Raw genomic sequence first — 243,464 nt, 5'->3', positions numbered from 1 at the left:
TAACGGCATCAAAGCCAATGTTTAGCTTACTCTTAAAAGCAGCAAGAACCAATAATTGCCTTTATTTCAGAGTCCCTATCAGCTGCTTAATCATTGGCTGGGGCCATCTAGCTGCTGTCCCTACTGCTATCATCTTCCTTGCAGCTTCTTCCTCACCCTGGAGCGTTCTGCGAGATAAGTCTTTAAGCTGTGAACTGCTCATTTTGCTGAGGTACACAGGATGTAGATAAAAGCGTAAATAAGTAAGAGGAAGCAGTAAAACCACATGGGAAGGAAAAGTCAATCAAGTAACATGTAGATATTAGCAGCTCTTCGGCTTTTTATAGTCAAATATCCTGAAAAATCTAACACCTAGAGGCAAGCAGTCAACCAAGTGCCTATGAAGGAAACCACTATGACCTAATCTCAAAAGAAGAAAGCCTCAATTAAGGCAGGTGATGGTGAAGACCAGGAGATGAATCAGGTATGCTTTGGAAAAAGAACGGACAGTTAGGTGACTAGTTAGAAGCTGGGGGGAGTTGGGGGTGGGAGGGGAGGAAAGAAGAGGAGCTTGGGCAGACTGGGTGGGAAGTGATGGTATCACCAACATCAGAAATTAAAGAGGAGCAGAAACAGCATAAAGTGGAAAGCTTCGGCTTAGGTTGCCAAAAGTCCTGTGTGCAGCCAGGAATATACTGTGAAGACCAGGTTAGACAAAGAGATTCGGAAATGACAGACAACAACAGTTCTGAATTACTGTGTACTTTCTATGTGCACATACTGTGGTAAGCACTTCATTTATTCATCAAAACCCCATGAACAGAAAATTATCCTCATGTTATAGATTGTTACTCAAGTAACTGAACTAAACGGAATTTGCCCTAGGTTAAAAGCTAGTAAGTGGCAAAGCCAAGGCTCAAAGATGGGTTTGACATCCAAGTCTATATTCTCAAACAGTGACAGTTTCCTTGTACCTAAAATGTACATGATGAAAAGGAGGCCAATACGAATCCTGGGGGAACACCAACATGTCTGCATAGTTAAATCTTAGAATAACTTCTAAGCACAACTCCAAAAGACCACACCATAAGATGACAACTGATGAAAACTGCTCTCTCCTCCCTTTGAGAGAAAGACCTGGTAGTTTTTCTTACCTTTGATGGTGACACCCTGTCTCAACTCACTCAATCCTGAAAAGTACCACTAAAAATTCATCAGGATATATGACTGTGGTTAAACAGATGATGCTTTGATAATTATTATTTTACTATAAATAATCTATCATCCAGGGTAAGCAGCTATTATTAGCTAAAAAGCCTATTTTAGTAGTTAACCTAATAAGGATTTGACTTCAACTAAAGTTTCTCCAAACACACACACAAATGCCAAAGACCATTTGGTAATGGTACAGCAGGTACTCACCCGCACGCAGGGCTAGGCCTTGGTGTAGAGACTTCAAATACATGCTGTGATTTTTTTTCTTGGGTACTGATATTTTTCCTAGGGTCCACTGTCCCTAAAGGATGGATATGAATTATGGATATGAATTATGAATCTGGAAAGATGGAAAGGAAACAGTTGGAGAGAAGTGATACCATGGTACCATGGGGCAGAGGCAGCCCCATATGTAGCAGGAGTCATGGGTCTAGCTGCCCCTTCACCACGGCTCACTGAATGACTAGGATAATCTACTCGTCTATAAAAATGGGGCCCATAATAGAAATTACATCATAGGTTTGGTGTGAGGATTAAGTGATATATTAAAGCAGTTAGTACACTCTCTGGTATAAAGTCCTCAATAAGTTACTAGAAGAAAATTAAGAGAATGTTCTGTCTGCCCAGACTGTCATTTAATCTTGAGTTAATGCTAAAAACTTGTGAAGAATAACATAACTTGTTGTTAAAACCAATCTAATTTTACCGAGAGAGGGTCACTGGATTGGCTACCTGAGGCCACCATTTCTTTTTCCATCCTAATCATCTTTAACTTAGTGCTTTCAGGAAGAGGAAGATTTCTCTGTGGATGCAGTATACGTGGTCAATCCTATTTAGCAAAACCAAAAAGATAAATAGGTTAGTGTTGACTTAGCCCATCATCTATGGGACACCAGAATCTAACAAAACAAACCTGATTATTTGTCAAGACCTACTGGTAGCAAAGACTTTAGAAAAGGAACATGCAATGTTGGCAGAGTGTGGATAGAGAAGACATTTCAGACAATACTGATGGGGCATAAGTTGATAAAATTTTCTGGAACAGTTTGGCAGTGCAAATCAAAGGTCTTTAAAAATATGCTTGTTTTGGGCACCTGGCTGGCACAGTCGGTAGAGCATGTGACTCAATCTTGGAGTTGTAAGTTCAAGCCCCACACTGGGGGTAGAGTTTACTTTAAAAAAAATAACTTAAGTTTTGACCCAGCAATTTGTCCTAAAGAAGTAACAAAAGGCTAGGCCCCCAAACTTAGGAACAATACATTCTCTGATAAATTATTAATACAAAAACATGAAAATCAGAACTTATTGGAGTAACAAGAAATAACAAAACAATTAACAAAATGGCAATAAGTATATAACTATCAATAATTACTTTAAATGTAAATGGACTCAATTCTTCTCAAAAGACATAATAGTGGCTGAATGTTGGATTAAAAAAACAAGACCGAACTTTATGCTGTCTAGAAGAGATTCAGTTCAGATCTAATGGCACACACAGATTGAAAGTGAAGGTATAAAAATATCTCTCATGTAAAAATAACCAAAAGAAAACTGGATTAATAATACTTACATGAGACAGAATAGACTTTAAAATAAAGACAGTAAAAAAAGACAAAGAAGGGCATTACATAATGATAAATGGGTCAATCCAACAAGATGACATAATATTTATAAATATTTATGCACCCAACACACGAGCATCTAAATATATAAAGCAAATATTAACAGATCTAAAGGGAAAGAGAGACAAAACAACACAATGAAATATAATAATAGTAGGACATTATAGTAGGACATTCAATGAATAGATCATCCAGACAGAAAATCATTAGGTAAACACTGGTCTTGAACGATACATTAGACCAGATGGATATTAGACTAGATATATACAGAGCATTCCATCTAAAAGCAGCAGCAAACATTCTTCTCAAGTGCACATGAAACTTTCTCCAGGACATAACATATGTAAGGTTACAAAAACAATTCTTAATAAATTTAAGAGAATAATTCATATCAGGCATCTTTTCCAACCATAATGGTATGAAACTAGAAACCAATTACAAGAATAAAACTGGAAATTTACAAAAATGTGGAGATTAAACATGCAACTGTGAACAACCAATGGGTCAATAAAATCAAAAGAGAAATCAAAGATACATTGAGATAAACAAAAGTGCAAACACAACACACCAAAAAGTATGTGATGCAGCAAAAAGAGTTCTGAGAGAGGCTCATAGTAATACAGGCCTACCTTAAGAAACACAAAAACCTCAAATGATCTAATTTCATACCTCAAAGAACTAGAAAAAGAAGAACAAGCAAAGCCCAAAGTTAGAAGAAGGAAAAAATAACAGAGAAGAAATAAATGAAAAAAAGACTAAAAACAAGAGAAAAGATCAATGGAACTAAGAACTGGTTGTTTCAAAATATAAACATAAATTGACAAACCTTTAGCTAGACTTATCAAGGAAAAAAGAGCACTCAAAAAGAATCAGAAGACTTTAAAAAGATACCTCAGAAATACAAAAGATGTTGAGACTATTAAAAACAATTATATGCAAATAAAATGGATAACCTAGAAAAAATGGATAAATTCCTAGTGACATACAACCCTCCAACACTGAATCATGAAAAAACAGAGTCTGAATAGACTGATTACTAGTAAGGAGAGTGCATCAGTGATCAAAACCTCCAACAAATCAAAGGGTAGGACCAGATGGCTTTATGGGGAATTCTACGTAACATTCAAAGAATTAATACCAATCATTCTCAAACTCTTCAAAAAAAACTGAAAAGGAGAGAATAATTCCAAACTCATTTTATGAGGCCAGCATTACCCTAATGAGTATCAGATAAGGACACCACAAGAAAAGAAAATTACAGGACAAAAACCCTGATAAACGTAAATGCAAAAGTCATCAAAAAATACTAGGAAACCAAATTTAACAATACATTAAAAGAATCATAAACCTTGATCAAGTAAGATTTATTCCAGGGATGCAAGGATGGTTCAACCACCACAAATCAATCTCATACACCACATGAACAAAATGAATGATAAAAATCATATGATCATCTCAATAGATGCAGAAAAATTTTTTTCACAAAATTCAACATTCATTTATGATAAAAACTCTCAACAAAGTGAGTACAGAGGGAATATACCCTCTACAATAAAGGTGATAATATGACGAGGTGTTATATGACAAGCCCACAGCTAACACCATATTCAATAGTGAAAAGCTAGAAGCTTTTCCTCTAAGTTCAGGAATAAGACAAGGATGCCACTCTCACCATTTTTATTCGAAACACTATTGGAAATTTTATCCAATGTAAGAAGGCAAGAAAAAGAAACAAAGATACCCAAACTGGAAAGGAAGAAATAAAACTGTCACTATCTGTGGGTGACATTTTATATACAGAAAACCCTGAAGAGTTCACAGAAAAATGTTAGAATACATGAATTCAGTAAAATTTCAGGATACAAAGTTAACATACAAAAGATCTGTTATGCTTCTATACACTAACGACAATCTGTCACAGAAGAGGTCAAGGAAACAATCCCATTTACAATTGCATCAAAAAGACTAAAATAAGACATTGATGAAAGAAACCAGAGATGACACAAACAAATGGAAAGATATTTTCTGCTCACAGATTAGAAGAATTAATAATGCTAAAATGTCCATAGTAGGGGTGCCTGGGTGGCTCAGTTGGTTAAGTGTCTGCCTTTGGCTCAGGTCATGATCCCAGGGTCCTGGGATCAAGCCCCACATGGGGCCCCCTGCTCAGTGGGGCATCTGCTTTTTCCTCTCCCTCTGCCCTGCCCCCTGTTCATGCTCACTCACTCTCTCTCAAATAAAATCTTTTAAAAAAATAAAATGTCCATACTACTCAAAGCCATCTACAGACTCAGTGCAATCCCTATCAAAATTCAAATAGCATTTTTCAAAGAAATAAATAGGAAAGTCTGTATGGAACCACAAAAGACTCTGAATAACTAAAGAAAACCCAAGAACAAAACTGGAGGCATCACACTCCCTGATTTCAAACTATATTACAAAGCTATAGAAATCAAAACAGTATGATATTAGCCTAAAAGCAGACAGATCAATAGAACACAACAGAAAGCCCGGAAATAAACCCACATATACATGGCCAATTGATCTATGACAAAAGAGGCAAAAATATAAATGGGGAAAGAACAGTCTCTTCAATAAATGGTGTTGGGAAAACTGGACAGCCACATGTGAAAGAATGAAACTGGACCACTATTTTACACCATACACAAAAGTTAATGGATTAGAGAAGTGAATCTAAGACCTGAAACCATAAAACTCCTAGAAGAAAACATTGGTGGTAAGCTCCTTCACATCGACCTTGGCAATGATGTTTTGAATCTGACTCCAAAAGAAAAGGCAATAAAGCAAAAATAAACAAGCGGGACTACATCAAACTAAAAGGCCTGTGCACAGCAAAGGAAATCATCAGCAAAATGAAAAGGCAACCTACTGAATGGGAGAAAATATCTGCAATATGTGCATTTGGAATATTGGAATATTACTCAGCCTCCACCCCCCAAATGGAATCTTACCATTGCAATATCATTTATGGACCTGGAAGACATTATGCTAAGTGAATTAAATCAGAGAAAGACAAATACTCTATGATCTCACTTATATGCAGAATCTAAAAGAAAACCTTTTTTTCAAAACAAAATAAACAATATAACCCAAGCTCATAGATACAGAGAACGGACTGGTGGTTGCCAGAGGAGGGTAGAGAGGGTAAGTGAAATGGTGAAGGGAGTCAAAAGATAGAAACTTCCAGCATTAATATAAGTAAGGCATGGGGATGTCATGTACAGCATGGTGACTGCAGTTAATAACACTGTACTGAATATTTGAAAGTTGCTAAGAGAATAAATCTTAAATATCCTCATCACAAGGAAAAAAGTTTTGTAACTATGTATGGTGATGGATGGTAATTAGACTTAGTGTGGTGATCATTTCACAGTGTACACAAATACTGAATCATTATGTTGTAATGAAACTAATGTTATATGTCAATTTTACCTCAATAAAATTTTCATTAAAAAATAACATGATACATGCATATAAGGGTAGCTATACAGGTATTAAATGTTATAGAAATATATTAAGAATATGAAAAAAGTTCAACATATATTCATATCATAGTTGAAAAAAGATTACAAACCACTTAAATTCTTTTAAAAGTAATAGGAAACCAACTCAAGATAGCTCCGAGAGAAAACAGAGTAAGAGTATTACTGGGACAATGGGATGAAATATGGGTGAGCTGCTGGGCATCATACAGGAAATGGAAAGCCATTAGGATATTTTTTATGTACTTCATCCTCCTTGTGCATTTTTATCATTTAATGAGCAAAGTGTAAGCCTGCTATGGCTAGATGACATCTTGTACCAGGGTGCTCTTAAGGGGCCCAAAGAGATGAGGCTAGTGAGAGTCAGATAAACATCCCCAGAGGACCTAGGACAAGAATGCGGAAGGGAAACTTATTTTTCAATTTGAGGATAAAAGTTGTCTTCCTAGAAAATTAATAGAAACATATAAGCCAAATTTTAATAGCAGTTATTTATTGGTATAAAATTATGAGCAACTTCTTCTTTTGCTTATAAGTATTTTCTAAAATTTATGTTCAAGTGTGTATTAATTTCATAAATTAAATTTTAGAAGCTTACTATCAGGCCATTATGACGTAATGCTAAATGAGAGAAAATAGAGTTTAAAAATCCACATTGTTTATATCCCTTAATTCTATAAAAAAATGTATGAATAGAAAAAGGATGGAAAAATACAATAAAACACCGGCACTGACAGACAAACCTAGATGACAGAATTACATACTATTTTTTTCTCATTCATTATTTTCCAATTATTTTCTAACAGGTATATATGACTTTCAAACTAGAAAAAATTTCAGGAATGTCTATGACCAATGGGCTGAGTTTTCTGTGTAGACTATAATATTGTAGGAACTACTCTGACCAGATAAAAGACAGCGATTTTTGGCCGAAGGAACAGCTGAAGAATACCATAAACTGCCACCAGTAACAACTACTCGCAACTGTGATTTACCTTAAGAGTCACCACCGACCTACAAAATACTAAATGAGTTCTGGAGGAATTCTAGGATTACATGTTAGGGCTCTAACTAACTAAAGAATTAAAAAATAAAATTTGCATGCTATGATTCTATAAATTGTAACTGTATAGAGAAAATAATATTCAGAGTAATCTTATACAAGTTTATGAAACATTACTAGGTTGAAGAGGATTAACTATTTTTTATCCTATTAGAGAAAAGATAAAATGGGCTTCAGTGGCAGGAAGGTTTTAACTATATCATCAGCCATACAAGCCCAGAAAGATATAAGCTGATGGGGCACCTGGCTGGCTCAGTCCGCAGAGCATGCCACTCTTGATGTCCGGCTCCTAAGTTTGAGTCCTACACGGGGTGTAGCCATCACTTAAGTAAATAAAAAAAACCTAAAATTAAAAAAAAAAAAAGATAACCTGAAAAATAAATCAAGAGTTAGATAAACATAAAATTTAACACTCATTGCACTGCTACATGGTAGCTCCCATCTCCCCTGCCATTTGAAAATATAAACAGAGAGAGCTAAAGAAAATTCTACAGGTTGAAGGCTTTGTCTCACCAAAACCACAAAGTTAAATTGTAAATATGAAACTGATAGGAAGGGTAAGAACACTAGGGAAGGGTCTTTCCCTATTTTCCTAGAATCTTTACAGATATTTATCTAGTACAGATCAGTGGCAATGTCTGGCTTAGAAAATTTCTATAGATTTCTTTCTAGCTATCTATGTACTATGACAAAGCTCTAGATAGAGTAAGGTTTTAAAACACCCATCAATACAAAAAGCACGCTGTTTTATAAAATGTACCCTAAAATTCTAGTGGAGATACTTTACTTTCCATAATATTTAACCACTGAGATGTAACTTTTTAGTTTAATAAACAAGTATTTAAAACAACTCTAATGTTTACAATATATTATTCTACTCTTGATAAATTTATACTATGGTACTTGAAAATCTATCAAAGTAAGGCTTCTTTTATTTTTAACCATTATTTTTACATTAACCACTTTTATTTCACTTCTACAGGTCTTAATCACATGGAATCAAAAAAATCCCTCTAAACATTTTCCTTCAAGGAAAAATGGAAGGAAATACAGTGAAATGGTGTCTGACAGCCACGGTAATTCTAACAGGGGGAAATGTGCAAAACTGTAACAAACTCCATATAAACAGTTAGAACATAGATTTTTTACCAGTAAAGACATAAAATTAAATGCTAATGTGTCAGCATTTTCAGGAAAAGATATAGCAATAACTATAAAAGCATTATCCTACTACAAATAAATTACAGGAACAACTAGTAAACTCAATTTCACATAAATTCCCCATAAAATGTAAACCATACACATTAGCTCAACATGATTTATAGATGATATACCCAATGAAAATCCAAACTCACTTTTTAGATAACACCCAGAAAATTTAAAATGCTCTTCCTATTTTAACACATATTTCTCAAGATAAGATTCACCACGAACATTTTAGATTTTTACATCCTCTTTAGATAACCCAAGTGAAAAATCCAACAATACACAAATAGGTACGTTCATCAGTACATAAAGCAACAACAGATAGCTAGGTTAGGAAACAGAACACAAGTTCAAGCTAGTCAATACAATACTAGTACAGAGGCATCCATTTTAACCCACAAGGAGAAACGTGAGCCACAAAACAGGTTTTCCATTTTGAATCTCATTAACTTCTAAATAGTATGTGTATTTTGACCTCAAAGTGATCAAAATATATGAGTGAAGCTCATGTTCCATCCCCTAAAAGGTCTAATCCAACAGAAAAATTCTCATTTTATGTTGCTCAGTTTTTAATGAAGTCTTTTATATTATTTAATTTCTTCAGCACATGATAGAATTATACATAGCTTCTTTAAAAATCAAATGTGAAATTTCTATATACATTAACCCCACAGCATCATCTCTACCTCTGAAACGCTAATATTGTGTTTAAAATTAGACAAACTAACATCCAGTAAACAGCATTTTATTTTATGACACTGTGTTAATACAATAAATATACAAAACTTCCGAACCACTGAAAACATGCAACATTAGAGGGACAGGTGGAGGCATTTATACCATGATGCTCACTGCGACGGCGGCGCACTATTACTCACTGACGAAATATACAAACATCCCTAGATAAATAACCCGAGTCCCAAATTACAAATCACTGAGCAACGATTTTCCAGTGTTCAAATTTTAGTTTGAAATAAAATAGCCACAGTTTATTACTGCAAACTGAAAAAGGACACGAATGCTTACAACAATGAAGACCATTTCATGACTGTGATACTGGGTCAATGTTAGTATAAAATATAAAACATTAACAAATGCCAATCTCTTGCTGGAAAATTGTGACCATTTACTCATTATTGTTAGGAGAATAGAGAATATAAGAATTTAAAATCCCTATACCTTATCAAACTGTTAGTATTGCCATCATTTTAATGCACATTTATGTTTTTAAAAAAACAATTTTCTCTCGTAAGCTTGTATGAACCCAAGGAACTGGATTTTAAAACATTTTCCCCATCCACACACAAAAAGGTACTGTTGGTTTTAATTATTTGCTGTTTAACAATGCTACCTTTGGGGATTTCTACAAGACAGAGAGAAGACTTCCTATTCTTGAAGGAAAGTATGTCAGTATTTTTTAAGTCTCTATATTCATTTGTAGTTGAAAGAAAAAAAGAAATGAACTTGAGATATAAATTAATGATGAACATAAGTACTCCTGTTATAGTTTGTGGTTAATGTTTTGAATGTTTGTAAAATACATACTCAGTAAAGCACACTGTGATAAAACAGATTTTCAGTAAGATTATAGAATCTGATGAACTTGAACTAGCTAATTTGAGAAAGTAGGGAGATTATCACTGATCAGAAATATTCATAAAAACAGTTTTAAATTCATATTCTGAATCCTATTTTAATCAGAACAAAGGAAATATCTTCCAAGTCCATTACTTCAATAAATCCCAAGTAAATCAAATGTAAACACAATCTAGATGGATCCATGTTACCTAGTGTCACACAAAGCTTCCCTCATAAAGAGTAAGAACTCATCATCCCACCCCCAACATGAAATTCATTTATCTCCAGATTTGGGGAAAAGAATGAAAGTGATTTAACCATTTATGCCCATTTGATTCTTTTTAGAAAGGATCTGCAGTCTCAAATAATATAATCCAACAGACTATCCTTACTTGAAGTCAAGGTGAACAAATCACTGATTAGTCTGCAATCTTAAATTAGCTAACGACTTCCAAAACACACTATATAATGACTTTACAAACGTCTCTGAGTCATTTAATCTCTACTAAAAATGATTCAAAGTTTCAAACCAAGTATCCTGTAAGAATTAATTCCTATGCTGCATAGTAACATTTTTAATGTGGTTGTAGTCATAATTAATGCATTTAACTGTATTTGTATTTTCTTGTTTGGTGCACGTTGTTTTTTCTATTGCTGAAAAATTTTAATGTATTCAGTCTGCCTCAAAAATTGAAAGACTGAGGTGCATTAGGGATTCAAGTATATGTGAAACAACAGCGTCTTTTTCTTTTTAACCCCCTACAGATGAGAGGCTAAAAGAAAAATCCCTGAAATACTGTATGTTCTTTTTGGACAAGGAGTTAGTCTAGACTTTAATACCTCTGTTAAAAATTACACACTCCCCAAAAAAGAGCTGCCAAACACAATCTCAATTCAGTTAAAATGAGAGGCCACAAGAATATACCAAAGTTTCCATACAGTAATATTCTATTCTGATACGAATACTGAAAATTAAAAAAAACAGTATTATCATTACTACATTCTATTCCATTGATTATCTACCCTTTTTTGGATAATGCACTGCATACTGTGTTCTCAAATTGCACCCCAATGAATTTTTATTTAAAAGAAACTATTGCAGAAAACCACTTCTTTGATTCTACCAGCAACTCCCTAATCCTACAACCATAAGCAGTGCAGAAGCCAAAATACGAATTCTTTTAAGAAATGTGGTGCCCATGCAAGATCAGAGAATGATATCAAAATATCAACTACTCTAAAAAAGAAAAAAAGGAACAAAAATAAAAGGCTAAAATTTACATGATCCACTACGAAATGCACACAGGCTCGTCACTGGTGACTAAAACTGCTAAAAAGCAAGCCAATTTTAAAGTCCCTAAGTCCCTGATGGCCTATTTCTTTCAATATAAATAGGGAAAACAGAATGAAGTATCGCCTTAATGCTCCAATATGTAATCCTTAAGTCTAAGATTCTTGAAAGAAAGACTGCAGCTAGTACTAAATGCATTTTTAATCATAAGTACCATATTAATTTCAGTGTGTCACCACTGAAATAAGTTGCTGAACATTCATCCCCCAAAAAATATGGAGAATATTTATTTAGCATGTGATATTTTTTTCTGCAGGGGGCACCAAAATATTAAATTGCTAGGTAAATAATAAGACAAGTTTTTCTGGTTTTAGCCCATGCACAAGTGAACAGGAAATATACATGCCGTGTGTACTGTTTTGAACATAAAAATATTTATAGAATACAGTAACTGGAGAAAAAGTACAGTCAGAAGGTACCAGTGTGTTGTTGGAGGGCTCTCTAAATCTGGTTACCCTTGAAAGCATTCTGAGCCGCACTAGTTGCTGCACTTGAAGCTGCATTTGCAGCTGCAGTCTGGACAGTCTTGTTGGACATCACACCTGTTGCAAATTCTTGTTGGGCTTTCTCAAAACTAGCACCTGTCGTGCGGTATAGTCCATGTACCTATGGAGGCACAAAACAGTGGGACAAGGTAAGTGGTAATCTATACATTCATTTTCAGCAACTCTTCAATTAATCTCAACCTTACCCAGAGATAAAAGGACTAGCCTGCAGCCATGATTCCTAAGGTCAAGAACATCAGCCGCCACACTGGCACACAAGATTGTATTTAAGTATTTTCCTAACACAGGCTTTTCCATTTTATCCCCAATGCAGAAGAGGTACTTACGCTTATGGCAAACCAAAAATAATTTTTAAAACTTCTTAACCAAGTGCAAAAGGTTAAGTTTCTTGCTGTACCTACTTACTTAAGATATTACAGAGAATGGTTTAAACACAACAAGAGACATTCAGACTTTATTATTTACTACCTAAGACAATTCAGAGGGAATAATACCTTATCTATTTCTATGCTGAACATATACACCACTAACCCTATTACAATCAAATGATATCATTTTATCATTTAATGTACCAAGCACTCCTTATGTTCTTAAAGATACTTCTGCTATCCTCTCTCACTCTGTATACCATTTTACTTTTTGTGTATAGGGAAGTCCTAAAGGATTTACAAAGAAAAACTTTGGTAACTGTCTGTCCATACTGATTTATCACTTAAATCTTCAGGATTTATTTGTAAGTTCAAGGCTCAAAAATACTCTATTTGCACATGTTTCAAGATGCATAAACTATGAAGCGCAACAATACATAACATCAGCCAATTTAATATAAATTTGAGAAAAAAAAAGAATAAAACAAATTAGAATATTCATTTATTACCTGCCTACAAACTTGGGGGAAGGGAGGAAGAGACAGAAAGGGAAATTATAAGTTATAAACTTATATTATTAATATAATAGTTAAAGTTAAGTTATTAACTTATATTATTATTGATGAGGCCTAAATAAAGCCTGCCTGGAATGCAATCAAAGCAGGTTGGGAACATCGGGGCAGTGCACCCAACTCAGTCTTTTCCCCAATCCTGGGTAAGGACTGATACTTGTGGAGTAAATATGGAATGAGGAAAAGGAGAATGAATCAAAGACTTTCAAGTCAAGCTTAGATACTGCGAAGTTGTTTCAACAAGACAGAGAATAGACAAGACGGGTTGGTTTCGAAGGGAAAGGAGATGCTAAGTTCTAAAAACTCATACATTCCACAAATGGTGACTGGACGCCTACTCTAGACCTGCGACAACACGCAGGTGAAGATCTGGTTTGGAGCTCAAGAGAGAAATGGGCAGGAAATAGGGACCTGAAAAGCAATGGCACATCAGTGGTAGCTGCAACTCTGACATAAATAAAATGGTCCACGGGGGAAGAAAAGAAAAAGAGTCAAGTACCAAAGTCTGTTAAGATGCCAGTATCTTATTAAGAGGTACCCACAATAGCAAGGAATAATTAAAACAGGAATGGGAAAAGCCAGAGACTTTTTCACAGGTGCCAAGGGAAGAAAGCCACATTAAGAAATGAAGGGCTGTCCAGGGTGGAAGACAGCACTAAGTTCTTCTGACATAGTGATGAAGGCAAATACCATATTACAGTGGAACAAAGCGTAAAAGGGTCAGGGAATAAAAGAGAGCGCTGACAAGTACACTTTAGGTAAACCCTAAAATTCTTTTCTTCTCGTACTATAGCACTATCGTAATTTAATTCTTTTCATACTTTGAGAGAATGATGAGAAAATGACTTTTCCACATGTTCGTTACCGGAATGTTATATTGCATCTCTGTTGTATTCCTTTCTCTCTCCAGGGATAATCTTTATGCATTATCCACAGTTACTGTTACGACACACAAAAATGGTTCCAAACAAAACTGCTGATCCTTGCTTATAAACACAAAGGGATCTGAAATATTAATCTTCATAATAGCACGTTTGTCAAACGTCATTCCATTACATGACCACTTCCTGTTCTGTAATTTTGATCAACATCCTCAAAAGCATTTCTTCATGTTGGGAATTTTCAGAATCATAAATAATTATTTTTATTCCTTTTTTTGGTAATTTTTTTTAAAAGATCTATTTATTTGAGAGAGAGAGAGTGCAAGTGAGTGGGGGGCGGGCAGAGGAAGAGAGAGAATCTCAAGCAGACTCCTCACTGAACACAGAGCCCAATACAGGGCTCCATCCCACGACCCTGAGATCATGACCTGAGCCAAAACCAAGAGTCAGACACTCAACCAACTGAGCCACCCAGGTACCTATTCCCTTTTTGAAACCAAGTTTTCTATGGAACATAAAAGATACAGATGAATTACCACTCCTATGTTCAAGAAAATTATCTCAAAACAGAGTTCATATGATTAGGTCCAAGAAAATGAAATGTGTTACAGAAATCTAATAAACCTTTACTTATTAGACCCTGTCACAGTGCAATGCCACCACAGGTTCACTTGTCTGTCTCTCCTCCTTTCCCCCAAGTTTATAGGCATGTAATAAACAAATGTTTGTTCTAACTTGCTTTGTTATTTCCTTTCCCAAATGTATTTTAAATTGAGTGCCTGATGTTACATATTCAATGGGTTTCATATTTCATTACTTAAAAAATGTAATGCATAGCCCCAGAGCAGGAAGACAAAATAAAGGCAGAAGAGCACATATTTCTCAGTAGTCCAAATCTATACAGACTCAGAGAGCCACCTAGAGGGACAAGACTGCATATGTATTCAGTGCATAATGCTCACATGCTGTATGAAATCCATTATATCCATGTGAAAACGGTGATTCTTTGTATCAGTGCTCCAGCAATATGACAGGCTAATTCTAAGTATCACCATCTCAAAAAGCTCGTCATTTCCCTGCTATGTTTCAGAGTGATATCTACTGATAGCTCACATTCCTTATGAAATTAGGGACAAAGCTTTATGATAAAATATTACAATTTTGAAAAACCAAAGAGCTTAAATACTTGCTAACCTTCCAGTTACAAGAATTGCATTAACCTAAACATTTAGTTCTAGGAGCAATACAGAAAGAACACTAGATTTTGGTATCTACTGATTCCACTACTTTCTACCTGGCTGGTCACCACTCAAAACCTCAAGTTTAGGGGTGCCTGGGTGGCTCAGTTGGTTGAGGGTTGAGCATCTGCCTTCAGAGTCCCAGGATCCAGCCCCACTTCAGGCTCCCTGGTCATTGGAGAGTCTGCTGCTCCCTCTGACCCTCCCCCCTCTCATGCTCTCTCTCAAATAAATAAAATCTTTAAAAAAAACAAAAAAAACACCCTCAAGTTTACTTCCCCTGAAACAAGAGTATTTGTTGCCCTGTCTCTCAGAGTCTTCCTAAGGATCAAATGAGAATTATGTAAATATGTAACATGTAAATATGTATAAAAATTAAAATTAATATTTAAATATCTGTAGAAGTGTCACAGCCAAGATACAACTCCAAAATGGAATTTTGCTTCCTTAGTTTATCTTCAAAAACATGCCAGTATATACTGTGGTGGCATATGACACAACAAATTTGTACTATATACTACAGAAAGAACAGAACCATGGTACAGCACTTAAACAAAATGATCCAAACGTACATTTCCATTAAAGCTTACAGCATACGATTTCAAGAAATGATGCTTTTATAAATATGAGATGCCTGTTATGCCAAAATTATTTTCACTTTTTTAAAACCTGGGAAAAAACAAAGAAATTAATTTTTGAAATTTTGATTCTTACTTTGAGTTTTAAAAAGCTTATGAGTCTCATAGTCTAATGCTTTCAATTAAACATGTCCTATAAACCATCTGTGAACTGCCCACAGATCAGGGTCAGACACCTCTTCTGTAACCTCCTGAATGAATACTCTAGTTTCCCACTACTGAAATCCCTCTCATGCTTCGAGGCCTATCTCATATACTGCTGTGACCCAGCTGTGGCTCTCCCTATTGTGAGCACCTCCGATACCTGTATATCTTCTAGGGATGTACAGCATGCTTCTTCTTTTGTAGGGTTTGTAGACATACATGTCTTATATCCCACATGCTTTTGGTTCCTTGAGAGGAAGGGCTAATTTCCACTCATTGTTACATCTGCTATAAGACACAGTAACTTGCTGGGGCACCTGTCTTGGTCAGTCATAGAGCACGCAACTCTTGATCTTGGGGTCATGAGTTCAAGCTCCACGTTGGGTGTAGAGCTTACTTTAAAAAAACAAACAAACAAAAAACACGACATAACGACTTGCAGTAGAAGCTACTATATAATTAATTACTTGTTTATCTATTAGGGATTAAATAAATGGCCCAAAATTACCCTATTTATAGTTACCAAAGAAGTACAATACTGCTCTAGCAGACTGTACCTGTGTTACAAAATAAATTGCTTAGTTTGCAATTACCTCACAGGCTGTTTCAAAAGTGAACATACTAGGGAACTTTAACACCCCACTTACATCAATAGATAGATCGTTCAGGCAGAAAATGAATCAATCAAGGAAGGAGCAGCTTTGAAGGACACATAAGGCTAGACGGACTTAATAGATACACACAGAACACCGCATCAAAAACAGCAGAACACACATTCTCTTCAAGTACACATGGAACATTCTCCAAGATTACATATTAAGCCATAAAACAAATCTCAATAAATTTAAGAAGACTGGAATCATATCGAGTATCTTTTCTGACGACCATGGTATTAAACTAGAAATCAATTACTAAGTCGTGGAAGGAGCTGAGATGCCCTTCAACAGATGACTGGATTAAGAAGCTGTGGTCCATATATACAATGGAATATTACTCAGCCATCAAAAAGAATGATTTCTCAACATTTGTTGCAACATGGGACTGGAGGAGATAATGCTAAGTGAAATAAGTCAAGCAGAGAAAGACAATTATCATATGGTTTCACTCATTTATGGAACATAAGAAGTAGGAAGATCAGCAGGAGAAGAAAGGGAAGAGGAAAGGGGGAAAACAGAAAGGGAATGAACCATGAGAGACTATGGACTCTGGGAAACAAACTGAGGGCTTCAGAGGGGAGGGGGTGGGGGATTGGGATAGGCTGGTGATGGGTAGTAAGGAGGGCACGTATTGCATGGAGCACTGGGTATTATACACAAATAATGAATCATGGAACAGTACATCAAAAACTAAAGATATACTGTATGGTGACTAACATAATAAAAAATTATTATTAAAAAAAAAAGATACACAGAAAATGAAATACAAAAGGTAAATATAAAAAAGAAAAGAGAAATCAATTACAAGAAAAAAACTAGACAAAAACATAAATACATGGAGGTTAAACAGCATGTTACCAAACAACCAATGGGTCAACAAAGAAATCAAAAAGGAAATTAAAAAAATACATTCAGACAAATGAAAATGGAAACCCAGCAGTTCAAAATCTTTGAGACAAGGCAAAAGAAGAACTTAGAAAAAAGTTTAAAGCAATACAAGCCTGCCTCAAGGAAACCAGAAAAATCTCAAACCATCTAACCTTAAACCTAAAGGCACTGAAAACCAACCAACCAAACAATGCCCAAAGTTAGAAGAAGCAAGGAAATAATAAAGATCAGACCGGAAACAGACAAAATAGAGACAAAACAGAAAAGAAAAAAAAAAATCAATGAAACTAAGAACTGACTCTTTGAAAAGGTAAACAAAATTGATAGATAAATATCAGACACCTCAAGCAAAAAAAGAGAGAGGACTCAAAATCAGAAATGAAAGAGGACAGATTACATCCAACACTACAGAAATACAAAGGACTATAAGAGACTACTATGAAAAATTATATGCCAACAAACTGGACAACTTAGACGAGATGGATAAACTCCTAAAAACATACAAATCTTCCAAGACTAAATCAGGAAGAAATAGAAAATCTGAATAGACTGATTACTAGTAATGAAAATGAATCAATAATAAAAAGATCTCCCAACAAACAAAAGTTGAGCACCAGGTGGCTTCACAGATGAGTTCTACCAAACACTTAAAGAAGAGCTAATAGCTATTCTTCTCAAACTTGTGCAAAAAATTGAGAAAGGAATGCTTCCAAATTCATTCTATGAGGCCAGAATTACTCATTTGGTACCCAAAAACCAAAGACACTACAAAAAAGAAAAGAAAAGAAAAGAAAAGAAAAGAAAAGAAAAGAAAAGAAAAGAAAAGAAAAGAAAATTACAGGCCCATATTCCTGATGAACATACATGCAAAAATCCTCAAAAAAAATTAGCAAACCAAATTCAACAATACATTAAAAGGATCATTCATCATGATCAAGTGAGATTTATTCCCAAGATGAAAGATGGTTCAATATCTTCAAATCAACCAACATGACACACCAGATTAACAAAGTGAATTATAAAAATCATATGGTCATCTCAATAGATGCAGAGAAATCACTTCACAAAATTTAACATCATTCATGATAAAAACTCACAACAAAGTGGGTAAAGAGAGAGCTTACTTCAACATAATAAAGGCCATATATGACAAACCTGCAGTTAACATCATACTCGGTGGTGTGAAAGTGAAAGCTTTTCCTCTAAGATGAGGAACAGGACAAGAATGTCCATCCCTGCCTTTTTTATTCAACACAGTACTGGAAGTCCCAGCCGCAAAAATCAGGCAAGAAAAAGAAAAAAAGACATCCACTGTTACTATTCGCAAATAACATGGTAATATATATATATATAAAATCCTAAAGACTCCACCAAAAAACTGGTAGATTAAATGAATTCAGTGAAGTTGCAAGACAGAAAATTAATATACAGAAATCTATATACTAATAATAAACTAGCAGAAAGGGAATTAAGAAAGTAATCCCATTCACTATAACATCAAAAAAGAAAAAAAATACCTAGGAATAAACTTAACCAAAGAGGTAAAAGACCCATATAATGAAAACTATAAGACACTGATGAAATGAATTGATGTTGATACAAATGGAAAGATCTATCACGCTCATGGACTCAATATTGCTAAAATGTCAAAAGGCGCCTGGGTGGCTAAGCCGTTAAGCGTCTGCCTTCGGCTCAGGTCCTGATCCCAGGGTCCTGGGATTGAGCCCCGCATGGGCTCTCTGCTCAGCAGGAAGCCTGCTTCTCCCTCGCACACTCCCCTTGCATGTGTTCCCTCTCTCACTGTCTCTCTCTGTTAAATAAATAAATAAAATCTTAAAAAAAAAATACTGCTAGGAAGATCGGTAGGAGAAGGAAGGGAAGAATGAAGGGGGGGTAAACAGAAGGGGGAATGAACCATGAGAGACTATGGACGCTGAGAAACAAACTGAGGGCTTCAGATGGGAGGGGGGTGGGGACTGGGATAGGCCAGTGATGTGTATTAAGGAGGGCACGTATTGCATGGAGCACTGGGTGTTATACGCAAATAACGAATCATGGAACACTACATCAAAAACTAAGGATGTACTATATGGTGACTAACATAACATAATAAAAAATTATTATAAAAAAATACTGCTAAAATGTCGAAACTATCCAAAGCAATTTACAAATTCAATGCAATCCCTATCAGAATACCAACAGTATTGTTCTCAGAATTAGAATAATCCTAACATTTACACAGAACCACATAAGACCCCAAATAGCCACAGCAATCTTGAGAAAGAAGAGCAAAGCTAGAAGTATCACAATTCCAGATTCGAGCTCTACTACAAAGCTACGGTAACCAAAACAGTCCTGTACTGGTGCAAAGAGACACACATAGCATAATGGAACATCATACAGAGCCCAGAAATAAACCGATTCTTACATGGTTACTTAATCTGTGACAAAGGAGGCAAGAATATACAGTGGGGAAAAGAGAGTCTCTTCAATAAATGGTATTGGGAAAACTGGACAGCTACATGCAAAAAAATGAAACTGGACCACTTTCTTTCACCATATATAAAAATGGATTCAAAATGGATTAAACATATAATGTAAGACCTGAAGCCATAAAACTCCTAAAGGAAAACACAGGTGGTAAACTCTAGGACATTAGTCTTAGCAATATTTTTTTGGATATGTCTCCTTAGGCAAGTGCAACAAAAACAAAAATAAGCAAATGGGACTACATCAAACTAAAAAGCTTTCTACCAGTGAAGGAAACCATCAACGAAATGAAAAGGCAATATCTACTGAATGGGAGAAGATATGTGCAAATAATACAAATAATAAGAGACTAATATCCAAAATATATAAAGAATTAATACAACTCAAAAAACCAAACAATCCAATTAAAAAACGGGCAGAAGAACCTGAATAGACATTTTCCCAAGGACAACATATAAATAGCCAACAGCTATGTGCAAAAATGCTCATTATCACCAACCATCAAATGCAAATCAAAACCACAATGAGATACCACCTCACATCAGCCATAATTGCTATCCTCCAAAAGACAAGAAATAACAAGTGTTGGCCAAAATATGGGGAAAAGGGAGCCTTCCTGCACTGTTGGTGGGCATGTAAACTGGTATAGCAACTATGGAAAACAGTATGTAGATTCTTCAAAACACTGAAAACAGAAGTACCACATGATACAGTCATTCCACTTCTGGTTCTTTACCCAAGGCAAACAAAAGCATTAATTGGAAAAGATTTATGTATGCCTACGGTTGTTATAGTATTATTTACAATAGCCAAGATAAGAAGAAATCTAAGTATCTGCTAATAAATGAATGGATAAAGAAGATGTGGTGTATATATATATATTGCAATATTACTCAGCCAAAAGAAGAATGAGATCTCGTCACTTTCAACAACATGGGTGGATCCATGTATTATTATGCTAAGTAACGTAAGTCAGAGAAGGACAAATACCATATGATTTCACTTACATGCAGAATCTAAAAAACAAAACAAATGAGCAAACAACAGAAAAACCAGAAACAGACACATAAATACAGAGTACAAAATGATGGTTGCTGAGGGGCGCCTGGGTGGCACAGCGGTTAAGCGTCTGCCTTCGGCTCAGGGCGTGATCCCGGCGTTAGGGGATCGAGCCCCACATCAGGCTCCTCTGCTATGAGCCTGCTTCTTCCTCTCCCACTCCTCCTGCTTGTGTTCCCTCTCTCACTGGTTGTCTCTATCTCTGTCGTATAAATAAATAAAATCTTTAAAAAAAAAAAAAAATGATGGTTGCTGAGGGCTGGGGGTGGGGGGACGTTCGGAGGGGTGTTACAGAAGTGAAGGGATGGGAAAAATAGGTGAAGGGGTTTGAGAGGTACAAACTTCCAGTTACAAAATAAATAAATCATAGGGATGTAAAGTACAGCATACGGGAATATAGTCAATAATATTGTGTAAACTCTTATGGTGACAGATGGTTAACTACTTATCATGGAAAGTATTTCATCATGTTTATTTCCTTTTTTTTTTTTTTAAGAGAGAGAACATGCACATGCATGTGAGCAGGGGGAGGGGCAGAAGGAGAGGGAGAGAATCTTTTTTTTTTTTTTTTTTTTTTTTTTTTTTTTTTTTAAAGATTTTATTTATTTATTCGACAGGATAGAGACAGCCAGCGAGAGAGGGAACACATGCAGGGGGAGTGGGAGAGGAAGAAGCAGGCTCATAGCGGAGGAGCCTGATGTGGGGCTCGATCCCATAACGCTGGGATCACGCCCTGAGCCGAAGGCAGACGCTTAACCGCTGTGCCACCCAGGCGCCCCGAGAGGGAGAGAATCTTAAGCAGGCATCACACCCAGCTCAGAGTCCAACACGGGGCTCAATCTCATAACCCTGAGATCATGACCTAAGCCGGAATCAAGAGTCTGACACTTATCCACCTGAGCCACCCAGGAGTCCCCATAATGTTTATAAATGTCGAATCACTATGTTGTACATCTGAAACTAATATAATATTGTATGTCAACTGTAATTCAGTTACTAGAAAAATAAAAAGTATTTTAGGGGGCGCCTGGGTGGTGCAGTCGTTAAGCGTCTGCCTCCGGCTCAGGGCGTGATCCTGGCTTGCCGGGACTGAGCCCCACGTCGGGCTCCTCCACTAGGAGCCTGCTTCTTCCTCTCCCACTCCCCCTGCTTGTGTTCCCTCTCTCGCTGGCTGTCTCTCTCTGTCTAATAAATAAATAAATAAATCTTAAAAAAAAAAGTATTTTAGAACAGAAAAATTTTTAATGTCAACATATTGTTTAAAAATATTATTATGCTTACTTATTATTAACTCCTTATTTATATTTGTTTCATTTCATTGATTGTAAATCTCGATACTGAATGCCCTGTCTTCTTTATGATTTAAGTTTATATTAATATATACATACGATTTTATACAGGTGATATAAAATATGAATACCTACCTCTGGAGTAAGTTTAGAAGAGAGCATAATCTATTTGTGAAAACCCTGAATTTTTATGTAATCATGTGTACCATATTGAAGTGATTTCAGTTTTGGGAAAAAAAATTAAGAAATTAAAAGTGATCATACTATACTTCACACCTACGAGGATGGCTCTTATCAGAAAAAATGAAAAATTACAAACATTGGCAAGGATGTGGAGAAATTGAAAACCTACACAACGCTGGCAGGAATGTAAAACAGTACAGCCACTGCAGACAATGGTTTGGTAGCTGTTCAAAAACTGATTGGTGAATTACCATTTGACCACCAAGCAATTCCTCTTAAGTATATACCCAAAAGAATTCAAAGCAAAGAGATTATTAACACAGGTTCCTGTGCACCAATATTCAGAGTAGCATTATTTACAATAGCCAAAAGGGAGAAACAACCCAAATGCCCGTCCACAGATTAATAAAAGCAATATACTATATGTACACGCTGTGGAATATTATTCAGCTACAAAAAGAATGAAATTCTGATACAGACAACATGGATGAACCCTGAAAACTTTATGGTAAGTGAAATAGTCCATACACAACAGTAAATTATCCTACAATTCCACTTATATAAATATCTAGAATGGTCAAATTCATTGCGGCAGAAAGCAGCTGAGAGCTTACCAAGGGCTGGGTATGGGGAGAAATGGAGAGCTATTGCTCTAGGACTGCAGAGTGCTGCTTGGCATGATGAAAATGTTTTGGAAATAATGGCTATAGTTACCTAACACTGTGAATGTAATTAATGCCACTGAATTGTACACTTAAAAATGATAAAAATAGCAAATTTTATATTATATATTTCGCCACAATTTGAAAAAATATCAAAAACCATGAATTGTACATTTTAAATGGGTAAATTACATAATATATGAATGATCACTCAACATGAGTTGTTAAAAATAAAGATTATTTAGATAAAATATCATGTACAGCATTATAAATATTAGCAGAGCCAACAAATCTGAACATGCCTAAGTAAAGATGATTTTCAATAATTAGGACATATCAGTCTTGATTTGGGATTTATTAAGTACTTACAGAAAAGAATAACAAAAATAGGGGACAATCAGAAAAAAGTGAAAATACTAAGGATACCACTTGAGGAGAGGATATAAACAACTTTCTCAGAGTACCAATTTTTCTAGGGATTCAAAAGTATTACTGTACCTACCCTGTGTCCCCTGGATGAAGATAACAAGCATGTGGACCTGCGTTTTAACAGGCAATGTGAATCATCTGAAATTGATTCATAACAGGAAAAATTATAGTGCTGGATGATTCAGAGAAAGAGACGGAGACAAAAGAAGTATACCTATTTGTGACTATAAAAAAAAGTATATTAAAATTATTAGCATTCTGTCCTAGATCCAAATAAAGCAAAAAAAAAAAAAAAAGAAAGAAAGAAGAAGGAAGGAAGAAAGGAAGAAAGAAAGAAGTGAACAACAGTGCTTTCAAAAAAAGTGAAAGCATCACTTTTAATCTACGACTATTACTTAAATGTAAGGATATGTTTACAAAGCATTTACTATAAAACACCAATTTAATCAATGAGACGTCATTATTCTGGATGATATACCCAAATTCTATAGTCTCACAGAAAAGTATTTTCAGAATGGATATACTGGCATTTAAAAAATTTTAAAGCATTTAGGGAACCTTGTTTTTTTAAAAGTGAAATGAGTTTTTGTTCTTTTAAAAGATTTTACTTATTTATTTGAGAGAGAGAGTGAGAAAGAGAGGACGAGGCAGAGGGAGAAGGAGGCTCCGTGCTGAGCAGGAACCCTGGGATTACAATCCAAGCTGAAGGCAGATTCTTTTTTTTTTTTTTTTTTTTTTTAATTTTTATTTATTTATGTGATAGAGACAGCCAGTGAGAGAGGGAACACAGCAGGGGGAGTGGGAGAGAAAGAAGCAGGCTCCCAGCGGAAGAGCCTGATGTGGGACTCAATCCCGGAACGCCGGGATCACGCCCTGAGACGAAGGCAGACGCTTAATGACTGCGCTACCCAGGCGCCCCTGAAGGCAGATTCTTAACCGACTGAGCCACCCAGGTACCCCTGAAATAAGTTTTTTCTAAAATTCTTTTGAAATGCTTAAAAAAAATCACTATTAGTAATTACTTTATTAGTGTGAACACAAATGTCTATGAACAATTTCTTAAATTTCATGGGAAAAATCATTCAAAACTAAGTCCCAAAAGGAATACAAATTATGTATCATCTATTTATCTCTTCCATACTAAGTTGTTCTGGCTCTTAAACCAATTAAAAGAAGGAAATTTTTGGATTCCCTGGGTACGATCTACTGAAAATACCCCCCTCTTAGTCCAAAACTATTACTTAATTCTATTTGTTTACTATAGAAAGACGACCTTTTAAAAAAATACCTTTTAGAAACAATCTAAGTGAAAGTTTAAGAAACCTGTGAAAGGTAAGAGGTGAACTGTTCGCTTATCTCTGAAGAGACAGATATTCTTGCATTTCAATTTTTTCAAATTTTAATTATAAAATGACACTAGGAGGAAACAAAGATACCATAGCACTCATACTGGGCACTTCATACAGTCATGATTACTTATTCCAATTATGCAAGGCCAAATCAGAATGCCAAAAGAATTCTCAAAATTGTATTCATTATCACTGAAATAAATATATACCACCAAGCATGTTTAGCTGGGGCTGGAGACACAGAATAGCCTAACAAAATGCAACAATTCTAGAGTCAAATAGCGCGCTTTGGGAACTTTTGGAGGGCATTAACTGTTTATGAAGAGCCTGACCCCTAGTGGTTAGCAACTATGGCTACATACACACAGAGGAAACTGCCAGTATGTTTTCAGCTGTTCCGTGCTTTTACTGGATCTCAATTTCTATCAAAAGTAAGAGAAATCAGGGCACCTGGGTGGCTCAGTCAGATAAGTGTCTGCCTTCGGCTCAGGTCATGATCCCAGGGTCCTGGGTTGGAGCCCTGCTTCAGACTCCCTGCTCAGCAGGGAACCTGCTTCTCTCTCCCTCTGCTGCTCCCCCTGCTTGTGCTCCCTCTTTCTCTCTCAAATAAATAAAATCCTTAAAAAAAAAAAGTAAGAGAAATCCTTGCCACTATAGTATGAAATCTGAGCTCAATTATATTTTAGCTTACATCCCATTTATTATACTTCATAAAATCATACAGAAAACCATCTCATCTAAATTCCTATTTCAGAGAAGTTCAGGGACTTGTATTAAATTGACTGACAGTGAACACATGTAAAAGGATTTCACCGGTAACTTCTTCAACTATGAAGTTAAAAAAAAGGTCGACCAAAATAAGAGTATGTGGCACAATTCCCATATTAATACATTTATTTGGGAAGCAGTCATATTTCTTTTGAATGCCTGGCATACAATCAGCACAGCAATAAAACTTTTCCTTTCATGGGTTGGATCTTAAAGAGTTGTGTACCTGGGAGAAAAGCTGCAGGTCAAAGACTTTAGAGTGCGGCACACAGTGGTCAGTTACACAGCAGCTGGAGAATAAACACCATCTCCACACTCTGGCTGGATTCATCATCTGTGCCACACATGCCACCATCACTACTGGTTAAAATTCCCTCCACATTCTTTCCTCACAGATCTGCAGTTCTACCTTCATCTCACTACCAAATCCACTTCCTAGGCTTCATTTACATCAAGAAGTCATTACTTCCCAAGTCTAGAAATTCAGCCTAAAGTTCTTTCCTTTGTTCCCAATTTATACATCCAAAAGCCTACCATGTGTTTATACTTCGGTGCTCCAGCATTATTTTAAACTCCCTTGATTCAAAGTGGAAAACGACTTGATGCCCATATATCTTCTCTCTCTCTCTCTCTATATATATATATATACATATATCTCTCTATACATATATATATATATATGTATAGAGAGTAAGAGTTGCATGCCCAGCAAATGAACCAGCCCGGTACCCTGATGCCCATATATCTTTTCTTCTTCCTGTACTCTCTTCCTGAATGACCCACCAACCTTTGCATAATCCTTGAGTCTTCCCTCAACCTCCAATTCCACGCTCAGGTCCAATCAGTCACTACCTCCTCATTTTCCCTTGACTACAGTAACTTCACACTGCCGTTTCATTAGTTCTGACCACCACCATTACCAGCTTCCTACCTTGTCTCCCAGGCTTCATTTCTCCAAGTACCATATCCCTGCCCTACGAATGCCAAATCTATTTGAGAACAGTCTTTCTAAAGCTCAAATTGATCAATTCCATTACTTTCCTCTTTAAACCTCTTCTATGGCTCACCACCACTCAGTAGAGAAGGTCTAAACTTCTTAATAAGGTTTCCCAGTTTACAAGACCTTGCAGAATGTAACTTATGTGTACAGCCCCCTCTTTCCCTGTCCTCCACAAGCAACACCCCACATCTTCCCCCACCCAACTCATGCACCAAGTTTATTTCCCATCCATTCTGAGCTATTTTTAAATCCCTGAATATGCCACGTTATTTCCTGCACTAAATATGAAAACGGTATTCCTGCTACCCCATACCTACTTATCCTCTCTCTTCTCCCTGTTCCTTTACTTAGATAACTCCTGTTCATCGTGGCATCTCAGCTAAGGTAATACTTTAAAAAAACCTCACTAGTACACAGATCTCCAAAATTAAGTGTCTCTCCTCTATGATCCCTCTACTTGTCCCTATAAATAGCCACTCATCAATGAATTGTGGTACCTAGCCACTTGTTTCTCCTTCATGCCAAAATGCAAGCTCCTTGAGCTTATACATAATGCAGTACTTTGACACATAACACATTGCTCATAAATGGTTAACAAATGAATGGAAACTGCAACATACCACAAAACCCTCCATGGTACTCTAAAACTTATTACATTTCTAGTTTTATAAAGCACCCCCAATGATACACATGGAATAAAGAAATGTCCAAAGAGATGTTGCCATGGTCATGTTTCTTTGGCTAGGCTATAGTCTTAGGTTATCAATCAAACACTAATCTAGGTGTTCCTATGAAGGCATACTGTCCATGTGATTATTAATCAGTTGCTTTTAAGAAAACGAGAGTGTTCTGAGTTATCTGGGTAGGCCTGATCCAATCAGTTGAAAGGCTTTAAGAACAGAACTGAGGTTTCTCTGACGAAGAAGAAATCCCACCTGTGACCAGAACTTCAGCTTTCCCTTGAGATTTTCCAACCCCCGCCCCCGACTGCCTGCCCTATGGATTTTAGACTAACCTAGCAAACCCCCAAAACCACATAAGCCAATTCCTTTCAATAAATCTCTTCATTCTGTTTCTCTGATAAAACACTGATTGATACAGACATCTACTATAAAAGTAGACACTAAACCAGACCCTACATATTAACTGATAAAGGGGTCAAGAAGACCAGAAAAAAAAAGTTAACTTTAATTGAGAAAGCCCTGTGCTGTGCAACTTATGTTCCCTGTTTCACTTAATCCTCACCCTAACACTATGGAAGTAGTTATTATTCCCATTCCTTCCTTCATTCAACAAATACTTTGAGTGCCTCTCCCATGCCAATCACTGTCAGTCACTGTTCCAGATGTAAGAAATATAACCTCAAAGAAAACAGACTAGGTCTCTGCTCTCATGGAGCTTACAGAACAGGTGATGACACTGAATTTGAGTGGTTACAGAAGGCTGCCTCAACTCAGAGCTCTAAGTCAAGGCACCAGAATTTCAATCTTGAGTGTATGGTTCCATAGCTCTTGCTCTTCTAATTCCAATGCTAAAGGACATGTTCACCCAGAGGAACTTTAACAAGCTGGGCACCCAGAATGAAAGGTATATAAAGTGGCTTGTGCCCAGATGCTGCAGTGAGTAATACCGACACTAAGTTCCCCCAAGAAAACAGAGGATGACCTAATACTGAAGACATGGGTAATGAGAAAGATTCTGTGAAAGAGGAATGAAGATTTGAGCTAGATCTTAAAAGAACACTTGTAGGTCTTCAACTGGCATAGAAGATGAAGCAACCGAGGAGTCAAAAGGCCTAGCATGAACAAAAACTGGGACAAAGGAACATATGTGATACATATAAAGAAACTTAGAAATACAGTTTGACTAGAGGAGAAAGTATGGATCCAGGAGCAGTAAAAGGTCACTACTAGCCATACTTCCCACAACCACCAAAATTCCATTCTCAACCCAGTCCACTTCAAAAAAATCTTCAGATTGCTGGGCTTGGGTTTTTTTTAGATTAACATAGTAACTACACATAAAACGGACTGAAGGAAGTTGGCAGTGTGAGTGACTTGCAAAAAAAATTCTGGGCTGAGGCTGGGAATGGAAAGAAAGAAAAAGATGAAAAGGATTCTAAGAAAGTATCTAGGAAAGTGACTTAAAAAGTAACGAAAACACGGATAAAAGCAAAGTGCTGAAATAAATTTAAATGGAATCATGAGAAAATACTTAGCATCACCAAATTTATAGTAGGTACTTAATAAATGTTCCTTTTTAAAGAACAGCTTCCCTGAGATAAAATTTGCATAATAAACAATTTATCCTTTTAAAGTGTAGAATTCAATGGGGCTTAGTATTTTAGTGTTGTGAATATATCATCTATAAATCTAATTTTAGAACTTTTAATTACCACAAAAAGAAATTTCATAACCATCAGCCATCCTTCTCTGCCCTACCCCCAGCCAAAGGCAACCAACAATCTACTTTCTATCTCTAGAGATTCACCTGTTTCGGACACTTCATATAAATGAAATCATATATTATGTGGTCTTAGTAAATATTTTTTGACTATGGATCAGAACTTCTGGAAGAAGAGCTAGTTCTGAGAAGGAACTAATGAGTCGCTGACGCATTACTGTGAGATGGTATCAATCAACTGGAGACCTAAACACTCATCTGATCAAGCAAGTAAATTTTTATGCAAAGCATTATGTCTTCCAACTCCAAGACTCTAGGTCACCCACGATAGAGAAGAGAAGGAACTCAAAAAATGGGAGAGACTGAAATCTCCAGGAAAAAGATTATATAGCATAAAGAGCAGAGAGCTGATTTCATTTAAGAAGACCTGTACTTAGGAGCTGGACAAAGAAATGAAGAAAGAACAGCCTCAAAGGCAGGAGATTCAGAACACAATTACAAACACTGAGGAAGAGGAGCCATCTGTAGGGTAGAAGACTGCAGAATTCAAGGGAAAAGGTAACTGCAAAAAGGCTATAGAACTTAGTAACTTTGGCAAGCTGAGTTTTGATAGTACTTGTGTGTAGTTCAGAAAAGAAAAGTTTTTAAGAGAGAAAATGAGTAGCAAAATACGGGCAGAAAGAACACAGCCCAGTCTTCAGAGTTTTGAGGCAGATAAAAGGCAAATGCACAAGTAGTTATTCTTAAATATAAGGTACAGTATTCCTTGTACATATTCTCAAGTTACCAGACAGTAAAAAATAAAGAAAAAACTGTCCTAAGGAATTATCTTCTTTAAAGTGAAACCCACCAAAAAGTCTTTATCATCTTAAAACACAGGGGTTATTCCCAGGGTTTCTATATCATGTAAAATCTACATATTCGAACACATGTAGAATATCAAAAATACTTATCTGAGACACAGTAAAACTTTATATAAACAAAACCATTGATTTCTCTCTCACCCTATGTAATGATTTTTTTTTAAGGCTATGAAAACAGCCATGGGAATTTTATACAGAGAAGTATAGCTAAGATAATTGGGCAGTCAACTAAAAACAAATTCATGTTGTAACACAGCCCAAAGCTGTCACCAGCTTACTTTATATTCATAATTTCATGTCTTTCAATTTTAAAAACAAACAAAACGCACATTCCACACAAATTTACTTCTCTGTATTAATCAGGCTAATATGCTTTATATTAAAAAAAAAGAAATTAGAAAAATTTTTTTAATTCCAAAATTTTTAAATGAGGTTGACTCTTCGTCTAAGAAACCTTAAGCTAACAGGATTTTAAAATATTTCCTTTTTACAGGAAGTTAAAAATGTGATGAAATTTTCTTTGTGCTTAACTTGTAACTGTAAACGGTAATCCTCAAAGAGAACAGGCGCTCAAGAAGAACGACAAAACTGCTTGAGGTTACACTGAACTAAGAGCAAAATGGGAAGATGGGGACTGAACATAAGATTAAGTATAAAAATTTACAGATGTAAAATTCGCTTACCTTTTTAAACATAACTAGTGAGATGACTGCTGATGCTGTGAAAAGTGCTGCTATGATTATCATCATAATTCCAACAGGAATACTTTGGTTGAGACCAGTAAGGGATGAAATCCAACCACTAAGAAGCAATTAAAAAAAACAAGTGTTAGACAAGTACGTGAATACCTGCTTTTTAAAAAATAACATAGTAACCAATACATATTCAGCACTTATGAGCCAGGCAATATTCAAGTTCTTTATATTAACTCACTTAATTTTCACAATTCCATAAGACTGATGCTGGTTTTTTTTTTAAGATTTTATTTATTTATTTGACAGAGACAGCCAGCGAGAGAGGGAACACAAGCACGGGGAGTGGGAGAGGAAGAAGCAGGCTCCCAGCAGAGATTAGGGAGCCCGATGTGGGGCTCGATCCCAAAACGCTGGGATCACGCCCTGACCGAAGGCAGACGCTTAACGACTGCGCCACCCAGGCGCCCCCTGATGCTGTTTTAAATCCCTATTTTGCAGATGAGCATCTGAGTCAGAGATATTCACTAACTTGCTCGAAGTCACACAGCTAATAAATGGCATAGTCTGAATTCAAATCCAACACTAAGTACCAGAGCCTTAAGTGTGTACCACCAGATTTTACTTTTTTTTAAGCATATGAGCTCATTATTATTTTCAGTTTTCAAAATCTGCTTAATTATGGAAGAAAATATTTGCAAACTGTATATACAAACAACAATTAGCATCCAGAATATATGAAGAACTTTCAAAGCTAAAGGGTTAGAAAAAAAAATTCCATTAGAAAATGGGCAAAAGACATGAAAAGGTGTTTCACCAAGAGGATATAAAGAGGCAAATAATCACATGAAAAGATGTTCAATATCATGAGTCACTGGAGAAACACAAGCTTAAAACCTCAGTGAGACATCACTATACATCTATCAGAATAAAATTTTAAAAAGTGACAACACCAGTTCTGGTCAGGACATGGAGGCTGAGTCACTCAAACATTGTTGGTGGGAATGTAACATGGCAGAGCCGTTCTGGAAAAGTCTGTTAGTTTCTTAAAAATGACTAAATACACAACTTCCATATGAACCAACAATTATACTCTTGGATATTTATCACAGAGAAGTAAAAATGGATGTTCACACAAAATTTGTTCACATTTACAGAGTTAAGCTTTATTTATAATAGCCTAAAACTAGAAACAGTCCAGAGTCCCTCAACTGGTGAATGATTAAACAAACTGTGGTACAGCTACAGTTTTACTCAGGAATAAAAACGAACGAACTACTGATACACACAAAGACCTAGATGAATCTCCGGAGAACTATGCCAAGCACAAAAAGACAAAACTTACATACCCTGTGATTCCATTTATATAACATTCTTGAAATGACAAAATAATAGAAATGATGAACAGATTTGTGGCTGCTGGGGTTAAGAAGGAAATGAGGACAGGAAGGAAGTGAATGTGCTATGAAAGGGCAACATGAGAGTTCCTCTGGTGATGGAAATGTTCTTTATCTTTACTCTGTCGATGTCAAGACCCTGGTTTTGATATTACGCCATGATTTTGCAAGATGCTACTAATGGAAAAAACTGGGTAACCAGTATTATTTCTTATAACTATGTGAATCTGCAATTAACTCAAAATAAACAATATAAATTTTTAATTTTTTAAAAGTCTGCTGAAGCACATGAGGTCTAGATATCTTCGAACACGTCATCCTATATGCTCCCTCACTAGCAGGCTCCCGTGCTATGCAGCCACTACACAATGTTATGCTCGTTTTTAACATTTTTTTCCAAATTTGTGCTAAAGAGCAAAAGAAATTACTTCAATTTCATAAGAACAAAAAAACTTGTGCTGTTAACATAAGCAGTATATTTTTTAATTAAACATTTAAAACATTTCCTTTCCCTCATATGCCAAAGACTAAATACACTATTTGAAATGATAATGTACAGTTTTTCTTTCAGAACTGTTTTAAAGTATCCAAATAAATTCTCTGCATGTATGCATGACCATTAGAGGATCCACAAAGCTACCTATAGTTGTCTGATTGCCAGTCTCCACTCTGATTCAGAACTAGCACACTAAATTTAAGCCCTCAGTACACCCTAGTTACATGCTTAGTTTTTGTAAACACTGCAGCAAAGTTGCCTTGTACATGCTTTTGCTTATAAGAATTCAACTGTATGCAACTCCATTATAATAGAAGAGAGGGAGGGATAATTTTAGAGATGTGTACTCTTCCGCCCACCATTTCATTCAAGGAATGTTTGCTCCAAAGTGTATGAAGAGAGATACTAATCTGCCATTATCTCCTAGCCTGAGTCTAAATAATTTCAGTTTCTGAGGGTCTCCCACAGAGTAAGCACTGCAGTGATCCCATTTTTCAAGGATAAGTGTCCATGTGCATATGTGTGTATTTGTGTGTGTATGGAAATATGGGTCTCTATACCTAAAATAGTGCTTTACACATAATAGATACCCTTTTTTTTAAAGTCCCAGAAGTTCTTTTCTCTCCCTTCCACAATCCTTGGCCCAGCTATTTGACCACTTCTCAGTATCCTTTTTACTCTTCCTCTTAGTGCCCGTTATATACACATTTCATTTAAACTAAATACAATATGCTGTTTTTAAAAATGGCAATGTAATTTTCAGTAGAATAGTTTGCCCAAAGGTTATGCTTTGACATTTCTTAAATTGCATTTTTTTACTATTTTTACATTTGTTTACTTTTGCTAATCTGGCTTTTCTATGTTAACTATTTTTAGGAAGCCAAAATTATGGAGATACTAGATAAACAGATGAAAACTAGAGTAATTAAAGTAAATGACTTACCAGTTGCCCCAATTATGAAATCCTGCAGCTTGGAGTACATGTACAGCAAACTGACAAATATAGACGAAGAAGAATACAAAGAATCTGAATGAACTGTCACTCCTTTAAAAAAAAGGGAGGGGGAAGAAGAGGATAGTGTCATTTTTCTCAATACCTTTATATTCACCTGAAGAAAGACATTCAAACACTGAGACATAAAAATATTTTTAAAAATACCACTGGCAACTACTTGAGGCTATCAAGATAATGTATGTGAACCCTTTCCCCAGATACTCAATGACATTTTAACTCCAACCTCATTTTCTGTCCTCTCACTTTTCAACTGTATCACAAACATCTTGGCAAAAAAAGTTCTTGTTTTCTTTTAAATTATTGAACAGTTTCATTGAGTTTAATTAACATACAATAAACTGCAACTATTTTAAATACACAATCTGATAAGGTTTGACATGTATATACCCATACATCTATTTCAATCAAAATAGTAAGCACTTCCCAAAAGTCTCCTTGTGCACCTCGATAATCCCTCCCTCTTCATCCTACCCACTGCTTTCTGCCACTACAGTTTTCATATTTTAGAATTTTAAATAAATGAGATCATACAGTATTCACTTTCTCGTCTGCTCTCTTTCACTCAGCACAATTATTCTGAGATTCACTCGTTCGGTTGCGTGCATCAAGCGTTCACTCCTTTTCACTGAGTAGTAGTCCACCGTACAGACGCACTACAGTCTGCCAATTCATTCACCTACTGATAGTAAAAAACTAGAAACGACCTAAAAGTCTATTACAAATAAAGGTGCTATTAACATTCCTCTATTAGTCTTCACATGAGAACTTTCCTTTTCTCTTGGGTAACTACCTAAAAGTAGAATGGCTAGATCACATGATAGGTATATGTTTAATTTTTTAAGAAACTGCCAAACTGTTTTCCAAAGGGGTTATTCTATTTCATAGTCACGGTGGCACTGTAGGAGTATGCCAGTTCCTCCACAGCTCACCAACACTTGGTATGGTCAGTCCTTTAAATTTTAGCCATTCTAGTAGGTATATAATAATCTCATTTGGTTTGAATTTGCATTTTCCTCATAGCTAATGTTGAGCACTTTTTCATTGTCTTTTGCCATCCATCTTCCTTTTGTGGTGAATTATTAAAATCTTTTCCCAAGATTTTAACTGTTTTTTCCTCTTACTGTTAGGTTCTGTGTGTTTCCATATACCAGTCCTTTATCAGATATATGTTTGGCAGGATTTTTCTCCCAGTATCTGGCTTGTCTTTTCATTCTTTGCAGAGTGTCTTTTAAATAGCAGAAGTTTTGCCTTTTTATGAACTCCGATTTATCAATTTGTTCTTTTATGGATCTTGATTTATCTGAGAAATCTTTGACAAAGCCAAGAACACAAAGATTTTCTTTTCATGTTTTTTCTAGAAGCTTTATACTTTCAGTTTGGCATTTAAGTCTATCTTCCTTTTTGAGTTAATTTTTTAAAATATTGTATGAGGTATGGATTAAAGGTTTTTTCTTCTTTATACAGCATCATTTCTTTAAAAGATTGCCCTTTCTGTACAACATTACCACTGCATCTTTTTAAAAAATCAGTCATCTGTATATGAGTGGATTTATTTCTGGACACTATTCTCTCCCATTGTTCTACCCGTCTACCTGTTATGTCAGTATCACACTATTGTGATTACTGGGATTTCCTACTAAGTCTTCAAATTAAGTAAGGGTAGCTTTCCAAATTCCTTGTCCTTAATCAAAGTTCTTTTGGTTATTCTAGGTTTTTACATTTCTATATGCCTTTTAGAATTACCCTGTTCGATTCTATAAAACAACCTGCTGGAATTTTTACTGGAACTGCATTGCATTTACAGATCCGTTTTGAGAGAATTCACATCACAGTAACATCACGTCTTCCCAACTACTAACAAGGTCTATTTCTTCATTTATATTTTCTACACAAATGACCAAATGATCTGCAAATAAAGACAGTTTTTACTTCCTTTCTAATCTAGATGCCTTTTCTTTTTTTTTTTTTTTCTTGCCCCTTTATATTGGACAGAACTTCCATTACAATGTTTTATGGAAGTGTTGAGAATGAACATCTGTATCTTGTTCTTGATCTTAGGTAGAAAGATTTAGTCTTTCACCATTAAGTATGGTATAAGCTGTTATAGTTTTTCATAGATGCTCTTTATCAAGTTGAGAAAGTTCTCTCTCTTTTTCTGTTTTAAAGATTTATTTATTTATTTTAGAGAAAGGGAGAGAGAGCACACACGGGTGAGGGGCAGAAGGAGAGGGAAAGAAAGTCTCAAGCAGACTCCACGCTGAGCACAGAGCCCGACACGGGGCTTGATCCCACAACCTGAGATCATGATCTCAGCCAAAACCAACAGTCGGACACAACCAACTGTGCCACCCAGGTGCCCCACTAACGTTCTCTCTTTTCTAAGTTTACTGGGTATTTTCATGAGTGATTGAGTGTTGTATTTTGTCAAATGCTTCTTCTACATAATCATATGGTTTTTCTATTTTAATTTATAATATGGTGAATTATGCTAATTAATTTTTAAATGTTAAACCAGCCTTGAATTCCTGGAAAAGCTCTATGCACTTGATTAGGACATGGTATCCTTTTAACATATTATTGGATTTGATTTATTTGGCAAGATTTTCAACCATCCCAAATTTACTCCATTTTCTTTTCATCACAGTGACCATTCCAACCCCAAAACACATTTTTCAAGGCCCTTAACATTTCAATGTTCTCAGTCTCAACATAAAACTGTTTCTTTCACCAGAGATGAAAACAGAAGCCACAGAAATAAACCTCAACTTTCTTCTCCATATAATGACTTTCCAAGTTTATATATATACCAACCTTCCTTACTGCTTATCTGTGAGGAGGCGGTATCACTCATTTCAAAATTAACACTTGCATAAAAATCTTCAGTCCATCATTCTAGTTCCTCTGGAGCACTCTACTTAAGTAGTTACTTATCTCTTCCCCTAACGTGTCTTCAGGTCTTCTACTAGGATCTTCCCAGTGTATAAACACATAGTTCTCATCTTCGACTAGCCTTCCTTTAGCCCTATCTCCGCTGCTAAACTTCCACCTACTTGATCTCCCTCCTTCCCATCAGTAAGAAGTCTTGATTTCCTCTACTTCCCTCTTCTCATTCACTTCTTAACCCACTGTAACTTGGCCTTTCCTCACCTATTCCTCCAGAGGTACTTCAAAGTCATGGGCAATCTATGAATTTCCAAACCAAATTTTCTTGTCTCTCATTTTGTTGTTGGGTTTTTTTTTAATGGAATCTGACACTCTTTGACCTTGGCTTCTATAATATCACTCACTTCTACTTCTGTTTCTTCTTTAATCTAGATTGCTTCTCAGTCTCTCATTTCAAGATCCACCTTCATGTCATAATGTAAAACTGTCTTTACAGGAGTGCTCCTTAGGTGATGCTTGTACCTTCTAATGTTTGACCCACCAGGAAGAGGATGAAATCCAAATAATGTGACCCAGCATACATACACACACACACACACACACACACACACACACACACACACACACACACATCTTCATAACAGAAACTGGAAACATGTCTTGCTATCTCAATGCTTTTACTTACACTGTGTCTAAAATGGCCAATACAGTCCTCTTTTTTGTCTGGCAAACATGTACTCAGCTTTTAAGATGAGTCACTAAGTCTACCCCACACTAAAACAGAGGACAATTAAGCTCTACCCCTTAGCAAGCATAGAATCCACAATTATTTGGAATTCTGTATGTAAGATTTGTCCTTTCAGGGGCGCCTGGGTGGCATAGCGGTTAAGCATCTGCCTTCGGCTCAGGGCGTGATCCCCGTGTTATGGGATTGAGCCCCACATGAGGCTCCTCTGCTATGAGCTGCTTCTTCCTCTCCCATTCTCCCTGCTGTGTTCCCTTCTCTCGCTGGCTGTCTCTATCTCTGTCGAATAAATAAATAAAATCTTTAAAAAAAAAAAAAAAGATTTGTCCTTTCAGCTCCATCTGTTTATTCATCATTTGTTTCTATCAGTATGGACTCATGGATATTTATTTTATTCTTTAGGTTAAAATTAAACATTATCATTATTTTGTTGCTAAAACTGTTCCAGCTTTAGCCTTTTAGATTCTATTTGCTTAAGCACTTGATCTCTGCTCATTTTGTATTTTCCTTGCTTTAGATTCAGCCATTTCTCCAAAGTACAAAAAAGCAGATTTTAATAGTTCATGAATAATGTTTTCTGTATTAGATTAAAATCGAATGGTCCCACCTTTCACAGTAATTTATCAGTAATATATTATGCCAAAGTTGGTATTACTTACTGACCATAAAACTTAGAAAACTTAACCAACAAAAAAACAAGCAATAAAAAGTTCGCTATATAAAATGCAATTTTTTTAATACCAAATAGAAACCCCATGTATGCTTCATTTCTCCAGGCTAATACTTGGTAAACTATGCCACTTCTAATAAATCATTTTTTTTACTCTTCTCAAATAGGTACTCCTAAAATATATTTGTTTCCCTATCCCTTTAGTAGAAAAAGATCCTAACTTATAATTTTCTTGTTCCTGTTTGAGTTTTTACTTCATTACCTGTGTACCAAGAAACCATATTATCAAAATGGTTAAAATTATATATGGAATATATACTCTGAATAAGAGCTTCCTACATAATGTCTAAAGGCTTCACAACAGCTACTTCAGTTCCCTAAGAAGGATCTTTCTTCGTTCCAAACTCACAGATATATTCTAGAAGCTGCAATTGCCTAATAACAACCTCTAGTTAAGAAATCTATTAGAAAATACATAATATTTTAAGTCCTACTAAAGAAGTCCTACTAAAAAGCAAGTATTTTCAAAATATTGCTTTCAGATAAAAATTGAAGAATGTTAAAAATGGTTCACCTGCCCCTTTTAAATGTACAGTTAGCACATATGAAAGTAAAGTTAGCATACTAAATCGATCAAATAGAAACCCCAAAGTCTTTGAAACCCATTTGGTCTACATCTACTTTTTGAACAGGCTAGATACCTTTCTCAATTTATCTTGTTTGCTTTATGTGATTAACCAATTTTTCTGTTTGTGGACAAAGAGGCAGTAAAATTCATTTCACTGTACACCTACCATGTAAATATAAATGATTATTTTAAAAGACTTCAAATTTCTCTGAGATATAAACTCATTAGATAACTACCTGAACTCTTACCTCCAAGAGTACACAAATCTTTTTCTATACAATCTATCCAAATTATTTCAAACGCAAAATTAGATTCAAATTTTTAAAAGTTTGCCTCATTTTTCAAAAAGATTTGACAGAAGGGAAAGCAAGTGAGAGAAAGTGAGAGTAGGAGGAGAGGCAGAAGGGGAGGGAGAGAAAGAGGAGAGAGAGAAGCCTAAGCGGATTCCCTGCTGAGCACAGAGCCCGATGCAATGCAGGGCTCTCGATCCCACAACCCTGAGACCACAACAGAAGCTTAAATCAAGAGGCAGACGCTCAACCCACTGAACCACCCAGGTGCCCCAGGTTGCCTCATTTTTAACTATACAAGCAGTCACTGAAAATATAGCTCTTTGTATCAAAGTGACACAAAAACATGTGAATCTGACTATCCTGTGAAAACAATTTTACAATGTGGGATTACATTCCCTCCCCAAATCCTAAAAATTATTAAAAATTTATATGCAAAAAATTGAGCTAATCACAGTGTTAAAAAGTATATTAAATATAAATAACCTCCCATATACTGAAAAGAGGTAAACTCTGTAAAGTGTAAATTAACAAATTTGACCAATACAATCATCACATGAATAGCAAGTTCATTTGAGATGCTTGAGGGAAAAGCCAGGTAAGGCTGCCGGAAGACACCCAGATGGAGGGCTGCAAAGGGACAGAGCCAAAATGAGAAGAAGTCCAGGAGAAAAAAACATCATCAGGGGTGTAGAGGACTTCTATTGGCATCCAGAACCAAAAGGGGTAGGTCTTGTATATAGGAAAAGATTAGTAAATAAACTGTTTAAATAAGCCAGCTTGTATATAGCTATTTTAAGCCAAAGAAGAAAAAGTACAAATATACTTGAAAAAAATGCTATCAATTGATTTAAGCTAAGCAGTTTTAAATTGTAATCTGCCTCAGTTTATAATCAAGTATTTATGGTATTGTGAATATGTTTTCATAATAAACCCATGTACATAATCTATTTCCTCATCAGAATCAATAAATAAATAATAAACGCTCTACTACTGGCCAACCTAGCTCTTCCAGATCAAAGTCTACTAGAAACTGAATCTCAGATAAGCCAGTTAGTTTTGGCTGTCTTCAAATAATACACTGCCAAGTTACAACATACCTTTTTGGGTTTTTTTAAGATGTATTTATTTGAGAGCAAGCTAGCGAGCAGGGGAGGGGCAGAGGGAGAGAAGAGAATCCCAAGCAGAATCCCCACTGAATGCAGAGCCCAATCACAAGGCTCAATCCCACAACCCAGGAGATCACAACCTGAGCCGAAACCAAGAGCCAGACACTCAACCAACTGAGCCACTCAGGAGCCCCAGAGAGACAGAATCTTAAGCAGGCTCCACACCCAATGCAGAGCCCCACACAGGGCTCAATTTCACAACCCTGAGATCATGACCTGAGCCAATTTTCACAACCCTGAGATCATGACCTGAGCCAAAATCAAGAGTCAGACGCTTAACCAACTAGACCACCCAGGTGCCCTGTTACAATACCTTAAAACAAAAAAATTCTCCCCTAAATTTTCATAAAAGTTCTCAGAAAATAGATTTATATGATCTTAAAAGTTTATTTCACATTACCTATCAGTATCAGAGATATTAATTACAACTACAGTTTGGGGAAGCAGAGAAGAAAAGGTATTTCAGCATTTCAAAAGAGCTAACAAAAATTTTACATTTGTAAAATGTATAAGGGAGCTCCCATGATAAGGGAGCACAGCACAACTTAACTAAAATACTAAACATATTACATTCAGTAACTTGGCATAGGAGTCAAGAGCATGTAGCTTTAGACAGACTTGGGTTTGACCAAAAGTCTCCCATTAAAAGTTGTGTAACTTCAAGCAAAATCTAAGCCTAAATCTAAGATTTTCTATTTACAAAATGGGAGTAACAGTGGAATCTACTTTTTTATGGATGGAACAGATGTAAAGGGCTTAGCAGGGAATGTACAGGCACACAGTAAGTAACCAATAAATGTTATCTGGTACCTCTACTACACTAGTACAATACTACACTGAAACAGTTTTGTTCACAGAATATTTTGCTTACACAAGTGGTATTTGGCCTCTGACAAGATCCTGAGCATTTCTGGGACATGGCTGGTAACTTCATTACTACTAAGAGAACAAAGTAATACATAAAATTCTTACTGATGTAAACATTACAATAAAAAGGAACCTACAAAGGTACAGCTACTTTCCTTGTCTTAGTCACTTTGGGATGTAACCCCTTTTCCTTCTAACAATTTTGTGCTGAAATCAATTCTTTCTCCAAGAACAGGTGTTCCACAGATAAGCTTTAAAAGGAAACAGCACAAACCCACCCAAATTGTGCATAAAATTTTGCATATGTGTATTTTTTTTAAAAAGAGAACTCAAAAATTTTAGATTCATAATGGAGTCTGTTACATAAAAACCATTAAAAAACCACTCACTAGATTATTCTAAATGAAAAAGCATAGGACTGGGATGAAAGAGACCTTGACCCCTAGACTGTCTTCCTCCCGTCTATGCTATGCCAAAAGCAGAGACGCATAATAAAAGGTTCACATGTAATGAAATTTTAAACCTAGACCTGGGTTCAAGGTCTATATCCTCTACACTTAACACTCTATCCTCTACACTTAACTGACTCTGTAGTTTTTAATAACAGCTAACATTTATTGAACATTATGTGTCAGTGACCATGGCAAACACGTGCATTATCCATTTAATGTTTACAATACCCGCTGTGAGGTAGGCAATAACACGGACTCCATTTTACTGATGAATAAACAGATTTAGAGAGGCTAAGTGATCCAAATGCAGAGCTGGTGACAGAAATGCTGAGACTCGTCTGTGTGTCTACAAAGCTAATGTTTTTAACCATGGGATAAATCTATCCCTAGGCTATTATTTCAATTCCATTTTGCCCAAGAAAGCCAATTATCTATCAATAGAATACCACTCTCTAAATTAACTTCAAATGCTCAATGTAGTGTTTTCTATATAAAGGGCGATTATAAATTTTCTTTCCATTTGTAATAATTTAAGTTCTTTAAAATACTCCTTTTTAAGAAGAATCAGGGAGGTTATGACTGACAAAATACTATTTTGTAGCTAATCAGAAAATAAGGAGTGGAACTTACTAAAACTTTTACTTGATTAAGCAAAAATTTTCCAAACAACTAAAATCTCACAACTGAATTGCCATTCAGTTTAGAAAGCATAAACAGCTAAAATCATCCAGGAGTCAACCACTTAAATAACTTAATGCCTATAGTCCTATTATTTCCACACTACAAGTTCCCTAACTACTTAATCTACTTTGAAATACCCTTTTATCCACTCAACTATTTCCTTAAATGTTCACATATACTTAAATTCTAAATCAACTATCTTATTTCATTTTTCAAGTTAGTAAGTATGTACTGCTTATTACTTATAGTAAAATGCCATAGAGAAAAATAATATATCTCATGGAGTATTACCAAAAACAAATAACTTTTATTAAATAAACTAAAAACTTTATCACCAATATCAGTTCATCTTGAATTTCTTATTAAAGGGGTTTTACTTACTTTAACATATATTATGTATGTTACAGATACATTACATATGTATTTATATACACATAAGTAAATATATGCACATGTATCATTCTGCTCTGTTCTATATCTAAACTACTCTTAACTATACCATATATAAGTGTCCCTTACTTACCTGTTTTTGCCATTCAAGGAATAATGCTACTCACCTTATTTGTGTTTTCTTTTATTATCACGTGTGTGCAAAATAACCAGCTAAGAGAACAAAGAATCTAGAACTAACTGATCAAAAGATATTTTAAAAACATTTGTCTCATCAACCTTAAATTATTTCCATATGTACTGAAAACCTCTACCATTGTAAAGTGCTAGGGATTTTAAAACTCTACAGCTAACACTGCCTTCTGCATCTCAGCTGGTATATAAGAGGCACATTTGAAAGTACACTTGACCCTTGCACAACACAGGTTTGAACTGTGTAGACCCACTTAAACATGGATTTTTTTCAATAAATGTTTTGGAATTTTTTTTTGGAGATTTGGAACAATGTGAAAACATTCACAAACCACATTGCCTAGAAATATGAAAAAAAGAAAAAGGTCATGAACACAACTATATGTAGATACTAAACTATTTTGCATATTTTATGGTAGTAAATGATAAATCTATTATAAAAAGTTATCACAACTTATGCATACAACACCAAGACTGTACATGACACCACTTATAGTCAAGAGACACATAAACAAATGTAAAGATGTGGTACTAAATGATAAATGCATATAATTAACTGTAGTACATACACTGTACTACCGTGATAGTTTCATACCCACCTCCTGTTGCTACTGTGGTGAGCTCAAGTATTGCCAGTACCCACTTAAAATACCATGTGACATTAGTATCTCTGAGTAAGCAGTCCATCTCTCTAGTAAGTTGCACGCTGCAGTAGTAAGTGATGCCTCACATTTCTTGCATATTTTTCATTGTGTTTAGTACAACATAGCAAACCTTGAGTAACACCATGGGACCCATACAAACTGCCTCTATTATGCTGGAAGTGCTTCCAAGAACACAGAAAAGTCATGACATTACAAGAAAAAGTTAAATTGCTTGATATGTACCATAGGTTGAGAGGTCTGCAGCTGAGGTTGCCCATCATTTCAAGATACATGAATCCAGCGTAAGGAATTCATGAAGCCATCACTGCATCTACACGAGCGGATGCAAAGACCTTACATTTTTTGTCTAATACCGTTTTATCTTATACTGAAAATGCAGCTTTTATGTGGGTGTAGGAATGCTATAATAAAGGCATATCTATCTAATATGATCAAGAAGAAGTGAGGTCATCACATGACAACTTAAAGCAAAAGGAAGGTAAAGGATCTAAAGCTGGAAAATTTAATGCTAGCAAAGGATGGTTTGATAACTTTAGAAAAAGGTTTGGCTTAAAAAATGTCAAGGTTGGGGTGCCTGGGTGGCACAGCGGTTAAGTGTCTGCCTTCGGCTCAGGGCGTGATCCCGGCGTTGTGGGATCGAGCCCCACATCGGGCTCCTCTGCTAGGAGCCTGCTTCTTCCTCTCCCACTCCCCCTGCTTGTGCTCCCTCTCTCGCTGGCTGTCTCTCTCTCTGTCATATAAATAAATAAAATCTTTAAAAAAAAAAATGTCAAGGTAACAGGAGAAGCAACTTCTGCCAACCAAGAGACAGCAAAAGAGATCCCAGATGCCATTAAGAAAGTCATTGAGAAGAAAGTATTTGCCAGAACAGGTGTTTAAGGCAGATGAAAGTGCCTTATTCAAGAAAAAAAAATGCCACAAAGGGCATTTATTAGTAAGGAAGAGAAGCGAGCACAAGGATTTAAGGGAAGAAGGGATACGCTAACTCTACTGTTTTGTGCAAATGCAGTCAGGTTTATAACCAAGACTGTGCTTATCTATAAAGCTTTTAACCTCCAAGCTTTCAAGGGAAAAGATAAACAAACACCAGTTGCCAATCCTTTGGCTGTACAACAAGAAGGCCCGGACAATGGGAACCCTTCTTCTGAACTGGTTTTACGGATGCTTTGTCCCTGAAATTAGTAAATATAGTATTTCTAATACAGTATTATGAATAGGACTATAATACTGTATGCCAATAAAAATTTCATGATTCATTCATTAGTGCATAGGCTAGGCTACTATAAAGCAACCATACGCTGCTTCCTCAGTATCAATGCATGAATTATTATACCTATAAATAAACATGGATTTCATTTTCATTACCTTTTCATTTTTGATAGCTAGTGTTAGTAATACATAAAACATCTAGAGTGTTTTCTATCATGGAAGACAATATTGATGTATATACTGACAGATGATTCATACCTTGTCTAAGGTCATGTTTCACGCCTAAGAAGGAACTTTCCTATATCTCTCAAATTAAAACCAAAATGTAGTGGGGAAAGGATTCTGCTTAGGATATAGAAAAATGGAAAGAACACTGCTCTCACCATAAGAATAAAACAAAAGCTGGATGATGTGCAAAATCACAGTTGCACTACAACTTACCAAAAGGCAACAAACCAACTAGAATGTAACTCAAGGAGAGACAAGAAACTAGCAGTTATTTACACAGAGCAGACCGTGAATGACAAAATCAGCAAAGAATTCACCAAAAGCTTGTAATGTATTACTGAAGGCTGAAAATTGGCTTGAGGAATGAACCCCTAGGAGCCAAACCACAGAGGAATTCACATCCACCTATAGGCTCTTTTCCATACACTCCCTATGTGCTCAGAAGAAAGCCTGGAGGCAGGCCTCACTCCAGGTACAAGTTTGAGAGAAAGGATCAACAGTACCCGTAAATTCCTCCACCTTTCCTCAAAACAAAACACTGAAGTGGAGGAAGGAGGAGAGCAAACATCATCTTCCTCAGGGCAGGGAAAGAGAGCAGGTAAGGAAAGAGCACAGAAAAAAATATCCTCTAACACTGGAGGAAGGACAGGGGTATGTCGGAGTCCAGACTATTACAGATAACCTACAGAGTGGAGAGGGGGAGGATCACTGGTAAAACTGAACCATCCCATCTTACGCCACCCCAGAGACAAAACCTGCCTAGGACGGAGGATGAATCAGAACAACAAAGAATATCCTCCAGTCTTCAACTAGACCCCTTCCCTCCTACCACTAGGCTAGCAAGCAGAAGCAACAGTTTACTCCATGGAAGAGGAAAAAGAGTGCAGAAAATCCTTCTCTGAAGGACACATATAAAGAGGAGATGTGAAGGAGCAGATGCTAAAAAAATGACTCTGGAAAACCAGGCTTCACTCGAGACATGAGTTAACAAAAGAATTTGAAGTCTGTGAGACACCTAAGGGCAACCATAAAGCATACTAACAAAAAAATCTCCAAACTTTCACTGAATTGCCTGAACTGTCCCCTCCACACAAATACACTAAAAGCCTAGCAACAGAAAAGACATGCCTGTTTCCATACATAAACCTTATTTATCTCAGACTCTATTGTCTTTGAAACATACTCAGTTTTTAATTTTCTTTTCTCTCTCTATTTTTAGGAATTGCTATAGCCAACATGGGGCTCAACTTCATGACCCGAAGATAAAGAGATAACAAGCTTTGTCCAACTGAGCCAGCCAGGTGCCCCGAAACATATCCAGGTTTGGATAAGAAATTGTAAGGTATAAAAAGAAACAAGAAAAAACTGAACATACTGACAAGAGACAAAGCAATCAAAAGAAACTCAGATATAGCTTAGATGTTAGAATTTACAATAACTATGATTAATACATTCAAGACTGAAGTCACAGCGGTGGACAACATGAATGAACAAAAGAAGAATCTCAGCATATATATAAGTTATAAGAAATAACCAAACAGACATGGCAGAAAGAAAAACGTGAAAGCAGACAGAAGAACACCTTTAACAAGCGCATCAACACACTGAAAACAGTTGAGGGTGAACTTGTAGAAATTATACAAAATGAAATGCAGAGATAAAAAAGAGTGAAGAAAAAAGTAACAGGGCACCCAAAAGATGTAGGGCAGTATCAAAGAGTCCAAATTATGTATAGTAAGAATTCTGGAAAAAGAAGAAAAAAAGCAAAACAATTACCTGAAAAATGATGACTGAGAATTTTCCAAAGTTAACAAGAGACTCCAAACCACAGATCCAAGAACATTACGGAACAGTAAGGATACAAACCAAAACACATACGATCACATACACATATGCATACCACACACAATCACATTCAAAATGCCCAGAGCACACCAGGCATAAGACACATTCCAAAAATAATAAGAATAATTACGGAAGACTTATCCGAACATTTACAAGCCAGAACACAAAATGGTGTGTTTCAAGTACTGAATAAACAGAACTGTGAAACAAGAATTATATAACCAGTGAAGGTATCTTTAATAAAATGAATGGAAAATAAAGATTTTTTTCAGACAAAAACTAGATAACTGATTACCAGCAGAACTGTACTGAAAGAAATATAAAAGAGAATTCTTCTAGCAAAATAATTATGATGAGACAGAAAAAGGGAAGGAAATTTTTTTTTAAAAAATGAAAAGCAGAGTGCCTGGGTGGCTCAGGTCATGATCCTGAAGTCCCAGGATTGAGTCCTCCATCAGGCTCTCTGCTCAGCAGGGAGTCTGTTTCACCCTCTGACTCTCCCCCTCTCGTGCTCTTTCTCTCTTTCTCTCTCAAATAAAGAAAATCTTTAAAAAAAAAAAAAAATGAAAAGCAAAAATTAGCATTAATGAAGGCAAATACAAAATTTATTTTTCTTCATTTTTAATTCTTCTAATAGAGAAATGATCGTCTGCAGCAAAAATAATAGCAATGTACTATGTGTCCCTAGTATATATAAAAATAAACTATATAACAAAAAGAGCACCAAGGATGAAGTAAGAAAATGAGAGTATACTGTTGGGAGGTGCTTATGTTTTATTTTAACATTATTTTAACACATTATTTTTAACACATCATTATTTTAACACAGATTCAGATTAATTAAAGATGTATATTATAAAAACGCAGTCATCACTAAAAAGAGATGTTGGTAAGAGGTAGAAACAATGAAAAAACATGAAAACATAAAATCTTTTAAAAATAATAAGAATAATAAGAAGGCAAAAATGAATAAGAAACAAAGAACAGACGGAACAAATAGAAAACAGCTCATAAAAAGAGAGATTTTAATCCAACCAGATCAAGTAATGTAAATGACATAAGCACACTAATTAATAAAGAGAGAGATTGTCAACTTGGTTGCAAAACCAAAGCCAACTATATGTTATTTACCAAAAAGAGCTACTTTAAATGTAAACACACTGAAAGGTCAAAAATAACAAAAAAATATATAATATGCAAACATGAATCAAAAGATGGGGTGGTTTTAATAACATCAGATAAAACATTACAGAGGGACATTACATAATGAATGATAAAGAAGTCAAAGCACAAAGAAAACATACCATAAATATGTATCTACCTAACAAGATAGTATCGAACTACATGAAACAAAAACCAATAGAACTAAAAGAAGAAATGGGAAAATCCACAAATAAACTGGAAAATTTCAACCGATCACTCTCAGGAACTAACAAAACGAGTAGACAAAAAATTATTATGGTTACACAAGACTGGAACAACACTGTCCACCAATATGACCACACTTACATTTACACATTCTTCCCATCCATAGCAGAATATACATTCTTTCAAGTGCGCACAAAAAGAGGTGTTCGTTACCCAGTTCTAAAATCCTTAGCACTGCTACTTACTATATGAGTTTTCAAAATAGCTTCTGCACTCAATCTGTCACATATGTTATTTAGGTTGAAAATTAACTCCACACATAGAGTTAGAAAGGGATAACCTTAAGCTCCCTGAAAAAGACCCAAGTGTCTTAACATTACACTTAGAAAAACTATTATGAAATAAGCTGCATAAAAAGTAACAGGTCACTTACTTCTCTATACACTCAACACTCAGCTGGCACAGACCTTTATAATGAAGAGTAAGTTCTTACCTACCTTGGGTAAAAAACTATTTGAGAAATAAGCATTGCTAGTCAATATTCTAAAATAAATTAACCCACTGAGTGGAGACCACTGAAATACCTGGATTCACCACAAATTAAATGATAATGTAAATGTAACAAATTAGGAACAAACACATGAGCCCTATTTAGTCTGAAGACCTAGGTGGGAAATTTCAGCAACTAACAACCCATTCAAAAGCTTGTAAATATTAAACATGACTTGTAGACTTTAAAGTACCATATGTTCACATATGGTAAGAAAATATGATAAACAGTAGGTTCTCCTTGCAGGTACAGAAAGAATATTATCTTTCCATCAGATTAGTTTAATGTCATACTTCACACTCCAGTGTCAAAAAAGAAAAATTCTCAAATAAGACCTAGAATAGCCAAAGCAACCTTTAAAAAGAAAAGGAAAGCTGGAGGCATCAAAAGTCCAGACTTCAAGTTATATTACAAAGCTGCAGTAATCAATACAGTATGGTACTGGCAGAAAAATAGACACACAAATCAACAGAAGAGAAAACCCATAACTATATGGTCAATTAAACTTCCACAGAGCAGGAAAGAATATCCAATGGGAAAAACACAGTCTGTTTAACAAAGAGTGTTGGAAAAACTGGAGAGCAACATGCAAAAGAATGAAACGGGGCCACTTGCTTACACCATACACAAAAATTAATTCAAAATGAATTTAAGACCTAAATTTGAGACCTAAAACCATAAAAATCCTAGAGGAGAACGCAGTAAGTAACCTCTTTGACACTGGGCGTAGCAACTTCCTTCCAGATAGGTCTCCTGAGGCAAGGGAAACAAAAGCAAAAATAAACTACTGGGACTACATCAAGATAAAAAGCTTCTGCATAACTCCTTCTGCTCTACATGTTGTTATGGCTTGAAAGTTGGCCCAAAGAGTCACTCAGCTATTTCTCACTGTTTCTATGGGCACAGGATAAATCTCTGGGGTTCTTCTTACTTGAGCTTTCCATCTTATCGTTGTACTGTTGCTCCTGCCCTGTATTCATCATGGTTTACTGCTCTCTGGAGCCCATCTTTGTTCACTGCCACCTTCTGTGACCCCACCACTATCTTTATGTATTTACACTACTGGTCCTGTCAGCACTGGTACTGTCGGGGGACAAATAGTTCGCTTTCTACTTCTATTAGAAGACTAGCATAACCTCCTGAATTTGGAGGGTGGCCCTATCACTTCCCAAAGCTTGACCTCACCACTAGCCATCATCGTCTGCACGTCTACATCCACAGATTCCTGCCTTCTCCCTCTACAAGGGCAGCTTACTTTCAGCAAAAGAACTCCTCTGAGGGTCTCTAAACATAGGATTCCAGTCCAACTGGTCTTACAGAGAGAAAGGCTTTTATTCCCATAGTCCAGGCTTCAGCAAACTATGACTCAGGGGCCAAACCCACTGTCCTTCCATTTTTGTAAATAAAGCTTTACTGGAACACACACACACACCAAAAAAAAAAAAAAAAAAAAAAAGCTTCCTCACAGTGAAGTAAACAATCAACAAAATAAAAGGCAACCTATAGAATGGGAGAAGATATTCGCAAATGACATATCCGATAAAGGGTTAGTATCCAAAATACATAAAGAACTTATAAAACTCAACACCCCAAAAATTAATCCAATTAAAAAACGGCCAGAAGTGGGGTGCCTGGGTGGCTCAGTTGTTAAGCGTCTACCCAGTGTCCTAGGATCGAGCCCCACCTTGGGCTCTCTACTCAACGGGGAGCCTGCTTCTCCCTCTGCCGCTCCCCCTACTTGTGCTCTAACAAAAAAATAAAATCTTAAAAAAAAAAATGGGCAGAAGACATGAACAGACATTCCCCCAAAGAAGATATACAGATGGCCAAAAGACACATAAAAAGATGATCAACATTCCCTGATAAGTATCAGGGAAATGCAAGTCATAACTACAAGGAGGTATCACCTCACACCTGTCAGAATGGTTAAATCAACACCACAAGAAACAACAGGCGCTGGCAAGGATGTGGAGAAAGGGGAATGCTCTTGCACTCTTGGTGGGAATGCAAACTGGCACAACCACTCTAGAAAACGGTATGGAGGTTCCTCAAAAAGTTAAAAATAGAACTACCCTATGATCAAGCAATTACACTACTAGGTATTTACCCAAAGAATACAAAAATACTAATTCAAAGGGACACATGCACCCCAATGTTTATAGAAACATTATCTTCAATAGCTAAATTATGGGAACAGCTCAAGTGTCCTTTAACTGATGAATGGGTAAGGAAGATGTGGTATGTACCCATTCATCAGTTAGTGTAATATTAGTTAGCCATAAAAAAGAATGAAATCTTGCCATTTGCAAAGACAATGGATAGAATTAGAGGGTATAATGCTAAGTGAAATAAGTCAGCCAGAGAAAGACAAATGCCATATGATTTCACTAATATGTGGAATTTAAGAAACAAAAGAGCAAAGGGTAAAAAAAAAAAAAGAGAGAGGGAAACCAAGAAAAACTCTTAACAATAGAGAATAAACTAATGGTTACCAGAGGGGAGGAGGGTGGCTAGGGGATGGGTGAAAGAGGTGATGAGGACTGAGGAGTACACTTGTGATGAGCACTAAGTGTTGTACAGACGTGCTGAATCCCTATACTGTACAGCTGAAACTAATATTACACTGTATGTTAACTGAAACTTAAATAAAAACTTTAAAAAATAAATGCTTTTTAAATAGAAAAAAAGAAAAATTCTCTTTTTCTGGTTATATAAACAGAGAGGATGAAAAAAATTACAAAAGGCAGCATTTCAACTTACTAAAAGACTTTAATTTAAACAGCATATAAACAAACTGAAAGACTAATTTAAACAGCATACAAATAATATCAATTCCTGATCTTTGAATATGTTTTTGTGCTTAAAATCAACTATAAAATTATCTTTTTAGAGGAAAAGCTAAATTAAACTTTCTGGTTCATTCTCTATTAAAATATGTTTTTTAAGATGTTTAAAATCGTATTATAGTTCAATTATATTTAATTTCTAATTCCAGTGAGCAAAATAATCCAACGTAAAAGGTGTAATATCCCCATGGATATTAAGCATGTTAGAAAGAAACAAGACAAACGAAACCAAACCAAACAAAAACCCTGTCTGATGCCCAGAGACAGCTTACTGTTAAAAAGTACACCTGAAAGCAGGTTAGAAATAGTCAATCCATCCTAACAACAAGTAAAAAGCTAAACAAACTGAGAAATCAGCAATTCTTCTTAAATCCCAAAGAAAGTGAGGTCACAGAGCAAACTGCTACCCCAAAACTGGAGAGACAGGTGAATACAGAAGATCAAACCTTATTGGAGCAGAAACCTCTGCAGGAACCAGTGCCAGGGTAGAAAAATCTCAACTGTAATTGAATTTCCGGAGGCTCAGACAAACAACTTTTGGAGTTAAAATCTCCAGGGACACCTAGTCATGGAGGAGCCCCACATGTTTGTTTTACCACCAAGAGCTCAACCTGGTTCTCACAGTGAAAACTGGGGAAAATCCCCTCATGCTTCTGGCAGGAGGAAGAGAAAAGGAACAATTTGGAAATACTCCAAAGCACACACGTTCTTAACAAGGTCTGCCCTCAGGAGAAACTAACCAGAGCCTAATTTGCAGAAAGCTTTACTACAGCCTAACCCACATTAGGAAAGGGAAATACCCAACTCCAACCAATTCTAGCCATACTGTCCCATCTAAGGGGGTAGGGAGCTTGAGAAGCACTGGTGAAGTTCACAGTCCAGAGGCACAGGTTCCCTAAAAGACACCTAATCTTAGGACTAAAGAATACTTCCCCTCCCCCACAACCATAAGTCATATTACTAAAGGCAAAATTTACAGCAGTTCTTTTTACCTATTACATCAAGTCTAGCTAGCAAGTAAAAAATTACGAAGTATACGAAAATGCAAAAAATACAGTTTGAGGAGACAGCAAGCATCAGACCAGAGTCAGATATGGCTGGGATGTTGGAATTATCACAACAGAAATTTCACAACTATGATTAATATGCTAAGGGCTCCAATGTATAAAGGAGACAACACGCAAGACAAAATTAGCAATATAAGTAAGCACACAGATGGAGAAACTAAGCAAGAGCAAGCAGAAATGACTGATGTCTAAACTGCTATAGCAGAAATAAAGATTGCCTTTGATGGGCTTATTAGTAGACTGGACATGGTTGAGGAAAGAATGTGAGCTTGAGGACATCTTAACAACAACCTCCAAAAATAAAAAGCAAAGAGAGTAAGACTTAAAAAAAAAAAATTAAATGATATCCAAGGACTATGGGACAACTACAAAAGTTGTACATATGTAAAACAGGAATGCTGGAAGAAAAGAGAAAGGAAAAGATTATTACAATTATAACTGAGAATTCCCCCAAAATTAATGTCAATTACCAAATAACAGATCCAGGAAGCTCAGAGAACACTAAACAGAAGCACATCAAGGCAAATTATATTCCCACCAAAAAACTCAAAGATAAAGAAAAAATCCTGAAAAAAGCCAGAGGAAAAAAACACATTAGCTATAGAGAAACAAATATAATAATTACATACAACATCTCCTCAGAAATCATGCAAAGAAGTAGACAGTTCAGTAAAATATTTAGTGTTGAGAGAAAAAAAAAAAAGCCACCAACCTAGAATTCTAAACCCTGTAAAATCATTCCTCAAAAGTAAAGAAGAAAAATGACAAAAACCAACAAAAATTGAAGGTATTTGTTGCTAGTAGACTGCCCTTGCAAGAACTGTTAAAAGAAGTTTTTCAGAGAGAAGGAAAATAATATGTCAGAAAAAGAGATCCACATAAAGGAAGAGCATCAAATGGGGCGCCTGGGTGGCACAGCGGTTAAAGCGTCTGCCTTCGGCTCAGGGCGTGATCCTGGCGTTATGGGATCGAGCCCCACATCAGGCTCCTCCGCTATGAGCCTGTTTCTTCCTCTCCCACTCCCCCTGCTTGTGTTCCCTCTCTCGCTGGCTGTCTCTATCTCTGTCGAATAAATAAATAAAATCTTAAAAAAAAAAAAAAAAGGAAGAGCATCAAAGAAGGAGTAAATGAAGGAAAAAGGCTCATCTATGTGTAGATAAATGCTTACATATAAGTGACAAGAATGACAGCAATGATAAAAAGGAAAGGAGGGAGATATTAGGATTATTTTGATATTAAAAAGTACTCCCGAGAAGTGGTATGTTACTTAAAAGTGTTGTGAATGTGTATTGTAGATTCTAGGAATCAATAGACTGAGAAAAAGCATTTGACAAAATCCAACATTTCCTGATAAAAACTCTCAGTAAATTATCTACAAAAACCTACAGCTAACGTGCTTCATGGTGAGAAACTGGGAAGCCCTCCCTCTAAGATGAGGAACAAGGCAAGAACACACACCCTCACCACAGCTTGTCAAAATCAAACTGAAAGTCCAAGTTAATGCATTAGGACAAGGGGAAAAAAAAGGTATAAAGACGGAGAAAGAAGGAATTAAACTATCTTTGTTTGCAGATAACATGATCATCTACATAGGAAATATGAAAGAATTAACAAAACCTCTTGGAACTAATAAGCAATTAATGTGAAGTGGCGGGATACAATGCAAATATACAAAAATCAATTGCTCCACTACATAGCGGCAATGAACAAGTGGAATTTGAAATTAAAAACACAATACCATTTACGATACTACCCAACAAATGGAATACGCAGGTATAAATCTAACAAAACATGTACAAGATCTATATGAGGATAATTACAAACTCTGATAAAAGAAATCAAGGAAATAAATAAATGATGATATATTTCATGTTCACGGAATAAGAGTCAATACTGTCCAGATGTCAGTTCTTCCCCACTTTTCCATAGATTTCCTTACTTGAAGGAGCTGAAAACTTGTATCAACACAAAAACCTGCACACAAATGCTGACAGCAGTTTTATTCATAATTGCCAAAAACTTAGAAGCAACAAAGATGTCCTTCAGTAACTGAATGAATAAACTGTGGTGCATCCAAAGGAATCTTATTCAACACTAAAAAGAAATCTGTTATCAAGCCATGAGAAGACACAGATGACATTTCTAATAAAGAGACCAATATGAAAAGCTACCTACTGCATGAGTCCAAAAACAGGACCTTCTGGAGAAGACAAAACTATGGAGATAATAAAAAGATCAGTAGTTGTCAGGGGTTGGTGGAGAGGGAAGGATGAAAAGGCAAAAAGGATTTTAATGGCAGAGAAATTACTCTGTGTGAAACTATATATATAGTGTATATATATATATGTTATTATATTTATTCAAACCTCTAAAAGGTACAACATCAAGAGTGAATCCTAATATAAAATATAGTCTTCGAGTGATAATGTGTCATTGTCGGTCTATCAATTTTAACAAATGTACCACTCCAGTGGTGATACAGGTAACAGAGAGAACTATGCATATGTCCAAGCAAGAGTTATATGGGAAATCTCTGCACCTTATTCCCAATTTGGTTGTGAACTTAAAATTGCTCTAAAAAGTAAAATCTATTAACAAAAAATTAAAAATAAAGTATACCTGGATCTCCAGTTAAACATACAAGTTTACCTCTACTCTCTCCCCAAGTGCCACTAAAATGACAGTAAATAATTTTGTTCCTTTTTTTTAATGTATAAAACCACAGAAACAAAAACAAAGAGAAGATGATGGTAACAAAATTTTGTAAGCTGGAAAGGAGACAGGCAAGTAGTAACTGATCAACAGACAAAACTGAAATTCAAGTCAACAATAAAGTTAAGAAAAAAACTGTCTAAGAAAGTGTTAACCTAAGAAAACCTCAAAAATTAGAAACACAAACTATCTTTGCAAAGTAACATGCAAGTGAGGTAAAGACACGAAGACTGGCTGAAAGTCTATATTAAAAAGCAATTTGACCTCAGATCCTTGTTTCCCATTCCCACGGGGCAAATGCCATTCAATAACCAAGGCAGAAGACTGGACACTTACTTCCTAGAGTAACTGAACCAAAGGGAATCCGAAACCAAGACACCAGAACCAGAGGACCACAGTCATACTGAAAACAAAAATTAAGTGAACATTCATAGTCTGAATGGCAAGAGGATACCCAGTCTCCTTTTCACACAACTCTGATAACAGTAGCCAGATTAATCTCATGTTAGAGAGTAAAAAACATCACTCTGAAACATTTGTTTCTGAGGAAAAGAAGAGAAAAAAAAAACCCCACCTACCAACATAGGCAGCACATGAATGGAATGGTCCAGCTATATCATCCTGCTTTACAGAGGCTACTCAAAGGTCCTACTCACACTCAAACAACTTCCACTTCACTTCATAGTGCATATTTTTTAAGTTTTTTTTTTTTTATAATTTGAGGTTATATGTGTAATAGTTTAAAGAGTCTAATAGTCTACATGGTTGTTTCAAAAAACGAGTAATCTTCCAACACCCCCACAATTCTTCCACAATCCACTGCCATTCTTCAGATGTAACCATTTTTAATTCTTAACTAATTATTTGGATACTTATGTCCATAACCTTGAGCAGTATACTCATATTACTACTACTTGATTTTTCTCTTGAACATTAAATAGCAACTTACTATTCCAGAAATAAGGATTTTGCTTTCCTTTAAATCCTTCTTCCCTACCTCTAGCTCGACCCTGCACATAGACACTTTGTTTCCATCTTCCAAATACAGCTATAATTTTGGTCAGATGAGTAGTACTGCTCACTTATTAGTACTATGCAAATGTTATTCACAGCTGAGACAAGAAATAAAAATTTCTACTCTGCACAACCATTCTAGATTACTAGCTCTAGCTACACACACACACACACACACACACACACACACACAATTGATCAATTGCCCCTTAATTTGTGAAAATCTGCTCTTAACACATTTAAATTTATTAAAAATTCTATCAATCTTATCTTCTTAAAAATGTTTCTCTTAAAATCTTCTGATCAGCTCAAAGCTGAGTTGATAAAGCCCTGGGACAGCCGCCAACTTCTATCCTGAGACCTCTCTTCAGCAATATCTTGGGAATAAACTAGACCTCTCTCTTGTATTAGAAGTCCTGATTTCTGGACCCCATGTCTTCCTTTTTCATGGTTTTACTCTCTCATTTTGGCAGGGATCATCTATTCTAGTAGAGTCCTGAGAAATGATACAGGAAAGGTATACTTTGTGAAGTTCTGTTGTCCATCTTATCTGACACTTAATTTGATAGTTTGAGTATAATATTCCAGCTTAGAAATTATATTTCCTTCAAACTGACAGCACTACTCAACTGTCTTCTAGTTTTCAGTGTTGGTATTCAGAAGATTAATGTCATCCTGACTCTTAAGAAAAATTCTAGAAAACAGAATGAAAGGATGGAAAATACAAGAAAAAAGAACATTAGATTCCCAATATCTGATTAACAAGATATTTTATTAAAAAGAACACAAAGAAAACAGAAAGGAAAAAAAATCAATGAAACAATACAATAAATTTTCCCAGAATTTAAGGATCTTAGTCTCCAGAGTAAAGGGGTTCAGAGAGTGACTAGTGTAATAAATGAAAAAGATACCTTCACCAACACCCATTTTCATTAAGTTTCAGCATACCACGGATAAAGAGAAAATCTTAGACACTTCCAAGAAAAGGAAAAAAGAAAATGAGCCACATGAAAAGATTAAGAATCAGAATGCTATCAGATTTCTCGACGGAAATAATGATACTAAAAGCCAAGGGAATGATGCTTTCGAAATTCTGAGGACTATAATTTCCAACTTATATCCAATCAAACTATAAGCTGAATGTGTGGTAATAAATAAGCACTTCCAGACGTGCTAAGACTCAAAAAAGAACAATCTTTCTTATACCCTTTTAGCTGATGAAGATGTACTAGGCCAAAAAAAAATAATAATGACAGAGTAAATCAAGAGAGACAGAGACAGAGAGAGAGAGAGAAAGGGAGAGGGGGACAGAGAGAAAGAGACAGAGAGATAGGAGATGGAACCCTGGTATAGGAACATAACACTGAAGACAAAGAAAAGAAAATACAAGTTAACACAGAAACTAACCAGTTCAAATGAAGGAGGATGAACAAGAACTCTAAAAGGGACGTCTTTGTGGTGGGGGTGGGGTGGGGGCAGATGATGAAACAGATCACCTAACGTATTTAAGCATCGTTTTTCAATTATGCCAGGACATATGCAAGGACTCAGAAAAAGGATGTGCATGTGCAAGTGCGTGTGTGTGTGTGTGTAAAAAGAAGAGACCAAAACAAGGCAAATATTTCCTGCAGTAATGGTAGTCGTACAAAAAAAAGTCCAGTTGTAAATATTATTTACATAGCAGTAAACAAGGAACTTCAAATATTAACCTAAACTCAAATTATCTTACATGTAATGGAAGGACTGTGGGGAGACAGAGTGAATAAAGGGAGGTGAAAGGGGGACTATACAAGCTATGGAAAAGTTGAAATATCATTATGCATAGCAGGAAGTGAGTGCAGGACACCTGAAAGTTAAAAATCAAGAAACAGAAATTCACTTCCAGCACAACAGAGTGACAAAGTCAACAAATCTCCTCAAAAAGTAAAAACTAAAAAAAGCTGGATTAAAAAAACAAAAAAACCCCAACCATTTCAATAGATTGGCATATAACTGAGAAACAGTTTTATTCAGAAAAACTGAAACTTTGGTTAAGAACAGCATAAGTCTGTAGCATTCTCACATGGAACTGTTCCCTTCCCTATACTGTCCTGGCATGACATTTCAACCACAATAAGGCATGAAAATCAGCACCTTCACTGCAGCTGTCAGAAGGGAGTCATAGGACCAAAGAGGACTTATCCCTATGCAAGGTAGGTTTAATATCTAATAATCAATGCAATGCACCATATTAATAAAAGAACAAAACCACATGATTATCTCAACACAGAAAAAGCATCTGGAAAAATACACTATCATTCATGATTAAAAATTCTCAACAAAGTAGAAATAAAGGAGAGGTTCCTCAAACCAATAAAAGGCAACTATAAAACTCTAGAACTAACATCATACTTAATGATGCATGCCTCACGCTAAAAAGGGGAACAAAGCATAGATGTCACTCTTTCTACTTCTACTCCCATTTTACTAGAAGTATAATCAACAAAAGGAAGGAAAGAAAGGTACATTGATCACAGATATCCAGTTTGTAAATGAAAACACAAAACCTTTTATTTGCATATGACATAATCCTGCATACACAGAACATCTCAAGACTAAACTTGATGAAGAAGTTCAGCAAGACAGAAGGATACAAAATCAATACACAAAATCCCATTGTATTTCCAACTACTTACAACAAACAATCCAAAGAAAAAATTAAGAATGTCAAAATGACATAAAAAAGATAAAGGCCTTAGGAATAAATTCAACAAAGTAAGTTCAAAATTTGTATAATTAAAACTTGAGAACAATGCTGAAAGAAATTAAAAGTATCTAAATAGATGGAGAAATACCATGGATTACAAAACTCAATATAGTTAAGACATCAATTCTCCCCAAAGAAGGCTACAAATTTAACTTAACCCCTATCAAAATCCCAAGAGGCATATTTATTTTTTAGCAAAATAGAGAAACTGATTATAAAATTTAAATGAAGTGAAAGAATTGTAAATAGCCAAAATAACTCTGAAAAAACAATGAAGTTGGAGGAACTTACATTATAAAGCAGTTAATCAAGAATTGGACATTGTGTAAAGACAGACTCATAGTTCACTGGATCAGAACTGAGTCCAAAGATAAATCCTTACTTTTATGGCCAATGGTTTTTTAATAAAGGCACCAAACAATACAATGAGGCAAGTCCAGAAAGAGACCCATATATAAACAAGTGATTTTTGTTTTCAACAAAAGTACAAAGGCAATTTAGTATAGACAGTTGCTTTAACAATAGCGCTATTTGGATATCCATGTGCAAAAAGATGATTTTAAGCCCTTAGTCCACACAAAAAAATTAACTCAAGATAGATGATGCAACAGCTGAAACTATAAACCTCTTGAAGAAAATACAAGAGAAAATCTTTATAATCTTGGATTCTATAGTTAGATAAGACACTAACAGAACAAGACAGAAAAGAAAAAAGTGATAAACTACATTAAAATGGAAAGTTTTTGTGCTCCTGAAGTACCACTGAGAAGCCACAGACTAGGACAAGATATCTGCAAATCATATCAAAAATTTGTATCCATAGTATATAGTTTAAAAAAATAGAAAATCTCTAAACTTAATAGTAAGGGCAATAAACCTGAACAGACATTTCAACAAAGACAACACACATATGGTTAATGAGTGAATAAAAAGGTGGTAAACAACATTAGTAACCAGGAAAACACAAATTAAAACCACAATAAAATACTCCTATACACCCACTAGAATAGCTGTAATAAAAAAAGACAATAAGAATTGTTGGAGCTAAGGAGTGGGAATGGGGATTAATTGCAAATGAGATCCAGGAAAATGTTTAGGGTGATGAAAAAAGTTCTAAACTGATTATGATGAAGGCTGCACACCACTCTAAATTTACTTTAACTACAAACAGACCCACAGAGTGATCTAGATAGAAAGTGTGCACACAAACACATCAACAGAATTTCACTAGGGAATATTTTTTAACATGTTCAAGTACACATGATAAAATTAAGAATAACTGATAAGGGGCGCCTGGGTGGCACAGCGGTTAAGCGTCTGCCTTCGGCTCAGGGCGTGATCCCGGCGTTGTGGGATCGAGCCCCACATCAGGCTCCTCTGCTATGAGCCTGCTTCTTCCTCTCCCATCCCCCTGCTTGTGTTCCCTCTCTCGCTGGCTGTCTCTATCTCTGTCGAATAAATAAATAAAATCTTTAAAAAAAAAAAAAAAAAAAAAAAGAATAACTGATAAAATTAAGAATTCAATACACGAGTTTATACTCCAACAAGTTAGATAACACAGAAGAAATAAGTTCCTAGAAACATACCAACTACCAAATCTGAATCACGAATACACAGAACATCTGAACAGACCCATTACTCATAAGGAGATTGAATCAGTAATCAAAAATCTCCCAACAAACATAAGTCTAGGACCACATGGCTCTACTACTGAATTACAGCAAACATTTAAAGAAGAATTAATATCAATCCTTCCAAAAAATACCAAACTCTTCTAAAAAAAGAGAAGAGGAGGAAACACTTTCAAACTCATTTTATGAGGCCAACATTTCCCTGATAACAAAATCAGACAAGTACACTATAAGAAAATTATATACCAATATCCCTGATGAACACAGGGGCAAAAATCCTTAACAAAAAATAGCAAACCAGGGCATGTGGGTAGCTCAGTCGGTTAAGTGTCTGCCTTCAGCTCTGGTCATGATCCCAGGGTCCTGGGATCAAGCCCCACACTGGACTCCCTGCTCATCAGGAAGTCTGCATCTCCCTCTGCCCCTCCCCCTGCTCGGGCTCTCTTCTCTCTCTCCCTCTTGCAAAAATAAATAAGTAGAATCTTTTTTAAAAAAATAGCAAACCATACATGAAAAGGATTATACACCATGATCAAGTGGGATTTATTCCAAGGTAGCAGGGATGGTCTGACATCCACATATCGAAGTGATAAACCACATTAACAAAATGAAAGACGAAAATCATACGATCATCTCAAAAGATACAGAAAAAGTATTTCACAAAATTCAACATACACTTATGATTAAAAATCTGAACAAAGGGGCGCCTGGGTGGTGGTGCAATTGGTTAAGCATCTGACTCTTGGTTTCGGCTCAGGTCGTGATCTCCGGGTCTTGAGATCAAGCCCCACATTGTGCTCTGTGCAGAGTCTGCTTGGGACTCTCTGTCCGTCTCCCTCTGCCCCTCCCCCACTCTAAAATAAATAAATCTTTAAGGAAAAAAACTCTCAACAAAGTGGGTGTAGAGGGAATATACCTGAACATAAAAAAGGTCATATACGACAAGCCCATAGCGGACATAATATCCGGTGGTGAAAAGCTCAAAGCTTTTCCTCGAAGATGAAGAACAAGACAAGGATGCCCATTCTTTTTTTTTTTTTTACTTTTTTTTATAATAAGTTTTTATTATATTATGTTAGTCACCATACAGTACAGCCCTAGTTTTTGATGTAAAGTTCCATGATTCATTACTTGCATATAACACCCAGTGCACCATGCAATACAGGTCCTCCTTAATACCCACCACCAGCCTATCCCAGTCCCCTACCCCCCTCCCCTCTGAAGCCTTCAGTTTGTTTCCCAGAGTCCATAGTCTCTCATGGTTCATTCCCCCTTCTGTTTACCCCCCTTCCTTCTTCCCTTTCTTCTCCGATCTTCCTACTTCTTATGTTCCATAAATCAGTGAAATCATATGATAATTGTCTTTCTCTGCTTGACTATTTCGCTTAGCATTATCTCCTCCAGTCCCATCCATGTTGCTTCAAATGTTGAGAAATCATTCTTTTTGATGGCTGAGTAATATTCCATTTATATATGGACCACATCTGTGTGGTCCATTTATATATGGACCAATCCACTCATCTGTTGAAGGGCATCTCGGCTCCTTCCACGATTTAGCTACTATGGATAATGCTGCTATGCACATTGGGGTGCATACGGCCCTTCTCTTCACTACATCTGTATCTTTGGGGTAAATGCCCAGTAGTGCAATTGCTGGATCAGAGGGTAGCTCAATTTTTAGCTTTTTTAAGGGACCTCCACACTGTTTTCCAGAGTGGCTGTACCAACTTGCATTCCCACCAACAATGTAGGAGGGATCCCCTTTCTCCACATCCTCTCCAGCAATTGTTGTTTCCTGCCTTGTCAATTTTTGCCATTCTAACTGGCGTAAGGTGGTATCTTAGTGTGGTTTTGATTTGAATTTCCCTGATGGCTAATGATTTTGAACATTTTTTCATGTGTCTGTTAGCCATTTGTATGTCTTCATTGGAAAAGTGTCTGTTCATATCTTCTGCCCATTTTTTTATTTGATTATTTGTTTCTTGTGTATTGAGTTTGAGAAGTTCTTTGTAGATCTTGGATACTAGTCTTTTATCTGTAGTGTCATTTGCAAATATATTCTCCCATTCCGTGGGCTGCCTCTTAGTGTTTTTGACTGTTTCCTTGGCTGTGCAGAAGCTTTTTATCTTGATGAAGTCCCACCAGTTCATTTTTTCTTTTGTTTCTCTTGCTTTTGGAGGTGTGTCATGAAAAAAGTTGCTGTGGCTGATGTCATAGAGGTTGCTGCCTATGTTCTCCTCTAGGATTTTGATGGATTCCTGTCTCACATCGAGGTCTTTCATCCATTTGGAGTTTATCCTTGTGTATGGTGTGAGAGAGTGGTCAAGTTTCATTCTTTTGCATGTAGCTGTCCAATTTTCCCAGCACCATTTATTGAAGAGACTGTCTTTTTTCCACTGGATGTTTTTTCCTGCTTTATCAAAGATTAGTTGCCCAAAGAGCCGAAGGTTCATTTCTGGGTTCTCTATTCTGTTCCATTGGTCTATGTGTCTGTTTTTGTGCCAGTACCATGCTGTCTTTGAGATCACAGCTTTGTAGTATAGCTTGAAATCTGGCAACGTGATGCCCCCAGCTTTGTTTTTCCTTTTCAACAATTCCTTGGCAACTTGGGGCCTTTTCTGGTTCCACACAAATTTAAGGGCTGTTTGTTCCAGTTCCTTGAAAAATGTCATTGGTATTTTGATCGGGATGGCATTGAAAGTGTAGATTGCTCTGGGTAGCATAGACATTTTAACTATGTTAATTCTTCTGATCCATGAGCATGGAATACTTTTCCATCTTTTTGTGTCTTCTTCAATGTCTTTCAAGAGTGATTTGTAGTTTCTAGAATATAGATCCTTTACATCTCTGGTTAAGTTAATTCCGAGGTAACGTATGATTTTTGGTGCTATTGTAAATGGAATGGATTCCCTAATTTCTCTTTCTTCAGTCTCATTGTTCATGTATAGAAATGCAACTGATTTCTGAGCATTGATTTTGTATCCCGCCACATTACTGAATTGCTCTATAACTTCTAGTAGTTTGGGGGTGGAGTCTTTTGGGTTTTCCATATAGAGTATCATGTCATCTGCGAAGAGAGACAGTTTGACTTCTTCTTTGCCAATCTGGATACCTTTTATCCCTTTTTGTTGTCTGATTGCTGTTCCAAGGACTTCTAATACCATGTTGAATAATAATGGCGAGAGTGGAAGGATGCCCATTCTCACCACTTTTACTCAACACAGTATTGGAAGTCCTAGTCAGAGGTATCCACAATGGAAGGAAGAAATAAAACTATCATTATTTGCAGATGACATAATTTTATATATAAAAAAAACCCTACAGACTCCACTGAGAAACTATTAGAACTAAAAAATTCAGTAAAGTTACAGGATACAAAGTCAATATACAAAAATCTTTTGTGTTTCTCTACATTTACAACAAACTATCAGAGAGAGAAATTAAGAAAATAATCTTATTTACAACTGCTTAAAAAAGAATAAAATAGCTAGGAATAAATTTAACTTAGGAAGTGAAAGACCCTTACACTGAAAACTGTAAGACACTGATTAAAGAAACTGAAGACATATAAAACTGAAAACACAAATAAATGGAAAGACACATCATGCTTACAGATTGGAAAAATATTGTCAGAATGTCCACACTCTTCAAAGCAATCTGCAGATTCAAAAAAATCCCTATCAAAATTCAAATGGCATTTTTCACAAAAATAGAACAATCCTAAAATTTGTATGGAACTATAAAAGACCTTTAATAGCCACAGCAATCTTGAGAAAGAAGGACCAGGCTGGAGGCATCACAATCCCTGATTTCAAACTATTATTACAAAGCTGTAATAATCAAAACAGTATGGTAATGGCATACAAATGCATAGATTAACTGAACAGAATACAGAGCCCAAAAACAAACCCATATATGTACACATATATGGTCAATTAATGTACCACACAAAGGAGCCAAATATATACAATGGAGTAAAAGAGTCTCTTCAATAAGTGGTGTTGGGAAAACTGGACAGCCACATGCAAAAGAATGAAATCAGACCACTATCTTATACCATACACAAAAATTAACTCAAGATGGATTTAGACTTGAAAGAAACACCTGAAACCATAAAACTCATAAAAGAAAACAGACATGGTAAGCCCCCTGACATCACTCTTGGCACTGATTATTTGGATTTGAAACTAGAAGCAAAAGTGACAAAAGCAAAAATTAACAAGTGGGACTACACAAATAAAAAGTTTTGGCATAGCAAAGAAAACCATCAAACCAATGAAAAGACAACCTACTGGATGGGAGAAATATTTGCAAATAATTTATCTTGTAAAAGATTAATATCCAATATATACAAAGAACTGATACAACTCAACAACAATAACAAAAATCCAACTAAAAAATAATGGGCATAAGATCTGAAGAGACAGGGGCGCCTGGGTGTCTAGTGAGTTAAGCGTCTGCCTTTGGCACAGGTCATGATCCCGGGGTCCTGGTGTTGGGCTTCCTGCTCAGCAGGGAGCCTGCTTCTCCCTCTCCCTCTGCTGCTCCCCCTGCTTGTGCTCTCACATGCCCTCTCTCTCTCTCCCTGTCAAACAAATAGATAAAATCTTAAAAAAAAAAAAAAATCTAAATAGACTTTTTCCAAAGACACACAGACGACCAACAGGTAGATGAAAAGGTGCTCAACATCACTAATCATCAGGGAAATGCAAATCAAAGCCACAATCATTTATCATCTCTTACCTGTTAAAATGGCTATTATCAAAAAGATAAGAAATAACAAGTGTTGACAAGGATAAAGAGCTGTGCACTATTGGTGGGAATGTAAATTGACGTAGCCACTATGAATAACAGTATGAGGTTCCTCAACAAATTAAAAATATAACTACCATATGATCTAGCAATCCATCTCAGGCCATTTATCCAAAGATAACAGAATCATTATCTCAAAGAAACATCTGTAATCCTATGTTCACTGCACCATTATTCACAATAGCCAAGGTGTGGGAAACAATCTAAGTGTCCACCAATAAAAAGGATGGTTTATATACAATAGAGTACTACTCAGCCTTAGAAGGAAATTCTGCCATTTAGGACTATGTGCATGAAATTCGGACAGCATTATGCTAAATGGAATAAGCCAGATAGAGAATGGTAAATAATGGTATCACTTGTATGGGGATCTAAAAAAAGAAAGTTGAACTCATACAAACAGAGTAGAATGGTGGTTGCCAGGGATGGGGGAAATGGGCAGATGTTGATTAAAAGGTATGAAATTTTAGTTATAAAATCAGGAAGGTCTGAGGATCTAATGTATAGTATAATGACTATAGTTGATAATATTGTACCATATAATTGAAATTTGCTAAGAGGGTAGATCTCAAGAGTTCTCAACAGCAAAAGAAAAATGTAAATATTTGAGGCGATGGATGTATTAACCCAAATGTGGGAATTCTCTCACATGTATGACTATCAAATCATCACATTAAACAATTCGAATGTATTATAATTTTGCCAATTATACCTCAATAAAGCTAAAAAAAATGGCAAAATGAATATATTTTGAAACAAAAAATCTGAGAGAATTCAGTGCCAGCAGACCTAGATAAAAACAAATGAACCATAGGGGCCCTGGGGTGGCTCGGTTGGCTAGGTGACTGACTCCGGATTTCAGCTCAGGTCATGATCTGGGGTTGTGGAATTGAGCCCCAAGTCAGGCTCTGAGCTCAGCAGGCAATCTGCTGGAGATTCTCTCTCTCTCTCTCTCTCTCCCCCGCCCCCAGCTCCTCCTCCTGCTCGCACTTAAGCACACTCTAGCAAATATTAAAAAAAAAAAAACACAGAAAAAAAGTAAAATATATTTAAAAAATAGAACTTATTGATCTAAAAGGCAAAGAAAGAAAAAGGTATATAAGAGATATGTTTTACACAGTAGTTAGTACATACAAATAGAAGGCAGAACTCTGGAAAACAGTTGTGGAGTTTCCTCAAAATGTTGAAAATAGAGCTACCCTACAATCTAACAATTGCACTACTAGGTATTTACCCCAAAGATACAAATGTAGCGATCCAAAGGAGCACACTGCATCCCAATGTTTACAGCAGCAATGTCCACAATAGCTCAACTATGGAAAGAGCCCAGATGTCCACCAACATATGAATGGATAAGGAAGATGTGGTGTGTATATATATATATATATATATATATACACACACAATAGAATATTACTCAGCCATCAAAAAAGGGAAATCTTGCCATTTGCAATGACGTGGATGGAACTAGAGGGTATTATGCTAAGTGAAATAAGTCAATCAGGGGCGCCTGGGTGGCACAGCAGTTAAGCGTCTGCCTTCGGCTCAGGGCATGATCCCAGCGTTCTGGGATCGAGCCCCGCATCAGGCTCCTCTGCTGTGAGCCTGCTTCTTCCTCTCCCACTCCCCCTGCTTGTGTTCCCTCTCTCGCTGGCTATCTCTGTCTCTGTCAAATAAACAAAAATAAAAATCTTTAAAAAAAAAAAAAAAAAGAAAGAAGTCAATCAGAGAAAGACAATTATCACATTATCTCACTGATATTTGGAATTCAAGAAAAAAAAAAAAACCAAAAGATTATAGGGGAAGAGAAGAAAAAATAAAACGAAATGAAACCGGAGAAGGAGACAAACATAAAAGACTCTTAATCTTAGGAAACAAACTGAGGGTTGCTGGAGGGGAGGAAGGTGTGGGGATGGGGTAACTGGGTGATAGACATTAAGGAGGGCACGTGATGTAATGAGCACTGGTTATTATATAAGACTGATGAATCACTGACCTCTACCTCTGAAACCAATAGTACCTTATATGTTAATTAACTGAATTTAAATTTAAAAAAAAATAACTTCAATGACCAAAAAAACAGTATTTATGGTAGCCTCTGGATGAGTGGGAAAGGGGATTCAAAAAAAGGGACCCTGAGAAATTTTCTTGGGTGATGGTAATAATGTACTGTATCTTGATAGGGTTTGTGAATTCAGATTTTACATTAAAAAAAAAACCACAAGAACGAATCAAAACTGTAAACAAATACTGAGCTTTAGTTACTAATGTCTACAATTTACCTTGTAATGCAACCATATGTTAGTGATAGAATCCAGATGATGTATATATGATGTTCGATGTAAAATTCTTTCAACTTTAATATTTTGAATTTTCATAATTAAATATAAGAATTATTCCTCTTCAAAAAAAATAGAAGGCAGATACAAATCCATATAAATAAGTAATTACATTAAAGACAAAAAGCTCCAATTAAAAGATGAGATTATCATACTAGATTTTTTTTAAGTTTATTTTTATCTCTCAACACAAGGACCTACATACACCCTAGCATAAATTATGATTTCCTCTAGCTCAGACTGAGGCCCCAGAGGACTATGAACTAAAAGGAGCAAAAGATGATCTATAACAAGTAACAGTTTTATGGATCAAAAGTAAATAATAAAACCTAACACAAAAACAAAACATTAATTCCAGCTACCATTTGTTGACAACCTATAAAACCTAGTACTTTGCATATATTATCTCTAATCCTTTTATCAACTCTGCAAATATTATCCCCTGTTTACATTCAACAAACTGAGGCACTAAAGTTTTATACTGCATTTTCCTAGGAGGTCAACACTCTTAAGAAGAGAAGCCAGGGTTTTTACCCTTTTTCAATCTATTTCCAATAAGTAAGCTTTTTCTTTCTTTCTTTCTTTTTTTAAGATTTTATTTATTTATGTGACAGAGAGACAGCCAGCAAGAGAGGGAACACAGCAGGGGGAGTGGAAGAGGAAGAAGCAGGCTCCCAGCGGAGGAGCCCGATGTGGGACTGGATCCCAGAACGCCCGGATCCAGCCGAAGGCAGACGCTTAACGACTGCGCTACCCAGGCGCCCCCCAATAAGTAAGCTTTTTCAACAAAACACTGCCTCATTAATAATGACCTAATATCTTAAAGTATTTACATAATGCTTAGTCACTTGTGGAAGCACATAATTAAGATCAAGGTTACAATCTTTTTAAAATATATATATGACAAAATGACAAGTTCAGATTTAATTTTGATAGCTATTAAACAACTTTTAAAAGCACATATACCTGAAACTTCTCTACATGGTCCTTCAGATTCTGGGGGAGGGATAACGTTATGAAGGACAAAGTCCTGTAAGTGTAACAGTAAAACCAGTTTCTTGGTGGAAAACTAAGATAAGTCATACAGAACAGTATTTTACACAGTTTGAAAACCATCTTTTTCATGAACATTTTGATATTTCAATGGTGCCAATAAAAGCAGGTTTTTTTTTTTACCTGATGTCAGAGAAAAATATTTATTAAACACTGAAATCCTCTAATAGGTAATCCAAGAAGACTAATTTGAAGATAACTGATCTTCTATCTTGAGATATAGGTATATACAAGGTTTATATACAACATATGTCACAAATATTAAATTCCTTTGGAATTCAAATATTCTGGGGGTGTTGGAATATCACCCAATTTTTATATATAAATTTTACTAGCCAAAGCCTCAGAAATGCCTACTTTCAAATCAGTTATATTATACATTTCTAAGGGCAAGTACCATGTCTTCTTTGTATCTCCAGCTTAGCATATGGTCATTGTTCAATGAGTGATTCATTTAACCTTAGGATACTTCATGATTGTAAATCAGGTGGAAAATGTAAGTTATTTCTTTTAATATTAATATACCCCTGAAAGAATCCAGTGAACTCAATAATGAGCATGCAAATAAAATACTGAAACAAAAACTCAGATGACACTGGAAAAACAACTTCTCATGCATAATAACTAATTAAAAAATGATTATTGCTAAATAGTCTACCTTTATCACATTTTAAAATTATGTGTAATTATCATTATGATGTGTTATATGTGATTACTAGATATAATCACTTAAATGTAGATTTAAATGTTCCATTGGGCTTTAAAAATATTACCAAATACTTTGATTCAATCTAAAGGCATTTTATAATTCAGTTAAAACAATCATTTTTTTTCTTCTCAGATTAGAGTTAATATAAAAAAGGTTTACTCAGCCATCATATTATTAAGCAAGTTACAACAAATTCTTGATAACACAGTTAACTGCTAACCTTTAAAAAGGAATTTCTTGAGATACTGAATTTATTTACTTTTACTCTGGGAGTCGAGAGGCAAAAGAGAACCCACATAAGACAATTAAAAATGCAATTCCAAATGGCTAAGGTACAACATTTCCATTGCATTCTAGAAATAAAGGCTTCCTGATATGTCCTCTCCTTATTTTTAGCACTCCACCACAAAGCTAACAACTACTCTAGAAACTTGAAATTACCTCCATCTACAAGAAAAAAATAAAATCACTGAACTAAAAAAAGAAAAATCTGATCACATTCTCAAACCTAACGCCCCCCTCCTCTAACTTCTATGTTTGCAATGACTACTTTATTCTAAAATCAATCTCTGCCATATCTTTCTTACTGCTTACTATTTTTTTTTAAGGGGGAGGCAGGGCAGAGAGAGAGGGAGAGAAAGAATCTTAAGCAAGCTCCATGCCCAGGGCATGAGCTGTGAGCTGGAGGCAGGGCTTGATCTCACAACCCTGAGATCATGATCTGAGCCAAAACCAACAGTCGGATGCATAACCGACTGAGTCACGCAGGTGCGCCTTACTGCTTACTAGTCTTTTCTTCACTTCTGGGGGGAAACTTGGAGAAATAAAATTCAGGAGATATTTAAATAATCTTATGGCAGAAGAGGCAGATATACACATTAGCGAGAGAAGAGTAAAACTTGAAAACTTTTAGGGGCACCTAAGTGGCTGCTTCTCTCTCTCTGCCCCTCCCTCTGCTTGTGCGCTCTTGCTCTAATATAAATAAGTAAAACTTTAAACAAACAAAAAAAAAAACCCGAAAACTTTTAAAAAGCATATTAGCTTCACTCCAGAGTCTGATTAATAAAAACTAAATGCTTTCAAAAACTACTTCTCTCAAGAAACCTTTGAACCTGGCCTAAAAGGTTTTAGCTACCATTTTCTACTGACTTACATAGTATGTTCAGATGCTTGTTTTCATTTCTTAATCATCAGTCTTGAAACAAAATATGAAACACTTGCATATTCTGACTGCCTTTCTCAAAGGCAGGAATCCCTATCAAAACTGATGTAAAATAAAGCATTCATGTGAATAAGTCTATTTAAAGCCCTATATTTAATATCAAGAATCATATCCAATGTACCTGTGATGAGATTTTCATATTTAAAGAAAAAGTTGTTATCAATACAAGTTTAACAAACTACCACATACAGCAGGAAAGACTTAGGCTCAGAAACACGTGGCAATGTGGATGAAAGAAATGCCGAAGTTACATACTGAGAAGGTACAGTAATGATGTAAAATACTTTAATTTCAACTTTCCCCATTAAAGATTATTCCTCTCAGTTCTGCTCTGAACAGAGAAACCCAGATAATTAATGTGTTTGGGATAAACTCTAAAAGACTGAGATGCAGCTAAGAACTTAGCCTACAGATTAATAATGACAGAAGTAAAAATGTTCCACAAAGCATTTTTATTTCAACCGGCAAAGAAAGGAAATAAAAGGAACCAAGTGACTTCAAGTAATAAAAGGCAGAAAGCTGGCTTTTAGTAGTTTGTTTTGACTACGTTAGTCATAGAAGGTTTAAAATCCAGAAGTCATTAGTCTCATGTCACTTTCATTTTTTTTTAAGATTTTGTTTATTTATTTAGAGAAAGAGCATGTGAGAGAGAGCGCGCACGCACGCACCCACAGGTGGTGGAGGGGGAGGGATAGATGCGGTGCGAGAAGCAGACTCCCCGCTGAGCAGGGAGCCCAATGTGGGGCTAGATCCCAAGGATCCCAAGATCATGACCTGAGCTGAAGGCAGATGCTTAAACGACTGAGCCACCCAGGCGCCACCTCATGTCGCTTTTAAAGGCTCAAAAACAATCCCATTCTTAACCCACCAGCATCATTACAAATGTATTAGTAACATGATGGAACTACGCAGAGAAAACCCAAAGCCAGATGTTAAAAAATTTTAAAACCTTGTGAGCCAGGCCTTGATAACAAGGAAAAAAGCAGCAGTAACTCTCTTCCTAGATCATGGAAAGAGTAAATAGGTCCTTTTATTCCTCTCCACCCCATATCCAGAGGGGGCAGCTCTCCCCATTCCTTGATAACTAACCTCCATATTCTAATATATCCAAAGATTCTTTCCTTCTTTTCCTCCTTCCATCCATTTTCTTCCCTTCATTCCAATTCTAACCAATTTAGTTTTCTGTTGAATGACTCCTTTTCTCCCCAAATTCCCTCATCTTTTCCCTTTTCCTTCTGTTGTTTTTTTTTTTTCATCTGTTTACATATCTGGGTTTCTAATTCCACAACGAAGGAATACACACTGTGGTTAATCAAAGAAATTCTATGTTGAAATGGGGAAAAAAAACTGAATGTGGCCCTGTATTTTCTCCAGTATAACATCTGCACAATACATAACCTATTTCCTAGTAACGCTGCCCCTCACTCATGAGAGCTAAAAAAAGGTTCATTACTCACAAACGAGTTTACTCAAAAATAAGTTGATAAATGACCGAATATATGGACTCATAGAGAACTGTTATCTAAATCGGCACTTCCCTACATTTATTTCTTAAAGCAATAGTCCAACAAGGTGTTCCACAGAAAAATAATGGTTTCATAGTCAAATCACAGTAGGTTCTTAAAAGAATCTAAGAAATCCTGAAGTGAAGAAATTTAACTTTATTATTCGGCTTTTTCCAAACCTAAGCTAGTAAGTCCCTTTTTCAGCAACATTTATTAATACCTCACAGAACATGCATTTAGGAAATATTAATCCTAATCACGGATTAAAATATATCATACAAAATATTATAATCTTATAATCTTAATGGTTCTTAAATGTGAGAACTTTTGATAAGTGAATTTACATAGAAATTAATTACCTTGCTAGGTCAAAGTGACTCACTTTAAATATCATAGGTATACCGACCTTACCTAGGTTCATTTAAGAATTGGACTGTAATCACCATTTCTGATTTTTTTTTTTTGAAGGGGAATGAAGAGCAAAATTTTCCTTAATGTCAAGCGTATCATATGAAATAGAATATTTATTCTATAAGTATTAAGGTATAAGACTACTGTCATTTCTCCATTCATTTTCATGTTTGATCTTCTCAAGCGGGAGAAAAGAACGGGATTTTGTGACTTACAAAACCTAGTTACTACAAAGGCATGTTACATATGAATTTGTCAGAATATGTTACACAATAAAAAAAATTTTAGTGAAAATGTGTCAATTTTCCCCTTAAGGTTAATTACCAATTATTTACTTCACAGGTTTTAAAGAGTATATTTCAAAGTACACACATTTTACCTGAAAGCTCCGTAAAGTGGTCTGTACCAACAGACAAATGAACAAGGAGTAAAAAGCAAGAACCACAGGATACTCAATCCAAAATCAACCCCTCTTGTAGGATCAACACAAAACCAAGCCAAGCATCCGAAGATATTTAGAAAGAGGGTTACAGCGTGGACTGTGGAATCAAAAAACAAAATAGAAATGTTTACATTCAATTTATGAATTCATTCAACAAAAATTGTAAATGAAAAAATTCTTCCTTAGAGCAAATGTCTTCTACCCCTTGTTTCCAGTCAGTATCTTTCAAAACACATTGCTGTTTCTTACACATTTGATTTGAAAACAGTATATACAGGAAAAAGAGTCCTTAATATACGCACTGTCTGGCAACAATTCTTTTGGCCCTCTCCTAATGGGCAATTACCAGAGAAGCACTGCCTTAAGGGATTCTTCCTTGAGAAAGAAACATATGATGTGCCTCTGATCCAAGGCCCTGCCAGGGAAAGAACCAGGACTTGGGAGGAAAAAGATCCAACGCTCTGAATTACATTTTTACAGAGTAGGCTGCAAACTCCTCCCAGAGTAGACTATACAAGGAGGACAAAACTGGGAAAGTGCCCTGTGCAATCTCATTGTAACATTTTTAAGCAATTCATTAGAAGCACTGACCTAAAAATACTAATACAGTAGCAATTTCAAGAACCATATAGTCAATCTCTCAGGCTTATTCATCTTCATAGGGTTATCATTTTTTAAAGTGCTGGGATAAATACGGTGTTTTGGTAGAGGACTAAACTTACTTTTAAAGAAAGGAAATAATGCATTTCAGCTGCTGTGGCAGAACTTGCTTTTAATTAACACAGTTAATGGAAAATTCTTCATATGTTGTTAATAATTACATATCCAGAAAGACCTAAAACAAAAAATCTGAGTACTATCTAACTATACTTTGATCCTAAAGAACTACATTTACCCATTATAATTAATAACTTTTTAAAAGGATTTCTTAAAAATTTATTCACAGGCTTAATTAAAAGAAATATTTTTTTCAAAAGTTAAAATAATGTTCAATGTAAATTAATATAAGAAAAACACACCAACAAACTACTACTTGAATTAAAAATAAATGAAAAACCTAGTAAATCCAAATACAAAAATCTCAACTTATATTAAAAACTTTAAAATTTTTCCAACTTATTAAATAAAACTAGTTAAATTAACAAAAGAAGATAAAGACATACATTATAGGGTGCCTCTAAATTTGCTTTATTGACTAGCAAAATATACAAACTCTAAGAGACAGGGCACCAGAGGAAGAGTGAAAACACCTGGGTTATAGAGATATTCTATTGAGCTAATCAACCTCTGCATTTCAATTTTTCAGCTACAGAAATACAGGAGCTCTTCCACGTTTAAAACTCCATTCCATTCTATTATACAAAGAAGACTCTTCCTTATTAACTTTATTACCATTAGGATTTCTAACTCTCACAGAAATTAGCTTCCTAATAAATTTACACACGATCTTTAGTCTCAAAATAAAAGCAGTTTTTGTCAATGGCTTAAAAACAGATTTCAAAAGACCGTGAAATAGGAAGTTATCGTTTTTTAACATTAAATAGCATCCAACTGCCCAAAAAAGTTTTATATATTCACAACATTATAATTCAAATTTCAACCTTAAGAGAATTTTTAAAGGTTTATCTCCTAATTCGCCTAAGAAAGAAAATATGGATATGTGTATTTAAGGTTCATTAAAAATTCTTCCAACTATTGATAAAAATCTCAATTTAATTTTGTGTAATCTATTAAAATTTCTTTCTAAACGTTTTCACAGTAACCAAAAACCATGATCAATAAGTAATTTATTTGTACCCCCAAGAAGTAAGATGTCCAGGCCTACTTATTAAACAATTAGTCCACTTACACACAGATCAAAAAATATACAGAAAGGCAAGTAACGTGAAACACATGATTCTATGTTGCTAATTTCAATCCCATTCCAATCCACTTGGTGGATTCCAGGTATACATATAACACTAAAATTTTTAGGGCATTTTCTCCACATGATTTGTAAACTGAATGACTCAACTTCACAGAAAATTTCCATTTGCTTTATTAAGCACTCAAATCTGTTATTAGTGGACCTAAATATGCAACTATCAGTACAATATTCTTCTTGATAAACTCTGCATTACAACACAAACACCTAACATAAACGGATTTTAAACAGTATAATTATCTTCTTGACTAACTGATCTTTAAGTGGCTTGTTTTCCTTTTTTTTTTTTTTAAATTCAAGAATATACTCAAAGAGGTTAAGAATCATTTCAGTGATAGTTCTAATTGCTTCAGTTCCTTTATAGAGTAAATTTTTTATTTCAAGTAAGGTACTTTTGAAAGTATATCTTCACTTATTTGGGTTTAAAACATAAATTACTTCTTCATTTTGGTACTCCGTAGGTTGTAAAACATGGAAATCTAGACTCTGGGCTCTGGAGTCAAGCTATCCAACTCCAATCCTAATTGTTGTGCGGTCCTGAACAAGTTACTCCAATTCTCTAAGCTTTGGTTTCCCTACCTTAGGTAAGTAAGAGAGTACCTGCTTCACAGTGTAGTTAGGAGTTAATAACATCATGTATACAAAGTGATGAGTACTGTGCCTGGCACAAATAAATTCTCAATGACTGTTGTCTTTCATTATAATTATTGCTACAGTGTGGAAGCACTCGTCTCCTCTGAAATCATTAACAGGTTGACACTTCTTGAAAATAACTTATTAAAACAATCTCCATTCTATGAAATTTAGAAACATCATTGAGCTGGTACTAGATCTTACTTTATTCCAGGTAATGCTTCTTTAAATATTGAGAGCTCTTTAAATACGAGATCTGTCAACTCAACAGGATTAAGAAAAACTGTACTCTAAATACCTCAGAAAGTTATATATTTATAAAACAAAACAGAACTATTTTGAAACAATTAGCATTAGTAAAGTAACCATTCAGTTAAAATTAATCATCTTCCCATTCAATCTCTATTCACTAAATTCCTTGTAGAATTTTCTTCCAACCCCTATCTCCCCCATCCAAAATCTGTTTTTCCACTAGGTCAAAGAACTTATACTTAAAATGCCAGGCCAGGTCTGCCCATTAAAAAATAATTATTATATATATGCATATATCATATATTGATTAAATAAAATACATGGGTTGTTTACATGTACATACATAAAATCAAAACCTTTGATGTTTAATGTATAAAATACTACCTACACTGGAGATTTAGCAAGATGCTAGATCAACAACAAAATCTCAAAGAAAAACTAAGAGTTAAGAATATACTATACATAAGGAATCACTACTCACATTCTACAGTAACTTCACATATGTGAAGAATGCTCTGAAAAGATTTTGAGGAAAATTGTCTCATTTATTTAGGAGGGGGAAAAAAACGGCTCCCCAATTATACAGTAACACACATAAATTTCCTCCATCAAGAATGTACACTATAAATTCTCCATTAACCCAGCAATTATGCAGGTGAGAAGTCATGACAGCTACATCTCTCCTACTAACATAGTAATATTAAAAGGGGCTGAGACTACTGTTTGTAATAAAAGTGAAACAGAAAAAGTGGGAATTCTGTGTACACAGAACTGTTAACAGCTTTACATTTTATTTTAGTTATTACATGAATTGTAATTATACTCAAAACAATGCAAGCACCACAGTGTAAATATATGTCCTAATGTTCCATTTAGTAAAATATCCTATATTAACTAGGTACTTCCAATAATAAAAGTACTTATCAACCACTAGAAAAGTAATTGTGCTCAAAGCTCTAAGACAAATTATAATAATATTTTATGGCCCTTTTAAAAAGTCATAATGCTTTGAAGAATTTTTTAAACAGCCTTCATTTGTATAAAAATAGTATAATTTTTTTCAAAACAAGTATTACCTAGATAGTATTTTACAACTACTCCTTTTTCCTCAAAACATAAGTGACAGAGAAGTTCTTTCCTCAAAAGAATGCCAGTTCTCATATATGCTTTCCTCAGTTTAGATTGTCGCATACAGTCCAATTTTGCAATACCTAAATATGTTTCACTCTGAAAATTAAGAGCCATACCAAAAAACCTTTTCGTGATACTATCCTTAATATCTGAATTCCAAAAAGGGTGGTTTTGACAATAAAACATAAACTCTGTTGAACATACAATTTATTTTATACTCACACATCCACAAGTAGTACATAATCTTTACTGTCTTCTGGAATTCTACAGGAATGTCTACAGAAAAATCCTGATAAAAACAAGGTCCCACAGGAAAATTGCCAGGGAGAGGCGGCCAATTATTTTTTCTGCCTGCAAATTAAAAAAAAAAAAAAAGTATATTAGGACCAATATGTGCTATTCTTACTTTTGGTTTCATAATAAAGAACATTATTTGTTCTTTTAATAGATGTTTTATAAATCAAATCCTGTATCTCTACATTCCTATATTTATACAGCTTTGAAAGCCAAGCTTTGCATTTTAAAAAATTTTCCCAAAGTAGGGGCACATGGCTGGCTCAGTCGATAGAGTATGCGACTCTTGATCTAGGCTTGTGGGTTCAAATCCTGCACTGGGTGTAGAGATTACTTTAAAAAAAAAAAATCTGAAATTTTTCCCCCAGGGTATCACTTTAGAAAACAGTAGATGGTAAAATATTTTTCCAGTGTCAAATAATGTTTAGCAGGAACCATTTATATACAGTTGATACAAGAAACAAATAAAAAAGAGCAAAAAGACATACCCTGTGACTCTACCCTAAAAACAGACTTATTTCTCAAAGTCCCAAGAGTCTGGCTGTCATGTGAAGGTCATGCAGTTTTTAAATATCTACAATTTCCTCTTCAGCATCTTAAGTCTTTGAATATAATTCCTAGCCCATGTGGAGAGGGAAGACCAGCTTCTGAATTTTGAGTTTTCTACTGTTAACTCCATGAAGAAACACACGATTCACTAATACCAAAGAATCAAATTTGGATATCCCAAAGTCTGAAAAAATGATATTCAAAATATCCATGTAAGAAAACCATCAAACTAGGAGAAAATATGAAACAGTCAGGAGACGGGAGCCAGGGAATTTTAACACCATCAAAAACCGAGAGGAAAAATAAATTCAAACTATGAGGAGGGAAAAACATGTCTTTATAAAGAAATGAAACTGAAAATAGGGCTTGGGAAGCGGTGGGAGCAATAGAAACACTAAAATTAAAGCAAGAAGTCAAAACATTAAAAACAGAAGGTAAACACAACACCTAAAGGCCATTTCTCATTTTAGAAATTATATGCAACAATTTTTGAAAATTTGATTTCATATAGATGAAGAAAATTTTACAGTGAAAACAAGAAAGACCTATGTCTGATTCTTCCCAACATGATGTGCTATTTATAATTCTTTCCAAATTTCATATTCATTTCTCATATAAGTTTCATACTACTTGAGAGGAGCAGAGAATAGCAACATAAGAACTAGGACCTGAAAACAGAAGTGTCTAGCCATTTATTGGCTAGGGGGCATTGGGTACCTTAAACTCTTGAAGACTTGATAAAATCTGAAGACATCTATAAAATCTTATATTTCTTCATAAATTTAAGAGTAGAAATAACAAGAGAATAACAACTACACCACTCTTCAGGGAATTATACTGATAATTAAATGAATTAATAGAGGATAAGTGTAACGTACTACAAAGTCTAACACTTAATTTCTCACTCTTCATTACTATCTTTACTAAAGTATCTCCCATAGAAATAACTTATATTAGTCAATACTAAGGACATAGGACAGATTTTACTACAGGTATTTCAAAAACACTGATCTCAAATAAACCTTTAGCTTCTCCTTTTATAGATGTTCTCTCTAATGTCGCAAGCCAACAAAATGGCCAAGGATGAATGTGTCCTCACAAGGCCCTAGGCTTACACACTTTTTTTAATAGTCTTTGAATATATAAATTTTATTTTTAGTTTTTATTTACATTTGCTAGTTAACATATAGTGTAATACTAGTTTCAGGGGTACATTATAGTGGTTTAACACTTCCATACAATACCTGGTGCTCATCACAGCAAGTGCACTCCTTGACCCCCAACCCCACCCACCTCCCCTCTGGTAACCATCAGTTTGTTCTCTACAGCTGAGTGTGTTTCTCAATTTGCCTCTTTTCTCCCCCTATGATCGTTGGTTTTGTTTCTTAAACTCCACATATGAGTGAAATCATATTGTATTTGTCGTCCTCTGACTTAGGCTTACACAATCTAAGATAAGGAAGAAATAGTTCAGTATATTGTTGCTGACCTAGCCCTGTCACTATCCTAGACATAGTAACAATGACCTGTCTAGCTCTTTAATCCTGTAGCCAGACACTGCTACCTTTCTCTAAGATACGACCTTGAAGTGGCCTTTGGTAGTCACAGTCTAATAGATTTCATGGCAAATGATCAATTCAGTACTTATTTCTTTGGTATTATTGAGAAACCCGAGGCTTCCCAGAGTCATGCCACACATTTTTTTTTAATATGATTTGACAGGTATGTTATACTGCTGAAGACAGGGGCAGATAATTAGAAACTGGGCTGAATAAAAAAGTTAAATTTAGGGCACAATCCCATGTACTCTTAAAGTTTCAATAGACTCAAAGAGGGCCCAAGTGCAGAATCAAAGGCTCCTGGCCAAACCCCAAAATTATCATATTCACATTCACTTTCTGTGTGATAAGGCTAACACTGTTATAATCTATCAAAAGACTATGCAAATCAGCCAAGATCAGAGAGCTACAGAGTAACAAGCAGGAAATCTGCTTTCTGATCTTGCTAGAACAGGAAAAAATGGCATGGCTTTATCCATAAGCCAAATGGCTTAAGAGCTAGTACAGGCATAATTTAAAGTGTTTAGAAATTATTTTTATTTCAAATTTCTTTGGATACTACCATGTTGACTGAGATTTTGCATTTCTCGTTCTCGTCGATCTAATTCTGCTGCTTTTCTTTCTAGTTCTTCTTGGCGCTTAAGAAGCTCAGCTTGTGCCAAAGCATGTTCCTTAAACAAACAAACAAACAAAACATCAGTGAATGAACAGGTTGTCAGAATTAGAAAATCCTGTAACACAACTATGCTATCTACTCCCTCTCTTCCTCTACAATGCCAGAAACTTTTTTTTAAGTTTATTTTTTAGTCATCTCTTCACTGAATGTGGGACTTGAACTCACAACCCCAAGATCAAGAGTCATACAATGTCAGAATCTTAATTCAAATACTCTTCCAAAATATAGGAATTCAGGGGCACCTTGGTGGTTTAGTCAGTCATGGGGCTCCCCGTCAGTGGGGAGTCTGCTTCTCCCTCTCCTCCCCGGTCGTGCTCTATCTCTGTCGCTACCCCTGGCTCTCTCTCTCTCAAATAAATAAATAAAATCTTTTAAAAAAATACAGGAATTCACTGAAAGTTACAGTTTCAGAAGATATTATAGAGATACTTGACTGATTTTGGTTTGGGGTTTTTTGTTTTGTTTTGTTTTATTTTTAAAGATTTTATTTATTCATTTGTCAGAAAGAGAGAGCACAAGCAGGGGGATTGGCAGGCAGAGGGAGAAGCAGGCTCCCCACGGAGCAAGGAGCCCGATGCGGGACTCAATCCCAGGACCCAGCTGAAGACAGACGCTTAAACAACTGAGCCACCCAGGCGTCCCTGATTTTGGTTTTCTGGTTATGAAAACCGTCAGTGAAAATATTGGGCATATTTAGAACAGGGCAAAATTCTCTCAGTAAGTCAGAGTCCTAATTGGGAAAATAAAATTAAGGTGACCTCTATGCCTAAATGAGAATGATGAACAAAGGGAACAACTGAGGCAAAACAGACAAAGGGAGAAAATGATAACTGAATTGCCTCTTAAGAATTGGTTTGAATGGTACCTAAGGTTTCCAATGCAAGAATATACAGTATCTTCTATTTTAGAAGACAATGAGATGAAAGAAGGATATGATTAAGAAATTCTGGTTTGTAACTCCATCTGCCTTTATGTAACACAAGGCATCCTATTCATCTCCTTTATTCTCATATTTTTACCACCTGCTACTTCCTACCATTGTCCTTTGCTTAGCCATTACAACTCTTTTCCAATAGTTTCTTATTATTGGTACAAGTGAGGCCAACAAAAGGCAACAAAAATTTCCCTAAACAAGTTGTTCATAAAGAGGATATATGAATTCAATAACTGCTAATAATAGGATAAAGTCAATATTACAAGCTGAAAAAGAACTGTGTTATAGGGTTGACAAACTAGCTAACCCAGACTCAAAAGTAAGTTAAAAATTAAATAAGGCAAAAAAAAAAAAATTAAGTAAGGCAACATATAAAGAATTCTACTCTGAAGATGTTACTGATATTGTAATTTCCAATACAAATTTACACACATAACATGAACTAACCTTTGCAATCTGTGTATAAGCTGGATGTTCCTCCGTTGGTTTCATTATTGCTGGTTGTGTACTGGGTACATTAGGCATTTTCACAGTGCCTGGTGGAGGCTAGGAAGATTAAGAAAAGGACAAATTATATAAGACAGAGATCCAATTTTAACTTCTTTCAAAAGGCCTAACCCCCCAAAAAAGCAAAACACCAAGAATTCCTCTCTCCCTCCTCTAGTGTGTAGTAAAGTGCTGCTTCAGCGCTCCATCTCCATTTTCTCAAACTCACTCACTCCTCAACTCTCCAATTTGGCTGTTACCGCTACCACTACACCGCAAACACTCTCCTCCAGGATGCCACGTGTAAAAACACAAAATAAAACTGTGAAGTATTGCTTTTTAGTAAAATACAAATAGTGCCAAACTGAGGAATTTACATCAAGGTTAATTGTTAACTCTTTCCACCAAAGAAAGGGATGTGCCGGGGCCCTAAAAAGTTCATAGGAGAGGTTGGCTGAGAAGATGGCAGAGGAGGAGGGCCCTAAACTCAGCTCCTCCCACAGATACAACTAGAAAACATCCACATCCACGGAAATAACGGGAAACAGCCCAAGGGCTGGCAGACACTCCACAATGAAAGGCAGGGAAGAGTCCACATCAAAGGAGGTATGAAGGGCAAAGACAGAGTCTGGGAGCAAAAGGGACCACAGTCAGCCGCCACTGAGAAGGAGCCCATGGCACAGAGAACAGCGGCAAACAGACTTTCATACAGGGGAGCCTGCTAGCAGGGAGGATGAATCTCCATATTTGCCTTTGAAATTTCATGAGTTCTTAAAACCAGCAGGACTTAAAACCTAGAATTTTAAAAACCAGCATATTCAGCACTGGGAGAGCCCAGAAGATGTTAGGAAACAGAGTCCCTCATCTTAAAGAGAGAGCATGAAAAACAGCCTATGCAGATGCAGTGTAGAACTAGCCATTTGAAAAATGCCATGAGCAGACAAGAAGCGGAGAGATTTGCTCATCTCAGAGCACAGCCCGGAGAGACAGCAATCATAGGGAGACGCCTCCAGGAATAAAGGAGCTGGCAGGTGACATTTTCCTCCCCTGCTCCCCAGCATAAATAACAGCCACCTGCGGAAACCAGCACTGTGTGGACACATGCTACTTAACTTGCTTACACCAAACCAAGCCCCGCCATATGTGCTTTGGCAGATCAGCCCTTCCCAGTCATGCTCCCCTGAGTCCTGCTGCTGTGGGGTCCCTCCTCCCAGAAGACCCTCCTGCCAGTACATCTCCTGACCTGCTTCTTTTGCAGGACTGCAGTTCCAGCAGTGGCAGGTATTATTTCACAAGGAGGCCACTGCACGCCTTGCTACTCACAGTAGGTAAAGAGAGCATCAGCAAACAACTGGACTGAAGGAAAAAGATGCCAGAACTCAACAGCAGAGCACCCGCAACACACCCTGGGGGACAGGGACACTGCACTACAGGGTTCTATAATACCTCTTCTTCAAAGGCTATTATTGTTAAGAGTAAAGAAAGTAGCTGACTTCTCTAACACAGAGAACAGACACAGAAAGTCAAACAGAATGAGAAGACAGAGAAACATCTCCCAAATGAAAGAACAAACCAAACCACAGCAAGAGACCAAAGCAAAATGGTTATAAATAAGATGCCTGAAAGAAAATTTAAAGTAATGATCAAAAAGAAACTCACTGGACTGGAGAAAAGAGTGGAGGACATCAGTGAGACCCTTAACACGGAGATAAAAAAAAGAACCAGAGGTCAAGAACACAATAAGTGAAATTAAAAATACACTTGATGTAGTAAATAGCAGTCTTGATGAAGCCAAGGAATGAATTAATACCTGGAAGACAGAGTAATACAAAGTAACCAAGCTGAGCAAAGGAAAGAAAAGTATACAAATTGAGAACAGTATTAAGGAACTCAGCAACTCCATCAAAGGTAGTAACATCAACATGACAGGGATCTCAGAAGGAGAGAGAGAGGCAGAAAATTTATTTGAAGAAATAACTGAAAACTTCCCTAATGTGGGGAAGGTAACAGATATCCAGATTCAGGAGGAAGGGAGATCCTCTAAAAAAATTCAACCCAAGGAGGTCCACAGCAAGACACATAGCAATTAAAATGGCAAAAAGTAGGGATAAAGAAAAAACATTTAAAGACAAAAGGTAGCAGTTACATACAAGGAAAATCCAATAAGGCTACAAGTGAATTTTTCAGCAGCAACTTTGCAGGCCAGAAGGGAGTGGCGTGATACATTCAAAGCAGTACAAGGGGAAAATCTGCAGCCAAGAATGCTCTATCCAGTAAGGTGATCATCCAGAATAGAAAGAGAGAGAAAGAGTTTCCCAGGAAAACAAATGTTAAAGGAATTCATAAGCACTAAACCAGCCCTACAAGAAATTTTAAAGAGGATTCTTTGAGTGAAAAAGAAAGACCATAAGTGAGAGTACAAAAAATAAAAAACACAAAAGCAGTAAAAATAAATATTTCTGTAAAACTCATTGAAGAGATTCATAAAATAAAAGGAATGTGAAATATGACACTATATACCTACAAGACAGGAGGAAGAGGAGCAAAGAATGGGTTTAAACTTAAGCAACCATCAACTTTAATATAGACTGCTATATGCAGAAGATGTTATATACAAATATAATGGTAACCAAAAATCAAAACCCAGTAATAAATATACAAAAACTAAAGAGAAAGGGATCCAAACATATCATGAAAAAAAGCCAATTAACCATGAAAGACAGGAAGAAAGAATCAGAAAATCTATAGAAACAACCATAAAACAAAATGACATAACTACATATCTATTAATAATTGCTCTGAATGTAAATGGACTAAATGATCCAATTAAAAGACAGAGGGTGACAGAGTGGATACACAAATAAGATCCACGTATATGCTGCCCACAAGAGACTCATTTCAGACCTAAAGACACCTGCAGATCAAAAGTGAGGGGACAGAAAAACATTTATCATGCAAATGGATGCCAAAAAAAACCTGGGTAGCAATATCTATATTGGACAAAACAGACTTAAAACAAAAGACCACAAGAGACAAACAAGGGCACTATATAATAATGAAGGAGACAAGAAGAGATAACAAGAAGAGATAACAACTGTAAATATATATGCACCTAACATGGGAGCACCCAAATACATAAAATAGTTAACAAATATAAAGGAACTAATCAATAGTAATAATGGTGACAGTAGAGGGCTTTAACACCCTACTTGCATCAATGGACAGATCATTCAAACAGAAAATCAACAAGGAAACAGTGGCTTTGAATGACACAATGGACCAGGTGGACTTAAGACATATTCAAAACATTCCATCCTAAAAGAGCAGAATACACATTCAAGTGCACACTGGACATTTTCCAGAATAGATCATATATGAGGCCACAAAAAAACTCTCAACAAATTCAAAAAATTCAAAGTCATACCATGCATCTTTTCTGACCACAACGCTATGAAACTAGAAATCAACCACAAGAAAAAATCTGGAAGGAATACAAATACATGGACGTGAAATAACATGCTATTAAACACTGAATGGGCCAACCAAGAAATCAAAGAAATCAAAAATTACATGGAAACCAAAGAAAATGAAAACACAATGGTCCAAAATCTTTGGGATGGGGGTGCCTGGGTGGCTCAGTTGGTTGAGCGTATGACTCTTGATTTCACTTGGGATCAAGCCTTGCGTTGGTCTCATGCTCACCACAGAGTCTGGGATTCTCTCTCTTCCTCTCTCTCTCCCTCCACCCTTTCCCCCCACTCACATGCTCGCTCTCTAAAGAAAGAAAGAAATTATATCTTTTTTTTTTTAAGATTTTATTTATTTATTTGACAGAGAGACAGACAGCCAGCAAGAGAGGGAACACAGGCAGGGGGAGTGGGAGAGGAAGAAGCAGGCTCCCAGCAGAGGAGCCCAATGTGGGGCTCGATCCCAGAATGCCAGGATCACGCCCTGAGCCAAAGGCAGCTGCTTAACGACTGAGCCACCCAGGCACCCCAGAAATTACATCTTTTAAAAAAATAAAAATCTTTGGGATGCAGCAAAAGTACTTCTAAGAGAAAAGTTTATAGCAATACTGGCCTACCTCAAGAAGTAAGAAAAATCTCAAGTAAGCAACCTAACCTTATACCTAAAGGAGCTAGAAAAAGAAAAAAACCCAAGCCCAGGAAAAGGAAGGCAATAAAAATTAGACCAGAAATAAATGATCTAGAAACTGAAAAAAACAATAGAACAGATCCATGAATTTAGGAGGTGGTTCTGTGACAATATCAAAATCAATCCCTCCAGACTCATTACAGGGGGGAAAAAAAAGTGGGGGGGCACCCAAATAAAATTACTAATGAAAGAGGAGAAACAACTAACACCACAGAAGTACAAACAATTTAACAGTACGCCAAAAAATTGGACTTAGAAAAAAATGGATAAATTCCTGGAAATATATAACATGCTAAAACTAACACAGGAAGAAACAGAAAATCTGGACAGACCAACCACCAGCAATGAAATTGAATCAGTGGTCAAAAACCCAAATTCCAGGACCAGACAACCTCACAGGTGAATTCTACCAAACATTTAAGCAAGAGTTAATACTCATTCTTCTCAAACTTTCCCAAAAAATGCAAGAGGAATGAAGACTTCCAAATTCATTCCATGAGGCCAATATCCCAAATACCAAAACCAAATAGAGATACCACTAAAGAAGAGAACTACAGGCTACTATTTCTGATGAATAATAGATGGAAAAGTCCTTAACAAAATATTAACCAACCAAATCCAACAATGTATTTAAAAAAATCATACACCACGATCAAGTGGGATTTACTCCCAGGATTCAAGGGTGGTTCAATATTTGCAAATCAATCAACGTGATATATCACATCAATAAGAAAAAGGATAAAAACCATATGATCATTTCAACAGATGCTGAAAAAGCATTTCACAAAGTACAATATCCATTCGTGGATAAAAACCCTCAACAAGGTAGGTCTAGAGAGAACATACCTCAACATAATAAAGGCCTTATACTAAAAACCCACAGCTAACATCATACTCAATAGGTAAAAACTGAGAGCTTTTCCCCAAAGGTCAGGAACAAGACAAGGACATCCACTCTCACCACTTTTATTCAACATAGTATGGGAAGTCCTAGCCACAACAATCCTACAACAAAAAGAAAAAAAAAGGGGGCGCTTGGGTGGCTCAGTCATTAAGTGTCTGCCTTCGGCTCAGGTCATAATCCTGGAGTCCCAGGATCAAAACCCACATCAGGCCCCCCGCTCAGCGGGGAGTCTGCTTCTCCCTCTGCCCCTCACCCTGTTCATGTGTGCTCTCTCTCTTGCTTGCTCTCTCTCAAATAAATAAAATCTTAAAAATAAAAAAAGAAAGAAAAAGAAAAATGGTTGGGGCACCTGGGTGGCTCAGTTGAGCATCTGACTCTTGATTTTGGCTCATGTCATAATCTCAGGGTTGTGAGATTGAGCCACTTCTGGCTCTATATTCAGTGTAGAGTCTGCTTGAGATTCTCTCTCTCCCTCTCTGCCTCTGCCCCTCCCCCGCAATCATGTGCATGTGTGTACACACTTGCTCGCTTTCTCCCTCTCTCTCAAAATAAATAAGTAAAATCTTTAGGGGAAAAAAGGGAAATAAGGAATTGGTAAGGAAGAAGTAAAACTTTCACTATTTGCTGGGGCGCCTGGGTGGCACAGCAGTTAAGCGTCTGCCTTCGGCTCGGGGCGTGATCCCAGCGTTATGGGATCGAGCCCCACATCAGGCTCCTCCACTAGGAGCCTGCTTCTCCCTCTCCCACTCCCCCTGCTTGTGTTCCCTCTCTCGCTGGCTGTCACTATCTCTGTCAAATAAATAAATAAAATCTTTAAAAAAAAAAAACAAAAAACCCTGAAGACTCCACCAAAAAAACTACCAGAACTGATAAATGAATTCAGTAAAGTTGCAGGATACAGTATCAATGTACAGAAATCTGTTGCATCACTTTTTTTTTTTTTAAGACAGAGAGAAGGGAGCAAGGGGCAGAGGGAGAGAGAGAGAAATAATCCCAAGTGAGCTCCAAGGGACTATCTCACAACCCTGAGATCATGACCCGAGCCAAAATCCAGAGTCAGATGCTCAAGTGACTGAGCCACCCAGTGCCTCTGTTGCATTTCTATACCCTAATAATGAAGCAGCAGAAAGAGAGATTAAGAAAACAATCCCATTTACAATGCACCAAAAATAATAAGATACCTAGGAATAAATCTAACTAAAAAGGTGAAAGACTTACACTCCAAAAACTATAAAACACTGATGAAAGTAAGTGAAGATGACACAAAGAAATGGAAAGACATTCCATGCTCATGGATTGGGAGAAAAATTATTGTTAAAATGTCTATACTACCCAAAGCAATCCATACATTTAATGCAATCCCTAGCAAAATACCAACAGCATTTTTCACAAAACTAGAACAAGCAATCCTAAAATTTGTTTGGAACCACAATGACCTCAAACAGCCAAAGCCATCTTAAAAAAGAAAAACACAACTGGAGTTACCACAATCCCAGATTTCAAGTTATGTTACAAAGCAGTAGTAGTTAAAACAGGACGGTACTGGCATAAAAAAGGATGCATTAGATCAACAGAATAGAAAATCCAGAAATAAACCCACAATTATATGGCCAATTAATCTCTGACAAAGGAGGAATGAATACACAACGGGAAAAAGTGTCTCCAAAAAATGGTTTTGGGAAAAGCTTGTCAGCCACATGCAAAATAATGAAACTGGACCGCTTTCTTTCACCATACACAAAACTAAACTCAAAATGGATTAAAGACCTAAATGTGAGACCTGAAACAATAAAAATCCTAGAAAACAGCACAGGTAGTAATTACTCTAACATTGGCTAGCAATATTTTTCTGGCTATGTCTCCTGAGGCAAGGGAAATAAGAGCAAAAATAAACTATCATCTGCATCAAAATAAAAAGCTTCTGCACAGCAAAGGAAACAATCAACAAAATTAAAAGGCAACCTACTTGCAAATGACACATCCAATCAAGAGTCAGTATCTAAAATATATAAAGAACTTATACAACTCAACACCAAAAAAACAAGTAACCCAATTAAAATGGGCAGAAGACATTAACAAACATTTCTCCAAAGAAGACGTCCAGATGGACAAGAGACACATGAAAAGGTGTTCAAAATCACTCATCAGGCAAATGCAAATCAAAACTACAATGAGATACCACCTCACACAGGTAAAAATGGCTAAAATCAAAATCACAAAAACAACAAGTCTTGGGGAGGATGTGACAAAAAAGGAACCCTCTTGCGCTGTTTGGTGGGAATGCAAATTCGTGCAGCCATTGTGGAAAACTGTATGGAGGTTCCTCAAAAAATTAAAAACAGAACTACTCTACAATCCAGGAATCACACTACTGGGTATTTAGCAAAAAATCACTAATTCAAAGGGATACGTGCACCTCTGTGTTTATAGCAGCATTATTTACAGTAGCCCAATTACGGATGCAGCTCAAGTGTCCATCGATAGATGAATGGATAAAGAAGACGTGTATACACACACACACACACACTGCAGTGTTAGCTAAAAAAAATTGAAATCTTGCCATTTGCAACAACATGGATAGAGCAAGAGAGTATAATGCTGAGTGAAATAAGTCAGAAGAAGACAAATATATCATGATCTCACTTGTATGTGGAATTTAAGAAACAAAACAAAGGAGCAGATAAAAAGAGAGAGACAAACCAAGAAACAGACTCTTTACTACAGAGAACAACTGATGGTTACCAGAGGGGAAGTGGGTGGAGGGATGGGTGAAATAAAGGATGGGGATTAAAGAGTACACTTATCAAGATTTTTTTTAAAAATGATTTTTTGAAAAAGTAAATAGGAGTGCTTTGACAGAACTCCACTCATACCCTTTGAAAAGACTAAGAGGGGAAGCATGAGGGAGGTGGAAAATAAACTGCACAACCTCCACTTTGCCAATGGAACCAGCAGTATTTGAAAGCAGCTGCAAGATCAAAGAGCAAATAGATATCTACAAGTCCATCAAAGGAGAACTGGTTAAATTACTGTATAAACATACCATGTAGCCATCAAAAAGAATGAGTTAGAGTTACAGAAGACTGCCTTTTAAATAATTAATGAAATAAAGTGAACTACAGAATACATATCACCATTTTTTTGCTTTTATAAACACACACTTGTACACACCCAGAAAAATATCTGGAAGCTCTCAGCAAACTGCTATCAGTGGGATTTGCACCTTTTGCTTTATACACGTCTTTATTATTTACCCCCACCCCGGGCAAAATACTATTACTTTTTTTTTAAGCCAAAAAATATATTTTTAGGGGTGCCTGGGTGGCTCAGTCGGTTAAGCATCTGCCTTCAGCTCAGGTCATGATCCCAGAATCCCGGAGTCAAGCCTCACATCAGGCTTCCTGCTCAGCGGAGAGCCTGCTTCTCCCTCTGCCCCTCACCCTGCTTGCTGCACGCTCTCTCTCGCTCTCAAATAAATAAAAATCTTTTTTAAAAATTTAAATTTTTAAATATATATTTTATATATATCCTTTTTAAATATATACTTTTTTTATTTTAATTTTTTAAATATATATATTTATTTTTTAAAGTTTTCTTTTAAATGGCCATAGGAAAAGGAAAACAGAAAGAAAAAAAGGAAAAGAGTTTCAAGAAAGCACATGAGCAAGTGGCTGCAAAGGGAAGTTCAAAGATCTAAACTGTCAAAGCCAGAAGAAGACCCCACCAATGTACCAGATTTTATCCTGGCTCAGCAAGTAGCAGTCCTGAAAAGGAAGCTAGGCACAATGGAAGAAATAACTGGAGAATACAGCTAATTCTAAAATTCATATACAAAAGCCAAGGGCTAAGAACAGGTCAAACAATTTTGAGGAAGAATAGAGCAGACCTATGATATCAAAGCTTATTATAAGGATATAGTAATTAAGAGGTGGTACAGATGGCAAAGATACAAAAATATACCAATAAACAGAAGGGACACAGAAACAGACCCACACAATTGCAGAAACTTGATATCCAACAGAGGGGACACTCACTGTAAGACAGGGGAGAAATGATGTATTAGTCAATAAATGATGCTAAGAAAACTGGCTACCCAGATTTAGTAGTGAAACTAAATTTCCTACTTCACACCACACAAAAATAAATTCCAGGTGGATGATCTGAGAGTGAAAAAGCAAAACTTAAACACTTTTAGAAAAAAAAAAATACAGGTTAATATTTTTATGAACTTAGGGTACATAAGAGCTTCTTGAATGTAAGCTCTAGGAATCTCTGTATATTTTGTCTATGATATATCTCCAGTGCCTAAAACAATGCTTGCAACACAGTAAATGCTCATTAAGTACTTGTTAAATTAAGATTAGAAAAACACACAAACAATAAAGATAGACAAGTTCAACTACATGTATCCCCCGCTTCTTGAAAGTTCTTTACACCATTTCAAAAGACCTGCATTAGTACAGTGATAGCTTTTCTCATAAAAATCAAAGACAATCAGATTTCTTTAGGTTAGCAAAAACAGGTACTAATGTAGGTCTTCTGTAAAAGTAGAGTGGTGTAACATGAAGTTTTGGAAAGCAGGGAATACCCTTCACTTTACGCCAGCTTGGCTTACAAAAAGTTTTATAGGTGTGTTCTACTTTTCCATAGTGGGGGAAATCTGTATATTCAACCTTAACATCGAGTGAAAAGTCAAATCACAGACTAGAGAAAATTGGTTATAATGCATATATAATGCCACCCAGAATAAAGATTTGCTATAAATTGAAAGAACTATAAACTGCTAACAGAAAAATAAGCACAAAGGGCGCCTGGGTGGCACAGCGGTTAAGCGTCTGCCTTCGGCTCAGGGCGTGATCCCGGCGTTATGGGATCGAGCCCCACATCAGGCTCCTCTGCTGAGAGCCTGCTTCTTCCTCTCCCACTCCCCCTGCTTGTGTTCCCTCTCTTGCTGGCTGTCTCTATCTCTGTCAAATAAATAAATAAAATCTTAAAAAAAAAAGAAAAAGAAAAAGAAAAAGAAGCACAAGATCTGAACAGGCAATACAAAGAAAAAATCAGGAATGGTCAATAAAAATATTAATTAATGGTTCAAACTCACTAGTAATCAACAAATGAAAAAAGAGTGACATATTTTACAACAAGGAGATACAAAAATACGAAGTCTGAAATAACAAAATTTGGAATTCCAGTATATATACAATAACAGCATATATAAAAATTAAAGCCTATAACCAAGATAGCATTTCAAAACAATGGGAACAGTAAAGATCACCAAAATAGTGCCAAGACAACTACTTAAATGTTTTAGGGGGAAAAAATCAGTTTTCTATATCTCACTGGAAAAAATCTCAAATGGATATTTTTTTGTTAAACTATAAAAACACTAGACCATAGCATAGTACAAATAATACAGATGACTATTTGATCTTGTGTTGAAGCAAAGGTATTCTAAGTATTTAAAAGGGATGAGATGAAAGAAATCATAATGAAAAGGTAATATATCTAGTAAATACTAAGAAGCTGAATGATATAAAGTATTTCATGACCAAGATTAAAGGGCAAAACTAATAACACACATAACCGTCAACTGGTTAATACATTTCACTACATACAAATCGATAAAAAAAAATAGATGAACATGTTATTGAGGAAAAATGCATTTTAAAAAGCCCTCAACAAGCAGCTTACAAAATACACACAAAATAAACATAGTAAAAATGTTAACCCCTCATTAGTAATCAAAAACAACGTAAGCTTCATCTAATTTTTTTTAGGTCATTACCACCATAAGAGTATCACATTTTGGAAAAGATATAAAATGGGTATTCTCACACATTGATAATGGGATTATAGTTCCTATAATAATCCTGGAGCTTAATTTAGTATTATGTACAACAGCCATAGAAGTATTTATACTCTATGACTCACAAATAACTAGTCTTAAAAAAATATCATAAGGAAATAACCCAAGGTAGGCACAAACATGTGTTTGCCAAGGATTCTCACCACAGGATTATTTACAAAAGCAAAAAATTAGAAATAACCCAAATGTCCAAAATAAGAAAATCAATAAACTGTTTTATCCATAGGAGATCATTTTATGCATCTATTTAAAAAGTCTGAAAGAATATTTAATGAAACTGGAAAAGTTTGTACCGACAATAAGTGATAAAAGTTATAAAACTATGTCAGTTTTTAATTTTAAATTTTATTAAAATACATCAAAATATTAATAGCGATTATTTCTGGATAGTGAGATTTAAAATTTTTTCTAGGTTTTTTTTTATCTCCATGATCATCTTTTGTTATCAAAATAATTATAAATTCTCTGTTCCAATTGCTTATTCCTCTCACTCCATTATCTATTAAGCAGCAGCAAAACTATAGCTGATCAATCTTAACTGTTCTCTGACTAGAAAAGAATGGCCATTAAGTATCCCTCTCTTGGTTTAGTATGTAGACAACAGAACAATGACCAAGGGGAAAAAAAAAAAAAAAAGACTGGCAAAGTTAGTTTGGCAGCACACTTCAGAAAAAGCACATAAGATACTATCCAAAAATTCACCCAAGTTGAAAATTTACTATAAATTCATTACTGCTTTAAATCACAAATGAAGCATTAAGTACAATCAATTCATAAATATGAAGGCTGGATTAGAGCTAGTAATTTGATATATGTGGTCATTGTGGCTTGTAGTATAGCAATGATGAGAAAGGTTGGAGAGGCACAAAACTCTGAAAGCAGTTAAATTAACCTAATAGCTATTATCCTAATAATTTCTTCAAATCTGTAGATGTTAGTTAGATCACTGTCCAGTTCTGGGATCCAGTATTTTCTTCAGCCACAATTTACTTGATTAGCCACCTCAAACAATTAAGGCTCTAGCCATAATTATTAAAGACCTATTCTGAGGATGGCTCCTAATTCTACTTCAACTTTTTACCTTTGCACATAAAGTAAAAAGAAAACTAATGAAACCATCCACTCAAGACTTCCATTTCTGCAAAAGGCATGCAATTGGGAAAGGAAGAAATAAAGTTATGATTTTTTTGATGTTATGATCTTACATATATAAAATCCTTAAAAGTCTATCAAAAACTGTTGGAAGCAATGATTTCTGTAAAGTGACAGGATATAAATCAGTTGCATTCCTTTACATGCATAATGAAGCAATGGAAAAAGAAAACCATCCCATTCACAACAGCATCAAAAACAACAAAATACTTGAAATAGGTGATGGGGATTAAAGAGTACATTTATCATGATGAGCACTGAGCAATGTACAGAATTGTTGAATCATTATATTGTACACCTGAAACTAACATAACACTGTATACTAACTATCCTGGAACTAAAATTGTAAAAACCTCAATTTAAAAAAATTGGTATTTTACTTGGGACTTCTTCAGGATAAAAAGCTTTTGTACAGGGGCGCCTGGGTGGCACAGCGGTTAAGCGTCTGCCTTTGGCTCAGGGCGTGATCCCGGCATTGTGGGTTCGAGCCCCACATCAGGCTCCTCCGCTATGAGCCTGCTTCTTCCTTTCCCACTCCCCCTGCTTGTGTTCCCTCTCTCGCTGGCTGTCTCTATCTCTGTCGAATAAATAAATAAAATCTTTAAAAAAAAAAAAAAAAAAAGCTTTTGTACAGCAAAGGAAATAATCAACAAAAGTAAAAGCCTACCTATGGAATGGGAGAATATATTTGCAAATGTCTTATCGATGAATGGCTAGTATACAAAATCCATAAAGAACTCATCAAACTCCACACCCAAAAAACCAAAAAATCCAGTCAAGAAATGGGCAGAAGACGTGAACAGACATTTCCCCAAAGAAGACATATAAATGGCCAACAGACACATGAAAAAATGTCCAACATTTTTTCATTTCAAAATATACTTTGGCTCAATAGAATTAAAAACATTATAACAATCATGGCAACAAATAGTATAGAGATTCTTCTATAATCTAATAAGCTCTCTGCACTGAAAATTCTAAAGATGTTTCATTATTAAATAAATAATATATAAGATCCCTTCAAGGCACTGGTCCATGAGTTATCTTTCTGACGCACAAACACATGTATGTTCTCCCTCTTGCTTTTCTTCCATATTCTAGATACCTATTCAAGAAAATTTCTCCTTATTTTTTCCTGTTCTTGCTCTTCCATCTGTGAACCAATAAAGTTCATTAAGTTTACTCAGGGTCTAAAGCAAGGATTCTTAATGTGTTTATAGATACCCTGCATCAGAAATCCCTGATGCTTATTGAATATGCAGACTCTGGGGCACCTGGGTGGCTCAGTTGGTTAAGCATCCAACTCTTGATTTTGGCTCAGGTCATGATCTCAGGGTCCTGAGATGGAACCCCTCATCTCGGCTCCATGCTCAGAAGGAAGTCTGCTTGAGATTTTCTTTCTCCCTCTCCCTCTGCCCCTCTCCCCCCACCCCGCAGCTCGCTCGTTCTCGCTCTCCCAAATAAATAAATCTTTAAAAAAATGTAAACTCTGATCCCCACTATGGACACACAGATTCAAAAACTCAGGGAAATGAAGAGAAAAGATTTGCATTTTAAAATAAGCTCCCCAGAGTGAGTTTTAGACACCTTGAAATTTGAGAATGCCTCTCTAAGGCAACAAAGTTTAAGAGGCTGCCAAAAGAAACCTGAAACTTTTGCAGCTTTCATTGACTTTTTCAGTCTCTAAGCAGACAAGAACTGACTGTAGCTATACTTAACATAGATTCTCTTGTTATTAAGGGTGGTGAAAATTATACATATTAATGTCAGAATCAGGACAAATAGAAATTATTTTATCAGAATAGATAACCATTTTAAAATAAGGCTTTTAAAGATTAGAATACTTGGGGGAAGAGGTGCACAATAGGAGGAAAGAAGGAATATACGTGGATGGGAGTTTCCAAGTAGAGAAAGGTAAATGAAGGAAGAGAGGCGTGACTATACATATTCATACATACATTAATCAAACATTTACTGATCAATTACAATGGCCAAGTTATAGACACTTGAGATACATTAATGAACAAAACAGGTAAACAACCTTACTTCTCATGGAGTTTACATTCTAGCAATAGAAGATAAACAATATACATAATAAACACATTTTAGAGTATCTCAGAAAGCAGTAAATTTTATGGAGCAACAATAACAACAACAAAGATCAGGGTAAAGGTATCGAATAAAGGCTGAGTGGATTCAATTCTACAAAGGTGGTCAGGGAAGCCAATATTTGAGTAAATACTTTATGGAAGTGAAGAAGTCAACCCTGCAGGTATCTGTGGACATCTAAGAAGACCATCTTAGGTAGAGGGAATGAACAGCCAGAGGAAAGTGAGCAGAATGGCTGGCACATATAACCAAGACCAGTATGCTGGCTATAGGAATACATGAGAGAAAGAATATGAGGAGATAAAGAACAGAGAGTTGTTAGGAACCAGATTCTTTTAAGGACTCTTGGTTTTACTCTGAAGAAAATTAAAAGCTAGTGAAGAGTTCTTGACAGGAGACAAATGGTCAACTTTAAGGGATCACATGATCATGGAGTTGAAAAGGGACTGAAATGGGGCAAAGGTGAAAGGAGAAAGAGTAATCAGGAAACCACCACTGCAGTAATCCAGGCAAGGGCTGATCACAGCTCAAGCCAAGCAGTGGCTATGGAGAAAAAAGATCAGATCTGGATGTATTTCTGCAGAAGAGCCAACAGGATTCCCTGACAGAAAGACATGAGATACAAGGAAATGCAAATAGTGAAATCCCACCAAGGTTTTGGCCTAAGCAACTAGTAGGACAGAGAGGAGAAAGACTGAAAATGAGCAGGTTTATAAGCAAGGGACTCAGTTCACTTTTCATGATGCCAAATTTGCAATTTTTAAGACATCCAGGTAGACATATCTAGTAGGCAGCTGAAAATACGAACCTGGTGTTCAGAAGAGAGGTCTGTGCTGGAGATGTAAATTTGGGAGTCACCCACATGTATTTAAAGCTATAGATAGAAGTTAAAGTTATAAAACTGGATGAAGTCACCATCTAAGCAAACACAGATGAAGAAGAGAAGCAAAGCCTAATGCCAGGTACTCTCCAATACTGCAGGTGAAGATGCAGGGGGAGGAGACAAACCAAAAAAGGAGACTGAGAAGGAAAAACTGAACTGCTCCAAAAGCTAAATGAAGAAAATGTTCTAAGAATGAGATGGTGAGGGGTGCCTGGGTGGTTCAGTCAGTTAAGCCTCTGCCTTCGGCTCAGGTCATGATCTCAGCATCTTGGGACTGAACCCCACATCAGGCTCCCTGCTCAGCGGAGAGCCTGCTTCCTCCTCTCCCTCTCTGCTCTCCCTGCTTGTGCTCCTGCTTGCTCTGTCAAATAAATTAAAAAAAAAAAAAAAAAAAAAGAATGAGATACTGATCAACTGTCAGTGCTGCTGATTAAGGTTAAGAGTGAGAATTTACCACTAATTTAGCAACGTAGAAGTCACTGGCTACCCTGACAAGTACATTTTGGTGGAGTGTTAGAAGCAAAACCTTCATTGAAGTATCTTTCAAGAGAAAGGACTGAGAAACGAAAATAAGTAGACTACCCTTCAGAGGATTTCTGCAGCAATGGAGAGCAAAGTTTTACACGGAAGGGGATGCCATAAATGAACTGGACAGGGAAATAAGATTAAGTTTTATTACAGAGTTACAGTAATCAAGACAGTGTGCTACTGGAGTAAGGATAGACACAGATATCAACAGAATAGAGCATCCAAAAATAAACTCCTAAATTATCAATTGATTTTCAACCAGAGTGCCAAGATATTCCAATAGAAAAAAATAGTCTTTTCAACAAATGGTGCTGGAACAAGTGGATATCCAATGCAAAACAAAGAGGTTGGACAGCTACCTCTTACCATATACAAAAATTAACTCAAAACCAATCATAACCCTAAATGTAAGCACTAAAACTGAACAACTCTTAGAAGAAAACATAGGAGTAAATCTTTAGGACCCTGAGGTAGGCAATGGTTTCTTAGAACACCAATAACAAGCAACCCAAGAAAAAATAAACAAATGTGACATCAAAATTAAAACTTCTATGCAAAGAACACTATTAATAAAGAGAAAAGATATCCCACAGAATGAGAGAAAATGTTTGCAAATCACATATTTGATAAGGGACTTGTACCTAGAATATTTAACAAACTCTCACAATTCACTATTAAAAACACAGCTCCATTTAAATATGGGCAAAAGATCTAAACATTCGCCAAAGAAAATACACAAATGGTCAACGAAGGAAGGGAAAAAATGGTCAATATTATTAGCCATCAGGGAAACACAAACCAAAACCACAAGGAGAGATTACATCACATCCACTAGGATGGCTATAAGCACAAAGTCACAATAACCAGTGTTGGCAAGGATGCAGAAAAAGTGGAACACTTACACATGACTGATGACAATGTAAAATGGTGTACCCACTTTGGAAACCAGGCTGGTAGCCCCTCAAAATGTTGAACACATCGTTACCATATGACCCTACAATTCCACTGCTACGTATATATACAAGAGGAATGGAAACATAGGACTACACAAAAAGTAGTACCCGAAGGCTCATGGGAGCCAAAAATTCGAAACCACCTAGCTGCCCATCAACTCATGAATGGCTAAATAAAATGTGGTATGAAAATCTAAAAAGGGAAGGGGAATAAAGTACTGATGCTACCTGCCACAACACAGCTGAATATTGAAAATATAATGCTAAGTGAAAGAAACTAGTTACAGAAGACCATATATTGTACAATTCTACTTATATGAAATGTCCAGAAAAGACAAATCTAGAAAGGCAAAAAGTAAATTAGTAGTTGGATACGGCTGGAGAGGGAAGGGATATGTGAAGTGACTGCTGAAAGGTCTGACTTTTGGGGGTAAAACAAAAATACTCTAAAATTAGAATCTGAGAATGGTTGGGCAATCCTGATGACACCAGAAAACAGTGAATTATATACTTTAAAAGGACAAATTAACTGTATCTCAATAAAGCTGTTAAATAAATTTTTGTGATTTTCTTCTAAGATGGGAGAAAACAACATATTTCTATGAAGATACGAATGATCCAACAGAAGGAAAAAACTAATGATGTAGGAGGGAGCAATTTGCAAAGTTCTAAGGTGAGAATGCATGGAATCTACTGCAGAAATAGAGGGGATGACATTAGACAGAAGCACAAATACGCAGCTCATCTATAAATAACAGGCAAGCAGAGAACATGGGTAAAATGCTGACAGGTAGGTGGATGCAGTGATGGGAGTCTATGGACATTCTCTACTGACTGCTTCAATTTTCTCTGTGAAATAAGATCATCACCTAAGAGTGAGCATAGGGGGAGAAATTTTACAGATGAGGAGAGAGAAAAAAGAAAGTGGACAATTATATAACCAGAATATTTAGTGTTCTAGTTTTCTACTGAGCCGGTCAGTAACTGAGAGTGAGACCCTCTGGCATGCTTTTTCCAGCTATATTTAGCTGCTAGGGTAGGGGCAGAAAGCACAAGTAGACAGAACTGTACATAACCAGAACCTGGGTTTTAGCCTAGTAATTATGTCAAAGTAAGGGAGAGAAGGGAAGACAAGGGAGTGACTATAATAACTGAATGTGGAATTTAAGCTGAGAGGAGAGAAACTGGAGAAAGGTAAATAGATAGGCCATTGTATTATTTCACATGAGTACATGAATTAGGATAGTTTGGTAAGAATGAAAAGGACAGACAGGTAATATCTCCTGGAGATATAAGTGACAGGATGTGGCAAATATTAGAGATAGGAAAAGAAGCTATTTGAGCCAAAAAAGCCTCAGATATTTCTAGCCAATGGCACTTGGCTAGATAGGAGGATAGAAGTCAATAGTTATCATTAAATAAGAAGAGAAATAAAGAAAATTGGTTCCATAAAGGACAGATAATCAGCTTCAACAAAGTCAAGACAACAAGAAGCAAAGTAGAAAAGATAAAAAGAAACGCACAGCAAGAGAAAGTACAATTATTATGGTGTAGAAAATGTTTTTGCAGGATAGGTAAACTACTTGTGTACAAATATATTCAGTCAGTCCCTGAGCTAAAAGTTTCACCCAGTTTCAAGACAAACTGATATTAAAAACTATTTAACTCAACATCTTCCTCTCTACTTCCATCATTACCCATTAAAAAAAAAAAAAAAAGATATCCAAGGATATTAGGTGGTTTGCCTAAAGTCACCAACTTATCAGTGGTAAGGCCTAGTTTAGAATCCAGGTCTTAAGACTCTCAGTCTACCTAATGTCTAGAATTATCTTAGAGGCAGTTCTCACATAAACCAATTATTTATTTTTCCTTATGGTAGAAATGTAGGCATGCCAGGAGTACCTGGCTGGCTTAGTCAGTAGAGCATGAGACTCGATGTCGGTTAGAATCGTGAGTTCAAGTTCCACACTAGGCATAGAGCTTACTTAAGGAAGGAAGGAAGGAAGGAAGGAAGGAAGGAAGGAAGGAAGGAAGGAAGAAAGAAATTTAAAATGTGGGCATGCCAATACTTAGAATTTTCTTCTCTTGGTTCTCTCTCTGCCAGAAGATACAGATCCTGCCGCTGCTTTATGTGACCGAAATCATCTATGGCAACAACTAGCAGAACAGAAAGAAAAGCAAGCAACCTATCCCTGAATAAAAATGTGACAGTATACTAGGCCCTGAGATATGTCACTCAGAATTTATATAAGCAGCACCACACTTCCCCCACACACAGTGTCCCTAATTCCTATACTTCAGTACCTACCAGAAGAAATTCTGTTTAAAGCCATAAATGCCATTACCAGGGGCTGAAACTAGTGAGAATCACTCTGTAGCAGACATTTTAAACTATTACCTTGTTTTAAAGGAAAGCATTCCCTCATAAATACACACCAGTTCTCGAGGATGAGCCCATTTTTCTAGTATTTTTTTCATTAAATATTAGAAGGTAGGCCAGGGAACCTACCCACCATGCTCAACATAATTTTCGGTAGGAAAATTCATTTTGAGTTCACACAAAAAATTATTTTCTAACTCAAGACTACCGTCCACTTTTAAATCACATTTCAATTCAGACTAGCCACATTTCAAGTGCTCAACAGCCCTCCATTATACTGCCAACACACCGGCCTAGCCTATATTGTAATGTATCTTGGGACAACTCCTTTCTCTGAATTTATAATAAAAAGTGAGTATGTAAATTATTATTAAAATATTTAAGGGCTGCGTGGGTGGCTCAGTTGGCTAAGTGTCTGCCTTCGGCTCAGGACATGATCCCGCTGAGCAGGGAGCCTGCTTCTTCCTCTCCCTCTGCCTCTCCCCCTGACTCATGTTCTTGCTCACTCTGTTCTCTCTCAAATAACTAAATGAAAAATCTTAAAAAAAAAAAAAAAAGTTTAATTGTTGCCTTCATTAAATACCTTAGGTTCCATTTAAACATAAAACTAAATATAAAAGAAAATCTAAATAAGAAACAAAAAACAGGAACTTTTTCTAAATCTTATAGTTTATACACTCCTTCTGCTGATGGATCTTCTTACTTGACATTAAGCAGTTCACCACACCCTTACGCAACAATTCAGAAGCTTCATTTTCACTAATGTTTTTCTAAAATAAATATGAATACCACCCATCAACTAAAACAGTATTTGGACTGAGTTCTAACATATCACTTAAATCAATTATCCAAATACATCTAATCTGTTTTGGAAAATAGTCAAAACCATTAAAAAAAAAAAAAAGACAAGTTTCTGATACCATACATAGAGAAAACAAAGGATTTTTTTTTATTATTTCAACTACAATTTCAATCACGTAAAAAAGTTCAGTGGAAAACGCACATGTTATAATAATTTACATTTCCCTGGTTCTGACACTCTATCAAATGTTTCATTTTAAATTGGCTTGTCTGTATTGCCAAGCTACCTACATAAGACTATTCTCTTTCAGAAAACCTTTCCTTGACTACAAAAACTATATGTTTCAAACTATAATTCACACTTCTATGTTTTATTTTTCCTGGATCTATCTTCTTTGTGTAATTGTTTTAAATTCCAATTAGGTAAGAAATTTTTTGTAGACCAGGACTGTACCTTTTATTCTTAAGCACCTTTCAATAAAGACAGAACTAGCAAAATGGAAAAGCCAAACTTTAGAGAAAAGAGATGTTAGTTAAACCAATTCTGCCACTATCTGGATGACCAGTGTCTCACATTCTTTATCAGATTCTTTTATCAGTAAAACAGAAATAAAAAATATCCATTTTGAATGATACAGGAATTCAGTAATGATAGGTAAAGCACATGACACAAAGTAAACAACTTCATAAAGAGTACTAATACTACCGATAAGAACAAGCTAAAGTTGCTACTTTTAAAAGGTTTACTTCTTGCTAGTAAAATCTTACAAAAAAATTATATGAAAACCTCTTTTCATTGTTTACCAGCAAATATTAACAAGCCTTGTTCCCATCTCCAGCCCCCAAAATCATATTAAAAGAACTACATATAGTGGAATAAAATATACCGGCTCTTCTTTTTCTCCCTTTCAACTACAACCAAATGCACTCTCATACATACATTCATAGCACAAATTTACTATACGGCTGAATTATATGCTATTGCCATTTTTACATGTCAAAATTGGTCGACTCATTGGCCGTCTCCAATGGTTCAATCTGAAATTTACTGGCTATACATAAGCAAAGTCTGTTAAATAAGGGCTTTGAAATAAAGTGAAATGTAAAAGTTCTTTCTTATTTTAATGCTTTTACTTTGTACAAAGCTCTTCCTAAAACAAAAATGTTAACACAAAACATCTTGAATAAATTTCTAAGCTAAAACCTGCAATAAAGTTGAGAATTATCTTCCAGACTACGGAAAACACACATCAGGAAGAGATGATCAATTAACAATCATTACACTGATCTATAAATCCAAGCATACAACTGAAGAACTTCACTATCTTCACCAGGATGACTTATATTTCAAAAGTCAACGGTGTTTAAACCAAGAGACCACTCAAAGTACAGTAACAAGATTATTTGCTAGAGAAATTTGGGGGAAGAATTCTCAACAGAACCTACCCCAATAGTTCTCAAAACTGTTCAGAATAAAATCACCAAAACAGCTACAACAAAAGAACACAAGGGTCCTAACTGTGAGAGAGTAGGGCCCTAATGAGAAATGTAATAAAATTCTCCAGGTGCTTCTAATATGCATCCAGGGTAGAGAACCCTGTTTCTTAAGGATTTTTTTCATACACCTACATATATGAAGACTAAATTTTAAGAAGAGTATATTCCTAAGCCAAGTGAAGTTCCAGAGGTTCTAGTCTATCTACCACAGAGTAGAATGTTCTGTTGTATAAAACATCACCCCTACATTACCATCAAGACAACACTTAAACCAAAAAAGCACTTCCTTTTCCTGTTTAAAGAACTATGGTAAGATTGACTTATTAGACGGATTAGTAGCAATGTAGAACATAAAATTTGTAGTATTTCACTAAATCCATCATGGTAATTTTCGATTATTACTGATATTCCTTTCTGTTTAAAATAAATGTAACTTTCTAAATTATAAATAAAACACTAACAGCTTATTTTATACAAGTTTAACCAATCAACCAAAAAAGCAATCATAACTGAAATACAATTCCTACTTAATTTCAACATTTAAAAGTAGTACAATCAAGATGGTCTTACTGTTCTAGAATCCGAGAATGGATTATATTCATCAAGTCCTGGTGGAACATTTCTTGTCACTTGTGTAACCGATGGGTCCTAGAATAAAATTCAAAGGAGGAAAAAAGATTACATATCATTTAAGGCACAGTTTTGATATTTACTAAGCATTTGCTCTATCTGTGCTTTTGGTCACCTGGTAAAGCTAACGGAGGAAAATAAAGAAGATTATCAGATTTACTCAGTCCCATTCCAACAAAGTTGAAATTTATACCCACAGCCCTCACATCCACAATGAAAAAACGGAGTTAGATGCAAATTTGCTATTATATAAAGAATGAAAACAGCTACGTGGAACTGACTGCACAAGAGCATCTTAGCAAATCTTGGTCAAACCCACCATCCTTTCTTTTCGGTTCCACAATGAGTTCCTGTCCCCCCCCCTTTTTTTTTTTTTTCAATATCTTCTATCAGTTTTCCCTACTGCAGATACAAGTACCACATTACAGATCAATGTCATGGACATCTAGAGCATCCAAGATTAAGTACCACCTACTTCTTATATTCTACTCCAACAGTTTAATTTGACTACGTTTACTTTATTCTGAATTATTTCGCCTTCTTCAAGTATAATACATTACCATACTATCTCAGCTTTTCAAATCTTTTCATATTAGGCTTTCAAATAAATAAGTCCCCAAATCCTAGAGAGTTCATCTATTTTTGTGAATGAATGTTAAGACACACACATATGAACATCTCAACAAAACCCAACTACATAGTTAACATGAAAAAGCATTTGCAACCTGTAATACAGCCTCTTGACTTTTCTATCCCTAGTCCCAAGCTTTGGCATGCATCAGAACAAAACACAGATTGCTGCACCCACCCCCAGAGTTCTGGGATAGGGCACCAGAATCTGTATTTCTAAAAAGTTCCCACATGATGCTGCTGCTGGTTGGAGAAGCACTGCTCTCTCATCTACATTGTTTCTCCAATCCACTTTCTCGACACAGTCATCAAAATTACCTCTCAAAAATGAAAAGCTTAACTTGTCATTCCCCTCCTCCAACCCCTCTCCTCTGTTCCTCACTCATTTCAGGTTTTTTAGAGGCTCTCCACCAAGACAAAGTACAAATTCCTCAAAATGAGATACAAGACTCCTGACTATCTAGCTTAGTCCCTCCCTGCCTACCTTTCCAGACTCATAAACTCTCTCACAGGACCATCCCCTTGCCAGATCCTCACTCTCTACCAAGTCAAACAAGCTATTGCATAGGGAGCCTTGAACTTGGCAAAAAGCAACATGTAATGATAAATTAAAAGTATGGCACAGACAAAAAGTAAAAACTTTAGGCTTGCTCAACAATGAAATCACTGTACTTTCCAGCATTCTCTTCCCAAGTTTATTCAAAAACATGAGGAACAGAAAGATTATCAAGAGAGAATGTGTGCCTCAGGGAGAAAATTAAGAGAAACATGAATATTTTAATCCAATTTTTCAACTTGGCACCGCTGTGGTTATCTTAATTTAGAAGTCGGTTTAGGGGAGCACCTGGCTGGCTCAGTCAGTGGAGCACCAACTCTTGGTCTCAGGGTTGTAAGTCTGAGCCCCATGTTGGGTGCAGAGATCTCTTAAAAATTAAAAAAAAAAAAAAAATTTTTTTTTTTTAAGTGGGTTTAGGGTCAACAAGTAGAGACCTAAATCCTTATGGTCCAGATGCAGTCTCAATGCCCACTCCCCTTCTCCCTACCCACAAAACCAGGTGACCTAGGAGTCTTCAGCACCATATTCTTCCTTGGCGCCGCTTCCTCTGGCAGGAACACTCTTCAAGGTAGGATAAGCCTAGCAATCTCCTTTTCCTTAAAGACTCAATCTGAAGAACACTTCATATGCTAACCAATAAAATTCCTGATATACCCAAGTCATTACATCCCAGGCTAAGTGCTTCCACAGAGCTTGGTATTTATCTCCACCAACATTTATTTCACAGAATCATAAGGATCTTCATACAACTCCCTTTTCCCAAATTAGAATGTCCCTTCTTTAAATACAAAAAATACATAAATAGGTCTTTTTTATTTAATCATACCTTCCTAGTAATACTGTTTGAGTGATTATTACCACTCCAAAAGAGAAAAAAAATCCAAAGAGTAATTCCTCAGGATAGTAGCACCAGTAATAATCAAGAAATACCACCTCTCTGGAGGGACAGTTGGCAATAGCTAGCAAAATTATATCTACATTTATACTTTGACCCACAATCTCACTTCTAGGAAGTTATTCCTAAGATACATTGGCAAAATACTATTTATAATAGCAAAAGACTGAAGGCAACCTAAATGCCTATCAATAGAATATAGTTGAATAAACTATGGTACATGTACATGATAAAGTACTATACAGCTGAGTATTATGCAGTTGTAAAATACTATAAGAAAATCTATATACTGCCATGGAATGAGTGAAACGGGTGCAAAACAATATAAGTAAGATGTTACCTCTTATTCAAAGAAAAAAATTAATGTGTCTGTGTTTACTTAAATGCTTAACAAGATGAAAAAACCAGGGGTCCCTGGCTGGCTCAGTTGGAAGACCATGTGACTGAGTTCGAGCCCTGTGTTGGGTGTAGAGATAACTTACGTAAAACGTAAAAAAAAATTTTTTTAATAAAAAATAAATTATTTTTTTTTTAAAAAACAAGAAAAATCCACAAACTAGTAAGAATGATTACCTCTGGGGAGATGAAGAATATAGCGACAAGAGAGCACAGGCTTGGAAGCTAAGCTTTGCTGAATGTACCTTGTTTTGCAGTTTTTACTTTGGAGCCATGAAAATTAAAAAAAAAAAAAAAAAAAGAAAAGAAAACCAATAGGGGAAGCAAAATGTAGAGTGAAAAAGATGGATCCTAGCCAACATTCATGCCATCAATGTCATTCTTTCAATACTAGCGAAATACAGTGAGTCCAATGAGTCCCAATTCTCATTTTATAAATACGCACAGCAAATTATCAAGTGTCCTAAAATTCACATTAATTTTTTTTAAATCCTACCTAAGGTATAACTTAGCTCCAAAGAGATGCAGAATGAAATCATTCTTCCAATTTTCTACTTTTAACTACAATAACAAAAATGTACTTGGTTTCATTCTAGATTCTAGAAGAGTTTAATCGAGACTGAGAGTTAACTGGCAGTTTAACAAAATCACTGTGTCGAGTGAACTGAGATCACTTCTAGTTGGTCTGGAATTTCTCCATAATGTAGTATTAGATGACAAAGCAGTAGAATCTGTACAGGATTTGCCAAGAATAATTAAGGAAGATAAAGAACTGCTATCTCTGAATTATTCCATGACTAACGTTTCAAATTAGTTTTAATAAATGTAAATAGTATTGAGGAAGCTGTAGTCTGTAAACTGGAAGAAAACAGCAAAGCTCAAGATTTAATAATGAATACATCTTTTTTTAAAGATTTATATTGAGAGAGAGTGTGTGTACACGACTAGGGGGAGGGACAGAGGGAGAAAATCTTCAAGTAGACTCCCCAATGAGCCAGCACAGGGCTCTACAGGTGACATGATCTCCCAACCTATGAGATCTAGACGTGAGCAGAAACTAAGAGTCGGACGCTCAACCAACTGAGCCACCCAGGTGCCCCAATAATGAATAATCTTTTAAAGCCTATTAAGTGTCTAGCACTTATATTACTTCCAATCCCTGCTATGACCCTCCCTGATGGATGGTATTATTCTATTTTTCAGACAAAGAAGCTATGGCCTTGAAAAAGGTCAGGAAACTGAAGGCCAATTAGTGTATGTCTGAGACAAAATATGAAGCCAAGACCTTCCAATGCCTATATATATTATTTCCATCAGATACATTTTAAAAATAGAATTTACCACAATCACAACTTTATCAAGAAAAGACATTGGTTGGGGCGCTTAGATGGCTCAGTCGGTTAAGCATCCAACTCTTGATTTCGATTTAGGTCATGATTTCAGGGTTGTGAGATCAAGCCACAGGTCAGGCTCCTTGCTGGGTATGGAGCCTGCTTAAGATTCTCTCTCTCCCTCTCTTAAAAGAAAGAAAGGGAAAGAAAAGAAAAAACATTGGTTGAGCTGATTGTTTACTAATGATTCCAAAGCTTTGGCAGGAAAATAGTGCACTTTCTTTTCAACACAACAAAATGAAACTGTTTCAAGTGGAAACTTGGTTACTTCTATGGCAGTGGTTCTCAAACTCAGCACACATTGGAATCACCTGAAGGGCTTGTTAAAACCCAGATTACTGAACCTCATTCTAAACGTACCTCAATGTCTGGGATGGTGTCTGAGAATCTGTGTTTCTAACAAGTAAAATAATCTGAGATAGTCTCATTTTACTGAGTTAAAGGAATATACTAGGCTTTTCTATTTTATTGACTTTCAAGAAGTATAGACATTCTTAAGAATTTAAATACCCTATTTGGAAAAAAAATTAAATACCCTATTTGGATCTGACTATCCATAAACATTAAAGTTATAAATTTATGTCATTTAGTTAAGCCAAGGCTATTCTGCTAACCCTTTAGTAAGCCACTTACTTCATAGTCATATTTCATTAAAAATCGAGATGACTTATAAATGTTTTTTCAAAGAGAGTAACTAAAATTTCACATCTAGCATAATCGGCTTTTTTACATCTTTAATCCAGGTTTCTTTACCAAATCTTCTAGGGTAGTGTGCCTTTATTATATTTCAAATGATTTCATCCACCATGCATTAAATTGGACATTTCTCCATCACTCCACACATAACCTCAGTAGAAAGTATTTTCACCTTCAGCTAGATGCAAGGAGATGAAGCCAGTAAACAAGTTTTGTGGCTAATCAACTTCAGTACCCTACCAATTCTTATCTCCATATATATGCTACCCTCAAGCTAAATAGTCTAATATCATAGTAGCCTACATGGATGATTGTGTACAACCATATATTATGTATCAACTTACTATACCTGGGGACGCTTAACAAACAGGTTTGAGTTTCAAGACCAACACTCAAAACCTCATGTATCTTAGGTACTTGCTCCGTAAGACAGTACTAGTCTAGGAATTAGAAACTCTGAGCTCCTAGCAATGACTAGACTCTGAACTTAGGTAAGACACCTAACCTGTCAATTTTCTCATCTGTAAAACAGGGGAAAATTCTGATAGATGATTGTCCTGGTCAGTTGCAGCTCTGAAATGTTAAGCTATAGATTTTATCTTTACCATTTGGAAAAAAGCTGACTGCCTATATTCAAATCCCAGTTCCATTAATGAAAAGCTGTAAACTTTGAACAAGGCAATTCATACATAGATGTGACTCAGTTCCTTCACCAGTAAGATGTATCATAGAGCTCATGAGCTACTACATATAAAATGCTTACTACTATTCCTGCACATGGAAAATACTCAGTAAGTGATAGCTGAGACTGTTATCATTACCACTAACACCAAGCTAAGGATGAAACAAAAAAGGTTTCCATTTATGATTAACTGAGATATTAAGAAAGTATAGCACATCATATATGATGAATAGGCCAATATACCCACAGCCACCTTGTGAAGAAAGCAAACAGACATTCTTTGCCCAACCTTTGTGTCACGTGACCCTGTTAGCTACATACTAAAGGATTAGGAATTGGCTTTTGTGCCAAAGGCAGTCATTTTTAGAACTGGAGGAGGAAGCCTGGTAGACCCCAACAAAAGTGACTCTATATTGGATAATGACTGATCAATTTGATCCTATTTCTTGAGCTGCTTGAATAGCAGACATAAAGATTGGTAATTGGCAGCAGCAGCAGAAGCTGACACTAGTCATGGTAAAAAGACAAATAGAAGCTAATAAGCAGGTGACCAGAAAAGGGAGCAGCACGTACAGAATCTGAGGAGAATGGCAATCACCAGGGTTACCAATATGTGACCAAGCCAAAACAGGGGCAATAAAGTTACTGCTATTCCAGCTGGTGAGGAATGACTTGGTATTACAGTTCGCTGTCCAGAAGGTCTTCAGAAGGGCTTCAAGGTGAAGGAAAAGGGAGAAGTAGGAGAGGAGCAGAAGAAGGAAAAGAGGATGGCAGAGATCAATCCCATAATCTTTACTTGAACAACTACAGAGGAATTTTTATGTTTTATAAACACTGATTTTGCATGAAAATGACTGCCATTGCTCGGTGAAGGGCGGGGGAGGGGGAGGGTATTTGAGGAAACACATTGTTAGCTTCCAGAGTCTGTTTCACTGTAACTGCAGAGATTGACTGTGTTGGGATACCTTTCCCCCCACAACAATCCGTACAATAAATCTCCGTCACCTGAGGTAACCTGAGCACGTCTTCATGCTTTGAAACAGGAACAGGTGGAATCAATGTTCTTTGCCATTTCGTGTTCCATTAAAACTATGTAAAAACAGTTTACTGCCACTAACTATATTTAAATAAAATCTGCTGTGAGAGAAAGATTTTTTAAGTATGAACATTTATCGATCGCTATACATGACTCTTGAAATGTAACTAGTCCAAATTGAAATATGTTTAAAGTATAGAGCACACCATGTTTCTGATTTCAAAGATTTAGCACAAAACAATTTACAATATCTCATTAATGATTTTTATGGTGATTATGTGTTGAAAAGATATTTTGTATATGTGGAGTAAAATAAAATATTAAAATTAATTTCACCTGGTTTTTTCCCATATGGCTACTAGTAATTTTAAATTACATACGTAGCACAAATTATACTTCCACTGGACAGTTTCTTTCCTTTTTTTTTTTTTTTTTTAAGATTTATTTATTCTAGAGAGAGAGCACTCAAGAGCACGCCACTGGGGGAAGGGGCAGAGGGAGAGAAAGAGACTCCCTGCTGAGTGGGGAGCCAGATGTGGAACTCCCTCTCATGACCCTAAGATCATGACCTGAAAGAGAATCAAGACTTGGATGCTTAACCTAAGCCACCCCGGCACCCCTTCATGGACAGTTCTGAGTGAAGCAGTGCAATTTATTCAAGACTGGCATATAATTTCACTTTGATCCATTTGGACAAATTCAACTGTGTTAGCCAAAGGGAAAACTCAGACTTAAAGGTGAACTTCCTGTAAGTTTTTCAAAATTGCAAAAGATGACAAGAGGCATGCCTGAGTGGCTCAGTTGGTTAAGCATTTGCCTTCAGCTCAGGTCATGATCCCAGGGCCCTGGGATCAAGTCCCACATCAGGCTCCCTGCTCAGCGGGGAGTCTGCTTCTCCCTCTGCTGCTTGCACACTTGCTCTCTCTCTCTGTCAAAAAACTAAATAAAATCTTAAAAAAAAAAAATGACAAGAGAACTGATCAGAAGCTTCCCAATCCACTGTCTTCATATAACACAGTAGCAGACTTTTACTACACTTTTTCACTTACCTCATACTTTTTACATGAGATGCTAGAAGACAATAATTTGAATATTAAAATCATTTAGAAGAAAATGCATATTTTTAATTCTTTCAAGCATGCCTGTGAGAAACTAAAGGCTAAAGCAAAAACAGATTCAAGGAGAGAAAGAGAATTCATCTATTTTAGCACAATACTAGACAATTTAATTATGTCATGTAATCCTCAGAACAGTCGTATGACTTAAATTCTATATCCTTTCCTTCACTGCTAACAATACTACCTCACACATGTTTAAAGTAATTTGCCCAAAGTCATACAGCTAATAAGTTGACATGGTAGGATTCAAATTCAAATCTGACCCCTAAGACTGAGTTCTTAGAAGAAAATGTAATAAATTTATGTTTAAAACAATATCTCCTCAAAAGAAAAGGGCTGAATTAAACATGGCATTGCTCCACAAAACTTAATTAAAATACTCTTCAATAGCTCTACTTAATCCAATCAATATTATACACTAGACTAGGAAACTTGATTAAATAAGAAAAGTCCCAAGCTAGAGGCTATGAGAGGACCTACCTTCAGAGAGGTAAATTTTTTTTCCTACTTTGTACTTCTCAGAGCTACTATAATCACATGAATTTAATAAATACTGAGAATTTCACCTACCTAAAAAACTATTTATTTCTAAATGCCCCAATTATTTTTTAAAAAACCAAAGGAACTATGAGAAGCCATTAAAAATCTCAGCAAGACTCTAAAACAACATGTATTTAGCAAACCTTTTATAACAGATCGAAAGAAGTACTAAATAATCACTAGAAACTATTCAGTGAATCATAACTTTTAAAAACTGGTTTCCATTTCATTACAAGTCCTGACAATCTTACCGAAACCTAAAAGCAACTTACAGACTAATTTTTGTGAACCCAAATCAGTACCTAGCAAATTAAAACAACTGAAGCAGGGGCGCCTGGGTGGCACAGCGGTTAAGCGTCTGCCTTCGGCTCAGGGCGTGATCCCGGTGTTATGGGATCGAGCCCCACATCAGGCTCCTCCACTGGGAGCCTGCTTCTTCCTCTCCCACTCCTCCTGCTTGTGTTCCCTCTCTCGCTGGCTGTCTCTATCTCTGTCGAATAAATAAATAAAATCTTTAAAAAAAAAAAAAAAAAAACTGAAGCAATCACACCCAAGCAGATTTAATGAGATACCACTTCAAACCCACTAGAATGGCTACAAACAAGAAGACAGAGAAAAGTGTTGGCAAGGGTATGAAAAAACTAATCTGCTGCTGGGAATGTAAAATGGTACAGTCATTTTGGAAGTTATCAAATTACTTAGCAGTTTCACTCCTAGGTATATATCCAAGGGAATGAAGACATTGGCCCACATAAAAATCTGTATACAAGTATTCATAGCAGCACTATTCCTAACAGCCAAAAAGTGAAAACTGGTAGCTAATACAGCTATGTGCCCCAGTATTAATGCACTGAAATCCAGAGACATAAGAAGAAAAAAGGTAATCATGAAGAATAGGAAAATAATTGGACATATGTCTGTCAATGACCTGCAAGTTCAATCACCTTTGACCCATAATGAATATACCACTGAAATGATACCCTAGGGATCAGAGAACAGCAGTCTTCCCACATAAATATCCCTCATTTTCAGTTGTTAGGAGACTTCTCTACAGAAAAGGTTGTTTTATCATACATAGTTCTTCACCAAGATTGAGTTTTTGATCATTATCCTTTAACATACTAACTACTGAAATTACCAAACAATTTACCACTAAATATGACAACCAAAGACCTATGAACAAATTTTAAAAGGTCTTAGGTTTTTTTTGTCATATTACGGAGAGTGAACTTTTAAATGTAGTCTTTCCACCTGAGAATAAATGTATACTTCATAGAGAACACTATCTTATGAAACAAAACCTGGCTAAATAAACTACTCTTGTTAAGTCAGTGGTTAAAGTCCCCCGGCCGGTACTTAAAATCAAAGCACCACTGAAGCCAGACATTCCGTACGATATACCCACGGGAGGAAAATGTTCGGAGTTCCAATTATGACACCAGGGATTCATCTCCTGCTAGCTTCCCAGGTCTTCAAAAAGGAATCACAAATTTTCAAAACTATGAGGCCCTAATGTAACAAAACAAAAAAAAAACACAAAAAACAAACAAAAAAAAAAACAGATGTCGTCTCCAAAAATCATTAAACAACCAAGTGCACAACTTTCCAACATTTAAACAAAACTTGAGTCATAAAAATACAATCTTTCCTTATTGCCCTCAGTTCACGTTCTGATCTGTAACAGCCTCTAAAATGCCTAAGCTTTGTAATACAACCAGTAATTTGTATGTTTTGTTTTTGTTACTATTTCTGTTAAAACCAAAAAGTTTAAAAGTTAATAAAAATTCGTCTGAGAAAATATACGCAATTTAGGGATAAAATAAAAGAAGAATAATCACATGTTGTAACCAAAGATAATCTTGCACCATTATTTCCTCTGTTATTTTAAGAGCATCCCATCTTTGCCTTGATTCAAAAGAAATATTCCTATAAGAAATATTTAAAAAACAACAAATATTGAAGGCAGAAAAATTCACTAATTTGCCTAAGGTCATTCAAGTAAGAGGTAGAGAAGCAAACCTCGACAGCCTGGTTCCAGAGCCACCCTTTTACCTCCCTCACTCAAGAAGTGAGGACAAACCTCTGCAAACTTCATTTACTCCTTTCTCTAATGCCCCTAATACCAGGTTAAGAACACAGAAATAATGTTCAAAATCATTAGCCATCAGGGAAATTCAAATCAAAACCACATTGAGATACCTAACCTTACGCCAGTTAGAATGGCAAAAATTGACAAGGCAGGAAACAATTGCTGGAGAGGATGTGGAGAAAGGGGATTCCTCTTACACTGTTGGTGGGAATGCAAGTTGGTACAGCCACTCTGGAAAACAGTGTGGAGGTCCCTTAAAAAGTTAAAAATTGAGCTACCCTATGACCCAGCCATTGCACTACTGGGTATTTACCCCAAAGATACAGACGTAGTGAAGAGAAGGGCCATATGCACCCCAATGTTCATAGCAACATTGTCCACAATAGCTAAATCGTGGAAGGAACCGAGATGCCCTTCAACAGATGACTGGATTAAGAAGTTGTGGTCCATATATACAATGGAATATTACTCAGCTATCAGAAAGAACGAGTTCTCTACATTTGCTGCAACATGGACAGCACTGGAGGAGATAATGCTGAGTGAAATCAGTCAAGCAGAGAAAGACAATTACCATATGATTTCTCTCATCTATGGAACATAAGAACTAGGAAGATCGGTAGGGGAAGAAAGGGATAAAGAAAGGGGGGGTAATCAGAAGGGGGAATGAAGCATGAGAGACTATGGACTCTGAGAAACAAACTGAGGGCTTCAGAGGGGAGGGGGTGGGGGAATGGGATAGACTGGTGATGGGTAGTAAGGAGGGCACGTATTGCATGGTGCACTGGGTGTTATACGCAACTAATGAATCATCGAACTTTACATCAGAAACCAGAGATATACTGTATGGTTAGTAACATAATATAATAAAAAAACATTTAAAAAAATTTCCTTGTGTTTGGATTTTCATTACTATATCACCAAAAACTAAACACAGGTTTAATTATATCATGTAGACCTGTACTATTTCATTTAGACCTGTATTTGATCTAAATACAGGTTTAATTCTACCATGGTTTTGTCAAGGAAATGTTACATCACAATTACCTTTTGGCAATTCTGGTTGAAAGAAACAGACTCAAGTCACCTCAAATGCTGGGGGAAGGGAGGATATTTTAAAGATACATACAGAAAAAAGGGTACCAGGTTTCAAAGACCAGAATTCTTCAAAATGTGGCAACATCTCTTGTAGTTCAAGAGCAGCTCTTAATAGAAAAGAATTACAGAAAATGACCCTCAAAAGCCCTGGTCAATTACTAATCCAGTGTTTTATGATTAGATAATTTGGCTCTTTCCTCTTATCTTTCCATGGTTATTCCCACCATAACTACAGGACTTTTTCTCTGTGTTTTCAGTTCAAGTTCCTAAGAAAGATAGCTCACTTAACTACCACTGTTACTTTTGGAGCAAAATTTTGCACCAAGCAATCTTAGCTGCTCCCGATCATCTCAGAGAATGGCTTTCCTTGGGCCAAGTGACTTTACTAAGATTAGTCAAGTAAGGACAGCATGGTAAGGGTCATACGACAGAGGACATGATCACCTATCACGTAAGCAATCACTAAGGGCTGCTTCCTCAGCAGACTTTGAGGCTCAGAGCCTAGCAGGCTCTTAAAATACACAGCCTCCTCTCTAGTTTATATGATCAGATGCAATCCCAATATCTAATAGATTACAACAGGAGAGAGATTATGCATTCACAAAATGGTCCATACAAGTAGAAAAATGCAACAATTATATGGTTTCAAAGTAGAAAAAAACTTGAGACACAAATACCTCAACTTTAGCATCTCTGGTACATCATCCAAATTGTTTGAATTTCTTCAACTGGGGGGAACTCCATACCGGAAAAAAAGCATCATCAGGCTATTCTAATAGATCTTTAAAAATCTTTATGTTAGGGGCACCTAGGTGGCTCAGTCGGTTAAACATCTGCCTTCCGCTCAGGTCGTGATCCCCGAGTCTCAGGATAAAGCCCCACTTCGGGGGAGGGGGGCTGCTCAGTGGGGGGAGGGGGTCTGCTTCTCCCTTTCCTTCTGCCCCTCCCCCTGCTCCTTCTCTCTCTTGCTCGCTCACTCTCCCTCTCAAATAAATAAAATCTTTTTTTTAAAAAACTTTAGGACAAAAATCTACCTTCATGTAAACTCTGCCAATTAGCCTTAATTTTTTTTTCTGAAGCAAAAACAGGTTTATTCACCCCAGCAAGAAGCCTTCCAGTATCTGAATATCTCATACTTCCCTTTAGCCTCCTCTAGACTAAACCTATTGAGTAATTTAAGCTTAAATTATTCTTCCTAGACCTGATTCTAGACCCATGGTCATTCTCACTTCTTAGGTCACATCCTGTTTTGTTCAAACTCCTCTTTAAATACACCCTTGGAATTGAAGACAATACCTGTGGGTTGGACAGGAAGAGAATACTATAGATTCATCTTTAGGAATTCATCACTAATTTCATTAATCCAATAAAAATTTTCCAGGAACTATATCACTCCAGTGATTCATATTAAGAAAATATCCTATAAATTTCCTGGATCTGTATTTCAGCACTACTAAATATTAATTGTATGCCAAAAAATCTTTAATATCAGCAAAAGAATAGTTTACTTTCAAAATTTTCACCATCACCATCTCAATTGTGATTATTGTTAAAGTCATGATACCAAAATAAAATCATGTTCAAATACTACTTCTGCCATGTAGCACCTCTAAGAGGTACTCCAGTACACTAACAGGCTCCCGCTGTACCTGCCGGAGAGCCTTCGGTAGCCACAGAAGATGCTCAAGCTGGACAAAACCGTTTCTACGTATCTTAATAGTACAGATGCAGAGCACCCTGACACTCTACCTTAAGTAAAAAAGACAGTCTCAAAATCAATTACAGATGTGTTTTAAGGGATAGTTTGAACCCTGATAAAATTAATAAAAAACTGTTAAGAGAAATGGACCAGACTGGACTAAGAGGAACAGAGATATTTCAAAATGAAAAGAAGCTTCTGGACTCCCAACTTTAAGTGGGTATGAAGCACACTGAAAATGCTACTCAGCTGCAAACATTTCTTATAGTAAAAAAAAGGACTTGTCAGAGGGTGGAAGCAAAACCAGAAGAAAATAATAGATTAGGGAAAGACTTCCAAGTAGCAGAACTGGGTCCTATTCAAGGACCATTCACTAACCCAGATAGAAGACCCTGACAAATGGGCCTGGCTGGATTTCAGACTTGCCACAGACCAGCAACTGCTACCTGTCTCCCATTCCTCCCCTACTTGAATGGGAATGTCTATTGGGGTTATCCTGTACTTGTGTCGCCATTTTATGCTGGGTATATCTCTTCAGCTCCTAGGTTTGTATCAGGAAGAACATAGCTCCTCCCATCAAGGAATACAATCTAATCCTTTCCACTCCTTTTTGAATATGGTCTGGCTTTGTGCCTTCTTTGACTAACAGAATGTAGCAGAAAAGAAATGACTCAAGAAGCCTTTAGCTTCCCCTCTTGACCTCTTAGAACATGCTATTCTTAGTAGAAAAGCCATGCGGAAGAGAACCAACTGCTGCCCCCAATGACAGCCCCAGATAATTGCCAGATACTTGAGTTGAGGACATCTTAAACTATCCAGTGCAGTCAAGCTGTCAGATAATTGAAGAGACGTAAGTGATTCCAGGCAATAATATTCAAAAACAAACTACCAAACTTAGTCCAGCTCAAATAACAGAAATAGTGAGCAAATTGTTGTTTTAAGCCACTAAATTTTGAGATTATTTGTTAGACATCATTAGGTAACTGAGACAAATGATAAATAAAATAATGATGCATCTTAATTTGATGAAATATAACCAGCAGCTCAATACATGCTTTTTAAAAATATCAACATGAGGAAAACAGAGTATGAACTTATGCAGTTGACATGACCATAAAATACCAGACCACAAAATGCTACTACTATGCCCCCGATAAATGTTCAAAGATAAAGTTTGCAATGTTAGACTATCACAGAAGAAATCCTCAAAATTCTTTCCTAGTGCTGTCCAATCTCCAGTCACAAATTTTAAATGGATAAGGCAAGAGTGACATCAACTAACGGAAAATGAAAACAAAATAGATAACAGTCTTGAATAATGGGTCATTTTTAATGATGAGGTTTTCAATTTTCAACTCCAACTAAACCCTCAGGATACCACTGGTATTACTGTAACTTAAATATCATAAATCAGAATGGTGAATTGTAGCCCATTTTTAAGAGATTATTTTTAAAAGAGAATTTTTGAGTCCCAAAATAAAAGAACAGAGTTCTTTTATTAGGGAGGAAGGCTTTGTAGTGACAAAGCATTAAAATTCAAACAACCTGGGTCAGCTCTAGCAGGGTGATCTAGGGCAAACCACTTATGTTTGGCCTTGATTCCTCAACTATGACCTACCCAACAGATACTAGCACCCTCGAAGAGTCTAAAGGAACATGAACTGTTATGAAATGAGTAAGTCTTGGGGAAGTAAGCATAGGGAATGTAATCAATCATATTATAATAGTGTTGAAAGGTGAAAGATGGTATCTTACACTTGCAATGAGCATAGTATAACATAGATTTGTGGAATCACTATTTGTACACCTGAAACTAATGTAACATTGTGTGTCAACTATACATCAATTTTTTTTAAAAAGCCATGAACCTCACCAAATTAATAAACTAAGAATATGGTTAACTGTAATTAACTACAATTTCTTGAATTACTATTAATACTACTTATTATAATCTAATTAAAGCCACCACGCATTGAACACTTATGACAAGCTAAATATATGTTCATCTAATCCGATTAACAACCCTATGGAGAAGGTCCTACAATCTTATTTTACAGAAGGGTAAACAGACATATGGAGAGGCTAAGTAACATTCCAAGGTCTTACAGGTAGTTAGTGACAAAGCCAGGATCAAATTCAGGGTTTTTCTTAAACTCTTGAGCAGAAACCTTAACTACTACTCTCTGCTGTCTCTTCATGAGAGCCTCAAGTCCAAAGTCCCAATGCAAAACAAGAATTTGGTGTCAGAAATGCAATCAACAAGCAAATAGAGTGCCATCAGCAACAGACTAGGAATAAGATTTAAATTCTAGTGCCAATTCTAAACCACCTACACCTGGGTATAAGATAATGAGCAAGTTAGCAATGAAAATCAAATAGTTTTAATCAAGAAGAAATTAAGATAGTTCACATTTGGCAATCATCCTATATCTGGGTTTTTCATCCATAGAATGAGATCTGAATAAATCCATCATAAGATTTTCCTTTTCCAGCTATTAAAATTTGATTTCATTTTTTAAAACTACATAAAATGTTATTTCCAAAATGAATTTTCCAATCTAATAAGCATATTAATATGTTAAAACATATTAAAAGATATGAAGGTTTTCTTACCACTTATTAATTTTTCTCTCCTTTGAATAAACTTCACTCATTCTGGCACTTACTCAAACATTTACACTAACTTATAACAGCCATATTGTATTACTAAGGTCTGTGGTTATTTTACTTTTATTTTACTTTCTAAGCATTTTTGTCTACATGTTAGATTAATAACATTAAGGATATATATTTCTTCAATATCTATTGAATAAATAAGTGAACAGAACAAGGGACATAACTAAAAAATGTTGACTATGTGGAAACGATTTTTTCCTCTCCAGTTTTAAAGTCACATTATAACAACTCATGAGTGGATTCTCAGGAACATTCACATAATAATCTATTTTCCAGATTACTACATATTTTCAGTTACTCCAACTTTCTTGATACACAATAAAAACTATTCAAATCCCATCAATTCTTTCATTTAGCCTATCACAACCACGAGAATCAAGGAGCTCAAAAAAGAAAAAAAAAAAGAACTGAATCCTGCCAATTATTTTACAACAGCTAATAAAAACAAGTAACCCATTACAGTTACATTATCTAAGGAGATTATCCTCAGAAATTATTTTCATGACAGTTCAAATGAAGATGCTGGCAGAAGTGTTCCTAATATAAAAGTGAAGGAAAAGAAATGTGGAAGAACTGAAAAAGCAATAGAAATCAAATAGTTTTTGACCATTTAGTTCATTCCGCCTACCCTATGAGATGGGGTTTGGAGAGCTTCTGGGTTGAACCTGTGGAGGTACTGGGAGACAGGCACGCCGGAAGGCCAGATGTTCACCTCTCAGGCCTTGCCCTAGGCATCTCCTCTGCTGGGCCATTCCTGAATTGTAGCTTTATAATAAACTGGTAATATGATCATTCATTAAAAATGGTAAAGTCCAGAGAAGCTAAGATGGCAGAGTAGGAAGAGGACCCCAGGCTTGCCTGCTCCCTGGAACTCAGCTAGATAAATATTGAATCATTCTGAACACCCAAGAAATCATTCTAAGAACAGAATAAATTGCATAGATAGAGGGAGATAAAAGGCCACATCATGGAAGGTAGGAGATGTGGAGACATGATTTGGGGAAGAAGAGGATCATGGGTGCCTCGGAGCAGAGGAAACCCTGGTCATGGAGAGAGGTGACAGAGAGAGAGAGAGAAGAGCGCACAGGGGATCACACAAAGACGACATTTCCCCAAAGCCACTGACTGGGAAAACGAGAAGGACTGATTTTTGTGAGTTTTTACAACCACAGGGCTCAAACACTAGAATTTTAGAGTCCATGGCATGGCGGGTGTGGAGCCTAGCAGGTGATGCAGTGCTCCTGTGAAGAAGGAGTACAGACAGCCCAGGGCAGACAGCATGATCTGAAGATCCCCTAGGACATACTGAGAGAGATGATTCCCCCTTCTTGGAACACATCTAAAAGAGGTGGCTTGCCTCTCTGGGGAAAAACAAGTTGGCAGGCGCCATTACTCTCCCCCAACCCCCAGCATAAACTAACTTCAATGAGCAGCACAGTGTCAACAGTGGCATAAACCAAGCCCTGCCCTGTGAGCGGGGCAGGTGCTGCTTTTCTCGGGCGAGTGTGAGAACTAACACGGCAGGTCGCTCCCCCAGAAGACCAGCACAACCCCCCCTCCCCCCCACACACACACCATACCTACTGACCACAGAGTTCTGCAAAGCTTCAGCTCTTCAGTGGAAATAGCATCAGGTCTCTTTTAACAAGCAGACCAGGGCACACCTAGTTAAAACTCACCACATTCTGGCCAACATCCAAACACTCGCCACTGCAGGCAAGGAGAAACTCTGCAGAGGACTGACCTCAGGGAAAGAGCAAGCAAAACACAGCAGCACAGTGCACAAAGCATACGGCAGAGACAATTCCTAAAGCGCCAAGCCCTGAACAGTATATGACCTCTTCTTTATAAAGTCAATACTCTCTGAAACAGGAAACATAATAGGCTTTCCTAACACACAGAAGAAGATGAAGAAGAAAATGCCAAGACAAAGGAGTTCCTCCCATAGAACAAGAAAAGGTCACGGCCAGGTATCTACTTGAAACAGACATAAGAATATGCCTAATCCAGAATTTATTTTTTTAAAGATTTAATTTATTTGAGAGAGAGAAAGTGCGTAAGCACAAGTTGGGGGAAGAGGCAGAGGCAGAAGCAGACAACCCCCACGCCACCTGCTGAGCACAGAGCCCAACACAGGGCTTGATCCCCGTACCCTGAAATCATGACCTGAGCTGAAGTCAGCTGCTTAACCAACTGAGCCACCCAGGTGCTCCTCGATCCAGAATTAAAGCAACAATTCTAAGGATACCAGGTGGGCTTGAAAAAAAGCATAGAAGACACCAGGGAGTCCCTTACTGTAGAAACCAAAGACCTAAAAACTAGTCAGGCTGAACTAAAAAACACTATAACTGAGATATGAAACCAAATGGATGTAATGGATGGAAGGATGCAAAGGATGGAAGAAGCAGAGGAATGAAGAAGTGATACAGAACATAAAATTACGGAAAATATGAAGCTGAAAAGAAAAGAAAAATATTAGATCGTGAATGCAGACTTAGGGAACTTAGAGACTCCATAAAGCATAGTACTATTCATATCATAGGAGTCCCAGAAGAAGAGAGGGAAAATGGGGTAGAAGGTTTAATTGAGGAAATTAAAAACTTCTCTAATCTGGGGAAGGAAACAGACATTCAAATCCAGAAGGCAGAGAGAACTCCCATCAAAATCAACAAAAGCAGGCCAACACCAAGACAAATTGGTTAAATTTGCAAAATACAGAAATGAAGAAAAAAATCCTAAAATCAGTAAGAGAAAAAAAATCCCTGACAAGAGAGGACAGATAAGGTTAGCAGCAGATCTCTCCACAGAAACTCGGCAGGCCAGAAGAAAGTGGTAGGATACATTCAACGTGAATGGCAAAATATGCAGTCAAAATACTCTATCTAGCAAGGCTGTCATTCAAAATAGAAAGAGATAAAGGGTTTCCCAGACAAACAAAAACTAAAAGAGTTCATGACCACTAAATCAGTCCTACAAGAAATGTTAAAGGGAACTCTCTGAGTGGGAGAGAAAGACCACAAACAACAAAGACTAGAAAGGTACGCAGAAAATCTCCAGAAACAACTTAACAGGTAATACAATGGCACTAAATTCTTATCAATAATCACTGAATGTAAATGGACTAAATGCTCCAATCAAAAGACAAAGGTTATCAGAATGGATTAAAAAATAAGACCCGACTATATGCTGCCTACAAGAGACTCATTTTAGACCTAAAGACACCTGCAGATTGAAAGTGAGTTGATGGAGAACCATTTATCACGCTAATGGATGTCAAAAGAAAGCTGGAGTATCCATCTTTATATCAGACAAATTAGATTTTAAACCAAAGACTGTAACAAGAGATGAAGAAGGGCACCATATCATAACAAAGGGGTCTATCCAACAAGAAGATCTAACAATTATAAATGTTTATGTGCCCAACTTGGGAACACCCAAATATATAAAACAATTAATAACAAACATAAAGGAACTCATTGATAATGATAATAGTGGAGGATTTTAACACCCCATTTACAGCAATGAACAGGTCATCTAAGCAGAAAATCAACAAGGAAACAATGGCTTTGAATGATACACGGGACCAGATGGACTTAACAGATATATTCAGAACATTTCATCTTAAAGCAGAATACACATTCTAAGTGCACATGGGACATTCTCCAGAAGAGATCACATACTGGGTCACAAATCAGGCCTCAACAAATACAGAAAGACTGAGATCATACCATGCATATTTTCCAACCACAGTGCTATGAAACTTGACATCAACCACAAGAAAAAATTTGGCAAGATCACCAATACATGGAGTTAAAGAACATCCTACTAAAGAATGAATGGGTCAACCAGGAAATTAAAGAATAAAAAAAAAAATACATGGAAACAAATGAAAATGAAAACATGATAGTCCAAAATCTTTGGGATGCAACAAAAGCAGTCATAAGAGAGAATTATATAGCAATACAGGCCAACCTCAAGAAGCAAGAAAAATCTCAAATATACAACCTAACCTTCCACCTACAGGGACTAGAAAAAGAAATGAAGCCTAAAACCAGCAGAAAAAGGGAATAAAGATTAGAGCAGAAATAAATGATATAGAAATAAACAAAAGAATAAAAAAACAGAACAGATCAATGAAACCAGGAGCTGGTTCTTAGAAAGAATAAAATTGATAACCCCCTTGCCAGACTTATCAAAAAGAAAAGAGAAAGGACCCAAATAAATAAAATCACGATGGGGCACCCAGGTGGCTCAGTCGGTTAAGCATCCGACCTCGATTTTAGCTCAGGTCATGATCTCAGGGTCATGGGACCGAGCCCCATGTCTAGCTCTGTGCTCAGCCTGGAGTCTGCTTGAGATTCTCTCTCTCCCTCTCCCTCTGTCCCTCCGTTCCTCCCCCTGCTCACGCTCACTCTAAAATAATAAAATCCTCAAAAAAAAAAAAAAAAACCCACAAATGAGAGAGATCACAACCAACACCACAGAAATAAAACAATTATGAGAGTAGTATGAAAAATTATATGCCAATAAACTGGGCAAACTGGTAGAAATGGATAAATTCCTAGAAACATATAAACTGAACCAGGAAGAAATAGAAAAATTAAGCAGACCAATAACCAGCAAAGAAATTGAATCAGTAATCAAAGTCCCCCAACAAACAAAAGTCCAGGACCAGACATCTTCCTAGGGAATTCTAGCAAACACTTAAAGAAGAGTTAATACTTATTCTTCTCAAACTGTTCCCGGTAATAGAGATGGAAGCAAAATTTCCAAACTCATTCTACGAGGCCAGCATCACCTTGATTCCAAAACCAGACAACTAAAAAAGAGAATTACAGGCCAGTATCACTGATGAACATGAATGCAAAAATTCTCAACAAAATACTAGCAAACTGAATCCAATGGTACATTAAAAGAGTCATCCATCACAATCAGATGGGATTTATTCCTGGGCTGCAAGGGTGCTTGGATGATCACAAATCAATCAATGGGATACACCGAAGTAATAAAACAAAGAGTAAGAACCATATGATCCTGTGAATAGGTGCAGAAAAAACATTTGACAAAATACAGTATCCTTTCCTGAGAAAAACTCTCAACAAAGTACGGATAGATGGAACATACCTCAACATCATAAAGGCCACATACAAAAGACCTACAGCGAATATCATCCTCAATGGGCAAAGACTGACTGCTTTTCCTCTATGGTCAGGAACAAGACAGGGATGTCCACTCTTACCATTGTCATTTAACATAATACTGGAAGGCCTAGCCTCAGCAATCAGACAACAAAAAGAAATAAAAGGCATCCAAATCAGCAAGGAAGAAATCAAATTTTCACCATTAACAGAAAACGTGATACCCAACAGGAAATCCAAAAGACTCTACCAAAAAAATTGCTATAATTGATACACAAATTCACTAAAGTTGCAGGATACAAAATCAACTTACAGAGAACTGTGCCATTTCTATACACCAATAATGAAGCAGCAAAAAAAAAAAAAAAGAAATCAGTGAATCAATCCCACTTACAATTGCACAAAAAAACCCTAAGACACCTAGGAATAAACCTAACCAAAGAGGTAAAAGATCTGTACTCTGAAAACTATGGAATACTTATGAAGAAAATTGAAGAGGACACAAAGAAATGGAAAAACATCCCATACTTATGGATTGGAAGAACAATTACTGTTAAAATGCCTATGATACCCAAAGCTATCTACACATTCAAAGCAATCCCTATCAGAATACCACCAGCATTTTCCACAGAGCTAGAACTAACAATCCTGAAATTTGTATGGAACCACAAAATACCCAAAATAGCCAAAGCAGTCTTGAAAAAGAGAAGTAAAGCTGAAAGCATCACAATTCTAGACTTCAAGTTATATGGCAAAGCTGTAGTGATCAAGACAGTATGATATTGGCACAAAAACAGACACATAGATCAATGGAACAGAATAGAGAACCCAGAAATGGACCCACAACTCTATAGTCAACTAATCGACAAAACAGGAAAAAATACCCAATGGAAAACAGTCTCTTCAACAAATGGTGTTGGGAAAACTGAACAGTTACATGCAAAAGAATGAAACTGGACCACTTTATTACACCATACTCAAAAATAAATTCAAAATGGATTAAAGATCTAAATGTGAGACAGGAAACATCAAAATCCTACAGAACACAGGCAGCAACCTCTTTGACATCGGCTGTAACAACTTCTTACCAGATACATCTCTGGAGGCAAGAGAAACAAAAGCAAAAATGAACTACTGGGACTTCATCAAGATAAAAAGCTCCCAGGGGCGCCTGGGTGGCTCAGTCATTAAGCGTCTGCCTTCGGCTCAGGGCGTGATCCCGGCGTTCTGGGATCGAGCCCCACATCAGGCTCCTCCGCTGAAAGCCTGCTTCTTCCTCTCCCACTCCCCCTGTGTTCCCTCTCTCGCTGGCTGTCTCTATCTCTGTCAAATAAATAAAAACTCTTTAAAAAAAAAAAAAAAAAGATAAAAAGCTACACAGCAAAGGAAACAATCAACAAAAGTAAAAGGCAACCTTCAGGATGGGAGAAGATATTTACAAATGACATAACTGATAAAGGATTAGTGCCCAAAATCTATAAAGAACTTCTCAAACTCAACACCCAAAAAACAAATAATCCAGCCAAGAAACAGGCAGAAGCCATGAATAGACATTTTTCCAAAGAACACATCCAGATGGCCAACAGACACATGAAAAGATGCCCACCATCACTCAACATCAGGGAAATTCAAATCAAAACTACTATGACGTATCACTGCACACCAGGCAGAATGGCTAAAACTGGCAAAATTAAAATTAACAGGAAACAAGTGCTGGCAAGGATATAGAGAAAGTACTGTTGGTAGGAATGCAAACTAGTGCAGCCACTCTGGAAAACAGTATGGGGATTCCTCAGAAAGTTGAAAATAGAACTACCCTACGACCCAGCAATTGCACTATTAGGTATTTACCCAAAGGAACCCCAAAATACTGATTCAAAGGAACATATGCACCCGGATGTTTATATCAGCATTATCAACAATAGCCAAATTATGGAAAGTGCCCAAATGTTCACTGACTAGTGGATAAAGAAGTTGTGGTGCATATCTACAATGGAATATTACTCAGACATCAAAAAATGAAACAACGTGGATGGAGCTACAGTATATTATGCTAAGCAAAACAAGTTAAATTCCATGTGCTTTCACTCATGTGGAATTTAAGAAATAAACAGATTAGGGGCGCCTGAGTGGCTCAGTCGTTAAGCGTCTGCCTTCGGCTCAGGGCGTGATCCCGGCGTTGTGGGACGGAGCCCCACATCAGGCTCCTCCGATGGGAGCCGGCTTCTTTCTCTCCCACTCCCCCTGCTTGTGTTCCCTCTCTCGCTGGCTGTCTCTCTCTGTTAAGTAAATAAATAAAATCTTTAAAAAAAAAAAAAAAAAGAAAGAAACAGATTAACATGGGGGAAAAGAGGCAAACAGCAAAACAGAGTCTTAATTTTAGAAAACAAACTGAGGGTTAGCTGGAGGGGAGGCGGGCAGGGGGATGGGTTAAATGGGTGATGGGTATTAAAGAGGGCACTAGTTGTGGTGTTGTATTTAAGTGATGAATCATGAAATTCTAATGAAACTAATATGACACTATATACTAACTAGAATTTAAAAACTTCAAAAAAATCTAATAGGTTTTGTTTTATGGTTTGGGGGGTTTTGTTTTGTTTTTTTTTCAGAGAGGGACAGAGAGGAGTGGGGGGAGGAACAGAGGAAGAGAGAATCCTAAGCAGGCTCGATCTCCCAACTCTGAGATCATGACCTGAGCTGAAATGAAGAGTCGGATTCTTAAGTGACTGAGCCACTCAGCACCCCAAAAATCAAAGAGCTTTTAACCAAGAAGAAGTTACAATGGTTGCAAAATGTGAAATATCATATTTTGAAAATATGAAATTTTTTAATATTGCAATACTGAAAATTAGAACAGATCTGAAAAGAAAGATGATCATAAGTTAACAAAAAGATAAAGCCAGGAACTTTTATATTTAAGTAGAGAGGACCAGAAATGCTATTTGAAAAAATCACACATAAGAAATAAGAATCAGCAGATGTAAAGCTTCACTTTAAGAAGCAGGGCAGGTGGACACAAATGGAAAGACAAAGGGTCAGATAGGCAATGCTGCGACAGTCACCAAAAACCTCTCCCTCTGCCCCTGCCCCTCGCACGTGCTTCCCTCTCACCTCTCTTAAAATAAATGAATCTTTAAAACTACTTTTGGAAAAAAATTTAAAAATAAAAATAAAACCACTTTTGGGTTTAGAATTACTACAATGACCATACATACGGCTGAATAGCAAAGTGTCATGGCAACATGAGATGTCACAAAAGAGCAGTCCAGGTTAAGAAGAAAACACGTCTTGCCCTAAGAAGGGAATCAGCTATATAAAATGAGCCACGAAATGGAATGACCAAACAGAAAATAGTCAAACTGTCAGATGCGGAATAAACAACATCAACAAATTATCTGAATTAGGAAAAGCTAACAGGTCCTTAATATTATACCTTCCAAATATTTTTAAATAACACCTATTTTGCAAGTTATGAAACGTTTGTTTAGAATGTCTATGATTAAAGAATAACCTGATTTTCCACAACATGGAATGATGGAACACCAAATACTAAACGGGGGGGGGGGGGGGAGTACTTTCCTTAAAGAGTAGCCCTATCAGCTATGAAAGCCTGAAAGTTCCAGGCCGGTTGCACAGTATTTTCTTAAAGGACACTAGGAACAAAGTGATAGTAGACTGAGTCTACTCTACATTCCTACACAGTGAATCAGGTTGTCAATAACCAGGATTTAATTATAATAATCCTCCATGAAATTAAAAGGCCAATAATTTTAAAAAGGGCTATTTCCCCTTCCAGGATTCTTTTTTTAAGATTTTATTTTTAAGTTATTTCTACACCCAACATGGGTCTTGAATTCACAACCCCAAGAGCAGCATGCTCCACGGACTGAGCCAGACAGGTGCCAGCCCCTTCCAGGATTCACAGTAAGAGACAAAGCCAGAATAATGAGTTGTAAACTCAAGGCAGAAGTGGCACTGTGTGACCACAAAATAATGTTACTCTTTCATTTTGTGTGACTACAAATTAAAGTTACTACTGCATATATCCAGAAAAAATTAATAAACTTCGACCAACACCTGGAAACAAATTACACGTGTAAGCAACTGAGCTCCTTAAGAAACCTAGACTACTATTCTTTAAATAGGTATTTACTCAGATGTTGCATTAGTTTAAGCACAGATCATAAACATCTTAGCCTCCCTCATTTGCCCGTTTTCTGTGCCAAGCCCTTCCGAAGCTGGGGTTGATAAGGTTGACTCCAAGAAGGAAAGAAGCTCACGTAGGAAATGCTATCCTCACACAGCCCAGAGAACCGGTGACGCACTAGGTAGGAGCTTGGAAAACATCCCGTCATTCACCTTACTAATAGCAGTTAGGTAAGAAGATGGTCGTCCACGTGCACTATTGTTTTCCAGGTGTGTTTATTTATTTTTCACTTCTGCTTTGGTATCAGTACTCTCAACCTCAACCAAATTTGGGGGGGGGGATAGCGCCGCTGGTGGTATGTGGGCGCAACACAAGTTTAAAAAATAAAAACACAACCTTTTTTTTTTTTTTTTTTTTATTGCAGCGTACTCGGTGCCCTCACCTCTCTTCTACACCTCTGCCATCACCCCACGCAGCTCTTCGTCGCCGCCGCGGGTCCCCATGACAACCCCACCCGAAGGCAATCCCCTCCGCCGCCTCCCGGCCCCCGCCCGGGTCCGGCCGGCCACACTCTCCGGTCAAGTGACAACTCCACCTGCCTTGAGCTCTACTCTCCTCGCTCCCGAGAGACGGGCCAGGAACCCTCCCGACGCCCGGGCCCACTCCCGGGCGACGGCACGATCCTCCCCAGCCGGGAATGTGCGGAGGGGGCGGCGGGAGAGGGAGCTGAAGACGTTCCACTCCAACCCCCAAACGAGCGGTGCGAGGGCCGTGGCGCGACCCCCAAATGGGGTGCGGCGGCCCGGAGCCCCAGTCTAGGCGGCTGAGGGGAACCGAAGGGCGGGCTCAGTGGGCGCGAAGGAACTTGTCGTTTTCACAAACAACGACGCGTCGCGGCGACGGGAAACTGCTGGGGACCACACGCTCACCTTGAAAGGGTTGTTGAGATCCGGGTCCGCAAACGGGTTACTGTCGAAATCCGACATCTCTCTCGCGCTTGGCGTCACCCACCGGACCCAGGCGCAGAGAGGGAGACGAGGCGAGGCCGCCGCCCCCCTGCGCGCTCACGTCGCCGCCGCCGCCGCCGAGCAGATCCGGGTGCAGCTCTCGGGGCCACCCAGTCGGCCGCGCCACTGAGCATGCCCGGTGCCACGGGCTCCCGGCCGGCGGCGCCGCTCCCGTTCGCTGTCCCGTTCTCCCGGGCCTGGATCCAGCGTTCCGGGCTTTGGCTACGACCGAGTGGGGATTAGGGGCGGAGGGAGCCGGGAACGGAGAGCCGAGGTGACCCGTCCTACGTTTCGTGGGCCTGAGATTCCGCGTCTTGATGAGGAATGCGTTTGGCTGGACTTAATTATATTACTGTCCATTTAAGATCGGCTCCCTGTGATCGAACGTGACTTGGGGAAGAGGTGGTACTTTGTGAGCAAGAAAGACACACACTGACCCCATTTCCCCAGGTTGGGAAGGCAGCCTGAAACGTAGGCTGCACAACTGGGGAGGGAGCAGCTATTTAACCACGCTTCCAGCACGGGGCTGGAGACGCTCCGGCAGCTGGGGAAGCGCCTCACCTGATTCCAAAGATAACGTCCCGTGGGGCCCTGACCTTGCTAATGAGTTCCGCACACACAAACCCCACTCGACCCCACCTGGGAATCTCAGCCTCCCGTCTTCCGGTCCCTGGACTCTAGGTTACTGACAAATCACGGAGACCAGTCTCGCGTTACTGATCCGGATTGGCTCCACAGAGGTTTGGGAAAGAGGGAAGATCTAGTATCAGGGTCCAGCCCCTGCTCCCATTCTCCGGAATCTGCAAAATGGCTACTTCTCCGGAAATGAAATAGGCTGGGGTGAGGGTGACACGAATTCAGAAATCAAGATCCGCAAGTTAATGTTAGTGGCTAGTGGGTGATAAAAGGATGTTTTGTTGTTGTTGTTTTTAACTTTAAGGCATTTGGGCGCAAAATATACACCTCTGTTTTTTTTTTTTCCTCAACAGCCCCCAACACCAGGGATGAGGTCACAGAAAAATGGGTAGGCATAAAGAATTTTTGTACAATTTGTTGTTCTACCCCTGAACTTAATGAGAGGGCATCCCCTTCCCCACATTCATTTTTCTGCTCTAACAGAAAAACACGTAGCAGATGCAGCGACGAAGAGCTGCATCTCAGAATTCTCACTTGGTAGGTGCCTAAGATTTGGGGGAAAGAAACTAGAATTAGTCTTCTTAGGTGGCGGGGCGCGGGGGGGGGGGTGCACTCTGCAAAGTCACCTGGGAAATGATACTTCTTCCCCACTGTGAAAACACTAGCTCTAGGGATGATGACCAAAAAAACACATTTACTATAATCTCTTTTTGGCAGGATCCAAGTTGAAATATGGGACAAAGAAGCTGCTTCTAGGCACCTGACTAGGAGGCTCAACTAATAAGTGACGACAGAGATGGTCATGGCAGAGCTTCAAGATTTTAGATATGAGAAAGAGCTAGCTATTGTACTCACCACCCTATCCTAAGCAGCTGCCTTGTGTCTGGTTCATTAGTTTAGTGCTCAAAACATGTGCCGGGTTCAAATCCCAGTTCTGATACTAGTGCTATCCCTTAATATCTTTGAATCTGTGAAGGGTTATTTGGGAATTATGTAAGAGCTAGAAAATGTGTCCTGCATGTATTTAGTGCCTAACAAAGATTGGTTGAATGTCTGAAAATGGTAAGGGGGCCCAGCCCATTGTTGTTACGTGCTTTTTTCCTCATCCCTTCTGAGCTTGACCTCGCCCACCTGATCTACTTGTCTCACCACTTTGGCCCTCACTCCCTCCACCTGTCCTCCAAATGACTCAAATAATCAGAAGCTATTTATTATGCATCTACTATGTTCCAAGACAATGAGTATCAGCTTAGCCTGCATTGCAGGATGGAAATTTCCAATACACTGTGTTTACAGCTAATGATATTAGCACCTAATGCAAAGACTTACAGACTTTACTGTTACAGAATCGCTTGGAATTCTTGTTAATGATGCAGACACCCACCTCTGCACATTTCCTATCTTTTAAATTCTGCTTTAGGGAATCTCAGCTAGGGGCCCTGGATCTGCATTTTTAATTTTTTTAATGTCTTTATACACAAATCCATTATTTTACATAAATGCGTAAGTGGATTCATAGCATACATACTGGTGTTCTCACTTTTTTCTCTTTATTCTGTTTTCCCTTCCCTCTTCCCCTACTTTAACAACCTAGTATGATCTTTTCAACATTCTTATAACATTGTATATCTACATGCACATAATATAATACATGATCATACACAAATACGTAATACATATTCATGTAGACATATTACATATACATAGTTTTGGCATTGTCTTGAAAATGGATCATATATAATATTTTCCTGCAACTTCTTTTTCCCACTCAATGATACTTCTGGCAGTTTCTCTGTGAAGTGTGCATTAGCAAAGAGACAGTTTAAGCTTTCTTACCCCAAAACACCGCATAAATATTATCACTTTTTAAAGTTTTTATTTATATATTTAAGTAATCTATACCCCAAATGTGGGGCTTGAACTTACCCATGCTCTTCTGACTAAGCCAGCCAAGGGGTCCTAATATTCTCACTTTGTATGTGTACCATGACTATAGAAGTGAAAAGCGTTGGGAAACATGGCCCTCCAAATCAACAGCTATGCGTCTAATTTATTCCCTTTGACAGTTGCAAGATCAGCATTTTTAAAGGACTCCAGGTGATTCTGATAGAGGTGATATGCTGACCACACTTCAAGAACCCTGATATAAGGATGTTCACATATATGGCTCATGGGTGAGCTTATTGATTAGCTTTCATGAAATCTAGACTCCTAGGACATGAGAAATGAAAGGGAGTTTAGCTCTTTCATGACAGACGAAGAACTGACTTTGGACAGGTGAAGTCATTTGCCTCAGTGGCAAAGGGAGTGAGTGAATAGAGGAACTAGGAACAGAACTCCCTTCTCTTGACTCACATTTCAGACATTAAGTAGATAGATTTGGTTGGTGGTATTAACATTTCTTAATTTATAAAAGAGAATCCCACATAGCATCTTTGCTCAGAATAAGCCCAAATATAAGATTAGGAACAACCATTTTAGTAGTCAATATAAACAGAGTGGTGCAAGTCTTCTGGATTGAAACTCTGAATTCCAAACAACGACATCATAGAAACATTGTAAATGTTTTGGGCCAATGAGATGCAAGAACTAATTGTAGGGGCACCTGGGTGGGATTAGTTTGTTAAGCATCTGTGTCACTGGGGAACCTGCTTCTCCCTCTCGCTCTGCTCCTCCCCCTTCCTCCTGCTCTCTCTCTCGCTCACTCTCTCTCGCTCAAATAAATAAATAAAATATTAAAAAAAAAAACCAACTGTAGAGTTCATTTTACTGGCTTAGAAGAGTCTGCATAAGAACATTATGGTGAAAAGATACAGACGTAGTGAAGAGAAGGGCCATATGCACCCCAATGTTCATAGCAGCAATGTCCACAATAGCTAAATCGTGGAAGGAGCCGAGATGCCCTGCAACAGATGACTGGATTAAGAAGTTGTGGTCCATATATACAATGGAATATTACTCAGCAATCAGAAAGAACGAGTTCTCAACATTTGCTACAACATGGACGGCACTGGAGGAGATAATGCTTAGTGAAATAAGTCAAGCAGAGAAAGACAACTATCATATGATTTCTCTCATCTATGGAACATAAGAACTAGAATGATCAGTAGGGGAAGAAAGGGATAAAGAAAGGGGGGGTAATCAGAAGGGGGAATGAAACATGAGAGACTATGGACTATGAGAAACAAACTGAGGGCTACAGAGGGGAGGGGGGTGGGGGAATGGGATAGACTGGTGATGGGTAGTAAGGAGGGCACATATTGCATGGTGCACTGGGTGTTATACACAACTAATGAATCATCGAGCCTTACATCGAAAACCGGGGATGTACTGTATGGTGACTAACATAATATAATAAAAAATCATTATTAAAAAAAAAAAAAAAGAAGAACATTATGGTGAGGGGCGCCTGGGTGGTTCAGATGGTTATGCGTCTGCCTTCGGCTCAGGTCGTGATCCCTGCACCCTGGGATAGAGTCCCACAGCGAGCCCCACATCAGGCTCCTGGCTCAGCGGAGAGTCTGCTTCTCCCTCTCCCTCTCCCTCTCCCCCTCCCCCTGCTCATGCTTTCTCTCTCTCTGTATCTCTGTCTCAAGTAAATAAATAAAATCCTTTAAAAAAAAAAAAAGTCATGGTGAAATCATCCTCATTTTGCAAGGCAAAATGCATTTTGCAAGACATTATTATACATATATGTATGTTATACACACACATAAGTATACTTAAATATTGAGGCATTTACCTGTGATCATATTTAAAATACTATAAAAAAGGAAAATAAAGTAAAATAATGTCATAGTAAAATATATAAACTTAAGTAAATTATATAATACATACTATATTATATATTATAGTATATATAGTAAATTATGTAGTATTATAGTAATACAGTAATAGTAAAATAATACATAGTGATATATATATAGTAAAATATAAATAGAGTAAAGTAGTGAAATAAGTGTTACAGTCCTGTAACTCCTTTGGACACTGTAGTGTGAGAAACAGAACAAGGACTACTGTTATTTTTATCTAGGTATGTTTTCAGAAAACTGATTTTGGGTTTTTTTCCATGAACCATAAATTATATAATCACACTTGATATTACCTAATGTCTGTGCAGTTTCATAAAAGTCTTCAAAATAAGGACAGTTTACAATTCTTAAGTTACAAATTAGGCATAAATCTTCAGGGAACTCTTGTAAAAGAGGAAATAATCACAGCAATCTAACCCATTTTCTAATCTCCCAAAAGAAATACCCCAAATCTGACTATTGGGTTTTTATAGAAAGGTTAATTTTCTCCCTGTTTAATACTGAGAATTTTTAAAAAGAAATCAGTTTTATTTAGAATAGCTATTCTAAAGAGGGAAGAGATAGTAGAGACAGGTAAAGTTTCTTGCACGTCTGGCATGTGTCAGGCCCTGAAATGCTGGAGACTCAACATACATTTTCTCCTATACAATATACCTTTGGGAAGCAAATATTATTATATTTGAAGTGAATTGAGTTGAAGTGAATCTAAAGGTTATTTAAAGAATTATGTGAAATAGAGGCCTCATATCTGAGGGTTTGTACTGTTTGTCCTTGCATTCTACATTAGACTTTATTATATTGCCCAAGGACAGAATTCCATGTTGGGTTCTTTTTGTCTGGGTTTTTTGTTTTTTGTTTTTTAAGAGAAGTGGCATAATCTTGTTGGTTTGTTACGTATGCCGTTGTAACCCAATGTCCAACTGCCAGATGACTGGGGAGAAATACTGACAGGGATGTGGATAACTATATCCATAGTCTCTGAGTCTGAGAACCAAGGTTCTCCCCCATCCCTGCCACATCACTTCCCTTCATTGAAACAGTCCTTGGGGCAGCTGCCACAGTTGCTTTCCCACCATTTGCATCCTCAGGAGTTTTCTGCCTGTCTCTTGGTATGGTCTTAGGCCATGGGGCTAAGGGAGGATATTTTTTCCTCCCATGAACACCAGTCCTGCTCAAATCTCATACACTTTAGACATCTTAGCCAAGGCACTGGGTTCTGCTGGGGGATGGGCCTTACAGAGGGAGGTTTCCACGATTTTAGTTTGTTTTGTTTTTTTGGGGTTTTTTTGCGATGCGATGCTTCGATGAATCACAACTTTATCTTTTGACCCTCTCTTTACATTTCCACAGCCCCTTTCTCATGGAACCTGACACATTGCCCTAGGAGCTTGGTTAAAAGACCGTAGAAAACCACCACACAGTGTTGCAAGCAAACTGTTCTTTTCTTTTTAACCACACCAATATCCCTGGACCAAGCCTGGCCATTGTGACATTCTCCTACCTTTAACCATCCTCATGAATCAAGAGATGGTTTCTAAGGTCAAAGCTAAGATTTGTTCATATTCTTGGTTCTAAAAACTGCTTAGTCCAATGACTGGGCATTAGCTCCAGCTTGTCTTGTTGACTCCTCCCAAAAGCCCACAAGGTCTTAGGCAAACATAACTCATTCAAATAACAGGAGATATGCAATTTAGCCTCCATTGTATCGTAATAGGACTAGCTATCTCATATTGAGCAATAGTTAAAGAAATTGGAGAACTTTGGGGCATCTGGGTGGCACAGCGGTTAAGCGTCTGCCTTCGGCTCAGGGCGTGATCCCGGCGTTATGGGATCGAGCCCCACATCAGGCTCCTCCACTATGAGCCTGCTTCTTCCTCTCCCACTGCCCCTGCTTGTGTTCCCTCTTTCGCTGGCTGTCTCTATCTCTGTCAAATAAATAAATAAAGTCTTTAAAAAAAAAAAAAAAGAAATTGGAGAACCTTATCTTTCAACTATCAATTTCAAACTTCTCCCCTTTTTTGGCTCCTGCAATTGACCTCTACCTGGCAACTCCTACTCAAGGAATTAGTTGATCCATTCTCTACAGAACCAGAGAATTCTGTTTATATATTTATCATCTATAGAAATCACTACTTTATATTGGTAATGCAAAAATTGGATTCTGACAAAACCAGGACCTTGATTTGGGTGAAAGTGACAAGGAACTTGGGTATAAGTAGCTTATTTGGGTGGTGTTCCCAGGAAGCAAGAGTGAGAGAGAGGGAAGAAGACAGCTAAAGAGGAAAATCCAATAAACGAATTATTTTTTAAAAATTGTTATTTATTTATTTGAGAGAGTGAGAGACAGCACAAGCAGGAGGAGGGGCAGAGGGAGAGGGAGAGAATTTTTATCAGACTCTGAGCTGAGTATGGAACCCGGTGTGGGGTCTGATCCCACAACCCAAGGTCATGACCTCAGCCAAAACCAAGAGATGGACACTTAACTGACTGAGCCACCCAGACATCCCTCCAATAAATGAATTATTAAGCAATTTATAACTGTAAGTAATTGGGGCTCATTTCCAGTGGGGATCCTCTGAGGAACCATGTAGAATGTTCCTTATAATTGTCCTCTGAAGGACAGAAACATTTATCCACCAACTCCTATTCCTTATTGGTAGGGATCTTTCCAGGCATGTTAATTACACACACACACATACACACACACACACACACACACACACACACACACACACAGGCAATCCCTGAGGCAGTAAAGCTCAGAAACTCAGTGAACACTAGTAGTAAGAAGCCATCAACGTACATGGTTACTATCTCTGACCTCAAGTCAGAGGTTGCCAAAGCAATGTGACCTTGGGCTCCAATGATGTCTATCACCCCTCTTGGCATATTTCTGTCCCCCTCCATATTACATATACCACTGGGGCACACACCACACCTTGATTATTTTCACATTCTTGATAACCAGTATACCATCTGGTATAATGCTGAAGCTGAATGATTTCATGGACAGGTATACTTAAAGCCAAAGAAATTTCTTTCACATCAGATTTGCATTCACCTAACAGTTTTCTAATCTTTTTTCATTACTTGCATTGTAAATAATAGTTTTTACAATATATTCTGAATTTTTGCCACATTATGCTGTATTTTATCATAGTACATAAAAGCTGTAGCAAAGATCTAAAAAGTTTTTTTAAGGACAATGAAATTTCTGTATAAAAAACAAAATTAGAAAACAATTTGCCTTCCCTTTGCCTGCTTTGTCACCCACTTGTCACCATAAAGGGCACAAAAAGATCAGTGATGGTAAAATAAGAATAGAGAACATCTTTGTCATCAGGCAAGATTCTGAAGAAATTAATCACATTTTCACAAGGGTATTAGACCAGTTTCTTGATTAAATTGTAGTTTGGTACACAAATGAATTTGAAACGTAAAGTCAATGGAGATTTGGTGATGTCAAATTTTTAAAATGAATGTTAACACATAAATAATCAAGTCCAATAATTTCTAAATCAGTGGAGTGAGGGTCCCAGAGCATTAGCTCTATCTAGTTAAGAAGTTGAGAACTCAGACAGGTCTAAACATGTCAGGGTAGCCGTCAAACAGACTCACCAGAGCGCAACCACAATAGGACCGAGAAACATTATGGGAAGGACAGTGGGAGATGCTGACAGCCCACTCTAGGCCTGAGGCCCTGAAGCCACTGAGGAACAAAAACTCTTCCTTTATCCTCTCACAGACAACGTGCTTGGTGTGAAAAGAGTTCAACCCCAGAGGAGGGAATGAGAGAGCCCAGGCTTGTTTATGGACAGGGTATAAGGCCCGAGAGGGAGGATAATTCTGGATACATCATGAAATGCATCACTCCTTTGCCTTCTGGTCCAGCCCTCAGAAACTCATGCCAAGGGGCGCCTGGGTGGCGTCTGCCTTTGGCTCAGGGCGTGATCCCGGCGTTATGGGATCGAGCCCCACATCAGGCTCCTCCGCTAGGAGCCTGCTTCTTCCTCTCCCACTTGCCCTGCTTGTGTTCCCTCTCTTGCTGGCTGTCTCTATCTCTGTCAAATAAATAAATAAAATCTTTAAAAAAAAAAAAAAAAGAAACTCATGCCAAATTCCTAGGGATAGGAAGGCTGTAATAGAGAGGAAACTAAGTAAAGAGCTATTACCATTAGAAGCACAGCGAGGAATTGAGAACAGATAGCTCTGCCTCATGTGAGGAAAGAAATATCTCACTTCATTACCAATAACTTTGCCGATTTGGAAGAGTGCAGAGAAAGGGTTAGGCTGAGCAGCAGTGGGGCAACTTCACGTACTTCCGGGCTCTGAGCAGGAGAACAGGGAGGTCATGATGGAACCTACAGAGAAAAGTAGTAAGATCAAGTGGAGAGGGTAGAGGCATCAGGGACACCACCAGCTAAGGACAGAGTTGAGATTAAAACCACACTTCATGCCTTCTGGTCAGCAGAATCATAAAGGGCTAATCCTTTAACCCTGGGACTGCCCATCTCAGGCTAAACCACACGGACTGAGACAAGTTTCACTGATCCTTACTAGAAAACACTCATTTCTCTTCCTTCCTCATGTGCAGTTTCTGGAAATTTGACTCCATTAGACATACAAATGAGACATACTATTAAATATGCCATAATATCTGTCAAGGTAAATAAAATTATAAATAAAAAAACTTATATGACTCGATTATTAAGTTTCGTTCGTGTATAAATGCATGTGTTTTATATAAGCAACTGACATCTGTTAGAAGAAAGGTTCTGGAATACCCTATCAGCTTGTGTAAATTTGAAAAAAACACTTTGGAATAACATTCTGGTGTTTTACCCTACCAAACAAAGAAACACAAACATTAATTGAGAAAAATAAGGAAAGTCAACTGATTAAGTCAACAATCGATCTAAATCCATGCAAGGATTATTATACAACCATTAAATAACGTCTTTTTTAAAATGCATAATAACATGAAAAAATAAGCATAACATGAATGGGAAGAGGCAGGATATCTAGAGGATAAAGAAGTAGGGGGGCACCTGGCTGCCTCAGTGGGTACAGCATGTGACGCCCAATCTCAGGGTTGTACGTTTGAGCCCCATGTTGAATGTAGAGATTACTTTTTAAAAGATGAAATAAAATCTTGAAGAAAAAAAGAAGTACAGCTTTATTTTTAAGTCTAAAATCTGAAGATAGATGAGACAATGGACTATTTTTCTTTTTTCTACTTTACTTTCCATTTATTTGATAATCATCCATTTCGCAATTTAAAAATAAGTTTAGGAAAAAGAATATGACTTAGTTTTGACTTAAATGATGTGTGTAAAAAACCAAAATTCTTACAGGGCTTAGAATTGAGATAATTGACTTTACAAACTAGAATAAACTGTTCTGAGTCAAATGAATCTGTGCTTTAGCTTGTTGATCACCTTTGTTCCCTCTCATGGTCCAGAGCAGGTAAGTTAAACATTGGAGAACTGGGTGCCGAACAGTTACCTCGCAGAAAGGAGGCCCTTAGTAAAAGTTTATTGATGGTATCATAATCCCCTTACCCCTGGCTCCAAAATTTAATCACCTCACTCGATGTAAAACAAACAAAATAGCATTCAGAGGTTTAAATCCAACCCTAGCAAGAAGATCCCCTACGTATTATCCTTTCTCTTCCCAGTATAATTTGTCCATGAATGTCTTAGGTCTAGACCTTGACACTGACGTTAACTATATTTTAAATTTGTAACTAACTTATTTTTGATCAGCAGGTACCAAAATGCTTCCTGCAGGTGATCTCTCCCATAACTAATAGGAGTGTCTTTGTTTAGAGTGCAGGCTGGCCATAACAGAAGACCAACCATGAGATTTAGGGTGAGGGCTTTGAGTCACACGGTATCAGTTGATCTGGAGATTGAGTTACTTTGTGGGCACTCATTAAATCAATCAGTTATTCTAAGGGAAAGAAGCTCCAATGAAACTCTGGACACCAAAGCTCAGGTGATCTTCTCTGGTTGGTAATAATCTATACACACTGTCAAACATCACTTCTCACAGATTAATGGGTCATTACTTCACGAGAGAGGACGATGAAATGTTTGTGTTTGGAACATTCCCAAACTGTGTTCTGTGTGTCTCTTCCTTTGACTGATTTGAATCTGTATCATTTCCCCCTAATAAACCATAGTCCTGAGAATAACTTTCAGTGAGGTCTAGGAATCCTTCTAGTGAATTACCAAACCTAAGAGTGGTTCTGGGAACCTCCTAACTTACAGATGATGCAGAAGTGATAGGAGTCTTAAGGACTGTGCCTTCGAACTTTGCAGTCTGACTAACTCAGAGCATGTAAAGAATATGTAAATGAACAGATACGTATAATTTAGTCTTCAGGCCATAGTTTGCCAACCCCTGTTCTAGCTTATTAAAGTATCTGTACAGTGTAAGTACACATCTAATTTGTTGTGATGCATGTAAAATTCATAATTGTGTCCAAACAACCTGGAATATTCTATCAATCAAAATGGAATCTGTAATTGTCAAAATTTGTAGAAGTTTTATTTATTTTATCTTTTGGTGTTTACATACAACTTATTATTGTCTCCATGTCCGAATGGTCTATTTCAGGAAAATTTCAATCTAATACTGTGCACTACTTCCTAAGAATTGTGAAAGTTTCTTAATTTCTCTTTCTCCCTGTTTTTTATATCTGATTGTTTTATTCAAACATAATTAGCATAGTGTTATATTAGTTTCAGGTGTACAATATAGTGATTCAACAGTTCGGTACATTTCTCAGCGCTCATCGTCATGAGCGTTCTCCTGATCCCCTTCACTTGTTTCACCCACTCCCCCCAGCCACCTCCCCTCTCACAACGACCAGTTCGTTCTCAGTAATTAACAGTCTGTTTTTTGTCTCTGTTTTTTTCTATGTCCTCTTTTTTCTTAAATTCCACATATGAGTGAAATTCTATGGTATTTGTCTCTTTCTAATTTCACTGCGGTTATTTTATACATACATAGAATCGGTTCACTTCAGTGAACTGCCACATTTTTGTGACAAAATTGATGCTGAAAACAGATACATATGTGTGTGCTGCCCTCTTTGCTGCTCATCTCCAGTTAGATGCTTTGAATGTTTGTGCCTTTAAAGAAGGACAGCTCTTTGTAAATCAACCCAAGTTTCCCACAGTGCTATTGTAAGAAGCAAATAATCCCCTCAGCCTGCGTTTAGGACTATAGAGCGCCATAATGGGAATCCTAACACGCTAAAAAAAAAAAAAAAAGTCACAGAAAACACTGTGATTAATAATTCAAGATTAACAATCCTGAATGCTCTAGAATTTTCCCAGGAAAGAGGAGGAATTTGTACCTTTGGCCCATAAACAAAGAGATGCCAAACAACATCTGTTTCTAACATACAAACATTTGCCTCGTGTCTTGAGGGTCAACATGTTCCCCCAATCTTATCAAAGAAATTATAGGGAACATATCGTAAGGGGAAGTAGGCTGCATTCATTTTGAATCTGGTTTTCTCTTAGTATAAGAGAAATTTTCTGTTCTTATCATATTCTTTTCAATGTCAGACATTTTAAAGAAGATAATCCTTTATTTTATAATTGATTATTAACCATGGGTAATTTATTTCTTCAATTGAATTTTCTACGCTCATTATAAAGTACCACAATTTAATTGCCAAGTTATCCTAGCTGGCACCAATGACTGTTTCTGTGTGACTGACATATCTACTGATCAGATGGTCCCATCTATAAAATATCAGAATATGCCAGATCACCTAACCAATTTCCTCCCTTTGGAATATTGGTGGGAGAGCTGTGTCATGTTGGCAGTTGTGTCCACTTGCACTCAGCTATTGCCTGGCACGGGACAAATGCTCTCTACTCAGCCAGGATGTCCATTCAATTTTCTGACATCTACCACCAAGCTGACTTCACCGGAGAGAGCAGAGTGGGGGAAAACTTACATGCCTATCCTACTTTGCTTCAGCTGTGTCCACAGGCTTACTCCTAAGTCCCCACAGCAAGGATGACACTGGACTGTAGCAGCTAAAATTATACTGAAGGCTAAAATATTAAAGGAGAATTGGAACATACGAAAGAAAAAATATAAAATGGAAATCAGCCATTGCCTTGTACTGAGGATCCTCTGCAGCCATTTCCCTCGCCAGCCCTTGGTGTGTCACAAGTAGCCAAGGTCATCTTATCTTCCACAGTCATGTATCTTTATCATGTTCTCCTTCCTTTACCAGAGTCAGGTCCCATGGCTACCAACCAAGTGAGAAAATGAAGTTCTTCCTTCCCCTAATTCAAGACCATCTTTATTTTTACTCCAGGAAATTGACAATGGGTCTACCATTTTCTTCAGGAGAAATATTCCCACCCTCGCCCTCAGAGATCCTTGGGCCCCCAGAGCCTGTGCAAAGTAAGTGAGTAGTTGACAGTGCACTTTCCAAACTCTGCCTCATTCAGTTATAAACGGCATCCTGTGGGAGACATTAACTCTCCAGTACACGGGGGGCTGCAACAAACCAGTGTGGTTTCACTTCACAGTCCTTCAGTGTGCAGAGAGGAAGAAATTAGACCTATGGGCCCCCTCTAGTCTCGTGATTTTCTGTGAGGAAATAACAAAAAAAAGGCACTCAGCTCCCAAAAACAATTATTTTTGAATTAGAAAGATTTCCCTTCCTAACCGTGTTGTGGCATCATTCTAGAAAGACTTAACGCAATTTAGATTGCTAAACAGAATTTAATGTTTCAGTCAGACACATTTGCATTTGGTTCAGGATTTCCATAAGAACATTGGCCAGGTAGCAGTTTACAACAAAATGATTGTAAAAGTTCACCACAGTAGCCACACCCAGAACAAGAAAAGAGGCTGCACATTCAAGGACAAATTCCACTGATCAAGAGTGAAGAAACTGCTCACCCGTAAGTCAAATGGTTTTTTCTAGTTTCAACAATTTCCCTGAGGCACCAGTTTCTCTAGTGTGTGGTTAGGGTCCAGTTTTGCCCTGGCTGGTTGAATTCTCTGCTGCTTTAAGTTGTCCGGAAGTTCAGCAAGTCTTACGGAGACCAACGTCCAAAAACCCCAGTTACAGTGAGAAACGTGTGTGTTTGTTTGTTTTTCAAACTGTGCTTCTTTTTTGACAGTATTTAATTCATTCTGCTGTAGAATTGTTCATAAACACACCCCCATTTAGAGATGGCTGAAAATACAGGCACACTGACACTGTACGGATTGTCCAAACAATGTATGTGTGTGAATGAAATAGAAATACTATGAAGCAGAAACTTTTAAATATCAAGCACTATTATATTAAGGAGAGCAATTATAGTAGTGTAACCTATGAAAGACCTTATATAGCTTAGTTTGTCTATGAAAGATGCCACATGAAAGAGCCACTGACCAAAGTCTTCTTATTTTATTAGTCCTTATAAAGAATCATCTTGAAAAACAAAACACAAGATAAAATTTTTTAAAAGTACATTTTGGGGTTTATAGACTTTTTTCCTAATTCACTAATGTCTATAATTTTTACTAATTCTATTTTTATTTTTTATAATAAAATTTTTTATTATGTTAGTCACCATATAGTACATCCTTAGTTTTTGATGTAGTGTTCCATGATTCATTACTTGCGTATAACACCCAGTGCACCATGCAATACGTGCCCTCCTTACTACCCATCACCAGCCTCTCTATTTTATTTATTTTTATTTTTTTATTTTTTTTATTTTTTTTAAAGATTTTATTTATTTATTTGACAGAGACAGCCAGCGAGAGAGGGAACACAAGCAGGGGGAGTGGGAGAAGAAGAAGCAGGCTCCCAGTGGAGGAGCCCGATGTGGGACTCGATCCCCGAATGCCAGGATCACGCCCTGAGCCGAAGGCAGACGCTTTAACGACTGCGCTACCCAGGCGCCCCCCAGCCTCTCTATTTTAAAGTTTGTTTTGCATCTATGTTCTTAGATTCTTGAGCTGGATGTTTAGTTTATTTAACAGATTTTTTAATGACAAAATCATTTACATCTACAAATTTGCCCCTAAATAGAGGAAACACTCCCATGTGTTTTCAGAGTAGTATTCTCATTATCATTAATATTCAAATGATCTTTAACTTCCATTTTAATTTTATTTTTTGGATCCAATAGATACTTAGAAGAGTGTTCTTTAATTTTGAAGTGGTTAACTTCTATACTTTGTGATCTGAGTATATAGCGAATATAAATTACATAAATTAAATTGCAATATTTTCTTTTTGACCTAAAATATAATCCTGGTTTTTGGTTAATATTTCAGGACAATGAGAAAAAAGTAAATATTCACTCTTACGTTACATACGTATCAATATTTTTTAATAAAATAAATTTTATTAATCGTGCTCAAGGGGTTCAAAGCAGATTTGAGCTGACAGAAGAATGAATCAGTAAGTTTAAAAGAATGAATCATTCAATTGAGATTATCTGGTCTAAGGAATAGAAAGAAAAAAGATTGAAGAAAAATGTCCACATTCCAGGCACCTGGGTGGCTCAGGTCGTGATCCCAGCGTCCTGGGATCAAGTCCCATGTCAGTCTCCCTGCTCAGTGGGAAGTCTGCTTCTTCTTCTCCCTTTGCCCCTGCGCCCCACTTGTGCTCTCTCTCTCTGTCAAATAAATGCATAAAAATCTTTAAAAAAAAAAGAAAAAAAAGGAAAAATGTCCACATTCCTTTTTTTTAAAGTTTATTTATTTATTTGTTTATTTATTTAAGTAATCTCTACACCAGTGTGGGGCCCAAACTCATGACCCTAAGATCAAGAGTTGCATGCTTTTCTGACTGAGCCAGCAAGGTGCCCCCCAAAATGAACAGATTCCAAGAGACCTTCAGAATATCATTAAACAACAAACACATGCATTATAAAAGTTCCATAAGGAAAGAAAAAAAACAAAAGAAACAGAAAGAAATAATACTCCAAAACTAATCAAATTTGATGAAAATTGTTAATGTACACATCCAAGATATGAAACAAAGGTTAAACTCAGAGACCCAAACCTAGACACATCATAGGCAAACTGTCCAAAGACAAAGAGAGAATCCTGAAAGCAGCAAAATAAAAATGACATACAAGTACAAGGGCTACTCAATAAATTTACAACTGACTTCTCATCAGACACTATGGAGGCCAGAAAGCAGTGAGATGGCATAGTCAAAGTGCTGAAAGAAAGACTGTCAGTCAAAAATTTTATATGCTACCAAACTGTTCTTAAAAAGTGAGGAGAGATTCAGACATTCCAAATTTTAAAAAAATAAAATAAAATAAATAGCAAATTTCTCAGTAGCAGGCTTGCCCTACAAGATATACTAAAGGGTGGGGTGACTGGGTGACTCACTTAGTTAAGCGTCTGACTCTTGATTTGGCTCAGGTCATTATCTCAGGGTCATGAGATCAAGCCCCATATCAGGCTCTGAACTCAGCATGGAATCTGTTTGAGACCCTCTCCCCCTGCCCCCTTCCCCACTTGTGCTCTCTCTTTTTCTCTCTCTCTCAAATAAATAAATAAAATAAATCTTTTTTTTTTAAAGATTTTATTTATCTATTTGACAGAGATAGAGACAGCCAGTGAGAGAGGGAACACAAGCAGGGGGAGTGGGAGAGGAAGAAGCAGGCTCATAGCGGAGGAGCCTGATGTGGGGCTCGATCCCATACTGCCGGGATCACACCCCGAGCCGAAGGCAGACGCCTAACCGCTGTGCCACCCAGGCACCCCTAAATAAAATAAATCTTAAAAAAAAAAAAAAAAAGAAATACTAAAGAGAGTCCAAGCTGAAATGGAAGGACACTAGACAGTAACTTACATTCACCTGAAGAAATAAAGAGCACAAGTAAAAGGAAATACAGGTAACTATGAAAGACCACAAAAATGTATTTTTGTTTATAACACTTTTCTTCTCCTACTTGAATTAAAAGACAATTGCATAAAGCAATAATTATAAGATTGTGTTCATCGGTTTATAATGCATAAACATGTAATCTATATGATAATAATAGCACAATGGAGAGGGAAGAGAACGAAGCTATATTGAGGCAAAGTTTTTGTTCATTCCTGAAATTAAGTTGTTATTGATCCAAATCTGATTGTTGTTAAAGTAAGATACTAATTATTATTTATTACAGTTAGTGTCTTAGTGGGCGGCCACTAAGAAACTAACTCAAAAAAGATATAGTAAAAGAAACAAGAAACAGGACCTGAAATGATGCTCATCAATAGTCATTGGGGGAATGCAAATCCAAACCACGATGAGATATGACTTCGGATCCACTAGGGTGACTACAAGGAAAAAGATGGACAAGAATAAGTATTAACAAGGATGTGGAGAAGTTGGAACCCTCATAGATTGCTGGTGGGAATGTAAAAGGTTGCAGCCACTTTAGAAAACATTTTGGAAGTTCCCAAAAGGACTAAACATATAACATATTCCATTCCTAGGTACATAACCACAATTGTTGAAAACATGCATCCACACAAAAATCGTACGTGAATTTCGTAGCGTATAGTATGTAGTGCTCAAAACCCAGGAAATGTTGAATGTGGTTTGTGAAATTGTCCTCCATTACAAGCCGTAGGTATTGCTTTATTATGAAGCCATTGAACAACCTTGGGTAGAATTTAAGGGGTTAGTGAATGAAGGATGGAAAAACCACAAGGTAAGTGGTAGAATGAAAGAAGGTAGAACAGAAGGTGAATGATAACTAGTTAGGGAAGATAAGTGAAGAAATAGAGGAGAAAAAAAAGATGCCCAGATATTTCTTCATCATGATGTCTGTGTCCTACACTCTTTTCTCCCATATGGAAAGGGATACTTAGACATTTAAATAGTGAAAACACAATCAAAAGGAGGAAGCTAACATGCTCAATAGCTCTATAGCTGTTCTTACTCCATCACTGGGGTTAACATATGGGGTACAGTCTCAGACTTTTTGTTTAAATAAACAAACTAGCTATTTATTAAAGTTCTTTGTCCAGACCCCCTCCAAGAAAGGACTTGATGCCTAAGCAGTGGGGAGTGTAGCCAGCAGACAGCTTCTAGCTATGAGCTTTTTCCAGAGACCTGCTTTGCCTGAAGCCTCTCCCTTCCTAGGGTATTCTGGATCTGGTGATTGAGCAAGGTAAGGCTATAGTCTTGGACATTTGGGGTACCGTTCTTCCAGTGTTCCATGCCATGTTGGATGAAGTTTTTGGAACTGCATAGAAGTTCTACTTCTCTCCCTGCCCAGTCCTGTTTCCTTCCTTACATTTCATAAGTATTGATCCTAATGAAACATCTTGCTCCCAAAGCTCTACCTCATCTTTTCCTTCTAGAGAATCTTCTTTTACCTTCACGCGTGAGGGAGAAGAGAGAATGCCAATAATCGTCTTCTGTTCAACAAAGAAAATTCACAAGTATTTATGTCTTCTGGAAAACAGGGATGTCAACTTAAGTATTTAGTACTAGGCAGCACATTATTAAGTGAGACAACAAGTTTATAAACTTTGAAGGCTTAAAGATTACTTTCACAGGCCATAGCAACAATCTTTGGAATCCAGATGTCTAAGAGGAGTTGGCAGGTAATGGGGTCAGCAAACTACTGTCCAGTCCAACCTCCTGATTTTGTAAATAAAGTTTTATTGGAACATGCTATGCCCATTCATTTGGCTGCTTTCATGCTTCAACAGCAGAATTAAGTGGTTGCAACAAAGACCACAAGGCCTGCAAATCTAAAATATTTACTTTCTGGCTCCTTAGGAAAAGGAGATTCTTTTGGTGGAAATAACTTTTCCAAAAACAGTTTTATGATGCAAACTACTATTTGCTTTTCTCTTCAGCTGCAGTGAGAGGGAGTAGCCACACGTGCCCCCGGTTTTTAAAGACCAAGCCCTAGGATTCCATTAATTTTGGCACTGAGGGAAAAAAAAGGCAATTTCAGAAAACTCAAAATAATATTGAAAGAATAGGGCAAAACAGTACTATTAACAAATGAAATAAAGAGTGTATAATATTTTGAATCTACATTGATCACAAGTTAGAAATATGAACAGGGTTTTAGGAGTTTCAGGTCCAAGTCTGACAAGATCAAGTTTGGGAATAGAATGATAAAAAGGAAATCCACACACCATGATTTGTTCTACTGTCAATTTTATCAAAAGTGTAAATGAAATGCAAGCAGCATAAACAAAAATCCATGAAAGTGAGCAAGACCTTCTGGTGACTTCTTTCTGATCCTCTTTGGGATGTGCCAAGGTGGAGATACAAGGTAAGGAATTATCTGGGTCCAATGTGGCCCTGATAAAGTAACCCTAAGGAGAATTATGATCTCCCTGCCCACAGAGCCACAGCTGTGCCTGGAAACAGTTCATACTACACCTAGGCTTCAGGTCTGGGCTTTCCAGCTTCTGAAATTCTTGCTACCCCACACTTACACTCAATCCCTCCTGTTCTCCTTTAACACAGGATCTACGAATGTTCTGCATATTACCATTTAGGGTCTTTACCACTGCCAGGTATCATAGGAAGAGAAAATCAGGGCTTGCAGCGTGTTCTGAAATCTCTTTCCCAGGCTCTGTTTCTTTCACTCATTTGCTGTTCTTTTGAGTCCCCCAGGCTCCTTTCTTGCTCTAGGACCCGAGTCATCTGTTCTCTCTCAATCCTCTTTGCAGATACAGGGAAAAAAAATACATCACTCATTTATTTTCTTCAACTAATAGTTATAGTTTGATTTTGGTTATCGTTTGGAACAAGACCTTTGAAATACTTTTAAATCATACACACAGCTGTCCCTACCAACTTTCCTGTGCCTTCCAGTAACCACTGAGCTTTCAGTCTGGGCAAAGCAGATAACCAAATACCATGTCTTGTGTGTGTGTGTGTGTGTGTGTGTGTGTGTGTGTTTTCCAAGATATGAGGTTAAAAAATATTGATTTGACATGTGACCCATACCACTTTGGTTGGTTACATGTCACATTTTCCTGGCCTTGTTCTCTTTTGTTCTTTGAGACCATTTATAATGATCTCACTTTTTAATGTGATACCTTCCTTTTCCAAAACCTATTTATATACTACTAAATCAAGCTGTGATAAGACACTACTTTTTCATTCCAGTCCCATTCTACATAATAATTTCCCATTTGAAACAACAATTATTTCAAGAAGAAACAGCTGCAAACACAGCAATTCCCCTGAACTACCATTAACTGAGTGTTCCCTGCTGTCAAGCCAGACGTTTAGCTCTGAATACTGAGCTTTCTGTTTAAATGGGTAGGAAGCCTGGAGATGAGAAGATATGGGCTGTGCTCCTCTGAAACGGGGATATGGTCCCTCTGCCAGGCTCCCTAACAGTGGAAAAGATGCCATTCCCCTCAGTCCTTGCCTTTTGACCCTATTCTCCTTGGAACTCCCACCCTGACTTCCTCAGTAAGTTCTCAGAAGCCAGTTGTATCCTCGGAGTTCTACTGTTCACATCTGTCATTCCAGAGAATTCTAGTGTAGTCAAAATTATTAATGCATGAGGGTTCACAGCTTCTTTCTCTCTCCCCACAAGCTAAGTAAGATTCAGGAGTTGTTCACTCTCTAGGCATTTTCTCACCTGTTTTTCCTCGTGGGTCTTATTAGAGAGATGTGGGAAAGGAAAAGAAAGTCTAGAGCCTTTGACACAAGTTACATGATGTTTTTGGTTGGGAATTGGCAGTGGGGGGAGAGAGTTTTCAGGAGCAACTGCTTCCAGGTTTGAGAATGACAGAGGTATAGACGGAAGATTTTTTAATACATTAGGTGCACCAGCTAAAATTTATCAAAATTGTAATTATAAAATACGAGGTGACTATTTTGAACTGAGGGAAGGATGAAGAGATGGATAGGAGTGTGAGGATGCTAATGCTCTCATCTTTTAAAGGAGGGAGTCATTGATGACGTATAGAATCAAAATATGTGGGTTTTTGAAAGCACATTGAGTATAGCCTTTTAAGATGTTAGAGTATTTAGCATCTTTTAGGAAATACATCTTGTGCTAGAGAAACGTTTATTTGGAACTCACCAATTCCTTCCACTTCTCTTCAAACTTCTTTTCTTAAATTCAAGTAAGTAGGGATGCCTGGCTGGGTCAGTGAGGAGGGCATACAACTCTTGATCTGTGGGTTGTGAGGTTGAGCCCCATGTTGGGGCTTACTTAGAGCTTACTTAAAATTTTTTTAAAAATTCAAGTAAGTTTAAGTTTAATATATTGAATATAGTGTGATCCCTTGTTTATAAAAGTATTTCTTCTGTGTGTATACTTAGAAAGATGTATATAATATACATATTAGAAAGATGTATATAATAATATTAATCTAAAGCTAAGAAAGGTCATTTCTGGGTATCAGATTTGAAGTGGATTTTTGAACTTTTATCTTTGTGCAATTCTGTCCTTGGAATTCTTACAATAAGTCTGAGAATAGACTGATTTTTCTTTTTTAAATATGGGGGGAAAACATGACAACATGATAATAGTGATTAGTTCTGGGTGGTGGGTATATGGATGAGTTTTTTTTCCTTTGGGCTTATTCTAATCTGTTCGGGTTGCTCTCACAAAGTACCACAAACTGAGCGGCTTATAAACATTTTTTTCCTTGTAGTTCTGGAGGTTGGAAGTCCCAAGTTCAAGGCACCAGCATGGTCACCTTCTGGTGAGACCCTCTTCCAGGTTCCAGTGCCTTCTGGCTGTGTGCTCACATGTGGGAAGGAGTGAGGGGAGCTCTTTGGTGCCGCTTTAACAAGAATACTAATTCTATCCATGAAGTCAATACCATCATGACCTAAGCACCTCCCAAAGGCCCCACTCCTAACCTAATACCATCGCCTTGGATATCTGGAATTCAACATGAATTTGGAGGGGACACACAAAGATTCCCTCTCTGTTAATATTTGTTTACTTACTCTGTGGCCATTTTACAAAAATGATAATAGCAAAGCATTATGTTTTTACACAGCGCCCTTCCACCATAGATGTTTCTTAAAGTCATGCATTAGAAAATACCACTGATTGCAAGATAAATCATTATTTATCTAAGGACTGGTGTGTACAAATTTAAATAGCAGCAATAATTGCTGTGTCTAAGAAAGAAACTCTGAGGAGGGCAAACTTAGTTTAGGACAAAGAGAACTAGAATGTTAGGGGATTTCAGAACTCCCATGAAAATTATCGCAGCAATCAAATAAACGACTAATAATAAATAGCTAAGACATTCGAATATCTAACTGGTAACAGGTACAAGTAACATTTTCGTGCCTCAGAACTGCATTCTATAAAATAGGGATAATGATTTCTTTTCAGATTAAATAACATCAGGAGGTTAAGAGAGTGCTTCACGGGGAAATTCAGGTTCTCAAGAGAACTTAGCAGGCATTAGCAGCAGTTAGCTGTCACTTGGAGATTTCATCAAACGTATAGTTCAAAACTACTGTTCCCATGAATTAATGCTCTATTTTTCAATACATTATTTTCAAAGCTTAATGCTAATGTACGTAAAATGAAATGTAAAAAAAAAAAACCCTAAAACCCTGTTTTCCATTCATATTTTCCCTATGTCCTTTTACTTTTTCTTTCCTTCATCCATTTTTAAAAAGATTTTTCTCTTCTTATTTTTCCTTGCAGATTCTTTTACTACTGGCTCTTTTCACCCAATGTCTTCTCTCTCTTAAGTCCACGTACACTTTTTTCCTGATTTTCTTTTAAATGTTCAACTCTGTAGAAGTTTTAGTGAAATTAGACTTAACTAGTTTACATGGCACTGTTCTGTAACTTTTTTTCTTTTGGCTACAGCAGAAGTTTCCTTTTTTTTTTTTTTTTAAGATTTTATTTATTTATTTGACAGAGAGAGAGACAGCCAGCGAGAGAGGAAACACAAGCAGGGGGAGTGGGAGAGGAAGAAGCAGGCTTCCCGCAGAGGAGCCTGATGTGGGGGTTCGATCCCAGGACCCTGGGATCACGCCCTGAGCCAAAGCGAAGGCAGACGCTTAACGACTGCGCCACCCAGGTGCCCCTACCGCAGAAGTTTCCTGAATGATCATTAACACAAATACTCTTGATGAAAAACTGACTCTCAAACTTCTGGCTTCTTGCATCCCCATCATCACAGACAATGCACAGGCCGTGCCACAGTTCCGTCTTTCTTTTTTTTATTTTTATTTTTTTAATAATAATTTTTTATTATGTTATATTAGTCACCATACAGTACATCCTTAGTTTTTGATGTAATGTTCCATGATTCATTATTTGCGTATAACACCCCGTGCTCCGTGCAATACGTGTCCTCCTTAACACCCATCACCAGCCTATCCCCATCCCCCACCCCATCCCCTCTGAAGCCCTCAGTTTGTTTTCTTCTTTCTAACCTCTCTCCTCTCTGCCCTCCTCTCCCTCACCTGCAGAGCCAGCACGACTGCCCTCCCTCAGGGACCCACCGCAATTCTCTCAAGTTTGCTCTCCTCTTTACAGTGCCTGTGCTTTCACCTCATTTCACTCTTCTCACAGCAAAAAGATCACTTTTCCTAAAAACAAATTTGGGCTTTTCGCAGCCCTGTTTAAAGTCTTTCATTGGCTCCCCATTATGGGACAGGATAAAGTCTAAACAACTGGCAACGTAAGCCCTCTGTCACCTGACACCTATCGACTTTTCTGAGCCCCGTTTTTCTTAAAGGCATCCTCTCATTCTCTATACTAAGTAATTCCAGTTCCTCTAAAACATGCTGACACTGTGCAATTAATAGGTCTACGCTTTGCTCACCCTTTTCCCTCTGCTGAACATTGATTCATCTTTTCAGATTAGATTCAAAGGAGTATATGAAAGATGCTTGATCCCACCAGAAGTCAGGGAAGTGGAAATTAAAATAATAAGTTTTCCCTTATCTGACAATCAGAATATTAAAATATTTAAAATATCCTCCTTCTGGTTTCCAGTTCTGCATGTACAGAGCTTGGAAGTTGCTACTCCATCCTAACGAGTGAAAAGCTGAGCATACTGAAAAATCAACAATTCCTCTTGGATCCATAAGAGAAGAAGCCACAGGGAAAACCACTGCCCCCACGATCGGAGAGACGGACTGGAGAATACAGCGTCCTGGCTTACTGGAGCAGGACTCACAAGCAGAAACTGACAGGGGAACGCTGCCTGAACAGTAATTGACGAATTGCTGGGGACTCGGTGTGGACAAATATGACAGTTGAAAACTCCAGAGGGTCTTATTCATAGTGGAGCCCTCATGCTTTCGTGACTTTTGCCTGTAACACTTTAACCAGGTTCCCACAGTGAATATTAGAGAAAAATTCCCTCATGCTTCTGGCAGAAGAGGGAGGTGGGAAGGGACTAGTTTGAAATGTCAGAGCATTCTGTTCTTAACAATATCATCTGCCCTCAGGAGAATCTAACCATAGCTTAATCCCTATTCTGCTGTGGTGTGATCAGAGCCTAACTGACCTAGAGGAAGGGGAAGAGCCAACTCTAGCCCACCCTAGCCATCTTGTCCCATTTAACAGGGGAGAAAAAAACTCTGAGAAACACTTGTGAATTTCACATTCCAGAGACATGTGCTCAATAAAAGACGGAGACCTAATCCTAGGACTATAGAATGCTTCCTTTCCCCCACACTTCACCACTGTATTACTAAAGGCCTATTCACAACAGTTCCTTTTACTGGGCACATCATGTCCAACTATCAAAAAAATTCCAAAGTATACCAAAAGGTGAAAAACACAGTTCGGAGAGCTAGAGCAGAACCATATCAGAACCAGATATGGCAAGGGTGTTGGAAATATCAAACTGGGAATTTAAAACAACTATTATTAATATGCTAAGGGCTCTAATGGATAAAAATAGACAGCACGCAAGGACAGATTGGCACTGTAAGCAGAGAGATGGAAATCCTAAGAAAGAACCAAACAGAAAAGCAAGAGATCAAAGCCACTGTGGCAGAAATGAAGACTACCTTTGCTGAGTTTATGAGTAGACTTCACACAACTGAGGAAAGAAAACTCTGAGGTTGAGGATATATCACTAGAATCTTCCAAAACTAAAAAGCAAACAGAACAAAGATGAAAAAACAGAGGAGAATATCCAAGGACTGTGGACAACTACAAAAGATGTAATATATGCATAATTGGAATAATGAAGGAGAAGAAGAGAGAAAAGAACAGAAGAAATATTAGAAATGATAATGACTGAGAATTTCACCCAAATTAATGTCAGTCACCAAACCACAGATCTGAGAACCTCAGAGAATACCAAGCCAGATACATGCCCTAAAAAAGTGACACAGAGACATATCATACTCAAACTTCAAAAAATCAAAGATAAAGAAATCCTGAAAGAAGCTGGAGGAAGAGGGAAAAAAATACCTTATTATAAAGGGGCAAAGATAAAAATTACATGCAAAGTCTCCTCAGAAATGATGCAAGCAAAATGAGAGTGCAGCAAAATATATAAAGTGTTGAGAGAAAGGGGTGCCTGGTGGCTCAGGGGTTGAACATCCAGCTCTTGATTTTGGCTCAGGTCATGATCTCAGGTTCATGAGATCGAGCCCCATGTTAGGCTCTGCAGTCATCGGGGAGTCTGCTTCTGTCCCTCTCCCTCTGCTCCTCACCCCTGCTCAATTGCTTTCTCTCTCAAATAAATAAGTAAATCTTGAAAAAAATTAATAAAGTGTTGAAAGGGGGGGAAGCCAACCTAAAATTCTGTACCCTGCAAAATTATCCTTCAAAAGTGAAGGAGGAAAAAAAAAAGATTTTCTCAGGCAAATAAAGTATTGAGAGAATTTGTTGTCAGTAGTTCCACTGCATGAGAAATGTTAAAAGAAGTTCTTTAGATGAAAGGAAAACAACAAAGGTCAGAAACTCAGGTCTACATAAATAACATCGAAGAAGGTATAAGTAAAGGTACGTAAAAGCTTCTATTTTTGTTTGTCTGAGAAAGTCATTTTTCCTCCTTTACTTTTGAAGGGCAATTTTTCAGGGTACAGAATTCTAGTCTAAAAATGAGCCAAAGATCTTACCAGATACTTCAACAAAGAAGATATACAGATGACAAACATGTAAAAAGTTGATCCACATCATATGTCACTAGGGAATTGCAAATTAGAACAACAATGAGATATCATTACATACCTACCAGAACAGCCAAAATTCCAGAACACTAGCAACCCCCAGTGCTGGTGAGGCTATGGAGCGCCAGGAACTCTCCTTCACTGCTGGAAGGAATGCCAAATGGTACAGCCACTTTGAAAGACAGTATGGCAGCTTCTTACAAAACTAAACACACTCTTAAAAAAAAGAAAGATTTTATTTATTTATTAGAGAGAGAGAGAGAGAGCGTGAGCCGGGGGAGGGGCAGATGGAGAGGGAGAGGAAGACTCCCGGCTGAGCAGGGAGCCGGACATGGGGCTTGTTGCAGGGCTTGATCCCAGGACTCTGGGATCATGACCTGAGCTGAAGGTAGACGCCCAACCGACTAAGCCACCCAAGCACCCCAAACATACTCTTACCATACAATCCAGCAATCACTCTTCTCTTCATGGTATTGACCCAAAGTTGCTGAAAACTTACATCAACACAAAAACTTGCACACAGATGTTGACAGCAGCTTTATTCATAATTGTGATCAAGATGGTTTTCGGAGAATGAATGGATAAACTGAGGTACATAAATACAATGGAATATTATCATTGCTAAAAAGAAATCAGCTATCAAGCCGTGAAAAGACATGGGAGAAGCTTAAATGCATATTACTGAGTGAGAGATGTCAAACTGTAAGGGCTATATACTTTATGATTCCAGCTATGTTAACCGATAACATTTTTGAAAAAGGCAAAACTGTGGAGACAGAAGAAAGATCAGTGGTTGCCAAGGGTTGGGATGTGGGGAAGGTGGGATGAATTGGCAAAAAACAGGATTTTTAGGGCACTGAAAGTACTCTGTATGATACTATGATGATGGATACATGTCATTATGCTCTGTCCAAACCCATACAGTAAACAAAACCAAGAGTGAACCCAAATATAAACCACAGACTTTGGGTGATGATGGTGTGTCAGCATAGTTCATCGATTGTAACAAATGTACCTTTCTAGAGAGGGATGCTGATAATGGGGGAGGCTCTGCATATATGGGGCAGGGGGTATATATGGGAAATCTCTATACCTTCCTCTCAATTTTGCTGCAAACCCAAAACTACTTGAAAAAAAATAAAGTCTTTTCTTTAAAAAAAAAAGATTTACAATATTCTCAACTGGTAAAAGTGTGGGGAAACAAGCAGTCTTTTACCAAGTTGATACATGTACATATTGCTACATGTGTTTTAGAAAACAATGTGACAGTATTTATCATGATTTTAAATTAATTATGCTACAGTTAGGTATATGGCCTACGTGTGTGTAAAAATGTTTGTGGGTGCTCATTTCAGTATTTATAATAGTGAAAATTTTGGAGAAAATTCTAGATTTCTATCCATAGGGGATTGGCTAAATAAATTTGATAATCGCAACTTTTGGATTTTCATACAGAAGTACTGTAATGAGACAATACCCATGATAAATTATTAATTGCAAAAACCAATTGAAAAACAATATTTATTTTACCATTTGTATATAATTATATATGCACATATGTACATACATGTATATATGCAAATGCAAATGCAAATATATATACATGAATATGTGTAAATATACAGAAACAGTTCTGGAAACATACATACAATGTGTTAAAATGCTACCTCTTGGGCACCCGTGTGGCTCAGTCGGTTAAGCATCTATCAGACTTCGGCTCAGGTCCTGATCTCGGGGTCCTGGAATAAAGCCCCACGTGGAGAAAAAAAAAAATCCATGCTCAGCGGGGAGTCTGGCTTGTCCCTCTGCCCCTCCCCTGCCCCTCCTTGTGCTCTCTCTCTTTCTCTCAAATAAATAAATAAAATCTTAAAAAAAAAAAAGGTGCTACCTCTAAGTCAAAGAGTAATGGGGAGCAGGGTGAAGAAAGACTTCCACTATTTAAATATTTTTGTATTACAATATTTTAAAATATTGAAATGCATTCATGTATAACTGCTTAAGAAAATGTGTACACGATTTTTAAATTTTTTATTTAGGATCTTGGAATTTATTTATTTATTTATTTTTTACTTTTGAAGTTTTTTTAGAGAGGGAGGGGCAGGGGCAGAAGAAGAGAGAATCTCACAGGGCTGGATCTCACATCCTGAGATCATGACCTGAGCCGAAATCAAGAGTTTGGACGCTTTAAGCGACTGAGCCACGCAGGCACCCCTGTACCTGATTTTTTTAAAGTTTTGAGCAAGTTTTAGCCCGATCAAAAAGTGAGGGAAGGGTATCTTAGGAAGCAGGAACAGAATGATAAAAAGGGACAAACACCAAAGCTCCAGCAATTCCTTTTCCATAGGCTTTCCACCCCATACTCATCCATTACCTCATTCTCCACTCTCCCCTCATGCCCCACCACAGTCTATAGGTACTTGTAACCCAGAAGCCGTAACAACAGTGGCATTCATCTATTTACAAATGTGTCCCCTCCAACCAAACCATAAACTACTTGATGACAGGGACCTTATACTATTTGTCTTTATAACCCTAGATCCTACATCAGTGCCTGACAAAGAATAAGTGGGCATCCAGGGGTTTGATGAATGAACAAATGAGCAAATGAATGAATGGATAAATAGATTGATACAGGGTCTCCATCCAGGAAAGTTTGGTTGTGAGAGTACAAAATAATTTCCATATAAGGCACTTCTTTTTTTCTTTGTATTGAATAATGATAAATAACACAGGTTTCAATAATTGTGGTGGGAAAAATATCCTGGGTTAACTCCAGCCCAAGGCTATGGCATGCAGTCACAGAAACTCAGAAGGGGCAACAATCTAATGAAGAGTCAAATATAACATTAAACACGAGCACCCTCTGGCATACTTAACACAAAGTGTGGACCCGTGAATTACACGCAGCTTTCAATGGGCTTTTTACTTCCTTTATGGCTACTTCTACCACTCCATTATAGAGAGAACTGTCCTCTAAATTGCACTTACATGTTCTCCAAGCTATCCTGAAATTGCAGTAAAACTGCTTTCATATTAAACATCTGAAATTTTATTTTCTGAAAGTATATTTTTGCTCACTTAATTAGTTTAACCAGTGGAGCTAATTACCACTTGGTTTTCATTATCATCTTGGTAATTATTGTCCTGAAGGTTTCCTCCCAGGCACGTGGCTTGTTCTTGTTTCATTATTCATTTCCCAATAACCCTGGAGATAAATTCACCAATGATTTACATCTGGAAATCCTTGTGTTCTCTTTGACAGATGACAGTTCTCTAACCCCTAACACTCAAGGAAAGCACCTCAGAAAGATCTTTACTGGCTGCTATGCTCTGGGACTCCATGCTTCTCTAAAAGCTATTGTCACCATAATGGGTAAGTTTATTTAGTACGCTATTAAGTGAAAAAACAAGCTTAGCATTTGCATGTTAAAACGGGGGAAGGATAAAACAATCCCCTTTTATTTTTTTTATATTTATTTATTTGAGAGAGTGAGAGAGAGAGAGAGAGAGAGAGAGCGCACAAGCAGGGGGAGCAGCAGAGGGAGAAGCAGGCTCGCCGCTGAGCAAGGAGGCCTATGCGGGACTTGATCCCCAGACCCTGAGATCATGACCTGAGCCAAAGGCAGACACTTAGCCAACTGAGCCACCCAGGCGCCCCTACAGTGTTATATTTGTTGCAGGTATACAATATAGTGATCCAACAATAGCACATATTACTCAGCGCTCATCAAGGTAAGTGTACTCTTAATCTCATTCATTTATTTCACCCATCTCTCCACCCACCTCCCCTCTGGTAACCATTGGTTTGATCTCTACAGTTCAGTCTCTATTCTGGTTTGTCTTTTTTTTTTTCCCCTTTGTTTGTTTGTTTTGTTTCTTAAATTCCACATATGAGTGAAATCATATGGTATTTGTCTTTCTCTGGCTGACTTATTTAGCTTAGCATTATACTCTTTAGATCCAACCATATTGTTGCAAATGGCAAGAATTCAAACTTTTTTATGGCTGAACAACCTTCCACTGTACATATACCACATCTTCTTTATCCACTCATCTACCAATGGACACAGGTTGCGTCCATAATTTGGCTATTGTAAATAATGCTACAATAAACATAGGGGTGCATATATCGTTTCAAATTAGTGTTTTTGTATTCTTTTTTTTTTTTCCGAAGATTTTATTTATTTGAAGAGAGAGCAAGAGACCACAAGCAGGGGCAACAGCAGAGGGAGAGGGAGAAGCAGGCTCCCCACCGAGCAGGGAGCCTGATGCAGGGCTGGATCCCAGGACCCTGAGATCATGACCTGAGCCGAAGGCAGACACTTAACCATCTGAGCCACCCAGGTGTCCCGTGTTTTTGTATTCTTGGAATAAATACCCAGGAGCACAATTACTGGATCATAGGGTAGCTTTGTTTTTAACTTTTTGAGGAACCTCCATTCTGTTTTCCAGAGTGGCCGCACTAGTTTGCATTCCCACCAACAGTGGACGAGGGTTCCTTTTTCTCCACATCCTCGCCAACACTTATTGTTTCTTGTGTTTTTCATTACAGCCATTCTGACAGGTATGAAGTGATATCTCATGATAGTCTTGATTTGCATTTTCCTGGTGATGGGTGATGTTGTGCATCTTTTCATGTATTTGTTGGCCCTCTGGATGTCTTCTTTGGAGAAATGTCTCTTCATGTCTTCTGCCCGTTTTTTTAATTGGATTATTTGGGTTTTGGGTGTTGAGTTCTATCCATTCTTTATATATTTTGGACACTAAGCCTTTTTTGGATATGCCGTTTGCAAATATCTTCTCCCATTCGGTAGGCTATCTTTTAGTTTTGTTCATTGTTTCCTTTGCTGTGCAGAAGCTTTTTATTTTGATGAAGCACCAATAGTTCATTTTTGCTTTTGTTTCTCTTGCCTCAGGAGATATATCTGGAAAGATGTTGTTATGGCCAATGTCAGAGAAATTACTGCCTGTGCTCTTTTTGAGGATTTTTCATGGTTTCAGGTCTCACATTTTGGCTTTTTATCCATTTTGAGTTTGTTTTTGTGTATGATGTTAAGAGGGTGGTCCAGTTTCTAATAATTGCTAAATTTAAGAATATTTTTTATTATTAACATAACACATTTTTTTTTCAAGTGTTTGCTCACCTGAAGTAAATCTAGCAAGTCATAGTAATCCTATTACCCTTGTCAAAGACTGGTTTGGCCAGGGCATAAGCTGAGGTCTGCTTGGGGAAAGGTTTTGAGGATCTTAGTACTTGCAAATAATTTGAACAATATGGAATTGGGTAAAGCAAGATGTAAAAGTGCCTGGAAAGTAACACCACCTCACCTCCCCAAGACACACAATTAATATTTTACCTTTCTGTATGTATAAGTTTGCCGGATAAGACACACGGTGACCCACTAAATTTGAATTTCAGATAAACAATGAGTAATCTTTTAATATAAATTTGTCCTGAATGTGGCATGGGACATACTTACACTAAAAATTATTTATCAATGATCTGAAATTCAATTTTATTTTATTTATTTTTTATTTTTAAAAAGCTTTTATTTATTTATTTGTCAGAGAGAGAAAGAGAGAGAGCACAAACAGGGGAAGCGTCAGGCAGAGGGAGAAGCGGGCTCCCCGCTGAGCAAGGAGCCTGATGTGGGACTCAATTACAGGCCCCTGGGATTATAACCTGAACCGAAGACAGACGCTTAACCGACTGAGCCACATAGGCATCCCTGAAATTCAGTTTTAATCTGATATCTGTATTTTTATTTGGCAGACCTAGATATACGGCTGCCTAAACTAATTATATTGTCATTTCTCTGAACTCAGCTAGTCTGGGCTAATTCATAACCCACGTAAGATCTGAAAGGGAAATTATCACTAATACAACAAAATAAAAATTAAAAAAAAAAAGGAAAATTATCATCTCATTTTCACTTATGTAGTATTGAGCCAAGAACATGGAGCTGGAGGTCTAGTACAAGGCACTTTATCTCTCTGGGCTTCAGGCAGTTTGTTCCTAAAATGTATGTTAGATCAGATTGCCCCAGAGGGTTAATATAGAGTAGTGGTTAGCAACACAAGCAGGAGAATCAGACTTTCTGATTGTTAACCACCAGGCGCTTTGGTTTCTTCATCTCTAAGAAAGAGGGGCAATATGATCCATACCTCACAGAGTGCTGTGAAAGTTAAATGAGTTAGCGTACTTCAGGTTCTTAGAACACAGCCTGGCACATTGTAAATGCTCCATAAATGTTAGTTTGCATTATTCCCAGTCCAGCTTTCATTTTTTTCTACAATGTTGAACAACCTTTCTTTTTTTTTTTATTTAAGATTTTATTTATTTATTCGACAGAGATAGAGACAGCCAGCGAGAGAGGGAACACAAGCAGGGGGAGTGGGAGAGGAAGAAGCAGACTCATAGCGGAGGAGCCTGATGTGGGGCTCGATCCCAGAACACCGGGATCACGCCCTGAGCCGAAGGCAGACGCTTAACCGCTGTGCCACCCAGGCTCCCCTGAACAACCTTTCTAAGACTCAGAGACATAAGATGTCAAATCTAGAGAGAGAAAATGCTACCAAGAGGAACTCTGAGTGTGGAGCACAACTAAATTCTTAAATTACATATTTTCCTGGAAATAAATTTAATTGAGAGTATTATAAAAATTACATTAAAAACATTTGTTTTAAAACTGTAGAGTCTTGGGGCGCCTGGGTAGCGCAGTCGTTAAGCGTCTGCCTTCGGCTCAGGGCGTGATCCCGGCGTTCCGGGATCGAGTCCCACATCGGGCTCCTCCGCTGGGAGCCTGCTTCTTCCTCTCCCACTCCCCCTGCTTGTGTTCCCTCTCTCGCTGGCTGTCTCTCTGTCAAATAAATAAATAAAATCTTAAAAAAAAAAAACTGTAGAGTCTTAAGTATCGCTACTGAGGATTGAAATAGCTAGATGTTATTGGAAGGCAGCCTTGCCATTGATCTCAACATGAAGATTTTCATCAGAATGTGTTTTCTACCCAGAAAATGAGCACAATTTGTGATCCAAGTTATTACACAGAAGGAGAATTATCTTCAGTTATGGAAGGAACTGCGCAAATAAATGTATTTAAGGAACAAACTGCATGGTCTATTTTTCTAGCTAGAAGGAAAGAGCTAAAAGTCATTGGTTTAACCCTGGGGGAAAAAAAAACCAACCCAGATGTCAGGATTCAGAGATTATTGTGTAATCAGTAATTTGGAGAGGCTGCAGCCTTTTGTTTGGTTTTCAAAAGCTCAGATTCAAAGGCTAAAAATTCAGCTTTTATTTTCCTTTTATGGTAGTTGGTTCATTTTCTGTAGAGGTTCAATTTGTTGCCAGAGAGAATCATCGCTAATTTGAATAATTACATACTTAACTGTAGGGTAGAACCAAAATTGGGGTTGATTGAGAGGGTTAGAAACAGAGCAAACTCCTTCCTGCCATAAGAATTAGAGATTCTACGTAGCAAAACATGACAGTGCAAGCAATGAATTTTCAAGGAATTAAATTTGTTTTGTAGGAAATAGGCAAAAAACAAACAAAACAAAGAAACAAACGAAACAAACAGTACGAACTCAACTTCATTTATAGTAGGAGGGCAACAAATTAAAACTATACCAAGATATCACTTTTTAAATCTATCAGATTGATAAAACTCTAAAAGTTTGACAACACAGCTCTTGCAAATCTATGGGGAAACAAATCTTCTCATACATGTTAATGGGAGCATAAGCTGGTATAACAACTGGAGAAAAATTTAGCAAAATCTATGAAAATTACAAATTAAAATGCATCTGACCGTTGACCCACCAATTCCACTTCTGGGATTTTATCTTATAAAAATATCCATACTCAGGGCACCTGGGTGGCAGTCAGTTAAGCATCCACTCTTGATTTTGGCTGAGGTCATGATCTCAGAGTTGTGAGACTGAGCCACACCGGGGACCCTGTTTGGGATTGTCTCTCCCTCTCCCTCTGCCTACCCCCTGTACCCCCTCAATCCAAAAAAAAATCCATATTCATATGAAATTATTTATATACAAAGTTATTTTTTAAATTGAAATGCAATTCACGTGCTATAAAAATCAACATTTTAAAGTATATAATTTGGTGATTTTTTTGTTTACTCACAAGTTTATGCACCCATCACCATTATCTATTTCCAGGATATTGTCATCACCTCTAAAGTAACTCCGTAGCCATTAGCAACCACTAATCTCTTTTCTGTCTCTATGGACTCGAAAGCAGATTTTTGACTCTAATCCCTGTGGTCTCTTGACTATGTCAGGCTCTGTCTGTTTATTTACCAACATGAGCATTTTCTAAAATATCATTTTAACACTTCACACTTGATTGGTCCACACCTCAGTGGGCTTACGAGGGCCAATTTCCATAATGTTTTTACTTAACCTAATTTTTTTTGTACCATTAAACTGGATAGTAGAAACTATCTGGCATTTATATATATTAACATCAAACAATAGTGTATTTCCAATATATCTTAAAGCTGGCTATTTGTAAATATCTAGAAGAGGCCTCCTCTTCATCTGAGCCCAGAACTGCAGAAAGATGCACATGACAGAGCGAGGTTGGGGAAACTCAGTCTATGAAGCCAAATTAACCCTTATGACTAATACAGAACAAGCTTTGTAAAAATATTCTTCATTATATTATTCCATGTTTGTTCATGTTTGAAATTTTCTATATTAAAAAACTAACAAAAAGATAATAATAAATGTCTGGTAACTTATTTGAAATTCACCATAGATAAAATGGTGCTTAGGGAATGTTTTATAGACAAGTTAGAATTTAAGAAAAATTCTAAAGGGAGGAGATGAGAGAAGACGCATAAGATAGTATTGGGGTTGGGGGGCTACCTGGTTAACTCAGTTGGTGGAGCATACAACTCTTGATCTTGGGGTCATGGGTTCAAGCCCCACATTGGGTGTAAAGCTTACTTAATTAAAAAAAGAAGAAGAAAGAGTATCAGGCAGGAGGAATCAAATTTAATTCCACAAAAATATTGAGCATGATACTGAGCATAGTGCACTATGTCTCAGAGTTCAGAGTAAATTCACCTGGTTTCAAGGAGATGGAAGTTTACTTCTTGATCATGTAAAAGAGTCTGGGAGTGGGCAGACCAGAACTGGCATGGCATCTCCATGATGTACTTAGGGGACATTAGGATGTGCTCCTCCATCTTCATCTTTGGCGTGCATCCTCAATGTCATCTAATAGGTCGAGAGAGCTGCTAAACCTCCAGACATTATACCTACATTTCATGAAGCAAGGGTGGAGTAGGGAGGAAGAAATTCTACGAAATCCTCCTTTTACATATTACCTATTACAGATTTTATAAACTTTCTAGTCACATGCTCATCCTCAGCTGCAAGGGAAGCTGAAAAGAAGCAGCTGAACGACACATTCAGCTAAAATTCAGGTTTCTGTTACAAGAAGGAGGAGGGAGAGAATAGATAATTGGTAGGCAAAACAGCCCCTGACACATCGTACTTTGTAGGGAGTGTCTCATTGTAGGTAAGAGTGCTGGATGGGGTAACAGAAGCCAGACTTTGAATCCAGGACCTGAAACTTATTAGTTATGTGACCTTTGAAAAGTAGTAACTAAAACTCCCTAAACATCAAATTTCTTGTCTGTAAATAAAACGCAGCTTGTTAATACCAGAAAGCTGTATGTATAAATTACCTGGCACAGAAGAGGTGCTCAATAAATCACTGTTATTTTACCTGTGATTTGTGATTTGTTAGAGATTAATGATTTTTAAAAAAGATTTTCTCAGTCCTTAAGAAAGTCTTAGCAAGACTGTCGTATTGGAGAACGAAAAATATGTCACTAATAAAGGCTGATAAGATTATAAGTTGTTTTTCCCCCCAGTGTCATTAATATACAAATAATACAATGGTCAGCAATATTATCTTCATATATGAAATAAAATAGAACTTTATTGCAGTATTTACTGTTTCTGTGAGACCTTTAATACACAGTCTACAGAATTTAGCAGGTATTAAATGAAACTTCATTCTCTCTCAATCCACTTGCCCAAATAAAGTAGAAATAGACATATTCCCCATGGATTTAAGAGTGAGATTTCCAAGATTTGGTCTTTTGAGAAACCATAAAATAAATCCTGAGAGAACACAACATTCTAGATTAAAATAAATGTGGAAAAGGAGGTCTTTCTAATTTATTTATTTTTTGATGGAAGTGAGGGCAAATAGTGGAGCTGCCAATAATGGGAATTCAACTTTTTCTATTAGGAAGTTTAAAAGGAAGGAGAAACTAAGATGTGTGAGAAATTCAGGTTGTAATGAGTTTCACACTTGTCTCAACTCAATGGGTTTACTAGTCAAGCTACTGCTTTTTCTCTGATATTTTCAACTCTACTGCTCTCCTTTATAGATTTGTTTCATATGAATTTATTTCTGAAAATGAAAGAGGACAGAATAAAAAGTGAATGTGAAAGCAATGACGAAACTTTGGTGTTTTCACTGGATTTAACTTATCATAAGCCAGATTTGATTTTCTCTTCTGGGATTGTGATGACTATCTTAGTTATTTTTATTAAGGTGAGAATTAATCTTAGATTCTCCAAAACAGAGTAGACTCCAACATTATATAGTCTGTTTTTCCAGTGCTTGAAATCATCTCTGTATGATTCCTCTTTGCCCTCTTCCCATCCCCCATATTCCCAACCCATGACCACATACTTCAAATGCCTGGGCACTCACTTTCTGTCAAGACAAGTCATTCGTGCTCTGGCACTAGAGAGCTCTGCCGTCTATCTGCTAACTTCACTCTCAAACTCCCAATCACTTGTCCTGATTCTCCCTACTGTATCTCTGCGGAGAAAGCTTAATCCCTCTTCTACCTGAGAGCCTTTAAAAATACTTAAAAACATACTGTTATTATATATTCAATGTCTTACCTCCTCCAGGCTAAACATATGTACCTAGTTCCTTTAACTGTTCCCCTAAGGTCTTCTTTTGAACCTTGCTTTGCAGGTGGCTCTTCCAAGGGAACTCTGATCTGTCCACATACACAGAGTTGTTAGAGCCCTCTGCTCCATATTTATAGGGCTTCTTACCACTCATAAAATGTGTCCCAGGCTTAGGGATTTGAGGTAGACCTGGAGATGCTCCACCCACATGTCCCTTCAAGGAATGACTTGTTGCCCCAGTTGCTGACAGTATGGTCAGCAGACAGCCTTGAGCCATCAGCCCTTTGAGGGATTGCCTCAGAAATAGCAAGCTACCATGCCCAAGTTCATGCCATTCCTAGGGAGGCCGACATCCAATGACTGAGCAAGGTAGGGGTATAAATACTTGGCCACTTCAGCCCAATGCAGGACAACTTTGACGGGCCTTTTTTTTTTTTTTTAAAGATTTTATTTATTTATGTGACAGAGAGACAGCCAGCGAGAGAGGGAACACAACAGGGGAGTGGGAGAGGAAGAAGCAGGCTCCCAGCCGAGGAGCCCGATGTGGAACTAGATCCTGGAATGCCGGGATCACGCCCTGAGCCGAAGGCAGATGCTTAACGACTGCGCCACCCAGGTGCCCCTGACAGGCCATTTTTGTTCCAAAACTCATGATGGTATCAGCAGAGTTTGTCATTGGTCCTGCAACGTAGCATGACTTCTCCCTCTGCCTAATCATGCTTCTGTCCTCTTCCTTACATAGGGGCTGATCACAAAGGCACTTTCTAATAAATGTTCTGCATATGAAACTCCATTTTTGCCAAAAAACTCAACCTGCAACAGGACCCCTAAGTGCTTCTCCCTCACTTAGAATTAAGCATCTAATCTTAACCTTAGTCTTGATATTGTACAGCAATGGTAGAAGGTTGAGGGGTGATCATATCCTAGCCATGCTTTATAAGTAAAACCTACAGGATTTGCCAATGGATTGTATATGAAACCAAAGAGAGGAGACAAAAATGACAGAGTTTTTTGGCTTGAGCAACTAGAAGAATATTGCCATTTGCTGAAATGGGGAAGGCTGTGGGAAAAGTAGTTTGAGGTGGTTGGTAAATAAGATTTTATTTTGTACATGTGTGGATATAAGTTTGAGATGCCTATTAGAAATTTAAATGGAGACATCAAGTAGGTGGTTAGATTTACAAGGGTGGATTTCAGGGGAAAGGTCAGAGTTAGAGATATAAATTTGAGAGATGTCTATACATAGACACCATTTAAAACCATGAGACAGAATGAGACCATTTAGCAATGCACTGCAAAGATAAGAGGACTGAATACTGAGCCCTGAGACACTTGAACATTCATATGTTGGGGGTATGAAAGGAAGTAGCAGGGGTGCCTGGGTAGCTCAGTTGGTTAAGCAACCAGTTCTTGATCTCAGCTCAGGTCTTGATCTCAGGGTCGTGAGTTCAAACCCCACCTTGATCTCCATGCTGGGTGTGGAGCTTACTTAAAAAAAAAAAAGAGGGAGAGAGAGAGAGAAAGAGGAAGTAGCAAAGGAGACAAGATAGTAAGTTAAGTGATAAACCAGAGAGGATGATGAGCCAAAAGTCATGTGAAGAAAGTGTTAAAGAGAAGAGAATGATGAGCTCTCAAAGTTAATCGGAAGGCTTACAGGTGCCATAAAGGTGGTGCTGTTCTTACACAGGAAGGGTCACACGGTCCCTGAAATGTTCTTGGGGCCAGTTAGTCAGGCAATGCCAAGGCCCTAGGTAAACAAAGTGGTTTAAAAAGGAGGTGGCAGGTTCTGGACGCGCACACCCCCTTATCCTGCAAAGAGTGGTACAATCAGAGGAAGACCAGAGTGGGGCTTTTCTTGCCGGAATCTAAGAGAAAGAACCACACCTTGTAAAGATTAAGTGGATTGATGCATGTAAAGAATAGTGTCTGGCACAGGCTAATCACTCAGTCAATATTTATTGGTCACTATTATTATTTATATTTCCTGGGTCCAGCGTGGAAACTGTTGTACAGCAGAAAATCAACACATTTTTGAATTTTGACACATTTTAAAATGAATATTGATTTATTATTTTTTCTGATCTTTAAGATGCTCATTGAACAGGATTGAAATCTAAGATTTCGACTGGAAAAAAATGTTATGCTATGTTTAAAAATCACTGTTGCAGAGAGAGAGAGTGTGTGTGTGTGTGGCGTGTGTGTGTGTGTGTTACACTGATGATCAGCATTTTGATTCATTGATGGTTCTTCTAAGGAATCATAGAATTTTGATGGTCATTGACCCAAGCTGCCTAACAGGTTTACTGGAGCCTCACCAAATTAATTAGCCTGTGGACTGGGAGTTAGGAACCAATGTTAATCATCCCAAGGGCAATTAAAGCAAGAGGGAAATGCAACTGAGCCATCTTAGTTACAAAATAAGAAGATAGACTAAGTCCCTCCACATATCCCCATCCTCAGCCTTGCCAAGAGAGCACTTTGAACTCCTTTGCAGCAAAATATGGCTTGTCAGTCAGACTTGTCTAATGTCTTAGCAACACAAAAGGAACCTAAGGAAAGCCAAATGTTGCAGTTTGATTGTTCATGATTTGATTGGTACCATGATTTAGTAAATTACTTTTTTTGAGGGTTCTTTTTTTTGGTTTGTTTAAAGCCAAGGACTAAATGTAGCAATAAAAATTTAAATTACCTTGGCTCTTGCCCGAAATGCTCAATATTCCAATCTCGTGCTTCACTGTAGTGCCAGGGAGAAGAGCAGAAATAGTTCACAATGATTCCACATTACTGATTCACTCTACTCATTAGACTATGTTGAAATGTTACGATTTGCTGGGCTCAGAGAGTAATTCCGTTTTTGCCTCCAGCCATTTCAAGTAATTTTTTGCTACTACATAACAAAATACAAAATTATTTGGAGTAAGATTTTCTAATTGGAAATAACAATTTTTAGATGGGAAATTAAGCCCTTTACTAAATAATGGTAAATTATCATCAAAATTACATTTTCATGAATAATTAACCAATACCACTTCAGCTATTTAGCTATTTTAGAATTGCAGAACTCTAGTGATTGTTCGGTCTAATTGTATTTTCTTGAGTTCAGCAGAAAAAAAAATCAGGTCACATGTTTTTCACTGTAAAATAGTATCTTTTTAGATAAAAAAAAGTTTTTTACCAAATAAAAATATTGCAGGGAAGTATGCTTTTGGTAAACATATGCCAAAATGTCATCCTTCTGTTAGTCCTTGCTACTTCAATATCTGTAGAATTCTTTTACTTTAATTATGACAAAGCAGAGGTTTTCTCCAATATAGTCCTAATATAGCTTCCATGTTATATATTCCATAAATTTTTCTATATGTATTTTTAAAGTTTTTATTTATTTGTTTGTTTGCTTATTTATTTATTTATTTAGTTATGTAATCTCTACACCAACATGGGGCTCAAACTCACAACCCTGAGATCAAGAGTCACATGCTCTTTTGACTGAGCCAGCCAGGCACCCCTATATTTATTTATTTATTTATTTTATTTATTTATTATTTTTTTAAAGATTTTTATTTATTTATTCGACAGAGAGAGACAGCCAGCGAGAGAGGGAACACAAGCAGGGGGAGTGGGAGAGGAAGAAGCAGGCTCATAGCGGAGGAGCCTGATGTGGGACTCGATCCCAGAACGCCGGGATCACGCCCTGAGCCGAAGGCAGACGCTTAACCGCTGTGCCACCCAGGCGCCCCCCTATATTTATTTTTAATTGAACTCATGATCAGCGTAACAGACACCAGGTTTTGGTTGAATTATTTATTTGTTCCCTCTGCTAAAAGAGGGTAAAACAATGGGCTGTTCTTACTGACTTGCCTAGGGCTTCAAAGATATGAAGATAGCACACGCTCATATCTACTTTAGTATAGTAAAAATGTTACAATTCATCATGGATATGGTAAAAACAAACACAACCTAGTTAAATAAGGCATTATCACCACCTCTGGACTCTTTGGCAATGCTTTAAAATGATTCTTAACATACTTAGAGTCATTAAAGTTATTTATTTTTTCTTAGGAATCTTGCCCAATTTTCCAAATATCAGAGAAAGGAAATATGTTAAATTGCTTTTACTGCTATTCCTGTGTTTGCTCTCGAGGCACCATCAAAATGACTCCTTTATCAAATTTGTGTTCTTCGCTGTGTTACAGCTCCAACTTTTTTAAACAGCTGAACTTTATGAAAGTAGGGTACTCAGTGGGAAATGAGACTTGGTATGATTGGATTCTCAGAGTAGAGTAGGGATTGAGGAGCAAGGGGAGAAGGGGGAAAGGACACAAATTAAATAGAAGAAAATTATCTGACATTAAAGCTTCAAAGTCGGGATGACTGGGTGGCTCAGTCGGTTAAGGGTCTGCCTTCCGCTCAGGTCATGATTCCAGGGTCCTGGGATCCAGCCCCGCATTAGGATCCCTGCTCCGTGGGGAGCTTGCTTTTCCCTTTCCCTCTGTCCCTCCCACTCGTGTTTTCTCTCACTTGCTCTGCTCTCTCTCTCTTTGTCTCTCTCAAATAAATAAATAAACAAAATTTTTTTAAAAACCTTCAAAGTCAGAATCTTAATGGTGGCAGCCAGAGTTATGACCGGCATCAACCTAGCATTACCATTTATCTTTGCTCTACTGCCTTGTGATCCAAAATGTGGACGTTCCAGTCTGGTAGATGTGCTGTTGGGAAACACTTAGAAAGAGAATTAAGAATTATTATTTATTGAGCACCTATACATGCCAGCCACAGTAGAGATACTTTCACATTCCATCTCATTTAGTCACCACCACAATTTTCTAAAGTTCATCTAATTATCTTCATTTTACCATTGAAGATATAGAAGGTAAGAATAGTTAAATAACTCACCCAGAATCCCAACTGATAATGCGTTAAACAGAGCTAATTGCCCTAGCAGGAACATGAGTGGGGGAGAAAGAGGGTAGTAAACAGGTCAACTTGGTTTGGTTTTGTCCATTTAAATGTTGACGCTAGAGTCTTATCTCAGGACACTATGTCCCTAAGATAGAGAAGATTTGGAATTAAACAGTTTCCCGAGGTTAATGTCTTGTATTCATTATCCACAGACTCTTGATTTAAACCTCTTGTGTTAGGGTAGGCATTTGTTCATCTTTATTTTTCCCATGCCACCTTCCACAGTACTTTGCACATTGTGATTATTCAATAAATATTTGTTACATTTAATTTAAAATCTCCTTGTGAGGGCAACAAGAAACAGTCATTTTTAATAGTGGTATGATTATGATAGTGTCCACCCTGGGATATTTATGCTTGTCATAGTAATTGAGGACCTCGATTAGAGAATTAAAAATTGAATAAACAAAAAATAATTGATAGTGTTGACCTGTCTAGCAAAACATACTTGCTGAAGAAAGGGAAAAAGGAATGAGAGAAGGAATTATAATATTGAGGATCAATAATTTATGAGATTTTAACATTTGAAATTATAATTAGGAGGGCAACGTAAATATGAGCAATTGGTACCTTGTGTTTTCTGTGAAAACAACTACCTCTGCTGCCTACAACTGGAATTATCACTTGTATCAGACAAGAGCTTCTTTTGCTAATTGGGTCAGATTATATTTTTAGTACCATTTTATTCTAATGAATGCGGGCCCTTTCTATTAACCTTAACAGTCAAGAAACGTGGAACAACGGGAGAATATATCATTTGGGACTTCAGACTAACTGTATATGCTAATGTGACAGGAATGACTGCTTGAGGACAATTTTATCATATCGATTGTAATTATGAAGGGAAAATAAAATCTTCTCAAGTAGTCTTCACTCTCTCTGAGTTAATTAAATTTCATAACCTTTTCTAAACTCTTCAAACAATAGAATCTTGTGCAGGTAATAGGAAATAATTACAAAGAACTTTATTATCTTCCAAAAATTCCACTGGGCTGATAGATTTAGCAATTTCCTTTATTTTTATTGCAAGAAATTATCATCAACATCATCACTGTTGCAAACATGGTCACCAATAGCATTTACTGACTCTCTAGGGCACTGTGCTAGGTAGAGACATCGAAAAGAATAAGACACAGTCCTTGCCCTTGAGAAATTTATAATCTAAAGGAAGACATTTAGATTCGTTAAAGTGGGTCCAAAATAATTTATTTAATCCTATGATTTATTAGAATCATTCAGTGGGGACACATATGGGAGTAATATTGGACCCAGTTATGTTAAAATAAATTCTACCCTCTACCTTTGCTAATAGATACACATAAGTTTTGAAGGATAGTGCCGATGTCATTACTTACCTTTCTGCAAGGAATGAAATCCATTGATCCCCAGAGGATAAAACACTAATTCTCTGAACATTTTATTTGGGTGACTTGGGAAAGCAGTTCAAGTCCCATCTCTGCAGCTAATTGGCAGTGTAACTATTACTTGCAGCACATAATTGCTCCAGCTGCTACATGCTACACTAAAGGACAGGCTCTCAATGTGTTTGGCTTGAAAGAAATCCTATATCGTTGAATAGGATGGCGTGTTTGCGTTAGTAGACCATAGCAACTTACATTCCTTCCTTCATAACTAACCTGGCCAATAAATAATGCTGAAATTATAATGGACTGGATGCCTCTGATCTATTTCTAAATCGGTTTTATGTCTGAAAAATTATTTAACGTTGCCGTGATGTAGATAGACATCACGTACAAAGCTGAAGTTTTCTAATAGTGTACAATAGTACTCAGCCTATGTTAGTAAAAAAAAAAGTATTTGACATCATGAGATCTTTTACATTGATTTTCCGTGCTTGAATTTGAGAACGGTGAGGGAAAAGAACTTTTTCCCTTCCAAGTTGAACATATGGAAATAAGTAATGGGGATAATTGGGCAAATGCATTCCCTAGAAAAATGCTGTAAGTGTATCTTTCTGGTTTATTTTGTTTGCTTGGTAATAAGGCCTAACATGACTATCAAATTTCTTTTACAATCATACTTAATTGAAAGTTAATAATCCATTCCCTTCATCAATGGTATTAGTGGATGACTTCTACAGCATAATGTGCACTCACACAGCAGCGGTTTATGTGGGTGGAGCAGGTCATCTGAAGCTTTCCGATTCATACTGCAATCTATTCTCAATTAGGTACATTGAAGAAGTTGGTTAGAACTTTCAGAGACTTTACAACCTTGGGATTCGAGATATAGTGCTTTTTCTTTATTCTTTTTGTTTTCACAATAAATTTTCAATCTCATAGAAACTTTGAAAGGACAATGAATATATAGATGTATACTCTTCACCTAGATTCACCATATATTAACCTTTTGCCACATTTTTCTCATATATACACATATATATGGTGTCTACTGTGTGTATATATGCACATATATATTTGCTTTTGAGACTTTCTTTTCCTGATCCACCTGAAAGTAAGTTGCATATATCATTACATGTTACCCATAAATGTTTCAGCACACATCTCCTAAAAACAAAGACTTGATCCTACATAACCACAGTGTCATTACGGCACCCAAAAAGGTGATATTAATTCAATAATATCGTCTAACATATAGTCCGTATTCACAATTCCCTAATTGTCTCAAAGATATCTCTTATGTTGGTTTTGTTTGTTTGTTTGTTTGTTTTAAATCCAGAATCCATTAAATTTCACACATTGCATTTGGCCTTGGCTTTTTAATCTCTTTTACCTGGAAGTAGTTCCCTTGCCTTTTTATACTCATATCATAGAATTTTTTGAAGAGTCCAAATTTGTGTCTTATTCCTCTCTTTCTTTTTCTATTCCTCCCTTCCTTCCTCCCTCCCTCTTTTTCTTTCTTAAATATTTATTTATTTATTTATTTATTTATTTATTATTTATTTATTTTAAAAGCCCCAAACATGGGGCTTGTACTCACGGCTGTGAGATCGAGACCTGAGCTGAGATCAAGAGTCAGACGTCCAACCGACTGAGCCACCCAGGCACCCCGTGTTCTTTCCTAATAAAAAAAAGTAAAAATTTGAAAAAAAGAACACTGACAAATGGACTGTGTGTTACTGTTTTCTGCAACCAATGCCTGAGAAAGAGCCTAACTATTGGGCCTAAATTCTTTAGTCTAGCAATGTGACTCATTTTATACCTAAAATATTGATTAAAAGAAGAAATCCTACAATGTGTCCATTAAAGCAAGGGACGCCAGTATTTAAAACTAGTCATGAATATGCAAACAATTAAAACTTGATTATCTTTTTCCTGAATCTCCTTAACTATCCATGAAAATGCTAGAATTTTTGAGCTGGAAGCACCTCAGAGGCAAGTTAACTAGCTTAATTCCTTATATTACCAGTGAGGAAACCACAAACTCAAAGAGTCTCTGATTTGTCAATGTCACACTGCCAGTTAATTGTAGAGATGGGACTAGAGATAAAGTATCTTGATTTTCAATATCCTGTGTCCCTGATTCTTCATCATCTTCTCTACAACCACCCTCCCTTTCCTTCCTTTTTCTCCTTCCTTCTGTTGAGCAAGCAATAGAACTTTTTAAGAAGACAAATCACTTCTGTTTCACGCCTGCCAGAAACTTCTGTTTCTCAATAACAGCATTATTGATATTTTGGGCTAGATAATTCTTTGTTGTGGGGGCTGCGTTATAGGGTGTTTACCAGTATCATGACTTCTTCCTATTTGATACCAATAGCACTTCTCCATTCGTGACTATCAAGAATGTCTCTAAACATTGCCAAATGACCCAGGGTGGAGGTGACCGTGGAGGGATGCAAAATCGCCTCTGGTTGAGAACCATTGCCAAATGGTTTGTATTTGGGTGGTGGTTCTTGTTTTATGTATCAGCTTTCCTTTTACTCCGGGTAGATATGAATTCAAAATTTTCTGTAGTTGTAATCACAACTTAGATACAATTTTTATTCTACTATTTTTACTTAACATTTTGTAATGAGTATTTTCACTGCTGTTATATGACGTAGACATGTACCGTTTTTGCCTACCTGACATCCCTGCTCCCCCTTGCAGTACCAACAGTCCTTTATCCCTCTGAAACTGTTCCTCCCTCACCCCGATCATTTGATTCTAGGGTCCTTCCTTCTGACAAGGTATGAGCAAGTGACCCAGACCTAACCAGTCATAACAACTCATTTCCACAGCCACAATAATGACTCTCAGTGGTAGGTACATGTCCCAAGTTAGGCCAAGCAGTGCCCTTTCCTGGGAATTTGTTAGAGGAAAGGTTCTACTTTGTGTGGGTTGCCGAACTGTGATTTTGTACACCTGAAGCTCCCTGCAGCTAAGTCCTTAGCTTTCCCACAGTTTGAGAGAATAAAGTCAACACAGACAGAAAGCAGAGCTGAGAGGTGGGACAGGAAATCTAGTGGCTCTATTTGAGTCCCAAACCCGTTCATCTCTAAGGGCAGTGCAACCTTTATCAATAAATGTCTTCCCCTGGAAGACATTTTATTTTTTCATTTTTTACTTTATTTTTTCATTTATTTTTTTTTATTGTGCTAAACTGGTTGGGCAGGTGTTCTTTTACTTGCAACAAAAAGAGTCTTGATTAAAAAGATGGTATTTATATTTATAATATTTAATGGCTCATAGGTCCTTAAGTTGTATTGCCATGGTTTTCTTAACTGTTCTGCTAACATTGAACCTTAAAGTGATTTGAAATATTTTCTATTATAAATGCAGTTTTCTTTTCCAGTGCCTTTTGAATGACTTCTAGTAAATTTTCCATTAGTTTCCTCAAACATAGGCCTTGGTTTGAATTCTGAACTACAGGATTTAAAATTGAGTGATTTACCACGTAATTGAAGGCCATTTGGTTTTCCTTTATCCCCTTTTGCTTTTTTACTTCCATTATAATCATTCCATCTGCGATTATACCAACTGTTGTAGCTCCAGCTGCATGGGCACATTTGAATGCATTAGTGTGTATGTCAGTGGTTTAGGACATTTTTTATGGTATCATGAAGATTTATTTCCTACTCTTGTAGGGCCTGCTTTATGATTTCTTGTAACTATTATCCTCAAACACAATATTGTTCAATTTTAAGCCTTCAGAACTTCACATTCACTTAAGACATGGAATTACTCTGTCATCCTATTGTCTGTGAAAAATGGTTCCAATTGTTGCATTACCGTGAAGTCTGTGTATACTTCATTTACCTGCATAAGTTAACTTTTCCATATTTTAAGATCTAGTTCAAATATTACTGTCTTATAGGTGATTTTTTTGTCACTTTGTTCACAATTTGTTTTCACCTCTTACTATATGTACTCATCTAGCTCGTGTCTATCAAGAGTGATGCAATAATGGGAGTAGTGCCCCTTTAGGATCCTGTAGTAGCCAGAGACTCACCTTTCAGAGATTCATAGGTAGCAATATAATATAAAATGTAGTCACATCAAATTATTTATGGAAGCATAATTAAGGATAATTTGTAGTAGCAAAAAATTAGAAACAAATCAAAAACTCATCATTAAGGCTCTAGTTTTACTGAATTATGATACAGCCATAAAAAGGAATGCTATGCAGTTATAAACAAGAAAAGGTGTTTGTATATATTGATATGGTATAATCTCCAAGATATATATATCATTAAGTATCTGAAGAAGTGCTATAGCAGAGTAATTAGAAGTGTGGACTCTGATGTCCAGTCTAGGTTCGAAGACAGGCTTTGCTATTCATTAGCTGTGTAACTTGTCTCAAGCCCCGTTCCTCAATTTTTTCACCTGTGAAATGGAGATGTTTTTGATAACTACCACACAAGATTCTATGAGGATCAAATGAGCTGATAGATGCATATGCTGAGAAGAGTGCCTGGCCCATAGTAAAATAATTGAACTACAACAATTAGATGTGAATAAATGATATTTAAAATATGCAATATAATTCACAAAATGAAAAATTAAATCTCTGTTAATGTATTGACGTTAAATATTTTCACCATTACTGCCTTGTGCTGTAGTATTAGACATACTCATTAGAGGATTATCTCTTCTATTATTATAATGTCTTTGAGGACAAAGCCTGGCTTTTCCTCAAGCGTGCGCCCTGCGTGAACTCCAGCATGTGCCATGTACAATGCAAATTCCATAGGTACTTATTGACAGAATTAATAAAACACTCAGATTCCTCTCTGCCTATAAATACGATTTCAGAGCTTTAATAATTAGAGAGTAGTTTTAGATGTCTAAGAAAGTATATGAATATACAACACCTATAATTTTAACATTGAGGGGCAAGTCCAGAGATTTTGTTACAGCAGAAGTTAGGTAGTTTACTTCTGCCTGTAACAGGATTCTGAAAGTGTTATTTTTTTCCCTTTTTTTAAAAAATAGTTTTATTTTAAAATGAGAATGAGAATTAATAGTTTTTAGAAGCTTTGAGTCTCAGAAAGGTTAGTAAATTGTGCACCTTCATTGATCTAGCTAACGACAGAGCTGGGGATCAAACCTGGATCCGGCTGTTAATCTTTCAGCCAAAACAGCGTGGTGGAAAGGAAAGTGATATTCGCTGACATTGTAAGTGAGCCTAAGAGACAGGACACAAAGGAGGAGATTTCCAGGGCACTTGTCCTTCAGCACTGTTTCACTTTGCTGAACGTATTACCTACTTATTTAACTTTCTTCCAAAACCCAGGACTGAATAAAAAATAATCAGTGTATTTGGAATATGAGAAAAACAAGATAATTTTGTATAACTTAAGACTTTGCCTCTGAGATTAAGGCCATCTAAAATTCTTAAATAAATTAAGAGAATTATAAGTGGCTCATAATGTTCCCTTTGTGTTATTTAGTGATACACTCTCTCCATCCCTAAATCATCATTTTTAATATATATTAATCATTGTCTAATGTAGGGTTGATCACATTGCATTTTTTCTAGATCAATTTCACTATGAAATACAATAATGAAGTTACAGCATTTTCAAGGCAGAAGTTTGCAGGTATGTACCATTTTAGAGATCCTGAAGTACGAAAATTCCGAAATGCTTGGTTAATTTGAAGATGGTATAAATTCAATTACAGAAGGATCCTTCATGTTCCAAAATAATTAGTCATGGGGTTTCTTTAAATAGGAGGGCATGGCAATTCATGTTCATTTGGTGAGAGAAACTTCATACTCTATCTGGGAATATTGCCCTCTTTTACATGAAAAGCTTCCAGAGGGATGTGTATCAGAGAGTGATGCATAACTAATTAAACAAATCAGCTGTCTCAATCAATTCTGTAACCAATGAGGATGGGGATTGGGAAGAGGTGCCATATCAGATTGGGTGCTGAGGGAGGACATCTCTGAAGAGGCGATATTTGAGCTAGTAGCTGAATAGAATAAAGACTGAATAAAGCTGAAAGAGTCAACTTTTGGAAGACCCATTGGAAGAATGTTCCTGGAGAAAACTCAGCAGGTCAGGTGTCTCAGGTTAGGGCAAGCTTGGTGAATCAAGGAACAGAAAGACCAGGCTGTCTGAAGTATACTGGATAGGCATCTGACTCTTGGCTTCAGCTCACATCATGATCTCTGGGTCACGAGATCAAACCCCATGATGGGCTCTGCCCTGGGCATGGAGCCTGCTTAGGATTCTCTCTCGCCCTCTCTCTCTGCCCCTGCCCCCTCTCTAAAAAAAAATAATTAATTAATTTGTTAAAAAAGAAAATGTAATTTTAAAAAGGTCACATAACTAGCACAAATAATCCTAAAATTTGTATGGAACCACAAAAGACCCTGAATAACCAAAGCAACTTGAAAAAGAACTAAGCTGGAGGTATCACAATCCCAGATTCCAAGATATACTACAAAACTATAGTAATCAAAACAGTACATACAATACTGACACAAAAATTGACACATGGATCAATAGAGTAGAATAGAGAGCCTAGAAATAAACCCACACTTACATCATCAATTAATCTACAACAGAGGAGGCAAGAATATACAATAGGTAAAAGACAGTCTCTTCAACACATGGTGCTAGGAAAACTGGACAGTTACATGCAAAAGAATGAAACTGAACCACTTTCTTATACCATACACAAAAATAAACTCAAATGGATTGAAGACTGGGGTGCCTGGGTGGCTCAGTCAGTTAAGCATCCAACTCTTTTTTTTTTTTTTACTGTGATATATATCAAGGATTTTGTGTTGGGTTTTTTTGTTTGTTTTGTTTTTTTTTACTGTGATATATATCAAGGATTTTGTGTTGTTTTGTTTGTTTTCTTTTTTTTAATTTTAATGTTTTTTTATTATATTATGTTAGTCACCATACAGTACATCCCTGGTTTCTGATGTAAAGTTCGATGATTCATTAGTTACGTATAACACCCAGTGCACCATGCAATACGTGCCCTCCTTACTACCCATCACCAGTCTATCCCATTCCCCCCACCCCCTCCCCTCTGAAGCCCTCAGTTTGTTTCTCAGAGTCCATAGTCTCTCAGGCTTCATTCCCCCTTCTGATTACCCCCCTTTCTTTATCCCTTTCTTCCCCTACCGATCTTCCTAGTTCTTATGTTCCATAGATGAGAGAAATTATATGATAATTGTCTTTCTGTGCTTGACTTATTTCACTTAGCATTATCCCCTCCAGTGCCGTCCATGTTGCAGCAAATGTTGCGAACTTGTTCTTTCTGATAGCTGAGTAATATTCCATTGTATATATGGACCACAACTTCTTAATCCAGTCATCTGTTGAAGGGCATCTCGGTTCCTTCCACGATTTAGCTATTGTGGACAATGCTGCTATGAACATTGGGGTGCATATGGCCCTTCTCTTCACTACGTCTGTATCTTTGGGGTAAATACCCAGTAGTGCAATGGCTGGGTCATAGGGTAGCTCAATTTTTGACTTTTTAAGGGACCTCCACACTGTTTTCCAGAGTGGCTGTACTAACTTGCATTCCCACCAACAATGTAGGAGGGATCCCCTTTCTCCACATCCTCTCCAGCAATTGTTGTTTCCTGCCTTGTCAATTTTTGCCATTCTAACTGGTGTAAGGTGGTATCTTAGTGTGGTTTTGATTTGAATTTCCATGATGGCTAATGATTTTGAACATTTTTTCATGTGTCTGTTAGCCATTTGTATGTCATCACTGGAGAAGTGTCTGTTCATATCTTCTGCCCATTTTATGATTTGTTTATTTGTTTCTCGTGTATTGAGTTTGAGAAGTTCTTTGTAGATCTTGGATACCAGTCTTTTATCTGTAGTATCATTTGCAAATATCTTCTCCCATTCCGTGGGCTGCCTCTTAGTTTTTTTTACTGTTTCCTTGGCTGTGCAGAAGCTTTTTATCTTGATGAAGTCCCACCAGTTCATTTTATCTTTTGTTTCTCTTGTCTTTCGAGATGTGTCATGAAAAAAGTTGCTTTGGCCGATGTCGTAGAGGTTGCTGCCTATGTTCTCCTCTAGGATTTTGATGAATTCCTGTTTCACATCGAGGTCTTTCATCCATTCGGAGTTTATCTTTGTGTATGGTGTGAGAGAGTGGTCAAGTTTCATTCTTTTGCATGTAGCTGTCCAATTTTCCCTGCACCATTTATTGAAGAGACTGTCTTTTTTCCACCGGATGTTTTTTCCTGCTTTATCAAAGATTAGTTGCCCAAAGAGCCTGGGTTCTCTATTCTGTTCCATTGGTCTATGTGTCTGTTTTTGTGCCAGTACCATGTTGTCTTTGTGATCACAGCTTTGTAGTACAGCTCGAAATCCGGCTTTGTGATGCCCCCAGCTTTGTTTTTCCTTTTCAACAGTTCCTTGGTGATTCGGGGCCTTTTCTGGTTCCATACAAATTTGAGGACTATTTGTTCCAGTTCTTTGAAAAATGTACAAAACTCCAGGCCTGGATGGTTTTCCTGGGGAATTCTACCAAACATTCAAAGAAGAAATAATACCTATTCTCCTAAAGCTATTTCAAAAAATAGAAACAGAAGGCAAGCTACCAAACTCATTCTATGAGGCCAATATTACCTTGATCCCCGAACCAGGCAAAGACCCCATCAAAAAGGAGAATTACAGACCGATTTCCCTAATGAACATGAACGCCAAAATCCTCAATAAGATCCTGGCTAATAGGATCCAACAGTACATTAAAAGGATTATCCATCATGACCAAGTGGGATTTATCCCTGGGATGCAAGTGTGGTTCAACATTTGCAAATCGATCAGCATGATACATCATATCAAGAAGAAAAGACTCAGGAACCATATGATCCTCTCAATTGATGCAGAAAAAGCATTTGACAAAATACAGCATCCTTTCCTGATTAAAACCCTTCAGAGTGTAGGGATAGAGGGTACATTCCTCAATCTCATAAAAACCATCTATGAAAAGCCTACAGCAAATATCATTCTCAATGGGGAAAAGCTGGAAGCCTTTCCCTTAAGATCAGGAACACGACAAGGATGCCCACTTTTGAAACTATTATTCAACATAGTACTAGAAGTCCTTGCAACAGCAATCACACAGCAGAAAGGGATCAAAGGTATCCAAATCGGCAAAGAAGAAGTCAAAATGTCTCTCTTCGCAGATGACATGATACTCTATATGGAAAACCCAAAAGAATCCACGCCCAAACTATTAGAAGTTATAGAGCAATTCAGTAATGTGGCGGGATACAAAATCAATGCTCAGAAATCAGTTGCATTTCTATACACGAATAATGAGACTGAAGAAAGAGAAATTAGGGAATCCGTCCCATTTACAATAGCACCGAAAACCATACGTTACCTTGGAATTAACTTAACCAGAGGCGTAAAGGACCTATATTCTAGAAACTATAAATCACTCTCGAAAGACATTGAGGAAGATACAAAAAGATGGAAAAATATTCCATGCTCATGGATTGGAAGAATTAGCATAGTTAAAATGTCCATGCTACCCAGAGCAATCTACACTTTCAATGCTATCCCGATCAAAAAAGCATCCAACTCTTGATTTCAGCTTGGTTTGTGATCTCAAGGTCGTGAGATTGAGCCTCATGTCATGCTCCACACTGGGCATGGAGCCTACTTGGGAGTCTATATATTCCTCTCCCTCTTCTCCTCCCCTCCACTTGTGCACACATGCGTGTACGTGCCCTCTCTCTCTCAAAAAAAATTTAAAAATTAAAAAAATGGATTGAAGACTTAATGTGAGACCTAAAACCATAGAAGTCTGAAAGAAAACACAGGCAGTAATCTCTTGGACATCAGCCTTAGCGACATTTTTCTAGATATGTCTCTGAGGCAAGGGAAACAAAAGCAAAATTAGACTATTGGCTAGGTCAAAATAAAACCCTTTTGCACAATGAAGGAAATCATCAATAAAATGAAAATTTCTCCCTACTGAATGGGAGAAGATATTTGCAAATGACGTGTCCAATAAAGGGTTAGTGTCCAAAATATATAAAGAATGAGGCAACTCAACACCGAAAAAAATGGAATAATCCAATTACAAATGGGTGGAGGCTAACATAATATAATAAAAAAACATAAAAAAAATGGGTGGAGGGGTGCGCCTGGGTGGCTCAGTCAGTTAAGCATCCTGGGATCAAACCCTGCGTTGGGCTCCCTGCTCAGCAGGGAGTTGGCTTCTCCCTTTCCCTCTGCATTCCCCCGCTAGTTCTCTCTCATTCTCTCTCTCTCTCTTGCTCTATCTCAAATAAATAAATAAATTTTTTTAAAAAAATCGGGTTTGGATATTAGTCATGCTAGTCTTACAGAATGAATTTGAAAGTACTTTGTCTTTTTCTTTTTTAAAAGTTAATAATAGTTTAAAATAACAGAAATAACAAACTCCTTATAGGCCTAATAGAACTGCATTGGTTTAGTTCCTTTTTGGTTGTAGATTTCTGTCTTTCAAATTTTTCTATAATTATTTAATCTATTCAGATTTTCTACAACATTTGGAATCAATTTTTACGACTTAGACTCTCCTAGAAAATAATGAGAAAAGATTAACCTTCACTATCTATAATAATATAAGGTGCCTATAAATAAAAAAGATGGATAACCCACTTAAAAATAAGCAAATACCAAGTCTGCATAATTAATAGAAGAAAAATTTGCATGGCCATTAAATATATGCTTTAACTCCATCATATCTAGGGTGATCATATATCTATGTTTCCCTGGAAAAGCGCTGGTTTGTATGTCCTCTTCCAGCAAAATTACCATTTGTGTCACCTTTGAGTCTTAGACGTATCCTTAGAAATCCCTCCTTGCTCTGCTTATTTATCCCCCCTCTCCCTTCTCCAACCCCTGGCGAGTTTCTAAGTTTTAGTCTTAGAAGTTTCCTAGCACCCTGTGTTGAAGAGACACTAAATGATATCATCTCCCTACTTATAATAAATGAGATGAAAGTTTAAATAATAAGGAGGGTTTTATTTGTTTTTGCCAAGATTAACAAAATTAAAAAAAGTATTTATAATATTCATCACTAGAAATGGTATAGTAAAATAGACGATAACAGTGGAGAGATCATTGGTACCTTCTTTTGGGGCTATAAATTTGGCAATACCTATTAAAGTTTTAAGTGTGCATGTCATTTAATCTAACTATGGACTTGTAGATTCCTAACTTCTGGAAATATCGATGCTACTGTGCAATAACATGTATGGGCGAAGTTGTTATATAGGCGGCCGATTAAATAAGTGAAGGTATGCTTAGAAAATGAATATTAGGGGCGCCTGGGTGGCATAGCGGTTAAGCGTCTGCCTTCGGCTCAGGGCGTGATCCCGGCGATCTGGGATCGAGCCCCACATCAGGCTCTTCCGCTAGGAGCCTGCTTCTTCCTCTCCCACTCCCCCTGCTTGTGTTCCCTCTCTCGCTGGTTGTCTCTATCTCTGTCGAATAAATAAATAAAATCTTTAAAAAAAAAAAAAAAAAAAAGAAAATGAATATTATGTTATTGTTTAAAGCAAGAGGTAGCTGTATATATTAGTATGGAAAGATTTTCATAATATATCAAGAGAGAAAATTAAAATACAAATATATTATACATAATATATTAAGAGAAAATACATTTTACATAATACATATATACATATGTATGTATATATAAATATATTATACATTATAATATATACATTAATATATTATACATAATATATTAAGAGAAAAAATTAAGATACAAAATGGTATTATAGTTTTAGTTGACATTTGGCAAAATATACACATATATAGTTTGTTTTTCCATGCTTAGAAAACAAGTTTGAAAATATATGCACCAAACTTAACATTTATTATCATGAGACTTTAGTTGACTAGAAACCAAAATGAGAGAATTCAATAAAAATTTGGTAAATGTTAGGGGAAAAAAATCATTTTTGAAAAAACATAGCTTACTCAACAATAATCCTGAAATACTGTATATGCTGGTAGAAAACAGAAAATCTGGTTTTGGTATGGTAACAGGCATCAAAGAATAATCCTTTGGTTCTATTAGAGCTGACATTTCGTCTGGTTGGAAGCATAACCTTCTTCCTCTGTCAAAAACCTCATGACTGTATAAAAGGTTTTTGAATTCTGAAAAGACAGGAGACAGTGGGTCTCAAACTATGTAGTTACTATTTTTATATTTCTAGAATATAGTATTAGAATCTTTTGGCAGGAAGTGTCCTCAACTCTTTCTTGTCTACTCTCTATTTTTTTTTTTTAGTCATAAAAGAAAGTTTTATCTGTTTTCCCAAGGAATATATGCTTTGTATCTTATACAAGATAATCCAGAGAAGAGAAAAAGAAAGTTATCCAATCACCATTTTGAGGAAGGTATAATCATAATACCTCCACCATTCAAGGGCAAAGTAAAAAATGTTATAGGTCAATCTCCTGCATGAATGAATAAAAATATTACCAAATAAAATGTCAGCAAGTAAAATCAAGCAGTGAATTAAAAATGACAGACTCAAGAATAAAGAACTTAAAATCTATAAGAAAAGCAAATTACTCGGTGTAATATTGGGTAAATATGTTCATGTGCAATTCCTAGAAAATAAAATGCAAATGGAACAATAATTATATAAAAATGCTCAAATTCATTATGACCATGAAAATGAAAATTACAAAAATAATATTCATATCTACCATATTGATGACAATAAAAACTTTTTAGAAATCCATGTGTTGGTGAGAATGTGAGGAAAGACTTTCTTTTAAGGATTATTTATTTATGTATTTATTTGAGAGAGAGAAAGAGAGAGGGAGAGTGGAAGAGAAGGGCAGAAGGAGAGGGAGAGTGTCTTAAGCAGACTCCACGCTGGATCTCACGACCCTGAGATTGCAGCCTGAGCCGAAAACAAGAGTTGGACCTTTAGCCGACTGGGCCACCCAGGTGCCCAAGAAAGTTCTTTTCTACACTGCTGTGGGAAGGTGAACTACTAAAATTATATTAGAGAACAATTTAGGCTATTCAGTAAAGGTGCATGTAATCTACAGCCAAGAAATTCTACACCCAGATATATATGCCAGAGATTCTCTAGGGTATGTATCGATGTCCTCATTTTACAGATAAAGGAAACCAAAGCTAGCTTCTTTTACTATTAAATGAATTATATATGTAAATCACTTATGTGCTTAGTACATATTAAGACATCTATTAAGTATATCTATGATTATCATCATGAATAATCAGCAATAGGTAAAGTTACATAAATTGATCATTATCATCAATATTGACATATAACAAATTTCATCATTGCATCTCTGGAGGGGTATTTTAACAACTGAAATAAAAACCTGTCAAGTTTTGTCCAGACTATGAAATTGGGAGGATGTTTCCTCCTCTCCAACTAAAGATTGAGTCATCTTCATGGGTGTTTACACAGTAATAGTGTAGCCTTTATTTTTTAAATTTATTTTCATTTGTTAAATTAAGACTTCATTTTTTTATTTTGAGAACTTTTAGGTTCACAGCAAAACTGAGAGGAAAGTACAGAGATTTCCCATGTACTCCATCCCCCACATACGCATAGCCTTCCCCGTTATCAACATCCTCCAGCAAAGTGGTACACTTGGTTACAGTTGATGAACCCTACACTGACACATCATTATCACCCAAAGTCCATAGTTTATATTTGGGTTTACTCTTGGTGTTGTACATTCTCTGGTGTGAACGAATGTATGATGACATGTATCTGTCATTATGGTATGGTACAGGGTATTTTCATTGCCCTAAAAATTCCTCCTTGCTCTGCTTATTCATGTCTTCTCTCCCCTCTCCAACCCCTGGCAACCACGGATGCTTTCACTGTCTCCATAGTTTGCCTTTTCCAAAATGTTGTAGGGTTGGAATTATACCCTATGTGGCCTTTTCAGATTTGCTTCTCTTACTTAGTAATGTGCACTTAAGTTTCCCTTCCGTCTTCTCATGGCTTGATTCTCCTTTCTTTTCAGCACTGAATATTATTGTCTGGATGGACCACGGTTTACTTATTCATTCACCTACTGAAGGGCATTTTGGTTCCTTCCAAGTTTTGGTAATCATGAATAATGCTTTTATAAACATCCATGTGCACGTTTTTGGGTGGGTATATTTCTTAACCCCTTAGGTAAATGCCAAGGGTGCTATTGCAGGATTGTATGATAGGAGTACCTTTAATTTTTTAGGAAACTGACAAATTGTCTTCCAAATGGCTGTACCACTTTGCATTCCTATCAGTAATGAGAGAGAGTTCCTATTGTGTCACATTTGGTGTTTTAGTGTTCCAGATTTTGGTTATTTTAATAGGTGTGCGATGGGATTTCCTGATTTTCTGTATGGCCTTTGAGGAGTTGATCCTTGAACAAGCTCCTCCCTCCTCCTAGAGGGGCTGGGCTCCCCAGTTAGTGTTTCGCGGTACTTCTGACAGTTTCTGGCCTCCGGGTCTTCAAGTTTCAATGTGTGCCCAGGGGGAAAAGATTAGGGAAAGATAAGGAAGGCGCTGAAATTTCTTTGAGCGATAGCCTGGGGGAAATTATGCCCAGAAAGAGGCTTATCAAGTGCTACTGAGGGGCCAGGCAACTTTCAGTGCAACATCCCTAATAGATGTTCGGGAGTGTTAACAGTGAGAAAGAAAGCAGTAAAGACGTGTCCTGATTGCTACACTACTCCTGGCACCTAATGTGGCTCTATTTTACTTTGTATATTGTAGCCAGAAGCCAGTGGGAAGAACTCCTTTAGCTCCTGGGAATGCTGGCTCCTGGATTTTCATTCGAAGCTTTTACTGGAATGAACACTTGTCAGTGGATCCCCAAAGGCACCATCTGGAGAGGTTTCCTTAAAGTGGAGAGATCTGGGATAGGGCTTCGTGGGGGCGGTTGTGAAAGCAAGGCAACGCGAGCTGGAGGAAGAGTAGAAACCTGCCCACAAAAAGAAAAGCCATCGTCAGGGATTTAGGAAACTTGATCAGGGGTGTTAAATGGCATTTCAGAAGAAATCTGAATGCTACTGGTTTACAGCAAGAGTCAAGTAAAAGTGTCCGGGCTCGGGAAGTCTTCTTAAGGGATCAAACCGGACACAATGGGTTATTTCTCCCCAAAAAACTTTAAAAGCCGAGAGGCCCGCCTCGTTCCGCCCACGACCTCCCTTCCGCACAGCCTGGGTCAGAGCCTCTCAGCCACTTCAAAAACCCGGAGAAGGTAAATCCAGTCAGGCCCTGGAGAGGCCAACGGTGGGCTCCGGCCAGCCTGCGCACTGGGCATGCGCAGGGGGTGGGCCGCCAGGTCGGCTTAGGGAGCCATGACGAGTCCGGAAGCGCCTGCGCGCGCCCCTCAGCTTGAGAAGTAGTTTTGTTCTTCGCCCTCGGCACGGGAGCGTTTCAGAGAGAACCCTCGGCAGGACCAACCAGACCCCAGCCGGCACCGCAGCAATGTCCAGCAACAGCTTCGCTTACAATGAACAGTCCGGAGGAGGGGAGGCGACGGAACTGGGTCAGGAGGCGACTTCAACCATTTCCCCCTCCGGCGCCTTCGGCCTCTTTAGCAGCGATTTGAAGAAGTGAGGAGAAAGGTTTGGGGTGTGGGGCGGGACTGAGGAGCTGGGAACCCTGGTGGAGAGGGAACCAGGCTTGGGCTCCTGGGGGAAGGGTGAGGTCGCCCTGGGACCATAGGGGCCGGGCGGTAACCTTTCCCGCTGGTGGGCGGGGTTGGGTCATTTGGGAGTGGTGGGAGTCGTTGGAGAGTTTGGGGTGAAAAATGTGTGTAGGGGTCTTTCGTAGTTTTCAAACTCTAGTGAGAAAAGAACTGTTTGGAGAGCTTCAGGTCTCATTCCTAAAGACTCTGAGTTGGTCTGGATTGGGGCACAGGAATCTGAGCTGTGAACAAACACTTGTAGCTAATTTAATATTTGCTGGATCAAACTTGGAGAATTGCGCGTGTTATGGTGAAAGAAGTGTTTGGGGAGTTAAGAGGGCGCGTTAGAGTGATTGTTGTTTATGGGAAACTATTCTCTGACCGTGGAGTATGGAGGTTTTTAAGCGCTTTATGAATGGACAATCCGTTTGTACGAACATTCATGTTTTTGGGTAATATCCTTTGTATTACAGAGAAAAAAACCTCATTTCCAAACACAGTAATAAGCATTAGTAGAGAATATTTAGTGTGTGACTGTGAACAAATTCTAAAGTTTTACAAATTAATAACGTGAATTTTAAAAACAAATACTGAACAGTGTATAGTTTTTCAAAAGTAAAAATATTTAAGTACCATCGAAAAATGGTGGGAAAGCCTCCCCAAACTTTTTGGTGGGAGGGGTTTTAAACTTACAGAATTCTGGTAACTTTATATTTTATCGTAATCATTTTTACATTTCTCTTATTTTTAATGTCTCATTACTAGACTATGGTCACATGATAGGCTGTCACTAGATTCATGCTGAATTAAGTGAAAGTAGCTGTGCTGATGGCTTTGCAGGTGTCAGAAGAGTATAATTAAAATTTAATTTAAATTTTACTAACAAGATCGGGCAATCTGGAAAGTTGCTAGTAGTTGAAATTGGGTTTAAATTTTGTACTAAGCTGACTGAACTCATATACAGCATGTGGAATACAGTTTTCTGCCCCTCCCCTTCCTCAGGTAAGATAACTAATTTCATTTTTCATTCAGTGCATTTAGATGATGGATTGTTCTAATAGGAAGCTTGTTGCAACTTTACACTTTTTTTTTTTTTAAAGATTTTATTTATTTATTTGACAGTGATAGAGACAGCCAGCGAGAGAGGGAACACAAGCAGGGGGAGTGGGAGAGGAAGAAGCAGGCTCCTAGCGGAAGAGCCTGATGTGGGGCTCGATTCCACAACGCCGGGATCACGCCCTGAGCCGAAGGCAGACGCTTAACCACTGTGCCACCCAGGCGCCCCGCAACTTTACACTTTCTATTAGCAAAATGTTCGGCTGTTGAATTACCCTATAAGTCAGCCTCAGCCTGTTTTTTTTTTTTTTTTTAAAGATTTTTTATTTATTTATGTGACAGAGAGACAGCCAGCGAGAGAGGGAACACAAGCAGGGGGAGTGGGAGAGGAAGAAGCCGGCTCCCAGCGGAGGAGCCCGATGTGGGACTCGATCCCGGGATGCCGGGATCACGCCCTGAGCCGACGGCAGACGCTTAACGACTGCGCTACCCAGGCATCCCAGCCTCAGCCTGTTTTTGCATGTGATTTACTTAAAATTAATTTATTCTTATGGTTTGTTAACATCTAAGATGTTTTTCTCTTAGCGTTTCTGATTTCCTGTTTTGTCAGATTTGGGCCTGGTTTGGAGAAAGATGTATGGCTTTGACTAAGACCAGTGCTGTTGAGGTGACAAGCAGGTTGGATTTAAAATAAAAATAGCTAACATTTATGGAGTGCTTGTGCATTTGTGCACACAATTTTACATTTATTATCTCATTCAGTTCTCCTCACAACCTCAGTGGCTTGTTACCAGATACTTATCTGATTCTACTTTGCAGATGAAGAAATTGGAGTACACAGGGCGTGATCCTGGCGTTATGGGATCGAGCCCCACATCAGGCTCCTCTGCTATGAGCCTGCTTCTTCCTCTCCCACTCCCCCTGCTTGTGTTCCCTCTCTCGCTGGCTGTCTCTATCTTTGTCAAATAAATAAATAAAAATCTTTAATAATAAAAAAAAAAAGAAAGAAATTAGAGTACAAGTGATTAACTTGTCCAAGATCACAAAGCTACAACACTGCACTCTCTGAACAAAGACATTCTAATCTGAAAGCCAATTTTCTCAAGCACTTGGGTATGCTACTTACTACTTGATGAAATTTATGATGCTTTTATTAGAGAATGCACACAACTCATTAAAAGTTTAAAACTTTGAAAAGTAGCTGTAGACAGTATAATACCTGGAAGCTTCCAGATATTAGAAACATTTTGGCCATTGAACTGCAACCTAGTGGGATTGTATAAGAGAACAAGGAGACACCTGGAAGTGGTCTTTTAATCTCTCTTGAGTTTACATTCTTTTATAAAATCATGATATTTCTGGAATTCTTTTAAAAACCAAATGATAAAATTAATGTAAAAAGACTTAAAGCTTACCCTGTTTCTCTGCTATCATTTTTTAAATTGAGGTATACTTGACATGTAACATTATTTTAGTTTCAGGTATATAACATAGTGATTTGATATTTGTACATATTCAGAAATGATCACCACAATAAGTCTAGTTAGCATCCATCCCCATACCTAGTTACAATTTTCTGTTCTTGTGATGAGGACTTTTTAAGATTTACTCTCAGCAACTTTTAAATATACAATACAGTGTTATTTACTATAGTCACCATGCTATACAATGCATTCCCATCACTTACTTGTTTTATAACTGGAAGTTAAACCTTTTGACTCCTTCCATGCATTCATCCATTAGCTCTGCTCTGATTTTTGATGGTTGACTTTGAAATAGTTTCAGATTTCCAAAAAAATTGCAAGAATAATACAAAGAACTACCCTTTATGCAGATTCATCAATTAAAAATTTTTTTGCTACATTGCTTTATTTCTCTCTTTGTCCATATACTCACACTCACGTACCATTCATATTATGTTTTCTGATCCACTGGAGATTAGGTTGTATACATCATATCTTTTTCCTCTTAATACCTTGGTATGTATTTTTAAAGAACTGATATTTTCTTATACAACTGCGAGTACCGTTATATTCAGGAAATTTAATATCAGTACAATTTGTAGTCTTTAATCCAATGTTGTCATTTGTCCCAGTAAATAATTTATTTTTAGCATTTTTTCCAATCTAGTACAGCATCCAGTCCAGGATCATGTACTTCATTTAGTTGTTGTATCTCTTCCAATCTCCTTTAATCTGAAATAGTTCCTCAACCTTTGTTTTCTTTTTTTTTTTTAATTTTATTATGAGAGAGAGAGAGGGAGAGTACGAGTTGGGGGAGGAGTAGAGGGAGCAGCAGGCTCCCTTCTGAGCAGGGAGCCTCACGTGGGGCTTGATCCCATGACTCAGATTGACCTGAGCTGAAATCAGGAGTTGGGTGCTCAAGTGACTGAGGCACTGCGGTGCCCCCTTAACCTTTGTTTTTCAGTACTGTGGCATCTTTGAAGAACACAAGCCAATTATTTTGCAGCATGTTAATCACTTTGGATTTGCTGGTGTTTTCTCATATTTAGATTCATGTTATGTACCATTGGCTAGAATACTACCATAGTGATGTGGCTTTCTCGGACTTGCATCTGGAGGAGTTCTGTTAAAGTGTTGTCCATTATTTTTTCCCCGAGTAATTATTCCATGTGGGACACTTTGAGGCCATGCAGATGTCTCGCTCCTTATTAAATTCACCAACTCCTAGTTATATAGCAACCACTGATGAATCTTCTGAATCATTCTTTTTTTTTTTTTAAGATTTATTTATTTCAGAGAGAGAATGTGAGCAGGGGGAGGGGCAGAGAGAGAGAGTGAGAGAAAGAGAAAGAATCCCAAGCGGACTCTCTGCTGAGCACAGAGCCCAGTGCAGGACTTGATCCCATGACACTGAGCTGAAATCAGGAGTCAGCCCCTTAACTGCCTGAGCCACCCAGATGCCCCTCTCTTGAACCATTCTTAACCACAGTGGCTGCAAAGTGTTGATTTACAGCTCTCTTGACTTCTTCCTCTCTTCTGCTCTTTAGCCTCTTGTCCTAAAGCTTTATGTCCTTTGATCCTTCACTGACTGTCTCAAGGATGCCTAAACACTTCCTCATGATGGGATTTTCGATGATTTTGTTTTCTGAATTTAATCTTATTTATCAACCTTTTTTGTTCCTTTCTCCCTTTAAATAAAACCAGACTTAGGGAGTTTTAGATCATTTTAGAAAAGCAGATCCTATACATCATTTATTGGTTAATCAAGACTGTGTATTTGATTATTAGCTTCCAGATTTTCAGTTTTTTCATTTAGTAAAGAATTATTTTTCTTTGTATTCCTTTCTTTTGGATGTTGTCAATTTTTATTGCTTTTAGTTTTTTTCTAAATTATTTTCTGTTTTGTCTTAAAGAAGTTCTTCTTTTATCTTAACCAATTCGGCTCTGTGTGTAATTAAAAATAATTTTAGTAATTTTATTTCTAGAAACAGAGGAAACTAATTTGTATTAACAATAGTAAAACTGCTAAATTTCTGAATCTCCTTTCTTTTGAGAGTATCATGGTGTATTAGAAATAGCATTGGGCCTGAAGTGAGACAACCTGGTTTTAAGTTCCTGTTTTCCACTTGTGGTAATGTTTTCTTGTTCAAGTTGCTTGATCTCTTCAAACTTAAGTGTCCTCTTTTCTAGAAACGTTATGATACTTGTGTATTTTGTGAGGTTCTCATAAGATGGCAGAGTCGAAAGCTATTTCTAACACTGGAAAAGCTGGTGGAAGCTTCACTGAGGTAGTGACATTTTAGGTCTTAAAGCCTGACAAGTTTTTTTGCCAGGTGGAGGAAAGGGGGAGTTCTTCAGAGTTGCAAAAGAAAATACATGTTTACATGAGACAGATTTGGGCATAAACATTTAGAACTGTAGGCAGTAATTAAAGCATGGGAATGGGCAAACAACCCCTCTATCCCCTTGCCCCGGGAGAACTTCTCTTGTTTAGAAAAGAAGGCAGTTTAGACAAAACCTGAGAGAACACTGACATTTAAGATTGAACGGAAGAACTAGGGAGACAGTGCTCAGAGGGGTAGGACACCAGAAGGTTAAAAAAAAACAATAGGGGGAAGTTAAAAGGATAGTTAATAAGAGGAAATGGTCAACTCTGTTAAGAGTTGCGTAATGAGGATAATTAGAATGAAGGCTGAAAAGAGGCCATTAGGTTTAACAGTAAAAGGTGCCCTTAGCAACCAGTAATTTAGCAATTCAATACCTCTTCAACCACTTTGAAAAGTAGCATTTTTAGTTTCTGCTGAAATTGGGGTGGGCTTTTCATTTGTTTAGATTCACAGAGCTGATTTAGACCCAAACAAGGGGCTGCAATGTATTCCTGTAGTCATACTATGTCATATAGTAAGATGTAGTCAATGCTACGTCAGTATATTTGTATTGCATTAATGAAGCCTAGCTTATTTTTTTAACTTAAGTTTTATTTATTGTCAACTTTACAACATCAGCCACGAAAATTACATATAACCCTTTAACCTTTTGAATCAGTGTTTCTCAGTGGAGTCTAGTAGGCAGATTACATAGGTCTTTGGTTTCTATGTAATTATAGCAGATCTAACTTTATCTCTGCCACTTGTTCTCTCGCTTAGGAAGGCATATGGAAGTGCAGCTGAATGAGATTAACCTTTTTAAAGGATGTTCTTGAGTTTACTTTATTAAAAATAGAGATAAACTAGTCCCAGATGTCAGTGCTTTATAAGTAGTAACCTATTATTTTGGACATGCTTAAAAGAGTCATTGGATCTCATAAGAGGTTCCAAACTTTTGTGTGTGATTTTTTCCATTTTTTTATTTATATTCTTTCATTTTAATTTGGGTTTATATTATATTTTTGGGTTTTTTTCATTTAATGCGTTTTTTTATAGTTACTGTTGTTCAAAGCTTGTTCTACTTTCTTTTCACTTGTCCTAGTATTTCTCGTTGATAATTTTATCTCATTCAGTCACCCTGTATTTTCAGGTTATGTAGTTACTAAGTGAATATTTGTTGAATATTGTATAAAAGAATCTATTTGGGGTACCTGGATAGCTCAGGTGGTTGAATGCCAGATGCTTGATCTCAGCTCCGGTCTTGATCCCACAGTTGTGAGTTTGAGCCCCAAGTTGGGCTCTGCGCTGGGCAAGGAACTTATTAAAAAAAAAAAAAGAAATCTATTTCATCAACTCAGGTACTATTAGATAGTATAATTTATGTGAAGGAATATTTTTTCTTTACTTTTCTTTTTTTTCTGAGAGAGCGTGCGCAGGAGGTAGGGTGAGAGAGGTAGGGAAAGAGAGGGAAAGGTGCGTGCGCAGGAGGTAGGGTGAGGGAGGTGGGGAAAGAGAGAATCTTAAGCAGGCTCCATGGCCAGCATGGAGCCTGAGGCCAGTGTGAGGCCTGATGTGGGGCTCCATCTCTTGACCCTGAGATCATGATGTGAACTGAAATCAAGAGCTGTAGGCTCAACAAACTGAGCCACGCAAGTGCCCCTAGGAATAATTTATGAGCAAAGTGTTTGGCTTATAATTTTTCTTCTTCTTCTTCCTTTTTTTTTTTTTTCTTTTTAAGAGAGAGAGAGAGAGGGGAGGGAGGTGAGGGAGAGAGAGAATCCCATGGCCAGCTCAGAGCCTGATATGGGGCTCAATCTCATGACCTTGAGATCATGACCTGGGCTTAAATCAAGAGTTGGACACCCAGCTGACTGAGCCACCCAGACGCCCCTATAATTTTTCTTAATAAATATTTTCATGGCCTTTACTCAATTGAATGATTCAGATTCTACTGATATTTATTGCCTCTGTAACTAGTATAGTTTAAAAAAATAAAGTGTGTCTGATTCATTGGACCATATATGGAAGGACAACCTTGTCTGGTATCCTTACTGTATTGTACAATATTGATATGTTATTGCATCACCCTGACTTAATTGTACATAGTTCCAGAATAGCCATTTTCTTCATGGCATTACTTGAATCTTTACTGTGTTAGGGTTAATTGACTTGGAAATGTCATGGAAGTGTTCAGTGAACTTTACAATCAGGATTTTTTAAGTCTCTCTTCTAACTGTTCAAAGACATATTTATTTGCAGATTTGGGATTATTCCATATGTGTAGTTCATTCTTCTGTATTTTCAGCACAAAAATACAAAGCTGTTCTAAGACCTTTATCTTGCCTTTAAGAATCTTAGAATTTATTTAGTTGGTGAGATAAGTCTAAAAGTGAACTAATAGATTATCAGTGTAGAGTTAATGTTAAATTGTATAATAATTCTCAAATTTTCAGTGTGCTATACCTACCAAAAGGTATTTATTTTATGCCTTCACATATGTAAACAATGCTTTTCTGAAGAAAATGAAAATGCTGGAATTTTGAAATGTCAAACATTTTAGTTTGAGATGCTGAAAGTGTTTGGAGCCCTGAGCTGTTAGCATATTATGAGGAGGCACAGGCTTCTCATTGTAAATTCTCTTGTGCTCATAAATCCAGGGTTGCAAGTATGAAAATACACTCTGCTTATGATTTCTGTAGCATACTGTTGTCCTTCGAAGGACAAGTGTCCAAATATATTATTGTCTTTAACAGCATATTTGCCATGTTATATATGTAAGTTGGATCCATTTTTTTTTTTTATAAAGGGCACATAAAATTCTAGGCAATTTCAGTATTTTATTGATCTTTGACTTAGTTAATTCCATGTGTTCCAAGATGGCTGTTAATGAAAGAAAAAACTGTATAATGGTATCTGCAGCACATTCCCAGCTAGATGAGCTGGTTGTTTTTATCTTCACATAAATAAGATTTCTGGTTTTACAAAAGGCCAACTACTTGAGGATTGTCACTTCAGTGGTACAGTAGGGTTCTTATAAATTAATTTTTGAAATACACTTCAAATCAAGTAATATTTTACCACATTGAACAAAATGATGAAATACTGCCTGTAAGCAGATTCCTGCTTTCCAACAGATTATAAAAGTGTTCCATTTTATTTAGCTTGCATTTCTTCTTGGAGGAGTCAGTTCTGACTTTTACAATTTACCTTAATAAATGTTCAGCCAAGAAATATCGTCTTTTGCTACAGAGTATGTTAAAATGACTGATCTGGTGAAATCCAAGGAGAAAATCTGTAATACTTAAATTTCAGTCCTTACAGTAAAATCCCAAGATGTGACATATTTCTGGGCAGGCTTTTGTTTGTTTGTTTAAGTAAACCCTTTTCCAACTTGGGGATCAGGAATCGTATGTTCTACCGACTGAGCCAGCCAGGCGCCCCTTATTTCTAAAAAGTATTTAGAGTTTAGAGCAACATGACTAGAACAAATGATTAAAACAAAAAAAGGAGACAGATGGTTGTTGAAATGTTCTCTTTTACTGCATGAAAAGTTACAAATGATCATGGAATGACAAATGTATTACAGTGAAATAATTTGACAGTATTGTAGTTGTGTATATAAATGAACTACTGACAACAAATTGCCTGTAGTCCAAATTCAGAATTTAAAGTGAAGCCCCCAAAGTAGAAGAATCAAGAAGGAAATGATTTTCCTTTATTTCATATCATTATAAATAACATTCATTGGTTTGTATATTTAGGGAAGACTCATTTAGCTTATCAGTTGGAAAGAGTTCATAGATATACACAAATGAACAATTTATAGTCAGTGTCTGCTATTGATGGGCTGATTATTTGTATTGCTGATAGGATCTGATCTAATTAGAAGCCAGTGTCCTTAATCTTTCAATTGAGTGAGTTGGCATGGCAGCTGGACAAGAGAGAGATGCATGAATAATGCTAGTTCCAAAATCATGGGTTGGCAGAGCTACACATCACTCAGCTTTACTCTAGGAATGGGTTTTCTAAAAATTTCTTAAAGCCTAGATTAAGAACGTGGTCATGAGGGATGAGGGGCCAGATTATGTAGGGCGTTTGGATTTTATTTTGAGTCAGAGGAGCAGCTGGTGGAGGGTTTTTGAGCATTATGGACATTTAGAAGTCATTCAGGAACTGTTAAGTGCCCGTTATGTACCAGCTATATTTCCTGCTTCAAAAAGATTATAGTCCGTGGGGTGCTTGGGACCTGTTTGTACATTTCCAGTGTTTATTCAATAACTTTAAAAAATTACAGAAGTAATTTACTGGTTTAACAAATATGAATGCCTTCTGTATGCTAGGCACTGTTTTTGATGCTGAGGATTAAGTAGTGGACAAAATACCTGCTTTCATGGAGCATATATTCTAGTGGACGGAAGACAGTCAATAAAGAAGTCAATATATAGTTGATCATTTGGTCATAAGGAGCACCGTGGAGAAAAATAAAGCAGGGAAAGAAGACAAAGGTTTAGGATGAAGATTGGGTTGGAGTTTAAAATTATCATGGTCAGGAAAATGTACCCTTGAGAATTTGTTAATGGAGCGTATTCCTGAAGGAAGTGAGCAAGTGACAGGCAGCTGTCTTGGGAAGAGTATTCAGTCAGAAGAAAGAGCAAATGTCGGGGCCCTGAAGTAGGAGAATTTCTGACCTGTGTGAGGATCACCAGGCCAGTATGGCTGGAGTAGAGTGAATGAAGAGGAAGGGGGAAGGTGGTAGGTGAGAAGGTCAGAAGGGTAAGGGACCAGATTTTGTAGGGCTTTGTAAATCATTGTAAGTACTTTGATTTTACTCTGAGTGAGAAGTGAAGGTACTGGAAGGTTTTGAACGTAGGAATGAGGTGATCCAACTTAGCTTTTAAATGGTTTGCTTTGCCTCCTGAACTAGGAATTGACTCCAGATCTAGGGCAGGGAGACTGGCAAGGAGACTATTGCAGTAATCCAGGTAAGTGAAGATGATGACTGAATCAGACTGGTGGTTAATGGAGAGAAGGGGTTAAATTCGGGATATATTTGGAAGGCAGAATGAACAAGATTTGCTGATGATTTGGATGTGGCGTGTGAAAGAAAAAGATATCAAGGATGGACACAAGGTTTTTTGCCTACACAGCTGTAAGTTTGGGATTGGCTGTCAATTAAAACCCAGATGTATGAAGAGGAAGTTTTTAAAGGGAAGAGGACTCAAGAGCTTGAGCATGTTTAAGTTTGAGATGCCTTACTGTCTCCAAGTGGAGATAGTAAATAGGCAGTTGGATGAATTGAGTCGGGAGGTTTCAGATTGGAGATCTACACTTGGGAGTCATCAGGTTGTAGATGGTGGTAAATACCATGGATGAGACCTCAATGGAGTGAATGTAGAAAGAGAAAAGATCAGAGTATTAAGCCCTGGGCATTCCTGGAGCAATTGCCTGGTCAAATAGTACCAGCAGTGTCAAGAAAGGTGATTAGTTTGGGATTTGTTGATGTGGAGGATTTTGGTGACCTCGACAAGTAGTTTAGGTGCAGAGGTGGGGCTGAAAGCCTGGCTAGAGTGGGTTTAAGAGAGAAAGGAGAGGAATCGCTGTTAGTATGTATTAGGGTAGGGGAGCAGAGAAATGGAGTGGTACTTGGAAGGGAATGCTAAGTCAGGGTTTTTTTTGTTTTTGTTTTTTTTTTTTTAAGATGGGAAAAACTATATTATCCTGTTTGCTGATAGAACCAGCTGGTGTAGAGGAGGAAAAAATTGGTGAAGTAACACAGGACAGACTCACTGGACTGATATTTCTTATCCTTATAGAAAATTTAGCAAATACAGATGAGCTAAAAAGATAACAACCCTAATTTCAATACCAGAGAGAATCAGTTAACATAATATAGATCTTCCTTTTTCATTTTTCTTTTGCATATAGATATAATATGTATTTTAAAAGCAAAACTGTATGCTTTTTTAGTGTAATATGGTGTTATGATTTTTTCTTTTTATTTACTAATATTTGGAGTCTGTTCATCTCTTAAAGTGATAGTCCTTTTTAGGACATATTGTAATTAAGCCACTAACTTGGAAGAAGCACTAAACTTTTAGAAAAGTGAACAACTGCAGTAATACAAATGAAATTATATGGCTAAATTTCAAATTATCGTTAAATTTCACACTATTGTTTTTCTGAATCATATTTCACAAGCATTTAAAACTACTAAATTATATGGAGTATCTTTAATTTGCACCTCATAGAAGTAAAAGAAGTTAATAAGCACTAAAAGAAGTTAATAAGAGGGGAAAATGGTTAGATTGTCTGACGAGGATCATTCTGATCCTCTGATAGAAGAGGAAGTGGTAGGGGGCGCCTGGGTGGCTCAGTCGTTAAGCGTCTGCCTTCAGCTTAGGGCATGATCCCGGCGTTATGGGATCGAGCCCCACATCAGGCTCCTCTGCCGGAAGCCTGCTTCTTCCTCTCCCACTCCCCCTGCTTGTGTACCCTCTCTCACTGGCTGTCTCTCTCCCTGTCAAATAAATAAATAAAATCTTAAAAAAAAAAAAAAAAAAAAGAAGAGGAAGTGGTAGGGATGAAAGCTTTAGAAGAAGTCTGGGTAGTTGCTAGAGACAATGGGGAAGGCCTATTGTCCTGACAGAAAACCAGGAAGACTTGTGGGATGATACTGAGGGCTTGCCTAGTGGAGATTAGAAATCATTGATTTATACTGTCAACAACAGTCTGATCTTTTTCTCCAGTGGCGCTCAGCAGTCTTTCATAAATATGAAGAAAATGGGTCAATTCATGTAGCAGGATTGTGGTTTAGCTAGGTGGGTGCTATGAATGACAGTTCGGCAAGAAGTTGAGGATGTTGATAAGAAAGATGTTGAAGTACTTAAAGATAGTATCTAAGCTAGAGTGGGAAAAAACTAATGGTAGTAGGGGGCTGATGGGAAGAAAATAAATAGAGTGTCAGGGGACTGGAAGTGTTTAAGAAGTCAAGGAATAGGTGTTGTGGGAATAACTAAGTGAGACTCCTGGAAGGATAGGAGACTGATCAGAAAGAGAGTTGTATGAATTGAATGTTAAAGTCACTCAGAATAATCACCAGTGGCTAAAATGTCTTAAAGGAGTAGAAGAGTGGCAAATGACAATAGCAAGGATAAAAGGAGTAGTTAAGCTCAGTGGTATTTATTTTTGAAGATTTTTTTCTATGGATGCACTCAGTATCAGAAATAATAGATTTCTTCTGAGATCCTCCCTTGCCCCTTATTTAGCAACAGTGAAAATCATTGTTTCCTTTACACAGTGACTGTTAGAAAACTTAGAGCAAAATTTATGGTGTATGACTAGCAAGTATAGGGAGCTTTGTGGCGTATTAGCCTTATTACTCTTGCTTTTATTTTAATTGCCTTATTTTTCCTTTCCCCATTAAAATTTTACAGTGTTGTTCTCTATTATGAATAATTGAATATCCCCCTTAAAGTTGGGGAACAGGACTGTACATAAATAAATATATGTAAGTAATTGTAGGAGACAATAACAGTTACTTTTGATACTCGCTGCTCCTACTCCATGCCGCCATCACCATAATTGTCAAACCTTTATTGAATGGCTTCTCTCTTTTGCCTCTTCTTGGATTGGGGGACACAAGCCAGCATTGTAATAGTAGTAATAACAGTAACAATACCTTGTATTTTTAGAGTACTTTCATTTTCTATGGCTTTCTGGCTGTCTATCCCATATGCCTCAAGAATTCATAAGTTCCCCAGTCTTCATAGTAACATACTGGTCCTGTCTTCTGTCCTTCCTGTGGAATCTTGGTGACAGAAGTAAGTCTAAATTCTTTCTGTTCAAAACCATCCATTGTCAATAGACTTGATACTCTTTTTTTCCCATCCTTAAACCTCATGCTGCAGACATCTTCAGGTCCTACTTCACCCAGGCCTCTTTTGCCTTAATTATTTGAGCCAAATGCATATAAAACTCTTCTGTTCACAAGTGTTATGGGTATGGATGGCCTTTTTACCCCATCTAACTCTGTATCCTATTACTTTCTCATCCAGATACTCTTAGGTGAATTCACTTGTTTTGGATTCCACCTTCAATTTCTATAGGACTCCATGCCTACATACTTCTACTATTTCTCCTTTTTTTGACTTCTATTATGATCCCAGATGTGCAATTATCTGTAGGGTCTCTTAGTTTCCAAAATAGAGAAATAGTTTACATGTTGTCTGAGTTCATGGGTGCTCATTCTTCCTTGGCTTTGGAACTCCAGGACTTTTACATTTGTTCTTTGAAAGCATGTTTCTATTGATCATGTATCAGTTTGCATAACATTTTCATATTTTTTTTCACAAAGACACAATTTTAATAGTGTCTTTTATGATGGTGCAGTGTTTACTAAATCATAAAAACTGTTTTAAAAATGTATTGGGTTGGGGCTCCTGGTGACTCAGTTAAGTGTCTGCCTTTGTCTCAGGTCATGATCCTAGAGTCCTGGGATCAACCCTCCCTATCAGGCTCCCTGCTTAACGGGGAGCCTGCTTCTTCTTCTCCCTCTGCCACTCCCTCTGCTTGTGCTCTCTTGCTCTCTCTCTCAAATCAATCAGTCAATCAAATCTTAAAAAAAAATCACAATCATTACAACATGGGGCAGATAACTTCATATTTGCCTAACAGTGTTCTCATTTAAATTTAAACTAATGGTTAATACATTAAATTTTGTTGATGAAAATTCTACATTCACATATTTCATAAAAACCAGGGCTAGGAGGGCCTTAGAAAATTCCTAGTTGAGGTGTCAGAACGCTAACATTAAGAAAAAAGTTAGTACTTGCCTAGTGTCAAATGGAATAAGGAGTGCTACAGGGTTCCAAGGAGACAATGGTCAGTGAAAGCTGGAGCTGCTAGAGAGTAGGACTTTGATGTAGGGTTTGATACAAGGAAGGAAAGGATGAAGAGTATTCTTTATTTATTTTTAAGATTTTATTTTTAAGTAATCTCCACACCCAATGCGGGGCTCGAATTCACAACCTTGAGATCAAGAGTCATATGCCCTATCGACTGAACCAGCCAGGTGCTCCCAGGAGGAAGGGTGTTCTTAGTAGGATATTCACCAAGAACAAAGGTAACATATTGTGCCTTTTTTTTCTGGCAACAGTGAGTGAACCAGTGTGGGTAAAGAGGGGAGTTCCTGGAAAGGAGCCGTGGAAAATTTGAGAAGTAGTTGTTAGAGTGTGAAGAAAATTGGACTTTAACTTCTGTTCTAAGAACAGGAGTTGATGATTGCAAGTGATTACTGCAGCGGGGTTTTGGGAAGATTAATCTGGAATTGTATGGAGAATGAATCAGAGAAAAGAAACTGGAGGCAGAGGGGACCATAATGGCGGTTGTTACAAAAGTCCAAGAGTAATATGATAATGGTTTGGAGTCTGTTGGTGTAAGTGGGTATGAAGAGGAAGGAAATTGTGAGCATATTATGAAAGGGGAATTTAGAGGTCTTATTCACTGGATTTGGTTGAAGGGAGGAAGGAATCAAGAAGTTCAGGTTTTTAGCCGCACTAGAAGAATGTGGGGACTGTTAACTGAAATGGGGAAGTGTTGAGAGGACATTTGGGAAGGAGAAAAGACATTCTCATTGGTGATGTTGGACTCTAGTTAAGAGAGATCAGAACTGTCAGTGTATATTTGGGAATATTTTGAGGTGAGAGAGCAATACATATTGTCTGTGACTAAATGCACTTTTCATTAGATTTAATGAAGTTCTGTCAAAAATCTGTTCTGGAGCTATGTTTGTGGTTATTGGAAAGGTCAATATAACATTTGGGAATGAAAATATTTGGGAATGAAAATATTTGGGAATATTTGGGAAGGAAAAAAAGGTAAAATCATAGTATCTAAAGAACATTATCCCCAAATAGTGTGAGCAGTTAGATTACTAAAGAAATACAAGTGACTTCTGTGCTAGTAATCAGAGGAATGCAAACATACTTCCTACTTTCATGTATGAAATAATAGTGACCATAAAGAGTAGTTTTTATTATGTTTTTATGTGGCACACTGAAAAGTGGGCAACTGTGTGTCATTGTCCAGAATTTTTGTTGAAATCTTACCTAGTTCTTGAAATCCAGAAGCATGGGACACTCTTCTGAGTATATAAAGTCACAGCCTTTGGGGGCAGTAAGAATTTCACAAACACTTTCATGTACTTTTAATAAAGTCAAAATAGATGACTGTTATTTAATAGTATACATGTTATAGAAATGCTAGGGTTAATTGAAAGTAAATAAATTAGAAACACATAGTTCTTACAGTTTCTGGCTATCTAACAATATCAACAATTATAAAATAACAGATTGGATACTTGAACATTTCTTTAAAGAGAAAATGTGGTTAAGTGCCTGGAAGTCAGAGGTGTTTTTGTTTACACACACAAACACACACCGACACACACATACAGAGTGCTGTATATACTGGTACCTTTTATATTCCTTAACAGATGATTTTGGATCATAGTGATCGCAAATGATTTTTTTCTTATTTTCTTTAGCATTCTTAGTATTTTGAAACTTTTCATTAATGTAGTAAAAATTATAAAAATTCTGAATATAATTTTGTCAGTAGTGTGTGTTTTATATTTCAAAAACTTAAAATCTCATGTGGAAATAGTTTTATGAAAATGGCAGTTAGTTATAGATGATAATCTCTTTTCAAGAGATGGCAGAATTTAAAATCATGTAAATTTAGGTGATTTGTACTTTTAGATTATATTCCTGTCAAATAGGAATTTGTAGGACCTTTTTTCTGTTTAAAGGCCTACATGGCCCGCATTGGGAAACGTGATTTTTTAAAAAAGTATAAAAAATACATAACATTGAATTTGTATCTTAACCCCACCTACAGTTCAGTAGTGTTAGGTATATTCACATTGTCATATGATAGGTCTCTAGAACTTTTACATCTTGTAACACTGCCATGTGACTTTTAAAAAACTAAATTTTTTAGTGAGATTTTCAAGTGCTTCAGGGACAGAGCTTATCTAAGGCAGAGATTGCATTTGGTTTCCTCAATTCCCTACACAGAAGGCTGATCCAAACTCATCAGATGGAAAACTTGCCTTCTGTGGCCTTGGAAAATTGTGTGTGTGGTTTTTTTTAATCTAGCTTTGAGTTGGCATATCTTATTAACACAGTTGTAGAACATTTACATTTATTCTACTATAGTTTATGAATTTCTTGGAGGAAAATCTAATACTAATACTCAAACTTGATGCACATACTGACTCTTTGGCATGTCTGTGTTTATGCCCATCTGTTACTGTGGCACCATGCCCGTTATTGTGGTGGCATGCCAATAGCATTGAGGCATGTGAGCCAACAAAGATGAATTGTTTGGATGGAATACACTATTCTGTAATACTAATTAATTTTGAGCTGATGAATCTACATGAGATAAAGTTAACCAAAATATAGTCAAAGTAATGTCAGTGAAAATAAAATTTATTTTGACTTATACAGAAGTGTATCACAGATGTTTTAGACTACTATTGAGAATAGTTAGAATTAGTGTTCATTACGGTTCCAGTGATCAGTTTTCTTTTCATAAAAATTGTGAATTTAAGAGAAAAAAATATACAACAGTTTTCTTGTGGTAGATTATAGATTAGAGAGGAAGTACTGTAGCACTGTCGGTTATAGATTTTATTCTTACAGGATATTACTTTATAGTCCTTGAATTATAACAGAAGTTGACAGCAATGTGGTAAATGGGAAGAATGTTGGATTTCAAAACAAGACTCAAATTCAATCGCTTGCTTTGCTGTTCCTAGTTCTGTGTGGTATACCTAAAAGCTGTGTGAGTTCACAATTTCTTATGTCTGTATAATTTTCTGCTTGTATGCTGCCCTTGTATTTTCAGAGCTTCAATTTCCTTATCTATCAAGTGGGAATAATAAAGCCACACATGTGTCGCAGAGACTTTGTGGTTGTAAAATAATATGGTATCATAAGTTATAGAAAACAATACTACTGTCAGGTAGCTAAATACATCAGTTATACATTAGAAATGCAAGGCATATTAGTGGCAAGGTAGTCAGTAATGTAGAAAATACATAACTCTCATTCCATACCCTCAGAGATTACCACAATGAGAAAGTTCTTATATATCTTTCCAGGAAATTTTTTTTTTTTTAAAGATTTTATTTATTTATTCGACAGAGATAGAGACAGCCAGCGAGAGAGGGAACACAAGCAGGGGGAGTGGGAGAGGAAGAAGCAGGCCCATAGCAGAGGAGCCTGATGGGCTCGATCCCATAACGCCGGGATCACACCCTGAGCCGAAGGCAGACGCTCAACCGCTGTGCCACCCAGGCGCCCCTTTCCAGGAAATTTTTTTAAAACCAAGTGATAATATGTGTACTGTTCTTTTATGTATCTTGCTTTTCCTTTGATACATTTTGGAGGCCTTTCCATATTAGCATTTGAAACTATTTCAGTGTTTTTTAATCACTATGTAATATTTCCTACTATTTCCTTTATTTAATTCTCATTTTGAGGGGCATTTGACTTCAGTTTTTGTTGATTATAAGGAATACTGCAACATAAGTTTTTGCATATGTTTGAGAATTTATCTATTTGTAGTAAAAATTCCTAGAAATAGAGTTGTAGGTCAAAGGTTATTGCATTTTAAATTATGATAGATATTGCTAAATTACCTTCCAGATGGGTTGCACCAGTTTTCTCCCTCCACCAACAGTGAAGTCTGTTTCCTTTGCATCTTTGCCAGTACTGGGTACCATCCAATTTCGTAACATTTCCCAGTCTTATAGGTGTAAAATGTTATTACATGGAGTCTTCATAATTGTGGGTCTATTGAGTCTTTTCCCTCATATTTATTGGTTTATTCTTTCAGTGAATACTTGTAAATGTCTTTTATCCATTTCCCTGTTGGTCAGCTCTTATTGATTAGTAAAGGATTCTATATATTAAGAAAATTACTCATTTTTGACTTAGCTTATGGCGTTTTTTTTAGTGCGAAAGTTTTAAGACCTTCCATGTTCAAATTTTTCCTTTCTTCTGAGACTCCCCCAATCTTTTATCTTTTATAGAAAGTGGCATTTTTGGTTTATAGTGCTCTTCAGCAGTGAAACAACTTTTCCCTGTGCCAACCAATTTTTTGTCTTAGCACATGTAAACTTAGCTGGTTCAGTGCTCTGTGAGATTTTCTTTAAAACTTTAAGGATGAGTTGTCATATTCTAGAAGACATTCCTAATATCCCGAGCAAAAGTGAAACACCTTCTGCTGCCAAGAAAGCAAGTGCTGAGGTCATTGATAAAAGGTTTGGCAAACACGGAGACTTGCTGTGATACATGTATGGCATCATGGTTTTTAAAACCTGAATGCATGGGATGTATATGTAGAATATGTAATCCTAGTTTTTAACCTTTATTGGGGTCATGGGACCTTTTGAGAATCTAGTGAAAACTTGGAGTTTTTCTCTAAGTAACATGTTAGTATATAGCAAATATTCATTTTTTCTTTGAACTGATATTTATTGTGTGCCTTTTGTGGGCCTCTAAAGAGTTCAGTGTGCTTGAGAAAACAATCATAGCTTTCATTTATAAATCCTTTGTAGACCTTCTGTTGGATCCTCATATATCCAGGTTTGTTTCTGCCATAGTATCTGCAGAATTCCTTTGGTTGGCTCCTTCTTGTTATTTGAGACCTCAACTTAAATGATCACCCCACCCAAAGAGGACTTTTGTGATCACCCAGTCTTACTTTATTGCATTACCCTAATTTAATTCTTTCAGTACTAATGTATGGTCTTTCTGTCTACTTTTATGTTTTCCTTCCTTTCCTCCCTCCCTCCCTCTTCTTTTCTTCTTCTGCCATTTCTGTCATTCTCCTTACTCCAACCACCCTGTGTTCAAACTTAGAATGTAAGTCCCAAGAGGTCAGGGATCCCAGTATTTTGAACAGTTTCTGGCACATGTGAATATTGAATTAATGAACTTGCTAGGCACGGTAATAAGTGCTTTACAATGACCTCATTAAGTCTTCATTACAATCTATTCGAAGTAGATACTAACCTTAAGTTTTGTTGATTTTTCTCTGTAGTTTACTTTCTATGCTATTGAATTCTTCTCTTATCCTTTATTTTCTTGTTCTTTGAATTTAGTTTGCTGTTCTTTTTCTTGCTTCTTGAGATGGAAACTTAGATTTTGATTTGTAATCTTTCTTTTATGTTGCATTTAGAAATAAAAATTTATGTCTAAGTACTGCTTTAGCTGCATCTCATGATTTCTGAAATGTTGCAGTATCATTAGTTAGTTACAAATTTTTTGTGATTTCCCTGATGATTTCAATTTTTTTGGCCCGTAGGTCAAAGTGTGTTGCTTATTTTTTCCAAACAACTGGGTATTTTCTAGTTATTTTTCTGTTCTTGATTTCTGGTTAGGTTCCACATACTCTCTATGATCGAAGACCTTTGAAAATTTGTTGATATCTTATCTACTGTATAGTCTATTTTGGTAAATATTCTGTGTGCACTTGAAAAGAATGTTTATTCTGCAGTTGTTTTGTATAGTGTTCCGTGCATGTCAGGCTAAGTTGGTTGTGCTGCTTAGATTTTCTAAATCTTTATTAAATTTTTTGTTTGTTTGTTCTGTCAGTTACTGAGATGTGTGTTAAAATTGCCAGTCATGATTGTGAATATCTATTTTTCTCCTATTAGTTCTGTCAGCTTTTATTTTATAAATGGAAGCTATAAATTCAGAATACATATAAATTGGATATAAATTTGGAAATACTTTATCTTCCTTTTGAAATGATGCCCTTTTATGTTCTGATAGCAGATCCTCAGCTTTTATTTGTTTGGAAATCACTTTATTTTCACTTTTAGTTTTGAAGGATATTTTCTGTGGGTATAGAATTGTATGTCGGACTTTTTTTTTTTCTTCCTTTCAGGCCTTTAAAGATGTTATTCCATTATCTTGCCTCTGTAACATCTGTTGAAAAGTTGGCTGTCAGTATTGTTGGTCCTTTTAGGTCAGGGTTAGCAAACTATTGTCTGCCTGTTTATATAAAACATTTTATTAGAACCCAGCCATGCCTATTTATGTGTGTATTGTCTGTAACTGCTTTCATTCTGTAATGGTACATTCAGTAGGTACATCAGAGATGCTGTGGTCTGTAATGCTTAAGTTATTTATCATCTGGATGTGCCTGACTGGCTCAGTTGGTAGGGCCTATGACTCGATGTTGGTGTCATGAGTTCAAGCCCCATGTGTGGTATAGAGTTTACTTAAAATTAAAACAAAAACAAAAACAAAAAAGCACCAACCCCCCCCCCCCCCCAAAAAAAAACCAGGGTTGCCTGGGTGGCATAGTCAGTTAAGTGTTGGACTCTTGTTTTCAGCTCAGGTCATGATCTCAAGGGTCATGAGATTGAGCCCAGCATTGGGCTCCACACTCAGTGCAGAGTCTGCTTGAGATTCTTCCTCCCTCTCCCTCTGCCCTTCCTGCTTGTGTGCATGTTCTCCCTCTCTAAATAAATACGTCTTTAAAAAAAAAATCTTGAAAAAAATAAAAAACAAAAATTATCATCTGGCCCTTTACAGAGAAGGTTTGCAGACCTTTTTCTTATGGAAATGTCTTTTTTTCTCTGCATACTTTTAAGATTTTTCTCATTGTCTTTGATTTTCATCAGTTTGACCATGCTGTGCCTATAGCAGTTTTCTTTGTTTTCTTCAGGTTTTAAATATGTGGATTTATGCCTTTCATCACTTCAGAAAAATTCTTAGCCATTGTCTCATGAAATATTGCTTTTGTCCCATTCTCTCTACCCTCTCTTTTTGGGGACTTTTAATTAAGAGGTATGTTAGATATTTTGACTGTGTCCCACATCTCTGCTGCTGTGTTCTATGCTTTTTATTCTTTTATTTCTTAGTGCTTTAAATTGTATATTTTTCTTTTGAGCTGCCTTCAAGTTCCATAATCCAGTCTCCTGCAATTAATAGTCTGCTGTTGGGGCGCCTGGGTAGTGCAGTCGTTAAGCGTCTGCCTTCTGCTCAGGGCGTGATCCTGGCGTTCTGGGATCGAGTCCCACTTTGGGCCTCTCCCCTGGGAGTCTGCTTCTTCCTCTCCCACTCCCCTGCTGTGTTCCCTCTCTCGCTGGCTGTCTCTCTGTCACATAAAAAAAATCTTTAAAAAAAAAAAAGTCTGCTGTTAAACCAATCTAGTTAGTTCTTAATTCCATATACTGTGTTTTTCAGTTCTGAATGTCTTTTGATTATCTTGTGTAGATTTTACTGTTGACTTTATCATTTCATCTCTTTTGTCCTTCTTTTGCTTTATTTTCCTGACTATATTAATTGTAGTTATTTTGTCTGATAACTATAATATCTAAATTACCCATGGATCTGTTTCTGTTTTTTTTTCTTTAAAAAAAAATTTTTTTTTTTGGGGTGCCTGGGTGGCACAGCGGTTAAGCGTCTGCCTTCGGCTCAGGGCGTGATCCCGGCGTTATGGGATCGAGCCCCACATCGGGCTCCTCAGCTATGAGCCTGCTTCTTCCTCTCCCACTCCCCCTGCTTGTGTTCCCTCTCTCGCTGGCTGTCTCTATCTCTGTCAAATAAATAAATAAAATCTTTAAAAAAAAATTTTTTTTTTGTCTTTTGTTCTTGTTTTTAGCATGCCTCGTAAATTTTGAGTCATATGCTTGATATTTAGAATAAAAACGTGGATGAGGTTCTGGATGATATCTTCTTCCAAAGAGGGTGGGTTTTTTTTTTTTTTTAATATTTATTTATTTGAGAGCGTGGGAGAGAGCACGTGCATGCGTGCGTTTGTATGCATGAGTGGGGGGAGGGGTAGAAGGAGAGGAAGAGAGAGAATCTCAGACAAACTCTGTGCTGAGTGCGGAGCCTGATGCAGAGCTCCATCTCACGAGCCTCAGATCATTATTTTAGCTGAAATCAAGAGTCTGGCACTCAACCGTCTAAGCCACCCAGGCACCCCAATTTTAGGCCTTTTACAGCCTTACCTGTTTCACTTTTTGTAGAGGCCACTATTAGGCAACAGTCTTGAGCAGTGGAAACCTGAGCAAGGTGTAAAAGCCCACAACAACCACTGAGCTGGATGCAAACAGGCTCATTAAGCAACTCACCTTGAAATAGCCATAGGCCTTAAAAAACGAATGGGTTACTTACAACCAGGCACCATTACCAAAAAGGGAAAATTCCGTATGTTCCATACCTCCTCGCTCTGCCCTATAGCTGTGGCCTCTCACCACCACCTTGTGGCAGTTAGTCTTTCCTTTGCTGCCCTGTCTGCTCCTCCCTTGCAGTGTATTGAATAAACTTCTATCTCTCTTCTGCTTTGGGTGAATTCTTCCACCGCTTGCGCCGCCAGCCTCCCCACAGTTTTCTCAAACTCCTAAAGTATACCCTTACTCTTCTCTTGTGGCCCTTCTGTGATCTTAATTGAAAGGCTGGGGTATATACCACCCCTTGTACTTTCGAGAGACTTACATTCCAGCTTCTCTACATAGCAATGCGTAGTTGCTGAAATCCCTGTGCAGGTATGTAACCTCTTCACCATTGTTTTCTGTTGGATTTCCTGGAATCATGCCCTGTGAAAATGTAGATGAGTACTTGAAGGGATTTTTGTGTACCTTTTTACTGTTTCTCTCTTCTGTAATTTTGCCCTTCAAGTTCCATTTCCTTTATAGCTATGAACTTCAACATTTGTCACCTCGGTCTGTTAAAACTGCCATTTCTTGTTGAGTTCTAGTCTCCCAAAGGGCAGTTTGGGAAATATACTCAGGGAAAAAACTAGTGTGAATAAGGAGCTCACTTTGTGTGCTTCTCTTCTTTCCAGGATTTTGCTCCTTAAGTCCTGCCTGCATTGATTGCTCTCCAGTGCCTTCAGAAAGTTACTTATTTCTTCCAGCTTTTGTAGTTATTTTCTGTGGCAGGTTTAGTTTCCTACAGAACCATGGGCGGATGTGGAAGTCCCTACAGTGTATTAAGCCAGAATGATTCTGTCACATGTATTAGATCATGACTCTCCTCTAGTCAAAGCCCTCCAGTGGTTCCCTTTTTCATTTGGAGTAAACATATTATTTACTCCCCGTTCATCGTCTCTTGCCTAGAGTGCTCTTCCTCCCTGCCCCTCACTCCCAGTATCTGCATGGTTAACTCCTTTACTTGGAAATCTTTGTTCAGATGTCTCTTTATTTAGCTTACTCTGACCACCCTCTTTAAAATTGCCTCCTCCGTTCCCTCCTGCGTTCTCTTCCCTCTGCTCTATTTTTCCCTCATATCACCTCATGATTTAAAATTTATTTATTATGTTTGTTGTTTTGTCTCCTTTAGTTATTAGAATGAAAACTCTACAAGGGCAGGGACTTTGGTCATTTTTGTTCATTGGTATGGCACAAATGTAAATGGTAGGCAGATGAGAATAGAATTACAGAATCTAAGAGGGGAGGGAATTTAAGATGGAAGAGTAGTGGTCAGTTGTATCAAATGTAGAGGAATAATCTAAAAGTATTCATGAGATTTTTGCATGGATTTTTAAATTAGGAAGTTATTTGTTACCTTTGTGAGAGAAGTTTTAATGGAGGAGTAAGAGAGAAAAAGATTACCCAGGGTTGAAGAGGTGATTATAGCAATTGTACACTATTCCTTTTTTAGTTTTGTGAACAATATAGGAGGAAAAGTTCATATTTACTTGGATAATTTATGGTTACTTTTTTAAGGGGGTTAATAGATGGATGATTAGGTAGCTGGAGGTTTCTGTTTTACTTACTCTTGTATTTATTAAGTCAATACTTTGTCCCCAAGGGAAGTATAGGGCATAACTGAACTGAAAGTTGCTAAGTTACTAAGCTTTCATATTGTGCACATAAATATATCATGAAGGCCATTCCCTTTAGCTACTTAGCACTAGAAAAAAGTAAATTCTGACTCTTGTTCCCAGCTATTTTTTGTGCATACCTATTTATATGTACAGTGTAACACTTTGAGTAGAAACATTTTTCATTTAAGTGGTTCGTAAAGCATGCAGAGGTGCCTATGTTTTAGAATTTTTTTTCTTTTTTTTTTTTGGCAGGGCTTGAAAAGGCCCACCTTCCTCTCAAAGATTTGATGTATCCTTTGGGGGACATACCTCCAATTCAAAATTGCTATTCCATATTACTTTTCCCAATCTGTCATTCCTGGATTTAAGTTTTAGGTGTTGCTTTGTATGGTACATGACGAATTTTGGTGAATGTTTTGAGGAAAAAGAAGTTGATTGTGTGTATTGCAGTGCTTGCAAACTGATGAAAGACCTATTTTTTTTCTTTCAAATTTCCAATCTATCATGGTTGGATCTTCTGTAAAATACAGTAAGAAATAAATTACTAGAAAAATGGAATGAAAGAAAGCATGCAAAATGCAAGCCCCAATTTTTTATTAGATTCAAAAGATATAGAACATTATACTGTTGAATTATTGTCGAGTTTCTAACTTTGCTTGCTCTTATTTTCTGTACATATTTCTTAATGGATTAGTAACAAAATTTGTGGATTGGTCATGGTTCTTGGACTGGGCTTTCTTGGATCACATGGAGTAGCACTGATGCAGTGTATGATGCTACATAGTCTTCATCATTCTCTTAATTTACATTGTTTTTAAGAGGAGTGAAAGATTTAAATGAGTTATGGATTATAGACTTCTTATTATTTATTTTTGAAGTTTATTTTTTAAGTACTTCTACACCCAACATGGGCCTCGAACTCATGACCTGAGATCAGGAGTTGCATGCTCTTCTGACTGAGCCAGCCAGGTGCACCTGGATTATAGATAGATAGATAGATAGATAGATAGATAGATAGATAGATAGATTTTTAAGTACTTCTACACCCAACATGGGCCTCGAACTCATGACCTGAGATCAGGAGTTGCATGCTCTTCTGACTGAGCCAGCCAGGTGCACCTGGATTATAGATAGATAGATAGATAGATAGATAGATAGATAGATATATTTATTTATTTATTTATTTATTTATTTATTTATTTAAGAGGTAATTTATGCTATGTTAAAGCTCTCCTACCTCCTAACTTCTTATGTATAACTGGTAACATTTTGCTTTTTGATTATAGTTGATGTTTTTTACTGGTGCTGAAATGGGAGTGACTTTCTGGTAATAGTAAGATTTTCTCTAATTCCAGTTACATATTTTCCTTGAAACTGTAAAAACATATATTTTGAACATGAAAGGAAAAGTTATACCACGTATCACCACAAGATGTCACTTATGTAAAAATAAAGTTGGTATCCTAGTACTCAAAGCTGGAAATCTGCAGGTCAGTAGGTAAATGACAAAGCAGGTAAATTAAAAAAATAAAAAATTGAAACAAGTATTGGTTTTCAGCAGTCACTGAAAGTATTGCCTGAAATTCAGCATTATTTGAATCAACTCTCCTAATGTTTAGCAAAAAGAATTTCTTAATTTTTAAAAGATTGATGCAGTAAGTGATATATGTTAATAGGCCGTATTTGAATCCAAAAGGAAGGAGGTAAACCTAAAATGACTCAGTACAAGTGTACATATTTTGAGGGTAAATGAGGTGTGGGTTGTTGTGTTTTGTTTTGTTTTGAGGTGTTTGTTTTAACTTTCCCAAACCTTTACTGTTTTGGTGACAAGCAAAGAGGGATTTGAGAAGAAATATGTAATTTATATCAGAATTTTCAGTAATTTTCATGACATATCTGCGTGAAGTTGAATTTGAATATTTTTTTCAAGTTGAAACAGTGCCTGGGATATTTCTAAAGTCTTCTCTGAACCTCAGCTATCTGCCTGTGTTAACACAAAAGATACTTATATTTGTTGTTGAAGACTGTGTTAAACATGAGCAGCAAAACCTTTGGCTTTAATATTGGGATCTTGTTTTCTTACTTTTAATTTGAGTATGTCAGTGCCTAAAAGTGATTGGGAAGGGGACTCTGGCCTCTCAAGCTTAAAAGGAATAAACCAAGTTTCCATTAGGCCATGAATAAAATTACTCCTAGGGTTGGAGAGGTTGGGTTGTCCTAAAATTTGGCACTTTATTCTTCATTGCTCACTTCTCTAACACTGGTGGAAAAGAATGGTGGAAAGCTCTTGGGGAAAGTTTAAGGGGGCCAGAGACGAGAAAATGAATTTTCTTTTTTCTTTTGATACGTGTATATGTGATCACATTTTCTATTTATTCCCTATCTAATTATTTCAGTTTTTTGCTTTCTTACCCCAATAAGATTTTTAAGGTTTTTTTGCGAAGGGTTTAGATTTTTCATTTATGAAAGTATACCTGGTCGTTAAGTAAAAGAGAAAAATAATAACAAATAGAAGGAAAATAACAAAAAATAGAAAGAAAAAAAAAACCCTCATGTGTGGTTCCATTTTTTTAAAAAAAATTTTCTTTGTCTACTTCTCTGATTGAAGCAAACTTCTCTCTCTCTTTTTTTTTTAATTTTTCAGAGAGAAAGAGCACAAGCAGGGGGAGTGGCAGGCAGAGCAGGCAGAGGGAGAAGCAGGCTCCCTGCTGAGCAAGGAGCCTGATGTGGGACTCGATCCCGGGACCCTGGGATCATGACCTAAGGCAGATGCTTAACTCACTGAGCCACCCAGGCGTCCCAGTTCCATTATTTTTAATATTCCCTTTTCGGTTACCTTTGTAGTGTAGAAGAGTGAGAAGTTTTAAGAAGGGATTCTAAATGTAATCCAGTGAACATTTATAGTATTTTAATATTTGGTAGTTGTATATCCTCAGATATAGTTTTTATGTATTGCTTTCTGTACTACTTTTATATTTTCTAGCTGTATATTTAGAGAAAAGTCAGTGTTTTAATTATTTAACTATTTTTGTGTCCCACTAGTGGTCACCATTGTATTTAATTTTATGAGATGCTTAGAAAGGAAGAGTATTTTTTTTTCTTCCATAATTTCATTGCCTCTACTCCTTTTGGGAAAAAGAAATGTACTTGGCATTTATATATATATATATATATATTTATATATATATTTAGTTTAATATATATATTTTAGTTAATATATATATATTTCAGTTTAATATATATATATTTATGTAATGACCGTTTATAACATTTACCTTCTGTATTAGTTTGCTGTGGCTGCCATAACAGAAAGAAACAGACTCTGTGGCTTAAAACAAATTTATTTTCTCCCAATTTCTGGAGGCTAGAAGTCCAAGATCAAGGTGGGCAGTTCTGATTTCTTCTGAGCCCCTCTCCCTGCCTTGCAGATGGCCACCTTCTTGCTGTATCCCTACCTGGTCATCCCTTTGTTTTTGTGTGTCTGTGTCCTAATCTGCTCCTACAAAGACATCAGTCATGTTGGATGAAGGTCCATCCATAGTGACCTCATTTTGGCTTAATTACTTCTTTAAAGGCTCTGTCTCCAAATAGCCACATTCTTGGGGTTAGGACTTCATAGGAATTTTGGAAGGTATACAACGTAGCCTGTAATAACACCTGATTGATCATTCATTATTGATAAGTGCTTACTGCATACATTAGGCTTAAATTTGTAAAGTGTGCAAAAACTAAAGTTAGTAGTTTTGTGTCAGGGCTTTCTGTGTGTAGTTAAAGAAGCTTTTCTCATCTACTCTTAGGCCTAAGCTGAGATGCAAGGGTTTCTCATACTTTTTGGTGATTGAACTGTTTCATGAAGTAGCCATGTGGTGTAAATTTTTTTTCTTTTTTCTGCCGTTTGTTGTGAAAAGTATGAAAGCTTGCTAATTATAAACTAATAACTATATAAGGAGTTAATTACAATTTGTAATAATACAGTCTTAGTTTCCTGTTAATTTCTTTGAGAGGATTTTGCTTTGATGTACTAAAATACAGTATTTAGTGATTTAAATCCTTGAGTAAGCATGAATGAAGCTTAAATGTAATATCTTGATTTCTAAGTGTGTAAAATGGTGGCTTATCTGATCCCTCATAATGTTTTTCTCAGAAATAGATATGTCTTTTGGTCTTCTTTTGGAGAACTCAGCATCTTATTCACACATGTGAATAAAACATTATGAATGTTTTTAATATCAGCTTTATAGAGGTACAATTTGCATTTAATAAATTATCCACCTAAAGATTGTAATATATCCACCTTTCCCTTTCTTGATCTTAATGTACAGCAGCCACTAATCTTTCTCCATTTCTATAATTTTGTTATTTCATGAGTGTTATATAAATGGAATAACAGTATATAACCTTTTAGAATTAACTTTTCTCACTCAGCGTATTTCTTTAGAGATTAATCAGAGTTATCTTATGTATCAATAGTTTACCTTCCCTGCTGAGTGGTATTCCATGCTATGGATGTACCACAGTTTGTTGAAGCATTCATCCATTGATGGACATCTGGCTTGTTTCCGTTTTGCCTAGTAGGAATAAAAGCTGCTGTGACTACCTGTGTGCAGGTTTTTGTGTATCAGTTTCCATTTCCCAGAGATAAATTCCCAAGAGTGAAATTACTTGGTTCTATGGAAATTACAGGTTTAGTTCTATAAAACTGCCCAACTGCCAGGACATCAAAGCAAAATCCCTTCATGTTTATGTTTTTTGTTTTTTGTTTTTTTGGCAGAGGACAGGTAGGGATTAAAAAGAGATGGTGTGAGTGACAGTCTTTCTTTAATGAGTGTTCTTTCTTGAGAAAAGAAAATTCTTACTTTTTGGTTTATGAAAATATTTTAGTGGTGACTCAAGGATTTTTCTTCTTTCTTTTTTTTCTTTATGATTATGCAGAGGAGATTTTGAGATGAGAGAATCTTTATGCATATGTTCACATAGATATTTTGCCCAGAACTGAGGTACAATTTTATATTTTTGTATGATTGATGGGCTTCATTGCAGTGTAGCACTTTGATATTTATGGAGTAGATGAAAAAATATATATTTAATTATATATAAGAATGCAGTTTTATAATATTGTTCCTCATTCTAATTTTTAAGAAATATATTTTAATAGCTATATAATGTAAAAAATCGAAATATAGAATTCTTTTTCTTTTCTTTTCTTAGGAATGAAGATCTAAAGCAAATGTTGGAGAGCAACAAAGATTCTGCTAAATTGGATGCTATGAAACGGATCGTTGGGGTAGGTGAAATAGATCATTTCAATTTTGGAAAAGGGACATATAGTGATTATATTAAATATGTGTTAAATAATATATTAAATACCAAATCAAACATCTCATTTGCCCTTTATATTAACTTAGTATTTCCTGTCTAAAATGTTTTGGAGGAAGTTTGGAGAGTCATGTTTCAGATACTTGAGTTTTGTTTTTGGGTTTTTTTTTTTTTCAGAACTTGAGTTTTAATTCCATCTTTTCTGTGTTCTAATTTCCCTATCTCTAATATCAAGGTATTTCTCCTCTGAGATAGAAAGAGCTAATCATTTTGAAGACAAAATAAGATTATATATAACAATATTTTGACTTCCTTCATAGAAGGATTCTAGATTAGCTAAAGGATTTTCTTGTGTCATTTAATGGCCTAAAAATTGTAAGCATTCTTCTGTGTTTCATATTCCCTTACTACCAATAGCAAATGCTGTATTCAGTTTAGTATCGGAGAAGTTCTTTTTTTTTTTTTTAATTTTATTTATTTATTAGAGAGAGAAACAGAGCACAAGCAGGGGTGGGGGCAGAGGGAGAGGGAAAAGCAGACTCCCTGCTGAGCAGGGAGCCCAACGTGGGTCTTGATCCCAGGACCCTGAGATCAGGGCCCGAGCTGAAGGCAGACACTTAACCGATTGAGCCACCCAGACGCCCCATATCATAGAAGTTCTAATGAATATTAGTAAATGTAAGAACTTTCACCAGTTTTCAGTTGTAATGTAAAATTCAAACAATTGATAATAAGTTATTAGAGGAGTTCAGTTGTCAGAGACCTAAAAATATAATGCAATTCCTAATTATATATAAAATTTTTAATAAAAATTTTTGTAGTTTGTTTTGTATGCACTCTGGGTTTTTTTTGCATTTGATTTTATTTTTTACATTCACAGTGAAAGCACTGTTAATTCAGTGACTGTCTAATGCTAAAGAGTTTCAATTTTTTCTCAGTGGAATTAAATTCACAAAACCTGTCTTTCTCACTGCTACTGTGCTGTTTATCACCACCATTACTGATTTTATTTCCCACATATTTTTATATAATGTCAAAATGTAATATATTTGTATAATTGCACAGATAAACTTTTTTTTTTAATTTATTTTCATTTTTTTGAAGAGTTAGAGACAGCCAGCGAGAGAGGGAACACAAGCAGGGGGAGTGGGAGAGGAAGAAGCAGGCTCCTAGCGGAGGAGCCTGATGTGGGGCTCGATTCCACAACGCCGGGATCATGCCGAGCCGAAGGCAGACGCTTAACGACTGCGCCACCCAGGCGCCCCATGCACAAATAATACTTAAGCACATCTTATACTAAGATGACAATACAAGTCAAACAATACTGTTTTCCAGCAGGAAATGCCACCATATGAAAATTTGAAATTTCCTTTCTTTTCTTGATATATTAAATTCAAATCCCATTTATGAAAGATGATTATGGGTATCAGTATGTTTTGTTAAAAGGTGACTTGTTATGAAAAATCAAATTTATAAAAGTTAAGGACTAACTATCTGTAGAACACCTGCAGGTTATTTGATTCTTACATTCAGGTTTATGTCATTTGGTAATGTAGGGGACATGTTCAAGATTCTTTGTAAATTTTTCAGTTGTTAATGTTAAGCTGTATAAGTAATTACATTTATGGACAGGTAGTTCTTGCTTTGCATGGCTTTGATAACACACAGATTTTAGTTAACACAGTTAAGTAACACCAGTCCCACAGCAACATGGTTCAAATTTCAGTTACCAGAGCACATTAACATAGTAATTGCATAATGTACAAACTTCACAAGTAACTTTTGAATTTGCAGCTATTATAGATAACAAATATGCATCATGATCAGTGACCAGTCATGTCACTTCTTTCAAAGTCTTTTATTGATTTGTCACTGTGTACATTACTTGGTTTATGTACAGAGAATAAAACATGTAGTTGTGTTCCCTCCTTGCTTCCCACTGAGAAACCTACTTGACATTTTACAAAAATGGATAATGAAAGAGAGATTTGGTCAACAAAGATGAAAACGCAGCGAAGAAGTAAAAAGTGATAACACTTGGGACTCCTGGGTGGCTCAGTCAGTTAAGCATCTACCTTCAGCTCAGGTCATGATCCCAGGGTCCTGGGATCGAGTCCTGCATTGGGCTCCTTGCTCAGCAGGGAGCCTGCTTCTCCTCTGCCTGCTGCTCCCCCTGCTTGTGCTCTCTCCTGCTCTCTCTTCTCTGGCAAATAAGTAAAATCTTGGGAAAAAAGGTGATAGCACAGGAAATGAAAATCAGGTAGAATGTAAATGGAGTTATAGAGAAATAGCCAATTGTGGAAACGGTGACAGGGCCATTTTTTGAGAGACTCTAATTATGTAGCTGGAAGAATGTCGTAAAGGAGAGCTTTTCAACATAAATAAGGGAAATGGTTGTGATGAAAAGGATGAAGGTATGCCAGAGGAAGAAATGGTGCCACAAAAACTTCACATTAAAGGAACTCTGGGAGATAATTTGTAATATTGAAAGTGTCAAGGATTAAATGTTGGAAGGTGATCCATAGTTGGACAGGAGTTTGGTAATTTACTAAGAGATAGAAAAGATGCTTGCTCTGTGTCTTACATGGTGAGAATAGACAAGCCCATTCAGACTACTCTTGCTAAGTTAATTTCCAACGTTTCTAATGTTCTAAATAATAGGGTACTAAATAAGTGTTAGTTTTACTATTTTTCAGTTTCCTATACATTTATAACTGACAGTAAGAGTTTTAATATTTTTACAAAATTTTTAAAAGTCACAGATTGATTGCAAGATTTATAATTATCAGGATTGCTTTGCATGGTTTCAGCTTGCTTTCCTGCAGGTTACAATCCCTCACTACCATATTAAAGCAAGCCCTGCTCTTAATTTCATTAAATTTTGGCCTTTACATTCCATGTAGGTAAATTATTTCACAAAGCCTGAGGGTACTGTGGAAATTCCTAAATCTGAAAATGTGGCATTTGGTAATTTTTAAAATTCCTCTTTTAAACTGATAAATAAAAATTGATATTCTCATAATCTGGACTATCGAAAATGTAGTTATAAATAAATGTATCATAAAGAAATGTAAAAGAGGAAATATAAATATAGCCATATATGCCTAGTACTTACAGGCTGTCTCTCATTAAGAAGTTTGTATAAAGGTAAATTTCAAATTTGGCTTTTTAAGTATAGGAAAATGATTCGTAATTAAAAATTATTCTTTCACTTTGTGTAGTACCCTCAAGATCTATCCATTTGGTCACAAATGGCAGGATTCCTTCTTTCTCATGGCTGAATAATATTCCATTATATCTTTATAACTGTATCACCTTTTTCCATTCATCTGTTGACAGATTCTTAGGTTGTTTCTGTATCTTGGCTACTGTGAATAATGCTGCAGTGAACATGGGAGCATAGATATCTCTTTGAGGTGGTGATTTTATTTCCTTTGGGTAGATACCCAGAAATAGGTTTGCTGAATCATATATTTATCATTTATATTTTCGAGCAGCCTCCATACTGTTTTCTGGTAGTGGCTGTACCAGTTTACATTGCCACCAACAGTAGAAAGGATTCCCTTTTTTCTACATCCTCGCCATCACTTGTTATCTCTTCTTGGTGATAGTTATTCTAAGAGGCTTGAGGTAATATCTCATTTTAAATGTACATAATGTTATATGTCAATTATATCTCAGTAAGTCTGAAAAAATTCTTCATTATACAAGTGATATAAATATATATGTAAATTTTCAAATAATAATGAGGCATAAAAAGTAAAAGTTTCATCCTCTAGATAAATTTTAGAACCAAATTCTCAAGTTTTGTTAAAAATTGTTTTTGAACTTTGATTAGGATAATATGGAATTAATGTAGTCCCTTCTTGCTTTCATCCCTCTTTCCCTTTCAGCAGCATTATATTTATATTTTGTAGTTTTTATCATAGAGATCTTGTGTATTCCTTGTTAGATTCATTTCTGTGTATTTTTAAATCTTGGTGGGCATTATGAATGGTCCCCTTCATTATATTTTTAACATTAATTATTAATGGTATATAGGAAGACAAATGACTTTTCTGTGTTCTGCGTTTGGCCTTCTCAGTGAATTCGCTCCTTATCTCTAACAGTTTTTCAGTTTCGTATGCTTGGATTTTCTGGATAGATAATTACATTGTTGGGAAGTTATGAGAGATTTATATTTTATTTTCAAATATTTTTAAGTCATTTTTTTATATGGAGAAAAAGCCTGCTGGGCTGTAGATTGGAATTGCGTTAACTCTATGGATCAATTTTGGGAGAATTAACATTTTTACAGTATTTTGCCTTATGATCATGATTCTGTTTCTTCACTTGTTTAGATCATCTTTAATTTCTCTCAACAGTGTATTATATTATAGTTTTTAGTGTTAAATTTTAAGTTCTGTTATTTTGTTAATACTTTCTCTAAATACTTTGTGTTTTTGAATGGTATTTATTGAATGATATATTTCAGTTTTCAATAAGCAATTATTGTTTGCTAATTCCCCCTTTTATTAAGTAACTAATAGTTATTTTACTTGACATTTTTTCAGTGAGCTGTTAGAACAGTTATTCGTTCACCTTTACTTTTGTCCAGTTTTTAATTTGACTTCTAGGTAGTACCATATTTCTGTGTGGAAGCTTTTAAAATCATTTAGAAATTTTTCTGTTCATGTGTGTGTGTATCATTTCAAAACATCTTTTGGCTAGAAGTTGTTTCCTGGAGGCCAGTCAGTCAGAATTTTATATTGGTTTCAAAGTTTCTTGTATTTTCTTAATGTAAGTTTTAAATTTAAATTTCTTTATAATTTATATTTCATGAGCCCTAAAAATGGGGTTTTATCACTTTATACAATGCAGAGTCGTTTTCAGGTCTTTTCATCATAGTTAAAAATATTTAAAGATTTCTGAATTTAATCTGCCAAAATTTTAAATGTTGTGTATTTTGCCACATTATTTTCTAAAATTTATCAAAGTGCTGGCAATGCATATCTGACTATCTTTCATAGTTAGTAGTCCTGTGATTCAGTAGAGAATCTTTTCAGCAACATCTAACATTGAAAAACCATAATGATAATCACAGTTTATTTTAGTTCTTTCTTTGGTGATATCTGAGACTTAGAATCATGGGCTAATGTTTCTAATGTTTCATTTATTAAGTAAAGTCTCATCTGTGCCAAAGCATCCTTAGGGGAGAAAAGCTGCCTACTTCAAAATCTTGTGGTCACTTACTACACAGCCGGACTCAAGTTGAAGCACTCATACATTATTTTTCTTAATATTTCTGAAAAATATGTGTCTAATTGTTTATAGCACGTGTCCTCTGTTTTATCTTTGCTTGGTGAAATGTGGTGGACTAAGGAGAATTTGCAATGTATTTCATATAGTGAATTAGTAATAAGCTTTTTAGCTAAAATACTGATGAGTTGACTCTCTGGAGTCCTTGGAGGAATGGAATATTTGTATTGAAATCTTCTGTGTATTGAATCTTTGATTATTTTCTTTTAGCAAGTGTTAGGTGTCGAAGGTCTTCCTCAGATTAGTTTACTTGGCTTTGTAGTTACGGGATAAGGAGCAAAGCTGAACCTTTCTTTGATGAAATTCTTAGAATTCCTAGAGTTATTTTTATATCTTATTTCATAGTCATACATGTTCCAGGGTATTTGGTTGGGATGTTATTGACCCTAAGAAAATTAAAGGTAGCTTCAGAGTTCCAGATGTTTTTGTAAATATTTTTTTAAAGATCGTAAGCCAAATACAAATTGTACAGTATTATTGTTGGAAAAATGGGAAAGTCCATTTAAGAAGAAGAAACTAATGTGTAATTTTTACTGTCTCCAGTTAACGTATAATAAACATTTTAGTCTAAACCTTTCTGGGTATTGCTAATTCTCTTCCTTCCTTCATTGAGAATGTTTCAGTTGTGTATATACTTTAAAGGATTCATCTTTGTTGTTTTTGTGTTGGAAATTGCTTAAAGGGCCAAGCTTTTTCTGCCATGTTGATAGTCATCAGGACCAGTTCCATGAGCAGGCCTGAGTTTTTAGGAGTGATGCAATACCTTAGTGAGTTTTCTCTCAGTTTTGCACCACTATTACTTTCTGGAATATAAAAAAAGGACCACTTCTTTTTCATTTCTTCATTTATTCTTGCTGATTTTTAAGAGTTGCATTTGGGTCTGAAACTCTGTAAGATCTGTCTTTCTTGCTTCTTTTCCGTCTTTCCTTTTAAATTAGCCAGTATTTATAAGTTGCATATTTTGAAGTTTCAAAAATAAACCATCTTTATTACTGTGAAAAATGAAAACAATTAAAATTTAGAAAAGCACAATTTCTCCTCTTTTTCTTCCTGACTTTAAAAAATTAATGTGGATTTTTGGATTTAGATTATTATTATTTACAGAAGAACATGAACAATATATGAAAGTCAATCACTGTAATACACCACATTAACAGAATGAAGGGGCAAAAAACCACATGATCATCTCAATTGATAGAGAAACAGAATTTGACAAAATTTAATAATCTTTCATGATAAAACATTCAACAAACTAGTAGGACTAGAAGGAAACTCACCCAACATAATGTTAAAAGCCATATATGAAAAACCCACAGCTGACATCATAGTCAGCAGTGAAAGACTGAAAGCTTTTTTTCTTCAAAAAGGAAAAAGACAAGGATGCTTGCTTTTGTCTCTTCTATTCAATGGCAGTTTTAGCTAGAGCAGTTAGGCAAGAAGAAGAAATAAAAGGCATCCAAATTACAAGCAGACAACTAAAATTATCTTTGTTCACAGACAACATGATTTCGTATTTAGAAAACTAAATATTTTACCAAAACCTTTTAAAATAAATGAATTCAGCCAAGTTGCAGCATAACGTAACAATTAGTTGTGTCTATACACTAACAATGAACAGTCCTAGAAGGAAATTAAGAAAATAGTCCCATTTACAGTAGCTTCAAAAAGAATTAAATACCTAGGAATAAACTTACCAAGGGGACAAAAGACTCATTACTTGAAAACTGTAAAACATTGCTGAAAGAAATTAGAGAAGACACAAATAAATGGAAAGACATCCTCTGTTCATGGATTGCAAGACTTGATATTTTTAAGATGTCAGTATCAAAGTGAATATGTATTCAGTGTAATTCCCATCAAACTCCCAGTGATGTTATTTGCAAAAACAGAAGAATCTATCCTAAAATTCATGTGTCCTGAATAGCCAAAACATTCTTGAAAAATTTATGTTTCACACTTCCTGATTTGAAAACTTAATTCAAAGCTACAGTAATCAAAACAGTGTGGTAGTGTCACAAAGACAGACATATATACCTGATAGAGCATGCAGATATAAACCCTTACCTATATGATCAAATGATCTTTGAGAAGGGTGAGAGACCATTCAATGGTGAAAGGATAGTCATCAACAAATGGTGTTGGGAATCTGGATATCCACCTGCAAGAAAATGAATATAGATCTCTACCTCCTATCATATATATATATAAAACAAGGCAAAATGAATTAAAGACCTAAATGTAAGAGCTAAAACTATAAAACTAATGGAGGAAAACATAGGGCAAAAACTTCATGACATTAGATTTGTCAAAGGTTTCAAGAAAAAGTGAGCAACAAAAGGAAAAAGTGGATAATTTGGGCTGTATCAAAATTAAAATCTTTGTGCGTCATATGACATCATCAGCAGTGTGATGAGGCAACCCACAGAATGGGAAAAAATATTTTGAAATCTATAAAAAACCATTCTCCCATCATATAGGAATTAATATCCAATATATGTAAAGAACTCAAACAGCTCAACGTCTAAAAAAACAACCCAATTGAAAATGGATAGAGGACTTGAATAGACATTTCTCTTGTCTCATACTTCAGTCGTAGGTAATATTAGGGCCATTTATGATTAGATGGTAAGTTATGCTAGGGAAGAGGGTCTCCTATATCCTGTTATTCTCCAGGTAGAAACTAATGGGTAGCTTTTTCCCCAAAGTATCTCACATGAACTACATCATGTAGAAATATGTTGAAATTTCTGTCATACTGAAATAATCTGGTTTTTTAAATCATATCTGACATAAAAAATGTCCTGGATTGATTCAATAGCAAAATGAATATAACAGAAGAAAGAACCAGAAGTTGAAGAGAGATCATTAGAAATTAGTTAATTTGCAGAACAGATTAAAACAAAAAGAAATGAATACAGTGTGAGGGTTTTGTTGGAAAAATAAAAAGATCGAACAAGTATGTTCAAAAGAAGAGAAAGAGATTGGGATAGTAAAAATACTTAAAGAAATAATGGTTGGAAACTACCCAAATTAATGAATGACATAAACTTGTAGATGAAAAGTTCAGAATACCCCAATCAAGATAAACTCAAAACCATGCCTAAACACATAGCAATTAAACTGTGGAAAATCAAAAATAAAGAAATACTCTTGAAAGTACTTGGGGAAAAAATGATACATTACATACAAGGACCAGTGATTGGAATAACTCCATATTTCTCATCAGAAACCGTGGCAGCCAGAAGACAATAGAACACCTTTATTTTAACTAACTAATTAATTAGTTAATTAATTTAGAGGGGGGAGAGAGAAAGAGTGCAGGGGAGGGACAAAGGGAGAGGAAGAGAATCTTAAGCACACATTTAATGATCTCACAACCCTGAGATCATGATCTGAACTGAAGAGTAGGATGCTCATCTGACTGAGCCACCTAGGCACCCCTGGAACATCTTCAAAGTACTGAAAGAAAATAGAGGTGACACCTGGACAATAGGTTGGAATTGCGTGGGTCCACTTATACGTGTTATTTTTATAGTATAATATTATAAATGTATTTCCCCTTCCTTATGATTATTTTTTTATGATTTTCTTAATATTTTCTTTTTTCTATCTTTATTGTAAGAATACAGTATATAGCACATATAACATGCAAAATATATGTTAATTGACTGTTTATCTTATTAATAGGGCTTCCAGTCAACAGTAGGCTATTAATAGTTAATTTTGGGGAAGGAGTGAAAAATTATACATGGATATTCAGATCTGTGGGTTGATGCCCCCAACCCCTGCATTGTTCAAGGGTCCACTGTATTTGGTAAGCGTAAAGGACTAATTTTATCCTTCTTAGGTTATACTGAGAGGTTTTAAATGGATATAGATATCATATATATGATAGCTATAATATAAAGGCTAGCAGGAAGGTGGGATTAAAAGGGCCTATAGGGTTGTAGGATTTCTACATTTTATTTGACCTGGTTCAGTGTTAACACTAAGTAGACTGTGAAAGGTTTGCTGTATCTTGATTTGTCTATCTATCTAATAATCCCTAGAGGAAGAACCACTAAAAGTTAAACAAAAATGTACAGCCAAAAAATAAATATCAAAATTAAAATAGTAAATACTTAAATGCTCCCAAATAATGGGAATAACACTGGTCAGACAAACAAAACACAGACAGTAAACAGAAAACAGGTAATAAAACTGTACCCTGAATCTAACCCCATCAATAATTATATTACATTTGAGTGATCTAAAATCACCAACTAAAAGATATTGTCAGATTAGATGAAAATATCAGGATGCAACTATATGTTCTCTAGGAGAAACCCACCTTTATTTATTTTTTTTAAAGATTATTTGAGAGAGAGGGAGAGAGAGAAAGGGAGCGAGAGAGAGCACTAGTTGGGGGGAGGGGCAGAGGGAGAGGGAAAAGCAGACTCCCAGCTGATCAGGGAGCCTGATGTGGGGCTTGATCCCAGGACTACCCAGTGGAAGGTAGTCGCTTGACTGACTAAGCCACCCAGTGCTCCAAGGAGAAACCCACTTCTAATATAAAGACATAGATTAAAAATATAGGAATGGGAAATAATACTAGGAAAACACTAAACAAAACAAAAGGGCAGCTTCCATCCCCACCCTAGCACTTTCCATTTCTCATATAGTCCTTTTTTCCCCCCCATAATACTCTCTTTTACCATCTCACATATTGTATTGAATTGTTTATTGTCCCTCACCCCCGTTAGAAGGTAAGCTCTAATGGGCAAGCATTGTGTACTGTTCACAGTTGTATCATCAAGGCCTGCAATAGTCCCTGGCATGTAATGCTCTCTCAGGAAATATTTGTTAAATGAATTTGACTATAGGATTTTTTCTTGTGTCATCTGTTAACATTTTTTTGAATAGTGTTCTATAGAACAGTTGGGGAATCCTTAGAATAGGATATAACAGGACAGGATCTCTGACTTCAGGTAGTCACTAAGTGACTGAAACAACGGGCCCTAGAGAACATTTGATCCCTCTCTCCTATTTTACAGATGAGGAAATTGAAGGAGGTGTGAAAATCATACAAAGATGTTTTAGCTGCAGTATTTTGTTAGCTTTCTGTACTACTCAGCAGGTTTACAAAATACTCAAGTCAGAGTGCTTGGGTGGCTCATTCAGTTAAGCATCTGCCTTCGGCTCGTGTTGTCATCCTGGAGTCCCAGGATCCCTGCTTCCGGCTCCCTGCTCTGGGGGGAGTCTGCTTCTCCCTCCCTTTCTGCCCCTCCCCCCTTTTGTGTATGCATGTGCTCTCTCTCCCTCTCTCTCTTTTGATCTCTGTCTCTCTCAAACAAATAAAATCTTTAAAAAAAACCCAGAATACTCAAATCATAATATGACAGGTAAGGAAATAGAATATAAAAAAACTAGCTTGTATTAGAGTATTTTTAAGCTATCCTGTAGAAAGGATTATTGAGAAATTGCTAACTGGGATTATAATCCTCAAAATATCAAGTAGCATATTGTAAAACACTTGTTATAAATTTATAAAACTAATAGTTTCCATATTTTCAGGTAGTTTCCTAGATATAGTGTAATTCATAAAGAATCCCTTTCCAGAAAATTATCCTATAGTTTAAACTTTATTTGGTGGCTGCCAAAGTCTTGACTATTAATAGACATAAAGATATATTCTGGGAATGAGAGTAAAGGAAATGGGGATGTAGATAGACATACAACTATAATAAATAGCAATAAAATATAGTGCATAGAAAATTCCAAATGAAAAGTATGAATTAAAAAATTGTAGAAGAAATTAGAATTGGGTGACATGGAAGGCCAGGTATTAGAAGATGACTCTAGGAAGGGAGAGCGATTAGAATTTGGGAGGAATGTGAAAGGTAAATTTAGTTGGGGGTGTGGTATGAGTACAGTCATAGATGAGCCAGAAAATGTTCTGGTACTGGTCAGTTTACTTTCATAATAGCATTTGTGTAGAACAATAATGATTGATGCGCTTAAAAGCAGTGTTGCAAACTCGGAAGGCATGTGCTATTAAGTGAAATAGTTTGGATTCTTTTTTTTTTTTTTAAAGATATTTATTTGAGAGAGAGAGAGAGCATGAGCAGGGGAACAGGTAGAGGAAGAGTGAGAAGCAGACTCCCTGCTGAGCAGGGAGTCCAATGCGGGACTGGATCCTGGGATCCTGAGATCATGACCCAGGCTGAAGGCAGATGCTTAACCTACTGAGCAACCCTGTCAGTCGCCCAATAGTTTGGATTCTTAGGCACTTAGGGGCTTTTGAAATCTTTGAGAGGGACTTACATAAAGACAGTAGTGTTTTAAGCTTGTGAAACTGTCAGTGATGTACATTATGGACAGGAGCAGGAGACTGTTGGAAAAAGTCTTTGTGAGGTGATAGTGACCTATTTTAGGATAGTAACAGTGAGAAAGGATTAATGTGATTGTACAAAGAAATCACAACGGGACCTAGTTATTTTGTAGATTTGAAAAGAAACCCAGATAATTCTGTGGTTTCTGGTATCTGGGAAAATTAGTGGAAATAGGAAGTTCTAGCATGAATGCCATTTTATCATGAAAAATAAGTTTGGTTTTAGACAGCAAGTTTGAGATGAGAGAGACCTCTAATGTCCAATTATAGAAGTGTTACTAGGTCTCAGATTTAGGGCTAGAGTTTGGAGAATTGATCCCCCCATAGTGGTGAGAGTTAAGTCCTGAAGGTGAATGAAATGTTAGGAGTTTCAGAGATTACAGAATAGTGTAGCCTGGAAAGATGGTGCACAGAACTTTAGTGGACAGAAAAGAGGACTTGGCGAAGGGAACTTTGGAAAGTAGTGGTTGGAGAAGTAGAACCCATGAAAAGAAAGCCAGGGGGAGAAATAGCTTGTTCAAAATAACATTCATTCCACTCCTCCCCCCCCTCCCCGCCTCCATTGCAAATGTAAGTATAATTTTAATATAAGAACCTGGGAAATAAAGAACAGTATACATATTTAAAAAGCATTTGCACGTACCTCATTAGCCAGAGAAAACTACTGTAAATGTTTTATGTCTTAAATTACTAGATATTTCTTCTTTAATGTATCTATGTATTTGTGTATTTATGTTGATACACAAGTCATTGGTTCTTTGGTGCAGATAGTCTAGATAAGTAATAAGATAACTCAAAAAGAATTAAGCTTGTTAATTCCATAGCTTATTTGCTGATTCCATTTTCTAAATATTTATTTATTTATTTATATTTTTTTAAGATTTTATTTATTTATTTGATAGAGAGAGAGACAGCCAGAGAGAGAGGGAACACAGCAGGGGAAGTGGGAGAGGAAGAAGCAGGCTCCCAGCAGAGGAGCCTGATGTGGGGCTCAATCCCAGAAGGCCGGGATCACTTCCTGAGCTGAAGGCGCCCCATCGTTTTCTAAATATTTAATGTATTAGAATTTATGTTTTATTTTCAAATGACTAATTTAAAAAAGGTTTCAGCTCTAATACTCTACTTTTATTCTTCAGATGATTGCAAAAGGGAAAAATGCATCTGAACTGTTTCCTGCTGTTGTGAAGAATGTGGCCAGTAAAAATATTGAGGTACTGTTTTTTTTTTTTTTTAAGATTTTATTGATTTATTTATTTTAGAAAGAGTGTGAGCCTGTGCACACATATGCGGAGCCGGTGGGGGTGGGGTTGGTAAGAGCAGAGCGGGAGGGAGAGAGGGAGCACGGGAAAGAATCTTAGGCAGACTCTGTGCAGAGTGTGTAGCCTGACCCCACAATCCCGAGATCGTGACCTCAGTGAAATCAAGAGTCTAATGCTCAACTGCTCAACTGGCTAAGCCACCCAGGTGCCCCTTGAGGTGCTATTTTGATTCATAATTTTCATGATTCCTTTTGTAAAAGAGTCATATTTTTCAGTTACTTTGAAATGCAGCATAAGATCCTTAAGTATCACTAATTTTTTTTGTTATAGTTAAAATGTCCATAATCTTAAATAAACAGTATTTGGATTTTTGGATGGAGAATGTGAAAAGTAAATTGAGATTAATTCACCTGGGTGAATGATGGTAACTGTTGCTTATTCTTAGAAGCCAGTTTACTTGAAATTCTGCTCTAGGGACTTAATTTTAAGATAGCACATGTCCACTGAAACAGACCTAAGTTCATGCAGTATAAGGGCAGTGTTTGAACCCAAGTATTATTTCTCCAAATGTAGTGTTTTTCTTGCAACATTTTAGCTCTGGTATACTCTGCCTCTGTACAGCAGAAGGTGGGCAGAGGCAGGATGTATTGTGAGCCTTCAATTACTTGTCTTTGTGTGGGTTTGTAAGTGGTGTTTGAAACAGGAATTCAAAGATCTTTGAGGCCAAGGTAATGTTGGGTCAGATGGACTAATGACTTTTGATAAAGTATAAAAGAAAAATAAGAGCCAGTGTAGAAACCATTGAGCAAGATGAGTAGGATGAAGAGTTCAGTGAAAGGGATAAGAGATTGATCTGAGCAAATGGCTTGTTTTTGAAAGAATACAAGGTAGTAAGGAAGAGGATTGAATGATCATGTCTGTCACGCATCTCACTGTCAATTGATGTGGTAGTGATTGTCTGGAGGATATGTTTACTCAGTAAGAAGTAGTGATACATGCATGAGAATGAAAATGCCAGCTCACATGCTTCCTCTTTGCCCATTGCTAACAACTGTGACCATCAACTGTGGGGAATGTGCTTGACTCTGTTTTTGAGTCTGGAAAGTTTGACAGAAGGAGCAATTTCCACTGCAGAATATTTTCAAGGACTTAGTGACATCGAGGCAGATGTTTTAGGTGGAGTTAGATGGAGTATAAGAAGTAGAAATTAAGAATATAAGGGAGTTTTTCACATAATCAGCTATTAATATTACTATTAAAGCTATATCTCTGTTTTATTTATTTATTTAGGAGGTGCTTGCCCTAGGGTGTACAATGTACATCTTATTACAGTCTACCACTACAGTATACATCTTTAAGTTAGCACTGTCTTCACATATACTTTGAAAACCTTATGACAGTGAATTTTCATTTTCCCCTTCCATCTTTTCCTATATTGTCATGAATTTTAATTTTAAATATGCTAAAACTTCCTAAAAATACATGGTTATTTTTGCTCTAGTCAGTCATCTTTTTAAAAGATTATTGAAATACAGTTAACATGCCATAACTTTTAAAGTGTGCCATTCAGTGATTTATAGTGTATTTACAGAATTGTGCAACCATCACCACTGTCTACTTCCTCTGTATTTTTATCACCTCAAAAAGTAATCCCGCTTTCATTAGTAGTCACTCCTTATGCCCCCAGCCCTATGCAACCATTAAATCTACTTTCTGTTTTTATGGATTTGCCTATTCTGGGCATTTCTTATAAATGAAGTCATATAGTATGTGACATTTGTGTTTGGCTTCTTTCACTTAAAGTGATGTTTTCAAAGTCCATTCGTGTTGTAGTGTGCATCAGTACGTCATTCCTCTTTATTGCCAATAATATTCCATTCTGTGGATGTGTACTGAGTTTTGTATATTCATTCATAAGTGACACTTGGGTTGTTTCCACTTTTTAGCTATCATGAATAACACTACTATAAACACTTTGTACAAGTTTGTGTGTGAACCTGTGTATTCATTTCTCTTGTATGTATACCTTGTAGTGATATTGCTGAGTTTTATGGTTACTGTATGTTTTTTTGAGGACCTGCCAAACTCTTTTCCACAGCAGCTGCATCGTTTCACATTTGTATCAACACCGTATGTGTTTTAATTTCTCCACATCTTCACTGATATTTATTTTTGTTTTTTGAAAAAAATTATTTTCTTTTAGATTATAGCTATCCTAGAGGGTATAAAGTGGAATCTCATTGCTGCTTTTGCATGCATTGGACAGTCTTTCTCAGTTAAGTTTCCTTGGTTGGCAGTACTTTGTACATGTCATTTCATACTGTTGCTGAAGGAATTAAGCAGATCTTATGGTGATTCCACTGGTGGGAGGACTCTTGGAAGCTTGTGCCTGGTTTCCTCTGGACTTCTTCACCCATGTACCTTTTCCTTTTACTAATTTTACTGTATATCCTTTTGCTGTAATGGACCATAACCCTAAGTAAAACAATGTTTTGAGTCCTGTAAATCCTTCTGGCCAATCATCCAGCCTGAAGATGGTTTTGGTGAACCCCCAACACAGGACTATTTAGATTTTCTGTTTCTTCTGGGATCTGGGTTGGTAATTTGTCATTCAGGAAGTTTATCCACTTCATCTGGGTTGTCTGTTTATTAACATAAAGTTGTTAATAATATTCCTTTAGTATTTTTTTAGTGTCTGTGCCTTCTGCAGTGATATTTTCTCTTTCATACCTGATATTCGTAGTTCTTATATTTTCTCTTTTTCTCTTGACCAATTTAGAGCCTTATCAGTTGTATTGACCTTTTTGAAAAATAGCTTTTGGTTTTATCAGTTTACTTTTTTCTGTTTTCTGTGTCATGGATTTATTATTATTATTATAACTTTTGTATTTATCTTTCATATTTCAGGCTTATACATAATGTGGGGTTGGTTCTTTTTTTAATATCTTGAGTTGGAAACTCAGATCAAATCTTTTTGTTACTGTAAAACCTTTAACACTATGTATTTTCTCCTAATATTACTTCACTTGTGTTTTCCAAATTTCATTTTATGTATTTTCATTATTGTTTAATTAATATTTTTATTTACTTTATGATTTCTGTTTTGACTCATGGATTATTTAAAAGTATGTTGTTTGATTTCCTGATATTGGGGGTGGGAGGGTTATCTTAATGATCTTAACATTGATTGCTATTAACATAATTCCATTTTAGTCTTAAAACGTACCTAGTATTATTTCATTCTTAAACTTTGAGAACTTGTTTATAGATCACCAAAGTTTATTTTGGTGTGCATACCATGTGCAATTAAAGAGAATGTGTATTCTACTGTTGTTGAATGTATATTCTGTAAGTGTTATTTAAATAAATGTGGTTGATAGTGTTATTTTTTTTATATTTTTAAAATTGTTTTTACTGACCTCTTGTCTAGTTGTTCCACTGATTGCTAGGAGAGGGATTTTGAATCTCCCAATCATGATTCTGAAATTGTTCATTTCTCCCTTTAATTTAGTCATTTTCTAGCATATATTTTAAAGCACTCCCATCAGGCATCACTCTTTTTGTGTCTTCCTGATGAAATTACCTTTTTATCCTAAAATTAAGTCCTTCTTTATTTCTGGTAATACTTTTTGTCTTAAAGTCTATTTGATTTGTTACTAATATTGCCCCTCTAGCCTTCTCATCTCTTTGTATAGTGTATCTTTTTTTCATCTATTTGCTCTCAGCCTATGTGTGTCTTTGTATCTAATATGCGTCTCTTATTCACAGCATGTAGCTCCATCTTTTCCCCATCCATTCCGTCAAACTGTGCCTTTGAATCGGATTGTTTATTTTTTTAACACTTAATGTCATAATTGATGTGTTTGGATTTGAGTGTACTGTTATACTGTTTCTTTTCTACTTGTTCCTTTTGTTTCTTTTTTCCTTTCCTCTCGTTTCAGAAGAAATCCCATTTTAAATTTTCTTGTTTTTATTATTTATTTATTTTTAAAGATTTTATTTATTTATTTGACAGAGAGAGAGATGGCGAGAGAGGGAACACAAGCAGGAGGAGTGGGAGAGGGAGAAGCAGGCTTCCTGCTGAGCAGGGAGTCCGATGTGGGGTTTTGATCCCAGGACCCTGGGATCATGACCTGAGCCGAAGGGCAAATGCTTAATGACTTAATAACAAGGCGCCCCAATTGTTTTTATTTTTAACCTGTTTATCTTTGCCTTATTTTTACTGTTGACTGTATTCATTCTTAACTTTTGTAGTTTTATTTAATATTGCATCTGTTCACTTATATAGAAATCTTGCAGCTATATACATTTATATTCCTCCCATCTTTTATTGCAGCTATATACATCTATATTCCTCCCATCTTTTATGTTTTAGTTATTATGTGTGTCAGTTTAAAAACATTGTAAGATAATGCAATTTTTGCTTTAAGTACTCATGATTTTTAAAGAAATTAAGAGGAAAAAAACAGAAAAAGGTGATTATCATTTATCCAGTATTTACCATGCCCATTGTTCTTTGTATTGTTAATATCCAAATTTCTAACTATCATTATCTTCCTGCCTTTAAAAGTACCATTAGCTTTTGCTGTGGTACAGATTTGCTGGTGATGAAATCTCTTATTTGAAAGTGTTTCCATTTTATCTCTGTTCCTAAGGGATCGTTTGATTGGTCATAGAATTCTGGGTTATATAGTTGTTGTTGTTGTTGTTTTTCTTTGCTTTAAAGATCCTCTGTAATTCCTTATGTAATGTCCCTATTAATTGAATAATTGATACCACTTATGTAACTTGTCATTTTTCTCTTGATGCTTTCATGTTTTACTCTTTGACTTTCATTTGTCTTGCTTTGAGCTTCTTTGCGTTCATTTGACTTGGTGTCTCTTGAGTATCTTAGATCCATGAATTTCTGCCTTTGATCAAACTTAGGGAAATTTTGGCTGTTATTTGTTTTCTGTTCTTTTGTTTTCTTTTTTTTAAGCTTTGGGTGTACAGCATAATAATTCGACACTTCCAAACATCACCCTGTGCTCATCATGACAAGTGCACTCCTTAATCCCCATCACCTATTTAACCCATCCCCTACCCACCTGCCCCGTGGTAACCATTGTTTTGTTCTCTATGGTTAAGAGTCTATTTCTTGTTTTGTGTTTCTCTCTTTCCCTTTGTTTTGTTTCTTAAATTCTACATAGGAATGAAATCATAGGGTATTTGTCTTTCTCCAACTGATTTATTTCACTTAGCATCATGTTCTCTAGCTCCATCCACGTCATTGCAAATGGCATGATTTCATTCTTCTTTATGGCTGAGTAATATTCCATATATCCATAGACACACAAACACATGCACGGACACACACACATCCACCCACCCACCTCTTCTTTATCCATTTGTCAGTCGATGGACACTTGGGCTACTTCTATATCTTGGCTTTTGTAATTAATGCTACTGTAAACATCAGCATGGCCATTATTTCTTCATATAATATTTTGCTCCATTCTCCTCTTCTGGTAGTGAAATTACATGTATGTTATATTTTTGATATTATCTAACAGTGTATGAAGCTTTGTTGCTTTTCTTATATCTTTTTTGTTTTCTTCACATTGGATTTTTATTCATCTGTTTTCTGTTTCACCTCCTCATTCTTCTGCCATCTCCATTTGATTGTACATTTAGTGAACCGTTTTTCATTTTAGAATTTGTTTCTTTCTTATTTTTTCTATTCCTTTGCCAAGATTTGCTTTATTCTTCATTATTTGAGAGCACAACATTTTCTTTTACCTAATTAAGAATAAGTGTAATAGCATCTCTAAAGTTGTTGTCTGCTGGTTCCAATATCTTGTTTATCTCAAGCTTGCATTTGGTTGATTTTCTTGTGTTTCTTGTGTCTGTGTATATGTACACAGTATTCCAGTATTCTGTTTCCTTGGTTATTCTTATTTTGAGTTCTGTTCTTGACATTACATTAAATCCTGGAGATTCTGTATTCTTTTATTTTTCCTCCACATGTGGTATTTTTGAGGGTGGTTATCTTGACTGGGTTCAGATTGGAAGTTCTATTTCTTAAGTAGCAGCTTCACTCTCATTTTGTATTTTTTGTCTTTTGCTGAGCTGCTTTGAGTCTGTTCTCTGCTTGCATGGTTCAGGAGTTCGTCAGAGATGTGGGTGGAGATTGTTTGAGGAGCCTGTCTCCAGCTTTCTCCCTGCTGGGATTCCCCTACTTTCTTCAGTGGCCATAATTTTCCTAAGTTCATTTTTTTTTTGGTTCCTTTCACCAGAGAGACTGGTTTGTCCATCAGTGCCTCTATTTGTGCTTCATCCAGTATTCACTTGGCCTTGTCAGAAAGCCATGGGAATGGGGTATTTACTTTACATGGCTCTTTCTTGTCACCTTTGAGCATATACTCTTAACCAGAGTATGTCTGCTGCTGTTTCACCACCAGGGCCCACAGTGCTTTTGTAATATGCCTAGCTTTTTAGTTTTCTGTGGGAAATTGTTCTGGTACAATTTTATTCCAAAATTACCCGAAGTTCAGTTATCTATTAAAGAGATTTAAAAATGAGTTGCCTGCTCCCCGAAGTCTTTTACATGTTCTCTCATTTTTAACATTTGTGGCCCTCTTCATTCCTTTGTATAGGCCCAAATAGCGTATTTGGTATTATTTTCCTTATGACTAGAGGACATTTCTTGTTTTGCTGGTATTTCAGCTTTTTTTTTAAAAAGTCTTTATTTTGCCTACAATTTGAAAATATTTTTGCCTAGTAAAATCTACAGTTCTAGGTTACAGTCTTTTTTGTTTGGTATTTAAAAAATATTTCATTGTTTTCTGTCCTACAAGTTTCCTGTCATTGTTAATCTCTGTTTCATTGTGTGTAATGTGTCTTTCTTTTCTCTTGTTGGTTTTAAGATTTTCTTTCTAGCACTGGATCTGAACTTTATTATGATATGCCTTGATGTCTTTTTTTTCATGTTTATCCTCCTTCAAGTTTGTTGAGCATCTTCTATTTGTGGACTTTTGATTTTCTTGAAATTTGGAAACATTTCAGCCATTAATTTTTCAAAAATATATTTTCTCTTTACTCCTTCTGGCACTTCTGGTACACATACAGACTAATTGATGTTGTCCTACAGGTCACTGATACCGTGTTCGGTTTTTTCCCAGTCTTTTTCTGCTTCGTTTTGATAGTTTCTCTTGCTGTATACTCAAGTTAACTGACTTTTCCTTTGTTGTGTCTAACTTGTTAATCTCTTCAACTATCAACTCTTGTATTTTTCATCTCTGGATGTTTCATTGGGTCACTTTCACGTCTTGCAATTCTCTCCTCAAGATAGTCATGTTTTTGTCTACCTTCTTGGGCATATGGAGCATATTTATAATAGTTACTATAAAGTTCTCTTCTTCTTTTTTTTGAAAAATTGTATTTTAAAGTAAACTGTATACCCAGTGTGGGGCTCAAACTCATGACTCTGTAATCAAGAGTCACATGTTCTACCAACTGAGCCAGCCAGGTGCCCTTCTGCTATTTCTATCATTTCTGTCATTTTGAGTCTTTTTCTATAGATTGATTTTTCTCATGGTTATGATTTATATTTTCCTAGATTTTTAATATCTTTAGTAAATTTTAATTAGATACTAAACAATATGAAATTTATGTTGTCGTCTGCTAGATCTTGTTGTATTCCTTTAAATTGTGTTGGGTTTTTTTGTAGTGTACAGTTATATGGAATCATTTGATTTTGCAAAGCATGTGGTTAAGATTAATCAGGGAGTACAGAAATATTTTTAGTCTAGATTAATTTAATCCCACTCCTAAGGTGATGCTGTTTTTAGGATTCTACTCAAAAACCCATGTGTTCATCAGACATTTTCTCTCTGGCTGGTAGAAACATGAATTATTCCTAGCTTTTTGTGATCTTTGAGATCTGTTTTGCCTACCTTTTTCCAGTGCTTGTTTTTGGTGTTCTGTGTTCTTTTGTTTTTTTGTTTTGTTTTGTTTTTTTGGTCTGGCCTCAAATAGTTTAGCTCACTCTTGTGCATGTCAGTGCTTAGTCTAAGACTTGGTGATTGTTACCTACAGTGTGTGTGCTCTCTCTCTCCCTCTCACTATCTCTGTGAAGTTTCCTTCTGTTTGTTTTTCTGCTCTGCAAATTCTAGCAGCGTTGGCCTCTGAACTTTAATTTCTCTCTCAGCACAGTGAGTCTTCTGGATTCTGTTTGAGTTGCCCTTGGTGTGCTGGTGGATATACTACCCTCTAGAGTCACACTCATTTGACTTTTCCCTCTGAGGATTCACATACTGTGCTGCTTGTTGTCCAACATATGAAAACTATTTTTCCCTCGATCTTCTTTGGTTAAGGTAGGAGGGTAAATCAGGTCTCTCAGCTATTATTGAATTATAGCTTCATATAAAAATCTGTAATTGTTCCTAAAGCCTTAAAATATATATGGAATGTTATTGATCAAATGAAACATTAGTCTCAGTTTTCCCTACTTTGTATGTGGAATTGTCAATTTATAACTGGTGACAAACTTGAAAATTCACATCATCTTTTCCAACCTCTACATCAGACTTCTATAGCAGTGTCTTATAGTGCTTTATGGCCAGAATATACTGACTGAGCCATATATCTTTAGCAATTTTATCGTCAATGATTAAGTATTTTTAGTTTTAGAAACAGAGCACATTTTCTTTTTAATGAAAGGATTGGGTAGGTACAGAAAGAGTGACTAAAATAATCTTAACTTGAGAATGATGGTAGAATTTTTTGTGTAAGTAGAACAATAAGATCAGTGAGGTCACGCTTTAGTTGTTATATAATACAAATACAAGATTGATATGAAGTAGACTCTTAGCTATTATTTTAACACTATAACAGTGGATTGGGTGTTACTATGTCTCTAATGTAGTTTAAATAGTTTTTCCTCATATAAGGTAAGTTAGTTTAAATAATCTTGGATTTATGTATTCAAAATCTGGAAAGTAAAAGTAGGAGTATATTTTATACAATTTCTAGAGTACACATTTCCATATATAAAAAGAAATATTTTCCTCACCATTTTAACTTTATTAGAATAATTTATAAGATTTTAAAGATAAGTACTTTAAACCCATTTTTAGATACTGTTTAAAGTCTACTTAATTTTTTTTATTAGATAATGCATACATTATATATTTTGGATAGGTGAATTTTGCTACCAAAATGATTAGCCATCATAAACTCAGTTTGACTAACTTGGGTAAATTAATATCAGAACACTTGATTGATTTAATATTGGACTTAGGTGTGAGTCTCTATTCCTAGGAACAATGATTGCTAACATTTAAAAGATGCTGTGTGTGCTAGGTTGTTAGTACCTCACATATATCCTCATTTTATCCTCATAAATAACCCTGTGAGGTTGATTCTGTCATTTCCCAAATTTTATATATTAGGGCAAGATAACAGAGAGGTTAAATTATCTGACCAAGGTCACATAGCTATTATGTTTCAGAGTTCAGAATTGAAAGCCAGGTGGCTTGTCTTTAGAACCCATCTTAGATCCATTCCCCCTTTTAGAGCCATCCTGCCTGTTTGGTGCTTCCTTCCTCCTCCTCCTGCCTTAGTTACTTTGGCCCCAAATCAACATCTGGTATTAGCTATCCTTTGGGAGGTATCTGTCATTGGTATACATTTTTTTATGTTTTAGAGATTGGTAGAAATGAGCAATTCCTTAGAAATTGGTAGTAACTTAACTAATTACCCCTGGACTTCTAGTCTTCCTGTAAACAGAAAATTCTGTATTCTTTATTGTTCATCCAAAGCTGTTTGTACTGTTCAGTAGTTATAATAGTAGAACTTACCTGTTTGTTCATCTTTTCCCTTTACACTCAGATTCTCTTATACTGCCTAATGTTCTGCAACAAAAATGTCAGTATAAACATAATTATCGGTCTATTTGTTGGATTTCTTTTGTTCTTGAAATACCTTGTTTTTTGAAATATGCTTAATTCTCTAATGTTGTGGGAAAACTGACATAAGCTTCTTAAAATTTATGTTTAGAGGATTGATGTTTCATTGCTGTCAACTGCAAAATTTCATTTTTATTAGTACATGTTGCCTTAGACACAGTTAAGCTGTACGTCATCTTCCATTTGATGTCAAATGATACCAAAAGTTACCTAGTAAGCAATCAGTGGTTATAGTACAAAAATAATCAAAGGTTTAGTCAATAACTCATGAAGTTTGATGTACTAGTATTGATAAACTAATTAAACAGATCTGCCTGTGTTCTTCCAGCCTACTGGGGCTCTGCTATGATTAGCTTTACAGCAAGGAGTGTTGTAACATTGAATGAAGGTAACTGATGAGAGAATGGTGTAGTCACGGAGCTTTAAGTACTCCCATTTCTGGTCACAGAATGGTTTCAGGGAAACTAGGCTTTCTTTGCACACCTGCAGCCAGTCAGTGCATAGGCCTCTTGTGGTCAATATTGATTGATTCTTATAACAGAACTAGAACAAATTTGGTGTTTTGCAACCTTCTGTGATTTAATATTGTTATGCTTTTTGCTATAACAGTCACAAAAATCCTTCTCCAATAGTGAGTAATTACAGCAATGCCTGCTAGCTCAGCTGTGGTTCTGAATGTTTCAGTGTTGCCAATATAAAGCCCTGGATATATTCTGGAGTTCATAATTCAGCTTTAAAAGTTGCCTGTACCTTACTTGATAAATAAAGGTGTTGCTGAGAAATAAATCACAGGAGGATGAGGGGATGGGTAGACTCTAACCTATTTTCTTTCAGAACTTTCCAGAGAAGTATAGACTGGATCTGAATATATATAATTAGTAAAGAGAAAGAATACTTTAAATGATTAATTTTTTTAAACCCATAAGTTAAAGACTTTCGAGGCAATCTTTGTAATACCTATCATGTTTTCATAATATGTTGGTGTTTTTCTAGGCATCTCTTTGGTGAAATATAACCATTGTGGTGGTAAGTTAGATTCCTGATGTAGCAATCTAATGGGAAATGTCTTAATAAATTTTTTCAGTATACCACTGGGCTGTGATGTTTCATTCAGCCAATTATTGAACTCTTACTATATGCCAGGCTTGTGATATAGGTACTGAGAATATACAGATGAATAAGGAATGGTTCCTGTATTTAAGTAACCTCTTGTTCATTCTAAGGTGGATTTGAGAAATATCTTACATAAAAATGCATCGGTGTGTTGATTTGATTTATTGAAAATGCTATAAATCAGTCAACTGGCAAGTGTTAATTGCTTTTTGGCACTGTTGTAATCTTAGGAACTTAAAAATCTGGTAGTGGAGAAAGCTATGTATAGCTCAGACAATTAGATAAATGCTTCTTAAACTGTAATTAAAAACTTTATATTTCCATTTAAATACAATCTAAAACATTCGTTATATTTTGGATCATATGGTTGCTTACATAGTAGTATCACATAATTTTGGAACCTACTTGTATTCTTGTGTAAGATTGCTTACTTCTATGTGAACATTGAAGGGTTTGTGGACTTTCAGTGGCCTAGGTGAGCTGATAACCATCTGTATGTATGGGATCACTTGGGTGAGACTGCTGTTGATTGATTGGCCCTTGGAGGTGTTTTTTTGTTTTTGTTTTGTTTTGTTTTTGAGTGAGTTTGTTCCTGATAGGCTGATGTTCCAAAGTGAAGGACTGTCACAGATTGGTTGACTGGCAAAAGTATGTTCATTTAGCTTGAGTTTTTTGACCTATTAGAGAGGTTTAAAACAGTTCTAGTGGCTGTATCTTATCGATGCTACAGAAAAAGCTGTCTTTGTGGAAATGTAAGAACTTAAAAATATATTCAGTTTGACAATTTTTTTAATAATGAAAAAGTTTCAGATACTTTTATAATCAGAAAAAGTACTATTATTTTATAGTAGAAGACATTTGGAAAGATGAGAATCATCCCAAAGTTAAAATATCTTTATTGTTTTATCTGAACAAAAAATTAATATTCATTGTAAAAAAAATTAAATAATAAAGACATAAAGAGTGAAGGTCACTGGTTAATGTTACCTCAGTTATAAACACCATTAACATTTTACTATATAGATTTTTTTTTTTTAAGATTTTATTTATTTATTTGACAGAGACAGCCAGCGAGGGAGAGAACACAGGCAGGGGGAGTGGGAGAGGAAGAAGCAGGCTCCTAGCGGAGGGAGGAGCCTGATGTGGGGCTCGATCCCAGAACACTGGGATCACGCCCTGAGCCACAGGCAGATGCTTAACGACTGCGCCACCCAGGCACCCCTACTATATAGATTTCTTAACTTAGGCTTAAGTTTGAGTTGTAGTTCTTCATTTAATAGATGTGCTATCTTGGTCAAGTTACTAAACCTCGCTGTGCTTCAGTTTCTTCATGTGTAAAATAGAAGTAATAGTACCTATCCATTGAATTGTGAATTTAAAATGAATTAGTTTAAGTAAAACACTGAGATAGCACCTGGCATATAGTTAGTGCTATATATAAAGTATTTGCTATTATTACCATATTATGTCCATTCTAAGATGTTGGTTTTGCATTTTAAAGTTTCTGCAAGTGAGACTTAAGAATTGATGGTGACGTACAGTTGGCAGGGTTTTTGTTCATAAAATAATGGTACATCTTACTGTTGTTGGTGTACCTTAGATTAATAAAATAAAATATGTGTTTTTTATTAATATAGAAATGAGATCATATAATGCATACTATTTTGCACCTTCAAACATTTTACAAGGACGTATTTTTAATGTCAAGTATAGATTTACTTAAATCTATTTAGTGGCTACATAGTGTACTGTTATGTGGGTATCCTGTGATTTATTTTACTGTTCATCTTTAATAGACATTTTATTGTTTCACTTTTGCTTTTGTGGAAGATATGATTAGCAGAACTTGGAGGAAGGTAGGATGATAACCTGAGTGGAGATGGAGACAAAAAGTGCAAGTTCTATCTGGGGACTATTACTCTTTGACTGGAAAGGAATTTTGGGGCAGATTATGGACAGCATTGGATACTGAGTTTTAATTTTTTAAGAGTTTTAATTTTGTTTTTAAGACTTAGTTGATCCATTCACCACTGAAGAGTATTTGTAAATAAATTTTTTTGTTACTTTCACCTATAATCCTGTCTGTACACTGTAGAAGAATGGATTGGTATCAACAACATGATGTGTTTAGCATTTTTTTAAAATAATGATAAGTTGTAGAAGGTATGCTCATTAAGTTTTCACTTGTACTTATAAAATTGTAAAGAATACCAAAATAGGTTGAAATACAAGTTAAGGTCTAAAATTATCTTAAGAGGGTGCCGCGATGGATTGAATTTAAGTTGTTGACAGTTTCTATAGATAAATGTAAGATCTTGCCCCTTTTTTAAAAGAAGAAAACCTGACCAGAGCATTTACTTAAATATGGCTTGATTTAGTCAGTGTACATGTAGAAAAGATGTATTGTTATGTTTAAGAATTAGCTGTGTCAGTGGAAGCCCCTCACACGGAAGATGGCCTCAACTTGTTTGTTCTACTTAAATCTCATTTGTGGTTTGGAGTACTACACTGAAAGTAATTCAGACAAATTGGAGTGAGTTCAGAAGGAAGCAAACAGGATAGTGAGGGAACTCCAAACTATGCTGTGTTGGGGCACCTCGCTGGCTTACTTGGTGGAGCATGTGACTCTTGATCTTGGGGTTGTAGGTTCAAGCTCCACATTGGGCCTAGAGCTTACTTAAGGAAAACAAAACAAAACTACACTGCGTCAAAGGAAATTGGGGGATGAGAGAAGGATAGTCATGGCAGTTAATCTTTTAAAAAGTTCAGATTGGTTAGTAGGACCTAAAATATGGCCTGGTGTAGCACTCTTTTTCCTTTCCAGCATCAATTCCACCTATTTGCAGGTACTTCCCCTCATTTCTTGTGCTCTTTGAACATTCCATAAGGTTTTAGATCTGTACTCTGCTGATACCTAAGAAATTAATCAGGC

At 36.7% G+C, this 243,464-nt stretch overlaps 2 protein-coding genes across 4 annotated transcripts in view; one reads left to right on the top strand and one right to left on the bottom strand.

Annotated features, from left to right (window-relative positions):
- Nucleotides 1-9,317: 9,317 nt before the first annotated feature.
- On the bottom strand, nt 9,318-129,080 carry SCAMP1 (secretory carrier membrane protein 1). Its single transcript, XM_026498738.4, has 9 exons — nt 128,854-129,080; nt 103,081-103,158; nt 81,244-81,342; nt 79,749-79,857; nt 77,007-77,135; nt 72,782-72,941; nt 33,432-33,533; nt 30,587-30,704; nt 9,318-12,123 (listed from the first exon to the last, which is right to left on the bottom strand). Exons 1-9 carry the CDS (start codon nt 128,908-128,910, stop codon nt 11,959-11,961), a joined length of 1,017 nt encoding a protein of 338 aa, XP_026354523.1. The 5' UTR covers nt 128,911-129,080; the 3' UTR covers nt 9,318-11,958.
- Nucleotides 129,081-187,052: 57,972 nt separating this feature from the next.
- Nucleotides 187,053-243,464, top strand: part of AP3B1 (adaptor related protein complex 3 subunit beta 1) — a 248,578-nt gene continuing 192,166 nt past the window's right edge. For all 3 annotated transcript variants that reach the window (XM_044384102.3, XM_026498740.4, XM_057307051.1), the window contains exons 1-3: nt 187,053-187,412; nt 216,438-216,513; nt 229,350-229,424. In XM_044384102.3, the coding sequence (XP_044240037.1) occupies nt 187,285-187,412; nt 216,438-216,513; nt 229,350-229,424 (279 nt within the window). In that variant the 5' untranslated portion in view covers nt 187,053-187,284. The remainder of the gene's footprint in view (nt 187,413-216,437; nt 216,514-229,349; nt 229,425-243,464) is intronic.

This window comes from Ursus arctos, unplaced genomic scaffold (genome assembly GCF_023065955.2).
Source record: "Ursus arctos isolate Adak ecotype North America unplaced genomic scaffold, UrsArc2.0 scaffold_5, whole genome shotgun sequence".
Classification (NCBI taxonomy): domain Eukaryota; kingdom Metazoa; phylum Chordata; class Mammalia; order Carnivora; family Ursidae; genus Ursus; species Ursus arctos.
The sequence above is the reverse complement of the archived record's forward strand: the minus strand, read 5'-3'. Positions and strand labels throughout refer to the sequence as shown.

Excerpts from the sequence above, each read along its gene's own strand:
- SCAMP1 (XM_026498738.4), bottom strand. The coding sequence starts at position 128,910 with ATGTCGGATTTCGACAGTAACCCGTTTGCGGACCCGGATCTCAACAAC. Across the intron at positions 81,343-103,080 it reads CATTCTCGGATTCTAGAACA|CCTCCACCAGGCACTGTGAA; the intron begins GTAAGACCATCT and ends TAATCTTCCTAG. Across the intron at positions 79,858-81,243 it reads CTTATACACAGATTGCAAAG|GAACATGCTTTGGCACAAGC; the intron begins GTTAGTTCATGT and ends TGTTTGTTTAAG.